The sequence below is a fragment of the Xenopus tropicalis genome, chromosome 3, assembly GCF_000004195.4.
Source record: "Xenopus tropicalis strain Nigerian chromosome 3, UCB_Xtro_10.0, whole genome shotgun sequence".
NCBI lineage: Eukaryota > Metazoa > Chordata > Amphibia > Anura > Pipidae > Xenopus > Xenopus tropicalis.
In genome coordinates, this window is record NC_030679.2 from 40,508,838 (window position 1) to 40,797,195 (window position 288,358).

At 40.0% G+C, this 288,358-nt stretch overlaps 3 protein-coding genes and 1 long non-coding RNA gene across 15 annotated transcripts; 2 read left to right on the plus strand and 2 right to left on the minus strand.

Annotated features, from left to right (window-relative positions):
* Positions 1–1,027: 1,027 nt before the first annotated feature.
* afap1l1 (actin filament associated protein 1 like 1) lies at positions 1,028–42,279 on the minus strand. The gene is made up of 18 exons (XM_012959795.3): positions 41,735–42,279; positions 17,633–17,761; positions 15,745–15,828; positions 14,486–14,677; positions 13,851–13,949; positions 13,394–13,605; positions 12,432–12,611; positions 10,114–10,194; positions 8,957–9,047; positions 8,692–8,844; positions 7,347–7,558; positions 7,039–7,184; positions 6,831–6,897; positions 6,300–6,414; positions 5,476–5,640; positions 3,815–3,993; positions 3,233–3,361; positions 1,028–2,700 (listed from the first exon to the last, which is right to left on the minus strand). The coding sequence occupies exons 1-18, from the start codon at positions 41,748–41,750 to the stop codon at positions 2,677–2,679; spliced, it is 2,274 nt and encodes a 757-aa protein (XP_012815249.2). The 5' UTR covers positions 41,751–42,279; the 3' UTR covers positions 1,028–2,676.
* On the plus strand, positions 20,407–22,600 carry LOC116409716. Its single transcript, XR_004221952.1, has 3 exons — positions 20,407–20,579; positions 20,665–20,755; positions 22,503–22,600. It is a non-coding gene; the product is annotated as an uncharacterized LOC116409716 (long non-coding RNA).
* Positions 42,280–52,078: 9,799 nt separating the features above from the next.
* On the minus strand, positions 52,079–183,745 carry ablim3 (actin binding LIM protein family member 3). 10 transcript variants are annotated; one of them, XM_004912837.3, is made up of 22 exons: positions 183,274–183,744; positions 115,170–115,304; positions 105,655–105,838; positions 99,631–99,743; positions 95,426–95,552; positions 92,206–92,299; positions 88,098–88,185; positions 83,232–83,290; positions 79,626–79,697; positions 77,378–77,533; positions 75,888–76,017; positions 74,324–74,422; positions 73,378–73,428; positions 68,741–68,854; positions 68,207–68,271; positions 65,477–65,618; positions 63,200–63,229; positions 62,966–63,024; positions 62,021–62,081; positions 61,405–61,412; positions 57,646–57,726; positions 52,079–56,432 (listed from the first exon to the last, which is right to left on the minus strand). In XM_004912837.3, the coding sequence occupies exons 1-22, from the start codon at positions 183,284–183,286 to the stop codon at positions 56,319–56,321; spliced, it is 1,995 nt and encodes a 664-aa protein (XP_004912894.1). In that variant the 5' UTR covers positions 183,287–183,744; the 3' UTR covers positions 52,079–56,318. The 10 variants fall into 10 exon arrangements, with proteins under 10 accessions (XP_004912894.1, XP_017947690.1, XP_031754676.1 ...); XM_018092201.2 differs by lacking the exon at positions 63,200–63,229 and having other exon boundaries at positions 183,274–183,745; XM_031898816.1 differs by lacking the exon at positions 74,324–74,422.
* Positions 183,746–223,150: 39,405 nt separating this feature from the next.
* Positions 223,151–284,545, plus strand: sh3tc2 (SH3 domain and tetratricopeptide repeats 2). 3 transcript variants are annotated; one of them, XM_002939108.5, is made up of 18 exons: positions 223,151–223,649; positions 244,910–245,029; positions 250,446–250,541; positions 257,744–257,871; positions 259,648–259,753; positions 260,730–260,873; positions 261,244–261,454; positions 262,958–263,034; positions 263,452–263,647; positions 267,317–267,450; positions 269,545–269,586; positions 272,948–274,651; positions 276,502–276,682; positions 277,370–277,520; positions 278,273–278,395; positions 278,659–278,809; positions 281,239–281,435; positions 283,602–284,545. In XM_002939108.5, exons 1-18 carry the CDS (start codon positions 223,472–223,474, stop codon positions 283,788–283,790), a joined length of 4,128 nt encoding a protein of 1,375 aa, XP_002939154.3. In that variant the 5' UTR covers positions 223,151–223,471; the 3' UTR covers positions 283,791–284,545. The 3 variants fall into 3 exon arrangements, with proteins under 3 accessions (XP_002939154.3, XP_012815240.2, XP_012815239.2); XM_012959786.3 differs by lacking the exon at positions 223,151–223,649 and adding an exon at positions 230,350–230,490; XM_012959785.3 differs by lacking the exon at positions 223,151–223,649 and adding an exon at positions 242,548–242,664.
* Positions 284,546–288,358: the final 3,813 nt, after the last annotated feature.

Here is a 288,358-nt window from a genome sequence, read left to right on the forward strand (position 1 = left end):
ACGAGTGTCTGTAATCCTACTGCTCCTCCACTGATCAACCCTTTTGACTGGGTCCAACAAACTTATAGAGATGTATAGCGGGAGCGCATGTGTATAGATATAAAAGACAAAAAACAACTTATAGTGCAAAAACGTTTAGGAGTGATAATTCCTTAAGTGCATCCAAACACCAAATATATATATATAGTGCAAGATTATTGAGCAATAACACCACGTGTAGTAATGCAAATTGCTCACCAGATGGCGGTAAATTCAATCCAAAAGTATGGGAAAAATCCCAAATTGACTCAACGCGTTTCACGTACTTCGGTACACTTCCTCAGGAGTACGTGAAACGCATTGAGTCTTTTATTAACCTTTTATCGTCTACATTTTGTAAGTACCATTGCTTTTAGCAGTTGTCTTGTAATAAATAATATTGCACTATTTGCTGCTTCTTTCTCTTTTTGTGCCTACACTGAGGATACGGCTACATCTCAATTTTGGATTTTTCCCATACTTTTGGCTTGAATTTACCGCCATCTGGCGAGCAATTTGCATTACTACACATGGTGTTATTGCTCAATAATCTTGCACTATATATATATTTGGTGTTTGGATGCACTTAAGGAATTATCACTCCTAAACGTTTTTGCACTATAAGTTGTTTTTTGTCTTTTATATCTATACACATGCGCTCCCGCTATACATCTCTAACAGTGAATTAACACTGACTGTAAAGTTCTTGGTTTAGATCTCTCTGCTCATACACATATTTTTTGAAATGCCCACAAATGGAAGTCATCCAAGTGAGTGTTCATGACAAGTCCCGGTGATGCTGTTTGTTTGCAGTTTACAGAAAGATGCAAATTCTGTGCTATATTGACCCATACTAAGGGGAGGGAATTGCATTGTGGTTAAAAAAATCTGTGCGGCAATGATTTTATGTTTTTCAAAACTGCTATAAAACATAGAGCATTTGGAAACACAGTAGTGTCAGTAATAGTATAACAATAGAACTTATTTTTACAGTAATAATACTCAGGAATCTCTGTACATCTTTATTTTATTGGAAAAAAATGATTGGAGATGCTTAAAGTGCATAGAACTCACTGTACATAAAGTTCACAATTAGAAGTGTAAAGCTGACATGGCCCCAGATTACTTTTCACACAGTTGCTAGGAGTTCCATATCGATGTTAATGGGTTATGAGAATCCTTTATTAGAGGACTACAGGCTTTATAGTCACAGTCTGTCCTAGACATCCTTCAATAGTCCTGAGTGAGCCAACTGTATGACTTAGATAGGAGCACCATTTCTATTCTACCATTCCTCATCGCACTCACACTTACGGCTGCTTTCTTTCTTTCTTTGGTACTTGATACAAGCCTATGGATTCATGATCTTGTTAGAAGAGATGCACAAAATCAAAATTTGTTTTGATCTTCAGCTAAACCCAGTGCTTTTATGCAAGATTTCTTTTTGGACATATCCTAATTGCTTAGCCAAACCAAAACCTTACAGACAGTCATGCGACTTTTAAACATTAAGACAACTGTCTATGCAACACGGGGCTTAGATTCTTTTCTGGAGGATTCGATATTCACCCAAAATAAAAAATTATGGGTTTAGTGCATCCCTATTTGTTACCAACATACAGGCTAGTATCTTCTGATCCACCAGCATTTTCCCATCCCAACTGACAACATCTGTAGGCAGGCGACAGAGAACTGTTATCTTCTGTTCTGGCAATGCCAGAGGGGCTGCTGTAAGATGCCATAGACAGTCACTATTTAGTGGGCTGCTGGGGGCTATTTGGGTCTCTGTGTACCAGGGCCTATTTTAAATCCCAGTCTGGGCCTGCTTGTGTCCATAGGCTTGTGGTTTTCCTCATATGGCTGCCACTATAATGTACACAGTATATGCGTACAGGTATTCCAAAAGAGGATAATAGATAAATATACTCTATTTGTACGCAAGATTTCATTTCCATTTACTTTTTCTTAAACCGAAAGCAGACCTTGTAAAATGAAATATTAACCATGTGTATAAATAGGTTATATTTTGTTGTTTAAAACTGCTTGGAAACCTAGCGGCAGCAAAGCGGTCCAATCACTTTCAATAGGCCCAAACTCTCAAACTGTAATAATTCCCATTATTTTTCTTAGCGCCCTCACTAATTAAGTACTTGCAAGCCACTCTATGTCAGATTCATCCTGGGATCCATACCCCAGGGCCTCTATTTCATTAAATTTGTCTTGTTTCTAATTTCTTCCATCTAGAAAACTACATCCTAATTGCACTTCCCTGTCCATAAACCTGATAAGTCATTATTATATTTAAAGTTTAGTTCCATTCTAAGGCAAAAATGGTGAATCCCGTAAGTTTTCCTGTCAGAATCCCCAGTGGCTAACTCCTCATTGTGGCATTCATAACAAAGTGTCCCCATTTCCTTAGGGTATTAACTTGCACATGCAATTTATAAGACAGAAAGTTTGGTAGTTCCTAAATAGCTCATTTGGCTTCCAGTGTTCCACATTATGAAGTTTTTCGCCCTAATGTCCGATGCTTTCTCTGTATGGTCAGTGACTGAAGAGAAGTTTGAGACCGGGCTTCATTATTACAGTGTCCTCCATCTCTGATATTCCAGAATTCATTTTGTGCCTTTTCTTATCACCACATAAAGGAACATTTCTCTAGGGTTTCTTCTTCTCCCACTCCTGAAATAATAAGTACAAGAATAAAAGAACAAAATGAAGCTCCTTCTCAGTGTTGGAGTGCTCAGCCACTTAGTGATCCACCTTTTGTTGTTTCAGGTGCCTACAGAAACAGTACCCCAACCTGTCTAAGCCAAAATATACAGAGAAGTCGAAGCACTGTAGCAAAATGAATTGTGGTTTATTGGCTCAAAACATTACAATTTTCCATAGAGGCAACAAGCAATGTCTTCATAACTCTCCTAACAAAAATTCAATGATGCTCCAACCTGCTTATAAATGGAAGTTACATCTCAACAGTATAAACTGAATATTTAACTTTTGTTAAATATTCAGCAAGCAAACACTAAGGAATAAAGTAGTAGTTTTCCACAAGGATAAAAGATGGTAAATTAAGAAATAGTCCTAGGCAAAGGAATACTGTAGCGATGCAACTACTTATATTGCACAGGTTGTGCCAAAATGCCAAGGGTGTGTGACAACTATATGCAGACTCTGTGTCCTGTCACTATTACTCTGAGGTGGCTGTGCTTACCTTGGCCTTCTGTAGCACCTTGCCCTTGCTGGATGCCGCGATGGAAGGAGATCTGCGCCTCATCTCAGCCGCACTGTTAACAGGCAGAAGGCGATCAGGTGGGCTTCTTGGCTGCTGGCTTTTTTGAGGCTGCAAAAAGGGGAAGGAAATGAAATAAATTTCATAGGTGTATTTTACAGAATTGGCAGTGACTAGTGACACGCAGACTCCACAGTAGACTGAAAGGCCAAGTTTAGTCCTTTAGAGCAATTCAGAAATTCTGCCGATGTATGGGCACCCCTGATGGACATACTTGACCACCATCTGGCCTAAAATTGTATAGATCTCGATGGGGAAGGTTTGATTTTAGCCCAACTGCGCCTATGCCTGCCATTTAATTCTACTGTTTGGGCCTTGGGAATTAGCCTGATATCGCCCACCTTAAGTAGGCATATAGGGAGAAGATCCACTTGTTTGGGACCTTGCAAAACAAGTGGATAGCAACCTGTATGGACACCTTAAATATTAAGAGGTAAGAAGGAACCTTAGGGCAGATACAGTAGTGAACTAGGTCACAAAAAGAGATCAGGGCAGAATACTCACTGGGTTCTCAGACTTGCCAGTTACTGCCAAGCCAAGCGTGGGCCCTCCAGCTAGAGATTTCTTTAGGTTTTCCTTCACCTCTGTGAGTTGTATTTCCAAGTCTACACGAACTTTCTCATTATTCTTGCACTGTTCCTCCAGCATAGCCAGTCTTTCCTCCATCTCCTTCTGCTGCTTTCCTGAACACAAAATACAGGTTCTCTAAACAGAGGATCTCTAAAACATTGGTAAAATGGCTCCTTGATTTCCACTCCCATTCAAACAAGTTACTAATATTTAAGTGACAAGACATGTTCATATCAATGATAAGAATCATGTTACTTTGACAATTAAAAAAGTGCATTATTAATTTTGAAACAATTCTGCAAATCCACCCCAGGCCAGTGTTACTGGAAGCAACTGTTAAAACATCCTGCTTAATACATGAATTTGAGTTTATTCTAAGGTTCAGAAAGGGTTTTTTACATGCTATTAGCACCAGCAACTTTCCTCCACAAAGGCTCTTTGCATTCAGCAATTACACATTGTAATATGGCCCTATCTGTTGATTTACTGGCTTGGCCTGTGAAATACTGGCTGAGTGGCAACCCTATTTATTTCCCAGCTGCCTGAAACACCAATGGCAAGTTCTTTATCTTTTCTCTCATCTGTACTAGTAAGTGTAAGCAGCACTTACACTGTCAATGCTGGTGCCAGAAATACAGGTAAATCAGATGACTGAAGCTGGGTCCCCATAAATAACAGGGCTGGAGCATTTTTTTCCGAAAGATATCACTAGTTTAGTTCAGCACTTTTTTATTATTTACACGCTCTACTTAAACAGCCCAGTTGTAGAATTATGTGAGCTGTAAGTGGTTTGCTGGGTTTTACCAATAAATCTATTTCCTACAGATCATATCTCACACCTGGCATACATTTAACCCACAGGTACTGTATACAGGTTGCTTTTGGTTAATAATCTTGCCCCCACTTTGAGAAATATCCAGAGGACACTTATGACTGTATCATAGCAAAATAAAACGATTACATATACTCCTGCACCACTGATTAGCTTCCTATTCTCATATTCTCATCAAAGAGAGCTGCAAAGCATCCAAGGTGCCAGACACTGTCCTAATGAGTTGCTAGCCCAATTTCCACTTCATTGTCGCCCCACTATATATGTGACATTGGCAAATTGCTTTGAATCTATGAAAACCTACCCACTTCCCAAATAAAAAAAAAACAACTTTAAAGGAGAAGGAAATTTGCAATCATTGAGGGGTGCCAAATGTTAGGATAGGCCAGTGCAAAAACTGCACAAGCCTGAGGTTAATGAGAGCAGACGATCCTCTTCCTTCACTCATCTATCTTCAGAATCCCAGGGCCAGCGCATGTGCAGTAGGATGAAAAGGCCGACTTTCTTGTTTAAGTTTGGATTTTTACTCTACTGTATATGTGCAAGCTGTGCAAAGCCAAACAAATGAAGGGGATCCCTTGATCGCAGGTACCCCAGGCCAGTTTTCTGTTAACAGGAGCACCATCTTGGGGTATCAGGCAAGTGATTGCAATCACTGGGGGGTACCTAACATTTTTGCACCCCCCAGTTATTGATATTTTTCTTCTCCTTTAAAGGAATGACAGCACTGGTGGCCCAAGGGACCTGTCATTTCTGGCCCTACCTGAGCAGTTCTTCAGCATCTCCTTCAGCTCCCTCCTCTCCCTTTTCATGGCAATCAGCTTGCTCCGAATGGCTTCTTTTTGCTTTTCAAGCTTCTCTTTTTCAACAATGAATTTACGAGCATCTTCTTCAGCCCTTGTTTTGCCATATTTGTACTGGTTGGCATCTAAGAAACATAAATTACATATGATGATGCAGACCTTCTAAAACTATCCTTGCTCTTACCAAGGTGGAAAAACACACCTAAAAATTTAGCTTTTTCATATAAAAAGAACTTAAAGTGTAGTATTTTGGTTTGTAGCAGCTATTAAAGTTTGTCATGGCTAAAAGATGATTGGGGTTATATAATAAAAAGCACTACGTTTGCCCAGGAGCAGTAACCCATAGCAGCCAATCATCAGGTACAATTTACTGGTCGCCTGTTTAAAAGGAAACATCTTATTAGTATGTGTTACTTAGTATGTGTTACTGCTCCTGGGCAAACTTAGTGTCATTTATTACAAATGGGGGTATGACCATTCCTGTCACAACAAGCACAAGCAAGATTCCACAATTCTATTCTCATTAACCAATTTCTTATTATTAATATAAATATTACACTGCTTCTTGCTTCTATTTTCCCCATAGTTCCACGCTATCTAATTCAAGCACTTAAGCCAAATACTTTGTATTGAGCCATCCTGAATGTAATGGCACAATCCAAAAATGATGAACTGTCATAACATAATCATTCCTAAGAGATCATGGCAGAGACGAATGTAAGCATGTTCAGGCCCTTAACATAACACATATATTTGTCAGAGTAACCTTCAAGGAATCACTTACTGGATGCATGGCGTTTCACTTTAACCTCAGACTCTACCCGTCTGGATTTCTCGCTGCAGGAGGAGGCGTGACGCTTTACCTGTGCAACTCCAGGGGCCCGCTTGGGGTCTTCCACCTATAAAATATCAAGGAACTCTTATGGATTTTAAAACTATTAGGGAACTTTATTAACATGGTGAAAATCTATTCTAATGCAGAAACCAATGAGATGGTCTGGTTCATTCTTCTAACTGCACTAGACTTATACTGCAGCAAATATGTACTAAGGGTGTAAGGTAGTGGAGACGGTGCATATTCCTAAATTTGAACTTGGGTGTATCTAGCTGATTTGGGGTATGTAGTTGATAAAGGCTAACTCTTTTAGCTTTGTAAAGAAATGCTATGTGCGTAGTGCATGGCTAGTTTGGCATACAGCCCTGCTTATTCTATATTCAGAACAGAAAACAATAGCCTTAAAAAGGCCAGTTTTCTTTTTACTAGTTTTATATAAATTTATGCCCTTCGGCCCAGGGCAGAAGCCTATGGAGGTACCTTCTCATATGAAACATCGTCATACAATCGTAAGTCACTGGTGCTGCTGTGTGATGATGTTGCCCACCTTGGTAGCAAAAATAAAAAAGAAACATATTATACATTTTCTGGCAACAAAGACAACTAAGAAACCACTTTGTCATTGGTTATTATACCATCCAACCACTTAACAGCTTAATGTTAGTTCTGCCCCCTACAGGACACTTACAGGAAGGAGTGACGTACAGCAGTTGCAATGTTGGCTATCGTTTCCACATCCACATAATCATAGTGCAAGGCCTCTGGTTTGGTTTTAGAGCCGGTCTGAGCCAAAAGGAGCCCCAGCCAACGTCCCATTTCTTCTGAACAACTGGCCTGGCATGACATGAAGGACATAAAAAATAAGTCTAAGCACAAGACACGGCGGTATGTGGATGACATAACTACTACTCTTATCCATAAGATTTAAGAGCACATTTCATATATGCTTGAAGAAGTGGCGAGGTGCCCCACAGGCCTCAGTACTAAGATACTTGCCTCTAGAGCAGTAACCTCCTGACTCTGACGTAGGATACGGAAGGCAAAAGGGTGCAGAGGTCCAAACCCTGGTGACACCTCACAGCCTCGCAGCGCAATGGCATTAATGTGTGTGCGCAGGTCATTGCGGTCCTTGTGAAAATAGAGTGTGTGGCCCTTTAAGCAACACCAGCGTTCCTTCCAGCACTGGTTTACTAGCACACTGAGATAGCCTGCAGTAAATGGAAAGGAGAGAGGCTTTGTACATGGTGTTATAGAATAAAATGGCAATGATGTGCTATAAAACAGTTTTATCTTTTTAGATGCTTTTATTCTAAGGCAGATGTCTCAGTCAAGGCCAGCAATATACCCACCCCTACTAAATGCAACCAATATGCACACAAGTAATCATGTGTGCACACAATACGTTACACTTTGAATAGTTTAAAGAGCAAGAAATAAAAGTGAACCCCTGATTTAGTATATAGTATATTTTCCCAATTATAACTAAAAAGATGCCATAACAACACATAAAAAACCTGTACTATATATATTGAAATCTCCAGGCATTTTACAGGTGTTTTAGAGGCACACATAGCTATTTAGAGCAGACAAGAGTGAATCGGTGCAGCAGCCCAATGCCCTCTTACTAATTCAATTCCTTGGGAAGAATGCAGTTTGACTGACTGACGCATAATATACAGTATATATAGAATAAAAATGTCAAAATATAAGGCTGATTAGTAAATAATAGAGATAAATACACGTCATTACAAATGACAGTTCTGAAACCAGTGCAACTAACAACAAAATTTAATAATCAGCCCTGTAGCATCAGCTTACAATACAGGTATCAGACCCTTTATCTGGAAACACATTATCCAGAAAATTCCAAATAACGGAAAGGCCATCTCCCATAGACTCAATTTTAATAAAATAATTGACATTTTTAAAAAATGGTTTCCTTTTTCTCTCTAATAATAAAACAGTACCCCAAATAAGATATAATTAATCCGTATTAAAGGCAAAACAGTCTTGTTGGGTTTAATTACTGTTTAAATACTTTTATTAGCAGACTTAAGGTAGGAGATCTGAATAACGGAAATAGCCCTTATCTGGAAAACCCCGGGTCCCTGGATAAAGGGTCCCATACCTGTATATGACAGGCCAACCTCATTTTCTGCTTGAGGTTTTGCAAGGACCCCTAAGCTTAGCTTTCCAACAGCTGCCCCGGGCACACTGAGCATGTGAGTGTCGCAGGCACTTTCCAAGATGGGGCGCTCCTGTGACCTTTAAATTCCTGCCCATTCTTTAATTACTGGGTGTTTATTATGTGGCACGATAACTGGCTGACAATGGCACTTACCACAGCAGGGAACCTCTTCCTCAGTAGATGAAGTGTGATGTTCTTCTGTTGATTGCTTCTTTTTAGAGAAGCTGATAATCCTAGTGATCTTCTTACCCGCAGCTCGGCTCATGGACCCTTTCAATTCTGCCAAACCCCCCTTCCGACATTTCCCTGAAAGGAATATAAGGAGGGACCCAGATTGCCACACAGTGGTTGCCAGTAATATGCCACAAACAATGGATAGACAGAAGAATAGAAGTTCTGTTGTTTCTGCAGAACTCACCTGTGTCACGGTTCTCCTTCCCGCTACTAAGAGAGCTGTTCTCTCCATTTGCTGCACTGTCTGAGTCAGAAGTCTTATCATGGGACAGCCTCTGTGGAGACATTGCTTATTATTATTAGCAGTACATGTCTATTTATTACTCTGAGCTCTTTGTGAAAGTGTCTGAAGTTGCTCAAAAGTTTGAAAATATTTGGTAACGTTCTAAGAAAATGTCAGTGTTCCCATTTTATTGCTCTCACTGATATTTCTCCAAAAGCAACAGCCCAATATACTTGTGAATTTAAGGGCTGATGTTATCATTGTTATCTATGGAGAATTCTAAGGCTTATCTCTGTGGTCAAGCACCCTTCCTGGAAAATTTGAAAATGCACAGAAGGAAAACTAAAATGATCTTCCTATATCTCTATCTGCACACACCTGTTTAGCTGTAAGGGCAAACATAAGTAATACATTGTAAACATTTCCCCTCATTTAGCTTCTCTCTTTAGATTTCCATGAATCATTGATAAGAGGAAATGACCTAAATCATGACCCACTTACAGGCTGTGCTTGTTTTTAAGGGACAGCAATGCAAAGTACAGGTATGGGACCCATTATCCAGAATGCTCGGGACCAAGGGTATTCTGGATAAGGGGTCTTTCCATAATTTGGATCTCAGTACCTTAAGTCTACTAAAAAATCAATAAAACATTAATTAAACCCAATAGTATTGTTATGCATCCAATAAGGATTAATTATATCTTAGTTGGGATCGATTAAAAGGTTCTGTTTTATTTCTACATAGAAAAAGGAAATCAGTTTTAAAATTTTGAATTATTTGATTAAAATGGAGTCTATGGGAGATGGGCATTCCGTAATTCGGAGCTTTCTGGATAACGGGTTTCCGGATAAGGGGTCCGATACCTGTATATGGAGCCCTAACATTAAATATAGGAGACATATTACTTTAACTATATAAAAAAGTGGCACATTCAGAATTGCAAATGGATGGGTGTAGATGGTCTGTAAGGAATTGATTTCTACTGTGCAGATTTGTTTTAAACTGATACTTAGGACTGTGTAAACCAAAACCATCCTCAGACGCTCTAAGTAAATCCAAGAGCATTATGTATTAACAGAATGCACTAAGAGATTGCATCAGGCATGGAGGATCTCACCTTGTCCAGATCTAGTCTGTGCCTGAGGGCTGGAGAGGCTGGAGAACTTCCTGTGCTTGGACTGATAACTTCCTTTATTACCTGTGAAATGCAGAACACATTTATCAGACTTGTACTAATCATTAAAGAATTACTATTAATAACCAGTGCTGTTGTATGGGCTAGAAGGTGTAGAAGTTATCTACCCTTCATTGGACTTCTTGTTTACTACATATTAACCCTAAGCACAACTGGGTATGTTAAAGGCAAAGAAATATTTACTAGCAAATGTGGGCGTGATGTTCTCTTAGTTGAAATGGTTGTGTCACTAAAAGTCCACTAGAGGCCACTGTTCAGGCACATGTATTATACCGAATGGAGAGCCATAAAAGTAGCACCTACAGCCAGTTTCAGGTAAGAAATATTATAAAAGGGAACATGGATCTTCTTTTATTATGCAAAGACTTTATTGACTTGTGATACTGCAGGGTGTGGGTTAAGGGACAATACCTCTGGGTACTTGCTCAAAAGATTCAAGAATAACAGCATCATCAACCATCTCTTGTTCAGTACCAACGTATTTATTGGTTCACATTCCAAATGGCGTTAAATATATACACCATGTGGGTATTGAACTCAACAGGTCTTAATAATGTGACAAATAATGTGACAAAAATTTAGAGTCCAACCTTTCGCTTACTATTTGTGACCTTTTTCAAGGGAAACAAACACTTTCTATTTGATCCATTAAAAAATGTCACAAATAGTGACCGCAATGTTGGCTTTTTAATAAAATATAATTGTGTGCTATACTTACTTTTTTTTTTTATTATCACCCAGGCATTTGTTTTTTAAGTATACAGTGCTCCTTCCAGGATGTAAATTATATGTATATATATATATATAATATATATATATATATATATATATATTATTTATATATACATATAATTTATTAAAGAGAGAAAGTTTAGAGTCCTGATTATTCATTTCATCTTCTTTTCACCTTTGTACTCCAAACTAATTAGGTAAGTATGGGGTAAAGGATTGGTACTTAAGCTTTCGCTGCAGCACTATTTACCGTACATAGAGATTCTGGAAAGAGCCACATGGTGGCACGCATGAGAAAGCACAACATTCTGCAATGCATGATTTACACCCCCTCAAGTTGATTTTTCTCATGGGAGCCCATGAATATTGGCCTGTAAGGCTTAATTAAGTCTCTCTGTGCAACTTAGTTAGATGTGATGCTTTAAGGGAGAGAGGAAAGAAAGAGGCCTGCTTATTAGTCTCATTAGCTTGCACTGGGCTAGCTGTGGCCTTTTTTGGGAGGCTGTGTGGCCATAAGGCTCCAGTCCTCCCTATAAACAAGACATTGCTCTGTTGGAGCCCGGGGGAAAACTTAGGCAGGACCCAGGGTAAAGGGATCCTCCCTATCCGTGAGGCGAAGGAGGAGTTGAAAACCCTCACCCCTGCTGTGCCTTTTGACTGGGGGATTGGGGATAAAGGGGTCTGCCCTAGCTTTGGTGAAGGCAGGCCCAAAGATTTTGATCTTTCCTTAAAATGTACAGACTTGCTTTTTTAACTGACTCTACTGTCACAATCACAACATGAATGGTATATGGGATAATTCCTTGCAATGTTTCGTAAATACATGTATGATATATACAGACATAAATGTATCCACAGATACACAGTTTTAATTTATATATTTATGTGTTGTTCACTATATGCATATACTACCCAAAATAGTGCAAACCCCATTTGACTTGCCCACCTAATCAGAGAGGTTGCATGCTTCATGCTTTAGGGGGAAGCCACATGTATCAATTTTGCTAATTTTTTGTTTATGCAAATACTTCACTTTAGTGATAGCCTCCATTTTGATTCAGAATGTCCTGTGTAACATGGCTGCTGTGAATCTGTGACGGTTTGCAATGATCTGTATCCTGTACGGCAAAAGTTAAATACGTGCCTCTGGACAGAGATAGGGGTCCTTGCATCTAAAGTTTATTAGCCAAAGTGATAATTTTAAGGGGCAAAGCTGGCACAGGCAATAATTTAATCAGAAAGTGGATGAACTGCTTGACATGTACAGCCACCATTAGACTTTCAAAGCTCCACCCACTGCAACAAGCAAGACCCAAAGAATGGTAATACATCGGATGACATTCTCTTTTGTCTTTACACAATTGCCTATTATGTAACAATTCTGTAGGATTGCTACAATAATAATTTATTACAAAATCATTAAAATTGTTCTTATAAGAAATAAAAATATAGAGCCCTCCTGCTTTTAAATTGTCATTATTTTGCATGTGACACATCATTATGCTCACCCTCAGCCATTCCTCGGCCTGTTCCCGACTCTGCACAGCCAAAACCAACATTTCCCCATTGGGAAGGGAGAAACGCAGCTCATGTTTCTTGCGCCTCCCATCCTTGGGCACATAGGCCACATTACACAGGGCCAAAGGGATCTCCAGGTGAGGCTGACGGTCCTTTGAGCTCTTGTAACACTGAAAAAAGAAGGAAAAAAATTTAAATTGCAGAGAAGTAAAGAGTAACCATTTAGAATATAACCAACCTGCTAGCCCAGATCATGTCATGTTCTTGTTAAGGCCCACAGTGGCTAAAGATAGTGTTTCTCCCTATCAGTCAGTGGAGGTGCAGTAGCATTGGAGCCTATAGAAACTAGCAGTAAGGCAGCTATTGAATGTAAGGGGAGCAAGAGGCAGAATGGCCAGTTCAACCCTTGGCTTAAATATTTCTTGTAGAGTGAGGGTATTTGACCATTAACTTATGATGGAAATTCAGAGTTCCAGCTTTCATTCCAAGCCCTGCATCCCTGCCATGAAGCAATGCGAGTGCAGAAAATTATTGAGCAATGCGAACGGACACCAGCTGCAGCATTCTAAGGCATGCAACTTGAAATGCAAACACTTGTAGTGGAGTCTGCAGTTACACCCCATGGTACTGTGGTACTAACAAGAAAATTAGAAGTAGCTGAATGAAAGTAGAAAAGAACATCATTTGGCTTGGATTGCTCTGCTGTTTCACCCCTGAAAGTGTGGATTCAGCATATCTGTTCTGGCAGCTGAAATATTATGATTTTGTGGGAGGCAACAAAAGATAAAATTACTTCCTTCCATGTTTGGAGCATGAATATAGAATCAGGTTTGTTTGTTTTCGTTTTCAGTTCCCTAGAACTGATGTTATTAAATGAAAGTGCCTATTTTTCTGGCATGTTTGTGCACAGAAGTGACAAAGACCAAGAAATGCACACTAATTTAAATCTTACCAGCAGCTTGTTATCTTTAATAAGTGTCAACTGTTTTGCCCACTGGCCAAATCGCTTCTTGCGAAGGAGGAAAGCGCAAATCCTGCTATCCCGAACAAGGTGGAGAGAAGCTTCCTGTGAAGGCCACTGGAGCATGAGGCGCTGAGCCTTCCCCTCTTCATCTTCCTCATCATACGACTCATATGAACTGCTCAGACCATCAGACTCATTATCTGCGCATGGAGATCAATGGCAGCCAGTCAGGGGGTGTAACAGAGATATTTACGTTTAAAAGAGAAATTAGTTAAAATAATGAAGACAGTGTCAGCTATAGACAAAGCAATGTTGACGTTGACATCCACTGTTCTCAGAAAGTGCACCTATGGCATCCCATGTGCTATAGGCCTTACTGTTAAGACTAATAAAAACAGCTGAATAATCCCAAAAATGTTTCTTTGGTATTTCAGGTTGTACCTACAGGAGTTTTTCTGTTCCCCATTAATCCGAGTCATGGGGTAATTGTTATCTGCTTCCTCATAATATCCATCTTCTATGGAGTTTGGAGGACTGGAACTATCTACAAATAAAGAAAACACATGGGCATAGAATATGAACAAAAGCCAAAGAAAACAGGCCAGGACATTAGAGGTACTTCAGTTGTTGAAACCCACAATACTAGTGTACCACTTAATCTATTGTTCAAATAGATTAGAGAAGGCAGAAGCTTTGCAAAAGCTGAATGATTATTTATGGACAACTGCATCTAGGTCAATTCTGGGTCTTTTGCCCACCATGTGTTTTAGTAACCCAAAGACATGGGGTAACAGCTAGAAATAACTAGTTTTTCTCCCCATCTTGGTCCTTACAGAGCACTGCATAACAAGAATATTATTCTTATTGCTAAATTAGCTTATTGAATATTGCTTGCACATTGTTGGCTAAAACTCTGGGCAGAGTCACAAAGTAAGGTCCAGTAAGGTACAGACATTGCCTAAAACCATACTGTGACCGCTACCACATGATGCTTCTTAAGAATAATTCACACTGTGTTGTCATTGTCATGTCCATGTAATAACTCTGGATATTATATACCTTCATTAGAGTGTTACTTACTTCGGGAAGTGATGTATTCTGTGAATTTGCCAGGCCCTAGTGGTACTGCCTCCTCATAATAATCCTCTGGTGGTGGTGTGGTGGGCAGAGGCGGTGGTGGTGCAGAAGGAGGTGGAGGTAACTGGCAGGACAAGTTCTCACTGCTGTCCCTGTATTCATCCTGCATGTCGTGTAAGTCATGCAAGTCACAATCTGCAAAATACAAGGAAAGTGGTCAGTTTAATCACTCATCCTGTCTAATATGTCTGTCTTATACAAAATGACACACATGAATGTACGGATCGCAAGAGGATTTGGAGAGTAAGTGTGTACTTGTCACTTCCTGATCATCTTGTTACACTCCAAATATGCCCATGGAATAAATAGTGCCAGATTTTCTATCTAGGTAGATCTGTGACTTAATGACACTGCAAGGCCTACCATCCCAAACAAAACAATAGTAAGAAAATTTTATCAGATTGAAGTCTGAGGGAAAAAGCTTGTTTTTGCGTAAGACATTTCTAATCTTTCTTTACTGCCAAGTAGCATCTTCGCACCCCTTCACAGTGGTGCAAAGATGAAGCCATTATTGGGTTGATCAGGTACAATAAGTTTGTAGAGGCTATGGACCTGATTCCTGACTATTCCAGTACCCTGCCTGCCCCAACCTATGTCTGGACGTCCACCATAAACTTGGCTTAATCCCTTTTACCTTGGTGTCAGACAATACCAGCCTTGCCTGTCCTACCCACTCCAGTGTCTGCCTTTACCGTCCTGCCTATTCCCCAGTACCTACTCTTTCCTCAGTCCTTATTTTGCAATCTTAAATTTTGTGGCCCTGATAAGTGCTGGCATGCTACTTCCAATGGCTATGGTCTTTTCCGCAGGCTTCTGCCTACAAAACTATCTAGTGTAGAGCCCCTATCATATGTGCAAAATAAATGAGTAGCCAGTAATGAAACTATGTTAGGTACATACTGTATGCTATCTGTACTATCTATACTGGAGAAAAAACTTTAGAGAATTAAAAAAATACATTGAAAATGTAGCTTGACACAAAGAACACAATTTTCACAAAAGACCTGTTAGTCACGAGACAAAAGAATACAATAAAACAGCAATTAATTTGGTTAACTTAAGTGCCTGGCGAATTAACTTGTGGTGAATCACAGTGAAAATGAGGACAAATAGAAAGGAGACCAAGAGATTTTTAGTGGAAGTGTATTTAACAGGGATATACACCAACAATAGCGATTCAGTCCCCTAGTGAGTGCACATACCAAACTCCTCAAACAGAGATTCCACAAAGCTGGTGCCATTGTGATAAGCAGCAGTGTTCATATACTGGAAGTCCAACTCATCTCCTGCAACAAAGGGAAGACAGTTACAGGAAAAGCATTAAACTAGGGAGCGGACGTAACAGTAACAGGATTTGAATACTCTGATATTATAAACCTACTCTTTCAAGCAATACAAGATTAAAACTAAATATATCAAGCATGCCACAAGAGGGCACACACTTAATAGCTTTTGGGAACAACCTTTGAGGCTATCTAGCAAAACTCTGGCTTTATATGGAAAAGCAAAAGTTTTGTTGTAACAGCCGTCCAGGCAACGAGCACATGGTGACTAGGAGAACTCCTTTATGGTAAATAGTAAGATTGCTGGGGGCTTCACAGTTGGACAATTTCTAATTTACTTTTAAATGTTTGAGTTAGTACATGATGTTTTATTTTTCAGGAGTGAGGATGTTGTAACTGTCGGCAGATATATTTGTCACATGGGATTTTTTTAAGATAACCATATGCCATTGTATAAATCAGTACAACAAAGTCAGTATATTAACCTGTGATCGTGCTTTGCATTTTTTGCATGGTATAAATCACTGAGAGGGGACCCTGAAATGTCTTCCCGCTTGTATATACATTTGAGTGTTTTTATGGTGGTATTGTTTAAATCTTTAAACCTATAAACTGCCTTATAAACTGTATATTATATTAACCTGTGTTCAGTTTGATGTGACCCCATAATAATTTTTATTGACCGCTGTCGAGTTTCGAGTTTTGATTAAGGAGACAGGGTTGCTTGCTTACTGGCAAGTAGTTAAATATATTGGTCTTAGTAACATAAGGATCCAGTCCTGGGTGAACAAGGCAAAAAGTCATAAATTGCCAGGGACTGGATCCACATCTTACTTGTTGATTTGAAGTAAATTAATCGCTCTCATGAGGACACCCAAACAGCCTGTAACAATAAACCTGTAGCTGTACATATTTATACGTTTGGTGGCTGATGATGCCAACCAATATCCATTTACTATGGTGTGTTGATTGGTCCTGTTTAAAAATCTAATCTGCTGATGTATCATATCTGGCAGTGTGTGGTGCATTGCCATATTATGAAGTGAAGAGCTGTTCCAATCATTTGGTTGTCTCTCCATGTATGCACCCCCTCATAGGGTATTGGTTTGTCTAGCCTGTGGGCTAGATATATGCATAGCTCAAATATAGATTTAAAGACTACTACAAAGGTATGTCCATAGACTTGCTTCAATTTTCCAACAAATACAGCAGGATGCAAAGCACAAGGTACACAGAAGCATGGGAGCTCTAGAAATACCATCTACATTGAGGAGGTGTTACAGCCATGGCTCCATTTGCATTTTCACATGCAACTGAGTTGCATGTAATGCTGTTTTAGGGCTTTGCACATTTGCACATGAGAAGTAACAAGATTCCCAATCCACAACAGCAAAAACAAGAACACAACTTGCCCATAATTTGCCAGTGTTGACAGTAATTTGGGCAAGTGTTGGTACACTGTGCTCAAGTTTTAGGTAGGTGTCTGCTATTATACTGGAATTCTGGTAAAAAAAAGTGCATTGTGAGTAAAAAAACATGATGCTTTACCTGCATTTTTCAAATTGCACTTGTGTTTATAAATAATCCCTAATGGTTAAGAAGCTACTTTTATTACACAAAACCTAAGAACCACTAGTTGGCAGACTCTCACATAGAATGAGTGCAAAATTTGCTCCTGCTCTATCAAGGCATAGCAACTAGTGAGCACTTACAACCTAGCAGTCTGACTGATTTATATGGTTTATCAGAACGGATGCAAACATTGTACTTGTTATAACACTTTGTTATTCTGTGTCACAGTTTTTACCAGGTGCCGGCTGAAGTTGGCGCAGGATGCTGCACACTGCACTTTGCTTTTCTCGTGTCGTAGCACTCAGGAACTCATGATCCAGAAGCCTCAGGAGAACATTTAGCTCTGGCAGCAGTTGATCCAAAACTGAGAAAAATAAGATAGAGACACATTAACATCAAATATGGGAAGGCTGAGAAACACCTAGCGTCTTGCTCAACAGGGAGAAATTCTGTGGTTTAGAATGATACACAAGAAATATGCAGCAGTGAAGTTTAAGGTATACAGTTTCTAAGAAACAGATCCAGAGATGTCACATAAACAGCTGTTCTGCACACTACTCAATTCTCAATCTTTCCTGCATAGTGTCTCTAAGTGGAGGTCTGGTCATGCTGAATAATAATCCAGTCCTTATTTTGCCCATATACAACTTTTACTGGAGGTCCACTAATACCTCCCTAACTGTATGCACTGAAATCAATGGGATCCAACTGGCACTGCCCACATGGGTGAATTTTAGCCTGGCAATGTTCAATACACCCTGTTCTAAGTGAGAGACAGATATGAAGTGGCATTGGACAGTAACTATGACATAAGCCTAAGGCTTATGCCACATGTGGCACATTCTCAGCCTGCACAAAAACACAGGGCGAGATAAACTTGAGATTCAAGTGAGAATTTTGGGGCAAAAATCCACTCTGTGTACACAATGACAAGCAAAGTGATCATCAGAAACAGTATCCACCAGGCCACGCTGTTTCTCCACCACTCAAGGATTTGCCACCTGTTCCCTTAGCCTAGCCACAAATGGATCAGGTCCTTGGTGCTGAACTAATCATTTAAACAGAAGGGTTGCCTATAATATTTTTATTAATAGACTTCTATTTATTGTAGACTTCTATTGTTGCTGGTGGAAACCCTTTTCGGATTGGTTACTTGCCTGCGATATCTATCGCTGGCTCGCACTGTGGGTTCTTACACTTAGACATGATTTAGTAAAAATGCATAAACAAGAAAATCAAGAGAAATGCACAGGATGAAGGCAGATTAGGGCCACTTAAATTTGCAGATACGGGGAGGAAAGTGCCAAACAAAAAAGAAAAAGAGATTTTAGGCACATTCACAGAGATGTGGGAGAGGAAGGAAGAGAACTCTGATACAGCAGTGAATAGAAACAGACACAGAAATAGCAATCAAGAGCTTTTGTGCGGTTTTGTCTATCTTGAGAAAAGGCAACAAGAATTTGGGAAATGTGAAGTGAGCATCTATTACTTGAAAGGTAATGTAAGCAGGCCTGAGAGCAGAGGTAGATATGGTGAGCTCCTTATCTCAGATATTTCAATATGGCAGGACTTCAAGGCTGAGGTTACCGGTATGACTAATAGTATAATCACTTGCCAGATACCTATATGTTCCAGGTACATACCACAGCAAAAACTATTTGTTCACATGTACAATGCTCAATTGTAACCTTCAAATCGCAGAAGTAGTGCTAAGCACCCTTGTGGGGATGAACAAATCAGTCTTACATACATAATATATAATACATAATTACATAATATGTAAGTATTGTAATAGAAATCCAATATATAATATAACTTTTGCGAAGTCACAGCTGCAAGATTATAACAGTACAAGTAAGGGGCCTGTTATCCAGAATTCTTAGGACCTGGGGTTTTCCATATAACAAATAAGAAATCCTAAATTTGTATCCCCATACCTCAAGTCTACTGAAAAATCATTTAAACATTAATCAAACCCAATGGAATTGTTTTGCTTCCAATAAGGTATCAATATTATATACAGGTATGGGATCCATATTATAAAACTACACAAAAATTATACTACAGCCTTAGCTATTGGTAAACTAGTTATATTATCCTTGATCAGCTCAAACGGCTCTATCCAGTACGACAGCAAGCAAACTGAGAGGTTAATTAACTTTGCATTCATTCTAAATTTACATTCAAATTAATAAAGAGCATAATCCTAATTGCACTGGCTTTTAAGCTGCCCTATATTGTGACATTTATATCCCATATATACAGTATATTGTGCATTGGTCCCTAAACTCAGGCAACTGACAGCTGCCCAGGGTGTGTGAAGAAAAGAAGATGGGGAGCTACTGGTGCACATTTGGTGGCTCAGATCTACTGCTAAATGGCTGTGGTTAACTTAAACATAAAATGCAGCATTTTTAGCCTACTTTTTTTGTTAAGCTTTAGTTATTCTTTAACTTATACTACATATAATTTATCCAAAGCTGTCTCTTGTCTATTACGATATATACTATATCCCCTGCTTATGAAATATTGAAGAATAGCCTGTAGCCTTCTGTCATATTCACTGTATGGCTTCTAAAATGTCAGGGTGTTAAGTATAGGCAAACTGTAAATGGTTTATCACTCCAAGGGATCCCAGTGATCTGCAATAAAATAAACAGCAGTTTTCTGATTCAAAGTATGTGACAGGAAGTGCAAGCTCCCGCCTCTGTTTCTGTCAGAGCTCTTTGCACCTTGTTGTAGAATGTGGCAGAAAAGGAAAGGGGGAAGTTCCTGAGGAACACCCATTTTATGTGACCTCAGATTAAACCATATAATCTGACCTGGCAAGTAATGAATGTACAATTACCTGTTAATGACTGACAGCTTTTCCATAAGCACCACAAAATCCATTTACCACAGAGCGCTTACTAAAACAAAGGTTTCCCCTACTTCCTGCAACCCAGACACCCACACGTTGTGTATGCATATCTCCATAGGTAGATTTATTTGCACTAGAACACCCTGAGACACATCAAATAATTTTGTTATTTTTGTTTTTATAACTAGAGATATGGCAAGAAGAAAGAAACAGCAGTTATAACATGAAATGACATGTACCCTGGCACCATTATGAAACAGGACATGACTCCTCATAAGGTCAGGTTGCACTAGCATGATAACAAGGAAACCGAATTTCTGACGTAAGTGTATTTACGTACATTTTATGCGGATTTGTAAAGTTGGCTACACATGGACTAACATGACTGCTTTAAGTTTTACCAATAGGGCCACAGGAAAGCCATGAGCAATCTAAGGGAAGCAGCTGAAGCACACAGTATTTGGGATACACACACAAGCTCATGCTGCCTGTATGTCGGTAAGGATCAGTGAAAATCTGCAATTCTGCTAATATTATCATTGCCTTAAAGGAACAGTAACACCAAAAAATGAAAGTGTATAAAAATAATTAATATATTATGTACTATTGCCCTGCACTGGTAAAAGTTGCGTGTTTGCTTTATAAACACTACTACAGTTTATATAAATACCCTGCTGTGTAGCCATGGGGGCAGCCATTTAAATTGAAAAAAGGAGAAAAGGCACAGGTTACTAAGCAGATAACAGATAAGTAGCATAGATTCCCATTGTATTCTACACAGTTATCTGTTATCTTCTTATGTAACCTGTGCCTTTTCTCCTTTTTTTAATTTAAATGGCTGCCCCCATGGCTACACAACAGCAATTTCTATTAACTACAGTAGTCTTTCTGAAGCAAACAGACAACTTTTACCAGTGCAGGGCAACAGTACATTATATTTTAATTATTTTAAAACATTTTTATTTTTTAGTGTTACTGTTCCTTTAAAGGTGGGCTGCGAGCAACTAATGCATTACAGGAGTGTAACATCCTGCAGGAGAAATTCACTGTTGGGAACCTGCTTTGATCTCTTCTCCAAAGAAGCAAAAATATTTTTCTTACAAAGATGTATATACATAACTGGATTATATTATCACCTTGTTCTCAGCTAAATGGCATTTTAATACCTCGCTTTCCTTGTTTAGTTTTTGAGGAAATTCTAGTTTTACTTTGTTTTTATCCCAGAATCAAGCAGGTGGGCACTAAAAAAAGAAACTATAGCCCTAACTGGGGATGTATTTGTAGTTTTTAGGGCTTTCTGGGCTCAAGCTGTTTTTGTTAAAAAACATCTGGTTAGGCCTCACTTATTTTATATACACATATAGACATGCTTTCATAATATATGAGTAAACTAACAGGTGCACAGTCAACTCAAAAGACAATAAAATAAAAATCAAAAGACCATTGATATGGGTTGACCATCATTGACCATCATTGATATGGGTTAATAAAAAAAAAATAGGAATGAAATAACTTGGAGTGTTGGTGCTTTGCTATATTGGACCTGATATCCAGAATGCTTGGGACCTAGGGTTTTCTGGATAAGGGGTCTTTTTGTAATTTGGATCACCAGACTGTCAGACCACTAAAAAATTTAAGCATTAAATGAACCCAATAGGACTGTTTTGGATTAATTATATATTAGGAATCGGTATAAGGTACTGTTTTATTATCACAGAGATATCCACTAACCCATTATCAAAAAAGTTCCAAATTACGGAAGGGCCATCTCCCACAGACTCTATTTTAAGGAAATAATGCACATTTTAAAAAAATATTTCCCTTTTCCTCTGTAATTAAACAATACCTTGTACTTGATCCTAACTAACATAATTAATCATTATTGGTGGCAGAACATTCCTATTGGGTTTATTTAATGTTTAAATGATCTTTTTAGCAGGCTTAAAGTATGGAGATCCAAATTACAGAAAGATTCCTTATCCGAAAACCCCCAGGTCCCGAGCATTCTAGATAACAAGTCACATACCTGTACTGTACTGAAGACTGAGGTACTCATTATTACAGAGGTAATAATTTTCCAAATTTTAATTATTTGATTAAAACGGAATCTACAGAAGATGGCCTTCACGAAATTTGGAACTTTCTGGAAAATGGGTCTCTGTATAATGAATCCCATACCTGTATCAAAATTAAGTTTCCAGTTATACAAATTGGCACAGTGTTATAACCTAATATATATTTACAGGGTTATCGAGGACAACGTTTCAGGCTGGGCCCCTCAGCACAATTCATTATCTGAAGAGGCTTAGATTGACAGATAAATAAAGACATTGTTGTAAATGACCCTATGCTATTGTTCCATGGGTACTTGTTAGGTTAAAGGAAAGAAGTTGGCAATATATTCATTATACCAGGGATCCCTAACCTTTTATACCTGTGTTCCACATTCAAATGGAAAAAGTGTTGGGGAGCAACACAAGCATGGAAGAAGTTCCTGGGGGTGCAAATAAGAGTTATGTGGACCGGCAGCCTACAGGAGGCTCTGTTTGATTTTACACTGGGTTTTATGCAACCAAAACTTGCTTCTAATCCAGAAATTCAAAAATAAGCACCTACTTTGAGGCCACTGGGAGCAACATCCAAAGGGTTGGTGAACAACATGTTGCTCACGAGCTAATGGTTACCTAAAATTTGGGTAATTTTCTACCTTTTATATTATGATGATAACCCGTTGTTCATATCTGAAAATATTATACCCCAGTCTTGCTGAGAATCCATTTTTTTGCAGACAAAGGTCAATAGCAATGTCACTATACAAGGGGTTACATATTGTTTGTACTTTGGCTGATGGCTGGCTACAGCACAGTGGCAGTTTGTAAATGACAGACTTGAAAAGGTGAAGGGTTAATGCTGTGCAAACAATCCATGAGATCAGGCCAGCTTTGACAAACAATGCTGGGAAAGGTCCTTTAATTCAAACACAAAGCAGGGAACAAGCAGAGAGCAGGGGGTAGGCACCTTGTGATACTAGCACACTCTCCCTTTCCATGGTAACTTAAATTCTCCTATTTCCATTTCCTTGCAAACTTCTCATAATTGTTTGTGCACCTCCCAGGCCTTCCTTAAGTCTTTGCCCTGTTTCCACTTCTTTCATGCACCTTATGAATGAATACACCTGCCTTCAGCTTGGAGGAGTAATGGCATATGAGGTGCTTTGATGTTTCTTTCTTATCACAGTTTCTGGAGCCTTCTAAAAAGGCATCAGTATAAAGCTAGCCATATCAAGTTCAGATTTAAGTCTTCTTCCAACGAATGCTCGGATATCAATCACACTTTTAAATGTAAGGATCTAAAACCACTATTCAGACTGATATTGTAGGATAAGGTACTAAAATTATCAACTCGGAGGATGTTCTGAAAATAAAATAATTGGCAGACTGTACGAAATTGACGTCCCAGAAATGCGCTGTAGGTCACCCAAGAATATTGTCAGATACATAATACATGCTTAGATTTTATTGTTATCTAACTGAAATTTTCTAACCTTTCTGATCGACTAAATAACCGATCACCATGGTACGAAAATTATTGGTACAATAATTCAAAACCCACACGAACAGAAAATCGTACAAAACATAATGCATAGCTTCACTTACCATACCTGCTAGAAGAGCACTACAGCCCTATGCCATAACACTAATAAAATATATATTTATTGTATATTTGTTATTTATTATTGTTATATTTGTATATCTGTTTCTAACCTGCCATTTAAGGGGAGGGGGTTTTAGTTTAGGTAAAAAGATCACTTGGTTGTATACAGGGTAATATGTGAATATATTTAGCAAAAACAAAAAGACTTGATTGTGTTTCTGTGCTGATTGACATCTGCGTCTAGATGGACAAAGCTTTTATAAAGAAATAAGATGGCTGAGTGTCAGTGTTTGTACTGAGAGCAGCCTGCCTCTGGCATAGGCCCTAGGTCTCTTTCCATGTTTGCTACTGTGCTGGATGTAAACTGCACATCCTCCTAACACTTCCCTTCCTGACACCACCCCAGCTAAACACATCAGCATCTAATACACCTCTATCTATGAGTCCCTTCTGTTTCCTTCCAGCTCGCCCAAGCCAAGAGAAACACTGACTCCCTTACTAAATCAGCACTTTTTGACTGAGGAGCATCACCAAATTTCACTTTAGGTTGATACTGTGGCACAAAGGCTGTCAAAATTCATCAATGAAAATGTTCCATTTCAAACAGAAAAAACAACAAAAAAAGAGAAATGTTGCACTGGGGAGAATTTCCTGCTCGTATTTCCACCATCTGCAGTATTGTGTCAGCTTCTATCAGCCATCGGGCCGGGAATTCATTACAACTTACTATTGGTGAGATGTACACAAAAAACATTTGGAAAGATAAATATTGTTTTTATACAACATTGTACAGCACAAAAAATATGAAACAATTATTTAGCCCAATCACTTGTGCTATATAGATGGTCATTAACACTAAATCAGTCTTCTACGGTAACTAAACCCTAAAACAATAGTGTTCAAAGCTTCAGTCCATGTTATAGGTAAGGTTATAAGGTAAGGTGTACCACATGGTTAGTAACACAATGACAAAATGACAACACCATAGTGCCTCTAAGGTCCAAGATGAAACTTTAAACTCATACAGCCCTATAGCATCAGCTAAAGTATTTCTCTGAAGCAAGGCCTTATGACCTAGATTTGCTCTTGGGAAAAAAATGATGTGGCGAACCATTTTGAATTCAGCTGTATTTGTGATTCATTTCCCTTAAGGTGAATATCTTATATACACACTAGTGTACGATGTGTCAGCACCATGTAATTAAAGGATACAAAGAATGATATATAACCTAGTGAGGAAGCAAGAGAAAAGAAAAAACTGAGGTATATATAGGATGGGACAGATACAGATGTCACAGACAAGCATTACTCATTCGGCAGCCATGACATATAATTAGTGACATAATACAGAGGATGGAAGAGCGCAGTGAAGCAGCACCACGGGGCACAGCAGCATGGGGGCACAGCAGTGGAGGGATGGATTAAACATTTCCTGCTGGCATGGACTTCACTAGCTCTGAATATGCTTTGCTGCGGGATCGGATTACCCAGCAGGGAAAGTAGGGCTCCCTTTGAAGTCTTTTGTTTGCAGAGCAGAAGATTAATAGCCCCAGATAACCAGGCCCTAAGCAAGGAATGAAATGCCTCACAGGTTTGCTCCATGGGATTCTGGGTAATGCCACCAAGCAGAACATTGCTACCTAGGCAGGAATGATTAGCAGCAAAATGCCCTTCAGTAAGAAGTGTGTCACTTTTCTCCTAATGAATTTACATAGAATTATGGCTAAAAATCACACATCTGTGACACTATGCAGAACTTTTTATCCTTATGCATCCCATACTATACATGATATCTACTACAATGCCAGAAGTTTTATCTCAATATGGAGATGTGGGATTCTAGGAGTTGCAGTTAGGGTTGAAATCTGGGTGATATTTTACCAATTTGGCTAGTAAAAATATTACTTTCTTGACCAGGTCTAACTTTGAGTTACCATACTTGTAAAATTGTCCATTGCCAAATTAAAATTGAAGATTTAATTGACCATTAAACTTTAGTTTGGGGTTATGACAATTTTAGATTTTAAAGTCCAGGCTGTTTACCTGGCTAGGTCAGGTGGAAAGTTTCCTGCAGACTAACACAAGTGAAGTCTAGTTACCGGTCTATGGAGATGCATGATCACCCGCTCATATAATTATATGCGGTCAGACTAATTCTAAGCCTACCTCAGTTCTGCTACTGAGACAAAAATTTCCCGGGGCTAAAGTACCCGCTGACAATGCTGGACTTCAAATTCAAAATAGTTATAGATTCAAAGCAGATGCTCATTTATAGAAACACACAGTCTGACACGGTGAAATGGGGAGAAGGGGATCTACTGTGAACAAAAGCTCCACTCTTTCTCTAGAAAGGATGCGCATCCTTCACCCTTATACATAGACGCATTGCAGACCTCTGAGCTCATACTGGTATTCATGTAAGAAGAAGTTCAACCAGGTCAACCACTGCAGTTAATTGGCACAGTAAAAATGGTTTCATCCACCACTTAGCAGGACCCAGTCAGAAGAGCGACTTTCAGGAAAAGGGCTTTGTATATAAACAGCCACACAGCCAGCTTTATAGCACTTTACATAACTGGTGTCAAATTCACAACCCTTGGCATTAGTTTGAAAGTCCTGCTTTAAATTACACTATATGCAACTTTATTATTTTATTATACAGTTTGTAGAATGCAGAGCTTGCTGTTTAGTGATGGTTATGGCAAACCTACCAGAGATTACTGCCTCAAAATGCAAATTTCAGTACAACTAGAATTCGATTGAGATGATTTTTGGCATTTTTCTTCAAAATGTGAAGTTTGGAATAAATATGATACACTAGAACAATTTTTAAGAGAAGCCCTCCATACTACTGATACTTAAATTAGCATTTTAAAATAGATAGGGAAAGGACCATTCCATTTGAAGAAGCAAGGTGTGAAGATATGCTTGGTATAGATTTAATGTATATAGAGTCTTTACCAAACTGTGGGTCTGGGCCCCTGAGCAGTGGTTTGGCAGACCACTCCTGGGTTTCTAGAAATCCAAAACTGAGGGTCCATTAGTGTTAGATTGTTGGTGAAAACTTTTTTTCTGTTTCTAATATCAGGAGCTTGTTGAGCCAAATGTATCCCAAAAAAGTGTCATTTAGAAAACTTCATTTTACAGATGACAGGGTGTTTTATTGGCTTCTCAAAAAGTAGCAGAATATTGTAGTGGCTCTATTAACTCAGCAAATATTTCAAATGCCTCCCTACATGCCATAAAGTTACAGTACTTTCACCTGTTTCATTCATTCTCCCCTGCTGTTGTGTAGCCATTAATAGGCCATTTTACATTTTTAGTGTTGAGGTTAGTAAGAAAAAAACGTGCTTTTAAAGCATACAAGTTAGCTGGGACAGCAGAAAATTTCATCAGGTACAAGGAAGCAAATAAAGCATGCAAAAAAGCTATCAGGCAAGCTAAAAAAGAGATGGAAAGGGGTATTGCAGCTAGGAGTAACAGAAATCGAAAATTATTTTTTAAATATGTAAACAGAAAAAAAATGAAGCAAGAAGGGGTGGGAACCTTATTATAACGGGGGTCAGATGGTTGATGAGAACAGGGAAAAATCAGCAATTTTGAACTCTTATTTTTCATCTGTCTATACAACTGAGGAGCTAGCTAATGAAGGCTTCCCTTTTAATAGACCCAGTTCTAGTAATATAGCTACTGACGCGTGGGTCACTCGGGAGGAAATTCAAAAGAGACTTGAACATGTAAAGGTAAACAAAGGTCCTGGACCGGATGGGATTCATCCCAGGGTATTAAACAAGCTTAGCGATGTGATTGCCAAACCTCTTCATTTAATTTTTCAGGAATCCTTGAGGTCTGGCATGGTGCCGAGAGACTGGCGAATTTCTAATATGGTGCCACTATTTAAAAATGGATCCCATTCTCAGCCTCAAAACTATAGGCCTATTAGTCTGACATCAGTAGTTGGAAAGCCTTTGGAAGGGGTAAGATACTTGAATACATTTACACAATACAAATCACAATACTATAAGTTTGTTCCAGCATGGTTTTATGCATAACAGATCTTGCCAGAATTTAGTCGCCTTTTATGAGGAGGTGAGCGGGAACCTTGATGCTGGAATGGCAGTGGATGTCATCTACATAGACTTTGCTAAAGCATTTGATACAGTACATAAAGGAAAGTTAATGATTGGATTGAGGAATATTGGCCTACAACTTATGTTGTAGAGAACTGGCTAAAGGATAGATTACAAAAAGTGGTGGTAAATGGAACATTTTCTAAGTGGGCCAATGTTGTTAGTGGAGTACTGCAGGGGTCAGTCCTTGGTCCTTGCCTTTTAACTTGTTTATTAATGACCTGGAGTTGGGCATAGAAAGTACTGTTTCTATTTTTGCTGAAGACACTAAATTGTGCAAAACTATAAGTTCCATGCAGGATGCTGCCACTTTGCATAGCGATTTGACAAAATTGGAAAACTGGGCAGCAAAATGGAAAATGAGGTTCAATGTGGACAAGTGCAAAGTTATGTACTTTGGTAGAAATAATATGAATGCGAGCTATCTACTAAATAGTAGTGAGTTGGGGGGATCCTTTATTGAGAAGGAGCTGGGGATTTTTGTAGATAACAAGTTGTCTAATTCCAGGCAGTGCCATTCTGTGGCTACTAAAGCAAATAAAGTGCTGTCTTGTATAAAAAAGGGCATTGACTCAAGGGATGAGAACATAATTTTGCCCCTTTATAGGTCCCTGGTAAGGCCTCACCTTGAGTATGCAGTGCAGTTTTGGGCTTCAGTCCTTAAGAAGGATATTAATGAGCTGGAGAGAGTGCAGAGACTGCAACTAAACTGGTAAAGGGGATGGAAGATTTAAACTATGAGGTTAGACTGTCGATGTTGGGGTTGTTTTCTCTGGAAAAAAGGTGATTGCGAGGGGACATGATTACTCTGTACAAGTACATTAGAGGGGATTATAGGCAGATGGGGGATGTTCTTTTTTCCCATAAAAACGATCAACGCACCAGAGACCAACCTTTTCGATTAGAGAAACAGAGCTTCCATTTAAAGCAGTGTAGGTGGTTTTTCATGGTGAAGACAGTGAGGTTGGGGAATGCCCTTCCTAGTGATGTTGCAATGGCAGATTCTTTTAATGCCTTTAAGAGGGGCCTGGATGAGTTCTTGAACAAGCATAGTATCCAAGACTACTGTGATACTGAAATCTACTTAAAACTTAAACTTGATGGATCTGGTCTTTTTTTAACCCTATGTTAAAATAGTATAATGGCATCTTATAGCAAAGTTTAGAGAAATAATAAAATCTTCAGAAATGACATAGCTGATGAACACAACTATTACTGACTGCAAACTAACCCACCCTTTTGTGTGCTGGTTCAGGCAATAAGATATGTGTGTTTGTTATGACATCAGCCTGTCCAGTCTAGCATATCTATGGGCTGTGTTCAAATAAGAAGGCAACTTCACAAGAGCCCAAGACATAGGGAGGAGGGGGTGGTTAATGAAGTGAAGGGAAGAGGATTAATGGAGTGGTCAGTTCCTTCTCATTCCCCTTAGGCACTGATAAGGGATACTGGTACTGAATACATAAGAGCAATTGTTTCTAACCTCCTTCTTTTTATTTTTTGGTTGTGTGCAGCGCTATTTCATATCAGCGCTTAAGGGAAGGACATTCATTAAGACACCCAATCACCCTCTGAGATCTTTATCACCCTGGGAGAAAATGCACCTGCCCCCGCAGACTGAACACTTCACAAGATATACCATTTCCATGCTGATGCTGTAACAGCACTGGTAATTAGAATATCAGTAGGACTGGCATGGAAAACAGAAGGGTTCATGAGCAATAAATAAGGGCTAAAGGAGACTATATAATTGTATATTAAGTCTCAAATTTGTAGCACAGACTTCATAGTGGACATGATTTTGGGAGCCAGCCTAAACCGCACAGTGACTGATTGAAAAGTATACCTCAATATTATATTTTTTGCCAAGCTATACTTCACAATTAAATGCACATAAAAATGGAAAGAGGCACACTGTATAGCAAACAATCAGCAGGCAGCATTTACTGGTCACCTGTTGAAAGGCAGCATTTACTGGTCACCTGTTGAAATAGGTTACTGCTTCAAGGCAAACTTAGTGCCTTTTATTACATACCTTGAGTCCCAAGCATTTCACATAGTAGATCCTACACCTATATTCATACACCATCATTCATTAAATACTATGTCTAATTTGATATGTTTTATAATTGTTGAATGCAAAATGCTACATAGCAAAGTAATAGTGTGTTAATTAGAATTGCATTCCAATGCTTTTCACTACGGTGGCCACTTTATTCACTGTATTTCCTTCAGGGGAGATTATCACAAAAATCTGTTTCTCATACAAGGCATTTAATTTGAACCTCAGGAAGATTGGCTTTCAAAAAAACAATTTTTTCAAGTATTCCTTGATTTCTCATTCTAACCACATTCTTATATACCTCAGAAGGTGGCAAGGAGCCACATGGAGGGCACAAAATAATATCTAGAAAGTAACACGTAAAGTTTTGCCATGTTAAAAATACTGTCCCCTGGGGGGAAACAATTATTTTTAACAACAGTAACCCAAAATAAATTCCAATGGCTTTGCATGTACTGCCTTTTCTCGTAAAAAGTGGCCCTCCCAGTGATACAGAGAAACAAACACAGGAACAGATAAACATGCACAAGAGACAACAGAACACGCACATATACAACTGAAATATCAAACAACATTCTTGGCCCTCACCTGAGATAGAAGGGAAATGAGTACTTACCAAAGGAAGGAAGCGCTGTGATGTCACTGCACTGCCGGTTGGAGTGAATAAACCCAAGGGAGAAGCACTGACAGAACGGGGGAAAGAAATTTGTCTAAGGAAGGGGATGCTTGGGAGTCCTCTCTATATTAAAAAGCTTTGGTGAATGAATTTATTTTCAGTAAATCTGAAAGTCAACTGAAAAACTATTCAGTAGTAACCTGTGTAGTTAGAGGGGGCTTTTATTTGTGTGTATTTATAGCCCAGCCAGCCAGAGTATCCTCCAATTGGACCTACACCACATTGTCCTGTTATTTCCTATTTTTATTGTCTCTTTCCTGTCACCCTTCTCCCCTAGAACATCTCTGTGTCTGCTGCGGAAAGCTACTCTACAGCAGTTTAAACAATTTCAGTGGTATGTTTAGAGCAGAACAAGAATTTTACGCACAGCCAGGCCATCGATATTTAAATCTTTCAGGAACCATGGCAAGGGCCCAGGAGATATTACTGAATCAAGACCTCTAACAATTACATAACAGAGCTGTTACACAACTGTCAAGAATCTAGGTGCCCCATGCATATACCACAGCATTGAACAGATTTTGACTATACAGCTGCAGAGATATCTCTGGGTATGGCTGTATCTTTTATTCTACAAAATGTTGTCCTGATGACTACCCATCACCCATGACAATCTGGAGCCTGTATAGATACCAAACTTTTGTGGCCTTTCACAAATCAAGGCTACATGTTGGTCAGACTACAATGAGACTTGAGACTATGGAAAGCTTTCACATGCATTATGGTGGCTCTTAAAGGAACAGTAACACCAAAAAATGAAACAGCTTTAAAGTAATAAAAATATAATGCACTGCTGCCCTGCACTGGTAAAACTGGTGTGTTTGCTACAGTAACACTACTATAATTTATATAATAAGCTGCTGTGTAGCCATGGGGGCAGCCATTCAAGCTGGAAAAAAGGAGAAAAGGCACAAGTTACATAGCCGATAACAGATAAGTTCTGTAGAATACAATAGTGTTTTATCTGTTATCTGCTAAGTGCCTGTGCCTTTTCTCCTTTGAATGGCTGCCTCCATGGCTACATAGCAGCTTATTTATATAAATTATAGTAGACTTTCTGAAGTAAACACACAACTTTTACCAGTGCAGGGCAGCAGCACATTATCTTTTAGTTACTTTAATACACTTTCATTTTTTGGTGTTACTGTTCCTTTAAGAACCTTTAGCAGCCTACTCTCTGTGATTATACACTGAGAAAAAGTATTCTTTTTGGACCCAGCCTAAGACCTATGGTACACCTGTTTTTGGCAGCGAAGTGGCTGTTAAAATGCTTTTGTCCACCCCCAGTGGGTAGAGCAGTTCCCAGTCATTTTGAAAAAGGATGATGTGGCTGCTGCTGTTCTCCTTGAGGTCACTGCAGTGGTTAAAACACCTGACGTGCCATAGGCCAAAATATTAGCTTTGTTTTGATACCTGGTGCTGTTAAGTAGGTGTATATATTATTTTATGAGCCATATAAGGAGATATTATAGATGTACAGAGACTGATTCCCTCTTTAATTAGACTGGGGAAGCAAGTTTAACTCACTTCATACTTTCTGGAGTATTATGTGTAGGCTCCTAATCAATGAATTTGCTCTAGGCTACTAATTAAAATAAAGATATATAAAACAACATTTATGCTCCCTTGTTCATTTATTTATATTCAAGGGCAAGTGGTAGAATATTTTACCATCGGTGAATTGTAAACCATACAGAGCTAAAGTTAAAACTCCACCTTGTCTTCTTATATATAGATATATGACTGATATACAGCTTCTAAAGAAATCATTGCAACCCACTACACAGCACAGTGCCTTTATGTATTCCCCCTGCATGAAGCTTCTCACGGTTCTATAGTGCAGTCTATAATGTCATGCTGAAAATCCTCAGATATTCTATCCTCCTAAATAAAACTACACAGACCTTAGGGTCACAGGGAGGAGCAGTTGACGACTTTCTAATGGTAATGGTAATTACTGTGACATTGTAACACTGGAGACACAACAGGATCACATAGCCATGAAATTGAACAAAAGCTAATTTTAGGGATTTTCTCTCATCTTCAGAGAAAGTTTCTATATAATGTTTATTTAGTGTTTTTTTCCAGAGCCACACAAAAGAAACCCACATAAAGGAGGATTCCTGTACCACATGTAACATGTCTTTGCAGAGCCCATTCTTGCAGAACACACACTACATACTACAGAATATTCCTTTTAAAATGTAGTCTCTGTTCTTTTTCCCTAACTACATTGCTGGTATAGAATTCTGATTAAACACCAGCAAAAGAGTAACTCAAAAACTACCCTTAGCTATCTTCTCAGTGTTACAATACATAAGCACTTAAGTGCCTTCCATCACTCATACAAGCCCTTCAAGGACCCCACAAGACCACATGCTGTAGAACACAGACAGGTATCAACTACTCATGCTGTAATGCAGATATATGTGCTGAGAGTCCTGCTAAGTACAGCTCTGAAGGCTTAAAAGTGAGGTGAAACTATTCCCAGTAAGGCTAGTCCAGGGGCACTGGAGCCCATAAGCTTAAGGGGGCTTCTAGACATTAAGGTAGGTACAATTATAGTGACTTTATGACTGACTGAGAAGGAAGGAGGGGCAGACTACTGTCCCTTCAAGACCTTGTTCCATCCAGCAAATTTAGGTCTAGGAACCCTCAGTAACCAGTCATATTTTTGGTTGCACATAGAAGTCAAGTAAATCCTTATAGTCTCCACCTTCCACCCCCAGTGTAATGCAGTGCAACCTTCCCTATGTCTAGGCTATTTCAAAGCTTGCACGTGTGATAGCCCTATTGCCATCCTTTTGAAGGTGGATAAGGTTAACAAAGAATCATTTTCTAACAGTTGCTCAAACCACAGGCATTTGTAGCGAGCTTTAATTCAATATGTGTTTCTAAATATATTTATCATGTTATAGACACAAGCACATGTGGCTCTAAATATAACAGATAAAGGCGAGGACAGAAATGCCATTGGGTAGGTTGGTTTACAGTACAGCAGCTGCACATATTGCTAATAGCTGCTTTTATAATATTTCCCTGACAGCTCACATGCCTTCATTATATGAAATATACTATTATTATAAAAAAAGAACTAACATTAACTATGTTACTATCTTTTCATTTGTTAGTCCCTCTTGCTTAATATATTTGTGTAACTGTATCATTATTTCAACCTTGCATTTATATTCCTGTCTTGTAGGGTTTTTATGTGTTTTTATTAAAAACTTCACAAGAAAGAATGACTGGAGATACAGTGGTACTGGTAAGTGGTACGTGGTACTGGCTCAGCTCCTCACCCAAGATAACTTGTTGGGCCACTGGAGGCCTTATAAATAGCTTCTATTGTAACATTTCTTTTAACTTCTCACAGCCCTCCCATTTGGTTATAATCTCCTAACAAGAGTTTAGGGTGTGTGCCCAATATCATTTAGTTGACTTGCTCGCTGACTCAATGATTAAATGGGGCTGTAAACTTGTGGAGCCTGTATGGTATTGAAATGATCAGACCACCGGCCAAATGAACAGATACTATACAAAGAACCATAAAATGGAAGTGGCTGAAAAGCATAAGCAGATGAAAGTTTTAAACCTGGCTGACTGATGAAACAACCAATATCCCTGGTACATAAGTATTAGTCATAATACTCTGGACAGTATTTCATTTTGTAAGTTTATCAGTACATAAATAATGGGCTATATATTCTATATACCTTCTGGTACCTGTATAGAAAATAAATATTATTTTGCCAAGTAAACCCTGTTAATAAGTCAAATGTATTTAGCGGATATAAAGGCACAATTATTCAAAATCACACATATTTGCTTATTAACAGTAGGCTACAGAACCATCAAGTGCCAAGGTTAAAGCATTAGTGTTGAGAGTTTGTCCGAGTGCCAGGCATTAATGGAATGCTGGAATAGAGCAGTCAAGGTTTGGATTATACTTTGTGGAGTGTAGGGTAGGCGTCGAGTGGTTCTCAAACACAGAATGAAAAAAGCTTAAGGGGTGAACAGGGCAGCATTTAGTCACATCTCCCTTCTCCTTATACAGCCACAGAGCATTCAATGTAAACACAGGCTGCCTGTTCTGGATCAAACCGTGAGTGAGCTACATACTGGGATGGATTCTGAGACACCTGGGGGAGGGCTGCAGGTCAATAAATGTGCCATTGTGGACTGAGGGGGGGGGGGGGGGGGGTTGGGTGGTCACAGAATTAACCATCACAAGAAAACACCCATTCTGCTCTGGGAAAGAAACTGCCACTTGTTACAAGAGCCCCCTGTGCTCCAATAAACAGCAATTGTATCATGGATGTGCCCAGGCGTATTTCTATAAAGTGCTGACATACTGCTAAAAGGCCTGGTTTATGCACCTCTAAGCTGTGGCCATAAAGTCACTGAACAAACAGGCAGCCTCTCTGCCACAATGCAAGTTATACAAAGTTCCAACAACAATGCAGCCCAATGTAGTGGCTCTCTAGAGTGGCCAAGTTTGGTGAATAATGAGGAGCACTCTCAAATCCTCTTGGTTCTCTTTAACTAAATATCATATGCTAGTTATGTATAACTATTTATATAGAATGTTGTTGCTGTTTAGGGTATTTCTCTATAACTTTATGTTTAAGTAGATCAGTAAGAATATATAAGGCATAAAGGAAAAATGCGTAATGGATGAATGCATTTAAAGCTGTCGCACTATGCAAGGGTTTATTTTAAAGCTGTCTTTAGCTGATGTTTATGTGGCAGTAGTGATATTGGTGCAAAGTTAAGGCATCTATAGTCCCAATACAAACACACTTCGCTTGCACATGCTTGTCAACATGATTCAAGGACATTTTAGATCACCCTTAATGCACCAAGGCTATTACCCTTTCTGACAAGGCCAACCATTTTATTGTTTGTGATTTGCTTTTTCTGCACCAAAATAGGCATAGCTGGTAGGCTGCACATAGAAGTTGTACAAAGGCCAATATGTACTCTGTAGAAGTGCTTACAGCATCCCATTTCACTAACAAAGCATCAGACCCTAGACACATAGCTAGAAATTGACTCTGTTGTACCAAAACCCGCTGTAGCTGCTGTTCCTGGCAACAGCCCTTCCCTTCCCATGCTATATGAGGGGACTGGTCAGGTGCAGCGCCAAGGTCAGTGATTTTAGCTCAGAGGTTTCCTGTGCAGGCCGCATCCTGTGGAGGAGGCCGGGATTTGCTTGGGGAGGGGGCAGTAGAGACCACCGGAAAAAAAGGAAATGCTCCTATCCTGTAGAATCAAAAAGCCAGGGTGGAGGTGGGAGAGGATGGGGATATCCATATTGGCTGCATACCGGCAGAGTAGCATATTAAACAGTGCAGTTGCCCAATCTTTGGCAAGTTTAATTTAGACTTGCAATGTATTTCTCCATGGTTTTAAAAGCAACTGGCAACCATACAAAAACCTACTGGGTGCACTTATAAATACATTCATGATTTTGAAAGCAAGTTACATTTATTCAAGCAGAGTAATCCCAGGCAGTATCTATCGAACCAAACTTAGCTACTTGAATAAGTGTGGTGCCAATTATTTCAAAAGGTTTATTTGTATTCCCTCTTAGTTGCCTTTATGCTAAAGGTGCCAGGGGATGGATATTTGGTCCTAAATATAAAGGCTTCTGAAAACTGCTGGACAAGTGATGCTTTACCTTTTTTACAACCAAGAACTTTATGGCCACCGTCGCCTTGGCCCTACAACCAAGGCTCTGGGCCACCCCACAGTTTAGGAGCCACCAGCCTAGCTCTTCAAACTCCTACTACTTTGAATGTCTATATGCAGGCCTCAATCATTATTACTTGATATATTTCAAAGGTGTGGCTATGAGCCTGACCTGACTTCTACCAGACCCAAGTCAGCACACGTTTTTAGAAAGGTTGTTGAAAGGTGTACCAAAGCTTAGGTGGAATTAGGTTTCAGCTGAGAAAACAATGAAAATCTTGTGTGTTGAGATCACTGTGTGGCAGGGTAGAGCGTAAACCCCTAGCTGTGAAAAGACATGCTCTGAAGTCAACATTCCTGTAGAGTGAGAGCTCTGACAAGCTGGGACCTCTAGCCTATGTTTGTTTCTGTTTGCTGCATTGTTTGTTTAGTAAACCCACCAATATATTGCAAAGTACTGCAGTAAATGCTTGCACTTTACATTTAAACTATAATAGTTATCCCCCAGTGCACCTAATTTGCATACCGTTATACTTTGATACATTTTGAAGAAGGACCTTTGATTGGAATGTGGCTCAAAGGTTTGTTCCCATTGTATGTTCTAAACTGGCCCCCATGGGAACACATTTTCTATTTCCAGTGGTTCAAAATCTCCCATCATAAGTGAGTGGGCTGCTATGTAAAGATGGTATAAATTGGTTGTTGACTCATTCACCCCGGACTGAGTCTATAGCCCAGTGGACTGTGCATGGATCCAAAAAATGCCTTTCCCGGCCAAGATCTGGTTGGTGACTGATCATGTCTTGAACAGGCTGTCCATTAACTATACTGGGCACAATCCGTTGTGATTGGTTGATTGCTTGAAGCCAAGATTGGGTGAGCCGATTTTGTCCACCAAGTAGCTGACCAAATTGGGCAAATATCAGTTTTCTTTAAGATCTTTCTGTGTTTCTTGCACAAAGATCAGATTGCCTGGTGATTTCTCCAAAATTCCTGTGGCCGGGGGTGTCCCTAATAGCAGCAATTATACTTCTTACTCATCATACATTTCTTTTAAATTATGACAGGAAAACTTTAATCACAATTTTCACATATTTTTGTTTACCTTCACACTAATTCTGCAATGGTCTTTCTCTGCCTCAATTTCCTGACCACTCATGCTTGACATGTATTATTATTTTCCACGCCATGTTGTTTACTGCTCCAAACAATGCTTTATTGTATGAGGCAGAAGTGAGATCAGCATCACTGGCTGACACCATGAGAATGGGACAAATAATTGTGGATAAAGCCTTTTTTTTTTAAGAAATCTCATGGGCTTAACCCACAGGTGCAACAAAAGTGTAACCAATGCTGCCAAAATAATGTACCACTCCTGTGGTAGATAGTATGCTATTACTATTTATTCAATTACAATGTGCAACTAATATGTTAAATGGCTAATATACCAACCAGTAGTCATTTTTACACTGCATTCTACTTCTTAATTTGCCATTTAACCTACAAATACTATCTTCCATATTGGTTGCCTTCATATTCTACTAAATAAACAGCACCTCTAGTGGTTATTCATAAAAGGTGTTGCTAATACAAGCAATATGGCAGGCTCAGCCACATGTATACAGGTCCTTTTCAAAAAATTAGCATATTGTGATAAAGTTCATTATTTTCTGTAATGTACTGATAAACATTAGACTTTCATAAATTTTAGATTCATTACACACAACTGAAGTAGTTCAAGCCTTTTCATGTTTTAATATTGATGATTGTGGCATACAGCTCATGAAAACCCAAAATTCCTATCTCAAAAAATTAGCATATTTCATCCGCCCAATAAAAGAAAAGTGTTTTTAATACAAAAAAGTCAACCTTCAAATAATTATGTTCAGTTATGCACTCACTACTTGGTCGGGAATCCTTTTGCAGAAATGACTGCTTCAATGTGGCGTGGCATGGAGGCAATCAGCCTGTGGCACTGCTGAGGTGTTATGGAGGCCCAGGATGCTTCAATAGTGGCCTTAAGCTCATCCAGAGTGTTGGGTCTTGTGTCTCTCAACTTTCTCTTCACAATATCCCACAGATTCTCTATGGGGTTCAGGTCAGGAGAGTTGGCAGGCCAATTGAGCACAGTAATACCATGGTCAGTAAACCATTTACCAGTGGTTTTGGCACTGTGAGCAGGTGCCAGGTTGTGCTGAAAAATGAAATCTTCATCTCCATAAAGCTTTTCAGCAGATGGAAGCATGAAGTGCTCCAAAATCTCCTGATAGCTAGCTGCATTGACCCTGCCCTTGATAAAACACAGTGGACCAATACCAGCAGCTGACATGGCACCCCAGACCATCACTGACTGTGGGTACTTGACACTGGACTTCAGGCATTTTGGCATTTCCCTCTCCCCAGTCTTCCTCCAGACTCTGGCACCTTGATTTCCGAATGACATACTTTGGACCACTGAGCAACAGTCCAGTGCTGCTTCTCTGTAGCCCAGGTCAGGCACTTCTGCCGCTGTTTCTGGTTCAAAAGTGGCTTGACCTGGGGAATGCAGCACCTGTAGCCCATTTCCTGCACACGCCTGTACACGGTGGCTCTGGATGTTTCTACTCCAGACTCAGTCCACTGCTTCCGCAGGTCCCCCAAGGTCAGGAATCGGTCCTTCTCCACAATCTTCCTCAGGGCCCAGTCACCTCTTCTCGTTGTGCAGCGTTTTCTGCCACACTTTTTCCTTCCCACAGACTTCCCACTGAGGTGCCTTGATACAGCACTCTGGGAACAGCCTATTTGTTCAGAAATTTCTTTTTGTGTCTTACCCTCTTGCTTGAGGGTGTCAATGATGGCCTTCTGGACAGCAGTCAGGTCGGCAGTCTTACCCATGATTGCGGTTTTGAGTAATGAACCAGGCTGGGAGTTTCTAAATACCTCAGGAATCTTTTGCAGGTTTTTAGAGTTAATTTGTTGATTCAGATGATTAGGTTAATAGCTCGTTTAGAGAACCTTTTCATGATATGCTAATTTTTTGAGATAGGAATTTTGGGTTTTCATGAGCTGTATGCCACAATCATCAATATTAAAACATGAAAAGGCTTGAACTACTTCAGTTGTGTGTAATGAATCTAAAATTTATGAAAGTCTAATGTTTATCAGTACATTACAGAAAATAATGAACTTTATCACAATATGCTAATTTTTTGAAAAGGACCTGTATATATAGAAACGCACACTGAAAACTTCCAGGGCGTAAAATAATCTATACACTCACAGTACTTTATCGACTGTTTACAGGAAGAAAATTATGGTATGTGTACAGTATTGTATGGAAGTGTCACTGAATGCCAATGTACAGCAGGCCCATTGATATGGCCACCTTGGCGTCACTAAGTATGTTTATAACATGTCTTAATATAAGAGTGGATTTAAACCAGAGTTTTGGTGCAGCCTTTCCGATGCAAGAGTGTTTATTCCTTGCACGAGTCTGAAAGCCATTCAGGGTTTGGTTCTGTTAGAAGAATACAAATAAACAAGGCTACTATTCAGGTTGTTTCTGTGTGAAAGATTATTGTTTTACATTCACATATTTTCACTAATTGAATGTAGCAGTTTCCCTTTGCACAGCTAAAGCTTATGAGCTGTCAGGGTAAGCTCCTGCTGTGCTTAACAATGGCTTAACAACAAGAGGTTGAAGATCAGGAATGTAGCAACAGAGGTCCCCTAGGTATCAGTTTGAGACTTGGGCGCACCCTCTGCCCCGGCTTCCTCCATATCCTGCGTAGAAGAGAAATGGCAACCAATAGGGTGCACACTGCAGAACTGTTTGTTTTTTGAGTTCTATGAGACGTATAAGGACTCAGGTCAAGGTTGGAATGAGCGGTCCTAGCTTAACAGGAAGACAAGACTTTGCTTAGACAAGAGAAAACTTATTTTGTCGTAAAGGAAGAATTCACGTTTTTTCATGACATCATTCTAGGAAAATCAGTGAAAGCTTCGATGTCAAGAACTTTGGTCACACAAGGTGCCAGTAGAAGCATATGGCTTGGGAGCAATACAAATCACTTCATTTGGCAGGATACTTAAAACCCCAAAACAGCAGCAGGCAGGTCCAATGTTAATGACATGTTCCGTATTAGTATTCTGACCCACTTTATTCTCAGCTGTAATTGAATGTAAAGGGCCCTGCTTTCTACTGTGTGTTACCACTATTACACCCATCTTTTACAACTGGGATGTGCAAGACATGCGTCCACATGCTTCTCCTGATTGGTCAGCAGTCATTCCTGCAAGCCCTGTCTGAGAATGGCAGTTTTTATGCACATATTCAGACCTCCCGAGTTGAAAAATTGCACTGTAGTTGAGAAAACCATCTTTAGCTTTGTTTATCAGAATGCCAGATATAAAAGTTAATTAGTAGGTACATATGAATATTTCTTTTGTTATCATACAACGTCTGTTTTTAGTATGGCACGTGGACTTGTAATGATGACATCTAGTTATTCTCATGTGAAGATATCCAGAAAACCTGCAGTGTGGTTGTTCCTTTAATGGCTGAATGAGCATCTATCAGTGGTTTAAACTATTAGTTATTTTAACACTAAGAATCTGCATCTTTTGGACCTCATAAAACTATAAATATACCCTGCATGCTGTGTACTGAGAACACATATCATGCCATGCTCTATTATCACTCCCCCTACTTTCTCAGTGCAACACAAGCTAGAGGGTGAAAGGATGGGCACCCCTGATTGTACAGGCTTAACGTAAGAATGTTTGTGGCTTTGGCAAACCTGTGCTAACAAAGGAAAAATGAGTGCTGAAAGGGGAGTCACTTTGCTAGTCTGGTCAAGGGCTAATTAAATGTGCTGCCCTGACTCACACAAACTAATAGCAGAGCAAGCAGGGAGTACAGCAAAAGCAATAGAAACCTATTTATTTCACTGGAAATCCCTAAGGACATAACAACTTACTGTAGCCATGCACACACACAATAGAACTGAAGGAATTAGGGGGCAATAATATTTAATTCTCTTTGTAAAGTGATACTTTACAATGGCAAGAAGCTGACTGGAAATGTCATGTTTATAGCCAGCAGTGTCATTTCTAGCATCACTAATTTCTTTCTTTCCATAAAACTGCTACATGCCCCCAAGCAGGTAACCAGCATGGCAAGAAGACAGAAAGCAACAAAATAATAACTGCCAATATGTGTTCTATATGTGTGTGTGCTAGCCCTAACAGGTACATCGCAAGAACATGCAGAGGATGAGACTTACCTTTGATTCGCTCCATGTCGCTGCTGAGTGTCGCTGCTCAGTGTGGCTGCTCAGTGTCGCTGCTCAGTGTTGCATGCCCAGAAGTTGCCTTGGCTCAAAAGCGCAGACCTGACCTGTCTCTGCACTGAGCCCTGTAGTGGCCTGTGGAGCTGCCCCGGTATCTTAGGAGCTGATTATCTGATCCTCCAGATCTTGCAAGGGAGCATTTCCCCTTTGCGCTAATAGCTTCCCTATGAGCTTGATCTGTGCAGTGTTATTAGGCAAAGGGCTGCTTGGATGTAAGCAGTAAGGATTAGCCGAGGTGCCTCTGATCTCAGCCCCCTGCCCCTCTCTCATCTCCCTTCCTAGATAAATCAAGGAGGCAAAAAGTCAACTGCAACTTCCACAGCTTTTCCTGTGCCTCCTCCTCTGCCCCCTTATCCAGAGGCCACAGGGTCTTAGTGCCTCCCCCTCCCCTCTGCACTCACTAGCCCACACATTGCTGACAAGCTTTTCCAGGGAGGGTCTGTTCTTGAGGAGTGTCCTGCCTCACCCTGTGCCAGAGGAAACGAGAAACGTTCCACTCCAGGGAAACCTCTCACATTATAATCTCCCTTTGGGATCTCACTGCTTTGCGCTTTCCAAAAATATGCGCCACAGGACAGGTGCGTAGGGCCGGCAGCTGCTGCCTAGTACTGACTGACTGCTGACATGTTAGCGGCGGGCACAATGCTGCACTGTTACACACGGCTCTCAGGCGGGGAAGGTACTAAAACTAAATGCAGCATTTGTTGCTAGATAGATATCCCTAGTTGCTAGATAGTGTCCCTTTCGTCTCCTATTATTAGTATTTCTATTTCAACAAAAGCCAACTACTTCCAGTTTCCCTGGTCTGGAGAGATTATGCTATGTATAAGGGCTCTGGCACACGGGGGAGATTAGTCGCCCGCGACAAAACTCCCTGTTCGCAGGGGACTAATCTCCCCGAGTTGCCTACCCCTGCCATCCCACCGGCGAACATGTAAGTCGCCGGCGGGATGGCAGACGCGGCGGCGCGATTTCGCGCAAATCGGCGAAAAAGACTCGCGAGTCTTTTTCGCCAATTTTCTGAAATCGCCCCGCCGCGTGTGCCATCCCGCCGGCGACTTACATGTTAGCCGGCGGGATGGCGGGTCATGGCAACTCGGGGAGATTAGTCGCCCGCGAACAGGGAGTTTTGTCGCGGGCGACTAATCTCCCCCGTGTGCCAGAACCCTAAAGGTGGCCATACATGTAAAGATCCGCTTGCCTGGCGAGGTCTCCCTGTGAATGGATCTTCTCCCAATATCCACATCTACTGTAATGGGTGCAGTCAGTTCGGGGACTGCATCAACGAGCCGTTGCGTGCCCGATCCGACTGAATCTTTTAACCTGCCTGATCGATATCTGGCTGATTTCAGGCCAGATATCGGTCGAGCAGGCCAGTCGTTGTTGCCCCTACACGGGCCGATAAGCTGCTGAATCGGACCAAGGGACTGATATTGGCAGCTACAATCGGCCCATGTATGGCCACCTTAAGACTAATGTCCCACAGGGAGATTTAGTCACTGTGATTTTTTCACAGAGTTTCAGCACAAGTCGCTTGTCTTTTCCTAATAAGTGGAGCGATTCTATATCCCGTAAATTCAAGGCTCATATACCCCGTCCACAATTAGAAATTCCATTCAGTGAAATGGGGAAATCGCAGCGACTTCCCGCTCCGTGGCTTTTACTTTCAGCGATTCCAATAGTTTTGAATGACAATGCTTTCTTTGTAAAATCGCTCGAAAAAGGGTCCCATAGCGATTCGGAATGATAAGCGATTTGAAGTAGTATCGTCGGTTTAGGTACTGCTGATTTATATTCTTCTCTATGTAGAGACAAAACAAGTGACTTGTCACTGGAACTCGCTTTTTACAAATCGCAGCGACTAAATCTCCTGGTGGGACATTAGACTAAAACGAAATTCGCTATAAAAGAAACGGCATAGAAAGAGCTGTAATATAAATGGTGAATTTATCAAGGTATAGTTTATTTGACACTGCTTCAGACCTGTTACTAAGTTACAGCAAAGCCTCTCTAAGAAAAAACACATAAAAAAATTACAGTTTTGTTCTGTCTGAGTGTGTCGATGTGTTTTAACTGTTTTAAAGGAAAAAATACCCCTTTTCTAATATAATCTTATTCATTTGGGCTTATTAAAAAATGGTGCATAAACACTATCTAAACTGCTCGAAATTAATATAAATTTACTTTTAAAAACATACTTGATTCTACAGGCTGAAACTGATATCTCTGCTTACTGGGACTAGTACCCTACTAGTAATGTGTGGGATTAACCCAAGCCTTCAATAAGAAGACGGTTTGGGGACAGATTACGGTTTTGTATTTTAGGGTAGGTTGTGGGTTGAATTTCCTCTGAGCTGCACATCACTATCTCCTGCCCCCTTAGGGTGTTGCCACATGGTGTTTTAATCTCCTTAAAACACCTTAGCACTGGTGTCATTGCGAGTCTTCAGCTCTAAAATATAAGAATTGCGCACCAGACATAAATTGCCTTCTGCATTTCCCATGGTTACCATATTTTACTGCCAGCAATTCACACTGACATCTATGCAAAGGTATTTTTTAAAAAAAATGTGTTGTCCATAGGTAGCACAGATTTCTCTCAGGCCATAAATCTCCTCATCTGCCATTACCCTTAGGCTCACAGTGTAATGCAACTCTTCCCTCTCTTTGTTCTATTGTGAAGTGATGGATTCTGGGAGTTGAAGTCTCTCTACTTTCCATAGTGGGTGGCGCACTGGGTGGTGGGAGACAATCTAGAGGGGGGAGGGGCAGTATGTTAGGCACTCCCCAGTAGCTTTAATCACCTACCTCTTAACCCAGATATTTGCTCAGGGTAGTTTTCAGCAAGGTGGGCAACTGCCATTTCCCCCCTACCTACCCCAGCATTCCCTGCACCCCTTTAGTCTTGGCACAAGTGCATCCCTAGTAACTTTACTGTTACTCACCCTTTCAATTATTTTTGCTAATTGCGATAGTAGTTCCTCTGAACTCTCCAAAGCCTTCAGCATGCCCAATGTGACTCCCTCTTATCCCACTGCTGCCAGCAGTCTCTGCATAACACAGACGTTCATACCCCCTATTCTCATGGCGTGGGAGTGGGCTGATTTTGCTGCTCGGCCGCTCCACCTGTTTCTCCAATCTGATTTAGCTTCACAAAGGCCTTGGTGACAAATTTCAAAGTGAGACGTAGAAATGAGTCTGAAAGGATTAGCAGCAATGATTTCACCATGTGACTTTTACTCTACCCAGCATTCCTTTAATCACTCAGAACACTGCAGCTAATAGGCACATCAGTGCTGAACAGCAGGCTGCATGTTATACGTATGTGTATACAGTATATCATATCTAGCAAAGGCTAGAGTACCATAATTTTGTGGGGCATTTTACAGGATTGCTGCATTTATGATGGGCATAGACCAAAACACCTAGTATTTAGCCATACGAAGTGATGGATTTTCCCATTAGGGCTCTCCAGTTGTTTCTGCACTACAGTTCCCAACATGAAGTTGTTGCAAGTGCCTATTACAGGACTTGGTAGCATAGAGCAGTGGTTTTGGAATCTTGGATTCATACTTAATATGGCCTAAAGGATGAGTACCCTTACCCACAGGTCCAGTGCCCCACTAATGAGGGCCATCCCTACAGTTTGTGAACCATTGGCCTAAAGAATGAAGATTATATATATATATATATATATATATATATATATATATAAAGGATCACCATACTATAACCCTTTTATTCTTTAGCCAATGTAGGATAAAAAACACTAGTTGATGCTTTCAGGTGTTTAGCATTTAACTGTGGCAGGGACTGATTTGGGGCATTTTGCCATCATGCTCAAAACATATAAAACTGCCCTGGGTGGCATAATTGGCACTGGTAGCATGCATTGCAACCATTCATAATGTCACTAATTGGGCCCTAGGCTGTGACTTTCACAGGTCTGTGTGAGTGTATTTTATTATTCCCATCTATGCTTTTTATTTACCATTAGAGCCCCTGGCCACCAATGATTTTTTAATTTTTTCTTTAACCATTAGGACCACCAGGAGGGGGGGTCCAGATAATTTTTGCCCCTCCCTGCTTGTGTGGTTCAGATACAGGTATGGACAAGTTGTGGGTTTCCAGATGTTTCTGAGCATCTATTCCCAGCCCCCACTGACAGCCCACGGATAATCCATCCATCTTAGAAAGCATCTGTGCTAAATTTATTCACTTGAGAGCAGCGAATTCCAGCGGGTGTTTGGCACTATAAACCCCAAACCTGGATCTGCAAAGCATTTTGATGCCATCCCTATGTTAGGGTATGGCAACAATGTCAGTACTGCATACAAAAGACTTAAATGGTGCACCACCTAGTGACAGGTCCACAAACACAAATTTCATCTGATTCACAAGATTCAGGCCTTCAGGCTGATTTAGTAGCCCATGTATGGACACCCCGACGGGCCTTCTTGACTGACATCTGGCCTAAAATGCTCCTAACAGGAGCGCCAACCCAGGGTTTCAGGTCAGCGATTGCAATCTGGGGGTGTATAACGTTTTGGCACCCTTGTGATTTTACCTTTCCTTTAAAGGTGGCCACACACGTGGCGATCAGCCGTTCAGGGCTGAAACAGCAGATAAGGAGGTAGAAACAATAGGATTTCTACCTCCTTCTGCCGATTCAGCCCTGACGGCAGATTTTGGTCAGGCACCTTCTATGGCGCCCGATCAAAATCTTTTAACCGGTCCGATCGGCGAGTCGACCGATCTTGTAGATTGTAAGCTCTTTTGGGCAGGGCCCTCTTCACCTCTTGTATCGGTAACTGATTGCTTTATATGTTACTCTGTATGCCCAATGTATGTAACCCACTTATTGTACAGCGCTGCGGAATATGTTGGCGCTTTATAAATAAATGTTAATGTAATGTAATATCAGCAGCTTCCTGCGATATCGGATGACTCGCCGACATGCCATACACGCACCGAATATCGTACGAAACGAGGTTTCGTACAATATTATCGGTGCGTGTATGGCCAGCTTAACGCAAGTAAAAGAAATTAGGAAACCAAAATACAAAGAGTGGAATGCCATTGTACTCCTATTACATCTAGCTTCTGTATAACTACATCCTCCAGCTGTCAGAAAAGTCTGTTGTTCGACACAGGGTTGGGCAAGTAGAGCCCTGCACTAATCACTGCAGTAGCCCAACAGTTTAGTTTATGACATATTCTTTTATATACTTAGGTCTAATATTTAAAAATGCCAAGTCACTGTAATTTTTTGATATGGAGCTCACCCACCCCCAAGGCCAGCCCTTGTTCCAACTGCACTTTTTGCTTTCTAATAAAAGCCAAAGACTCAAGTTTAAATTGGAAACAAATGTCAGTTTTTTTTTTTTAAACATTTTGATCATTGTAGATCAGGGATCCCCAACATGTTTTACCCATGTTTTACCCAGGATGCCAAATAAGGATTGTTATTGGCTATTTGGTAACTCCATGTGGACTGGGTAAAACGATGTCTCTGTGCTTTCACAACCTTCCTCCAAGCCAGAAATGAGCACCTACTTTGAGGCCATTGTGAGCATTGTGGGACTGGTTTCATTGGTGCCACAAATCATCACACAGAAGCTAATTTTTTCATATGCGTGTGTACAGGAGGGTGGATTTGGGGGGGTTACTGATATTATACCACTAGATGCATACAGTAAATTTACTCTGAAGCCAATTAACCCAACTTTATGTTTGGGACAGTGGGAAGAACCTGCAGTAACATGGGGATATCCCTAGTCACAATTAATTTCTAGACTCCAGTTCCTTTTTGGGACCTTGAGCATGTGTCTAACTCCTGGCATATTATATTTAGCCAGCTACTGTATATTCTGCACAGCCTATGTCCCTTCCTTTGCTGAGTTATGGTGATACAGGTAATGTAGATTATATCCACTATGATATCTTTCAATGAAATTGCTATTAGAGTTCAACATTAGGGAGTGGAGGTTGGTGGAGGATCACAAATCACAGAATGTGCTTCTGTATACACAAAACACTAAAAGGAAGCACTCATCACACTTTTTGGCACCATAAATCTCACCATTTCAAAGGAACACATATCAAAACATTTCACCATTTAGTGCATCCTCCCTATAGTTCTTTGTGTTTGTAAAGAGAACCAAAGTGTTCCCTGGAGCAGATGGTGTCAAATGTTAGAGACACTTGTTTAACTGTAAACAGATAAACTGAACTGATTCCCCTTTTCACTGTCGGCCATTCCACAGGTGGAGCATGTGTCAGTTAAGATCAGGCTATAGGGTAGGCCGCTTCTTAAACCTATCAAATACATTACATGGAAAAAAATTCTATCCTATATCCTTTTACTGGACTATAACATGGTATTGGGCACTAATGGTAGCACAGGGAACAGTTTATTCCTCTATAAAGTTTAGGCATTGACATAAAAGTTGTCATCCGAAGAGCCAACGTGGTGAGAGCCAGCAATGCAGAAGTCTACTAGGTCAGATATTTTAGAGAGGTTGGTAATGATTCAGATGTATGGTTTACTAATGGTTGCAAAACTCTAAACCCCAGGGTGGAACTCTAGTTTTAATCCTGTTATTTACAGGCTTTACTATCTGAACACCAAAGGTTAAGGCCACAGGACTTTTGCTTGTACACAGTCTGATGTGTCTGCACCCAGAGACACTGTACTGGCCTGGTTGCAGACTCATGGTATGGATTTCTGCATGAAAATACATACACGTTTCAGTGCTGAAATCTGCTCAGTGTGTCTACACTCAGGCCAACACAGTGTCTCTGGGTGCTCTGCTTCTGTGCTTACACAGAGTTGGGAGGGGGAGCAAATTCTAATGGTAGGTGGAGCAAATTCTGATGGAAGGGAAAGCAGAAGAAAGAAGGGTGAGAAGGAGCAAGCTGAGCAGACTCGTGCCTGTGCCCTGAAGATTTTTTCTGAGAGAAGGAAGTCTGACACTGAAGAACATGTGTACACAAAAGAAGAAAATAAATTCAGTGTTTCTTTTGATAGAGTGCAGCTTCTCTGTGAGTGCTTATGGCTATGTATACATAGACCTTTCTGATAAAGCTTACTAAGTTTTTACCTTTCCTTCTTCTTTTGCTGCATTAAAGGCTGCCTGCGCTGGGCTTTCTCTTACAGAAAATCTACCATACATTGGGCTCTAACAATGCAGTTTGTGTTCCAAGCTCTGCTTGGAGATCTGCAGCACTGCATCATCCATCAAGTGCAGATCATTGCCAGAGATTTCTCTTTGTCCTACCTTTACAAACCCCAGTCCTGCTTTCTGCCCCAGCCTGATTGTACTCTGCTGCTGAGCATTCTGCTCTCATGCAGGCCTGGACTATAAATCTGTGGATAATGGCCAATGGCAAAAGGGCTGCTATAAGATGACATAAGCAGCGACTCTTTAGTGGGCTGGTGGAGCTCTGTCTGGTCTTTGAACTGCCAGGTCTCCTTTGAATGCCACTACAGGCCTGTTCCCTTGTGTCTTGCCTGTTCCTGGATTTCAGTTACTCAGCATTCTGCCTGCCTTGTTCTTGTTGCTGAGCATTTTGCCTGCCTTGCTCCTAATGCCTCATCCCTGTTGCTGGGTTATTGTTAAATTCAAAATTTTACATTATACAGCTTTTTCCTAGACATTGTTCCACTCCTGAATTTGTCCCATTGACTTCAGAATAAGATGCCAGGACTGAGGTGATGTAAATAATGGCATGTTTGGGCAAAGGTCTGTAATTAAAGAACATACACACCTTTATAAATAGCACAGTAAGCTCTTTGTAATGGATTCTTTCAAAACCATGATTAATGATATTAAATAACAGGTAAAGACAACAATGAGGTTTTATAAATGCCCTACTTATTACATACCACCTTTGAATTGTTTTTTGTGTAAAATATTTTCCAATCAATTATGTATATGTAGGCAGAAAGCATAATGCATAGACATGTTTAAGCCAAACACACACTCTTCATGTTCATCTTTAGGTTCTTCAGTGTGCTCAGTTTTAGAGATTAGAATCCAAACTGATAGTTATGTGTAGGCCAGAGGTTAATTTAGCTGCATCCTGCACAACCCCTACTTTACTCAACATAGAGACTATACCATCTCTCCCTCTATCTGCTATCCCACAGCCACAGTCCCTTTCCAGAGGCTATTATCCCACTGCTACTATAGGCACCATATCTCCCTATTATACCTGCTATCCCACAGCCCCAGTCCCTTCCCAGAGACTATTATCCCCCCACTGCTACTATAGGCACCATCTCTCCCTATTGTAACTGCTATCCCACAGCCACAGTCCCTTCCCAGAGACTATTATCCCCCCACTGCTACTATAGGCACCATCTCTCCCTATTGTAACTGCTATCCCACAGCCACAGTCCCTTCCCAGAGGCTATTATCCCACTGCTACAATAGGCACCATCTCTCCCTACTATACCTGCCATCCCACAGCCACAGTCCCTCCCCAGAGGCTATTATCCCACTGCTACTATAGGCACCATCTCTCCCTACTATACCTGCTATCCCACAGCCACAGCCCCTTCCCAGAAGCTATTATCCCACTGCTACTATAGGCACCATTTCTCCCTACTATACCTGCTATCCCACAGCCACAGTCCCTTCCCAGAGGCTATTATCCCACTGCTACTATAGGCACCATCTCTCCATACTATTTTTACAAATATAAATAAGTGCAATTTTCAGTGTATGCTCCTCACTTCAGATACGTCGTGTCCCAGGCCAAATACAGTTCAATAAAATACTCCAAATTTCCCTCTTCTGCTTTAGACTTAGCAAAGAGGTCTTATGAGGAAAGGAAAAAAAAATATATAGTGTAAGACTGTTATTGCTTCACAATGTGCACTCTCATGTGCTTTTTTGCTTTTTAACACCAGTGATGACTTTTATTTATATCACCCTTTTGTGCCCAGTTGTGATATCCCTTTCCAATTGCCAATCTGCTTACAAACCCCCTTGGGTTTATATGGCATCCAATTGGTTTGCTTGTAGCTCACGACTCTCTGCTTTCCCACCTCTTAATTTCAGGCAGTATTAGGAACCACTTCATATAGGTAAATTTCCAACTTTAGCAACTTTAGGTTAACTCCACGACTTTTCAGTTTCTCTTCCCTTTCTGTGCACTTACTGTGGGATAAATGCATACGCCATATGTGTAAAAACTCCTGACATGCGCATCCTATACTCTGTGAGTGTATTGGGAAGTTTTATCTGTATTAAACAGATAAAACTTCCCAATACACTCACAGAGTATAGGATGCGCGTGTTAGGAGTCACTGGTATGGATCAGGTGGCTGCTCCTTTTTCTTTCCCTGTTCTCGACCTGCAGTGTCGTTCCTGGGTTCAGCAGTCCTGCCCTGTATAGTATAGAGAGGACACGGAGAGGAGCACTATACAGGGCAGGACTGCTGAACCCAGGAACGACACTGCAGGTCGAGAACAAGGAAAGAAAAAGGAGCAGCCACCTGATCCATACCAGTGACTCCTGGCAAGTACATCCTATACTCTGTGAGTGTATTGGGAAGTTTTATCTGTATTAAAGTATTTAAGTTTTTACACATATAGTTTTTTTTCCTCATAAGACCTAATCGCTAAGTCTAAAGCAGAAGAGGGCACTTTGGAGTATTTTATTTCTCCATACTATACCTGCTATAAAAGGTGATAAATTATTGCACACTCCTGTCACGTATGGGGCGATAAACTGTCTTTGAATCCCCCCAAACACAACTCCGCCACTACATTAGGAGGCTGAAAGTTTAACATCTATGCTCAGCTGCTTTAGATGTCACTGTTTACAGCTGAGTCATGAAGTAGTTTATTTCTACAGAGCACCCCAAGGGGGAAAAGACAAAACAATTGAAAGACAAATATTTTGTGGCTTCATTTTTATGTGACCTATTCTTTTTAACATGTTCACCAGGCCAATCTCTCTCTGGTGTTTTTCCAGGAAGATCTCCTAATATTTTGTGAAAATCTCACATATCATCCCCAGCAGGACTGGACACCATGACATCAGAATGCCTTATGCTGAAATATAATATTTCTTTGAAACACCGCACTTTCATAATCCTAGCAGGAGGGATTTTATTAGTTACCCCATATTTATTTTGGCCCAGATATATTTTTTTACAGCATCCAAGCTAAAACACTGAACAAAAAATAGTGTATGTTCTAATATAAAGAATATACACTATAGGTTTTGGCAAAGGAAATTTAATGAAAGACACAACAAGAGAAGTACTTAGAGAAGAAGCCGTTTTAATATTTGAAATTTCTGGAGTCCAAATGCAAGGCAAACAAAAGATAAGTGATGTTTCTGATAAAACAGACTGAATCCAGTAAAACCCTACTTTTTAGCGGCACACAAGTCATCTGTGGCTTGCCTGTAACATTCAGTGATAGACTGATTCAATCAGTAGTAAGGATCAGGGAGACAAAGGGCAAGTGCAGTAAGGAATGTTTGTGTGGCATGGTGTTATTTGTGGTTTTACTCTGTTGTCTAATCAGCAACCCTGTTCTGATGTTTAACCCTTACAAGAAACATATCCTTTTACTTAGGGAGGTATTGACTGTAAGGTGTAGGTCTGACGCTCTGTTTTAACAGTTAATGCATATTTTTTGGTTAACTAAACAAAATATCAATTATTGGACTGCACATTTCTGTTCCCCGGGTTACTGTGACGCTTTTTACTAATATAGATCTGCATGTGGTTTTTTAGCTTTGATTAAATTGCAACTCACAGAATTCTGGTTGATGGGAACTGTTGTCCAACAACATATTATAGCACCATAAACTTTAACTACAGCTAAAGAACAAGAGATCATAGCTTCCAACAGAAATGTGATTTATGTACTAGCTGTAAGACTCAAGGGGAAAGCTGTCCATGCCCAAAAGCAAATTGGAAGCATAATGTTTTCTGGGTGCCCAGAACCCATCAGTTTACTAAACTGCTCCTATCACATAAATAATGGGGTATTAGCCCTGCGGGCAATATGAAATATTGACTGCTGTGGCCATAAGTATATACATAGATACTATACAATCCTTTGGACACTACACGGACCAAAAGTACTGTGGCCATTGTATTATGTCTCCTTTTAATTTTCTACCCAGTGCTATACATTCCCATGCCAGCCCATATTATTAGCCTAGCAAGTGACATTAAAAACACAGTTTGCTGAGATAAGAAACATTCCTTGCTCTTATTATTAGGCATATCCTTTGCCAGACATGAGGCACAACAAAGTCACATCTTTAAGCTCTAAGGAGCACACTAAAACACACAGCAGGAACACAAAGTACAGGTGCTGGAATAACCACTAGATGTCACTAGGGTTCTGCTACAGTGTGAGCTGTGTTCATGACAACATACATATCATATATAAATAATATACACAATATGATAACAATTTTAGGACAGACACACACACTAAACTCCACACAGATAGTTTTCTCAGGCAGTTCTCTTTCAACCTCTTTGACCTAACCCCTAGCATTACACCACCAAGGTTATACTAACCTCCAAGTATTACACCGCTTAGATATCTTTGTATGAGGAACTTAACCCTACAAACCAAGGAAATAGCACACAGAATGCAGGCTCCAGTCTATCCAAGGCCCCAGGGATAATGATTTTAATGGGCATATGGGTGTGACTGTGTATTACTTAATGTCTTAAAGTCAGCTCCATGAGCCCGTGAAAACTGAGGGAATCTAGTCATATAGTGGGCAATTAATTCACACAACACCCACTGAACTGTGTGCTCACGAGTCCTTGTGTGTCACACCAATTAAGAGGTAACAATGGAAAATGTAGCCAATTAATGCCCTGACTGGAGAATGGAAGTAGTAGGCTTGTACCCTAGAATGGTCACCACCACATTTGGTGCAGTTGGATCACTACATTATGGCCTCACACACATGGGTGTCTAAACCATGTAATGTACTGGGCAGGCCAAATGTTACCTTATGTGTAAGGTAAGACATAGTGCTATTACTACCTTACTTTGCTCATTTCTTGTACCGTTGGCCATCTTCCAAGCTCTCCCTAATCACAGGCTAGTAAGGGCCCCATGTTAACCTTGTAAGAGGATTTATGGCAGTAACCATTCTCTGGTGATCCAGAGTACAGGCATGGGATCTGTTATCCAGAATTTGGATCTCTATACCTTAAGTCTACTAAAAAATTATTAAAACATAAAATAAACCCAATATGAATGATTTGCCTCCAATAAGGATTAATTATATCTTAGTTGGGATCAGGTACAAGGTACTGTTTTATTATTACAGAGAAAAAGGGAATCATTTTTAAAAATCTGAATTATTTGCTTATAAAGGAGTCTATGGGAGATAGCCTTGCCGTAATTCGGAACTTTCTGGGGTTTAATGGGTTTCCAGTTAAGGGATGCCATACCCGTATTAATAAAATTACATGCAAAGATTTAAAGCAGGATGGAATTTGAACTTTCTTTTGTCTAATTAAAGTTTTAATGGCTGGGAATTAATTTTAAAATCACAGACTGTCTAGAGACCACCATTTGTCCTGACAAAAAGCAAGCCTACTGCTTCAAATAGCATTCCCTGGGGGTTTAGTTTACATTTATTTCAATATGGTGTAAAAATCATCTGCAACCTTGTTTCCTAGGGGTATCGTGAAAATGGCAAAACATTTGATTTTCAAGCAATTCTCTCCTGAAAACTCACACAAGAGACAAAAGCAAGGAAAAATATCTGTGTTTTCATAAGCTGTAATATCGATTTGGGGGCATCCTATACCACATTTCAAGCAAAGTCAAAATATATTAGGCAAAATGACTGTAGCATTAAGCTTATGGCGCGTGCTGTATTCTCTTTGCTAGAGAATCAACTAGAACAGGGGTGGGCAAACTACAGCCCGTGGGCCACATCCGGCCCATTGGTCTTTTTTTTCCACAAGTCTCATCACGTGAGACTTGGACTGACAATCAGATACGGCGTTACACTGGTCCGGCCCGTCTGTCAAATTTTAAAAGTCAAGGTGGCCCCTGAGCTAAAAATTTTGCCCATCCCTGAACTAGAATATTCTTGGGCTGAGAAGCGCCAGTACTGCTGCTGTCAGCTGTTTCCTATTCAAGTGAATGAGAAATGTCAAGGATGGTTTTGAAATACAGCTCATTTTCTACCTGTTTACAGGCAACCCATATATGTAACAAAAGGTGCTGTGTTTGCCCGGTGCAGTCACCCACAGCAACCAATGAGATGTTTGCTTTCAAACAGGTGACCAATAAAAGGTGCCTGCTGATTGGTTGCTATAGGTTACTGGACCTGTAACCTGTATGGCAGGGAATATATGCAAAGCAGAGAGGGACTGATTTATTAATATAGGTGTTAAATGACAAATGGCTCATGGCAACCAATCAGATCTTTGCTTTTATGCTTTTTTGGCCGCTGTGTGCAACTGCACTTGTGCAATTCAGCACCAATGTTAGTAAATGATTAAGGTTCCAGTTTGCTGCCTGTTGTCACTCTTTGCTTTTCACAGCTAGTATATATATAAACTAGTATATGCCATAAAGGGCAAAGGGAGTAGAGTTAAGGGCAGAGTGAGGCAGAGGGGAATGTCTGTGCAACAAAACTGTGATGATTTGTAAGGCCACAGAAATACTGAGTACTTCCCTTTCCTTTCATGTGCTGTGGGTGTTATAAGGTGTTTGGGTCCGTAAACAATTTTAATAGAAAAAAAACTTTGACATTCACAGTGCAAGGAATTGTTATCCTTTCATTAGCTGCAGGGAGAAGGCCTGGCACACCTTGGAGACATGGGCGCTAATATAGGATCATGGCTTTTGGCTGCTGCCAAGATCAGTTGTAAATGGCTCTCCCAGTTAATGGCCAGATATCCTGAATTAATTGGTGGCATGTAGGGTACACCCCTACAGAAATGCAGCCCAATTGGTTATCAGGTGTCACAGCAGGCATATGGCAAGTCATATGGCATTTTTAGCAACTCAGGATAAGGCTGCTTTGACCTATAGCCAATAAGTTGACTTCTATTGGTAATTTTGTTACAGAATGGATATAATTTCAAGTACTGAAATGAGTAATGCCAAACCAAAACCATATGGGTAAAAGCTATGTGTTATGTACTATGTATTCTCCCTGTTAGTGAAGGTTTAAACTCTCTCAGAAACAGCAGTGTATAGAAAATGAAAAAAACAGCATTAAAAAATATAAGTGAGAGTTCAAAATACCTCTCAGCTCAGGTTAACCTTCTCAGTGGTAAAAGGGATTGCAACGCATTGCATAGTAACAGGTTGTAGTCCTTTCCACTTCTGAAAGGGTTAAAAGAAAAGTCTCAGCCTGGAGCGAGATTATTCTATAATACAATATACATATGGTATGTGGTAATCATACAGAAGATCTATATATATATATATATATATTTATAAATATATTTATAGAGGTGTTTATTTATATCTGAGGCACATGTTGGACAGGATTAGAAGAGCCTGGCTTGCTTTTTCAACTCATTTCTTTTCCACAACGCTAGGCGGTCAAACTCTGATATGGTCATTCCAAACACCTGATAGAACTCTTCTGCGGACAGATGGCGCTAAAGAGAGAGTGAGGCAAAGAGAGAGAATTAGAGATAAAACGGCTCACGTACGTCCCCAAATGCAGAGGGAACTTGTGCATTTATCTGAAGTGAGTTGTGCACAAAACCACTTTTATTGGTTGGTTAAGGTACATGCATCCAAATTGCTTATAGTTGCACTCGGCGCCACTCATTCCTTCCTGCCTTCCATTCCAAACCAGATGCTACTGCACCTAATAAAGCATGGGAACCCTGGAGCTACTGCCATCTCCTGACCAAGCTGTAGCTCTAGGGTTCCCTCAGCGCCCTGTGTCAATAGACACTGCACACTTTCAGCAAAAGAATAGGATGCACGTGTCTCTTACACACCATACCCCTGAAATGATGCCAGACAGACTTCAAAAATATTTACAGTATTCAGCACAACAGCGCCGATCTGCAAAAAAGCATGACTGTAGCTGCATTCAATTTGGCGAATTGGATGCAACTGCAGTAGATGCAGTGCAATTGCTATATAAGAATCACCCGTTTGCATCCACAATAACGCTGGAATTCTGGGAAAAAAGTTGCCCTGTGGGAAAAAAACATGGCTGTTTTCTCCAAATTGCTCTTTGGACACTATATCAAGGTAAAAGGATGCACCCCAAAGAATACAGAGAGAAGGTATTAAAGGGGAACTAAATTCAACAATGAATTAATCTCATCACAGCCCTTTATCAATGACGATCTGTGCCTCCAAAGAAGCCCCCAGTAGCTCCCCATCTTTTTATCTGTTGTTTCCCTGCACATGCTCTGTGCTGCTAAGCTTGGAACTGACTCATAAGTGTTTTTTTTCTTCCACCGTTCTGCTGGAAACTTCTCCATTTATTTTACACAGCTTTTTACACTTTTTCTTCAGCGAATTTCATTTTAGGCCCCTAAAAGTTAACTGTAAGGTGAATAAACCCTCATTAAACTAGGCATTTATTGCCATTTTAACCCATCTTGGACTGGTTGGGTCTGCCAGTTACAGACAAAACCGATGCCAGACTGTGGGGTGTAGGGGTGCTACAGATTGTTTGCAGCACATAGATAGCAGTGCAGGTAATGTAGTAAGTTACCAGGCTGTGTAAGGATGTGCTAACTGTGGTACAAACAGTGGTTGACGAATCCACTGCAGCTCATAACTGCTCAGTCCCCCATCAAATAGTCAACAAAAAACCGCAGGAGACAAAAAAATATGAATGCTTACCTCCAAGCGTGTTCTGTCTACATCTTTAGGAAGTCTATTCCTCCCTCTAGTGGTGACAACAAGTAATTCATATGGATAAATCTGTCAAGAAACAGCTGTTAGTTTTCCAGTACCTGTATGAAAAGATCAGTCCATACAGCTTGAACTTCTAGCCTACCAGTCACATAATATGGAGTAACACTAGAGTAAATAGAGTATAACTCTATCGAGCTTACAATTATGTTTTGCCAAGATGCATCCATGGGTAAATATAGCTCTAACAAATTTTGTATGTACTGTTAATGCCCTACTCAAAACAAATGTTGCCTGTGTATCCATAAATCCTACATTTGTTTGACATGGGGTGAAGATTACCTGCATGGGTGGCAGGTGCTATACTTAGGGGCAAATTTATCAAAATGTGAGTTTAGATCTTAATACATAAAAACTCACCCACGTTCTGTCCATTCCTATGGGATTTTTAGAAGTGTATTTATCAAATGGTGAGTTCTAAGTTTTACCCATTGATAAATAGGCTTCTAAACATCCCATAGGAATGAACACAACGTGGGTGAGTTTTTATGCATTAAATCTAAACTCACATTTTAATAAATCTGCCCCTTAGGGTTGCCACCTCACCCCTTTAATACTGCCACTTATTGAATCTACAGCCTACATACAGTGGTGTGAAAAACTATTTGCCCCCTTCCTGATTTCTTATTCTTTTGCATGTTTGTCACACAAAATGTTTCTGATCATCAAACACATTTAACTATTAGTCAAAGATAACACAAGTAAACACAAAATGCAGTTTTTAAATGAGGGTTTTTATTATTTAGGGAGAAAAAAAATCCAAACCTACATGGCCCTGTGTGAAAAAGTAATTGCCCCCTGAACCTAATAACTGGTTGGGCCACCCTTAGTAGCAATAACTGCAATCAAGCGTTTGCGATAACTTGCAACGAGTCTTTTACAGCGCTCTGGAGGAATTTTGGCCCACTCATCTTTGCAGAATTGTTGTAATTCAGCTTTATTTGAAGGTTTTCTAGCATGAACCGCCTTTTTAAGGTCATGCCACAACATCTCAATAGGATTCAGGTCAGGACTTTGACTAGGCCACTCCAAAGTCTTCATTTTGTTTTTCTTCAGCCATTCAGAGGTGGATTTGCTGGTGTGTTTTGGGTCACTGTCCTGCTGCAGCACCCAAGATCGCTTCAGCTTGAGTTGACGAACAGATGGCCGGACATTCTCCTTCAGGATTTTTTGGTAGACAGTAGAAATCATGGTTCCATCTATCACAGCAAGCCTTCCAGGTCCTGAAGCAGCAAAACAACCCCAGACCATCACACTACCGCCACCATATTTTACTGTTGGTATGATGTTCTTTTTCTGAAATGCTGTGTTACTTTTACGCCAGATGTAACGGGACACGCACCTTCCAAAAAGTTCAACTTTTGTCTTGTCTTTGTCTTGGCAATCATTGAGATGTTTTTTAGCAAAATTGAGACGAGCCATAATGTCCTTTTTGCTTAAAAGTGGTTTGCGCCTTGGAAATCTGCCATGCAGGCCGTTTTTGCCCAGTCTCTTTCTTATGGTGGAGTCGTGAACACTGACCTTAATTGAGGCAAGTGAGACCTGCAGTTCTTTAGATGTTGTCCTGGGGTCTTTTGGGGCCTCTCGGATGAGTTGTCTCTGCGCTCTTGGGGTAATTTTGGTCGGCCGGCCACTCCTGGGAAGGTTCACCACTGTTCCATGTTTTTGCCATTTGTGGATAATGGCTCTCACTGTCGTTCGCTGGAGTCCCAAAGCTTTAGAAATGGCTTTATAACCTTTACCAGACTGATAGATCTCAATTACTTTTGTTCTCATTTGTTCCTGAATTTCTTTGGATCTTGGCATGATGTCTAGCTTTTGAGGTGCTTTTGGGCTACTTCTCTGTGTCAGGTAGCTCCTATTTAAGTGATTTCTTGATTGAAACAGGTGTGGCAGTAATCAGGCCTGGGGGTGACTACAGAAATTGATATTGAAATTGAAAATTGAAATTGATAAACCACAGTTAAGTTATTTTTTAACAAGGGGGGCAATCACTTTTTCACACAGGGCCATGTAGATTTGGAGTTTTTTTTCTCCCTTAATAACGTAAACCTTTATTTAAAAACTGCATTTTGTGTTCAATTATGTTATCTTTGACTAATAGTTAACGGTTTTTGATGATCAGAAACATTTAAGTGTGACAAACATGCAAAAGAATAAGAAATCAGGAAGGGGGCAAATAGTTTTTCACACCACTGTAGCTTCTTAGCAATTAATTTAGATGCATGCTGCAGACTCAACTGTTTATGTGCAGCCATGCAGCATGCATCTAAATTAATTAATTAGCCATGCAAGATGTGCATTCAACATGTGGCTGGCAACTTTAGCTATACTGGGAGAATCAAAATAGTCCCTAGCCAGTGTGTCAGGGGCCCACCAAGGCTGTCACCTCAGGGGCCCCACACCTCCAGTGTCAGAACTAGGTGTTTAGCGCCCTAGACAAGTCCAGCAGTTGGTGCCCCTATATATATTTATATATACACATACACACCTTTAAAGAGAATATCTCTCTTAGGATATTGTTATTTTCCATCTCCAATTACCCCACATTTTTACATATCCATTTGTTTTTTTCCCTCCATTTTTTTTCTTTTTTTCAATTCTTTCCATATTCTCTTCTCCTTCAGTGATTCTTTCTTATTATTTTAACATTATTTCCCTGCCTTCCTTTTCTATACCATTTGCTCCTCTTTGTCTTTCCATGTGTCAGTATTGTGCAGTTCTTTCTCAAATCAAATGAATAATTCTTTCCACCTTAAGTCAGTTTTATTGTTATATTAATTTCTCCCAGCTCCCTGCTTCTATCTCTTTTTATCCCTAAAACGCCAGATATACCTGCTTTTTCCTGTACTGAGCCTTATTGTTTTACTTCGGCTTCCTCCCCAGCATCCACATTTGGTTGTGTTTAATTCAAAGTGGCAGTGCAACCTGTGTAGCATAACAAACCTGGGACACCGCTGCTTTAATGTAATTCTATACAAAAAGTAAAATAAAACTCTGGCCACATCCAGACACTCAGAGTCATGGAGCTGTGCAGATCAGTAGCTTTAAGCTGAACTTTGGCCTTGACACTAAGTCACTGTGTGACAGCTGCAACTCATGTATGGGCGACTCAAGATAAAGCTATTGATCTGCTCTATGACTCCAACAGTGTCCGGCTGGGGCCAGAGTTTGAGAGCAGCGTCCTCCAAAATTATTGCACTGCATGCGTTTGTCTAGAGAAGAGGGTACACAGCAGGGAAAGGACTTATACATTACTCATTCACTCAAAGGCACCCCCCAGTCATGCGTTCTGTCCCTAGTTCCGGCCCTGCACGCTCAAGTCGCAAGCACCTTCTCTTATGAAAGTCACTGCCAGCCCACACCTTTCTTCCACCCCTGCATGCACCAAGGCTCTCTTACTTATGGAAGGAGCGCCCAAAGTTTCTGGAGCAAGTCTGGTTTTGCAGGGCCAACAAGGGCTAGGACCCACCGGGTTTTTTCCCTTATCCCGCCGGCCCAGTTCGACCCTGTCCCTGACATTTCAAGTACACAGAGGCCCAAACAGCCCCCACCAGCCCAATAAATAGTGACTATGGCATCTTACAGCAGCCCCTCTGGCATTTGACAGAATCCACAGGTTATATATAAAAAATGCCTTATTGTCATAGCAACTGGCTTCTCTGGTTGCAGAACAAATCTTCTTACCTTGTACTCTGTACAAAAACAGACAAAAAGAGACAGAGAGAGAGAAAGCAGTGAGATATAAATGAACATGGGAAACAGAAAGTTGTCCTGTTAGCAACCATTTCAGTTAGGAACTTTTACTGGCTTATGTCACAGACTTATCCACATGCTCCTGAAACCTATATATATTGTAAACGTTACTACTTTTATATTTTCACATCTTGTATTTTATGCTCCATGCTTCTGTAATAAAAGGAGATTTGAATGATAACACTAAACTGCCTAGCAACACTCCACTGAGCAGGTTTACCTTTAAGTGAATGGCAGCTGCAAGGGGCAGGTTGTGGTGCTTACAGACCTTAGACAACAGATTACACAAGATAGATGGGATATTTTTTGAATGGTTAAGATGGTGGACTAAAAGCACTGGGAAACTATAATAAAACACTGTATTTTGTTTAATAATATTAAATACACTGTTATACATTGGTTTAGCATTGGTTTATGCATACCACACTAATGGAGAAGGCCCTTGAGGTTGGAATAGAAATATTTTTACGTTTTGTTAGGAGGGTTGTATCACCTAATACTATGTGGAGCCCTATCGACTGATAGTATAGGTCATGTTGATTCTTACCACGCATTCCCCAATTCACAGCGTTGGCACTGTCGTAGTGAAAAAGTTCTGTGCTAGGAGGCTGGACGGACAAACAAAGCCACAGTTAGACATCATTGCCACATTATATACTGTACATATATCTGCAGAGTTTTGTGTAACACAGTAAAAGCAGGGAGAGCCTGTAGCACAGAGGGTAAGATGACACTGCGCAGTATGGCCACTCAGGAACATAATAAGAGGCTCACATACATGCTTATATGTTTATATGGGATTTGTGCATAACATAGCCAATGAAAATGACTAGCCAAGCAATGATAACACTAAGCTCCGGAGGCTTATATTGGGAACAACAGGGTGGTGTTTTGGATGTAAAATATTAAATAACCTAAATTATATAAAAAATTGTGTGCATGCTTCTAAATGAATATGCTGGAATACATGTTTACATTTTTAATACAATCTTTAATAAACCTTTTATTGTGAAAAACACGGCATATAGATAAGTTCTCCTTTCTCTTTGGCTAATGTCATAGTGTTTCTGTGCTGGCTTTAACAGGGCTGAAACCTCCCTTCACTGATATGAATGGTGATAGGGGGCACAGAGGGTATAGGGGGTTTCTCAGCTGAAATAAACAAGATAAAAATGCTACAAGGGATTTAGAACAGGCTAAAGATCGAGAGAAAAGAAAACTAAGGTCCCCTACCCATAGGTGCTTGCACCTGGTATTCTGTGTGGGGTATTGCACAAAGATTTGAACTGAAGATTCGGCTACAGATGCCCCCTACATATACCCTTGTGTGAACTCCAGTGGTTACAGACCCATCAGACTCAGAATCAATCAATGGAAAAACAAATCACTGCACGGCAAACACAGGTACACACCCCTTGTGTAAGGGTCCTAAAGCTTAGCTATGAGGAAAAAAACATCTTTCAAACACCCCCAAACATCTCCCATTATATACCCTGTGCAATCCGTTTCTCCTGTAGGCTGGGAGTGAGGCTGATTTTGAAATCAGGGGATCTGAAACAAAAAGGAAAGCAAGTTACGGAGTCCTCTAGCATATCCAGTAGCCAGGGGAATAGAACATACAGTCAAAGCCCTTTCTAGCTGTGCCATGCTACACCCTCCAATACACACAGCTGAGCAGCTAATATAATATGAGCATGCAGTGACTCCAAAAGGAAAATGTATTTACCACTGTCAGTCAGATAACGCCTGGTGGGAGCTGTAATAAAGGAAAGCCAGAGAGTTACATTACGTGCATTTGTGCACTGTTCTAGTCCAGACACAGGAATGTTCTTTGAATATATTGTTACTGTATGTTCAGTATGAGATTCAGATTCTAAAGCATACTCTGTCTATGCATTAAGGAATGAGAATGCCCTCTGCCAGGACACATAAGGTAAGAGAGGGGTCCAAGCAAGTAGATGTTGCATCCCTTTATCCACTTTATCTGGGGTTTATATTGGCAGGGTCAGTAGAGCCTTGCAAAATGCAGGCACATTATTATTACTTCTGTGCATGTCTGTTGATGGTGCTACACCAGTGCTGTCCAACTTCTGTTGTACCGAGGGCCGGAATTTTTCCGACCTACGTGGTGGAGGGCCGAAAATGGAAGCCAGTTTTGACCACTCCCCTTTTTGAAACTGCACCCACTTGAAACCACACCCATGTTATCACATGACCATACCCATATTAATGGTTGTAGTACAGCAAAAACCTGCCATACTCTGCCTGCCCTACCCTGCCTGTGTGTGCCATACTCTGCCTTCCCTACCCTGCCTGTGTGTGCCATACTCTGCCTTCCCTACCCTGCCTGTGTGTGCCATACTCTGCCTTCCCTACCCTGCCTGTGTGCCATACTCTGCCTTCCCTACCCTGCCTGTGTCTGCCATACTCTGCCTTCCCTACCCTGCCTGTGTGCCATACTTTCACTGTGTGTGCCATTCTTGGCTGGTTTGTGCCATACTTGGCCTGTGTGTGCCATACTCTGCCTGCCCTACCCTGCCTGTGTGTGCCATACTCTGCCTTCCCTACCCTGCCTGTGTGTGCCATTCTCTGCCTTCCCTACCCTGCCTGCGTGTGCCATACTTTCACTGTGTTTGCCATTCTTGGCTGGTTTGTGCCATACTTGGCCTGTGTGTGCCATACTCTGCCTGTGTGTGCCATACTCTGCCTTCCCTACCCTGCCTGTGTGTGCCATACTCTGCTTGCCCTATGATGCCTGTGTGTATGGCACACACAGGCAGCCTACAGTGACACAATGCTGGCACTGCTCCTACAGTCTGCACAATAACTATATATTAAAAAACTTTTTAATTGAAGTACCACCTCAGTATATGTTCTTTTTGTAGTCTGTAGTGGGTTTCTACTGCTCCTGAGGTGTGAACAGGGGAACAATGGGGGTGATTACAGCCTGAGCCTGAGGTGTGAACACTGCAGGGGGTGAACAATGCAGAGATTAAAAGGTGTGAACAACACAGGGGATTACATTTTTAAACAATACAGCCTGATTACAGCCTGAATCTAAGGTGAGAACCATGCAGGGGGGCAGTTAATCTCAGTATTGATACCATTTAAAGCTTACACAAGAGTAAGCCATCAAAGCAGCCAGACAGGTGGGGGGCCACACAGAGGGGGGTCGCGGGCTAGAGTATAAAGTACAAAGCTCTCTAAATGGGAATCAGCATACTACCCTGGCTTTAAAGAAAAGGTAAAACTTCAACGTTTGCAATTTGCATTAATTATATTTTTGAAGATTCCAAAATATAAAGAAAAAAGGTATACAGCTCATACAATTAATTTTGACCTGCTGGTCAGTTTTCCAACTGTGCTCAGGTTAAAGGCAGTTTTCAGCAGAAAGAAAGAGAAATGTTCTGATATTGCTCTGCTCAGGAGAGACATTAGAAAGATTATCTGAGATTTCTGATCTCTTTTTTGAGCAGATCAACATTAGAACTGTTCTCTTTCTTTCTTCTGAAGCTTTCCCTAGACCAGATCACATTTAAGAACCAACCAACAGGTGGAGCTGTTGTAACAAAACTTATTATATGTAGAAGTATAAATAAATAGCATTTTGATCAATTCTACATTCATTTCTTTAAACATTTACATTTCCTTGGAAACCCAATGGGTGAACTTCAGCCTCTAGGGTACTTCATGAGTATTACAATATTAAATTAATCATGCGGCCTAATATTATAGTTCCAGTTGCTTATTACTTTCCTTTATATAGCCTTTTAAATGTTTCAAATGGCAATACACAACAGCTCTGACAGTAAAGAGACAAAGTGTCTGAGTTCTAGTATAAATAAACTCCCCTTCATATAACAATCACAAATAATCATGGCAGTAACAACATTTTTTTCCCATAATAAACTTTAACAATGAACTAGGAATGAACCACAAAGCCACTTATTTTCTATGGAGTCAGCTATAACACACAAGCTCTGGAATTCAGTTCTTGGCTTACATCCATTAAGAGAAGCCTCGTATCCTGCAGTGTGAAGAGCTTCCTTACTGCCGGCAGAACTTCGGGGAGGCGTCCAAGGGTCAGCGTAGGACCGAGCTTTCATCTCTTCCTTTAGGATCATTCGTCCAATCCCTCCCTGGATCTAATCACAATGAGGTTACATTTAAGGATTATTTAGAATAGCAAGTTTAAGTGAGTAAGAATGAAGGCATGGTAAAAGCGAAACTATCATGAAAACAAAAATATAACAGATGCTTCATTCCACAGGGTTAAGAAACTATAAATATAATCAATGAATAATAATTTCATTTATAAATTAAGTTACTCTTCATTATCTACCCTTTAAATAACATAGTTGTTACACATGGCTCAGTTTATGTACAGGATAGTGAAATAGCGGCTCCTTCTGAGATTTGCAGAGAAGAAAAGTTTGCTGTTATTGTCTATGTAAGAAAAGGTCATCCTCCTTATAAATAGAGTACATTGTCCCTGGTTATTAAGGTTGCATCATTTATATTTTCTATTTTCAAAGCCCCCAGGGTTGTTATCTGTACCTTGGAAGAACAAAGAAAAATAATCCCTTTTTAGCTATCTCTGCATAAAACGAAAGCACTATATATATTTATATTATTTTTTTACTCCAAAAATGTTAGTTCAGCCAGAAACCAGTAAAATATTTGTTTTAAAGCATTTTTAGAGTGTTTTCTTTCTAGCGATTTATAATTTTAATTGCAAAAACTGTTTTTCTATTACCTATTTCCACCTCCCTCCCCCTGAAAACAGGGCAATTTGTTAAAATATAGATAATGGGTTCTGTATAAACAAAGCCAAGCCTTTTGCAAGCAGCAGCCTTTGTCAGGTTTTAAGATAAGGAGAAGCTTATCTCTGGACTAGTAATTTGTTTTAATGCCCTTTCCTTCTCAAACAGAGACTCAACAGAACCAGAAAGTTGGAAAGAGTTTCAATAAAACAGTTTCCATGTTGGTATGTTTAGTTCAAGAAATAACAAAACAAATTATAATTTTTATTGAAACAATGAAATAATATTTTTGATCAAAGTTTTTTTAATTGTGCTCCCATTGAAAAATGGTTTGTGCTAAAGCAAGGGCCAATCAGTTAAACACCCATACTTACATAAACAGCATTTGCTGTACAGTGGAGTTTTATGCAGAGCAACACTGGCTAAATGATTTTTCTTCTCACTCTGGGTCTATAATCATAGAACTAGAAATCAATGCTAAAGACAGGAAAAAGAACAATCTACATAACTCTTTCACACTGATGCTTGCTTCCCTGGCTACAGACCCACAGCGCAGAATGAAATCAATTAGCAACTGCTTGCCATGCTGTGGAACGCACAGGTCCCCTGTGATTTAGTCAATCAGATCAGTCTGTGGCCAGCATAAGAACCTCATAACCAACATGTTTTATTTCTTATTATATCAAAGAAATTCAGTCAGTTGTGTATGAGCAAATGTTATTAATGGAGCCGGAAAAATATATTGAATTTTACCTGTACACATTAACAGAAAGCATAGTACCTTTATATTAAACCTTTTTGCCATTTGAGCAGCCAAGGCACATTTAAAAAAACTGAGTCTCCAGTAACCCCTACAAACATAAATCAACCGTATGATAGAATACATGCAATACAAAAACACCCCTTGTGTATTTGGTACTAAAGTGCAGAACCTGCATATGTATTTGGCTTTATACTGATAGGTTTGCTTTATCACAGTCTACAAGATTTCTTCATTAATACAGTACTTAATGTTTTCCACCCAATGTTTTCCCTTTAAATTTCACTACAGTATACACTTATTGTATCCTTGGCCCATATGTAATTACATATGGACATAGGCCAATACAGTCACAAAACAGTCTAACCACAGCAAATAGCCATTTAAAGACTCAAGACACAGAGCATTTCTCCAGTTTTTCAGCAGGCAGTGAAGAACTTGGATGTGCCATATTTCAATCACTGTTATGGGCTTATTTATCAATTTTTGAGTATGTGAATTCAAGTTTGCTTTTCTAAATCAAATAAACTCACATATCGAATGCTCACTTATTTATGAAAACTCGAATATCTTGCATTGAAATTATGGCTTGACTTTGCCTAGGGAAACTCCCATTGACTTCTATAGAAACTCGCTACCTTTAGAAGGCAAATTTTTTCATTTGCGTTTTTGAGTTTTTTGCACTTTTGAGTTTTGGAACCATAATTCGAATTCTATTTCTTAGCGCATAAAAACCTCAAATTGTGAAAAAAATCAAACTCGAATGTTGATAAATCTCCCCCTTAGTGTCAGTTTAATCCTTTTCATTTGGGTGCTTTTCCGCCAGCTGAAAATGTTCATAGAGAATATGAACTGGGTTGGGCCTAAGAAGTTGCCTTAGAAACATTTTAGCATGTTAATTTGTCCATACCAAAGCGAACAAAAATAGGTCTAATGACAAAACCCTTTTTCTCTTTCGGTTTACAGAAAAATCCTTGCAATTAGCTCTCATCTAATGATAATTTATAGTCCCTTTTTCTACCTGTTTCTCTTTAGGAGAGTTTAATGAATTGTTCCCACAGTGATGAAACTTTTCCAATATTAGCAGCTTTTTCTTTAGCAGACAAATACACAAAAGAAGATCAGAACCCAATTTTGCAGCTTCTCAGCTTGCCCCAGTTTTTCACCACCTCTGCCACCCTGTTCATCAAAAGAAAGAGAAGCCCGATACCTTATGCATGCTCCGATCAAAGCCATCTTCCTCTCCTCCTGATGAATATCTCCGTGCTCGAGGCACTGCAGAGAGAAAGGAAGAGTCAGTGGTGCCTTTGTCACTACATGTACACACTGTGCAATTGTTTAAGCTATTCTGAGAGATGGCACAAAAGCGCTATTGACGGAACAATGAATTGAAACACATTTTCTGTAGAGGGTGTTTGTGACAGTGGCTCCAGGCACTAAAGCCAGAACAGTGTTTATATTTATCCAGCTACATCTGCTCTGTAACATTCAGCCCAGAGATCCTCAACCTGTGGATCAACAGCTATTGTTTAACTACAACTACGTACAAAGCTTGGGAATGCTAAAAGAAGCAGTTTAGCAAAAGCAGAAGAATTGTGTGATTAAAAAAAACCTCTATTGCTTTGTTCTTATTTACGAGCAATTATAGAAAAATATGATGTTTGTTTTCATGGACCAATAATGTATGTAGCATTTATTATTGTGATGCCCTTTGGCGCACAGATGACAACAGATCATGTAGTACCTTTTGGGGAATACATCCAAAACTCAGATTCAGGTGGGTAGTACAGTTCATGGGGATATGCTGGAAGATATTTAGAAGACTGTACAAGATCTTCACTTGTTTTGCTTTTCGTTGCTTCAAAGGGATCATCTGTAATGAGTTAGGGCAGAAAGGAAAATTCCAGTTAAGTATGATGCAGAAAATAAATGGCAGTTATAGGATGTAATTACTTAGAATGAAAACGAATGATAGTGCTATAAGGTCTAGTTATTACTATACTTGCTTAAATATAATAGAAGAAAGTGCTCATTTATGAACGCTGGGCAAATTTTCTGATGGGCAGTAACCAATAGCAACCAATTAAATGTTTGCTTCCGTTGTTCAACCTGCAGCTGGCTGAAAAAAAAACAATCACTGATTGGTTGATACTGCTATGGTATGTGCAAATTTGGTCAGTCTTTATAAAAAAGCCCCAATGTCTTTACCTTTTGCTTCCTTATCCAGCTTTCACTGTGCAGCTTATGTGGATGTAATAACCACAAAATAATAAAGAGCAAACCCCAGGTTAGAAAAAGACAAACTGCACTAATAAACTTGAGAATGATTGTGAGGCCAGCTAGAGACCGAGGGCTCTGTTTTATATTAATAATGTGGGACACAGCATTTCTATGTAACAGTGGCAAAATCCTGTTATATTGCAAGGGGTGGGAAAGATTTTCATAGTTTTGCCAAATTTCTTCTCTTCACAGTTATGTTAAACATCTTCTGGCCTAAATTCCAGTCCTGCTTTCTGCTAACCAGCCTAGGGTACTTTTGGGTGAGAACCATGGAGCAATCTTTTTCCTGCTTCTTCCTTCTTTGCCCAAGGTACGCATGTACATTCATAGTCTGAGACAATTTGCAATTGGTTTTCATTTTTTATTTCTTGTGGTTTTTTAGTAATTTTACTTTTTCTTTAGCAGTTCTCCAGTTTGGTATTTTAGCAGCTATCTGGCAACTAGGGTCTTCTCTACCTTAGTAACCATTCTAACCATTGGTTAGAATGAGACACTGGAAAATAAATAGGAGAGGAACTGAACATAAAGATAAGGAATAAACAGTAACAATTACTACATTGTAGCCTCACAGAGTATTTGGCTTCCAGGGTCAGTGACCCCCATTTTAAAGCTTGAAAGGTGTAGAGGAGGAAAGCAAATATTTCAAAAACAAATAAATAATACAGACCAAAGTTGCTAAGAATAGGCCATTCTATAACTAACTAAAAGCTAATTTAAAGATGAACCACCCCTTTAGCAAAGAAGCTGCGTTTTCCTCTCTACTGTGCATGCACCAGCCAGGGGCCATTGAAGGAAGAATAAGCAGAAGAAGGGGATTACTCTGTGGTGACAACTGTTGTACAGGATTGCCCTGTTTCTTGGCATGTAGTTAGCGTGACAGTCACACATTCTGATCATAATTGCTTCAGGGACTTGAAAACTGCTTAAATCACTGCTTCTCTGCCCTGCTTGCTATGTGTCGTACCTTGCTGCTGCTCCCAGACCTGCAGAACTGCAAAAAACTAATCAGTAAGCAAGCAAAGACCGGACCATTTGAACAGGACTCTGGGACAGATTCTGAGGGAATGCCTTTTACTGTTACTCATCTTAATGTGACTTATACCATGATTCATGCCTTAAAATCTATGATCAGGTCACTTAAGTTATGGCCTGTCTGTCAGCTAGGTAACATGTAGCTATTTGTAGCATTTTTCACACATTTTTTCCATTTCCATCTCTAAGTGCAGTGTCAAATTATCAACAAATCACTTGCCATTTATGTCAGTTGGGACTGTGTGAAGACACAGGTATGGGTGAGTTTTACACAATGTTTGCCTGAAAATGCTCATCCCTACATTGACCTGACAAGACCATAGCAGTGCTCAAACCATTGGATTTGTTTTCAATAAATCACTTATTTGCACCTAGTCTTTTCTTAATTAGTACGGTACCTTTTTTGGTTTATATGTATTTTTATCAGCACCCGGGACAGCTGACCTATACAGTAAAGGGCAGTGCTTCTCCTTGTCCCTATAGATATGTATATATGTATGTATGGAAAAGATGCAATGGAAAACCTCTATGACCTATTAACCTAACAACTGCAAATTTGGACTTCCAAGTCATTCATTCATTTATCTGTTTCATTCAAGTCATATTACAGCCATTTCTCTGTCTAATAACATCTGACAGAAAACGTTTGTCTAAACAAGTTATAAATACATGCCACCAGCCTGAAAATGTGCACTAACATGCCAATATAGTCCACTAATATTGTACATGTATTTTGTGAAATACAGATTAGGGTGACCAGATCACTTGAAAATTCAGGGACATGCTTAGAAATCCCAGCCAGCAGCCCTGCAACATGTATTTATTAGACGTGCCTAGTGATCTAGTTTCAATTGATCTGATCACCATAAAATAGATGATTATACATAGAATCATGTAAAACAAAAGGCACGAGGAGGCCGAGGAAAGGGGTTTCTGTTGCTGCAGAGGACAGTAAATTGGTAAGTCGCTAGGCAAAAGCTACACATTTATAGAGAAAAGGAAAGAAGCTCTTACTTACACCAGTGCAGAGCGCCAGCAGGAGAGACAAGGGAGAAATGGGATAGAAGAGACAGCCTTTAGTCAGAATACAGTGTAGTACTTTTTGTGTTCTGGATACAGTACCTTTACATGAAATATCAGCTTCAATGCCCACTAAACTATTGGGAACTACAGCGGCTTGCATGAGGATAATGGGAGCTGAATTCAACTGCAACTAAGGGGCTGCAACTCTGTTTTTGTCTGGCCATAAACATAAAGCAGCTGCATGTACCTTACTGTAGCTACTTCAGGCAATTCCTATATTACCTGTATCCAGGGACTTTAATTTTAATGCATCCGTATCTCATAAGATGTTACATGGAAATAAATACTGAATGCTGCTGCCACACTGAAGGGTATTTTGTATATTCAGAAATAAATGTTTTATATAAACTGAGTAAAGGAAATATACTTGGTGTAAAATAGCATATGGAGTAAGACACCTTTTCTGTTTTTTTCTTCAAATATTTGCAAGTTTTAAAATCTATCCTTCCTGCAAATTTTTAAATCTTTTCAGAAGGTTGGATATTTAGAAAGCTGAGGATTCCATAATAACACAAACCAAAGTGGTACTAATATTGCTACAAGTGGATTATGCAGCTCAGGTTCTTGCAATATACTGTATAAACACCTTAAAGGAAATGTCAACCATCAATAGAAATTAATTCAAAATTCCTTCTAAGCACTTTTGCAATTTACATAACTTATTTTTTTCTAGTCTTCAAGATATTTGCAGTTTTTGAATTGATTTTGAAACAACAGTGCCACCTGCTGTCCCTTCATTCTAACTGCATACAGTTAACAAAACACCATATGCCACAACTGTGGCTGCAGAGCCTTAATAACCGCACACTCAATTGTCTTTTTTGTCTTTGAACTGCATACAGTTGGCTGAACATTTATCTCATGAGCAAAGGAACTTTGCTTGATGTTGCTCAGAAAATAAAGTTTGTGAGCAGAGAGTGATCTGATGTTTCTAAATAGATTTTCAGCTGACTGTAGTCAGTTAGTTATAAGAAACAGCAGGTGATGCTGGTATTTCGAATGTAGCATAGGTGTTTGAATATGTTTTTAGTGTTATGAATATTTCATTGCTCATTTCTGTGTATTTGCAGCACATAATCTGGGCTGCTGTCAGATACCTGAGCTAATATGACATCAGCAGTGTGGCATTAGCTTCTATAAATGATATATTCTTGCTTTCTGTTAATGATTTTCAACCACCCCTTAACTTAGCTTCACATCAGCAGCCCAGAGCACACTGAGCATGTGCTGTGCCACTGGCATGCAGATAATGGTCTAGCAGTTCACAAGATGGCGAGCTGTTAAAAACATGGATTAATAGTGTTATAGGGCTGTACCTCTGGACATGACCATGTTAAAGTTATATAAGTATAGTTATAGGGTACTGAAACATCATTTGGTAAAATGTAGTTAATGTCACTGAATCTCACATTAATTAAGAGATATTAGTACTTCCATTTAGGCTGATCTCAAACCCAACGCACACAATATGTTGGAAACTTCAGCTCCCAAAATCCTCCTCTAGCCAGCGGTTTGACATTCCTGCCTCCAAATTTAATCACAGTAGCCACAGCAAAGTTCATGGATAACACATGACAATGCGTACCTGAGACACATACAGCACGGTCCAGTTAGCAGCAAATAGGAATTGCCTATACATAACGCTGCTTTGAAAAACAAAGTAAGGTTTTTCAAATACAGTAATGTTCTGTATGGGGCAAAACACACAATTCAATGTAAACACCAATGGTTACACATGCTTAGTATAGGCTTAGGGCAGGGACAACTTGTAGTACTGCAGCTGTTGTTAGAAATACCATTCCCAGAAAGCCTCTGAAAATGAAGGATACTGGGATTTGTAGTCCTGCACCAGCCAGAGTAACACTACTTGTATATCCCTTATAGAACAGCATTTTAGAGCTTGGTATGCAATATATACAAGTCATTACGCACTGGATTGCATACATCACAGCCACGTGCAACATGCAAAAAGGGTCTCAACAGTACCATGCCGTTTATAGATGGGGGGTTTCCGGTAAATGTTACTCTCTGCAGCGGCTGCAAAAAGAAAGGAAGAGGAGGACAGGAAGAGGGCAGTAAAAGATAAGAGGAAAAGTGAAAGAAAGAGTATAAAAGGGGGAAAGAAAGAAGAATACCAAAACAGAGGCAAAAGGGGAAAACAGAGGCTGAAATCAGCAAGAAACCAATGAAGGGAAAACATAACAGAATGAGAAAGATGCAGGCTAAAGGGTAAGGCAAGTATAGGCGCCCTTTACAGATCCACTTGTTACTGCACTACAAATCCCATCATGCTCCTGCAGTTTGCCCTGTGGGCAAGGTGGGGATGATGGTAGGTGTAGTTATATGACAAAGGTTGCCTATCCATGGGGTAATCTATCTGCAGAACTGGGTAAGTTTGAGGACACTGGCATTAGAACTGCCTTGACTAAAATTCATATTTAAACAAAAATTTGGAACATTTGTTAAAAGATGCTTATCGGCTTTAATCCACATAATTAATTGGTTTTGCTTTCCAATAAATGTTTAGCCATTTTCCTGCTTCTGATTGCCCATGGATTTGCACCTAGGACATAAACCAAGCCATGAGGATCTGCATTTTGTTACAGTGAAAGGGCAGCGTAGGAACAAATGGCAGCGGTGAGTCTGTGCATTTGTGAACACTGTGAGTGCAGTGATATTAAATTGTGAAAAAAATAGTGCTTTGTAAATAAAGATTACCATAGGCGAAAACACTAAACATTATACTTGGGTAACAATACCATGATCTAGACCTTTTCTTTCCCATCACTACTATTAGCAACACTTGTAAGTAAGGCCTGCAGTATGAATTGTAGGTCCAATAGCCTCACGACAGGTGAGGATCAGCAGAATGACATGGCTATGTTCCTGCTTCACATGGTGGGTGCTAGTTAGCTACCTTTTGCCATCCTACCTGGTATGTGGAAATGCCGTGGAACTTGGTAATGGGTCGGCGGGGAGCAACGTACGTCTATCTGGCTATAAAAAGGTGAGTTGCGCCCACTATCTGTGCCTGAGAAAGGGCAGTGAAAGCAAAGTGAGGGAGTAAAAGCAACATAAGGCAGAAACAATGTCAATAGGATCAGACATATGGGATATATGAGGAATAAAGACCACATAAAATAAGGACAAAAGAATAATCAAGAAGAATCATAAGGAAGTGATAGACACACAAGACATTACATATACGGTAGGACAGAGCCGAAAGGGGACAAATTATGAGAGACAGTGAGAAGCAAGGGAGAGAAGAGAAAGAAAAGCAGAAATAGTGAGGTACTGAGACACAGTTAAATATAAGAACACTGATGGGAGGATAAAGATGTGGCTCAAATTACTGCAAAAGGGTTAAAAGAAAAAGTGGAACTGGTATCTATACAAATATATCTCAGTGGATTAACAAGGGAAATCCAAGTTCTGGACCCCTAACAGACCCCCTACCCCTTCCCTGACATGAGTAGGTTTCTAGCGACTGATGGGAGTGCAGAAATGGCAATATAGCTTCAGAAATATATAAGCAGGCACGGGTGGATTTCTCTAGAGGTTGGGTCAAGTCAGAGCAATACTTTATCCCGCCCCTGTTACATCACTTCTGTTTTTTCTGGGGTAGGAGTGGGTAGAAATCTGGCTTGGGGGCACATAGGTTGTGGGTTATTTGGTAACTATCAGTCTGAAGGAGCAAACATTTTGCTTACAGCTTTGGGGGAGGGTGGGTTGGGTTACATAGTTTAGAACTATAATGGAGGGCCTTAGCTTGGAAATCCTTAGTTTACTCATAATAAATCTCATTAGCATTTTAAAAAGTATATATGGTGCACATTTTCTAGTTCTGGGAAACTGTTAAACCGTTAAAGAGCTGTAGTAAGGCTCATTAGAAAGTAATAGACTTTGGGGGCTCATTTATTAACATGGATGTTGACTTGCTCAAGTGCAATGGCCAATCAGGTCTTTTCTTCCAAATTCTAACTTGAATTGCACTACATAATACTAATTGCTTATTGGTTGCTACTGGGAAGTGCACTTGTGCAATTCAAAACCTGTTCTTAAATTAGCCCCAGGATCTGTGTTGGATGTCCATCTAAATAAATAAATATAAAAAATATAATTGTAAGCAGCTTTCCCATATACTGTATTGAAACATCTCCAGTGGTTTTAATGTTATTTGCACTTTTATTAAAAAAAGCAGTTTCTGTTTGTCTCTTATGATTCTCTCATCTCTTTTCCCTGACTATTTGTATCATTTAAACAACGTATTGGGTAATACAGTTATTACCCAATACTCATTATTCAAAAGAAAAAAAAATAATTGTTTGGGTGAACATTCCCTTAATAACAATGAGATAAAAACTGTTTTATATCCAGGCTATGTTTTTTGAGCCACTTATTTAGTGTATGGGCAGTGAGCAAAGCCTGGTAATATGCTCTGAAAGGGACTGCTCATGCTATATAACAATATCAGTTTAAGTGCCTATCTGGCTTACCTGACATGTAGTAATGCTGGGGATTGCGTGGCATGGTAAGGGATACTTCATGTTGTCTGTAGAGAGGAGAGTCTATATACCCAGGGCTAGAAGACCTTCTCTGACGTAAGTCTATCCCTTCATATATATCCTTAAAAAGGCAGCAAACACAGAGGATATTACTCCCAAATATAACATCAAATACACATGTAGAAGAAACATGATAAGTGACTGTACATGTCTGGGTTCATGTTGCCAGATTATACAAAAAATCAGAGACATCTTATACTTTTACTTAAACAGTATTTCATCTTTACATTAACTTTTTAGTATGACATAGAGCATACAGGTATTGGACCCCTTATCCGGAAACCCATTATCCAGAAATTTCTGACTTAGGGAAAGGCCATCTCCCATAGGCTCCATTTTAATCAAATAATTCACATTTTTAAAAATTATTTCCTTTTTCTCTGTAATAATAAAACAGTACCTTGTACTTGATCCCAACTAAGATATAATTAATCCTTATTGGAGCCAAAACAATCCTATTGGGTTTAATTACTGTTTAAATAATTTTATTAGCACACTTAAGGTAGGAGATCCGAATTACGGAAAGACCCCTTATCTGGAAAATCCCAGGTCCTGAGCATTCTAGATAACAGGTCCTATTCTGAGACAGAATTTGCAGATTTGCAGTTGGTCTTCATTTTTTATTATTTGTGGTTTTTGAATTATTTAGCTTTATATTCAACAACTCTCCAGTTTTGAATTTTAGCAGCTATATAGTTGCTATGATCCAAACTACCCAAGCAACCAGGCAAACTGGAAAAACTGGAATATGAACACAAGTTGGTCTGAACAGTAATGAACAGAGCTACGGCAAATACGTAAATAGTTTTTTGGCTGCCGGGGTCAGTGAACCCTATTTAAAAGCTGAAAAGAGTCAGAAGAAGACGGCAAATAAATTTGAAAAACTATAACAAATAGAAAAATTAAGACCAACTGGCAAAACTGATGATAATAGGCCATTTTATAACATACTAAAAAAGTGAACCTGAAATAGAACCACACCTTTCAACCCTTTTCACATCATTGTCAGGGAAAAAGTGAAAGGGCACATAAACTTTTCAGGGCAACTTCATCAAGATAACGTAGGTCTACAATAATGTTTGAAATGCTTACTTTGGGGAGTTAGTGTGAAAAAACTTTTTTTTGGGGCAGGTATATGTGCCCTTTAATAAATAGTCACGTCATCTACATCTGCTTAAACATTTTCATCAGTTACTAATTTTTTCAAACCACCAGCAACACATCAGGCTCCAAGAAGGAGTAGGCTACCCGAAATCATGCAGCCCTGTAGGACGCTAGTTGTGGCAGTCTGAGCAACATCTACAGGGCTGTAGGTTGGCCATTCATTCCCAGAATACCCTATGTATTTCATTTAATCACTTGGAGTAGATTACAGTCAAACATGAGTAGAATGTGTAATGCTATATGAGCAGCGTTTGTACCTCCCCGTAGCTGTATCTCTCCAGCATCTCATCGGAAGTGTATCTGCTATAAGGTTCGTAAGAAATGAGGTCAGGGCGCTGCACTGCGTAGATTGGTTTAATCTTAGGGAGGGCTGCTAAATCCTTGTAATTTAGAATCTCATTGTTTACCTTGGCCTAGAAAGAAGAGAGCAGAGGGAAAAGGAAAGAGAAAAGGTAAAGTGATAAAGGCTCATGTTTACCAAGTGCTGCTAAACCACTGTTTGGTTCCTAAGGGGGAAAGCACTGAACTACATGCTGGTTCTGTATTTAAGACTGTTGTGCCATTTAGTCATAAATATTAACCTAACCTTATTTAACCAAAAATATTTACACACTGTTTTTATATAGGTTTATATATAGGTTTGGAGGTGTGGGGAATAATTTGACTTAGCATGAGATTCACTAGGGGGCAGATTTATGATTGCTCAAGCCTTTTGGCTTAAGCAATCATAAAGGAAAGCCCGCATAAATTTCCCCCCCAACAAGCAAAGGTAGCCCTGCAAGTAACACCTTCTCAAGTCATCTATTAACTGCACAGCCCCCTGTGCCTTTCCCTTCTATGCTCAGATAAATGAATATCATATTTAATGTCATATTTTAACCTTCTTGATGGAATAGCATCACTCATTAAATATGGCTGAAAGAGTAAGATGTCCTGCAGTTTGCCGTTAAGTCGTGGGAGAGTAATCCCATTAATAACAGAAAAAACATCCAAAGCCAGAATAAAAAATTAGCAGAAATTAGAAAAGCACATTTTTAAGAAATATTCAAATAGTGCAGTGCCCTAAGGAGGGTAATGTTGTTGCATTGAGCGTTGAGCTGAAAGTCATGCATTCATGGACAAGTTTGTTAAGCAGGCTACCCAAAGAACGGCTGGCTCTGACACAGTGGCATCAAAAGAAGTTACTTGGGTCCCACAGCAATATCATGTTAGCCCCCCCTTCCCCCCCCCCCCGGCAGCCGCAGGGTCTGCTCCCTCTATAGAGATGGCCATAGACAATCAGATGACATGGAGTAGACGTGGAGGCAAAGTACAGGGTGATTATACATAACGCATTTGCAAGTAAATAATCCTACACAGAAACATTTGTGTTGGCTTTTGGCTTCCCTTTAAAAGATGCAAATTGATCTGAATAAAAACATCTTCAACGATGAGAAATGTGGGCGACTAATAAAAGGGTATGATGCTGTAATGGCTTATACTTATTTTGAGAGGGTGCTTTAATAAATGAAAAGCGCAGAAAGAAGGCAATATTTGTTATTCTGCACTCTGTAATCTGTGGTTGTGCATCTGTCTAATGATGTGCTTTCTGCCATTAGTGCCAGTAAAATGTGACCCACTCCCACCCACCCCACTGAAAAAAAAGAGCTGCAGCATCATGTTTAATTCATTTTTTTTTCTTGGTTCCCAGATGCAGCAGTTATGGGGGCTGATTTACTTACCCACGAACGGGTCGAAATGAGTCCGATTGCGTTTTTTTCGTAATGATCGGTATTTTGCGATTTTTTCGTATGTTTTGCGATTTTTTCGGATTCTTTACAAATTTTTCGTTACCAATACGATTTTTGCGTAAAAACGCGAGTTTTTCGTATCCATTACGAAAGTTGCGTAAAAGTTGCGCATTTTTCGTAGCGTTAAGTTTTAACGCTACCAAAAATGCGCAACTTTTCGCGTAAGTTTTAACGCTACGAAAAATGCGCAACTTTTTACGCAACTTTCGTAATGGATACTCGCGTTTTTACGCAAAAATCGTATTGGTAACGAAAAATTCGTAAAGAATCCGAAAAAATCGCAAAACATACGAAAAAGTCGCAAAATGTTCGTTTTCAAGTCGGAACTTTTCCAATTCGGGTCGGATTCGTGGGTTAGTAAATCAGCCCCTTAGTCTAATCCACCGGTCGATTAATTTACACACACATAAAGAAAGGCAGAAATGAGAAAGGACACTTGGGCCTGAATGTGTGATAAAGGTTGAAATCAGAAAAGTACATTATATATATTATTATATTATGCCTATGTGTTGAAGGAAAGCTGCCCTCACAGGTCTTATCTTGGTCAAAAAAGTTGAATTTAATGCAAAGCCGACGCCAGCTTTTAAGGGTTCCTACCCAAGAGCAGACTCTAATATCAAGCTTGCACTGTAACAGGGCTTGAAACCAGTGAAAGTTGGATTCCCCACTCTCCCCAGAAAAATCCCTGTATTTACCTTGGCCACTTGTTACTTACACATATAACACGATTGGGTGAGCCAATACTAGATCCAGGAGGGGAGATGGAGGTCTCAGATGCCCTTCTGTACTGTGAAGAGAGAAGAAGAACCTAAACACAACTAATATCTGTCTGTCTCTACTCATTTTGTGTTTTCTTTTTTCTTTCATTTGGGAGCAGCCATGTTTGCTCTAATGAGGTCAGTTGTATAAATGCTGTTGAAACAGGGACCTCCTCTGGGCAAGTGATCACACAAACCACAGAACAACACTTGTAGATAATAAACTTGGCTGTAGCAAGCAATGCCAGGCAGCAGCTGCAAGGGCAAACAAGGTTTTGAGCTGTATTAAAAGGGGAATAGATTCACGGGAGGAGGGGGTTATTCTTCCCCTTTACAGAGCGCTGGTAAGGCCCCATCTAGAATATGCTGTTCAGTTTTGGTCTCCAGTGCTCAAACGGGACATTATTGAGTTAGAGAGGGTCCAGAGAAGGGCAACTAAGCTGGTAAAGGGTATGGAAAGTCTCAGTTATGAAGAAAGACTGGCCAAGTTGGGTCTGTTTACACTGGAGAAGAGGCGCTTAAGAGGTGACATGATAACTATGTATAAATATATAAGGGGATCATATAATAACATTTCTAATATTTTATTTACCAGTAGGTCCTTCCAATGGACACGAGGGCACCCACTCCGTTTAGAAGAAGGGAGGTTCCGTTTAAATATTCGTAAAGGATTTATTACAGTGAGAGCTGTGAAGTTGTGGAATCCCCTCCCCGAATCAGTCGTGCTGGCTGATACATTATATAGCTTTAAGAAGGGGCTGGATGGATTCTTAGCAAGTGAGGGAATACAGGGTTATGGGAGATAGCTCTTAGTACAAGTGAGGGAATACAGAGTTATGGGAGATAGCTCTTAGTACAAGTGAGGGAATACAGGGTTATGGGAGATAGCTCTCAGTACAAGTGAGGGAATACAGGGTTATGGGAGATAGCTCTCAGTACAAGCGAGGGAATATAGGGTTATGGGAGATAGCTCTTAGTACAAGTGAGGGAATATAGGGTTATGGGAGATAGCTCTCAGTACAAGCGAGGGAATATAGGGTTATGGGAGATAGCTCTCAGTACAAGCGAGGGAATATAGGGTTATGGGAGATAGCTCTCAGTACAAGTGAGGGAATACAGGGGTAGGGGGGATAGCTCTCAGTACAAGTGAGGGAATACAGGGGTAGGGAAGATAGCTCTCAGTACAAGTGAGGGAATACAGGGTTATGGGAGATAGCTCTCAGTACAAGTGAGGGAATACAGGGGTAGGGGGGATAGCTCTCAGTACAAGTGAGGGAATACAGGGTTATGGGAGATAACTCTCAGTACAAGTGAGGGAATACAGGGGTAGGGAAGATAGCTCTCAGTACAAGTGAGGGAATACAGGGTTATGGGGGATAGCTCTCAGTACAAGTGAGGGAATACAGGGTTATGGGAGATAACTCTTAGTAGAAGCTGATCCAGGGACTGGTCCGATTGCCATCTTGAAGTCAGGAAGGAATTTTTTCCCCTCTGCGGCAAATTAGAGAGGCTTCAAATGGGTTTTTTTTTGCCTTCCTCTGGATCAACTATCAGTTAGGCAGATTATATACAGGCATTATGGTTGAACGTGATGGACGTATGTCTTTTTTCAACCCAACTTACTATGTTACTATGTTACTTGCTTGGAAATGGTAAGCAATAACTTTGACTTTTTCAGATATGTTGCTACCAGTGTTTTACTCCAATGTTTAGCCATAGAAAGCCTGAACTTTTTTTTCCTAAATTCATGATTAGTTACTATAAAATGATTACTGACACTTGTCTAGTCATATAAGGATAAAGTCTAAATCAGCGTATTTCTAACACAAATAGCTTGCAGCAGATTACTATAGATCCCTAAGGGTTATAAAACATGCAGTTTATTGATTGCTGCTACTTGATCCATATGGTGCTTCCCACCACGCATTCCCATCTTTCTTCAGAAGCTATTGAATATTAACATACATATTGTCTGAACAGAAATCATTGATGGTCTGTGGAATCAGCACATTGGTTGGAAAGACCAGTTAGAAGATCAGCAATCCTAAAAGATTTTGCATACCATTTAAATACCTATTTACATGGGTGGTGTCTACCTAATATTTTCAGGTGGATCTGGGTGGGTAGGATGATTGGGTGTAGTCAGGAACGCATTATCAATGCAGGAATACTAGAAGGTTTGGAAGTTCTAGGGTGGATGTCTATCAGTGAGGATACCATAGTGAACAGGTAAAGGAATAGATGGAACCAGCAACCATATCTGATTTTTCTGGCATATTAGTTATTTTCAATAAGAAATGATACCTGAACTTGACGCTCAGAGAACACTTTGCTGCACAGCCACTGAGATTAGAAGTCTGGATCTCAGATCTGACTAAACTTAGGTTGACTATTTACTGGAGAATTTCAACACACATAATGGGGGAAATGTATCAACAGGTGTAAAGTTTGCTCCAGGCCTTTTAGCCAACAGCAACCAATCAGCATGTAGCATTTGCTGTTTGCTTTATGAAGCTAAAAATCTTAAGGTTAAAGGAACAGTAACACTAAAAAATAAAAATGTTTTAAAATAATTAAAATATAATGTACTGTTGCCCTGCACTGGTAAAAGTTGTGTGTTTGCTTCAGAAAGACTACTGTAGTTAACAGAAATAGCTGTTGTGTTGCCATGGGGGCAGCCATTTAAATTGAAAAAAGGAGAAAAGGCACAGGTTACATAAGAAGATAACAGATAACTGTGTAGAATACAATGGGAATCTATGCTACTTATCTGTTATCTGCTTAGTAACCTGTGCCTTTTCTCCTTTTTTCAATTTAAATGGCTGCCCCCATGGCTACACAGCTGGGTATTTATATAAACTGTAGTAGTGTTTATGAAGCAAACTCACAACTTTTACCAGTGCAGAGCAATAGTACATTATATATTAATTATTTTTATACACTTTCATTTTTTGGTGTTACTGTTCCTTTAAAAAGATGTGAAGCAAATGCTGTACCTATATTGTCCTTTAGTATAGTATAGTCTCTTATTAGTTATCTGAATTAACCTTTTAATCATAAGGAAAGGCCATACACGTTAATATTTTTCTCTCCCTAATGACCTATTTCAGTGCGTTCTGACAAATCTGTTAAATTATTGTAAGGTTAGTGGGCACAGAATAATCGCACATCTGACACTGGTCAGAAACTTGGTCAAGTTTGAAAATTTTTGGCGTTAGCAATGAAATTTGTCCGTTGTCCAACTGTTTGCAGGCCCAAACAGGTAGTTTCCTAGCTTCAACCAGACAATATCACTTAAAATGGTCATTTTCGTTAACGAAAAACAACCATTTCAGGACAAGCTTGGTCTTACGTGTATGGCCTTGTTCTTTTAGATGTGTATTTCTGAGATGCATAGTCCCAGAGAATATATCAAATGTATGGACCTCATGAACTATCAGTTTAGAAAGTAAGGTCCTACAACTGGACCTTCCTATTTATATATTGAAGGAACTGAACAACCCACCCCCTGTAGGTAAAACGTAAAATGATTGCAGGCAGCTTTGCTGTGTCACTTTACTCACTTTTAGCTTCTTCTCTGCACGAGCTGCCTGTTTACAGATTGGATGCCACACTTCAGAGCCTGGGGAGAAATTCAGCATTTTAGCTGGTATAATTGCATGTAGATAGTCAAAACTGCTAGAATGAAGCAGAAACAGCAACACAAAAGAAACACTGAATACAAATAGAGAGTCACAGGGAATTAACTTGGCAGAAAATCTCTTTCAAGCCCATGGAAGTTTTTAGTTTTTTTTTAAAAGGTACTTTGTGGTGAATCACTTCATAATGTGAAAATGTATGCACAGAACAAATACATTCCCCTAGACTGCTGGAAGATAATGGGGTATTTAATGCAGACTTGAGAAGGTCACCTTGAATATGAAGATGGCTGTGAGCTCTCTAGGGAATCCCTGATAATTGCTCTGTCTGACTTCTTCAAGCTTCCGGCATTGAAAGTATCAATCAGTATTAGCATCTTAAATTGCACTGATGGTACCCACACAGGGAAGCCGTATCCTGCCTCAGACATTGCTAACAATGTTGTCTCTTTGAATATTCATGCTGAAGAAAGAGCAGGTACATACTGGCTACTCATATTTTGTTCATCTACATGTGTTCCAACATGAATATCACTTTAATGTGGTCTGCATATGGGTCTGAGGATGCCTTCTTTCCCCCTCTCTGCCTCATTACTTGGGCATGTGACACACACAGCTATTGCTTATGTTTTAATCCCCGACACACTGATTACATTTGCATCAAGTGCTTGAGACCAATAAAGAAGATGACATTGAAAAAAGAAAAGCTTTCTAACATATAGACAGGATACACACAGTGGCGGACATAGAAAGCACAAGCCCCCTGTTGCTGGCTTAGCTTTAGGTTCCTTTCCCCTGTGCTTCAAGAACTGATAGGCAGCTCACCCAGAGCCAGTTCTTGGCAACTTTTCATTTGGCCTGGTTATAATTTTTTATCATTTTTTAAAGATTTGCTTTCTGCCTCTTTCCAGCTTTCAAAAGGGGTCACTGATCCTGCAGCCAAAAAGCTGTTGCTCTTTGAGGCTACAATTTCATTCATTTCATTTAATTTTTATTACTTATCTTTTATGCAGACCCACTTCTTTTGTTATTTTAGTTTCTCATTTAAACTATTGCCTGGGTAATATGGAGCCTAGCAACCATATAGCTGCTAAAATCCCAAACAGGATAGTTGCTAAATAAAAAGCTAAATACTTAAAACCACAGATAATAAAAAAGACCAATTGCGAATAGTTTCAGAATAGCACTCTCTACATCCTAGAAGTTCAATTAAAGTAAAAAGCCCCTTTAAATTCTATTGGTGGAGTCTTTAGGTTCAGCTCTAGTACTGTATGCTTAATTTGGGCATATTTTTATGAAGGGGATAATCAAAAATAGACTTCTCCCGTATATTGTATCAATGCAAAAATCACAATTTGTAAGCATTTTTCTACAGCAGTGAGACACCTGAGACACTGTGCCTAATTTTGTACATTTTCTTGGTGTAGCTGTTTGGTCGAAAGGAATACTAGGGGGCACATTTACTAACCCACGAATGGGCCGAATGCGTCCGATTGCGTTTTTCGTAATGATCGGTAATTTTGCAATTTTTTCGTATTTTTTGCGATTTTTTCGGCGTCTTTACGATTTTTGCGTAAAAACGCGAGTTTTTCGTAGCCATTACGAAAGTTGCGCAAAGTTGCGATTTTTTCGTAGCGTTAAAACTTGCGCGAAACGTCGCGCCTTTTAAGTTTTAACGCTACGAAAAAGGCGCGACTTTGCGCGCAAGTGTTAACGCTACGAAAAAATTGCGACTTTGCGCAACTTTCGTAATGGCTACGAAAACCTTGCGTTTTTACGCAAAAATCGTAAAGACGCCGAAAAAATCGCCAAAAATACGAAAAAATCGCAAAATTACCGAAAAAGTCGCAAAATATTCGTTTCCAATCGGAATTTTTCCAATTCGGATTCGAAATCGTGTCTTAGTAAATCAGCCCCTAAGGGTGCATCACTTGATACAGTGATTTATACATAGCTGTGTATCTGCTTGTTTTTATTGTTGGCACTTCCATGGCAGATAAGAATAGTAAGAGTGAGAATAGTTAGCACATATATTTTGATGCGTTTGTATGTCCTTTCCTGTCCTACACTGTCACAATGCATCCTTCCTTTCATGTATACACTTAATATAAACTTTAGATCTATTCCGATACATTCTTTTCTCTCTAAGTTTATTGTAAGCATATACATGAAGCAGAAGGCTGCATTGTGACAGTGTCTGACGGGAAGCAGAACTGCCTTCCTCTTGCACCGTTAACTAGTGTGCTAAAGGCAATATTAAGTACTGGTTTCCTTCTGCAAAAGAAGATAAGGTTTATTGATTAATTCCTCTTCCCTTAAGCATTTTTATTGTGCAAGAATGCTATGAGGGTAGGTGAGTATTGATAGTGAGCTGGGAAAACTCTTTCCTATGCAATTGGGTACAGGTACATTTGCTGCCTCTAACTAGGCAGATTGCACACAATATTATAATAGCTTGGGTATGGGCTGGGATATTGAAGAATTCATTTTATATAACTGTATGGTTTTATAGAACATATGTCACCAGTAATAATGTGGGAACATCACTATTCTGTGTTGTACTGTTATACTGGCACAAAAACTATAATCATACTTCTGCTGGAGAACAGAGCGAGCATTGCCCAGAAGAGGGCACTAGAGTTATATCACTGGCACTACCCTGGCATAACAAGGATGACACAGGCTCATGCTGGAATGGTAGCGGAACTAAAACACAAGTTGCGCTTCCATACATAACATTCTGTAGTGTCAGAAACTCTATGTAAAAAAGATTCTATCTCAAAGTTTATACATGCTGTTTTTCCTCAACTTCCTCTGGCAGGTAGTCATTATGGCTGCCAGGTTTTTCTCTGTGAATTTGGCCTAAAGCAAAATTAAAGTTGAAATACAGATAATGTCTTCCTTCAGGGTGTGTTGGGGATGGAATTGCCTGATAACAAACTCACAAGGACCACGCAAGTAGATGGTGGTAAAAGTCTTAGGTAAACCCTACTACTACTACTGTCTCTTTCCCTAAGGAAGAAGCTGTTGGTGCTCGAAATGTTGTCCTCGAAATGTTAGATTTTTTTCAATAAAACTTTTATCCTTTAGCACTAAGTCCCTGTGACTTTGGTACTCTCACCCTCTCTCTCTCTATGTATATATATATTAAGGTATGGGCAGGCAGGTTAATTAAATTCCTAATGATTTTTACAGGGATGGAAAAAAGATCATTAAGAATATTTCAGTAATTACAAATATCCATACATCATATTGGCTTTTGAAACAAAGTAGGGGTCATTTACCAAGAAATTGCAGAAAGCTGGCAAATGACCCAGGGTGCCATATTTCCTAGGCCACAGCTAGGTTTTCCCGGCATTTCCACCATACTGGTCAACTGAAGCATGTTAAAAGGCCACACTATTCTTTAATAAACTAAAAGAGAGGAGTCTGCCTATCCTGTGTATGCAGATCAGCTGTGCATTATATATAAGGGGCAAAGGCAGAGTATCCAAACAGTAAGGAATAACGAGAACTGTTTTCTTATTGGCCCATGGTGATGGTAATAAGGATCCTTGCAGATTACTATAGACAGAGTCCAGCAGACCATAGTGTTCAGTAATGTGCTTGTTGTACCTGGATGACTGCATATAGTCATCCATGCACTGCAAAATGCACCTATTAGAGCAGTGCTGTCCAACTGGTGGCCTGCCCTACCCTGCCTGTGGTTGCCATACTCTGCTTGCCCTATGCAGCCTGTGTGTGCCATGCTCTGCCTGCCCTACCCTGCCTGTGGGTGTCATACTCTGCCTGTCCTATGCTGCCTATGTGCCGTACTCTGCCTGCCCTATACTGCCTGTGTGTGCCATACTCTGCCTGCCCTATACTGCCTGTGTGTGCCATACTCTGCCTGCCCTATGCTGTCTGTGTGTGCCATACTATGCCTGCTCTATGCTGCCTGTGTGTGCCATACTCTGCCTGCCCTATGCTGTCTGTGTGTGCCATACTCTGCCTGCCCTATGCTCCCTATGTGTGCCATACTATGCCTGCTCTATGCTCCCTTTGTGTGCCATACTATGCCTGCTCTATGCTTCCTGTGTGTGCCATATTCTGCCTGCCCTATGTTGCCTGTGTGTGCCATACTCTGCCTGCACTGTGCTACCTGTGGGAGGTGAACCTGGTGGGGGTTTGTTCTGGGAGTTTGTTAATAGTCATGATATGGTCCCTAAGGTGTGTAATTATATGCTGGGGGTTGCTGTGCTATGCACAGATGAGTAGCAGGCATATTGATCTAAGGGTGTGGCTTAATATGACTTTCACATATGAATGGTGATATCTGTATAGTGAGCACCAACCATTTGGGTTTTTGCCGTGCTGTCACCATTAATGTGGGTATGGTCTTAGAAGTTCTTGTGATAACACGGGTGTGGTTTGAAGTGGGTGCAGTTTAAAAAAGGGGAGTGGTCAAAACTGCCTTTCATTATCGGCCCTCCGCCACGTAGGCCTGAAAAATTCCAGCCCTCGGTACCACTGCAGACTTGCTAAATATAACTCTATCACATCACCTTTCTCATAGTTCTCCTGCCATTTACTGATTGCTCCAGTGATATCAGTATGATGCAACTAGAAGAAAGAATGTAGCAGGAAGAGAGATAAAAGTTCAAATTGGATATTTAAAAATAAAAAAAACAAACAAAACATAGAAAGGGACAGAATATACTGGGGCACATTTTTGACCTATCATGTCCAACAGCCTGGGGTGCCAAATGTATTAGATGCCCTGCCTGGTGCCAAGGCTGGCGTATACATTACCTGTTAGGTACATTTCTTCTCCCTCCGAGAACATCTGCTGGCAGCGCACACAGCGCGCACACGTGGGGTGATAGTGTTTGCCGCCTGCCTGAAGGAAGCAATAAAGGAACATTTACAAACACACAATCCTATACTGGCTTTCATTTCATGCTTTTTTTTATGTGCCTCAAAATATATTTCAGTCTGTTCTCTGCCCATGGGGATAAAACAATATTGCTTTTGTGTTAAGTTTAATGTACCTTTGATAGAAAATGGATTCTGAAAGCACTTAAAATGTTCTTTTGTGGACTTCATATAAAAAAAGGAAAATTGTAGCAAATCTGAATGATTCTGGATGGTTGTTCATTTACCAATGTATGTGCATTATGCAAAAATGTTCAACATGTTTTTACCCACAGTACAGTATTGTCGCTATGATTCTAGCATAATGCCTACATTTTCTTATTTAAAGAAGGTGCAAATGTGGGTGCCAGGTCTCATTTAAAAGGATCAAATCAATTAAGTGTATAGGGACAACACATAAAGGGAGTCCTGAAAATAAGACCAACTCTTGGCAGAAGTTAATCCCAGGGCTCCCTTGTGTCTGTGCACCCTGTACTTAAACCTCATGTGCAGTTCATCAAAGCAGCCTGGACCGACTCACTAGGTGCAAATTGTACTGCTCACTCCGTACAGTGCTCCAAAAGATTCTGATGCTATCCCCCCATACAGTCCTAATCAGGCCTGTATTCATGATTTGACATTCCCTCTCCCTATGACATTGTAATATACAGGTCCTTTTCAAAAAATTAGCATATTGTGATAAAGTTCATTATTTTCTGTAATGTACTGATAAACATTAGACTTTCATATATTTTAGATTCATTACACACAACTGAAGTAGTTCAAGCCTTTTCTTGTTTTAATATTGATGATTGTGGCATACAGCTCATGAAAACCCAAAATTCCTATCTCAAAAAATTAGCATATTTCATCCGACCAATAAAAGAAAAGTGTTTTTAATACAAAAAAAGTCAACCTTCAAATAATTATGTACAGTTATGCACTCAATACTTGGTCGGGAATCCTTTTGCAGAAATGACTGCTTCAATGCGGCGTGGCATGGAGGCAATCAGCCTGTGGCACTGCTCAGGTGTTATGGAGGCCCAGGATGCTTCCATAGCGGCCTTAAGCTCATCCAGAGTGTTGGGTCTTGTGTCTCTCAACTTTCTCTTCACAATATCCTACAGATTCTCTATGGGGTTCAGGTCAGGAGAGTTGGCAGGCCAATTGGGCACAGTAATACCAGGGTCAGTAAACCATTTACCAGTGGTTTTGGCACTGTGAGCAGGTGCCAGGTCATGCTGAAAAATGAAATCTTTATCTCCATAAAGCTTTTCAGCAGATGGAAGCATGAAGTGCTCCAAAATCTCCTGATAGCTAGCTGCATTGACCCTGCCCTTGATAAAACACAGTGGACCAACACCAGCAGCTGACATGGCACCCCAGACCATCACTGACTGTGGGTACTTGACACTGGACTTCAGGCATTTTGGCATTTCCCTCTCCCCAGTCTTCCTCCAGACTCTCGCACCTTCATTTCCGAATGACATACTTTGGACCACTGAGCAACAGTCCAGTGCTGCTTCTCTGTAGCCCAGGTCAGGCGCTTCTGCCGCTGTTTCTGGTTCAAAAGTGGCTTGACCTGGGGAATGCGGCACCTGTAGCCCATTTCCTGCACACGCCTGTACACGGTGGCTCTGGATGTTTCTACTCCAGACCACTGGTTCCGCAGGTCCCCCAAGGTCAGGAATCGGTCCTTCTCCACAATCTTCCTCAGGGCCCGGTCACCTCTTCTCGTTGTGCAGCGTTTTCTGCCACACTTTTTCCTTCCCACAGACTTCCCACTGAGGTGCCTTGATACAGCACTCTGGGAACAGCCTATTCGTTCAGAAATTTCTTTCTGTGTCTTACCCTCTTGCTTGAGGGTGTCAATGATGGCCTTCTGGGCAGCAGTCAGGTCGGCAGTCTTACCCATGATTGCGGTTTTGAGTAATGAACCAGGCTGGGAGTTTTTAAAAGCCTCAGGAATCTTTTGCAGGTTTTTAGAGTTAATTAGTTGATTCAGATGATTAGGTTAATAGTTTGTTTAGAGAACCTTTTCATGATATGCTAATTTTTTGAGATAGGAATTTTGGGTTTTCATGAGCTGTATGCCACAATCATCAATATTAAAACAAGAAAAGGCTTGAACTACTTCAGTTGTGTGTAATGAATCTAAAATATATGAAAGTCTAATGTTTATCAGTACATTACAGAAAATAATGAACTTTATCACAATATGCTAATTTTTTGAAAAGGACCTGTATATACTGTAAGAATATGATTCCGTATGCCAAATGGTAAAATGTGCTATGCAGGGCTAATTGCATAATGACAAACAGCTTCAGGTTGTATCATTTTCTCCAGCATGCAGAGAGATAATGGCCAGCACAAAAGGGCAGTAAGGGCGGAAGTGCACCTGAGCTCCATACCCTGCTATCATGTTCTCCCCTGCTCTGTATTTGATGTGTACGAAAAGCACCAGTTTCAAGGTCACAGTGACTGCCTTGAGGTGCTGAAGTGCTTTATTTCCAGTCCATTGGCTCCATGCTGCTCAGGCCGATTTCCTTCAATTATGGCTACATGAACATGATGCTGGCAGGGATGAGAATGAGCTCAGGCAAATTTAAAAGGGGAAAAAAATGTGTCCTTTTTAAATCTCAGAAATATATACTGTTCTAAAAATGAGCTACTGGGAAACCATTACCTGGATGCTGGGTTCATCTTAATTCACTAGACCTTTGTCTGTTTAAAGAGCAGTGGAGCAGGCAACTAGACCCCTGCAGCTGTATACTTGACCTGCAGCTGTGTGCCCTGATTATAGGCTTCAGCATCCACTAGGGGAGATGTTGCACACCAAGAGATCACTAAATGAATAATCAGGCATTTACTGTTGAAATGTCTAATGTGCAACAGCACCAACAATGGTGGCCATGACTAGGAATCTGGCCTCAAGGAGCCCTGCTCATTAAAAAATGAGTGAATGAGAAATACAGCAGCAGTAGCTATCCAGCCTAATCATTTAGCCTACTGCAGTTAGAAAAAAAATGTGTTTTTGACCAGAGGACAATATCCATTATTTAAAAAAATGTGGTCAAATCCCCATGGGAAAGTTTTTAAAAAAAAGCCCTACCCCACCGTGTCCATTTATTGTATGAAGTTAGTTTCTATTCACTTTAATGCTGTCTATGCCTGTGGACCCCTTAACTTTAGGCACAAAGGGTTCCCCTAAGCGTCCACTAAGTTAAATTATAAAATGTAAAGCAACAACCAAACAGTGGTAACAAAGAGCAAAGAAATATAAAAGATATCTAATCTTTATCTGGCTGAACCATTCATTTTCTTTTCTATGAGAAGCAGAAGCGGTGACTCTCCCAGCATCCTGTGCTGCTATGTGGAGTCCATGAATGGCTTTCAGAGCGGCAGAACTAATTACAAGAAAGGCAACACGCGCCGGACCAAGAAACACCAGGGGACAGGATGCAGACAATAGCTGTTTTGGAAGCTACAGATTTTGCCAAGCTGTGATACTAGCTAGCTAAAGTATAAAGCTGAAAGGGGCAGTTAAAAGGGGCATTAAAATCATTTTATGATTAATATATATGGCTTTATGTAATAGCTGAATTGCTCATGCCCTTTATGTTCTTGCTTTAAACATGCTGAACAGCTGTTCCTCATGGCAGTGGATGTTTGCTGTCTCATCTTTATAGCAGACAGCTGGGGAAGGAATTGTACAACTTTGTCATAGTTCCCCTTACGTGGCCCTCTCTCAGCAATTATTCTTAACCTGCTCAGCTAGTCCTTGTATAAAATATGACACTGATAATGATGCGCCCCTGCAGTTTCTTGTCAAGGAGGTGGTTATGTTAGGCAATTCTACTAGATTGCAAATAATAAAATGAGCCAGATTACAGAGCTAGTGAAAAGTTAGTGTATGTAGATAGGGAGATTTCAGTAGGTGTTGCACTTAACATGTAACTAAAACATTCAACTACTTAATCCTGGTAATAACAGAACCATGCCGTACCTCCAGAACTCTGCCACTGATGTATTTGTTGCAAGTTTCACATTTGATGCCAAACTGGGCATGATAATCCGACTCACAATAAGGCACACCGTCTCTGCAGGAAAGGAGAACACAGCTGGGTAAGGCCACTGCCCGCTGTTATTATTCAGCAATGCATCCCTTATAGACACAAACATAGCCCATGTCTTATTACCACCAGAGAGCTATTTCTGCAGAATTAGCCCCAGTATATTGCTGGCAACCAGAGTGACAAGGACAAATGCATTGTCAATGAAGTCATCTGAGATTTCAGCATTAACTTGATTATGTTGCTTTGACAATTGCTTTTAACATTCGCCCATGTCTCTCTGATTTTTACACTGACTTACTAATAAGGCAATAAGGCATCTGTTCTTTGCAGTGTGTGTTTCTGCTGGGAAGATATGTATATATATATATATATATATATAGAGAGAGAGAGAGAGAGAGAGAGAGAGAGAGAACAGAGGACTCAGCACTCACAGGTATAGGTGAAAAAAAACTAAATATTCTTTAATGTGCAAAAAAAACACATTTCGACATTTCGTTCACAATTTAGGAGCTTTCTCAGAGAAAGATCCTAAATTGCGACTGAAATGTCGATTTTTCACATTAAAGAATATTCTGTTTTTTTCACCTAGACCTGTGAGTGCCGAGTACTCTGTTCTCTGTATTTCTAAAGTTTTACCTGGCACCCAGGCATTTTTCCCATTGTGGTGTGTGCCCTCCTTCTACTATGTTATATATATATATATATACAGTGGAGGAAATAATTATTTGACCCCTCACTGATTTTGTAAGTTTGTCCAATGACAAAGAAATGAAAAGTCTCAGAACAGTATCATTTCAATGGTAGGTTTATTTTAACAGTGGCAGATAGCACATCAAAAGGAAAATCGAAAAAATAACTTTAAATAAAAGATAGCAACTGATTTGCATTTCATTGAGTGAAATAAGTTTTTGAACCCTCTAACAAAAAAAGACTTAATACTTAGTGGAAAAACCCTTGTTTGCAAGCACAGAGGTCAAACGTTTCTTGTAATTGATGACCAAGTTTGCGCACATTTTAGGAGGAATGTTGGTCCACTCCTCTTTGCAGATCATCTCTAAATCCCTAAGGTTTCGAGGCTGTCTCTGTGCAACTCTGAGCTTGAGCTCCCTCCATAGGTTTTCTATTGGATTAAGGTCCGGAGACTGACTAGGCCACTCCATGACCTTAATGTGCTTCTTCTTGAGCCACTCCTTTGTTGCCTTTGCTGTATGTTTTGGGTCATTGTCGTGCTGGAACACCCATACACGACCCATTTTCAGTTTCCTGGCAGAGGGAAGGAGGTTGTCGTTCAGGATTTCACGATACATGGCTCCGTCCATTTTCCCGTTAATGCGAATAAGTTGTCCTGTGCCCTTAGCAGAGAAACACCCCCAAAGCAAAATGTTTCCACCCCCATGCTTGACGGTGGGGATGGTGTTTTGGGGGTCATAGGCAGCATTTTTCTTCCTCCAAACACAGCGAGTTGAGTTAATGCCAAAGAGCTCTATTTTGGTCTCATCAGACCACAGCACCTTCTCCCAGTCACTCACAGAATCATTCAGGTTGAATCATTCATTGGCAAACTTCAGACGGTCCTGCACATGTGCCTTCTTGAGCAGGGGGACCTTGCGAGCCCTGCAGGATTTTAATCCATTGCGGTGTAATGTGTTTCCAATGGTTTTCTTGGTGACTGTGGTCCCTGCTAATTTGAGGTCATTAACTAACTCCTCCCGTGTAGTTCTAGGATGCTTTTTCACCTTTCTCAGAATCATTGACACCCCACGAGGTGAGGTCTTGCGTGGAGCCCCAGAGCGAGGTCGATTGATGGTCATTTTGTGCTCCTTCCATTTTCGAACAATCGCACCAACAGTTGTCACCTTCTCTCCCAGCTTCTTGCTAATGGTTTTGTAGCCCATTCCAGCCTTGTGCAGGTCTACAATTTTGTTTCTGACATCCTTGGACAGCTCTTTGGTCTTTCCCATGTTGGAGAGTTTGGAGTCTGCTTGATTGATTGATTCTGTGGACAGGTGTCTTTTATACAGGTGACTAGTTAAGACAGGTGTCCTTAATGAGGTTGACTAATTGAGTAGAAGTGTCTAACCACTCTGTGGGAGCCAGAACTCTTAATGGTTGGTAGGGGTTCAAAAACTTATTTCACTCAATGAAATGCAAATCAGTTGCTATCTTTTATTTAAAGTTATTTTTTCGATTTTCCTTTTGATGTGCTATCTGTCACTGTTAAAATAAACCTACCATTGAAATGATACTGTTCTGAGACTTTTCATTTCTTTGTCATTGGACAAACTTACAAAATCAGTGAGGGGTCAAATAATTATTTCCTCCACTGTATATATATATATATATATATATACACACACTATATATATATATATATATATATATAGCAGTTAGCTATTCCTCCCAACAGGAAAACATGTCCTAGGCCATGCTCCATTATAACTATGCCCACTTTCAATTATATCAGGCGCTTTTCGGTTCCTTTGCTTGGGAGACCATTGCTTTAAGTTGTTTTTTACTCTAAGAAGTGCAGCACACATATTTGTGCATTAAAGGGGGTGAAACGTCCTCCCACTAAGTTTAAGGATTTTGTTTGAATCCCTCAAAAGAACAGAAGCTGTTTTTCAATACAGATTGATGCAAGAAGCAATGCTGCAGAAATTAATGTGGCCACCACCAGCAATGTCTTCTCTGTGCAGTGGGTGCCATTTAGTTATGAGAAAACATGGCTCCTAAGGGTTATATCACACTATGGCTCCAACTGTACAAAGAAGACAGAGACCAGTGTGATTTTTACAGCATGGACAGAGAAACTACCTAGGAGAGTGAAAGGTTATATCTATATAGAGTGGAAGGACTGAACGACACCAAGTGCAACTATATGGAAGTGCAAGCATTTTGCTGCAAGTACCTTTAATGAAAGTGCTTTTACAGGCAACTGACTGTTTGCAGATGTAAATGAGCCTTATATACTTCTAAATATCACCTTTACCTCAGGTTCTTAATCTAAAGTTTGGGTCCCAAATATGCTGGCTTCAGGCAATATAGTCCCCTGTTATTATTTCCTGCTTCAAAAGCAAGGTGGACCTGTCACTGGGCCCTCTACTGAATTTCTGAAGAACCCCCTAGCACCTCAGTAACATGGTAACTTACTTGCTAATATACTCTCCAGTCAGGACAATGCCACATGTCTGACACTTGAAGCAACTGACATGCCACTGTTTTTCCAGCGCTAGCAGGGACTGGCCTTGTTTAATCTCCTCTTTACACCCTGCACAGTCTGTATGAAAAAGAAAAAATACACTGTCATGGAGAACTTTCGGCTGCCCTGATAATAGCTTGAGACACACAATAAAAGCACACTTGCAGAATAGATGTTAATTAAAGATAGCATCAAGCAAATACAACGGCCTTCCTTGTGACTCCATAATGCAGGCAGCAGAAGCAGGTCCCGACACAATGATTTATGGTGCTTGCGCTAAGCTCTCTCATTCCAGGCTACATGCTGCTGTTATAGGATTGTTATATGTAACCTAAATATATAGCTCACTCTGGGATTTCTATACTGTATCTTGTCATAAACAGCTGATTGCACAAGACGACTGGGAACGCTGGAATCTGAAAAACGCTATGGAAAGGTCTGTACTGTGTTGGAGAAAGGGAAAGCAAGGAGAGAATGTGGTTCTGAAGCTTTATCTGCAATTTCCATGAGGCAAAGAGCCTACAAAATAGATTCTGGCTGTCCTATATGCTGAGAATATTTTTATACAATACCTGACCCTAAGGCAAAAGTACCTGGCTGTCTCATGGCTAAGTGTATATACTCTGTCCCATTTGTCTTTATTAGAGGCATTTCCACAGCACTGGTTTTATTCCCACTGTCTTCCAGCTTGTGTCAGTCCCCATTTTGTACTTGTCTGTGCTGCTAAATAATTCCATGTGATGGGCACAGCCGCAAGCAGGTCTCAGTCGCTTGCTTCCCCTAAGCATCTTGCCCGAGGAGCAAATATTGCAACATGGACACTGATACCATTGTCTCTACTCATGCAATGTCTGTGGTAACTACTCAGTGCTAGACTATTATATAATCACTATGTCAGTTTATTACAATCATAATTGTAAGTATTATTTCTTTAAGGAATGTAGACAATGGTGAAAATAGAAGCAGCAAAAGGGGCAAATGTATAAGAGGGGCAGAAAGAAAAATAGGGATAGGAATTACAGAGTACAGAAGGCAGAAACTGCACTGACGTCAATTCTGCAATACATAAAAGCCTATGAGAAAGTTTATAACAATGAAATCCACCCAACTTTAAAAACGTAAAGAGGTAGTAACGTAGTAAAATGTATATTTTATACAATAGAACAAATTAAAATTTAATCAAATTAATGTTGCAAAGATGTCACTTATTGCTTGAGGTTGTGTGTGTGACTGTTAGAGAGGTCTTGCACATGCCCCCCACAATGTAACATTAACGCTGCAATGCTTAACCCTTGCAATAACACACATACAAAATACTGTATTGAAAGGAAAACTGACACTGTATCTAGGCCCAAGGCAACCCTAGCCACTGGAACTAAATGCAGTAGTGCGCAGAAGTGATGTCATGCACACAAATATGCATGACATCACTTCCTGTGATGAGTGACGTCACTTAGGCAAGTCTGGTGCCCCTTACCACCCCAGCTTCTCCTGTGGCGGCTAGGGGGAGTTTTTATTTTTTTCTTTAAAAAAACTTAATATGTTATATAGGCCCTGCTTCTAGTTGATATGAAATTTCAACTCCATAATTCTCTACCAGCAAGAGTAGTAGGCCGAGCATGTGGGTGTACTAAAAAGGAGAGAGGTGAGAGATTAAATAATACTGAGCAAAATACAGAAAGAGAGCGAGAGAGCAGTGTGCAAGGAGACACAAATGAAGAGAGAAAGAAGAAGGATTCCCTCTGTATACAGAATCATTTCTCAGATGTAGTTATTTGTTTGGAGAGAAAATGCAGAAGGAGACACAGATTAAGAGAGACAGGAAACAGGAAAACGTTGTGCCAAGAGAATATACAGGATCATTTCTCAAAAACAAGAGAGAGAGAGAGACAGAGAGAGAAAGAAGGGAGGGTGAAGCGATAGAAAGACGGGTGGGGGAGGAGAAAAACACAGGGACACACAGGGGGCATGATCTCATTTATTGGATTTATTCTCCTGCCTCCTCCCAGCCTCTGAGCCCTGTAATGGCCATTGTTTCACGCTCCAAAGCCTGCTGACAGGATAGCAATGCATTCTGATACTACCTGTGCTCTACATATGTTCTGTCAGCAAAGCAGCCAGGGATCTGCTCTATTCTTGTGCTTCTGCCTAGATCATATTCTTGGGCAGCCGGTACAGCAACAGTGGAGGGGAGGGGAGCTCTCAAAATAGATTCGGACTAGAAAGCAAAAACCTTCATCAGCAAACCCAGAAATCAGTGTAAGGTTTTATCTCCCACATGCAGAGGTGCTGGCACCTTAGCCACCCATTACACATACAGAAGTACAGGCTCTGTGCCATTCACTATACACTATCTGCTCTCCAAGGTGCTGAACCACACAGTTGGACATTCCTGGTGGAACTCAATAATGTTAATGTATGGTTTCCCAGCAGTAATAAACTCCCACAATGCCATGGTAGCAAGTGGCTAGCTTAGGATCTTCATGGTTACAATTACAATAGCAGGGATGCTGGGAAACCAAGATTTGTGATGTACGCACATGGCACAGTATATTGACTATGAGTGTGGAAATATTAATTTCGGGCATTTGTTTCATAAATGTTTGGCAATTTATTCTCACATTCTAATTTTTTTTAAACGAGTTTACATTTAATTAGCATATAGATAACATGTAAATCTGAACAAAGGGGTTATTTGTTGATTTTAATGCAGGCAAGAAGAAATCTGCTTTCACAATATGTTTTCACAATAAGTTTTGCCCCTGCAGCTGTGTGAAATTTGGCGTAAAACATAAAACGAATTGAATTAATTGTGTCTGACTCATTTGTATACTAGCAAACTGTATTTTTTTTCTCAGAATTCAGAGTAGCACTATTAACAGATATGAACTGGTAAAGGACCTCATTTACCCTTCTTTTTAAAGCTGACACCAGACAATTTTTCCAAAGACACCCATAGACTCTAATGTCTAATTTTGCATGGAAAAAAATCACTGTAAGATAGTTGAAGGAACTCCCATTGACTTCAATGTGTTTTACAATTTTTTTTCAAATTTTCCAATGGTTTTGCTAATTATTTGGCAAAGCAAAACAGGACAGATTCCCTCATTGTTAATAGAACCATAAATATTGCCTTCTTGGTCTATATTTGATTGTGGCTTGCTCAGATAACTATTAGGGGGGTACAAAACAAGGACCACATTTGAACTTTGGAGACTGTTTGCCGTAAGCAAGCAATATTACTCGCTCCGGGGTGATGCAATTGTTAAATTGAGTGATGAATATTCCTGTTGCCTAATATGGCCTATCACATTGGTGGTCAAATATTGGCTAGGTGATTTTTATGGTCAGCTTAAAACATTGTCTGCAAATGAGTTACAGGGCCTTAGCTGCATGCCCTGTTACCCCCATGTCAGGTAGCACCTGTAGATCCTTTTAAATCAAAAGAATAGACAAAGTACAAGCTTCATTGCAGTGTGGAGCTCATTTGCCGACTTGGCAACATACCTTTTTGGCCATATTAGTGAAAAAGGTCCAGATCCAGTCTTTTGGCAGTTGTCTGAGCAAATGGATCATAGATTGGAGTTATGAAGTTAACAGTTAGCCTTAAGGCTAGTGCCACATGGGGTTAATTCACAGCCTGTGCAGAAATGCAAGCCAAGAATTAGCCCATCTGCTGGCCTTCACTTGTTCCTGTGACTGCATTTTCGCCCTGAAATCTGCTCCATGTGTCTGCAGACACAGGAGCGAGGGTAAGCCAGCGGATTGGCTGATTCTCAGCCTGTGATCATACGCAGGCCGAGGATCAGACCCATTTTGCACTACCTAATGCAGCCATACACTGGCCAGTTGGGTGCACTTTTTACCTAATCAGGCCACCAGTATGGCTGCTTTTCTATTGTTTCAGTTGTATGGGAAAACATTTAGAATGATCAGAATAGCAGACATTGAATAGGAGCTGCAGCTTTAGTAAAATATTTTTCCACTAGTTCAGAGGCCCATTGGTCACTTTCCCACAAATACAGTATAATGCACATTAAATAGCAGGTTGGCCCCAAAAATTCTTCCTGGAAAGGAAAATACAACTAAATCGGACATACAACTAGAAGTAAGAATATGCCTTCTCAAGACTATAAAAATACGTTCCCTGACTTACGGCTTGGCCCATGAATCTTGATGGGTTTGTCACTGACTAAAGAGTGGGAACAGTTCTGACACACGCAGTCTTTGCCTCTGAAGGTCACCTTGTCTCCAATAGGAAAAGGCTTCCTGCAGAAAAGAGAGAAATTTAAAAAAGCACTCAGTGCAACAGCATTTATAAAATGGCTATATATGGCTATATATGACTATATATGGTTACTACACATATCCTTATAATGTTTATCTTTAATTAAATGCATTTAAATACAAATCACTTCTCAGTGTACATTTATTTTACAAATGTTTATTATATGAGCATGATTCAGTAACAGGTATTGTATAACATGTGCTGGCTTCTTGATCTGGGATTCACAACATTGTGAAAGTACCTCAGGGCACCTGAATAGTTCAAAAGCCAGGCAGGTTGTAGGAGCCAACTCGGTTTTATTGGAGCATACCTGCTGTGGCACTATTTTTTAACCCTCTAACTTCTAGTAAGCCTGTAATGGAGACAGATAACACTAGAAGCTCAGAACTTAAAGGGCCAGTAACACACAGACAGAAAACTGAATGTATTTTACAAATCAGTTTTATTACAGATAAGCATGAGATAATAAAATACACACAATCATCACGTGATGAATTACCTTTATCAGTGCAGGCATAATCTTTTGTTATTAAGCTGGAGCTGAACTACAATACCCATAAACCCATTAAGAGCTGAAGGCTGCCCTGTAATGCTAGGGCTTTCAGCCATATGTAGCTTAAAGAGCTGTATTTGTAGAGCATGTACCATGAAGATCTACCATTCATCAATGAAATGATGCTTTCCACTAGCTTGCATTAAGGCTGCAGCTGATGAATGAGTACAAACACATTCCTGTTGGCATTTCCTGTGTTTAGAGAGCTTTTATGCATATTTAATACCAAAAGTGCTTAAGCTCTAGCTAAATGATCCACTATGCAGACATATTCAGTTTAAAGGGATACTAAAGGCTACATCAAGACATTAAGATTGTGTGACAGCACGCAGCATATAACTATATACAGTATGGGGCAGATTTATCAAAATGTGAGTTTAAAGTTCAATACATAAAAATTCACCCTCTTTCTATTCATTCCTATGGGATTTTTAAAAGCGTATTTACCAAATGGTGAGTTCTAACTTCAGCTCATTGATAAATATGCTTCTAAAAAGCCCATAGGAATGAATAGCAAGTGAGTGTATTTTTCTGTGGTGAGCTCTAATTTGAAATTTTGATAAATCTGCCCCTATGTGTATATATATATATATATATATATATATATATATATATATATATATATATATATATATATATACACATATTTCCATCAGCTCAGAAGAGTAGAAAAAAAAAATTAGAAGATGGAGTTGGTGTTTTCTGGCATCACTGACTACATTTTGCATGAAAACTTGGAAGTTGCTCAAAAACTGCTCAAATTGCCAGTTTTGTGAATTCTCCCCTAGGTTTAGTAGCCTATACTTACCCAATAGCATTTAGGCAAGTGGCACGTGGTACACTTTCCCTGCCACTGCCTTTGCCTGGGGCAAATTTCAGGATGAAAATACACACTTGTGTCTCTTTTTTTAAGACTGAACTCTTAATGGCAGTGGTTCATGTTTTTTTCTGCCAAAAACACACCATGTTCCACTATAATGATGTGTGGGGTTGATCCGGGACCTGCTGGGGCTTATATATACGGGTTGGGCTGGTTTAGGTTGAAATCTGGGTCATTGTGGGTTCGAGTAAGGGTGCAGGTCAGACTGGGGAAGTACACTTCTCCTCTGTTCATTCTCTTGGAACCAGAGGAGTGTGCAGAAGCTGAAAGACCCAGGTATGGGTTGGGTGCTGGTCCTTAAAACATTTTCTGGGTTACGATCAGGTGTGGATTAAGGTTTTGGGTTAGGTGTGGGTATACTTTGAGTTTTTCCAGACCCAAAATCACTATTTTTTTTTTCACCTGGGGACTATACAATGGTAACCAATTACATTTTGCTTTAATTGCCCTCTACATATACACGTAGCTAGCTAAATGAAACTATTCACTTATTGGATGCTATGAGCTACTGCCCAATGTTGGTACATGTGGGCAAAGTAATGAAATTCACACACTACTCCAGCTGTTATCAAAAACAGTAACTGCTCTTTATAACATTTAGCATTTAATGATTGGAGCACATGGTTGCTGCACACCTCTCCTAGTGGATACACAGATTTTAGGAGCCAAAATGTACAAAACATCTGTACAAACAAGTGATCAGAAGGTAAAAAATGTGCTCTGCCCTTTACACATGCTCCTAAGCAGCCTAGGAGGTCCTTATATTTGAGTGAGGATAGACTTAGGGAATTAGGGTTTCAATTCCTAGCTGGGAGTTGTATCTATGCACAGCTGTGTTCTAGTGGGACCTAAAAAAGATGCCAGCACAGCTGCATTCCCAGCCTCTCCCCACTCTGTGCTTTGCTAATCACAATCCTGTTAGGGAGAAGCACTGCTGCTAGCCAAATCTATTTCTCATATTACCACATTCAGTTCTTTGCTAAAAAAACTCTAATTATATTCAGCCAGAAAAGGATCTTCACAGCAAGTGATTACTCTTGTTTTTCCTCATGCAATTGCTGTCAATTCTCACGTTTACAAATATCAGAATCACTAAATATACTATAATTACTTCAATTGGTCTTCACAGGCATGAGAAATAGGTAGCACTGTAGGCTATAGGGCAGTTTACACTGCATCAAGTTTAAGTATATCTTTTCTATGTTTTGTCCACCTCCAGAATGTAATTGTTTCCCTGTTAAGCCTTTATGGCTGTGCAAAGAATTTCTGATTAATTGGGAATGAAAACCCTTTCGCTTAACCAGTCTGCTCCCTGCACAGGCCTGCCTTATCCTCTTCCAGACTGCATTATCTGGGCACCTCAGATTTGCATCTTTAGAAAAGGCAGAGCAGCACAGCTGGGTTGGTTGCCACCATGTTTGGCTGCCGAACATCTGGTGCCCAGTCTCCCCGGTAGTAATCAAATCACTTCGGAAACACATATTACTATTTGGCATATACTACAAGGTGTAATGAGCCAGCTACCAACCACAGTGGTATCTAAGAACAGTGTAACTCAGATAATGTACGTGCTATTGTGATTTAAGTAGCATCTGAGAACAACGTATTTTCCAGTGAAATATTGTGCTTTGTGCCCACATAACCTTTTACTGTATATGTTAATAAAACATTACAAGTTTACAAGTATGCCCCTTATTTGAGAAATGCTTCCTTCAAAATAATTACTGCTTGGCAATCTTAACAATCTTTCGACAATGTTTGTGAAAATTTGGGCACTGGAGTGCAAAGTTCAATTATGGCTTAGATTGCCCACAAAAGAGCAACTAGCATGGCAGCTGCCACTGATAATCTAAGCAAGCAACTAAATTAGGCTTCATGTAAAAAACAACCTATTTCAATATGGTTAACTTAACATTTATAGAAACAGAAACTGTACATATATATACCCTTCATCTGTTTAACAGCATGTCTACAAGAGAACACTGCACCATATGTCTTAAAAAGTAATCAAGACCTTGTCATATTTGTGTCTGTATTAACTAACACTTGTTGTTTTTTATCCAAAGCTATAAATAGCATTATTGGCTGTTCTCCATAGCATTAGAAATGATATCCTAAAACGAAGGCAATGTAATGTGCATCTATGCATATGTATGTGTGAATGTAAAAACACAGTGCAATCCATAGTATCATGAGCTCATCTGAATAGCAATACCCACCCTAGAGCTGGAATGCATTTATAGAGGCAGCTGCCAGTGTTCTCAGCTAGGAAATGTCAAGCGGCCAAAGTGAGGACAAGCACTGCAATTTTTCACATATTAAAAGGCCATAAAAACAAAAAGTCTTAATGGTTTTGTTGCCACTATTTTCCAGAGAAATGTCATGACAATTATGTGGGTTGAGTGAGTTGGGTAGCTGGGGGTCTGCAAAGGTATGAGTAAAGGAAACAGTATTCTGTGTCTGGGAAGTTTGGGAAGAAAATGTAGTATGTGGGGGCTGCAAAGGATAACAGGAGGTTAAGAGCAGTGAAAGATAACTTCATTTAGTTTGGCGTGGGAGAAGAATCAGTGTAAGGGTGAAGACACACAGAGCTACTTAATAGCAGCTCCACCCTAAAGCTGGCCATGCACGCACCGATAATATTGTACCTCGTTTCGTCCGATATTCGGTGCGTGTATGGCAACTCGGCCAGGCGACCGATATTGCAGAAGGCTGCAGATATCGATCGACTCGCCGATCGGACGGGTTAAAAAATTTTGATTGGGCGCCATTGAAGGCGCCCGAGCAAAATCTATGTTCAGGGCTGAATCGGCAGAAGGAGGTAGAAATCCTATTGTTTCTGCCTCCATATCTGACGAAAATCGCCATGTGTGTGGCCAGCTTAAGGGCTGTGGCAGACAGGGAGATTAGTCGCTGCGCGACAAATCTCCCTTGTTGCGGGTGACTAATCTCCCTGAAATGCCATCACATCGGCTAGAATGTAAATCGCCGGTGGGATGGCATACACGACGCCGAAATCGCCTAAGTTTCCTCTCAAGGCAACTTGCCGCGCCGTGTATGCCATCCCACCGGCGATTTACATTCTAGCCGGTGGGATTGCATTTTGGCAAGAGTTGTCACGCGGGCAACTAATCTCCCCATCTGTCACTGCTTTGGGTAGACATTTTTTATATATTTTATGGCATGAATCAAAGCCTGGATACGACTAAATTACAGTACTTTTTACAGGCTTCATATTTGGCTGAACCCTGAAAGCCTGGCTAATAAGAACCCGAATCCATTAAAGGAGAAGGAAAGACTAATAAAGAGTTAATCTCAAGCTGCAGGCATACCTTCAGTTCTCTCCATAGTGCCCTTAAGTCTCCGTATATTTCTCCCGTTCAGATGATCAGAAGCCAAACAGGAAGAAAAAATGCTGAGCTGTGTAAAGTTAGTAAGACTATGAGCCAGCTTCCTGCTGATTGGCTCAGATCCACATTCATAAGGGGGGGAGTGAGTTCTTACAATTCTTGAGGGAGGGGGGAGCAGGAGAGGGCAGAGAGGAGAGAGCTGCGTGTCTCTGGCACAGGAATTCCAGACACAACAAATCTTTTGACAGAGAAGTCAGTGCAGCGTTTCTGTGAGTGCTTATGGCTGTTTTTACATAGACATTTCTGATAAAGCTTACTTAGTTTTTACCTTTCCTTCTCCTTTAATTTCATGTGATTTCAAAGCACAGGGACACAAGATGTGACACATTTTTTTGCCTGTTGCAATTTTTGGAGGAACTTGCTAAAATCCTAATAGGCAAATTAGGTTTGGTATTCATCGACATATTTTGTGAAGTATTTCGGTATTTAGCTGAATCCAAACAATACAGAGTTGATACGTCTTATTTAATGGTTTATAAACAGACCAAGTCAATATCATAATAGACAAATGCATTTTTACAAATACGTAAGAGCCTCGAAAATAAAAAAATCCATCAATAAACATTAGCAATTAACTTCTGACACTGTGTCTTTAACTCGTTCCTATTTACAAGCCCTAAAATAAATCTCTAAATTATTTCATTTTTTCCCTTAGCCAAGCAGGTCAGTGATGCATTTTAGAATGCAGGGTTGCAAGCTGGTTCCTTTTTCCAAAAAGCCCACGACTCACTGTGTTTCAGGTTCATTTTTAGCAACTGAATTGAAAGTGACCCTGTATTTTTTAAGTCAAGAAGTAAATTCTGCTTTTGGCGACCCACAGCAAATAAGTAAATAAGTTACCTAATTAGTAATCTGAATCATAGGCCCAAAAGAGGCAGAGGTAGATTTGTGGTACAGTTTGGGGTGGGGCTTACTAGAACTAGGTGTGTCTTAAAATAATCATTTTTTCAAGTGAAATACAGCATCATTCTCTGTCTTGACACAGAGCTGCTCTGTTTACAGCACGTTACATTTTTTTAAATATAAATGCTCAGTGTTTTTTTCAATACCTGCAAATGCTGCACACAAAGCATTTGGGGTGATACGTTCGTCCAAGGGCAGAAATGACTTCCCCCGTAATGAAGTCTCTGCAGCTGTCGCAGCGGGTTCCATAGAGCTGCTGGTAATCCCGCGTACAGATATACTCTCCGTTCTTAAAGAAGAAGCCAGACTGGGCCAGATCACAGTTACAGACTGTTGGCAAAGAGAAAAAGATTGCACACATTTAGTTCTGTTTACTGGTAACCACAGTTTATATTTTGTTACCAAAATCAATAAAATATAGCTACACTACAACAAAACAAATATTAAACACAAAACAAATATTTAGATTTCCATCTCTAATTTATGAGTAGCAATGCTCTACCACAGTGCTGTCCAACTGGCCCTCGACCCCCCTCTGTGTGGCCCCCCACCTGTCTGGCTCCTTTGATGGCTTAACTTTGTGTTAGCTTTAAATGGTATCAGTACTGAGATTAACTGGCCCCCTGCATGGTTATCACCTCAGATTCAGGCTGTAAACCCCCCTGTATTGTTTAAAAATGTCCCTAAGGTGTGTAATTATATGCTGGGGGTTGCTGTGTTATCCACAGGGGAGGAGGAGGCATATGGATTTAAGGGTGTGTCTTAATATGACATAATATAATTCTTTAACATATGAATGATGGTTGATATCCCTGCAGCGACCATTGTGATAAAACGGGTGTGGTTTGAAGTGGGTGTGGTTTAAAATGGGGGAGTGGCCAAAACTGGCTTCCATTAGCAGCCCTCCACCATGTATGCAAGAGAAATTCCAGCCCTCGGCACCGCAGAAGTTGGACAGCACTGCTCTACCATATTAAAGGCCCACACTACCTTTATTTTCCCTATGGATTTACCTAATAGAAGCTCAGCAAATATTTTTTTCCCATTGATTTACTCCTCAAACCTCTTTAAAGCTGACACTCTGACTATTATCAGATGGCTATCCTGTAAGAGACACAATGGCAACTTTAAAAAGGTTTGGAAAATAAATCAATAGCTTCCTTAATTTCCTTATAACATATCACAGGGCTCCTATTGTGTTGAAATTCCATTACAAGAAGATGCAAAGGGGAAGTAGAAAACAGTCTTGGGTATTGGCCAAACAAACAGGGCTGGCAACTCACAGGCCTTACTGCTGTTCTTCTGCAGTCACTTCAATAAAATGTTTGGGTATGGTGACGCTTTAACAATGGGGGCTTGTTTAACAACCCTGAGCAAACTTGCACGCAGTTGGTAACCCATAGCAGCCACTCAGTAGCCTTTTACAGCCAACGGACAGAACAATGAAAGCAACAGTTTGATTGGTTGCCATGTTGATAATTAGCCAGCTACAGATTTAGCAAATCAGCTCAAGATGTTCAATGTTCATAATATTCTAATTTTAGTTAAAACTACCTGAAAAGAGTGGTCCACTATTTTACTGGAAGTCAGCTGCAAAGGACGCCAAACAACCAGTGGCAGATTACCATAAGGGCAACCAGGGTGGGTGTGAATATTGGGGGTCCTGGGCCTCCTCTTCTAGCAAATCAGATTCATGTTAAGTACAGTGTCCACCTGGCTAGTAAAAATGAAGCTTGACGCCAATGTTATTAATAAGGAAGAGGGATAAAAATGTGTATCTAGTTTTGCTACTACCAAGTACAAGGAAGAATGTTAGGCAAGTACAAAGAGATCCAAACAGCCTCCACCAGCCCAATAAATAGTGACTATGGCATCTTACAGCAGCCCCTCTGGCATTTGCCAGGGTCCACAGACTGCCAGACCGGCCCTGATGTCAACATTACTTTCTAGAGAAATGTTCAGAATAAATCTTAGACAAATACTGGGCACAATCTAAACAGAGTGAAATGATTGCACTGCTTGGTATGCTGCTGAGAGCTGGCCCTGGGCAATTTATCTTTTATATAATAACATATACCTCACATTAATAACAGCTCTAAACTTAAATGCTACACAATTATGTCCATTTCACTACAAAAAGACACTTGTGACCCCCCCTTTAGGCTATTCCTAGTTTCTGAAATAATTCCTAGACTTGGCGTATCTCGGAATATTTATTGCAAAACTCTGTCCATTTTCAGCATTCTTTCTATGATATACGACAAAACCCGCTTGGAAACTCTCAAGGGGTTAATAGAGAAGACACTTTAAATCAATAAAAGCTGGTAAAGCAAAGAATAAGAAAGTGATGAATATGAAAGATTACAGCTCAAAGACCCCCCTTGATGCAATAAAAGACAGAGAGCCTGCTGTACGGATCAGGCTAGATTTATTGCTCCCTGTGCCTGGCAGTAGGATTTAGGATTCTCTGTTATAGACACCAGCACGGTGCTGTGTGATGCCTACATCAAATAAACTCAGTTCAATCAGGCTTAATTACAGTACATGTCACTGAATTCTTATTCAGATCCTTTGTGCTTAGATACCATTAATTACCATTGTCAAGTACATAGAATCCCCTGTTGCTGGGAAAGTTCCCAGCATCCCTAGTAAGCTTTTTGTAGGGACACAAGTGCTGGCAAAGTTGTGATAAACTGAATTGTCTCCATTAATTCCTACTGTAATTGCCTGTAATTTGCGGCTGCTCTCACAGGTCAGGCAATTATCCCTTGAAAATGCTAGCTAATGCATTTAGATTGGGCGACAAAACTAATGGAATCGCCTAGTGTGCCATTACCTTTAAAGACATTACCTAATTCCATAGGAATGAAGTGTAATTAACAATAAGGTACTGATGTCTGGCAGTCTTTTCCTTATAGATCTATCTATGTAGGATGTCTCAGCAAACGCTTGTGCAGATATAAATATGCAGAGAAGGAATGTGCAGGAAAGGATAACATACTATTACATATAAAATAGTATTATTTCCAACTTTATTTCCAAGTCTAGTACAGGTATAGGATCTGTTATCTAGAAAGCTCAGGATAACGGGGAGGTTATCTCCCATAGACTCCATTTTAATCAAATAATTCAAATTTTAAAAAAGCATTTTCTTTTCCTCTGTAATAATAAAACAGTACCTTGTACTTGATGCCAGATAAGCTACAATTAATCCTTATTGAAGGCAAAACAATCCTATTGAATTTATTTAAAGGGCATGTCAACCTAATAAAAGAAAACATCATTCTAAGCAACTTTCCAATATCAATTTTTTATTATTAGTGCTTTAAAAGTTATTTGTAAATGTAATTGCTATAGAGAGCATCATTTGCTGAACTCCTGGATGTTGCAAGTGCCAGGCTCCTCCAGTTAGACAGGTCTGTAACATCTGCTGCCTTGTGTTACATTGTTTCAAGAATCAGAGCCCCCAGGGCAGTGAATACAAAGGACAGGCAGACACTGCTTTTAATAGCAGCTATATATATATATATATATATATATATATTTATATACACAAATAACTCAAAAACATTACAAATATGTAATGGACGTAACGTATATTGCAAAGTTTCTTAGAATTAATTTTCTTTTCTTAGGCAAAAATTATTTATGGGGTTGACATGTCATTTAATATTTAACTTATTTTTTTTGTAGAGTTTAATTATGGCGATCCAAATTATTGAAAGATCCCTTATCCAGAAAACCACAGATCCAGAGCATACTGGATAACAGGTGCCATACCTGTACAGCCTTCCAAGGCCTATTCACTATTCACTACGGTGCCATATAATCTGGGGATACAAATAAACAGTTGCACTGCAAAGTCAGGTATATGATTGATACATATCCAAATGAAATGACTGCTTGTTATTAACCAGTCCATTGACTGCATTACTAACAGTGTATTACCTTGCCCAAAAAGAATCAGTCAAATGTCAAAATTTTTATAGGGTTTAGACATAATGATGGCATATTTAGGAATACAATGAAACCTTTTCCATTCAGTTCTTCAGAAGAGTGCTGTGTGATTGCAAGTGGTAAAATTATTCATGCTTATCAGTCGTTTTATTGATTGGCTGCTGCACTGTATCTGCTGCCGGTCATAATACTGATAAAGTATCCTATTTTGTATTTTAACAGATCCTGAGCATTGAGTGAAAGCAAAGCACCTAGACTGGAGCAGATTAACAAACAGGACTCTCTGTGACTTGGGAATTCTGAGCTTTAACAACCTTGTAAAGTCCTTTTTTATTGCTATATTAAACCACCACTAAAAGATTTTATTTGCACTGCACCACTATGGGATTAAAGGATTAAATTGGCAGCAGGGCATTTAACATCATTGCCACACAATGCCAGATACACACCTTACCATTCAGAGTTCTGGTTTATTGGCCTCTATATCTGCTATAAAATATATGACAATTGTGTAGACTTAGTAGATAGTTCACGTTCTTCATTCATACAGGCTTTTACTTTATTTAGATTTAGTAGAGAAGAGAAGTGCACATCTCTTTAGGACTGCCATAAGGAATAGTGGGGCCCCATTTGTTAGCAGGGCTGTGTGAATGGTGAGTAGGGTTACCACCTTAGAATAAGTCTTACTGGCAGATGGTCTGGTGATAAGAGGCGGGCCAGGTATGTCACTGGGGTGTGGTAATTACATAAATGGGCAGAGCAATGATGTCATTAGGCTGGGTAATGATGCAATTTGGGAGGGTTAACAATGTACTGGGTGTGTTGGTGTGATTCTCCAAGATTGGGGCATAGAAATGTATTGGGGTGGACCATGGTTTAAATGGGCCGGTCAGACATGAAATATGATACAGAAAAAAGAAAAATGGACAGCAGCCAATATTCCAATAAAATTAATATCTTTATTTGCTCTGCTTAAAAACATCAGAGCTTCAAGGCCTTCCACGTTTTCGGTGCTACCACCTTTAATCATAGGAATATGATACTACTCTACTATATAACCGTTAATTTTGAAAACAGGCCCTGGCCTCTGCTTGTTTTTCACTGGCTCGGCAGGTAAAATACAGACCCTCAATGATGGGCCCCCTGCTTCTGACAGCCATTGCTTATTTATTTACTCGCACTTGCCCCATCCTGCCCACTCCAATGACTTAAGAGAGGGGAAGGCATGGGAATATAAGTAAGGACTGTGTGCTGGGTCGGGAGAGAGCAATTTAAGTGCCCCTTGAGGTATTTTCTTCATTGCTGAATGAAAAGGAGGACTTTAATTGTAAAAACAGTAAGGTGAACAGTAAGGTCTATTAGGCATTATAACGTAATATAGATTCCACCAGTACATTGCCCCACAGCAACCAATCAGCAATTAGCTTTTGTTCATATAGTGCAATAAGTTTAATAAAAGCAAAGTCTGAAAATACACATCTCTTGTAGTTAATTTGAAAATCGCAGACAGAAAGTTCAGAATGCTCTTCACTGTTATGAATCCTTTACTGCCACCACTCTGTGTTGGTTTTAATTGAGGATTGCAGCAAGAATAAGACTTAGTGCTATAATTAAATCTCAAAGCACTTGTTCTTAAATATGACCGACAGTTTAAGGGGCACCACCATTCCCTTTCAGCCTAACAGCCCACATATGTTAATAGGACTAGCAGCTCCAGCACAAGAGCACCTGCTATAAAATACTTTTAAAATCTGTCATCAGTTTCATGAACTCCGATGAGAGATAACAATCAAGTGCTTCGAGTATAGTGATCTCTGACAACCCCTTTGGCATTAAGGCTTAATAAAAAAGGTTGATAACATTTAATGAGATTTAATTACAGGCAGATGATTAATTTATTTTGCGTAAATTAGTAAATGTGCAAGGTTTCAAACAAAATGTTATTAAGTAATGAACTTTTTCTTTTTACTATATTTTGTGGCCTATGTGAATTCCTTGAGTGCCCATCAACTGTATGCTACAGGTCTAGTCACCCATAGCAACCAATTGGCAGAAGGCATTTACTGGTTACCTGTTTAAGAGCAATCATTTTTTTGATTGCTGTGGATTACTATAAGCTAGGCCTAGGGTGGCACGCTGCCTGTCTAGTGGTGCAACAACTGAATATGTGTTCATGCAAATAGTGTTTTATTTATAACATACATTAATTTTAACACACGTAACAAGCAGCCAAACGTGTGAACCATCTTGATATCCTTTCCAGAACCTGTCAATAGTGTTTTGCAGTGCATTTACCCTTAACTCTAGAGCTATGCAAAAGGTGTTATAGATTTCAAAGGTCTTATAAGGTTTTTTAAAGTGCTGGACTGACCCTTCTAAGGCCCACCAGAGAACCTGGCATCCAGGGCCCCACGCTCACAACACCTGGATAGATTGTCAAATGGTATAGAGGTTATACAGGATAATAATGGAAATAAAAACAGCACACTGCAAGGTCCTCTAGTACTTTGGCAGGCCTGTCCAGTCCTAGTTTTACAGCTACCTCATGGTTTTACTCTAAACTTAGAGATGGTGAATGGGACTAAATCCAGAAGCAAAAAAAACACCATGGCAAGGCTGGAGCAGTGCCTCTGACTTACTTTTCCTTAGTGTTCTTACAGGCCAGGGTGGGTACACAAGGAGGCGGGTCTCTGATATAAGAGGGGGCAGGGCATGATGTCGGTGGCCCACATTCAATTGGAAATAGGGAGCCAGGTGGGTTAGAATGGGAGCTGGGAGAGGGGTTAGGAAGTGGGACAGGGTAGGATAGGAGGCACACCATATATAACTATTGGCAGTATTGCGTTTGATCTATTTCTCCTGAGGAAGCGTGTCGTGCAGCACGCGAAACGCGCCAAGCTTTTTTTGGTCTTTTACACTTCTCCAAAATTGTGAGTAGCCTGCTCTATGCAGCTTTTGTTCTTAATAAACGTTGTTACACTATTCCACGTTTCTTTTTCTATTATATCCTATTGAGGATCCTGGCTCTACCTTCAATCAAAGTTCTACCTTATCTATTTTTCTATTTTTTTTTTATCCATTGATATCTGGTGAGCATATATATCACTAGCACTAGTGGGTGTGGATTTATCGTGCATACATCACACTATTGTAAAGTTTGCCTTTACTATCTGCACTCTATGTGTTTTATTTTTGTGTTTTTTACGCGCTTCCATTATTGCATCTGTATACAGATGCTTTGCTTTGTTCCCTAACTGTTGAAATCTAATTGCTGATTGGCTGGCCTAGGCAACATCACCAGTAATGCTTCACTCCAATTTTTACACTGCATGATAAATATACCCCCTAGAGTTTACTATTATGGGAGCTACACCTGCCACTATCTAATGCCTCATTAATGGGGCCCTGTCCCCTGACTTTAACTAGGCCTGTACCCAGGCTCCCAGCAACATCCACCCTGTTCCTCTGGTGGAAGCAAAGAGGACTATACCAAAGTGAGGCAGGAAGTGGTCACCATACCTTCTAGCCAACAGCACACATATGTAAATGAATGTACTTAGATACATTCCCTTCCACTCAGCAACTAAGGGAACTGAACCTGTAGGGTTTTAAAGCCATAGGGCCCATTTAACCCTATGGGTCCCTACACTACATTGCCAGGAATTTGTAATACCGGCCCTGGCTGGGTGGCAACCCTATGACAAAAGGGGAATGGACATCAGGAAGATGTACTGGGGGCAGCTTTCTTAGACAGGATATATTAAGTATAATGTCACACACAGTTATTTATGCATAATTTGTCTCTGAGATTTTCCCAGTAAATCTTTTGGCGCTAAAAACTAGTGATATTATTTTTCTTTATAATCTATAATATAGTTTCTATAGGATTTACCTGTGAGAATGGCACACTCAAAGGAGACTCAGAATCACTGGGGCCTGATTGGCGTCCTAAAGAATGCGCAGTCTTAATACAATGCACACATGAAAAGATCAATTTTTTCCAAGGTTTAGGGGGTGGGGGCCTGCTATAGGTCCATGTACTGTACTTACAGACATTTACTAAAGAACGTTACAATTATCTCTCTTGTCACTGACATTCTTCTTAAGAAAAGCCCAAGGGGAATACAGGTACAATTACAACATGTGACACTGCCCTAACATAGCAATGCTGCTGTAGCATTGAAACATTTATTTCTGTGCAATTTAAAAAAAAAAAAAAAAGATACTAGAAGATATTTGCTGCCCTGATGCCAGTAACGTAGACATGGATTGTGGTGCAAAAGGCACTCTACTTAATTAGTTTAATTCATTTGCAAAGTATTGGGGGATGCTGACAGATTTTTTGATTGAGACAAATGAGATTATCAGTTGGCCTATATTTAAAAGCATGGGCTACTGTATGGTGACCTGTGCAATAAAGTCATGTCATAGCCTTCTGATATATTTATATTTTACAACAGTCTCTAGATGTGCAAAGCTGGTAGAGACATACCCTAAAAGACTGGCAGCTGTAATTGCAGCAAAAGGTGGTTCTACAAAGTATTGACTCAGGGGGCTGAATAATTACGCACACCCCACTTTGCAGTTATTTATTTGTAAAAAATGTTTGGAATCATGTATGATTTTCGTTCCACTTCTCACGTGTACACCACTTTGTATTGGTCTTTCACGTGGAATTCCAATAAAATTGATTCATGTTTGTGGCTGTAATGTGACAAAATGTGGAAAAGTTCAAGGGGGCCGAATACTTTTGCAAACCACTGTAATGTAAATGGCTGCAAACAAATTCCATTTCAGACAACTCTGGGGAGCACATGGTCAAAATGATGGTTACAAAATGGTTATTAAAAGAGAAATGATTCTTTATTTTAAGTCACTGCCATGACGAAGTGACCAATATACAGTAGCATTTTAATTGATAATGTGAATCAGATAATGACCTTAATATTTTTAATGCTTTTATTGCCAGGGAAGGTCATAGCATTTTTATAAGTTCACCCTTTTCCCCCAACAAACAGCAAAGACAGGCTGAACTTCTTAAAAAACATTTTCCAGAGAGCTCTATGGTTTGCCCATCAATTGGGAGCTGATAGTGTCTCTGCACTGTGATGGATGGCACTGAATAATATTTATAGAGCTATAAAGCTGCTTTATGGACATTTCATTATCTAGATGCAATCTGCTGGGCCTAGGATTCTTTGTCTAGAATAGTAACCCTTTGCTGAACTGCTTGGAAGGCAACGTGGAAATGATATTTATCAGTCACTACAGCACACAAGGAAGCTCTTGCAATATATGTGAATGAGTATTATAAAGAGATTGTTACTGTACATTTTTACAATATAAATAATACATAGAGTTCATTCCAGGGACATATCCACAAATTAATGATGTATGTAATGACTGCTCATACAGAATAATTTAATTTACCACCCTTTCCCCCATAACCATTATGTGATGGTGTCCACTCCTTAGGAACCCAGATGTTTACTACTTTGTCAGGATGATAGGGCCTTTGTGAAACTTTAAGGGGTAAAACAAAATGGTGGGGTGATGGTTCCATCATATGAGAGTGAGTAATAATTTAAAGATATTTGTAAAAATATGTTCTAATATATTATGTAAAAAAGTCACACCCTACCAATGCTTTTTTGTTGTTGTAATGCCATGCACATATTCCCAGAAGGAAGGATCAGACTCTTACCTTGACATGTGAAACAGCGAATGTGAAAGTGGTTGGTTTGCACTCTCACCACCTCTCCCTTGCACGTTTCTCCACAGCGATAACATTGGATTGGACCTGAATTCCCAGGATTGTAGGAGCTATGCTGATATGGCACTGTTATAAAAAAACACAAAACATGTGGACAGCCTTGTTATTTGTGTTAAATTACATGGTCACTACATTATTAATTAATGTCAATAATATACATGTGTAATTGCATCACTGCAGGTTTAGGATCTATTATCTGGAATGGTTAGGGCTTATCTGGGTAAGCAGTCAAGCTGCAAAGATATTCCAACATTAAAAAACCCAATAAGATTGGGTTACTATCTAGTACATTAAAAATGAATTGTAGGATACTATGGGATAATGCAATGCCACATTTCAGACCGTTCTGCCTAATAATTTTCCAGATAATAAATCTTGCATCACAATTATCTTGGACACCCAAGTTACATTCCATTGATTGCAAAAACCATGGCCATTCCTGGCATCCAGATGTTCTTGTGACTCAGACAAACAGCAAGTCCAGTGATACTTCTACAGTTTAAAGACTCCGGATTTCAACTGTTGCCATTAACACCACAATAGCACAGAGAAATCATAACATAATTAAACAAACCTGCAAACTAGACAGCAAATGGCTGTGGAAGTAGTAAAGACAATACCAGCGTACTGTTATAGATATAAATATACTTGTCTGGAAATAGCAACTATTACAGAAAAGTGATAACAGTAACAACTGTACAATACTAATTGTATTTCTACATGTGAATATAATACAGAGATACGCCAAATGTAAAAATGTCTTGACTGAATACTTTTACAATACCAATTTCCATGATTAGACCAATTGACTTAATATCATCAAAACTGTAAGTCGTCAAGTGAAGTAGACTGGCCAAATCTAGATGCAATGCTTGGGGTTTGGCTGAATACCTTTGGTCAAGGTTTAGTATGTACATTTGTGATTTTTGGAAATGTAGGTTTGGGGGCCCTTCTAACAGCTGTGCATCATATTACATAAGAGATTGGGTTTCATAAAACCCTATATTTTAAGCTTCTTAGCTTAACAACTCTAAACAATTCTATTAATGCCTCTTTAAGGTGGCAATACACAGGCAGATTTAAGCTGCCGATTAGACTGTGCACGGGGCTCTCCGATGGGCCTGTCTGCCCAAAAATTGGCCAGATGCTGGTCAGGCAGGTTTAAAAAATCCCAGTAAATCCTCTAGTAGGATTCATTGGGGTATATTTATTAAAAAGTGAAGTTAGAGCTCACTACAGTCCACTAGAGTGAAATTCTGCCACTTTCCATTTATTTCTATAGAAGAAAGAGAAAGTTCATCCTTTGATAAATATGCCATAAAAATGAATGGAGAGTGGTGGAATTTCACTCAAGCAGACTGTGCTGAGCTCTAACTTCACTTTTTGATATTTAATAAAATATACCCCATTATATCTTAGCTGGGATCAAGTACAAGGTACGGTTTCATTATTACAGAAAAAAAGGAAATCAGTTATAAAAATGTAAACCTTTTAATTAAAATGGGAGATTTCCATCCTATAATTTTAAGTTGTCTTCATATGGGTTTCCAGATAAGGCAGGGGTCCCCAACTTTTCTTACTCGGGAGCCACAGTCAAATGTAAAAAGACTTGGGGAGCAACACAAGCACCATTAAAGTTCATGGAGGTGCCAAATAAGGGCTGTGATTGGCTATTAGGCAGCCTCTATGCACACTATCAGCTTACAGGGGCTTTATTTGGGAGTACATCTTGTTTTTATTCAACCTAAACTTGCCCCCAAGTCAGGAATTCAAAAATAACTACCTGGTTTGGGGGCACTGAGAGCAACATCCAAGGGGTTGGGGAGCAACATGTTGCCCCTGAGCCACTGGTTGGGGATCACTGAGATAAGGGATCCCATACCTGTACAGATATAACCAAATACTGTACTGTTGTACTTTATCCACAACATAATGAAATTGTTCAATTCAAAGTGATTGATTGAAGAGGTTAATAAATGACATTCAATACAAAAACAATCAAGAATTGATTTCATTAACTAAATTATTTTTAAATACACAAAATATCTGAGCTCAGTTCCATAAACAATCAACTTCCATTGGAACGGAGCAAAAGAGGGATGGTGCTACACTTGGCTGTGATGAGTTCACCAACACTACAGGGTCATAAATTTCCTTCACATCCCAAATCACATTCCACTGCAGAGATTACTGGGACCTTTTGTGCGAGGAGCGGTTCACAGAGAGGTCTGATTGTATTAATATGAGCAGATATGATGGCAAGGCATGTGCCTGGGGAGAGCAGACTATTCACCATATCACACTGGGTGAGAGCCAAGCCACTCCATGCTGATACAGTCACATAACCTTTTGCCACAACTCTGCTGCCCTGACCCACCTTCAGGGGACATGAATACAGCTATAGACAAGGGGAACAAATATTGTAATAAATAAATACAAACATTAACATATATTAAGTGCTAAGAAACACCAGAGCAGGGAAATCCCTGTCCCACAGAGCTTACAGTCAAATGATTCCCAGCTTGCCTGTAGTACAGCATAAGGCTTTATTTTGTGATAGAAACTTTTTGGTACAGTAACACTTCACTGCATGAACATAATATCCTCTCCATATTTCATTAAGTAAAATTATCATTAATAAATGCTTATAACTTCACTGGATTTTTACCAGGGGATTTGAATGCAAAAGAACAACGGATTGAGGTTTTATTTGCTCGGAGATCTGAGGCAGCGTGTTTAGAAGAAATGATAATGTTTATCAAGCTAATTAGCAGATTCTGATAAACACAGCTGAGACGAGGATTATTAAGTTTACAAGAGAGGGCAGAAATAAAGGAGAAAGGGGAAAAAAATAAGGCAACTCTATAAGCAAATAATTTCTCTCTTTCAACTAATAACCTGCTTCAATTGTTTTATACACTCATAGAGGGCAATGCAGTTTTTGTAATAACAAAGATAAGGATTTTATTGAACTTTTTATTGTACATGTACATCCTCATACACACAAAGACACACACACCCCATGCATTAACTGCCTCCATTTCCAATAACCTCAGCACCCTGGCTGGCACAGAATCTAAATCTTCTGGGAATAACAAGTAGGGTTACCTTTTTTACGACAAGGCCCAGGTGGAAACTCAAATAACAAGAAAGCTGAATACATCCCCAAAATCACTTAGTTTAGAGCAGTACTCCGTGGCCATGCCCAGGTGCTTCCCAACCAGCCTAAAACTCCTCTCTTTTTCCAGTAAACCCTGTCCCTTGTGGTGTCTGCGAAAAACATTTCCATTGTGTTGTTTGAATTTGCCATTTCTAAGTACATAATAAATGCTTTTATTTCAGTATTCTACGGTATTATATACTTTTTATATAGAACTCCATGTACATTAGCTGCCTATGACTATAATACAGTCATACTTGTATTATAAGTATATTTGTCTACAGTGGGCCTCCAAAACTAAACACAATATTCAAGTTCATCAGTAGGGTTGCTAACTTTTCTGGAAAAAAGATATCAGCCTTCCTATATTTTAGCATTCTTCCCTATTAATAACATTGGGATCAAGCATATTGTTTACCAGCCAGCCCAGTAGAATTCCGGCTAGGTGGTAACCCTATGTAGGCCGGGACTGGCAATCTGTGGCTTTTGGCAAATTTTAGAGGAGCTGGGCAGGCAGCAGTGCCCTGCAAATTACCAGGGGTGACAAAAAGCAGTTCCTGGTAACAATCCAGATATTTAAATTGGAATTTCAGCTCTTCTAGTGCAGAGAAGCCGCTACTGTGGCATCAAATTGGCTGCCTCAAGGAGAAACTGAGCCCTAAGATGGCACTGGGGGCTGAGTAATGGTGCCGTAGATATTCGCTATTGAGTTGGCTGGTGGGAGGCGGTTAAGCCCTTTGGTTACTTGAAATGCCGGAGCCTATTTTAAATCCCAGCCTGAACCTGACTCTCATCACCAGTGACCTATAAAATGCTACTGCTACTAAGATAGTGTCTATAAATAAGACTATTTTCAATGTTACTTCAATGAAAAAAATAAACCAAATAACTGATTGCATATGTATACACTCCCTTTAAATCAGTATTTAGTGGATGCAATCTCTGCAGCACAACTGCTCAAGCTCTGTCAGGGGATAGTGGGTGAAGAGCCATATTCTCTATTGTATTGATATCTGGACTCTGACTCTGGCTATTACAGGACATGAACATTGTTTCTTGTGTAGATTTGGCTTTATGCTCGGGGACATTGTCATGCTGGAAGACAAATTCTATCCCAGGGCTCAGGTTTCTAGCAGACTGCATCAGATTTCCACCAGGATTTCACTGTATTTTGCTGCATTTGTTTTGTTTAATACAGGTATAGGACCCGTTATCCAGAATGCTCAGGACCAAGGGTATTCCGGATAAGGGGTCTTTCCGTAATTTGGATCTCCATACCTTGTCTGCTAAAAAATTAATAAAACATATAGGATTGTTTTGCATCCAATAAGGATTATTTACAGTATATCTTAGTTGGGATCAATTACAAGGTACTGTTTTATTACTACAGAGAAAAAGGAAATCAGTTTTAAAATTCTGAATTATTTGATTAAAATGGAGTCTATGGGAGACAGGCTTTCCGTAATTTGGAGCTTTCTGGATAATGGGTTTCCGGATAAGGGGTCCGATACCTGTACATTCAAACAATATAATAATTCAATTTGTATAAAAAATTAATTTCAGATGTTGCTTATGTGTGTCTCTGCAGTTGAAGGTTCCATTTGAGAAGGCCTCCTGCTATTAATGGCCACCCTGCACCCACTTGGGGTGAGATGCAATAAAGATATATTGCAGATGGAATTTCAGGGAGTTTTTCACAGTTGCGCATCCAGTGGGCAGAGGGAAGGCAAGTCTGGAAGGGGTGGGGTCTGGCAGGGGTCCAGATATGCACTGCTACTCTAAACACCAATAAGGTGAACTAATGCAGCCCGTTGTAATCACACAATTTGATTAAGGTGGTTTTCCACTGTTTCCTACTGAAACTTTTCATATGCACATTAATTAAGAATGTAAAAGGTTTAACGCTAATATATATCTATTAAAAACAGTACAGGTATCGGACCCCTTATCCAGAAACCCATCATCCAGAAAGTTCCGAATTACGGAAAGGCCATCTCCCATAGACTCCATTTAAATCAAATAATTCACATTTTATAAAACGATTTCCTTTTTCTCTGTAATAATAAAACAGGACCTGTACTTGATCCCAACTAAGATATAATTTATCCTTACTGGAGCCAAAACAATCTTATTGGGTTTATTCAATGTTTAAGTAATTTTTTTTAGTATACTTAAGGTAGGAGATCCGAATTACGGAAATACCCCTTATCCAGAAAACCCCAGATCCCAAGCATTCTGGATAACGGGACCCATACCTGTATATGTCTGTTCCTTTCTATTCTCAGTATCGTTGGTTCTAACTCTTAAATCCTTGTAGCAGAATTCCGCAGGTTAAAAGGCCTTGAAGAGAATTAATCTCTGCTATATTATTTCAAGAGGCAGAACAAGTAGTAGGGTCAGAGAACAGAGAGGTATAAAGACTGTTTTAAATTGCAATTACATCTATGCAGAACTTTAACCCTTAAAAATGTTTAATTAATGTATATTGGAAAACTGCCTAGAATTACATTTTCTTTCATTATGCAAAAACCATACTTTGGGTGAAGAATCCCTTTAGGTAAATTGCAATGATAATAAAAATGTTATTATACCAAAGATAATGGTCCTTTGTATGCCAATATTTGGCTTTTAAACAGTGAATGTAACTGGTTAAAATGATCCCATATTTCCAGTGTTCTTGTTGCTAGGGAACTCTGGGTTGTCCATAGCAACCGTCTGCAGACTCCCAGAGGATACAAGAAAAGTGATGTATGCAGGGGAACGATAGGGAATGGAATGAGGATCCAAGAGGCAGCATAAAATCACTTAACATATTTAAACACTAAATTCCCCCTTCAGCCCAAAGGAAATGAGATTTATCCTTTTGGTTTATTATGCTTTAAACCTCCCGTTCTGTCAATTCGCTCATTTACCAGCTGCACAATATGCTCAGACGCAGGGCAAAGAAGGATAAAGGCAAGCTCATTATTACATTTAATCCAACAATGTAAACAAGTATTACAGGTCTCCCTTATGGGAAGCGAAAAGGGAGCTATGGGGAAAGATCAGAGGAGCTCAATAACAATTATAGGCAGGTTGTGTTTGGAACTATTATACATACTCCCTGTTAGCAGGCACCTATCAAAGGCTTCCTGCTGTAATGCCTGGGCACAACCCTCGGGCCATGTGAGTGAACACACTGAAGGGTAACTAAAGGCTCAAATACACTAGAATAATAAATACGTAAACTTCTCTGTGCCTTAGAACTCAGCTGCATTCAAATTATTAATAACCCTTTTCAGACTGATGTTCTGCACATTTTTTTAAATGGATATTGTCATACAGGCAGTTTTTTTGCTCCTTAATTTATTTAGTTTTAATTAAAAAAGTGTTGTGGAGTTACTTACTTTGCTTTATAATTATTCTTATCTTAATTACTCTGCTTATTAATGTTTTTAGGGTTAATGGCCCACAACATGGTTTCTCATGTTTCATGCTGCTGCCTCCCATTGACTTTAATGGGAATTGCCTACCATGCGAGTGCCCTCTAACTCACAGCTCCTGAAGAACCACCTACACTCCTACAATATACTAGCAGCCAATCTGCACTGAAGTAAATTGGAAGTGGGAGATTCAGGTGCCTTTCTATTCTTCTTTATTGCTATTATTTATGTGCCATAAGGCTACTGTTAAATGCCAGGGCTCTCAGAACTACCCTGCGGTCTTTAATGAGCTGGCATTAATAGCTTCCATGGTGCATTTTGTAAGGAAAACTCCTGCCTTTTTGGGCCACTGACAGGCAGATGCCATTAATGACAGAAGTGGTATCAAACACAAGATGTTAAATAGGAGCTTTAACATTAATACTGTATACAGAATAACATGTAGATATTACGATTAGAGAACACTGTATGTATGAGATCCAGTTTGACGTTGCTCACTCATCCAATTTTCTTTTCAACAAAAACTGGAATGAGCAAAATGCTTGTCTAATTGAGGCCTGTAATGATTCTATTTTCTTAAATATGTCTGCCAATATTCAAGCTAATTTTAATATTTTAAGGGAATTTGTGTCAACAATACATCATATCATTATGTACCATCAGCATGCTGCTTTATTTGCTCAGTCAAGTCTTGCTCACGGCTGAACTGCTTTATACATTCCAATTATAGTGAGACTCATCCTCAGTTGTAAGTGCAATCTGAGCTGAGCAGTCAGCAGGGAGGGAGGTTGGCATTTTATATTGTTTCCCTGTTACATCGTTCCTGAGGTTGGAAAGACCCAGTGATCAAGTTCAACCTTTCATTCATATATCTCTTATTTGATTCTTTTCAGCCTGCAAGCTAAGGCGTTTTTTTTCTATATTGTGGTTTTATTGCACTATGTAATATGTTGGCAATCTATAAATGCCTTATAATAAATCCAATATTAAACCAGAAAGAGGCAAAAAAAGCCAAAATATTTTTTAAAAATTCTCAGCAATATATTTTCCGATTGGCTAAAAATGCATCTGACTAAAATGTTGCAGTACTCTCAATACTTTTTTAAAAATAAGAAACATCTGAAAAATATGCTGCACTGGTATACTTTTTGCCAGAACAAAAATAGGTTTTCCAAAACAAGCTCTTTGTTTAGCTGAAGCTAATGTCACACTAGACTTCCCATCTGTAATCAAAAATTAAGTCAATTCCCCCAAGTGACTAGGCCCCACACTGACACACCCTTTCCTGGTCAGGCTTTAGGAGGGCAGCCTGGTCAGGCTATTCCCTGGTGGAATGTTTATAGAGATTGCTTGATTCAGCTTTTGCTCAGTGCAAGGTGCTTGGCCCACTGTAGTGCAAGAATCTCCAAGAAAGTTCATTCAGGGACAGTTTTTAGGTAAGACCCCTCATATACTTTTACCAGGTATGGACTGGGATTCAGAAAAGGCCCTGGCATTCCAAGTACACAAATGGCCCATACCGCCCCCACCAGCCAAATAAATAGTAAATGTCTATGGCATATTATTGCATGCTTGTGTGGCACACCAAAACTTTTTACATCTGAGTGTGGCTCACAAATACAAAAAGGTTGGGGATTCCTGCAACATTGTTGTTAGGAGCAGTAGTGAGACTGGACACTGATGTCTGACCATTAGGCCTTGCAGTGAGCGTTCCTATTTATCCAACAGGTGTTCAGCTTGGTTAAGGTCAGGCCTCTGTTCATCCCAGTAAATTCATTGTTAATGGACTAAACTTTGAGCTTAGAGACATTATCCTGCTGAAACAAGGACCTTCCTTAAACTGTTCTAACAAAGTATTAATAGCCAAATTGCCAAGAATGTCAATAAACAAGATAGAATTAAGGTTTGCCTTCGCTGGAATCTGGGGTTATATCTCAAACTATGAATCTACCAAACTTCAAAATCACTGCCATATAGACCAAACCCAGATTTGCCTGTCAAGACTGCTGGATAAAATTCACAATGTAATGTGGCCGTTTCCAGTAAATAAATCCTCCTCATAATTAATATTGGTTGAGACTTTGCATGTGCTGGACCCAATCTTTCATTAAATAAATTCATCAATTGTTAGGTCTCACACTGCTTTACTCTGCATCAGAACACAATGATCCTGTTGTACAAGCATGTAGTTTCAAAGGTCTGTGCAGGTATCTAAACCAGTACTTTTGTACAAACTCTGGTGGAAGAAAAGGTGTAACTTTATCGTTCACTTGACATATGGCAGGTAGAACAAAGGACCACTTTTGGTAATGTTAAGTAATGAAAGCTGATCAGTGAGGTTGGTAATGTGTTGCCAGGTCGGCCAAGTTCTCAGACCTGTAATACAATGGGCTGTGTTTTATTCAGGTGAACCTGCATACCAAGAACATCCCAAGGCTCTCCAAAGGAAGTAGGAGAATTGGGATTATTCACAGATTTACAATTCAGTCACAGAGTTAGAGGTTTTAAGGCCTTGCTGGCATACTATTGCTTTTGTGACTAAGAGTATTGCTGTTGCATTTTCTGTTTTGCGTAATGCTGCTCTATTCCATGTAAATTTAAACAAGAATTGTATAATGTGGGCACTGTAGAGTTGCCAACTGTATATTATTTAACAGGAACAGACTTGTTTTCTCCTTTATATACTAGTAAAGATTTTGAATGTTTTTAATACTGACCAGCTACACGAGCCAGAAATTGAGTCTCAGTTGGTCATTTACTTGCTGCAATGCATTGCATATTGAGTGCAATTGGCATGTTTTTCCGTTGTTTTCCTACACTGGCAGCAGAAACCAAGGTATCCAGAAGAAATGTATACAAATATGGGAAAATTTTAAAATCCCAGAAAGACAGTGCCTCTGGTTAGATTTCATCTAAATCCAGCAATCACAACCATTGTACCACCCTTGATATATAATAGTCAGAAACACCACATCAAAATGAAGAATCACAGCTTCCATGGCATTGATGGCAACACAAAACATATTTCCAACTTGATTCTTGAGCACAATACATTACTACACAGTGCACTTTTGGAGCTACCATAGTTGACCGACCAACAGAAAACCAGAGAGGCCTGTGTCAAATTTGGGCACCACGCGTGTACCTTTCAAAACATTTTCTAACTCTCTCACCATACTCATTACTTCATATCTTTTCTGCTTCTCTCTTTATTGTTGTATTTTTCTACTTTGCTTTTTTGTGTTTTCTTCTGTCTTTTTTGTTTCCTCCTATCTAATATCCCCCCTCCCCTGTAAAAGGCCAGATAGTTGGATGCACAATGGATTCAAATGATGTCTGGACACAAGTGGAGTTTACCTGGAGCACCTGCCCGACACTGAGGTATTTATAGAGTAGTTGGTTCTATGCAGTAATCCAGCCAAATGATTAGTTATATTTGTCCCAATTGTACATCACCTGTCTGATTCACCTAAGCACAAAAACTTGCTTAAAAGCAATATAAACATCTTCTGGCCCAGACAGTTTAGGGTTACACAGGACTGTAGAAATCACATGCGAGAGGTTTTCTGTAGGGATCTATGACATTTGAACCAATACATAAATCAAAAAAGATTTAATGTCAGAAACCATAACAACACCATTATAATCACATTACTTCCCCTGTATGTCTACTACACCCTATAAAAATCAGGCATCCTTCTATTTTGGATTCAAGCTGCCATCTAAGGAAACATCTGTATTAGGTGCCATGAAATGAAGTATGAAATCTGGAAAGGAATTTTTAGCAAAGCTCTAATTTACCCAGGTCCAACACTTATAGGAACTAAAGCTGGCCATACACGCACCGATACTATCGTACGAAACCTCGTTTCGTACGATATTCGGTGCGTGTATGTCATGTCGGCGAGTCGACCGATATCGCAGGAAGCTGCTGATATCGGACGACTCGCCGATCGGCCAGGTTAGAAAATTTTGATCGGGCGCCATAGAAGGCGCCTGACCAAAATCTGCTGTCAGGGCTGAATCGGCAGAAGGAGATAGAAATCCTATTGTTTCTACCTCCTTATCTGCTGTTTCAGCCCTGACTGTGTGTGGCGGATCTGACGATGTTTCGTGCGACCCATGGTAGAAACAATAGGATTTCTATCTCCTTCTGCCGATTCAGCCCTGACAGCAGATTTTGGTCACGAAACATCGTCAGATCACCATGTGTATGGCCAGCTTAAGGGAGACACCAATAAGAGACCGTTCTCTTCAATGCCACTAACACTGCTCATGTTCATCATTTGTAGTCCATGTGTACATCATAGTGTATGACCATGGCTGAGGTTCCCATCCCAGGGATTAGGTTCCCATCATATGTGCAACACAGGTATGGGGTTTTCCGGATAAGGGATCTTTCTGTAATTTGGATCTCCATGCCTACCTCCAAGTCTACTAAATGTATTTAAACATTTGTTAAACCAAATAGGATTGCTTTACCTCCAATAAAGATTAATTATACAGGTATGGGATCCCTTATCCAGAAACCCATTATCCAGAAAGCTCCAAATTACGGAAAGCCTGTCTCCCATTGACTCCATTTTGATCAAATTATTCCAAATTTTAAAACTGATTTGCTTTTTCCTTGTACTTGATCCCAACTAAGATATAATTAATCCTTATTGGATTTAAAACAATCCTATTGGGTTTAATTAATGTTTTATTGATTTTTTAGCAGATTTAAGGTATGGAGATCCAAATTACGGAAAGACCCCTTTTCCGGAATACCCTTGGTCCTGAGCATTCTGGATAATGGGTCCTATACCTGTATCTTATTTATGATCTAGTACAAGGAGAATCTGCATCCCATAGGAAATTAGTAGTGGTGCTCTGGTGCTTGAACCACAAACTCCTAATCCTGCTTCTGGTTTTTGCTTAATGGGCCATTGCTCACTGGGCCGGTGTGTATGCAAGTAAATACTGTCATATGAACTAATTTGCATTCAGGAAAACAGTTGTTGGGATAATTTAAAAAAGAACAAATTTGGGCTGGCACTTCGATGTAAATCAAACGCAACAACATTTCACAAAGTACAGTTGGCCTCATTTCCAGTGTTTGGTGTTTCCACCTAGTTTGACACAAGTACTTTTAATAAGTAAACCTTTTTTAAAACCTCTAAAATTACTCTGTACAGCTCCAGAATAAAATACATTTCTCCCTGCATCCAGATTTATTTCATTTCTCTATTACAACCAGTTCAACCACAGCTCTTTTACTGACTTCCTTGTCTAGCATGAAGCCTCTCCCCCTTGCCGACTATGATAACCTCAAAGAGGTGCCTACTGCACATGCTGATAGATTTTAATTGGAGCAGAGGCAGTGAGAATGCCCAGTAGGCACTTTTTTGAGGTCTCCGTAGTCGGACCGAAGGCAAAAGGGGCTGGAACTTCACGCCAGACAAGGAAGTCAGTAAAAGAGCTGCAGTTCAGCTGTGTATAATTAAGAATTGAAATCAATCTGGATGCAGGGAGAAAGGTATGTTATTCTGGGGGGCTGAGTAATTTGGGGGGATTTTAAAATAAAAGGCTTACTTATCCTTTAGTGCAACTGACTGCAGGAAAATTTGTGCAAACAAAACTGTGCTCGCGTTTACAAATATTCTCCTAATGACTTAGCCCAAAAATGGGTGTGAATTGTTTTTGAAAATATTAAACAAAAAGTGAAAGTCCCTGGACATAAAACCATAACAAAGCTTGTTATGTGTGCACAGCTGAATAAGACATTACATGTTTTAATCTGTTGTGTATTAATGTACAACAGATCATTTTCAAAGGGAAACCCCTTCATGTTGCAAAGGACAAATTAAAATAACAATAAAAAATACATAATAAAATCCAGGTCAGAGATCTCCTCTGATACACAAGGACTTGTCAGAGACAGATGGCTGCCAATGTGTCCCTAAGCTTTCTATGTTATTTTTAATTCATTGCTGCTGCTTAACACTATGCTGTAATTACTTCAGGAGAATCAGTTATACGGGAGAGTTCTGTGTTCCCCAGTAGAACAGAAGCTTTTATTAGGTGTGTTGGCTTCTTATGGGCTTAGATGTGTATTTGTTGTGAGCAAGAAAAGCAAGTTGGTATGAGTATAGATACGCCTGCTTCTAAATAGACTGGGACAGAAATGGCACCACCTCATCAATTCCCAACTACAGGGTGATTAATTACAGTAATGCAGCACATATTTCCTACTTTAACTGGCCTGTAAATCATCCTGTTTGCAAAAGCCGCCTTAAACCGCCACAGCCAAGGCCAGCTAATAAATGCACCCGGATATTCCAAACCAACCTCTGATAGCACTGGAGGCTAGCTTGAAAGTGGAGGTGATTAACTTGGTTTTCACTGAGGCACTGCTAGATGTCAGGGATGTTGACGAGAATCATAACTCTGTTTCTCTCCTTTCTAATTCCATTATTTTCAAGGACTTAAAACACACTAAGATTAACAGCTGGTACAGCTCACTGTGCAAATGCTGTGCCGCACCTAAGTATAGGACAGAGGAAACAGCCTGCAGTGCTAAACCAAACCATAAGGTAAAATGCAAATTCCACACTTGAACTACCATTTAGTGTGATGTAAGTTTTGATAAGACAATTTGCAATTTGTCTTCTTTTTCTATTTGTAATTGGATTTTGAATTAATTACCTTCAACCTTTGTTCTAATTTATTTTTGGCCATTGGTGCAAAAATTATTGTTTGTGCACACTCCTGTTCCTGTTCACTCCTGCTCTAGAGGTGAACAGGTCTTTAAACAAATACTGAATTAAGTATTTTAGCACACAAAATTCTTTATGCATACCACAATTAATTCTGTGCACTGGCCTTAATATATGTGTGCATACAAACACCACAGTGTAGAGGGAACTTTACTTGCTTGCATGTCTCTCTAGTTGGCAAGGCCAGCAACATATGACAACCAGAAAAAGTGAAAGAAATAAAACCAAATAAATACAGAAATAAAATAAAGGCCAAATGCTCACTGTCATAAAATATCACTGTCTACAGCAGGGATCCCCAACCAGTGGCTCAGGGGTAACATGTTGCTCACCAACCCCTTGGATGCTGCTCTCAGTGCCCCTAAAGCCGGTAGTTATTTAATAATGCCTGACTTAGTAGCAAGTCTTGGTTAAATAAAAACAAGATTTACTACCACATAAAGCCCCCTGTAAGCTGATAGTATGCATAGAGGCTGCCAAATAGCCAATCTTAGCTTTTATTTGGCACCTCCATGAACTTTCATGGTGCTTGTGTTGCTCTCCAAGTCTTTTTAAATCTGACTGTGGCTCACGAGTAAGAAAGGTTGGGGACTTCTGGTCTACAGCATAGGTGAACATTCCCTTTAGCCTTAGCACAGGGAGGAGGTGACCAGTGCTGGCCACACATGAGCAATAACTGAGAGACACCCAACGGATCAACCTGCATGGTTCAGATTTTTTTAAACAGGTAGTGGATTACTCTGGAGGTTGTCCAATAACATATAAATAGGGCTTCTCAGGTTTTTGTTGGCCTGATGCATTTTTTGCAGATCAACTTCATAACTGGCCGGATTGAGAGAGCCTATTACAGTTGAAGGTATAATTTTGGCCACGCTTTGCCAAATTATATATTTTGTGATTCAAAAGTAGTAACAACTACTGCAGTGTACTAAAAACAACATATTTGCATGCCCATGCCCCAATCCTGCCCTCAGATGTGTTGAGTGCTGCTGATATCGCAGGTAAATTTAGAGACAGAATGAATTTGGGTGAAAACTACAGAAACAATTGAGTGACCAGGAAAGGTGATGGCCAAAACTGCATGATGAAGAATTCTTTTCAATTGACAGCAAATTAAAATTTCTGGGGTTATGCTACGTCGTGGCATCTCTGTAAAGTATAATGTAAGTATAGCACCAGAATAAGGTTTTCCCTTCTCTGCATAAACTACACAGCAGCTATAGCACAGGGCCATTAAACCCGATTCGAGGAAACAGCCCATGAGAGAATTAGCTAATTATCCAGACAAAATAGGAAGTTTGTAATAATATCCTCTCATGTTTGGTTGTTAATGTTAAAATTTAATTATTAGTACTCTTGATTTGGTCCCTTTAGGGTTTCTCTACTTCTTTCTAGTGAATTTTAATGTGATATATTTGACTCAAGTTATAGGCATGCAGAGTTTAAATAAGATCTTCTACTAATGAGATTTGGATTAAACCAAAGCACTTATAGGGATGTAGAGGTAGAAAAAGAGTTTAGAGACTGAAAGCTAGGTGCTTAGGCTGCAGTGCCTAATCTGTGTTCTTACAGTGAGGATTTAATGCTTGGACAGCATACATATAATGAAGAGACCAGTGCTAAATTCAGTTAGGATAAAGAACATTTCAGCATATTTTTGTATATGACTGTCAGTAGGAGTTGCCATGCTGCATCCTTATCTTTCAAAGAAATATTCATTTTATCCATTTACTCTGCTAAAACAATGCCAGCTCTTAGCTAGACTGTCATGAAACATAGCTGACTGCTCACCTACAAGTCACATAGCACACAGTAATAATTTCACTGCTCTTTATTCATTTAGGGGCACAACATCCAGTAGTGATCAACAATTTTCACCCATTCATAAATACGCTTCTAATAATTCCATAGAAATGATTAGAGAGTGGGGGAATTTTACTGTGCTGAGCTCTAAATTCACACTTTGATATATCTGCATCTTACAGTAGGGCGATCCAAATTACAGAAAGTCCTCTTATCTGGAAAACCCCAGGTCCCTAGAATTCTGGATAACAGGTCCCATGCTTGTATTATTATTAACATGTATAACAGGACAGTTCTGGGTACTGACATAGTGGGCAATGGTGGGTGATTTGTGATTTTTTGTGAAGTTTGTAGGTGCTCCATTTACTCCTAAAAATCACAGGTGCCAAAGAGTCAATGGCCCTCGTGTAACAATACTGAGTTATAGAGTTCTATATATATATATAATATATATTATATATATATATAATATAGAGTTCTAACAATGCTAAAGAGATGGCAAGACTCTTGGTTTACAACATAGCTGGTTGTTAACCAACCTGGCCAGTAAAAATAATGCCTAATGTCAATGTTATTAGGAAAACACAAAAATATAGGAAGCCTGGGATTTTTTTTTTCAAAAAAGATGGCAACCCTACAAGGTTAATTTACTAACTCTGCAAATATTATAGATATTTAAAGTCATGGTACGACACATATAAAGATAAAGCAAGACTTGTACACACTATAGGAATACATAATTATCACTTCTGGCACTTATTGATATTGCACATCTCCGATTAGGGCTTCCCCTTGTGGTACATAAGTGACTTTTCTAGGAAGAGGTATTTAAGGATCACCTATTTTCTAGTAAATGTTTGCTATTTAAGGAGTAAAGAAGACTAGAGAGGATGAATCATTATTACTCTTGAATATCACACCTGTTTTCATTATTTTCATTCACTGTTTGTATAATTAGACCCTTTGGCAAAACACACAGGATTTCAAATACTGTAAGAAGTAATGTTGCATTTAAGGCCCGCTTGCTTTTGTGACCTACAGCTCCAGACATCTCCAGTGTGTTGTGTTTGCCTGTGTGTAAATAAATGTTACTGCAAAATCCATATGACACTAAACTATTTTAGCATTTTCCTAATAATTTCAAACAATATTTCTAGGGAAAGAATTATTTAACCTATGTAAAGACACTGACATGTTTGCAGAGTATGCCTTGTCTCTGTAATTCCCTTCCTTCCTCCCCCCCAACAACTATGAAGAACTAGAAGAAGTTTCGGCTATGCTTTATCAAATTAATACAATAACATGATGCCATCGTTTGTAAGTTCCTATGTGATGCTTGATCTATAAAACTGAAATATTTATTTAGCAATACAGACAGACTTTGCATGGTTGTGTGACCCCCCCCCCAACCCTCTTCCTTGCAAACACACTTGTGCCCCATACCTTGTTTTTCCCTGTGGCACTGATCAGGGGGGGGGAGGCAGCGCCTTCAGTCCCCAGCGGAAAGAAGGCCTGGGTTTTTCCTAGTATCCTGCTGGCCCAGGTCGACCCTGGGTGTTACAAGCTTCTCAGATGACGGGGACACCGTCCTAGAAATAAGGCTATGAATTAAAAATCACACTGTTCTTTTTTCTTTTTTACCTACTTTATGCAGAATATCCACTCAATCGGCACTCAGTCTCACGCATTGCTCTTACTAACATCAGCTAAATAATCATCAAATTGCCATATGTCAGTACAGGCTGTACGTTATTTCCTGCTGGATCTAATGCATTTTCCTATTTTGTTATCAGCAATTACTGCAAACCCCAATGAGTATGCAATTTGCATTTTAGCTGTAAAAGCCCATCTTTGCCAAGCTCCGTATGTGCCAGGATAATTAGACCTAAGCTTGGATAGAGCTGCCACCTGTCTATGGCTGTCACGGGCCATACCTGTCACTGTTTCGCTCTGTCACCTCCTGTGGTTTCACGGAAAGTAAACAAAATGAGGGTATTTACTGGCAAGTTATAGGACAAAGCAATAGTGACAGAGTCTCAGCTGTCGGGAAAAGCAAGCTTAAAGGTAAAATCCAGCCAAGACCCCAATTCCCGCAATGTTCTGTGTTTAACAGAGCAGAGAAGAAACAGAAATGGGCAAGGCACTGTGTGAATTGGAGTCTTGGCTGCAGGAGAGCTGAACTGCTAAACTGTTTTGTCGTCATTAAGGCAGGGCTGTATTAGGTCAAGAGCCAGGGTCAGACTGGGCCGGTGGGATACGGACACCTGAAAAAAATTTGGTGGGCCTTGGCCCTCGTTGGCCCCACCAACACAGGAGCAGGAGCTTGCGACTGTGGCAGGAGGGCCCCTTAGGGATCAGCCCTGGTGGGCTCTGGACACCCTAGTCCTATGCTGTCCAGAGCCACCCTACCTAGGCACCGGACCTCAGCACACACCCTCATCTTGCTGATCTGCGCAAGAGCAGTGTGCCATGCACCATTCACAGAAGGTACCTCTTACTGTGCTGCTCGATTCATCCACAAGCATCTAGCGCCGGACTGAGAGGAGTTTTTGTTTTTTTCCTTTTTTGTTTATATAGGATCCAGAGGGCCACTCCACTACAGCGGACACCCCAGGCACGGGTCCTTAGATGTCTATATAGAAAATATGAGTATGGGGAATAGCATAATACAGATTTACAAAGAATTTGCTATGTATATTTAGTAATATTTTCTTTCATTATGCAAAACAAAATATATATGGTCAATATTTTAGTAGACATCCATTTATCCTATGGTTGCTGTGGTTTCATTTCAACCAATGAAATGTTGCTGCTTCCTGCCATTGCTGAGAGTTAGTAGACCTGGTGCATACTTTTATTACTTACCCCCACCCCAATGTCTTTTAAAAGTAACAAACAATGCTGGTCTGTAGCCAGGCATTCTGCTTTAAATTTAAGAATATTGGCCCTGTTTTCCTTCTAGTTTAGTTCACAAGAGTATATAAAAGTAAATTAGAGTCTGCAGTGCCAATATTGGTAATGCAAAAGAAGTATCACACAGAGCCTCCCATGCATGATGCCAAGACCTACCTACTGCACTAAACCTGAGGTTAGTCTGCAAGCTGTTCAGACTAATTTTACCAGATCAGTTCAGAATGTTCGACGACAAATGCATGGGATCTCCGTCATGTAATAATGACATGGATCTGGATCTTGCAGCAAATATTCCTTCTTTTTGTTTTTGTAAATAATTAATGATGCCCAATGTCTTTACAAAGCAAGAACATATTATTGTGTAACTGGCCATATGAATTTATCTAGAAAATCAATTAAGTTTCAAGTTTTATTGTCATATACAAATAACAATGAAGCATCATTACTGTAATGAAATTTTTTTGACCCGTGTTCCTCCCAACTTTACATAGACATATTACATATTAAATATAATAAAAGTGAGCAATAAAGGTACAAGTATTTACAATAAAACAAAAAATGCAATGAATTATTTGAAATTGTGCAGTGAGGATTTAAAGTGGCTTTGCTTAAAGTGACACTGCGAAGAGTCCAGTAGTTATGGGGAGTGTGTGTTGGTTTGTGCAGAATGTCAGCAGTTCAGAAGCCTGATGGCTTGTGGGTAGAAACTGTCTCTGTATCTGCTGGTGCGGGTCTGGATGCTCCTGTACCGTCTGCCTGATGTAGGAGCGTGAAAAGTCTGTGGCTGGGGTGGCCGGGGTCAGAGAGGATCCGCTGTATCTTCCTCCTACAGCGCTGTCTGTGGAGGTCCTGCATGGCTGGCAGTTCAGTCCTGGTGATGCGCTCTGCTGATCTCACCACCTTCTGCAGAGCTTTGCGGTCCAAAGCATTACAGCTGCCATACCAGGTGGTGATACTCTCAATGGTGCAGCGATAGAAGATCAGCACCAAACTGCGCACAACAGCTTTTATTTTACATACACATTAATATGCCCTAAGTTACACCACACAGCCATAGGCCTGTTCTCAGCAAGCAAATACTGCTGAGACCATTCAGAAAGAAGTTCATGCATAAAAAAATATATCTCTTATAATTTTCATATTTCTCCTCGTATCTGAGCCACTTCCCAACTGGGTGTATGCGGTGGTTGCCAAACTCCTCTCATTAAGTTAAGGTGCACATACATTTTAGCTGCCGATATCGATACCTTAGACTGATTCGGCAGCTAATCGGCCCGTGTATGGGCACTACCGACGGGCCTGCCCGACCGATATCTGGCCTGAAATCAGCCATCTGCGATATCTGGCAGGTTAAAAAATTTAGTCGGATCGGGAACCGCATCAGCTCGTTGATGCAGTCCCCAAACTGACCCGTTGTTATAATTCAATTGTTTGGCCCCAGGGCCAAACGACCGAATTGGCCTGGATTCTCCCGATATCGCCCACCCGTAGGTGTAGGTGTATGGCCACCTTTAGGCTTCTCTTGCATACATAGTCAAAATACTTCCCAAGAACTCCATTTTTCTTTACCAGATAAGTGTTGATAGTTTAACATTAACTGTTGATAAATACGGTAATTCAATGCATTCAATATATTGGATAACAAACAAAAAGATCAGAGCCAAAAAGACCTACAGGTTTCGATTTTTTATTCCCCAAACCCTTCTTTTCTAAATAACAAAAAGTAAGGTAAAGTCAGAGGTTTTGTAGTATCCAAGCCTGTTTTGTACCTGCTGGCTCCTAAAAGGTTAAAGCACAAACTTTTCGCTCCTGCGGTGGAAATAGTAACATAGAAGGAAGTGCTTAATTGTCTTGTTATGAGAGAGGCAAGAATAGCTGTGAGTGAGCAGGCTCATGTAGCCTAAAACACTGCCATAGTGTTTGGGGTGTTTATTTCCTGTCATGCCCCAATGCCAGCAACACCAGTATACACAGGCTGGAAGTGGATAAGGAATAAGTGTAACTTTTTGACCTTTAGATAGTTCCTATCTTATATCTGCACCAATGCTCTGAGAAAGTCTTTCCACAGTGAGAGTGAAAAATCTGATTCCTTCCTCTCAGGATACAGCATTACATTGCATGCATGATAAAGAGTGTGCACTGATATTTTTATTGTTCATGCAAATACTAAATTAGAATTTTCTACCTTCTTAGTGATATAATTTCTTATATGAAAGACCTAGGGGGAGATTTATCAAAATGTGAGTTTAGAGCTTTAGGCGAACCTAATTACGGTCCTGTGCTTACTTCTCCTGCACTCAGTTCAGTGGGGGGCAGGATCCAGTCATTTGGGGCAGTGCCTTGCCATAGCTCTACACTGTACCAGCATACGCAGCTAACACAAAATTACAGCAAGATAGTGGAGTGAAGTGGAGAACCGCAGCGAGTCACCACAGACATCAAACTCTATAAGGCTCCTGAAACCTGCAGATGAAATACAGGTATAGGACTTGTTATCCAGAATGCTTGGGACTGAGGGTGTTCCGGACAAGGTATCTTTCTGTAATTTTGGTCACAAGTCTGGTAAAGATCACTTAAACATTAAATAAACCCAATAGCACTGTTTGCCACCAATATGGATTCATGCAGCTTACTTACCATCAGGTACATGGTACTATTTTATTATTAAAGGAATTGCAGTCCATTACAAAATGGACTCTATGAGAGATGGCCTTCCCGTAGTTTGAAACTCTCTGGATAATAGTCCTATACCTGTAGTTTATTGAAAGAAAGATTTTTTTGCTAAAAATTCTTTAGAGATGGCCCACTGCACAAGCTATATGTCTGCCCTTGGACATCACTTGGTGTGATATCATCGTCAAAGTATAAATTCCACTAGTTTTACCCATTTAGATATAATTAGGGGTACATGATTACTCAAATATAACACTGATTCTGTTAGTTATTCTACGGTCTTAGTTTATGTTCCCTTAAACACACAGGACAGTATACGAGCATACTATGGTGTGACTGCCCTACAAAACAGCTTTAGAATAGCACAATATTAGGCCCTTCTCTACAGAATAGAGATTTAAAATAGCACAATATTAATCCCTTTTATACAGAATAGAGCTTTAGAATAACACAATATTAGGCCATTCTCTACAGCATGGAGCTTTAGTACAGCACAGAATTAGGCCCTTCTCTACAGAATAGAGCTTTAAAGTAGCACAATGCCAGGTCCTTCTCTGCAGAATAGAGTATTCAAATATTAGACCAGTTGAGTCAGTTGAGTGACTGTAAAATATGTTGTTTTCCTTCCTTACACCAAAGTCTATCAAAACTGAGGGCACCAACCTAGCTGGCTATTTTGGCTTAAAACAAACTGCATAAGTGCAATGCTCTGTATCTGGCCAGACTGCTTCATTTTTATTACACTGTGAAGGTTTTAAGCTTGAGAACATATGTCTTTCAGTAATGACATCTTATTTAAAGCCAAAACTATGCACAAAATGAAATCTATATTTAGTCTAATTTGCTTGAAGAGTGATTGCATGCACTTGGACAAACATTTCACCCCCGTGGCCATACTGAAAGCTGCCATAGAGGTAATCCCTTCCTCACAGCACAGTATGCATAAATATGTCACATCCATGGCATTATACCCTTGTGCATAGGAAATTAACCTGTAAATCAGCATTGAAGCTGTATCCCAGTCACAAAGGAACCTTCATATTGAAACATTATTCTCTTCTCCTATTGTTCAACCTCAGCTTATATTCATTATAAGGCTAATGTAAGATGAGGCATCTAGCATGTATATTCGGCAAGCCGAAAATCACTTGCCAAAAATATCGGCATCTGCCTCCTACCTGTGCTTGCGCCCGAATGAATATAATACGCTCAGGTGCAGGCATATGTAGCCAAAATACGCATAAAAACGTGAGAGAATGCAAAGTCTTGCGTTTTTATGCGGATATCAGCTACATGTGCCTGCACCCGAGCACATTCCATTCATTCGGGTGCAGGCACAGGTAGGAGGCGCATGACGGTATTTTTGGCAAGCGTTTTCCACTTGCCGAAAATATATGCCATACGCCACGTCTGACATCAGCCTAAAGTCAGTCTCCCAATGATGGCCTTCAAACGCACCAGCCAAAATAATGGCCAGCTGTGTAGGGATTAAGAGCTATGGTTCTAGAGAGTAAAGGCAGATGGGTGTTAGGCCTGTAACTGCCACAAAAGTTCAATGATCCTCTTATGTAAGCAAAACTCAACTGGCAGTAACTATTTTCACAGAAAACATGGGTTGAAATTTCAGCTGATAGCTGTGCTCGTGTGCCTTAGAAAAGCTTAAGGGGGAAGACAAAGCCCTTTGTCATATTACCCTAAACAGAGGTAAGCACAGGCACGGGCCAAGACTTGCTTGTTATTGATAAATAGCTATTTATTTTTGTCTAAAAACATAAGCCTGGACTGAGGGTAATGTCAGTTCAAAGCAAGTTTTCATTTTCTAAACTGCATCTTTAGCACTTCTGGACTGTAAATAACACATCATTATAATGATAAGTTATTGTCAGCCAAAGCAAATGAAAAGCATTTTTTCCGTCATCCTGACACAAACCCTTACTTTATGGAGCATGAAGGACAGCGTCCCAAAATATCACACGTCTCCGAGCTCCCCACACATTTCCTAATGATACTGCTGATAACATATAAGTGGAATTAGGAGGAGAGAAGACGTCAGCTCTTGAAAAGCTGTTCCCTGATCTTGCTTCTTTGCAGAACTGCATAATTTCATGTCTCCATGGCAACAGGCTGGCTTGAGGCACCGCACCGATGCCCCTGTGGTGACTGCAGGGTGGCGAATGAATTAACCATAACCCCAAGGGCAAAGCCGGCTCCCTATTATATGAATAAATGTGAAATGCTGACATAAACACATGAAACTGGGACACAGTAATAAAATATTACAGCTCTGCATGGAAACTGTCATCTCCAGGTAACTGTGGCAATGGAACAATGAATCCCCAGAGGCTAGGATGAAATGTGGCCACCTGTAGATCACAGCAAAGGGCTGAGAGGGCATCATGACAGATGTCTGATGCATGTATACCAGCGGGGCTATATTTACAAGTGACGAAACTCAGACATTGATACACTAATCTACTGGCTACACATAGATAGTATAGGAATAATAATTAATTGTACTAGCAAATCTTCCCTCAGAAAAAAGTTCTTCTCATTTTTAGTCATAGGCACAGTCCAGAGGTTCTATCTCCAATTAGTACTGAAGCCACACAAGCTATTCTGTTATGCATGTTTGTATCTTTGGGTAATGAATGCCCTCTGTCTAAACTCTAGTTACCATATCAAATGCCTGGGATTCCCAGAACCAAAAGTGCTACAAAAATATTTTTAAACCTGGCAACTTTAGAGACTCAAGTACTAGTGGCCAGTGGTGTAAGTACCATACAGCAGACTCTGCCACAGCAGTATAGATACAGTATTGGTGGAAAAAAATCCTGTAAGCTGAGGATCTGCTGGCCTCCACTGGCTCCTGTGCCTTCACTTACAGGTACTGTGTTGGCCTGGATGGTGACACACGGATGGAATTTGGCGTGGAGATGCATACGTATGCGTTGTTGTTGTAAAATCCAAAAACCAGCTGGTTTCTGCCTGCATTTATGCACAGGCCCAAAAGCAGTCCCATCTAACAGTAGCCTAAAGGCCAGTAAGGTTTAGACTGTAGAGCAGTGATCCCCAACCAGTGGCTTGTAAGCAATATATTGCTCACCACCCCCATCATCATGGTTCCCAGTTGCATGAAAGTAGGTGCCCATTTTTAAATTTCTAACTTGAAGGCAAGTTTTGGAAGCACAGAGACACAGTTTACCCCAAGCAGAGCCTCCTGGAGGCCAGCAGTCCACATGGGGCTACAAAACAGCCAATCACAGTCCTCATTTTGCATCTCTAAAGAACTTTTTTCATGCTTGTGTGGCTCATCAAAACTTTTTATATCTAAATTTGACTGACTGGTAAAAAAGGTTTGGGACCCCTGTCTGTTTACTCTCCTAGATACTTCTGGAAGCCCAGTCTAAACGGCAATTAGGGTGAGATTTGAGATGAATACTTATTTGCTGGATATTTTTGGAACTATGACAAAATTACTGATGTAGTAGTGCTTTCCTTTTTATAAGATAATGGGTTGGCTCATGAACAAATAAAGTCCAAAAGCCTCTTAAGTGTTGCATATTTATTTTTTGGAGAACTGTACACAGAAGGTCACAGTCCTGAACTGAAGAAACCTTGTAACTATTTTTCTGTGCCTAAAAAATTGACTGACAATGCATAAACATCTGACAATATTAGCATATGTTTTAAAATAATTTACAAGAGAGAGAACTCTGCATTCGATTACACGTACATCACTATGAAGGGAAAACACCATTCTAATAACCACGCTGCGCTTTACACAGATTGTTCATCATTCACATCAGTCTCTGTCCCTGAGGAGCTTCCATTCTAACAGATCAGTTTAATCAGAAGCCAATTAACCTGTCTGAGTGTTTTTGGAATGTGGTAGGAAACCCATGCAGAACATGGGAGAACATGCAGACACCGTGCAGATGGCTTCCCAGGTTGCGTCAAATTCATAAACCTCAGTGCTGAACTGCAAACAAAGATCTATCCATATTATTATTTGTATAGCACCAACATATTTTGTAGTGCTTTACACAGGTTATACATCATCATTCATATCAGTCCCTGTCTACAGTGGATGCCTACAATCAATGTATTATACAACACTAGAGCCAATCAACCTGATGTCTGAAACCATACAGGTGAAAATAGCAAAGTACAGCAAAGCAGGGGCCTTACACTGGCAACTGTCTTTGGGTATATGAAGACAGGAGTTAGTTGTCTTGTGGTGCCTATCAGTATTCACCTGTAAGCATATATTTCATACCCTATGTTGGCAAGCTCATTAGACAGATGTGAATAATAAAGAGAACAGAAACTAACCCTGTTGAAAGGGGAACTCCATCCAAACACAACCTAAGCTTTTAGAAAAGAAAACATAATTTAAAGCAACTTTGCAATCTACATCAGTTTAAAAAAATATACAGCCTTTTCATGATTTTTAATGTAATAATGTGGTTTGGAACAGTTACCTAAGCCTGGTCCCCTCTTCTCCTGCTGATCTGGCTGACTGCTTTGAGACAAAAAAAAATTTAACAGAATTCAACTGTACTCAGCCTGCCTTCATCCTGCCCACCATTCCCTGCACACGTGATGTCAATAAGGAAAGGAACATAAGAATAAAACGCATGTTCCTGCATGCTGTCTGTAAGCTGTGGAGAAGTTGTTTCAATTTGTAACATCAATGTTTTAGTCCATCCTCCCCTGCCAGGATTTCAAATGATGCAGAAAGAGAATTGTTTTGCAGCTGAATTTTAGCATATAAAAATGGTATTTATTCATAATTTTTGAAGGAACAGATTACAGTGATAGATATATTAGGGGTTTCTTTGTTGTGTGGGGCTCTTTTACAAATGTAGGTTTGGAAGCTGAAGTTCCCCTTTAATTTGTGAATTTGGTACATATGACAACACAACCAAATGGATCAGTGATCCATCTTTTGAACATGTACTTACAAGTTTTGTGACTGCAGCTACATAAAGATGGCCATGGTGACCCATAAGTGGATAAGATTGAGCACCACTGCTCTAAACAATGACAAACACATACATTTTTGGTGTTACAATGAAAAGAAGACTACAAAAGGATATTAACTTTATATTTAGTTACAGAACATATTATATCATTACACATAAATCATTTGGAATGCTTAAATATATTATTATAACTCTATATAATATACAGTATATATACAGTATATAACCCTATATAATATATATAATTCTATAAGCATGTTGTGTTTAGGGGTGGTCTCCTCAGATTTTCTGGGGGAGAGACTTTATGGCAATAAAAATGCACCAGGCTAGTAACATATGTTTTTATAAGCTATGTTCAACTTGCAGATGTTACTACTAATAAAGGGTTATATTGTACAAACATGAATTATCTCTTACCTGGAATTCCTAACATAAAACAACAATGAGGCAATGTGAAAACATTTCCCACACAGTGCAGCCGGATTATAGTTGCTGCAGGGCTGGCATACCTAAAACCAACACAGTCAACTTGCTGTAACCAGATAAAAGGAACCACAAACCCAAAAATTTGGTATGATCCACTGGAAGATACTACAGCCTTTTTCAGAGTATTAAGAGCTGTTGTATACGCACACATAGCATCTTTGTTACTTACCATCTTACCATCACTGCATGAACATTTTTATAAAATACAGCTGCTGTACATTCAAAGTCATGCAGCAGCAATGTGCTCTTTGTTACACTTAAGTCATTTTTCAAGGATTTGTTGTTTGTAAATGACTAATGACAAATACATTTAGTAAAATTATTTGTTTAAAAATGTAAAATTTAAAATTATTAGTTAATGACATAATTGAGGTATATTTGCATCAAATATAATATCGTTGGTGGAAAGCCCTTTGCATCGCTGCTGCAGAAGGAAACTTTGTACGACTTCAGAAAATACAGAAGCGATGCAAAGGGCTTTCCACTGGCAATTCCTACTGTTGCCAGTGGAAAGCCATTTCAGAGTGGTTAGATCTCTGCTATTGCGGGAGCCTGAACCACTCCGTGGGTCCTTACCCTTACTGAGAATGATCTGGGGATTTTTGTAGATTACAAGTTGTCTAATTCCAGGCAGTGTCATTCTGTGGCTAATAAAGCAAATAAAGTGCTGTCTTGTATAAAAAAGGGCTTTGGCTCAAAGGATGAAAACATAATTTTGCCTCTTTATAGGTCCCTGGTAAGGCCTCACCTTGAGTATGCAGTGCAGTTTTGGGCTCCAGTCCTTAAGAAGGATATTAATGAGCTGGAGAGAGTGCAGAGACTGCAGCTAAACTGGTAAAGGGGATGGAAGATTTAAGCTATGAGGTTAGACTGTCGAGGTTGGGGTTGTTTTCTCTGGAAAAAAGGTGCTTGCGAGGGGACATGATTACTCTTTACAAGTACATTAGAGGGGATTATAGGCAGATAGGGGGTGTTCTTTTTTCCCATAAAAACAATCAGCACATCAGAGGTCCCCCCTTTAGATTAGAGAAACGGAGCTTCCATTTGAAGCAGCATAGGTGTTTTTTCACAGTGAGGGCAGTGAGGTTGCGGAATGCCCTTCCTACTGGTGTTGTAGTGGCAGAAATTCTACCACCAGAAATTAAATCTTTTTTTCACATCTATGATAACATTGTCTTTGCATGCTTCTTATAATTTTGCCCTAAAGTATTTGCCTGATGCTCTTACATTACCTATCTGATCCCCCATGTTCCTCTATTCCTATATATTTGTGCAGCCGCTGTCCATTAGCATTAGAAGCTATAACTCACAGGTTGAGAAGGGACAGTCAGGTTGGAAAAACAGTCAGGTTTGGGAACTTCAAGTAACAATTACTTACAAAAGAAAAGCAGGCCAAACATGATCAAGATGACCTATAGGTAACTTTTAATATACATTCATTTTTTAAAGAGAAGTTTTCTGTCAGTATCACTTTGCCAAGGCTATTGTGATTCTAAAATCTACAGTTAATACTGATGTTGGTATACGGCCGTCCCCGTTGGTCACCCCCCCCGCCTCGCCACAAATCCGGGCCTGTTGGTATATATGGTTTATGTATGTGAGTATATAGATAGGTCAGTATTGCTTTGTGTTTGTGCACTGGGGTTTGCTTAGAAGGGTTGCACTTAATAGACTTTGCTCTTTTTTCAACCCAACTTAACTATTTCATTATGTAACAGGCCTGGTAGAAATCTCCAAAACAAAAGTTCCCCAACAAAAACAACTGGGAACTATGACAGCTGAGTTAATATTAAACCTCTATTTGGGTTAATGACCAAATTGTGAATTCTGAGAACAAATATAACAGAACAGATAAAAAATATGTCCCTTTGTACTCCCCAGAATGGCAATTCACTCACTTGGTTCAGCTTATAATTGCATATCCATTTTAAATAGAGGGAATAAAGACAAAGGCATAAAAAAACAGAAGCCATTCCTTTAATTTTCTATAATCTAATTAGCTTAATTATAGACAAGCAAAGCCTTTAATCAGTTGCTGAAAGATACTTTTCATCAAAGAGCATTATGGACATGCTCACAAGTAAATATGCACAGAGAAAAAGAGAGTAACTTGGTGAATGCTGGGGAACTTAAAGGGAGATATGTCAGATACATAGAAAAGTGTTTTTACCTTTAATAGACATTTAAAGGCTATTTGCACTCCCCAATTTTTTTTATGCATAATGAAAGCAAATGTAATTCTAGGCCTCTTTATATTAAATTAAATTTACATTTTATAGTTATTTGCAAATGAAATCACAAATGAAAGCAGTTTAATTACATAACAAGGGAAACTAGGAATTAGACCACTGATCTCACTGAGGGACAATTATTTTTTAATGCTTTGCTTGGCTTTATTGGATTTTTAGTCATTTTATTGCATTCTGTTCACGATTGCTTGGTTTTGTCTGTAGAACTGTTGTGTGCAAGATTTTCCTTTTAGGGTCTCTCAATGACACACATGTTTGAAATTAGGTGCATACTGGCTATAAAACTGTTCATGAGACCCCTAATATTCATATTTCTACAGTTTAACCCTTGTACCTAAAGACATGGGAGACATTCTGTAAAATGCAAGCTTTTTGGTATATTCACTTTAACACAAATGTTAGCAAATCTTTAACCCATTCTGAATTATTTAGAATATGTACCTTATATCAAAATATATGGATTTCTGGGGACAACTTTCTGTTAGGGTCTCTTATTACACATCATGCAGGGTGTTGTGTCTGCGGAAGCTGAAGTGGCAGCTATGAAAATTGTATGATAATTGTACATTTTGTGGTCTCTACATGCATTGAAGTTTGGAAATATTTGAACACAAATAACATGTGCAACTTGACTGGCACTGAAATTGTTAGATGTTGGATGAAATAGGCTGCAAAGATTTTAGCAAGGCCCTGCACAATCCATTATTCATGAGTGCTCTTACTGTACGGAAAGGAGTTGCTGAAGGAGAATAGGTATTGGAAAATAAATGCAAACTTATAAAACATCAACCCATAAGGTTGCCCACTTTCTGGTATTTACAAAAGATTCATTCTTTCTGATTTTAACAGTGACCCTTTCTCATCATCTTGTTACATTTTCTGTTTCACACTCTCCTAACCCGCCTACTCTTCCCATATGATCCTAACTGGGAATACTAGTACTATTGACCTCCCAGCCCTAGCTCACCCTATCTTTCTTTCCTTAGGGGCATATCCAGCCCTGATATGCTGGTCAGTGACTATAACAACATATGCTCCTCCACCCCTGACTCTTGCAGGCTCAGCGTATTAGTACTTTATTCATTATTAATTTCTATAGACATGCTTCAGTTCTGCACTACCAAAAGCAAAGCTACTGCAGTAATCTCAAACAATAACAAATCCAATTCACAATGACTTTCTATATTCAGTACCCTTCACCAACAGAATCACTCACCTTCCTACACAGTACTCAGCTGATTTCTTTAAAATCCATCCACAAGCAGATCCCTATCTCTACTAACTCAAACTATCTCCTCCTTCCCAATACCCCCTCTGCTTGCCTTACTTCTTTTGATTTTGTAACTTCTGACTTCTTTTGCCATCCCTACTTACAGCTTTTTCTCTTGATTCTTTTTTCTCTCCTCAATGTGCTGTTGAGCTTACTCCAGACTTCCTCACATCTTCAGCTCTTCTCTGGCTTCTGGAACTTTTTCTATTCTGTTTCAAGAGGCCTGTGTCAAATCTATTCTTAAAAAGGCCATGCCATTCTTCTGCCACTCACCTCTTAAACCTTGGAACATATTATATAACTTTACATATTTGATCTTTCTTTTACAAACTTTCTACAAACCCCTAATCTTTGTATGTTGGCTTTTGACCTGCAAACTCTACTCAGACTGCTATGTTCAGATTCACAAATGATCTTCAGGATGCAAAAGCCAAAGATCACTTCTCCATTCTAATTCGCCTTGACCTGTCATCTGCGTTTGATATGGCTGACCACTTACTTCTACTGCAAGATCTGCATGAGTTTGTATCTGCAGCACTTAATATTCTACTTTTTATGTCTGTAAGTTACCCACTCACTTAGATTTTAAACTCTTCAAGGTAGGGACCTTCTTCATTTTGTCTTCAATAGAACTGTACTTTGTATTGATTTGCATTTATTAATGTATTGTCCCACTGTACAGCATTGCGTACACCAGTAGAGATATATAAATAAAAATATAGATTCATATAAACGTATATCATTATGACGTATATCATTAAATTATATATGCCTATATGGTGACAATTTGTGGAATAATAACCTTAAACGGTGCAAAATAACAGACATATATTTATTTTGATACTTAAAATATGTGTTTACCTGACAAACCATTATTAGCATGCCCAAAGTACACTGCACAACTGCTGCATTTTGTATGCAAGGCACAGCACGCACAAGCAATGCAAGAGCTGCTTTCTCCAATGAGCCTAAAGACATCAACTGCAATCAACTGTCAGATCAGTGTATAACACCCTCTCTCTAATATTATTTGCAGGAAAATTATGTTTAAATGATATATGGTTCTCCTGTTGCAGTTATTATTAAGCTGATCCATTTACGTGGAAAGTAAAACAAAACATACTTTTGCAATGCTGTCACATGAACTTCGGCCTCATCGTTCTCAGAGCATTAATATGGAATTAAAAGAGAAGCAAAAAGCTTGAATCCTAATAGGTTTAAAACATTAGCAAGATTGCACAAGGATTGTTTAAAGAAATTACTATAGTTTGAATAAAAAGCGCTTATTTGTTGCTAAAAACAAGCGCTCTGATTTACCTCTGCAAGTGCAGCTGCAGTCACCTCAATTTCCCTGCACTCAGTTGCTCATAAAACCACTTTCATTAGAAGGTACTTGCGTGAAAATGTGCTAGGTGCCACTCAGTCCTTCCTGTCTTCCATTCCAAATCGAGCACCGCTGCGCCTATTAACACCTGGGAATCCTGGAGCTAATGTTATCACCTGACCAGAGTTCCCTTCATGGGCAGTATCAACAGGCGCAGCACACTTGCATCTAAAGAATTGGGAGTAGAAGTCATTAGCACGCCAATCACTGGAAATAGTTGATTAACTAGGGCCTCGCTGGGCTTCTACACTCCTGGTCACCCTGCAACCAGAGGGTCTGCTTCTTCTGTAGTTACACCTCTGTGGGGGACCTAAGTGGTTAATTCCTCCCAGTTCTGACCCCAGTGAATAGATTGTGTCCAAGAGAGTCTTCCCTTGGGGTGAAGACACACTGAGTTCCTAGTAGTAGCTATTTTTTCACGGCTACTAAACACCAGAAAATACCCTGCCATAGACAACACTGAGAATTCCTTTCCTAAAACACACACACAGACATTTATCAGTAAAGGATCTGCATTGTCTATTTTAGTAGCCACAACAAGTAGCTGCTACTAGTAGCTGTGTGTCTTCACCCTTAGGGCTCTGGCCCATGGGGAGGTTAGTCGCCCGCGACAAATCTCCCTGTCTGCGGGCGACTAATCTCCCCGAGTTGCCATCAGTTGCCATCCCACCGGCGACAATGTAAGTCGCCGGTGGGATGGCACACGCGACGGCGCGATTTCAGCAAATCGCCGAAAATGCTTCGGGAGGCAACTTTGGCGATTTGCCGAAATCGCCTGCGCAGCGTGTGCCATCCCACCGGCGACTTACATTTTCGCCGGTGGGATGGCAATTCGGGGAGATTAGTCGCCCGCGAACAGGGAGATTTGTCGCGGGCGACTAATCTCCCCGTGTGCCAGAGCCCTTATTGTGTCCTAAGACAACCTTCCCTAAGGGAACCTTCCTCATAAATTAGGGCCTTGCTGGGCCCCCTATACTTCTGAGCCCCCCTGCTACCACAGGGGCTGCTTTCTCTGTAGTTATGTCCCTGTAGGGGGGGACACACATTTATATAAACTATAGTAGTGTTTCTGAAGCAAACACACCAGTTTTCCCAGGCTAGGGCAAAAATACATTATGCCATACTTTAACTCTAAAACACTTTCATTTTATTAGATATTACTGTTCCTTTAATGTTCTTATGGATCTTTTAAGAAAGCCCTGGGCAGTCTTAGGATGGTGGCACACAAGGAGATTTGACGCCCGCGGTTAAATCTCAGCTACCGTGGGTGACAAATCTCAACTGACTTCCCACCAGCAATAAAGTGAATCATTGGGGGAAGGCATATGTGGTGCTTTGTTTTTCAGTGTGCCACCAGTCTTACTGTTTGTTCTAAATTAAAAATGCAGATGAAGAGCTGCAAAATCAAAAAAATAAATTTAGCCTGGAAGCCATTTTATAACTTTGTAATATATTCTAAACGTGTAGTAAGCTTAAGTAAAATGTAAAGAACTTATTGATTTCCTTTTGAGCGTATGGAAGATCTCATCGGCAAAGCAGACATTAATGGACGTGTCTCTCCAGTAAGTGTCTGACTGATTGCCTCTGGCTCAAATGCCTTTTACTGATTTTCTCCTAAAAAGCAGCTCTGGCTTTACAATGACTCTGCTTAGTCCAATCAGTCTCTGGCTTTAGAATAACTTGCTTAGTCCTATAAGTCTCTGGCTTTACAATGACTCTGATTAGTCCTATCAGTCTCTGGTTTTAGAATGACCCTGCTTAGCCCAATCAGTCTCTGGCTTTAGAATGACCCTGCTTAGTCCAATAAGTCTCTGGCTTTAGAATGACTCTGCTTAGTTTAATCAGTCTCTGGCTTCAGAATGACTCTGCTTAGTCCAGTCAGTCAATGGCTTCAGAATGACTCTGCTTAGTTCAATCAGTCTCTGGCTTCAGAATGACTCTGCTTAGTCCAATCAGTCTCTGGCTTCAGAATGACTCTGCTTAGTCCAATCAGTCACTGGCTTCAGAATGACTCTGCTTAGTCCAATCAGTCACTGGCTTCAGAATGACTCTGCTTAGTCCAATCAGTCTCTGGCTATAGAATGACTCTGCTTAGTCCTATCAGTCTCTGGCTTCAGAATGGCTCTGCTTATGCCTATGAGACTCTGGCTTTAGAATGATTCTGCTTAGTCCTATCAGTCTTTGGCTTCAGAATGACTCTGCTTAGTCCAATCAGTCTCTGGCTATAGAATGACTCTGCTTAGTCCTATCAGTCTCTAGCTTCAGAATGGCTCTGCTTATGCCTATCAGTCTCTGGCTTTAGAATGACTCTGCTTATGCCTATCAGTCTCTGGCGTTATAATAACTCTGCTTAGTCCAATCAGTCTCTGGCTTCAGAATGACTCTGCTTTGTCGCCTCTCCTTTTTCCTTAAAGGAATACTGTCATGTGAAAACATATTTTTTTCAAAATTCATTAGTTAATAAAGCTTCTCCATCACAATCCTGCATTGAAATTGGTTTTTTAAAAGCACAAACAGAATTTTTTGATTTTACATGGGGCTAGCCATATTCATTTCCCAGGGTGCCACAACCATGTGACTTGTGCTCTGATAAAGTACAGTCACACTTTACTGCTGTGCTGCAAGTTGGAGTGATATTACCCCCCTTTCTTTTCCTCCTAGCAGCCGACCAGCAGAACAATGGGAAGGGGGGAAGGGAGCAAGATAGCAGCTCCCATAGATATCAGAATAGCGCGCAATAGTAAGAAATCCAAGTCAGGCTTGGGACTCCTCCAGTTACATGGAGTAGGAGAAACAATAGGTTATCTGAAAGCAGTTTTAGGGAAAGCCCTTTGCATTGCTTTGTTTTTCCAAAGTTGCACAAAGTTGCCTGCAGGAGAATACTTCCCATGACTTCAAAATACAGAAGTGATGCAAAGGACTTTCCACCAATGACTTTTGTTGTTGCCGGTGAAAAGGCATTTCGAAGAGGTTAGTTGCCAGCGATAGCACAGATCTATCGCGGGCAACTAAACCACTCTGTGGGACATCAGCCTTATGTGGAGCGCTGGCTCTTTCTGAAAGCGCAGACTCAGGCACAATGCACTGAGATGGCGCCTACAAACCAATATTACAAATAAAAAACTTAATTTTTTGCTTCAAGAATAACATTTTAAATGGTAGAGTGAATTTTTTTGCTATGTAAACAGTGTCATTTACAAAGTACACCATAAAAATCATGACAGAATCCCTTTAAAGCATTTCTCAAAATTTATAGAGATAAACATTAAAGGGAAAATCTTGCCCCCATTTAGACATGAGCTTATTCATTTGGGTTTATTTAGAAATGGTACATAAACACTATCTAAATGTCCAGATGTATTTATGTCTTTACAGATATACTTGATGCCACAGATTGAAAGGAAACCATAAATGCCCTGACTTCAAGTCACAGAATCCATCACTTTACAACAGAACAGTGAAAGAGGTGGTTGCATTACACTATCGGCATAAGGGATCTAGAGAAACAGCTTGTTGGAGTTACCATGGTGTCCTTCAATCTGTGGAATCATGTATGTTTGTATAAAACAAAAATACATTTATATTTTTTTCTGTAAGTCCAAATTAGTGTTTACGCACCTTTTCTACATAACCAAACTGAATGATATTATGTCAAAAAGGAGGTATAGTTTCTCTTTAAGTTATAAATGTGTTATGTCTAGAAGCTATTCAAGGCTTCTTCATCCTAGCTAGCAACCAAGGTAAAGCTTCTTATTTCCACAACTGGCTCCTAACAATTCTACTCAAGTTCTCATATATATAGGGTTGGCTCCTATCAAACCTACAAAAGCATCTCACTTCCACAACTGGCTCCTATCAACCCCTGTAAAGCTTCTCATTTCTATAAACCTCTACTAGCCTCCTGGGGCTGTTTTACTAAGGTAGATGCTAAATTGCACCTTTGCAAACCGATAAAAAGGAATTACTCATTGGTTGCCTGGTGCCATTTAGAAATTTATGTTAGTAAATGAGCCCTCTGATTATAGAACTGTAGGGGTTATTTATGAAGTGCAGGACAGGGTGTGAATGTCCCAGGGCTCTGCGCTCCAAAATGAATGCCTATGTGCTGCCAATGAATACAGCACTGTCTCCATTCTGCAACTCTGTAATACCTCAAGCAGGTGGGTGGAGGGAGGCATGTAGGCATCAAGTCAAGACATAATGCTCAATTCACCAGAATTGCGGTGTTATCTATCAAAATGGCTAGCTATACATGCCCAGTTAGTAAGGCAGTAAGGTCTAACTCTAAAGCCATAAAACCAGTCTAAATGGGCATGTATGACAAACAACAGGCAATGCGTTTTCACACTGAACAAATTTATTCCTGGGCAGAAACCTACAACAACCAATAAGTGATTCACTTTTTTAAGCCAGCTGTAGGTATAGCAATGAAAGCAAACATCTGTTTTTTGCCGTAGGTTAGATCCTAGGTGCAAAAATTATTAACATTTAACTCTGTTATCTGCCATAGCACAGGGGCTGTAGCAAAAGGATCATTTAAATTTTTTCTTATGCTTCTACCTACTGGAAGGAAAGTACAAAGCTTAAAAGAAACAATTTAATAATTGGTTTCCAAACCAATAATGTTGATGGAGGTTACAAAACTGCTGATATTTTCTGTACACACAGACATAAACAAATGCTTAATGTGAAAAAAAATGTTTCAGTGCTCACAGGTATCTGTGTGTGTACAAACTAACCCAGAATCTTGACAAAGGCTCTAGATCCAATAGAACAAGAGGAGAACTATCAAAAATATCCCTAATTGTGTGTTCAGATCTAATAGATTCACTTCAGCAAATTCTCAATGGCATGACAAAAGGAATAAAAACGAAGAGCAGAAATCCATTTGCACGTCACTGGCCCCCAATCATCATCTGATTGGCTGAGCTTGGAAGAATGGAAGAAGATCGGGTACTGGGCAGAAAATGCACCAAAGTCATGCTTCACCTGCCTCTGGCTTTGTCTCATATCCAAGGGTGGAAGGAGAAATGGAAGCAAGCAGTGACTCCGCAGCGTGTTATGGCAAAGTTAGGGATGCCGGATTAACCCTGAACCACAACTGAACTACAGACGACTACCAGCTAATATAATTTATACATACATACAAACAAAGAAACATATAGGTTGAGTAGTGCACAATATTGATTGGAAATAAAGGGACCTATGGGTATTCAGAATCAGATATATAACTAGTAACATACATATAATTATTATTATTATTTTATATAGTGCACATATGTGTATATATATATATATATATATAGTTTTGTACAGTAGGTATAGTATATAATGCATAGGCAGGGCATTAAATCAAGACTTTTATTCATTTAACAGCATACCTGTCATTCTGTGTGCAACTAGAGTTCCTTACACTATTTATTAGAGAAGATAAATGGAGGCTTCTAAAAGTAAATCGGTGATCGGTTACTGTAACTTATACTAGACATCTGATTCTAGCTGTATAAAGATTGTCAACTTTATCTTTGTGTTAATAAAAAAAAACAAAGGGAATTATTTAAGAAAGCACAGTGGAAGTACAGAATTCTGATGCAAATAACCATGGGGTGATTAACAATCACAAATGCAGTGAGCAAAGGTCAATTGGCGATTCATGCAGGCTGTTGCAGGAACACTGGACCTACTGACTTCTTCGGAGGTGATGGTAGCTTAAGGACTCCCATGCATCAATAGGCAAAACTGCTCTTAAACAGGAACAGGAAATAGAAAGAACGGAACATTGACTCTGTGGACATGCAAAGAGCTCCATTTGATGCATGGACCTTTAATGAATGGGATTTTTGGCGCAGCTCACTGAAGGAAGTTTGCAGGACTGCAACTGCACCAGCAGTTGTAAATTACTTCTTACTCATTGTGTGCCACAATGTCTGGAATTCAAAAATAACTACCTGGTTTGGGGGCACTGAGAGCAACATCCAAGGGGTTGGTGAGCAACGTGTTGCCCCTGAGCCACTGGTTGGGGATCACTGCTCTATGTATAAATGAGCAAGCTTACTGTCCCAACATGGCTGACAGCACCGGGAGTTCCCTTCTGGTGCAGGCAGCATAGTGTTCACTATGGGCATTTTTTGGGCAAAACAGTATTGTTATCCACATCCACAGTGCAAGTTCCACTAAACTGCACCTATGTGTGGAAAACAATTTTCCAACAATATGTGCCCTTTAAGTACAAGAAAGGAAACGTTTTTGTTTACACATATATTTTCCATTAAAGGGGTGGTTCACCTTAACTTTTAGTATGGCTGATTCTTAGCAACTTTTTAACAGGTCTTCCTTTTTTATTTTCTTAATTTTTGAACTATTTGCTTTTTTCTTCTCTTTCCAGCTTTCAAAAGGGGGGTCACAGCAGCCAAAAACCATTGCTTTGTGAAGCTACAATTTTATTGTTATTGTTACTTTTTATTACTTATCTTTCAATTCAGTCCCTCTCTTATTCTTTTTCCAGTTTCCCATTGAAACCACTACCTGGTCGCTAGGGTAATTTGGACCCTAGCAACATATACAAACTGAAACTCTAAAGTGGAGAGCTGCTGAACAAAAAGCTAAATCATTCAAAAACCACAGGAAATAAAAAGTGAAGACCAATTGCAAATACTCCCATTTTATGTTGAAGTGTTTTCCTTGGCATTGGCCCATCGCAGTGTGCATGTTTAAAGTGATTCAACCAATGAAATAACTCAGTGTTTGCATGTACCAAAAGATGTCTACTGTGCCGCTCTCCCTTGTACTTATCTAGGTTGTGCGTGCCTGAACTGCTTGGCTCTCTTTCAGTGCCAGTCTACTAGGAATAAAACGTTGCAGGAATGGCGGGTCACAACCTCTCTGTGAAAGGATTAAGACAGGTGGACATTTTCAGAATTCTCACAGAATGGAAGGGCCAGTGTGATAGGCTTTGTTTGGGGAAAGGCCTGGCCTCGCTCCGCACCTGTTCTCTTTTGCTGATTCAGATTGATGTACCCCTCCGCTCACATTTCATCCCCTGGGATTGCACCTCGGAGACCTGGATCATTTACACAGGAGCTGCTAATGTGTTGACAGTTTCAGAGCCAGGGTTGAGTGACACCAAAGGCCTTTTCATTTAGTGCTGGAATTTCTGCCCACAAGTTTCCCTCGGCTTCTGACTGATATTTTCCTTTGTTTGATGGTGCAAGTGTAGTAGTGTGCGGGTACCTCAGCATTCCTAGTGACCTTGTGGAAAATAATGCTTCAGCTCTTGAATACAAAATCCAATTATAAGATCACCAGTGTAAAGCTGATTTGTGGTTACATGTTTGCTATAATGCTCTGCATATAGGCCCAACATACTACATGGGATTTTATACCGACCAATTATGGATTTAAAATTAGCATCATCTTTGTATCTTTTCTTGGTGAGTAATACAAGCCAACCCCAAAGATGTGCTTTGTTTAAGGATTATTTCTATAAACTCTATTGTTGAATATTTCATTTTATGCTAAATACAACAATGCCATTTCCCACAGGGTAATATTTAAAAAAAAACTTGAATTTTTTTAGAGAGAGGGGGTGACTATAGTACTGGGCTGGTTTTAGGGCATTTTAGGGGTTAGGTTTTGCAAAAAAAGAATGGTGGAGTGCTTGGTGCAAAGTGCAAAAAACTGGTGCAATGCTCCTTTTGTTTTGCACCCTGCACTCCATGTTGAAAAAATGCATCAGAGCTCTATACTCCCAACTGCATTTGCCCTATGAATACAGTGTTAAACAGGAAACATGTATACATCCCACCTCCAACTTGCATACCACAAGAAAATTATGTACTTACTACCCTATTTCCAATATAACATTATAGCTATAGGAACATGTTACTATCACTTTATATGCGAAAACCTGGTGTCCCCCTTTACAAAATGCCTGTTATTTAGAATCTTCTGCTAACAACTGGCATTGTCTTTCAAAGGAATAGGTTAAACATGAACTTTCCATGATGACAAGATAATATACTTGTATTTATACTAGTGATAAATTCTAACAAATCACGTATTTATGCTGTGCAACATATTTATATTGGTACCAATCATTATTGTCATTGTAAATATCATTTTAATACAGCAGTCAATTCAGTGAATCATCAAGGCTACAGTAGGACCATGTCACAGCTTAAAAAATTCTCTCTCTCCCAACCTACAGGATAAATAGGATATGCTGGTGGGGCATGTGGCATATGGTCCGCTTTTCTCAAAAAAGTCTTGAGCTGCTTGCAACTTTATAAAATTCTCACAGTAGATATCTACTGTGAGAATTTTATAAAGTTGCAAGCAGCTCAAGACTTTTACATACCCACTTTGTGAATAGACCTTCTTATGATCACAAAACTGTGCAGAAGGGTAAGCAGCTCCCAGCATCCAAAAGCCAAAAAACAAATCTATGGTCTTAATTGAGCAACAGTTGGGAGCTGCATGTTGGAATCCCGGATCTACAGCATGAAAGAGATGCTATTATAGGCTCCCTCTGCTTCTGCTGTTTATATTTAGTATTTTATAAGCGCTGACGTCACAGTCTCTATTGAATGCTGTACTTATAGCTTGTCCTTCATTCTGCTGAATTCCTGTCATGGAGGCACGTGTATTACATTAGTGCTGGAATGACCCGCTCGACCATTGATCACTGGGAGAAATGCATATGTATCCACTTCCTTGACACACTAATAACAGCAATGAGTAATCAACCTTGTCATTGTGATTTTATTCCTGGAGGCTAAACTGAAATCAATAACACTGTAAGGTTCTCTAGCTGGAGGCAAATGGACCACACAGGAGGATGGGCGGCCCTACATTCTGCAACACACAGTGATTCCACTACACCCAGAAGGAAGAGGCTAAGGCTATATGTGTAACTGTATCTGCCCATTCATGGGATGAAAGCCTAGTGCCAAGCTTTGCTCCATTTATTGTATAGAAATCAGAGAAGTCATTTGGGATAATGTCTTTAACTTATACTTTCTCTGACAACCAATATTAAAAAGATGTTACACTAGGCAATTATTGGTTTTGAAAAGCCATTAAAGTTTTGTGTTTTTTCTCGATACTGCTGTGTGTGAGAGATGGCTAATTCAAAAGTTATTGCTCATTTTCCATGATAATTCCATTTGGGGGCAGGTAAGTCTTGGAGTCCCTGGAATAGATTTTATTTATGTATTTTTTTTTTAAATATCACTTTAATGTTATAAGAGACCCAATATGGCAAGGAGGTAGCACAGATTTCCTGTAATGGACTTGACCTGCTCACCCTCTGCTCAATCAGCCATAGAATGGCCATATACGAATGACAGAACCAAGCTAGGGTCACCAAGGAAGCTATTAAATTTGAAGCAAACATGTATACTTTTGATTTCACAAGAAAATTACAACTGATGTCAATTCAGCCCAAGTCATTTGAGCAATTATATACCATGCAGCATTTTTAAACATGGCAAGTGCCCTTTCTTCTTAATGCAGCAGTTAGGCAGTCTGTGGGCAAAGCGAGCAGACAGGAGACACCACACTTTATCCATTTATTAATCACAATGTTACTAAATGAGTGGGAGGGTAAAGGAGACTAAATTCACAATTGTGAAGGGCACCAGAGAAAGGCAAACCATGCTAATTATGAAGCCATTAAACTCAACATATAAGGGACTCACAAATCTTAGCGAGGATGAACTGTTACATCAAAACCCGAGCCTGGACATACCATCCAAAGCTGTTTATCAGGGTCTTATATATGTACCAAAAATTGTCCAAACAGATCGACCTCCTGTTTCCATTTAAAAAAGAGTATTTTCTACTGCTCTCTTTAAAAATAGCACATATTGCTTGATTAACTTCAGTTTAGCAACTGCATGAACACTGTATGTGTGCTTAAAATATTATTTGATGTGAACTTTAGCTAGAGGCATTTTGGGCACTTTTTTTTTAATCCATTCTCAAGATATTTATTTGAGATTCTGGAAGCAATTTACCAACGGGTCAGTTGAGACAATACAGGAATATATACATGAATTCACGTTTACTTTCCATTACCAATAAGCCAGTGAATAAAGAATACATGGGGGCTTCAGGGAAGGAAGTGTGCTAAAAACATATGCATTCATGAAATATGCAGCGTTACTTTATGATTAACTGGTTTTAGGTGGATTTTTTAAATCCTGAATTTATTTCTACATCTCGGAAAACACCAGAATCTTAAAAAACAGATTTTCCTCCAAATAAAACATTGTCATCAGGGAATTTATCTAAATCCATTATTTGGTCAATATGAGTGTATATTGCAATGATTGGTGATGGACACGTGAGGCCGCTCCATTATTTAGGAAATTAATTGATAATTCCCCATCAGCAGAGTTATGGTTTTATCGACAGCCAACCAGGATTTGCATGGTCCGCACCTCTGCATTATGATATGAGCAAATGATCTATAGATTAGTCAGCTGATTCCTGATTCTGCCTATAAAATTATGTAGCTAAATACAATATATGAGTAACTGGGCCCACCCACTGACCAGTTAGATATACTACTACTGGTAGAACATCAGCATTAAGCATTATGTGGCTGGCAGTCTGCAGTCTTAAGGCTCATGAACATGGGTATTTCTGTTCCACCGGAACTGTTCTACATTCTGCCGCTGCAGAGTAAATACAAATGTGAAAAATAGTTATTAGCAATAGCAATAAATTATTTGTATGACGTGAGTTCTCTCAAGGACTAAAGCTGTTCCATGAGTATAAATCCAGTTTATAGACTATCCCTGCCCTGTGCAATAGACCCAATGTATTCACTGGTGGATAACAAAACAAAAGGATGCTCTGTATTTTTCTGGTGATACTGAATTCATAACCTCCAGATCATTATCTAAAAAACTGAGATTAATGATTTGTAAAACAGGAGCTATAAAGTTCCATGTTCCTGAAAAAAGGAAACCTGCTTCAGTACATCAGTAGTATTCAAGACCAATGGGTAGATTTAAAGATTTTATGGCGTCTAATTCCCCACTCACAACACAAAGGCCTTATATTTAAGTGCAAATAGGTTGTTAGACTGTTTAGATTAATTACCCAGTACCTCAGTACCTACAAGAGCAGGGAACACCAATGTGAACAATTCTACTCACAGACAGCTTCACAGAGTCTATGCTATATTTCAGTGACATAAACATGCAGAATGTACAGACTGCCAGAAGAGTCACCTGAGGCATCCTCTACAGAGGATTCAGCCACCTTAATTGTCATAAATCGATGGTTCTTTTTTTGGTTTTGTTGCCTCTGCTATTGGGAAATAGAAAACAATATAGTAGCTTAAGGCAAAAAGAATGGTCTTTCTCTGAATGCTTAAATAAATGCATTTAAATGGGAATGTTGGTCATGGGGCTGTAGAAATAAACACAGCTGAACAATAGAATTGCCAACATGATACCATGCTTTTCTAGTGAAAAGGGAACACAAATTATGACAGCACCCACTCATAGGCATTAATATAATTGTAGCAACAAGAACAAAAAGCTCTGTCCTTATATTTGACAGCCACAGCAAAGGAAAACAAATGGTCAATGTAAATGTAGCTTAAGTCTAATGCTAGAGCCAAATGTTACTGTACACAATCAATAAATGTATCATATTCATACATATTTATCTGGCAGACAGCTGTATAAGCAATTTCTGGGCTTAAGGTGACATGCCAAAGTGATATTCCACCCTGCTGTAATACTTTCCTTTATCTGAGTGTGCTATATGAATCAATCAATATGATCTTGTTTCAGGTTTAAGGTACCCCTATTTTGAATGTACAAATATTTGCCTGCTATATTCTGCATCACCAGATTTAACTCCAAACTTTATGGACTGGCGTTTTTCAGCTGGCAGAAAAGCGCCTTAACCCAACATAGGAGCCTGTCATAAGTTCTACTGGAAACGACCTGTCACCAGTGGTGGATTACATCCTGGGAATACAAAAATGTGTGTTTTCTGGTCTATAACTAGACAGTTTCCATTAATACTAATGACAGGCTCTTCTGCTATGTTTGGGCGCTCCATTAAAACAAATGACAGCAGCCTTCGGGCCCTACTCTACTCAAATGAGAATAAAAACTGAGGGAACAGAAGCCAACGAGATAAGTTCCTCTCCACCAATGCTTTTCATATGTCCTGTTTGTGTGCCATGAGCCTTACCGTTTCATTCAACAAATAAATGTTCTTTAGCATCAAGCCTACCATTATTTAATATTCTTTTTTAAATGGGCTTTATTTCACACAAAAGATAAATGCAAACACACTGCAATAAAAATCAGGATATCAAAGATAGCAATTTGCCAAGACATGACAATGAATAACATTCATGCCTATACAAATTCACTTTTTTGGTAGGGTACAGGTTCTTTAAGGGAAAGCACATATCTAATTATTTACACACAAAGTGGTTGTTTCCCCTCTACTGTTGTCTTCTACCCAGGAGTGAAAACTCTACACATGAGTGGTTTTATCTTTACACGTTATCTCCACAGCCCAGCACAAATGTTTTGAAAACACGGATCTGACACATTCACAGACTAATAGGTAGGATCTGTGGTGCTGTACAGTGTAGCATCTTCCTTTAGACATGTACAGGTAAAGATCAATAACGTCATTCAGGGGTGGCTGTATGCTTCATGTACACTGAATGTCTGCAAACAGAACCTTTGGTCTCCTCGCTCCAGGTAGAAGTTTGTGACAGCAGCTGTGGAATGAGACCTGTTAAGGCATGTGCCTGTAATGGGGGAGGCAATTCACATGCCAAAGCACTTAAGAGACAGTCACTGCCAGTCACGTCAGCCCTTTTATTTTGTAGATGACTGAACTGTGCTTTGTTTTTTTTATTACTGAGGCACGTTTTCTGAGATGAACTTTCTCAGATTACATCAACAAGACACGTTCCCAAATTGTAAATCATTTTGTGGTGCTTAGATCAATAAAGCCACTCATGACATGCTATAAACCAGGGGTAGGGAAAATATGGCTCGGGAGCCAGATGTGGCTCTTTTGATGGCTGCATTTGGCTCACTGCCAAATCTTTAATAAAGAAAAAACAACGGGGGGTGTGGCCTATGCATGGCAGATGAAGACGTATTCTAAGCATTAGAACGCGTCTTCTATCCGCCGAGCGCAGGCCACGCCCTCCTCTGCATCGCATCCGCATCCGGCATCCTTGGGACCCTCCCTACCTTGCCACGCAGCATCCGCGGCCAAACATATTGTATGGCTCTCACGGAATTACATTTTAAACTATGTGGTGTTTATGGCTCTCTCAGCCAAAAAGGTTCCCGACCCCTGCTATAAACTAAGGATAAGTTGATGAATGAACCAGTATACTAAAGGACCACTGGTTCCCATATTGGGTGTGGTTGGCCTAAGGGCCAGTTCTAGTGACATCTGGTAAGTCTATATTTGCAGGGACTATAGCAGACTAACTGTTAAAACATCTGTAACATTATTTTACTCTAACTGGCAGCGCCGGATTTCAAAAGCAGCCGCCCCTAGGCCGTCCCCCATTCGCGCCCCCTGCGCATGCGCGAACAAGCCCCCCCCTCCCTCCATGCCGCGCCGCGTCGACTCAAGTGCGCATGCGCAGGCATTTAACTCCCTTACGGAGAAGTGGGGAGAAATCCCCACTGCTCCGTATTGGAGCAAAATTTCAAAATTTCGTTGCGGCGGGGCGGCATGCCGCCCCTAAATTTGTGCCGCCCTAGGCCCGGGCCTTTGCGGCCTCTCCGCAAATCCGGGCCTGCTAACTGGAGCATTCTAAAAGGTAATGGGGTATAAACTCAAAATAACAAAACCATTGCAGTACTCCAAAAATGGTGCAATTAGCATTCAATCAATGCAAAGTGTGATTTTATGAATCTAGAATCCCATCAGGGACCAGATACTATGAAATTAGTTCTTGCCATCTTGTGATTTACAGCCACTAAAGCCATTTGCATGTAATCCATCTGATTTTTGCCCCTATATTGTTATAAACCTTCAGTGCACACATAACAAAAAGAGTGTGGCAGATATTTGAATTACATACAAGTTCTCTAGGCCATTTCATTACAACCTGCTGGCTTCTGTATTTTTCACAACAACATTATTAGATTACACTGTATTTTAGACCCAAGCAGTGAATTGCTGAGCCTTTACCACGGATAATCCCATTGCACCCCTCTGGCATTATTCTAAGCGTGCCTGGTACAGACAGTTCTTTGTACACTGTATCAGCAAAGTCTATTCCTTTCCTAAGAATTTATGACATAATATCAATCCTGCCCTCTGCTATTGCATTTTTATTGTGCTATTCATATTGGAAAACATATAATCTTATTACTTAAAGCTGTATGTCATGAATTCACACATAACAAATAGCATTTTCCTGGATTTACAGTATATTATCTTTCTGTAGCAGATGGATCCCCCACAGACCCACTCTCCTCTATGTTTCCCAGGTATGTCTTTTCTAGAAATCTGACTTAAGATGTGATGGCTGCTGCATTGCTAAGATCTGCCATCTAAGATCAGCTTCTAACATATAAGAGGGGTAGCGGGCTTGGGCTTTGAAATCTTCACATGCTAGCCTTTAATTAATGTTATAAAAGGCAATAGTTCTTGAGCTGTGTTGAACTCACCAGGTGCGTTCAGAGGTGCTAATCAATAATCTTGGGTACTAAGGTGGCAATTGCAGCATTAGCATCTTGCACATACATATACAGCAGCGTTTCTAGCCCTAATGCTGCCTAAGGCAGCCTTCACATTTTCACTGCTGGTAACTTGTGGGGCGCTGTGGCACCCGCAGCAGCACCCCTGACCATAAACAAACCATACACAAATTCTCTGCAACAGTGGTCAGTAACATTCAAAATTTCAGGAGCCTCTCATGTGGCCCTAACTGTTTACTAAAAGCTGAACGTCCCATTTCATGTTTGCTTTACCAGATTTCCAAAGTGAAATCAGGAGACAGAAAGGGGTCTGCCAACTGTTTATGCCACACCCACTTTTTGGGCACTGCCCCATTGTTGTACACCCACTCAACATCGCAGCCACATATTTTAATCTTAATATAAATATATTTCCCTTGAAAAGTTTTCAACTTATTTCATACATATTCCTTTCCTCAACATCCAAACTGGTGTGGTAAGTTTGGAAGAAGCAGGAGGAGGGAAGGGGGTCGGGTGACAATAGCTCACCCCTCACTTGCTCCAGTACTGGAACAGCAATGATCAACTGGGGGGGGGCATCATCTCTGTTGTGACAGGGACAGCCGGGGACAGCTTTCGGGGGGGGGGGGTGCTTATTGGGGTCAATTTTCCATGGATACTTTTCAAAATCCCACTGCACTAGCAATTCTTCCTTTTAGCCACTCCCCTTTCCCTATGTGGTAAATCATCACTTACAGCACCTGCACTGGTTCTCTTAGTCTGATGCTGGGTCTTGTAACGCATATTATATATTAATTATATATATAATGAATTCAATATTCTTACTGGAACACTTCAAGTTTTAAAATCATTGAGATGATTCAGGAGTGTGTGGGTGTTTGTTGAGCTGGTTTATATATTCTGGTTAGTACGCGGAGAGTTGCTGCAGGATTGAGAATTGAGTACCTGACAATATATCTAGGTGTCTAGCATTGTCTAATTGTTTATATATGCTGTAATATAGTGTGCTCCTGGGTTTAGCAATCCATTCAAGGGCATAAGGAAACTGTTAGCAACATGTACTACATGCACTTTATAACATAAAAGCAAAGACTATTTAGGATTAACCTTCCCCAAAACATCCTTTTCCAAAAAAAAATTGTCTAAGCCTTGTATTCTGTATTAACCAAAGCTACAGATGCTTCACTTAGGTGACACTGTACAGCCTCCAGAATACGTATGTGTTTATGAAGTCTAGTCATATCAATAAAAGGCTTGCCAAAAAGCAGACATATGGCTACCAAACTACTATGAGACAGTCAGCTATTTTTAATGCTTTGCCTAAAATAGCTGTGCATGTATTATCAGTGTAAACTCGTGGCTCACGTTTAGACTATGTACATTCACCGTGTCTCTTTTTCATTAAAGAAAATTGCAATATGAGATATCTGACAAGCAAAAAATAAGGCAGAGAAAAACCCTTCTACCATGCTAGCTAGATACTGTAGCTATAAGCTGTTACTAATTTAGCCTTTCTGTTATTAATTTAGCCTTTCTTACCTAAAATGGTGCCAAAATATTCACCTTTTCCATACTTAAATATGTTGGGCAAGGCTCTTGCCCATCAGCCAATGCATATAATTTGCATCCAAAAGAAATTCACAGACTCGCCGTGAGATTAGGTCACAGGTTTGGGGGCTAAATCGGTTTTGGAAGTCTGCAACTGAGTGGGGCGCTTTTCCCGAGGGCCACATCAATCAATTTATTACTACCTATAATAATAATAACTTTTTAATCACAATGAACAACAATGAAAGTTCTGTATTTTTTTAAAAAAAATCTTTGTGTAAAAAGCCTTTTATCGCTCTCTGTTCAAGGACCTTAGCTTATGTTATTTTGTTGGGGTGACGTAGCTAAAGAAGAAATTATTTTAAAAAATATTGAGATAGAAACAGAGAACTTTCAAGACAGAAAACCAGTTGATCCAGAAGAGATGCATGCCTTTCTATAAAGCAATATTTAATTTTGTAACCTTTTCTTTCCCAAACTGTGGGATGGGGCAAAAGAAGCTGTTGGGGGTCCTGGTCTGAAGGTTAGGAAGGGTGAGATTTGGAGGAGACTTTCTCTTTTTTTGTTGGTGTTTTTGCAATTTTATATTTTAATATATGCCCGGCTTAAAGGTTTAGGGTGAGATGTACTAGCTGTTCTACATATTGTTTCAAATACAGCTGGATAGCTGAAACAACAAAAAGTTTTATAATCTAGTTATAGGCCTAGGGGGTCTTAAACCGAATTCAAATCAAATTTGGTTGCATAGTGTTGGAATTGGAATTCTGAGTTATGTCAGTCTGAGTTAAGTTTTCAATAAAAGACATACAATTTCCTTGCCATCTGCCTCTCATCCCCTTTAATTTTCCTTCCTATTATTTAGTTTCTCCCATTCTTCCTGTGCAGCTACATCACATCATTTTGTAAAAAGGCGTAGGACTGTAAAAGGTTTTATTAAGTCCATTAGAAGCAATATTTAAAACTGTTAAGTAAGTTATTGGGGGCTTCTGGCCTCCTTTTTGTTCAGGCCCCTGAATGAGTTGCTGAACTCAGGAGCACATTACAATGCCACACAAGAGTAATACCAATTTTGGGGGTCTTGGATTAGCCTACAATAATGAATTTGTGGGGAACAATCCCAAGAAAGGTGGTAGCAGGAAACTTAGGTCAACATCATAGGAGACTTAAAGGAGAAGGAAAGGCTAGTAAAGAGTTAATCTGAAGCTGCAGGCATACCTTCAGTTGTCTCAATAGTGCCCTTAAGTTTCCCCATATTCACCTGTTCAGAAGATCTGAAGCCAAACAGACAGAAAAAACGCTGCGCTGGGTAAAGAGGATTCCCATAATGCATCGCTCCTGCATTGACTGTGTGAACGGGACACTTTAGGCGGCGCATGCCTTGCTGATTTTCATTTATTCAGAAGCAGGCACGCTTCCTTTACTGACACAGGAACAGGCAGCAGGCAAGCAGAACAGGCGAGCGGGTACCGGGTAGTGAACGAGTGAGCGGGCGGGAGGGTGGGGGAGGGGTGCGAGCACAGTTGTGTGGTGATGGGGGGGGATTGCGGGTGTTTGGTGCGCGCAGGGGGTGTGTGAGCACGGGTGTTTGGAAATCCAAGATGGCGGCTGTGATACTGTGAAGTTAAAAGGAAATTTTGGGGAGAAGTTAGTATTATTTTAAAAAATAAAGTTGGCGATCTGTTACAGGAAAGGGGGCTCTACAACATATTAGGTGCTATAGTAGAAGCCTTTCCTTGCTCTTTAAGGGCCAAAAAAAGCATAGACCTGAAAGGTGCTTACCAGTCCCGAACTGCATTCTATGTAGAGCTCATTAATTAATTAAACAAATTGTATCTCTGCAGCCACACAGAACTCATTTCAGCTATGTATGACTAGATTTTGAGACCACACAATCCCTGCAGTATTAAAAACAGAATATCTGACAAGCACAAGAGCAAGGAATGCTGTGTACACCTGCTAGGTGCAGTTGTAGCTGCTGTGATCAGCACTGCCGGGAGTTCTATACTGCCTTGAGGGAGCAGAGGCTTGGAAATGTACCTCTAGTTTGTCAGCAATGAATTGTGTTGGGAGATTTTGATTATATGTTCTACATTTATACTAATGACATCACATAGCTGAAGCTGAAAACATTTTTAGGCAACTTCCAATTTGCTGTTTTGTGGAAGAAGTAGGGGTGAGAACTGTTTACTATTAATGAAATGATTAATTTGGAAACATACATTGAGATACGGCAAAACGTCTTCCAGCAATAAGGCCCATGGCACATCAGGCTGTTTTCTATAGCTAAAGGGCAACAACCTGTCATCAGAAAGTACAGGCAGATTTAGGGTTAGAAAGGTTTTTAAGTAGAGGGTTGCACTGTGTTGTTGTGTTGCAGTACATAAGAAGTGGTAGAGTGCAAACAGTGGATAAGGGATTCACCCTGGAGATACTCTAGGGCAGGGCTGTCCAGCTGCTGGCCTGCGCCCCCCTCTGTGTGGCCCCCCACCTGTCTCGCTGCTTTGATGGCTTACCTTTGTGTAACTGTATGACGCCTGTGTGTGTACCTTAGGGCAGGCAGAGTATGGCACACATAGGCAGGGGAGGGCAGACATAGTATGGCACACACAGGCAGGGGAGGGCAGGCATAGTATGGCATACACGCAGGGGAGGGCAGGCATAGTATGGCACACACAGGCAGGGTAGAGCAGGCAGAGTATGGCACACACAGGCAGCGTAGGGCAGACATAGTATGGCACACATAGGCAGGGGGGCAGGCATAGTATGGCACACATAGGCAGGGTAGGGCAGGCAGAGTATGGCACACATAGGTAGGGTAGGGCAGGCATAGTATGGCACACAGAGGCAGGATAGGGAAGGTAGAGTATGGCAGACACAGGCAGCATAGGAAAGGCAGAGTATGGCACACAGGCAGGGTAGGGCAGGCAGTACTCTGCCTGCCCTATGCTGTGTGTGTGTGTGACATACTCTGCCTCCCCTATGCTGCCTGTGTGTGCCATACTCTGCCTGCCCTATTCTGCCTGTGTGTGCCATACTCTGCCTTTCCTTATGCTGCCTGTGTGTGCCATACTCTGCCTACCCTATACTGCCTGTGGGAGGTGAACCTGGCAGGGGTTTGTTCTGGAAGTTTGTTAGCTTATGGAAATAGTCATTATATGGTCCCTAAGATGTGTAATTATATGCTGGGGGTTGCTGTGCTATCCACAGGGGAGGAGGAGGCATATGGATTTAACTGTAAGTCTTAATATGACATAATATAATTCTTTCACATATGAATGAAGGGTTTTGCTGTGTTGCCACCATTAATGTGGGGATGGTCTTAAAAGCTCTTGTGATAACATGGGTGTAGTTTGAAGTGGTTGCGATTTAAAAAAGGGGAGTGGTCAAAATTGGCTTCCATTATCGGCCTTCCACCATCTAGGCCATAAAAATTCTGGCCCTCGGTAGCACATAAGTTGGACAGCACTGCTCTTGGGGTTATTTTCTATGACCCCAAATGCAAAAACATTTCCTTTAGCGATCATATAAAAAGCACTTGCATTCAGGATCTAGCTGAGACAGCACTAGCTGCGCTGGCAGCCCTGTCCTTACCACCTGCTATAGTAATCACCAAATTATTAGGATTTGTCATTGACGGCAGTTAGAGTACAGCCAATTTTATCACCCTGAAGCAAAGAAGTAAATCTACCCAGTACAGGTTTACTCTTCTTACACATTATCCATAATCTATGCTGCTAATGCTTTTAAAAAAGTGATTCTGTAAATCATCAGCTCCTTTTAGCAACCCTCAGGTTTTATCTTGAAAAAAAAGCAGTCAGTCATTGGTAATGTAAGTCTTTGATGGTTTAGCGGTTTCTGTTAAAAAATGGGGAGAATTTATCAGTTCTTGGCTGGAACAGGCACATTACCTACCAGCAGTCTGAATACATATTTGATTAATGACACCACCATAATTACTTTGCAGAAAAATGTAATAAAAATGAGCTAACATTTTCTTAACTGGCAAAATGCAGTTGCCAAACACTAACATTAATTAAAGACTACAAAAATCATGCCAGATAATGTATTTGCAATAAGACTTTGTTTTAGATTTTTTTTTTCTCTCGCGCTGAGTGTCAATTCAATAGAAATTACAAGCACAACACTTTGGTTCTTAGATTTTTTTTCAGAAATAACCACATTACAGTCTACTGGTACCTATCACATAAGGTGTCATTCTCCACTGCAACTGCAACAGGTATGTACAGTCATGAGTACACAAGTAATCAAGCCATGAGTACACAAGTAATCAAGATAGCAGTGCATTATGGGTACTGAATAACACATAGGTACAGAATAGGCTATGTATATTAATCTCATGATTCATATTAGACATTTATTGCTGCAGATGAAAGCAAGATTTGGGTTGCTCTTTCCCTTTCTTTTTGCAAGAAAAGAACTAACTGTATTAGAGTTTTGGTTGGTGCAATGTAGAGAAAATCAGGAAGATTTCCTATGGTTGAGCTGTGTAAAAAAGTATGGTGGCACCGGGCCTTTGGTCTACCTAATATGACAAGATCTTCAACAGAGTTAACTAGACAAAGGAACATACTGACTTTATATACACATTGGAAAATCACTAGCCAATCTGTCCCTTTAACACATGGGCAGGTTAGTCCAAAACTTGACAACTTTATCTTCCCTTGTGTGTCAAGCTTTAGTGGTCAAATGACCTTGTCCTGAAATTGAATTAAGTATTTATGAGTTATGCCGTCTGAAACTAACATAAAAAGGAGAATGAATACTGTATATTCACATGGCTGCTAGCCCAGTAACTTTATAAAAGTAATATTCAAGTTTAACTCTTGCCAACATGACCTGATTTAGTTACCAGATGGTCTGGAGCAACATCAGCAATTTAATCTCCGTTGCTTTCCCACCCAGGACTACATCTATTCTTCATCGACATCCCCGCAGAGTGATTAAAGGAACTGCACATAAATATAGGGCAAAGTCTCTTTAGTCACATGCATTATTTGATTTATAACAAACATTATGAATTATGATGCTTGAGACGTTAACTGGAACACTGGTCAGTGAAGTTGCTCCAAATACGTCACTTTAATCAGAGTGCATGTATATATTGGGCCCAGTCATTATAGGGGATGAATAAATGTCCAAAAAGCTGCAACCCTGAAAACAGAAACCCTTTGCCCATCATTCAAGGTTTAGTTTCCTTTAAAGAAAAACTATTCCCCCAAACAATGTAGGTCTCTATAAAAATAAATTGCATAAACAAGCTCATATGTAAAACCCTGCCTCATCTATTTGGAATTACTAGTTCCGGAGCAGGAAAATGACAAGAACCAAGACTTTTCTCTTAAAACATACAGCTTTCTTCTCATTAAATTCCCCCAGGGCAGAGTGGAGAGGATATGATTACACCTCAGTGCTGCGTGTAATTATCTTACTATAGCTAAATGCAGCTGTATCATTAGAAAAATTGTTATTTATTCCTGACAGTAGATACAATTCTCGCAATAACTGCGCCCTTTCTTTGCACCCAAAATAACTCTTTTTGCTTTTGCTACAAAGGCATGAACAAATCAAGAATCTGAGTTTTTTTTTTAGGGTTCTCTTAGGACAAGTCAATCCAAAATATAATTTTGTTTCCTAATGAAAGAAAACAAAATTGTAAGCAACTTTGCAATATACATTCATTACTTATTTGAAATGGTTTTTGACTTATTTGTAAATATAATTAAATAGTGTTTGTCTTTCCTTTTCTATTCTCTGCCCTTGTGGCTCTGGCAATTAAAACAATGTAACACGAGACTGACAGACCTGCCTTGCTGGAGGAGACTGACATTTTGCAAAATTGTTTAAAAAGAAACAACCACAAGTTCAGCAAATGCTGCTTTCAATAGCAATTACATTTACAAATAACTTTAAAAAGTTATTTAAAAAAATATTTTAATAAATTCACATTGGAAAGTTGCTTGGAATTATGTTTTCTTTTTTTAGGCAAAATACTATTTTTGGGGTTGACATCGTTTAACAGCCCCTCCTCTAAAAGGTGGCAAAATATTTAAGTCTAGCATTAATTAAATGTACAAAGTGGGACAAATGCTAAATTAGATGAGATAAAATTAACTGTCATGCAGATGTTTTTGACCTCCAGCAATGTTCCTTCTACATAATGTAAGAGCGGGAGCTGCCTAATGGCTTGCTATGATACCAGAGAACAGTGACATATTTATAACAACTGGGCATGATGTTCTGTGGCTGTCAGTGGAGATACCTTTGCCAAATCAGCCCATTCAGATGTATAGAATAAATGGATAAACAACCTGCAACAAAACAACCTGGTGTATCTGTTATTCAGTCACAGTTCCAGGAAGATCTAGGGCAGAAGATACATTTTTCCCCCCAATCATACCTTAGGTGACATTCAAAATGGGGTTTTTAGATTTATCTAAGACAGCAAATGGGCATTCTCCCCAAATCTCACGGCATCTGCCCCCCGGCCACTGTTCAAACCTCCAGCCCCACACTATGGGAATAATTATTCTAAAGGGTAGCCAGAGATAGATAACGCTGGTGACCGCACATGGACAGTATAGAAGTTGGGAAATTGATCAGACTCTCATAGCCTTTGCTGGTAAACTCATTTAGTTAGGATAGCATTGGTACATGTATCTAGTTATCAGTTGATATGGACATTCTGACAAATTCTGAACAATCAGATCTGGATATAAACTGGTCAGTCTTGCTTACTGTTTGTCAAGCAGAAGGGAAGATCTGCAACTGTTTTATAATGGCTCAGCATGTACCCAAGCTTTTGCATCCTGCTCCTTTTGCTTATTAATGCTGTTAAGGACTATGAACATGTGGCATTTTGATTGGTCAGTGTTTCACACATTAAAACAAGGATAAAACTAAGTCTTTGGCATAAATCCACAGCTGTGGTGGGATGTCCCAACAGGACAACATAGCTGGTATGTCTAACCAGGACCAATACTCAGGTTTCACAAGAAGCCTTGCAGTGATACCGTTCTAGAGTCTGATTAAAGCCTAAGCCTCTTTCAAACACACTGCAACCTCTGAAAAAGTAATTTCAGGCTATTTGCAAAAGATTGCAAGTCTCTTAAAAGTGCATTCAGATAGTAATCATAAGCAGTGAACACTCTAAGAGGCAAAAATACATGTAGGAAAAGAGAAATCACAGCCCATTTATTAGTTACATCTCTCAAGCTGTGTAACAGTGCGTGAAAACTCTAGGAACCTTGCCCAGGGCACCGTGACACACCACCCATGCTTAGTCATAGCCAACAGACTGCTTGTGATGGCAATGCAGCAGCATCAATACAGGAAGGCAATATGATATGCTGTATATATGCCAACACTTATTTGTCCCTTTACTAACCCCATGCCACCTAGAGGACATGATGGACACTTACCACTTTGGTTTAACTAGCAAATTTATGCCGTATTCACCTATTCTTAACCTTCTATAACAGAGCTACTGTATATAACAGAGCTATAACTTCTGTGGTACCGAAGGTCAGGATTTTTCTGGCCGATAATGGAAAGCTATTTTAACCACTTTTTTTAAAATCATACCTACATTATCACAAGTGCTTTTAAGACAATACCCACATTAATGGTGGTAGTACACCAGAAAAACAAATAATTGGTGCTCACACAGGCAGCATAGGGCAGGCAGAGTATGGCACACACAGGAAGCATAGAAAAGGCAGAGTATAACACACACAGGAAGGGTAGGGCAGGCAGAGTATGGCTCACACAGGCAGCATAGGGCAGACAGAGTATGGCACACACAGGCAGCATAGGGCAGGCAGAATATGGCACACAGGCAGCATAGGGCAGGCAGAGTATGGCGCACACAGGCAGCATAGGGCATTACATTACATTACATTAACATTTATTTATAAAGCGCCAACATATTCCGCAGCGCTGTACAATAAGAGCAGGCAGAATATGGCACACAGGCAGCATAGGGCAGGCAGAGTATGGCACACACAGGCAGGGTAGAGCAGGGCATGCAGAGTATGGCACACACTGGCAGGGTAGAGCAAGGCAGGCAGAGTAGGAAAAGAGACAGGGAAACCTATCATCACTACTAGGGTTGCCATCTGGCTGATAAAAAATTATGCTTGATGCCAATGTTATTAATACAGAAGAAAGCTACACATTTAGCTGTGGGAGCACTGTTCTGTAACATAAGATAAACCCACCCTATCGACAGGGTATATTTTCCCTTTCCCCTGCAGATGATGGCAAGGTCATTCATATTTGCATATCGGCGTATGTAAATATGTATCTTTAGCTCTTTATGTTTTGGTTTTATTGCTGCGCTGGAACTATTATTATTGTAGCAAGTGCTACCCAGTGTCTAACGCCTCCTTCCTACAGCCAACGGTATTTCCCTATTCCTTGCAGCTTCCTTAGAAGCAAAAGAAAAACATTTAATTGCAGTGACCTCTATCTTCTAACAGAGTTGACAACTGGCAACTATGAAAGAAGCCACCGTCCTTTCAAGAAAATAACTGCAGCCAAGTGAGTAAGGAACAAGAAAAAAGACTTAATGAATTTTAAAGTAAACAGAAATCCGTTTAATTATTACAGCGTTTGGGAAGAAAACTGAATCTTCTCAGAGAACCCAAACCAGCATTTCCTTAAGAAAGACTATCTATTAAGGGATGAACTAGCAAAAGTAGTTGTAGTGCAGATGTAGAACCTTTTATCCATGTCTTTCCATAATTTGCACCTCTATACCTCCAGTCTACTGAAAACTCATTTAAACAAAAAATTAAACTCAATAGGATTGTTTTGCTTCCAATAAGGATTAATTATAACTTAGTTGGAATCAAGTACAAGGTACTGTTTTATTATTACAGAGAAAATGTAAATCATGTTTAAAATTATTTGCTTGTAATGGAGTGTATAGAAGATGACCTTCATGAAACGTGGAACTTTTTGGATAAGGGGTTTTCAGATAACGGATCCCATACCTGTACTAACTGATAAGAAACTTAATAGGGTTAAATATCCTCTCCAGTTTCTTAAAACATTATTATGATACCCCTGTGTTTGTAATGACTCCCCTGCCCTCTTCTCCTTGCTTTAACTCTTGTGGGCTTGCTGGTTTTCAAATGTGTTCAGGCCAGTAGAGGGGTAAGGCCCTTTACTTCTCCCTGCACCATTCCTGAACAGGTCAAAGGGATATTATTTAAGATGAGGGGTCTGCACCTCACCAGATAAATGCTCCCTTTTACTAGGTGGCACAGCATAGCTTGGGTCCCAAAAACTTATCAGGGTGCCGCTAAACCTGCACCTGGCACCTGCCCTGTTTGTAAACCTACTGATAGGGAACCTTTACTGCACACACAGTGCACTCCTCAAGGCAAACTATGTGACACATCCAGCAGCCGTACTGTGATTTATGGGCTCAATGAAATGATTTGACTTTATTAGCATACTCTTTTTACTTGAGTCCATAACCCTTATGAATAAGAATGGATATTTCACCCAGTAAGGTCATGTGTGTAGCAGCCAAAAGCACAAGCTATTTGAGTTATCACATTACCTCAGGCCAATGAGAAGGATCATTTTAATGTAATTCAGAATATGTATTACATTTCAAAAAGATTAAGGGCCATCTTTATTATGGTTTGAGATGGGGGACTCCATCCAGACTGCCAGATTTCTAGCAGTTCTATTTTCCTAACCGGAATGGCATTGTGACTTTACTAGGACATGCTCCCAATGGGGTCCGGCTGGGCAGCATAGAGGCTGTACTGGGTGGAAGCCACTGTGGCCATGGGAGGAAAGCTGGGTGGTTGGGGGCAATTGATTCAACAAGGAACAACACCTAATCAAAACTTAAAAAGCCTTTATTACTCCACGGCTTAGACCAGGGGTCGGGAACCTTTTTGGCTGAGAGAGCCATAAACACCACATATTTTAAAATGTAATTCCGTGAGAGCCATACAATATGTTTGGCCGCGGATGCTGCGGGGCAAAGTAGGGTGGGTCCCAAGGATGCCAGATGCGATGCAGAGGAGGGCGTGGCCTGCGCTCGGCAGATGGAAGACGTGTTCTAAGGCTTAGAACACGTCTTCTATCCACCGAGCACAGGGGCAAGGTAGGGTGGGTGCCAAGGATACCGGATGCGATGCGGAGGAGGGCATAGCCTGCGCTCGGCGGCTAGAAGGCGTGTTCTAAGGCTTAGAACACGTCTTCTATCTGCCGAGCGCAGGCCACGCCCCTCGTTATTTTTTTTATTTATGATTTGGCAGAGAGCCAGATGCAGCCATCAAAAGAGCCACATCTGGCTCCCGAGCCATAGGTTCCCTACCCCTGGCTTAGACCAAAGACACAGCTACGTTTCAAGCCATTCCCTGGCTCTTTCTCAAGATGGTTGCAGGCCCCAGGGAAAATTTAACCGAATTATTCCAGCAGGCAAATAAATTGTTAAATAAAGTGTCTGATGTCTTACTATTGTTAACTCTGTAAAATGAAATTGAATATATCTGTCCTTAAATGCTAAATATTTTAAGGCATGAAATAGGCCCTTCTTTCTGTCCAGCTGTTGTTACAATATAGTTCTCCATCCATTATTATTCCGTCTAAAACTCTACAATGGCCCCACGTATTCATATAAAGATAAGCATTTATCCCATTATTAACATTCCCATTGACTCTTTTATAGTAAATACATGCAATTAAAAAGTCCTGCACACATAAGGTTTCCTTTAGAATTTGCTTCTTAATGTAACAGAAAGCCCTGTTATAGCTAGAATCTCAGCCATGAAACAAGAAAGAGGCACAGAGAATGGACACTGAACCTCATATGCAACAGGAAACATCCTAAATCACATATTCAAGCATAAGCACCCCCCCCCACAAAATGTTAATCCCTTATTTCAAATACTTCTTTAATTTGCCAGTTTTCAGTGTACAGTTTACAGTTTGCTGATAGTGTTTACAAACAAGATGTGGATGCATCTATGGTAAAAACAAGATAATTTGAATTATAAGGTATGTTTTTTAATTACCACTATTAATAACACCACTAGAACCCACTTGGTGATTTCCAATGAAAGCAAGAGGAGGCACTATTCCTAGAGACATGTACTAATTGTCTCAAGCAGGACTATTTGCAGTGCTGCTTATTCAGTATCAGACTGGGGTGTCCAGGGCCTACCAGGGCTGCCATCACCATCCCAGCGTAAACTCCAGCTTTATTTCCTCTAACATCTATTAAGATGTTGCTGACCCTGCTTTTCAGTATTTATGTCTGTATATCTTGTAATTGGAATGCTGCTTGTAGTTTTAGTCTTGTAAGTGCTACCTCAGGCTGGATTATCACCACTCATAGCCATCTTAATGTGGCATGGCCTAGTTATGCCAACGGGAGTATGGAAACATATTATTGGGAATGGGCAGAAGTAGTTTTTTTCATAGGCTGTACAGACATGTCATAGGGATTTTTCTGCTCAGAAAAAAAACTGCAGGATGACAATTTAAAGGGTCAATAGATGGTAATATGTATACCCTGCAATGTGTTTGTGATACCAGTCCAGCCATTTATATTCAATTGTGTATAAATAGGAAGTATCTATTTAAATGAAGATAAACTAGTTCAGACTGCATGTAGTCATGCTGCATTACCCAATTACACCAAAAAAAGAAAGCCAGCAAACTGATCCTTATGGACAGACAGGGTTACTATAAGGACAGGAGAGAGGCTGTAACAGTCCCATCAAAGTTCTAAACTTATTGGAGACTATTTCCCAGTGAATGGAGCACGTGTCTGTACATCTGCAGGACATTTAAGGGCAATGAGTACAAGTGACTTTGCCAAGTGCCAACAATTACATCATGTGGTTAAGTCCTGACATACATCTCTTGGGTGACTATTTATAAGCCATCAGAATTCTTTAGGGGGTGAGACTGGGCACATTACCAGGCGGGAGGGAAGGGAATGCCTAACAGCAGAACAGACTAGAGTGGCTTTATAATCAGCTTGTGCATATTATTTCTGTAGGGTGACAAGCCTGGAGGTGCCAGTACAGTCAAAGCTGCTGACTTAGAGGGACTGGGAGATGGGGTAATAAAAGGCCCACAGCATGTAGGCATGAACCAAACTCTGTCTGCTGAGCTGAAAGTGACAAGGACAAGCCATCTGTTCCCTCAGTCTTTTCTGCCTTCTGCCTCAACTATCTGAGTGCTTAGATTGATGAAGCATGTATGCATGGAATAAGCTTTCCAGGGACAAATGAATGCAGTCATTACGCAAAACCCAACTGAAAGGGGTGCTAGTGCCTGAACACAAGTAGGTAGTTTTTTTTATAAATAGGAATACACTCAGAAAGTATCACACTTCTTTGTAAATATCCAACAACTCACCTTCTGTGACTGTATAAGGCACATTTACCGATGGTAACACTTTTTTCTGTGATTCGTGTTTTTTTTGCATTAATAACGTGATTTTTTGTGTAAAAAATGTGAACTTTTCGTCATATATTATGTGTCAAAACCACATAAAAAACCCACAAAAAAGGGAATGTAAATATATACCATCTAAAAGCTGTTAAGGTCATATAGAAGTCAATGGGAGTTTTCCTATTTATTTGTACTTTTTCAATTTGGAACTTTTCATAAATGACTAGACATTCATGGTCTTTAGTGGAAATAAGTTTATTTGTGGTTTCAAAAACTCTTAAACCACTGAAATCAGAATGTCAATACATGGGTCTCCCTGACTCTTTTTTATATTAAAAATTAACAGTAACTGGGTACAGCAAAAAAAAACTTTTTCCCCCCCCAAACCCGAAAAAGATGACCTGTATATGGAAATTGAGAATTAATCAAAAACCCCACTGAGACTTAAACTGGGTTTACCAATGATTCCATTTTGTAGGATCAGCGGGGCACTTTCCCCCCCTTTTGCTAAATGCTGGCCATTTGTTTGTATGAATGCAATCTGAACGCCTGATCTGTGTGTGTGGCAAACCTGACCAATAATCAATTGGAATTTATTTCACGTTGCTGTATTCTAGCATAAAAGGTTTTGCTTAACTTTACTTCAGGCAGCCCCCATAAAGGAGGGCCTGGTGCTGTTTTGAAGTTTGAGGCGGAACTGTTTCCCTTTCCAGGTCAAGGTGTTTCCTTGGCAGTTCTGTAGTTGGCCAGGGGTGTAAGGTTCCCCAAGTCTTTAAAATGGTCTTCAGAATGTGCTTGACCACACTTGCTGGAGGGAGAGGTTGATGCCAGAAGGGCCTGAGGTAGAGGTAGGCCCCAGTAGGAGAAGCTAGTCTGTAATAGCTCAATCTAGAGATTGGATCAAGTAGTTGTTAGCAGAGCTGCCAGAGGTTCCAACAAGGAAACCAAAAGGGTAAGCACCCTACAGTGTCAAAGTCATGCTACTGATGTCATTATTGTAATTTCATAACATATCTCAACTCCAGCCTATATTAGAGCTTTTTCTGAACGACAATCAGGTCGGTTGCCCAAAATATGGTTTTAGAATTGACTATTCAACTGGTTTTAACTAAAGCTTATAAAGATATCTCATCATTTCTCATCCATTCATTTTTGCTATATGAAGCAAATGATAGTACATACAGGACTTACTGCTTGCCCCGTTACACCATATAACAACACTTTCACACACTGCTTTGTTGTTCTCAGTGAAATTCCAGAAATTCCATGTACATCCACTCACATGTCTGTGCACACTCCATTTTTTTATTGCAAAAATGTCAGACTGGAGACATACTGTGGCAATTTTAAAACTTGGTATTTTCAGTTCAAATATAAGACAGTAAAAACTGTCCACTAAAACCCCCACTAAATTCATGCACTATATAGGGGAAAACTTCAAATCCTGCCTTAGAACCACCTATAATTTGTATCTACCTTGAGTGCACACCCAACAGAAGGTTGGGGACAGCCTGCTATATGGATAGGGGCAGTATATGAAAGGCTTAAGTCGCAAGCTAAATCAATGACACCTATTATACATCAACCTAATAATTCTTCCATTATATAAAGTGAATATTCAAAGGGGTATTGCCGACTTAAAGGCATCCTGAACCTGAGTTCATTTTAAATACAAAGATACTATTAGAAAACCACAAATTTAACCTTCATCATGGAAAGTCCAATCTTTACCTTTGTGCCATGTCTTACTGGCTGATAATCGCATTGCTTTTACATGTTGGAGAACATAAGACAAGACATTAAAATTGATAAATTCCTAGTGTGGCTATAAATACAGAAGTTCTTAAAGTGAATTAAGTGTCATATTAATCATACAAATGCATCCTGCTTAAGAAAAACACATTTAATGAAGCATGCACACTGAAAACTTGGCATGTTGGCTTGTTGCTACCTGTCTTTTGATCAAATCAACAATGCTGCGTGAGTTATTAGAGTTCTTTGTCCTGATTATAAGATTTCTTTGTCTTGAATTTGAATCTCATAAATAAAGAGGCCGTAAACGGGCAAATTTAATATGGTGATATCTGTTAAATTGTCATAGCTGCAAACCATTTCTTGACTGGGAACAGGGGTGGATGATAAGGAATGGCGTTGCATAAATGTTGCACAGCACATGCTGTGCAGGCGATTTCGGCAAATCTGCGAAGTTGCCTCGCGGGCGACTAATCTCCCCTTATGCCAGAGCCCTAAAACAACGTAGCAGTACTCAGCAGCAGTAAACACCTGATAAAGCCCTACCCGAACATTGTGTTCCTATTGTTTGACACAGTAAACACATGGGCTTGTCCCCACTTTGCAGCATTTTCATGTTTCCTGGATACCTGTGGGGGTGCAACCCCCCTAGGGTGAAGACACATGGAGCTATTTAGCAGCAGCTACTTGTCACGGCTAATAAACACCAGAAAATACCCTGCCAATACTGAGAATTGCCTCTGCTAAAACACATGTAGAGACAATTATCAGTAAATTATCAGCATTTTCTATTTCTGTAGCCATGACAAGTAACTGCTACAAGTAGATCCATGTGTCTTCACAATTATACAGCTGTAGTACCAGTAACTATCTAAGGAGAGGCAAGGTGTGCATGTGAGGTTTGTTTCCAACTGCAATGATCTGCTCTCCTGCCATCAAGATTCCATTTACCACAATGCCTTACTTGCTTCTTTATTTGCTTCAACTGACATTAGCTATATTTTTCGTCTACATTGTTCCAACAGTCTGAACGAGTCACTGTATAATGGAGAGCTCCTTGCAAACCAATTTCTTTTATCTGGCAACATTTTATTTTTGGGTTTGTATGCCCTTTGAAAGGGTTCTACAAGGCAACCAACCACCACAATTGCTAGTGTGAACAGCTCCGAGGCTTTAGATGCTATCCAACAAAGTCGCTAGTGTAAACAAGTCATTAATCACTGCTCTACGCTGTATATCACCTGTACAACATTAGCCTAAGGCTTGTTTCCTTAGCCCAAGCACCAAACTTTGTTTTACTGATAATTCCAAACTGTGCATTGCCTTTTTCACTTTTTACACATTTGTTTCTCTTAAGACTGAAAGTTGATTTTCTTGGATACAGATAAAGTGGCCTGGATTTTCAAAACCCTCCCTATTAAAAGATATCTAATAATAATAATTCCAATAATATGAATATTGTAATAATATTTGAATTTTCATTGGCAGGCAGTTTACGACTCTGCGTACAGTGTATTTTATGTGTTCTACCAGCAGCAATTGTTCTCCATCTGCACACAAGGTCAGCAGCCACGGGGATGGACACTAGTTCCTAATGCAAAAAACTGGTCTTGATAAGTTTTATTGTGTATTTAGTATTGACTGCTTAACTTTCTTCCCTCTTCTTTACATTGGATTTGTTTGAAGTATCAAAACATAAAGCATTCAAAATTAACAGCATGTTCCCCAAAACAAAGATTGCCTTGAGTGGTGCCAGGGTACCGCAGGGCATTATGTTACTGAGTATTCACTATGTGGCCATTACACCATACTGCCCCACTCATGTCTGCAGGCCTACACAATGCAACATATGGCTGTGAAGTCACAACTACCATCTTCCATCTGACACATTGCTTTGAACAAGCAATGAATTATCCCATTCACTGATGGCCCTTGTGACAGAGATTTTTCCCTTGGCCCCTATTCTAATTACACATCTATGTGATGTTTCCCAGCTATTGGTTTATAGTGCATATTAGGCACATTTTCATGGTTAGCTCACAATGATCTTTTTAAAAAAATGCATTTTATGTTTATATATGCCATACCTCTATTCAGTGCTGCCACACAGACTTGTAACTGTTATATACTACATCTCCCAACATCCTCAGCAACATGAGATATGAATATTTTTTGGTGCATTAACGTATCACTGGCAAAGGAAGAAGACTCTACAGAATTTGCCATCCAGCGCATTCTGGGCACAGTCCAGAGCTCTATATTACGCCGTGTCATTAACAATTTACATCCATTGAGGGTACAAGCTAGACCTCCTTACAGTTTTTTCCTGCAACGACAGCTCATTAAGCAAACTCCACAAGGATGCATCCATAATGTATAAAGAAACACGGAAACACCGTTCAGAACGTCTCCCTCTGACCTTGAAAGGAATCTGTGGAGATCAAACTAATCAGGCGAATTCTAAGCATCTCATGATGTGATCCTCTGCACGGCAGGTTACTTTATAGATATGCCATTAACTCTGTGACTGGCCAAAGGTTAGATTATGGGCACCCAATATCGCCCTGCATTGCATCGTCTTTGTGACAAGGCATCTGCATGCCATGGCAATTATCTAACGTATTTTTCGCGATGTCAGATAATGCCATGTCACTTGGATTAATGGAGCAACTGAAATTATATGACTGTAAAAACAAAACATCAATCAGAGGAGAGAAAATGACAAAAATGTCCCAATATACTGGCCCTTTAGAACTCATACATGAAATGTTCTCTATGCAAGCTGAGGCAACATGACACCATTTGACAAATGTTCCCCCAACGACATGGCATATACCTTGTATTTCAGACACCAGCAGAAATAGCAGAAGCAAAAAAATTGGAACATATATATGCATTTTAAAAGTGCCAAAAATCTCACTTAACCCCTTTGTTCAACTCCTGTTCAACCGCTCTGGTTTTCAAGGCATGGAAACTTTCCTGTTTATACACAGTAATGACAATCACCAATTATCTTTAGTTCGTTAGTCTGCTAAATAGTTATGCAGCAAAAAGGAATGTTTCATGTGAAAGGGAGTTAAGCCTAAACACTGGGAAAGGTTGCCCAGGGACTGTACTCAGTAGCAACCAAATAGTTAGACTATAGGTACAGGACTTGTTATCGAGTACGAACGGGACCTAGTGTTTTCTGGATAAGGGGTCTTTACATAATTTAGACTTTCATACCTTAAAGAGGTGAATGACTAAATAGTAATTTAAACAGATGGATAATGGAACCCATACCTGTACACTGCTCTAGTAGTGTCAGAATAATAGAAACAAATCTGATTCGTATTAGCACAGAATAGACTCAATTGCCATAGATTTTTATATATATTTTTATATACGGTAACTGATAATTATACAGTGGGTGGACCGATATCTATATACCAAGGATATGGGTTGTTCATCTACTGGACAAACTGCAAAATGTGGTCACATCCTGTAAAGTATCGGCCTGCATTCAGTCACCTAATAATGGTGTGTGATGAGGGTTTCTATATTGCACAAATATACATTGTTTTCTTTATAGCCATTAAATAGGTTTTCTATTCACTTATTTCAGTAAAACATGCCACACAAACAATGTGTTGTGCTACAGTTTGTTTCCAATTAAACAATTATATCCAGTTCTTAACAGTGAAAAATGAATTATTATTTAATTGTGGGAAACAAAAAAGAGTAGACGGGTACAGTAAAATGTGACCCATTGGTACAAATAACTTCATGAAAATTACCTAAAGCACCAAAAAATGTTCCTCAAAAGTTCTACGTTTCAGGGCAAACTGTGTTTAGGATGTGTTCTGAACAACATGCTCATGCCTTTCTGTCATTTACCCCCACAGCTGCTGCAAACCTCAAAACTCTTCCATGTCTGGCTGAGGATTCTGGGAGCTGTAATTGGCCCTTTAATAGTTATTATAAAAGCTGACAACAGATGGAGAGACCAGTTAACTTTAAAGCAGGACGTACATAAAGTCACATAAAGTTGGCACCTTAGCCCCTCATACCAAGTCAGTAGCTTATTGGCTGGCCAGTGTATGGGGCCCAACCAATATGTGGTCAAAAATCATCAAGATTTATATCAATTCCAATGGATCCACTTAGGCCTTTATTATAATCCTATCATTGGCACAGTGATCAGTTAGGTTTGCCCCAATGCATAGGTTGGCAAATAAGAAGAGGGCCATAGCCATGAGGGCAGAGCTGTGACATAAAGAGTGGAGGGAGCAAGTTGGGTCTATATTTGGTTAGCAGGGCAAGGTAAAAGAGGTGTTGGTGGTTTGGAGGGGGAAGTTGGAGGGGGTGATTTAGGTAAAGAAGAGTTGCATTGTGGTAGAACAAATGGGGATTACAAATTTAAAGGAGAAGTTAGGCACCCCCCAGTGATTGTACTTACTTACCTGATACACTGGGCCCTTGCTACAGTTAGCAGAAAACAGTCCCAGTCAAGAGTTTTTCTTTTTAGAGAACACCACAGAGCGATCCTCTTCCTACTTCTTTCTTATTACGGGTGTGCATGCACAGTGACATGAAAAGACAAAATGTAACAAAAAAGCTGGCCTTTTCAGAAGTAGAACAAGAGGATCCGTGGTGCCTGCTGAGAAGAACCCTGAGCTGGGATAGTTTTTTGCTAACAGGAGCACAGGCCCATAGTTTCAGGTAAATACAATCACTTGGGGTGCGTCATTTTTGGCACCCCCCCCCCCCCAAGTGATTTCCATTTCCTTTAATGCCAATTTGTTATACTGGCCTCAGCCTTGGCTGATATTTTTCATGGCTAGCACCGTGAAATACTGTTCAGGAGTAAACCCTACTGGAAACCTTGCTGCGTATGCCCACAAAATTCATAATAAGACTGAAACAGCGATCAGAAAGCTGTCTACAGTATAAGGCAAGAGATGAAATGACATGTGACAGAACACAAACAGTAGCCAGTCACACACTAATAACAGCTTAACCTACTGAGCATGTAACCCTCTTAAAGGGGAGATCATTAGCTGGGCCTTTGCTACGGCCTGGCCTCTCCCATAACAATCGCCATACTATACTGGCAATGAAATACTGGGATCATTAAAAACACGTCGATACCAATCCGATCAACTACTAACGTTTAAAATTGTGTGACCCACACACAGCAGAACAATCTACGGGTATAATAGGAATGTAAAGGGGGTGCTTAAATATATATCCCTGTAAGGTACAAACAGGCCTCCCTTATCAACACAAAAACTCACTAAAATCAAATGAACAAGGAAAGCCAGAGGCATTGGGAGAGCAGACGTTCCGAGGAAAATGCACCACCCAGAGGTAATGACACACTGCCAGCAACACAGGAGATACAGAAAAACATTCATAAAAATAGGCGGATGTACTAAATTCTCACATTACAGCAACAAAAAGAGATACAGTGCCCATGTTGGCGCCCAAATTACCTGTTTGAGAGACTAGTTCATCCCTGCCTTTCTCTCTCTCTCTCTATATATGCATATATATAAATATTGCAGCAGGCAAAATGCTTGTTCTGTTGCCCTTTATTAATTTTGGTTTAACATCAGTACACCATTACACACCATGGAAAAAAAACATACATTAAAGTACTAGCATCACGACTGGGCCCATGTGCCTGTCAGTCAATCTGGCGCCTTAAGTGGGAGGCACTAGCTGCACATAACGCAAAGCGTGAGTGCAATGGGACATACAGCCGGTGAGATCATAGGGCCCACTGCAATAAAAAGCAATGCAATGCACAGAACTTTTGCTTGTAATAATTACATAGCAGCAATACAGCAATACAGCACACACACCCATAGAAAATCAATCTATCTATCAATCATTTGTCTATCTGTCTATCTATCTATCTATCATCTACCTATCAATCTATATATACATTAATCTATCTATCCATCTGTCTATCTATCATCAATCTATATATACATCAATCTATCTATCATCTATCTATCTATCTATCTATCTATCTATCTATCTATCTATCTATCATCTATCTATATCTGGATGCAGTTGACCTTTGCTTCTATTCGCAGCACAAAGGCAGAAATGAATGGATTTTCTCAGATTCCTCCTGAACTCTGGAAACCCCATTACACGGTTTTCTTGAGGAGGGATTTCTGGGAGTTGTAGTTTAGTGTAACAAATGAAATCCATACAACACAGCTGTCTACAACCTCCGCAAAAGAAAATGTATGAAAGCTCCTGTGAGGGATGGGTATTGGCTAACCTAGGGAGCCCACTAACTGTTGCTGAACTACAACAGAAGCCCTGGTCACAGGCTGACATGCACGCATAGCAACAGTGCCCGCCCCCGCCTTTGCCATTGACCCTTGAGGCGAGACCACTGAGCCCAGACCACTTTGTTGTAGGGGGGGGGTTAGGTGTAAAGAGAGTCGGGACTGTGGGGGTACTTACAGCTGGTGTTCATGGTGCTGCGGTGCCGGTAGCCTTAGCGGAGAAGTGCCCGGAGTGATGCTGAGTCCCGGTGTGTTTGTCCCCGATCCGGTTCTTACAAATAGCGGCTCCCTGAAGCTCCCATCCCAGTAGCATCCATCCCCAGGCGGCACGGTGAGCTCACCTTTCCCAGGCACACATCCAGCTAGGGACAGGGGCAGGGGCTGCAGGTGGAGGGGCACCAGAGATGGAGACAAGGTGCTAAGGCAGAGTGGAACAGAGCAGGTAATGGGGGAAGGGGACAGCAATAAGAACAAAGGGAGGTGAGAAGGCAAGGAGTGCTGTGCCGGGGCTAGCTAACAATGCTGGGCAGGGCAGCACCAACCTCCAGGGGCACAAGCAGAGCAAGTCAGTACCCCCAGCCACTGGCAGCGCTGGTGTAAGGAGCAAGAGAAGCACACTCTGTGCTGACACTGACAGTCAGTCTAACAGCAGCACAGGGGGGTGTGGACTAGGAAGGGATGGGGGAGGAATCCAGACGCACAGATTGTGAGGGCTCCCTCTCAGCTCAGGCTCCGGCACCGGGCACCGGGGTGTCTTCTCTTAGTGCCACTCCGTCTGGGAATGTGTCATCCTCCCAAGGTAAGGTCAGGGGGCAAAGATGGCACTCGGTGTCAGTGAGGAGTAGATGGGTAGCCAAGGGCTGTCATGGGAAACCACAACCATGGATTAGACCTATAGCTGGTCACTAATACCCAAATGCCCCCCATATGGCTGCACAGGGCATGTGGCTCACTTCTGTAGGAATAAGTGAAAAAAGAACATTAAACCTTTATTTCTATATGTTAGAATGGGTTTTAGTGAGGTGGGGCCCTGCCCCCTGCTTTAAATAAGAGCAAAGGCTAAGTAAGTCCCTAATGCCTAAACTACCACTGCAGAACTGTTATAGTGTTGTTAATGGTTTCTTGGGCACCATATCACTCCTTGCTGAGGCACCCCTATATATCATATTAAATGCCTAGCACTATATTTTACACATTTTTTATGATATGGTGTCTTAGGGAGGATAGCCTCCCTCACGCCAGTGAATTTTTGGTCATTTTGATGCCACTCGATATACCAGAAAATGAGAGTCAGAGCATTATAATTACATCATCGTTAGTTAATTAATAACATATTTCAGCACATGTAGTGCTTTTGACAACTAGATTGGGTGGGGAGCCTCTCCTGTGTGCCAAAAGTTGGTGGGGAGTCACCCTGATCATTCTCTGTTACAGCCCAGTCGTCTGCTTCCTATTAAATTAAAGGAGACATATTGTGTAAAAAGCAAAATGTGCCACTGCATGATACTCCACTAAATATAGAAGGAATGTGATTATAAAATATGTGTTTCGAGTGTATTTATGGAGTAATTCCCCCAAAACCCTCCTAGTCCTGCCAGCGGTACTCAACACACTGCATTGTAAGATAGGAACCAATCAGCAGCTAGGCTGACCTGATAGGGAACTGAAGCCTGTCTTTGGATGTTTGACTGCAGGGCTGTGATTGGCTATCTCCCTCCTACTGTGCTTCTGGCAGGGACTGTTAGGACACACCCATCCCTCCTTACTTAGCAGATCTATGGGGAGCTCCAATAAAGGGGCTGTTTTTTAATGTACTGATCATTTCTACTCCAGAGTTGAACTAGCACCATATAATATTCATTATTGCCTACAAGATTGGGGGACTTTTCACATATGCTATTTGTTTCATTAATCCCCTGCCATTGAAAAAGAGCATTTCAATTCTCAAAAAAAGACACTTCAGGCAAATCAGATGCGACAATGGGGTGGGGTGTGTTCAGGATGTAACAGACATGGCCAAAAACACCCGATTTATAAACAAGTGGTGGGGCAAATCAAGCTGATCTGATTGGCCCCTTGAGGCCCCAAAAGCTGCCTTATCCATCCACCTGTCGACATTTTGTAGCCCTTAAGACCAATATATGACTAAGCCTAAATCAGATATCAGATGGAGAGGTTATCCTTTTGGCCCCAAATGTGGGCCAATATGCTGCTCATTAAAGGAGTAGATCTCCTCACTCAGATATCAGGGTCTGTGCCTTTGTTGAACTCATGGGCCCCGTAATTTGCTAACTTGGTATCAGGAAGAAAGGCATATCTGCACATGTGTATTTTAGGGACTCATAAATTGCAGATGTGCCTATGCTATAACAGAGAGCACCAAAATGCATCAGAGGTTTTAATAGTAAGTCTGCTTTTCTGAGCAGCTTTGCTAGTTAACTCCCAGATACTTCATTCATACACAACTGTTCAACTAAGAGACAGTATTGTTTTTTTTCCCCCTTTATATAACCAAGGGCCAATATTCACAGGTTAAGGTACCTGTCACTCGTTTTCACTTTACCCCCAACTGCCATCATACTGTATACAGGATAATTGTGGGTCACAGAACAGTGACTGGAGCTCTTTCAGTAACTGCTCAGGGGAGTATCACTTCCCTACATATTTCAGAATGTAAGCATCACACTTCCTAAGGATCATGTGGTGTAATAATTGTTATTATCTTTGGCTATTTTCTAGTAGTACAAATTAGATATTTTAGGAGTTTTAGCTTGTGAAAAGCAAAGCTACAACCACCCAAGGCAGTATTTGGTGGCAGGGGGCAGGCAGTGAATGTCATGACAATCTTTAATGGTATAGCATGGGATTGCCCAGCCTATGGCTTTTGACTTGTTGGGCAATAGCCCTAGCACACCATAAGCCATGCTGAAGAAAAAAAAATCGTCAACATGTCAGCTCCCACAGTGAATTCAAGTTGTTCGTCTTTTATATGTGTATAAAACGTCCATCTAATGTTTGTAGGTTGACTGTGTTCGGCCTCTGTCCCTTGGGTACTTCAGGCATCACACTGACCGACTAAAGTGTCACCAGGGTAGGTAAGAGAGTGCCTGGGGAGAGGTTCTAAATACTATAGAGGAAGCAAACATGGTCTGGGGCCCCCGCAGCCACAGGGTCTGCTTTTTCTACTGGATCCATTGTCTGGCACCTCACAGTGCCATTACTTTCCCCCATACACCTTCTTACCATGAGCCTATATTCCAAAACTCTTTCTTATAACTGATTATATACCCCTTATTCCAAGAAATAAGTAATCAGTTTGACATTCCTTCTCCTTAATATGGTCAGGAAGCTTTCAATTAACTTCTATTAGCCTTGTATTTAACTTTAAAAGTTAGGTCTACTTATAACATAAAAAAAACATTAACTTAAGCTTCCCCTTTAAATATTATTGCTGTTAAGATATGGGCAATGCAGTACAAAAGCCTTCTCTTGCATAGCATAAAGTATGCAAGTACAATACCAAAGCAGAACACTGGAGCTGTGTACCCTTTAAATCCAGTAACTGCATGCATGTGAAATTTCTGCGGAAAGCAATTACAGCATTTTGGCTTAAAGACACCATAATCCAATGTAATGCATTTAAAACCGTTGTCCTCAAGATACAAAACCCATCAAAACAGAGTTTAAATCCCATCAGTATTCATCAAAGCAGCAACGAACCCTTAAATCAGTGTAAAATCCACCATACAAAATCTTAAAGGGGAAACTTACCCTATGAAAAAGTGTGATTTCCCTTTATATTGTTGTTATAGAAATATTTAGAGATGCAAATATTTGGAAGAGGCTGTTCTGCATATTGTGTTTTATTTATCGGCATATTAGTGGTTATTTATACAAGAGGGTGCAGCCAGAGTTTAGTGCTCTAAACACTTTAATGGAATATCACCCTCTAGCTAATTTCAAGAGAAAAAGGTTGAATACTTGTGTTTCTTTCGCCATAACATTTAAAGGGGATCTAAAAAAAAAAAATGAACACTTCCCCAGAGTGCTTCCCTGAACACTTGCAGTTTACATTACATTTTCTATTTGAAGTAGTCTTCTGAGATATGTGCCGTTTTAGACTGCTAATACCAAACTTTCAGGATACAGTATTTAGTGTCTGAAGTGCTGTTCAATGTCAGAGAGTAGCAATATACCTAAGCAGATCTCTGTCCCACAGGAAGAAAGCTTTCCAGTTAGAGCTGAATAATCTGTTAAAGGAAAGGTAAAAACTAAGCTTTATCAGAAAGTAAATACAACTCTAAATACAGCTATAGACACTTACAGGACTGCTGATCTGAGTCCTCAGTGAAAGTGAAAGAAACACAATCTTTTTTTCCTTCTATTCTGTATACGTGATCTTATGTGTCAGACTTCCTGCTCTCATAAAAATCTTTCAGGGCACGGCACAAGTCTGCTCAGTTTGCTCCTCTCTCCCCCTCCCATCTCTGCTCTCTCCCCTCCCCTTTCTGCTGTATTCTGAGCTACCAGCAGCCAGAGTTACTGAGACCAAGCTAAAATAGCATCTGCTATCTTAAACAAACAGAGGAAGCTTCAATGGCTGTTCTGCAGAATAAATATAGCATTCTAGCTTGCACCATTGTGACTAATCCTTTGGCAATAAAATGCTAAAATGCTTTTCCTTCTCCATTAAAAACAAAAAGTTCAGCACATGAGGTTCCAGGGGTGCATATAAATATTGGCAGCTAAATAGTGTACCCCTTGATGATCATGCTTTTTGTCCAGTATGCGTATGGACAAAGCGCATGGTCCACTATTATACATGCACTTTTTGTTTTTAAAATGACTAAATAAACAGTGATTTTTTCATATTCCAGCTTTTTTTTGGTGCTCTGTATAAATTTTTTGGGATTACCTTTTGTCCAGTAGCAAGAACTGCCCTACTGCTCCATAGGAAACTCTAATTTACAAGCTGCTTATCCCCTCATTACATATTTAGATAAAGTGATGGTATCTTTATTTTGGATCTTGTCTTCAGTTTTATACAGACTTTGACAGTGACCTGTTTAGTGAGATCCTCTGTTCCTTTATTAATATGGTAACCATTTTGTAACCTGGAGACTAAAACTTAATGTTTAACAATGGTCAACGTCTGAGTAAACCAATGCCCGTGGCTACCCTTCTTTTTATGTATAGTTTATACATACTTTTTCATATATGTCACAGGCCTGAACTGGCAATCTGTGGATTCTGGCAAATCCCAGAGGGGCTGCTGTAAGATGCCATAGACAGTCACTATTTATTGGGCATGTGGGGGGTTGTTTGGGCCTCTGTGTAATTTAAATGCCAGAGCCTATTTTGAATCCAAGTACAGACCTGAAATCCTGACTTGAGATCATAGTGCATCTGGAACATGGTTCTCCCTGAAACAGTTAGCACAGCGTTTTTCAACCACTGTTCCGCGGCACACTAGTGTGCCGCGAGATGTTGCCTGGTGTGCCGTAGGCAGGGCACCAATGTACTAGGGGGGCACTGCTCTTGGCACCAATGTACTAGGGGGGCACTGCTGCTGGGCACCAATGTACTAGGGGGCACTGCTCTTGGCACCAATGTACTAGGGGGCACTGCTGCTGGGCACCAATGTACTAGGGGGGCACTGCTGCTGGGCACAGAGTTAAATTTTTTAACATTTTCTAATGGTGGTGTGCCTCGTGATTTTTTTCATGAAACAAGTGTGCCTTTGCCCAAAAAAGGTTGAAAAACACTGAGTTAGCAGACCATATTGGGGCATATATAATTTTCCCTGTTTGCTGCTATTTTTTCCAGTAGTGCCACCTGAAGATGAAGTAAGCACCATAAATCAGGTGGGACTCCTATGGGGACAGCAAGTGGCTAACTACGGGAAGCACCAGTCAGCGGTGCTGGGATGTCAGTTCTGCCTATTCCAGAGGTCCCCAACCTTATTTTACCAGTGAGCCACATTTAAATTTAAAAACAATTGGGGAGCAACACAAGCATTAAAAATAGTTCCTGTGGTGCCAAATATGAATTCTGATTGGCTATTTGGTAGCCTCAATGTGAACTGGCAGCCTAATCGAGGCTCTGTTTGGTAGTACACCTGGTTTTTATGCAACCAAAACTTACCTTCAAGCCAGGAATTAAAAAATAAACCCCTGCTTTGAGGCCACTAAGAACAACAACCAAGGGGTTGGTGAGCAACATGTTGCTCTGGAGCCACTGGTTGGGAATCACTGGCCTATTCCCATGAGCCCACCCATGGTTTATAGACAGCCACACACAGACTAGCAAAGATATCCCATATAATCAGTGGGGGACAAGGGAAGTGGCATGTAAGGCCAGAGTGTAGAATCATATCTGTACCAGAGTATACAGAGATGTGCCAATATAGCATTGAGCATGTACTAAGCACATTGTGTTGCACTTCTTATTCTCTAAATTGGGCTCAGAATACAGTTGCTGCTGGCAGAACCTTGCCTTAAAGTCACTGAGCCATGTTACCTGTTGCTGCAAAACTACTCTCTGTGCCAGTTGGCTGTGGTTGTTAATCATGGTAGTTAGTACAGCCATGATTACTCCTTATTCACAGATTCTAAAGCACCCTCCAGAGGCCACAATGCTTTGCACAAATGGTGGAATACTGGCTCACTCAACCAGGCAATGCATTCTAATTTCTCCAGTATGGAAGTCTCCTTAATTTATTTAGCAGGAAGCACTATGCTTACTGTGTATATCGTATTCTAAATCCAGAATAGGTCAGTGTAATGTCCCTTCAATAGGTGAGAAAAAAAATCCCTTGGAAAAATCGATAGGAATAGAAAAGAGCAAGAAGGAGAGGAGAAGTCTCTCTCAGAGCGATTAAGACAAGAGAGCGGAGGAACAGATGCTCGCCTCTCCTGCAAGATCACAAATCACAATGAAAGGCAATATTGTCTTAAGTGCAGTGCTCATTTAAATACATTAAATTTACCGCTCCACAAAAGCTGTGACTATAAAGTTCCCCCTTCTTCCGTTGGAAAGAATGCATCGTCTCCCCCTGCACACACACCCCCGCTGCCATTTCACATTAGAGATGCAAATGAAAATGGAATGACTTCCTCACACAGTTTCAAATATTCCCAATCAGCATCTAAACATAGTCATTTCTCCTTATACGCGATCCCCCAGTAACCCCTAGCGTCCAGCTTCATTTTCACTTATGCTGCACAAACCTGCCCGTGGAGCACTGTCTGCCATAAACAAAATAATACTTACTGGGTAGAAATAACATTCATGCTGCTTGGTATATAATTAAGCTGCTTAAAACCAATAAAACTTTCCTCCCGTTGGAGTTTTCCTGCCTGAAAATCTGTACAATAAATATTAATGGAAGAACCATATCCCTCCCTGATAATACCATGCATAACAGAAATAAAAGATGATACTGGGAGTTGTGCAGCGGCCAAAGTTGGTCATACAAACTGTGAGGCCAGTCTCGGTCCACCAACCATATTGTGTTATGGACCCAATATGGCATGATACCACAGCAAATATGAGGAGTCCCTGAACTGGATCCACAACCGTGTACCCTTATAGGTTGTGGTTAAAGGGGCTGTTCACCTTTAAATTAACTTTTATTGTGCTATAGAGAGTGCTATTCCGAAACAATTTGCAACTGGTCTTTATGTTTTATTTGTGTTTCTCGAATAATTTAGCTTTTTATTCAGCAAGAATTTTAACAGCTGTATTGTTGCTGGGGTCCAAATTACCCTAGCAACCAGGCAGTGGTTTGAATGAGGAACTTGAAGATGAATAGAAGAGGGCCTGAATAGGAAGATAAGTAATAAAAAGTAACAATAGCAATGTATTTTAGCCTCAAAGAGCAATAGTTTTTTTGGCTGTCAGGGTCAGTTACCCCCTTTTCAAAGAAAGAGTCAGAAGAGGAAAGCAAATAATTCAACGATAACAATAAAAAATGAATAACACTTGAAAAGTTGCTAATATCTGTGCGCAGATATTCTGTCTTGGTTTCCTTTCAAACTAAAAAATCATGTCTGTGTAAAAACAATATAGAGAGAATATTTTGGGCAGTTCAGATGGTGTTTATGCCCCTTTTGTACATGTACATGTAAGAACCATTTCCCAGCCCCCCTTAAACTAAAGGTGGCCATACATGGGCCAATCCTAGCTGCTGATATTGTGTATGGGCACTAATGACGGGCCTGCCCGATCGACATCTGGCCTAAAATCGGGCAGGTTTAAAAATTGCGGCCCCCGAACCGAGGGATGCCCATACCCGTCGTTCTAATTTAATTGTTTGGCCCCAGGGCCAAACGACTGAATTAGGCCAATATCGCGCATCCGTAGGTGGGGTTATCGGGAGAAGATCCGCTAGCTTGGCGACCTCGCCAAGCGAGCAGATCTTAGCTTGTATGGCCACCTTTAGTCATTCAACCCCTCCCTTACCTAGTTCCATGTTTAAACAATGGATTCTTGAAGTGAGTGCAACTCTAGCCTATCAGATCATGGTGGTAAATATATTGTTATTTATTTTGGGGATTAAACTAATTTTTATTATCAAAATTAACTGCATGCCTCCACACCTTCTTTTGTTCAGCCCATAGGCAGATGGTGGCTTTTTTGTTTGGGGAGGCTAAAGATGGGCTATACACAGACTGACCTAAAGCTAATGTGTGACTTAGTGGATTCGCTGCTGGTGTAAAAAATGAACCCCTCAACTACGTCTTGTGGTTCCCACTAACTTCCAAGGATTCTGTGCAAAAGTGCAGGTGGGGATGCTAATTTTACCCTAAAATGCTTAGGATATAAAAGTATTCATACGTGCACTTCTGTGAGGGGATCTGCAAACATTTGTGTTTTTGATTAGTTATCTTAAAGGGGTAGTTTACCTTTAAATTCACTTTTAATATAATGTAGAGTGATTTTCTGAGACAATTTGAAATAGGTCCTATTTTATTTTTAATGGTTTTTTAGCTATTTAGCTTTTTGTTCAGCAGCTCTCCATTTGGTATTTCAGCAGCTATCTGAATGCTAGGGTCTTATTTACCCTAGCAACCAGGTAGTGGTTTAAACAAGAGATGGGAATATGCATAGTTAAAGGGGCCTGCATGGAAATATGGAATAAAAATTAAAATATGGAATAAGTAATAAAAAATAACAATAAAAATAAAATTATAGCCTCGCAGAGCAATAATTTTTGGCTCTCATTTGAAAGCTGGAAAGGGGCAGAAGAGAAAGGCAAATTATTCAAGAACTATAAAAAAAATTTAATTAGGAAGTCCAATTGCAAAGTTGGTTGGAATAGGCCATTCTATAATATACTAAGAGTTAACTTAAAAGTGAACCACTCCTTTAGATGTAGTTTTATAGAGAGAGAGGCAGTGGGTACTGACACCCCAGGCACATTATATACAGTGAGACGCAGTCTGTATTTACAAAACCAGCACATTATATGCAGTGAGAAGCAGTGGGTACTGATTGCAGATATTCAGGCCCTGGCACTATAACACTGACACTGATACACAACATTGGCTCCACTGTAACTAACTAGAAATGAACAAAACAATGACAAAAGTAAAAAAAAAAAAAATAGAAAGTGCAAAAAACAACAAGAACAAATATATAAAAGCACAATGAGCTTTTTCAGGGAGAAAGAGCTAACTTACCATCTATCTGTTAGGGTAGGTGATAGGGATATTATAGATGTCAGGTCAGGCAAAAAACAATTTAATTTCAGCTAGTGATTCAGCCTTTAGAGCTGTATAGTACCTGTGTGTAGTACCTGTGTATAGTACCATAGTATGTGTGTATAGTACCTGTGTATAGTACCATAGTACCTGTGTATAGTGCCTGTGTATTGTGCCTGTGTATAGTGCCTGTGTATAGCACCTGTGTATAGTACCTGTGTATAGTACATGTGTATAGTACCCGTGTATAGTACCTTTCTATAGTGCCTGTGTATAGTACCATAGTACCTGTATATAGTACCTGTGTATAGATCCTGTGTATAGCACCTGTGTATAGCACTTGTGTATAGCGCCTGTGTATAGTACTTGTTTATAGTGCCTGTGTATAGCACCTGTGTATAGTACCATAGTACCTGTGTACAGTACCTGTGTATAGTACCATAGTACCTGTGTATAGGACCCGTGTATAGTACCTGCGTATAGTACCTGTGTATAGTGCCTGTGTATAGTACCTGTGTATAGTACCCGTGTATAGTACCCGTGTATAGTACCTGTGTATAGTACCTGTGTATAGCACCTGTGTATTGTACCATAGTACCTGTGTATAGTACCATAGTACCTGTGTATAGTACCCGTGTATAGTACCTGTGTATACAGGGCCGCCATCAGAAATCACGGGGCCCCTCACAAGAAAATTTTCTGGGCCCCCCTCCCACCAGTACAAAAGACTCACAGCCAGCAGGCCCCCCCTAATACATGGTAGCCAGCAGTGCCCCCCCCCAGTTCATTGGTAGCCAGCAGTGCCCCCCCCCACTACATTGGTAGCCAGCAGTGCCCCCAGTACATTGGTAGCCAGCAGGCCCCCCCCCCAAGTACATTGGTAGCCAGAAGGGCCCCCTCCCCAAGTACATTGGTAGCCAGCAGGGCCCCCCACCCCAAGTACATTGATAGGCAGAAGGGCCCCCTCCCCAAGTACATTGGTAGCCAGCAGGCCCCCCCCAAGTACATTGGTAGCCAGCAGGGCCCCCCACCCCAAGTACATTAGTAGCCAGCAGGGCCCCCCACCCCAGTACATTGGTAGCCAGCAGGGCCCCCCACCCCAAGTACATTGGTAGCCAGCAGGGCCCCCCACCCCAGTACATTGGTAGCCAGCACAGCACGGAACAGAACAGCACAGCACGGAACAGAACAGCACGGAACAGCACAGCACAGAACAGCACGGAACAGAACAGCACAGCCCCCGGCGTCTTCTGCGGCAGCCTCGCGCTCCTCCGGCGAGGTAGTCCCTTGGCGAAGCCTCTGTACTTCTGATTGCTGGCAGAAGACAGGCCCTTTTATAAGGTTGCGCCCCGTGCGTACCGGCATGCATGTACGCACGGGGCGCGACCAATAGGATCACCCGCTGACCACCAATGACAGGGCCCGGAATTAATTTAAGGGGGCCCGAGCTATTAAGAAAACTTTAGCACAGCCGGGCCCCCTTTTAAGGTTAAAATTGTCCGGGCCCGGGACGGCTGTACCCCCTGTGCCCCCCTGATGGCGGCCCTGTGTGTATAGTACCCGTGTATAGCACCTGTGTATAGTGCCTGTGTATAGTACCTGTGTATAGTGCCTGTGTATAGTGCCTGTGTATAGTACCTGTGGGAGTGCGATGAAATCTGCAGGAAAGTTAAGAGTTGGTTCTTAGGTAAAGTATACAGCCTGCAGATTCTTCTTTTCAGTCTTCATTTCTGCACTGCCTTCAGTTTGTAATATCTCCCGATCCCTGTCTGCATCTGTGCCTTGATTGGTCAATTTTACTGTCTGTCAAGAAAACTGTTCCCTGATTAGAGAATCCACAAGAAGAAAGATCCAATCAGAGCACAGCAGAACCGGCTTGCTGGAACAGAAGATTTCCAGGAGAGTGCAGAAACAGAGTGAGTTTTTTTTTAATGTGCCAAGCAGGTTTGGGGAGGCTTAGCCTCCCCTTGCCTTATTGAAAATCTGCCTATGGTTCAGCCATTGCTCCTGTTTTTTACTGTTCTTTGGTGTCATTATTTTGCCATCATTGTGAGCTGAGCAGTACAGCAGAAAAAGGGAAGCCTCTGTGACCATCCTTCCTCTTATTATAAATGTTGCTTCACCAATTCAGAGCATTAAACATACGAATATGTTCAGATTATTGCGGATGGAATATAAGACTAGAGAATAAATGGGGAGATGAATGATGAGATATGTTAAGTGGTGAACTTGATATCTAAAACATGGCTGATATGCTTATTTTAAGCCTGGGTGATCAACCAGCATTATGGCATCTAAAGGGTAATGAATGACAGCCAGGGGCCTTCTGGCCCCCAGTGCTTTGTATCTTGGATACTGGTATTGTGTAGGCCAGGGACTGGCAGCCTTGGGTACTGCAGCTGTTACAGAACTACAAACACAAAATTGCACCCCTCCCACTTCAGAGCTAGCAGGTGAATGCTGGTATTTGTAGTTCTGTAACAGCTGAAGTGCCAAAGGCTGACTGTGACTGATCTAAACAATATCTGTATCCAAGATACAAAGTGCTGCTGGCCAGTATATTCAATGGGTTCCTTTTCCCTTGTATATGTCTTGACATGTTATTATTTAATTGCTATTAAAATTCTTCTTGTCTTCAGGCACTTTTCCCACGGTAAATCAGTTACCAGTATGAGCTTTTAAGAGGGTATGTAGGGATCCATAGGGTTAACTAGTCCCTATGGCTTTAAACCCTGCAGCTTTCTTGTTTTGTGCTGTTACTGGGCAAAGTCTCATGTATCAGTTTTGAGTTGCTTGTGTGTGTTTATTGGTTAATAGGGAGACCACTCACTTGGCACTCAGATATAGTGCTTAGCAGGGGGGTGGGTCTGCCTCTTTGGCTGCCTTTGCTCTCAGGGGAAGGAGCACTGAGCCTGGAGCAGAACTAGGCCCCAGTAAGCCATGTGCCCCAGAGTGTTGTTATCCACTCTGGTGAAGTCGGGGACAGGGACCCCGTGAATGAGGACCAGTTAGATAGCAAGTTTTGTGGAGCACTTTCTAGGAAAGTGAGATAGTGAGGGAAGGAAGCACGAGCAGTTTGGCTCAGAGGAAATTATCTGTGGGAGTCCCTTCCAGACAGGCACTGTTGCCTTAGCGTAGGGCCCCGGTTTAGACATAGGAGGCAGGAAGTGTGGGAACCCTGATCCAGAGTTGCCGTGGGGCCTGAGGGCTAGAAGTGTTCAACCTGAGGAGTGGGGTATCCCAGCTGACTGTTCCAGAGAGTGGGCAACTGAACCGGTGGCACTCACCCTGCCCAGGCTCAAGAGCAGTTGGGAGGAGCGGGTGTGCCCCCTCTCTGTGCTGTCCTCAGAGAAATGCTATGCTAAACTGCTGTATGTGAGTATATTGCAATAACCCTGCATATTGATTGTCTCTGACAATAAACCAGTTCTACTGTTCAACCGCAAGAACCTTCTGGCACCCATTTGTTATTCTGCACTGCACACAGCTACAGTGGGTTGTAGTTTCACTACACCATAGCTCCGTTTGGTCACTTCCACATAGTGAAGGCCCATCCTGAAGGATTGGATCGCGTGTACCCCACTATACACCTGCAGGTACTATAGCCTGCCTGCAAGTAAACTCTTCATTCAAGTCCTTGCAGAACAACTGGATGGCCTTTGCGTCGGCGGTGGGGGATCTTCTATCATGGGGCAAGTCTGGAGACTGGATTTGTGAAAGTCATTTTTGGGGATTAGACCAATGTAACTCTGTAAAATACATTCTCTAGTCAACTCCTTTAAGTGGTAAATTTCATATTATCATTGCCTACTCGGTCTGGCATTGGTTTATATAAATGGCACTAAAATTACCTAGGCACTGGCTTAAATAAGATGGCACAGAAATCACCTAGTCCTCAAAATGTGTGTACATGTGTACGAGCGTACAGCTTAGGGGGAACATTGTGCCACAGAAAGTACTTAGGTGCCGGCTTATATGAGATGGTTCAGGAACCATACAGGTACTGACTTGTATAAAATGTCAATAAACGTATTAATAATGGGTGAGTGCAGAGGATCTCTTGTTGTTGTTGTATAAAATGGCACAGGGACATAATTATGGATACACAGGCCTCAAGCCACCTGCTGGGCTTCTGCCCCTATAGTTATACCACCACTTCCCAAGAGCTATTTAGGCACTGGCTTACGTATAATGGTAAAAGAACAAAGTAGGCACCACTTATATAAGATGGTAAAGAAACCTTCTACTTTACGTTCAGCTGGGAAGCACAAGGCAAAACACATTTTAATTTAAATTCCCTTTCTAACATATATTTGAGTTTGTAATTAAATAATTTTTTCCATTTTACTTTTACACTGTAAGATGTTGGGTTTAGGACACGGGTCCAGACAGCCCCCACCAGCCCAATAAATAGTGACTGTCTATGGCATCATACAGCAGCCCCTCTGGCATTTGCCAGAATGTACAGACTGCCAGTGGGACCTGGTTTGGGAGGCATGGGTCACATCTGAATAGACGTTATATTAAGCCCTGGTCTGCTAACAGAGTCTGAAACAAAGCATAGAATAGTGGCATGTGCAAGCTCACCGACACCAAAAATCTTGTTTCTTTCTGTGTGTTCTAACCAACGGCAGGCTGAGGTAGTGTTTTCTGTGTGAATATAGTGACACCTTCTGGTTACATTGGAGAACTTCCACATATACTTTAAATGTTTACTCCGTTATGTCACTGTATTATTGTTAAAGGATCAAAGGACCACTAAAGCCCAAAATCGAAACTTTTCCAGTAATTCATCTACTCAGAATCATGTGGTATGTGTCTCCTTAGGCAGAACAGTTAGCTTTATTTTACAAAGGGGGTCGTTGCAAGTTGTTAGACAACCCCACTGTCCTCCTCCAGAAAGAAATGTATATGGGCGTATGGAGAGCACAGGGAGAACAGACCAAGAATACTAAAATAACCATAACGGTGTCTCTCTCTCTCCTACTATCAGTGCAGGTCTCTGCTGCAGCTTCATATTTGCTGTCATAAGTTGTTTGTTGTATCTTCCCTTACAGAGACTGAGCCACAGCTTGGTCATGTGATGCCGTGAGAGAGAAATTGTGTTTACTGATGTCCGAGTTGAACACACAGGAATGTGCGGGTCGACCAATGGATGGGGCAGGTTTTGGTTGAAATTGCCCAACCTTTGCAGGCTAGAGATGTGTGCAGGTCAGACTGGGGAAGTACACTCCTCTTCTGGTCACGCTAATGCCAGACGTGACGTTTGGCGTATACTTTCGGCAAGCCGAAAATCGCTTGCCGAAAATAGTACCATATGCCTCCTGTGCCTGCACCCGAATGAATGGAATACGCTCGGGTGCAGGCACATGTAGCTGATATCCGCCATAAAACGTGAGACATATCTTCAGCGGATATCGACAGGGTCGGACTGGGGGGTGAAGGGCCCACCGGGGCTCCTGTCCCAGGGGCCCTGCAGGTGCCCCCAGCCAGGCGCATCCCCTAACCTGGCCCCCCTCTCCCCCTCCCAACGTCCTCCTCCGAGCGCGTAAATTTGACGTGTCAGGGGAGGATCGGTCGGGAGGGGGAGCACCGGCAAGGGTCGGGTCTGGGCCGCCGGGGCCCACCGGGATATCGACTACAGGTGCCTGCACCCGAGCGTATTCCATTAATTTGGGTGCAGGCACAGGTAGGAGGTGTACGGCGATATTTTCAGCAAGCAATTTTCAAAATATACAACAAACGCCACATCTGGCATTAGCCTTAGGTGCAGGTGCCCCCTACCCCTCACCTTTGCCACTGGATTTCAGTGAAAAGGTTTTTTTTTTTTTCCACAAAAAACAGTATTTACCATATAGGAATCTGAGGGCTGCGCCCCTAAATCAGAGCCCCTCGAGTGCATATATGGTTGTGTGTATGTATGTGTTAGTTTGAGTTGGCTTATAGAAGAGGCCCACAAAGTGTGTGTAAATAGGCATTATTGTGCAATAAGTGGGGCGGGGCATGGCTATTTGTGGGGCTGCACCAAGGGAACCCACCAAATTCCAGTCTGAGCATCTCTGTATTTATTCTGAGTATATTTCACTTCTACTAAAGTCTCTTAGTGTCCCCATTAATTGGCATCTTTGCCCATACACACTTATACACAAGAAAATATCAGGTTTTCAAATGTAAAGAGAAGGAAATTTAATCACTATACTTTCATTTAAAAAGGTGGCTGTTTCAGCTAAAAATTATGTGTAACATTTACAATAATTCATGCAGTAACACTTTGCATTTTTTATAATGCGATCTGCATGCAGTGTGAAGGATTTCTGTAATATCCTGCCCTCTAGAGGTATTATAGGTGTAAGGACTTTACCATTTATAATCTGCTTTTTTGATATGTGGGCACTATAAGTTGTACACTTACAGTGGGTCAGTCAGCATGTGTACAAATTAGGGCTTTCTGATTTTAGAAGTAAGTAAAGGGGTACACAAGGGTAAAATATAAGTCTATATGAATTTATGACTTGTCTGCAATGCAGTTTAGATAGACAGAACCTGCAATTTATTCTAAAGGCCAATACATGCATTGCTGTGGAATGAGGATTCATGTGTGCTAAGATAATTGTGAGGTAATTGTGTTGTCAGTAACGGGCAAGTTGATAGGTTAAGTAAGAGATCGTCCCTGCCTTGTCTAAACCTGCAGTATGTGCTGAGGTAGGATCAACATGACCTCAATATACAGTATTGGTATCAGTAAGTGAAGTATATGAGATATATTGAAATTGATACTCTAGGGATGTAGGTAATTGAGGGGTAAATTTATTGCCTACCTACTATGGGAATAAGAATGACATAATATTTTCCTTTTAACCATAAGCCATTTAATGCAACACTACTGGTTAATGTAAGATAAGGCTAATGCCACACCATGCGTATGGCTAGGATGGCTTGAGGGTGTGATAGCAAGATATTGTGCAATTTCAATTTATTTTTTGCCATTCTTAGACTATTTTGTATGCAGCTTTTCTAAGATGTGTTATTTTGTTGCTAGGGATTCATATTTCTTAGCAACTAAGCAGAGGTCTGAATGATGGACTGGGGGATGAATAAGGGCTGTTATAAAGGACAGAATCCCAGCAGCCCTCCTTGCCCCAACAGATCTGTAATAGTACTGCCCTAAACTGGGATACATATATTGCCCCCCCCCCCCCCCGACGTGACTGAATGGAACATCCAAGGCTTATTTCAGTATCACTTCTCTTTTTAGTATTTTGCTATTATTATAATAATGACCCTCAACCAACATGCAAGTATATATTTATGAAGAAGAGAAGAGTAAATCTTTAATGTAGAAATAAAGTTAACAAATCATATTCCATTCTGTGCCTTGTGTGTGATTTGTAGCACTAAGAGATAAGAGAGTTCTGCCATTTCTGAGTGATGTTTTATTCAAAAGTTATTGCAGATGAAATGGTTAATGGATGCCCCTTTCCCAGAGGGCCCTAGGCCTGAATAGAGAAATACACAATTAAAATTAACAATAAAAAGTCTGGTTGCTGGGTTGTTGTTGACCTCAGTAACCAGACAGCATACCACAGATAGAACACAGATACCCACTAGTGCCAGGTGCATTCGGTTCATATAAATGACAGGCAGGATGGCCACATGTGGGACCTTCTCCACTAGGTGAAAAATGTAATTGGAGAATATGTAATCTGTGTGCCACAGGCTTTATATTTATCTTATAAATGGGACTTTGCATCACCTGTGATAGCATCAGGCCCTTGTGCCCATCCTGTATTGTTTCATGGGTGGGATTGTCTCTCTTGTGTTGTTTAAAACATCTTTGTATATTGGGACAAAGGCTTATAATGAGGGCAAAATATTGCTTTAATTATTTTTTCTTTCAAGTATGTTAACAGTTTATTTACCATATCTAGAGCTGGACTTTGGTAATGAGTGCTGGCTCAATATCTTCTTAGGGGTGACATTTTTCTCCATATGAAATATACAACATGTGCCTAATAATTTCAAGCAGCACTGCCATAACATACAGTAATTTATCCAATGTATGATTTATGGCAGTGCTGTCCAACTGGCGGCCCGCGGACCCCCCTCTGTGTGGCCCCCCACCTGTCTGGCTGCTTTGATGGCTTACTCTTGTGTAAGATTTAAATGGTATCAGTACTGTGATTAACTGCCCCCCCTGCATGGTTCTCACCTCAGATTCAGGCTGTAATCCCCCTGTATTGTTTAAAAATGTAATCCCCTGTGTTGTTCACACCTTTTAATCTCTGCATTGTTCACCCCCTGCAGTGTTCACACCTCAGGCTCAGGCTGTAATCACCCACATTGTTCCCCTGTTCACACCTCAGGAGCAGTAGAAACCCCCAAATAATGCCTGCACACTACGAAAAGAACATATACTGAGGTGGTAGTGCAATTAAAAAGTTTTTTAATATATAGTTATTGTGCAGACTGTAGGAGCAGTGCCAGCATTGTGTCACTGTAGGCTGCCTGTGTGTGCCATACACACAGGCATCATAGGGCAAGCAGAGTATGGCACACACAGGCAGGGTAGGGAAGGCAGAGTATGGCACACACAGGCAGAGTATGGCACACACAGGCCAAGTATGGCACACACAGGCCAAGTATGGCACAAACCAGCCAAGAATGGCAAACACAGTGAAAGTATGGCAAACGCAGGCAGGGTAGGGAAGGCAGAGTATGGCACACACAGGCAGAGTAGGGCAGGCAGAGTATGGCACACACAGGCCAAGTATGGCACAAACCAGCCAAGAATGGCACACACAGTGAAAGTATGGCACACAGGCAGGGTAGGGAAGGCAGAGTATGGCACACACAGGCAGGGTAGGGAAGGCAGAGTATGGCACACACAGGCAGGGTAGGGAAGGCAGAGTATGGCACACACAGGAAGGGTAGGGAAGGCAGAGTATGGCACACACAGGCAGGGTAGGGAAGGCAGAGTATGGCACACACAGACAGGGTAGGGCAGGCAGAGTATGGCAGGTTTTTGCTGTACTACAACCATTAATATGGGTATGGTCATGTGATAACATGGGTGTGGTTTCAAGTGGGTGTGGCTTCAAAAAGGGGAGTGGTCAAAACTGCCTTCCATTATCGGCCCTCCACCACGTAGGTCAGAAAAATTCCGGCCCTCGGTACAACAGAAGTTGGACAGCACTGATTTATGGAAATCTCTTTTCTCCACTAGGTGAAAGTGACCAGAAGCGACCTCGTGTTGATCCTAAAGGGCTGAACCCGCTGCAGATATCCAACTACACTTTCCATTCTATGATTGGGGTAGGAGGATATGGCAAGGTGAGTGATGGGCGTAGTTGCTCTTTATTCATATCGTTATCCATACCTTTTCCTGATAAAAGGATTTTAAAGAACATTTTGTGACTTTCTTCTTCTGTCTTAGATATTTTAATATACAATTTTTAATATACAATGGTTTAAGTATGAATCAATTATGAGAATTCATAATTCATGCCAGTATGTTACATCCACAATGTCCTCAAAAGATGTCCTGCTGAATTCTCCCTACTTTTCTCAGGTCATGCTGGCTTCATTAAAAGACAGGAGGTCAAATGTGGCAGTTAAAATCCCATATTTCAATGTCTTTCCTTTTGTCTGTGTATTCCTTCCTCGTCATGGAGTATGCCAGCGGGAAACCCTGAAGAATCAGCTGGACAGACACGGCGCACTGGACATTACCAGAGTCGAGTTAGTGACACATGTGGGAATGTGGTAAATGGGCACGTTCTGTAGGTGCTAATGCCAGATACTGAGTGGTGCACCATGGTTACCAGTAATTTGAATTAAATGAACTTGCACTTATGTACTGTATGTGTATTCTATACAGACACCACTTCATGTACTGCCATGTATATAATTTGATATTAAAGTGTATATTTACTTAAAATAAACTTTTAGCACAATCTGATTTTTTTTTATAAATGCTGTGTGTTTTGGACTATTTATTTTTCTGCTGCTCTTCAGGTTGGAATTTTAATTGTTTAATGGAGGGAGGAGACACACTTATCCCTGCAACCATATAGTGGATTTATAGAAAGACTGTAAGCGAAATAGGAGGGAAACTGAGTAAAGATAAGTAATACAAATGTTTTTTTTCCTTTCATAGGTTCTACTCTGCAGAATTGGTTTGTGCTCTCCAATTCCTTCATGACAACGGCATCATAAAGCTATTGGTGTCCCTCCATTATTAAAACTGCTGTTGTAATCCCCATTACACAAGTATGGTCCCTCACAGGGGACCTTCAGAATACTCCCAGGGGTATCCAATACTAACTCATGCTCTATAGGTCCACAAAAGATGTACATGCTCAGTGCCTAAGTGAACATCTAGACAACATCTCCCTGGAGAGGTTAAAGGAACAGTAACACCAAAAAATGAAAGTGTATAAAAGTAATGACAATATAATGTACTGTTGCCCTGCATTGCTACAACTGGTGTGTTTGCCTCAGAAAGACTACTATATCTATGAAGATTTTCATTCATCCAGGTCATGGTATATCTAGTATAAATAAATTTGAAGCAACTGGACTTGTTTAGTAATCATTGAAGACGTTTCACTACTCATCCGAGCAGCTTCTTCAGTTCAACTGACTGGTATGGTGAAGTCCTCAGCATATATACTCTTCCACTAATCCAATCACAATGGCACTATGTAACTCTTCAAAAAGGTGACATCTGAAACTCACAGAGGTGTGAATGCTGTGGAGTTACTTTGAAAGGATTACCAACGTATCATGCAACTCTTCAAACAGGTGTTACTTGTTAGAGTTGCATGAATGGATGTGTGAAGAGTTCTGAAACTGCCGGGGTACAGATGTTAGAACAGCATTGTATGTAGCAGACAGATGGTGTCGAAGGCCCCCACCTCTGTTAAGGGATGGTTTCTCCACTTTGACATGAATGGCCTCTTTTACACCTCTTTCAAACGTCTTCAATGATTACTAAACAAGTCCAGTTGCTTCAAATTTATTTATACTAGATAAAGACTACTATAGTTTATATAAATAAGCTGCTGTGTAGCCATGGGGGCAGCCATTCAAAGGAGAAAAGGCACAGGTTACTTAGCAGATAACAGACAAACCCCCATTATATGGGGCTTATCTCCTAGTTATCTACTATGTAACCTGTGCCTTTTCTCCTTTTTTCCAGCTTGAATGGCTGCCCCCGTGGCTACACAGCAGCTTATTTATATAGTACCTTTTCTGTAGCAAAAACACCAGTTTTTTGCAGAGCAACAGCACATAATATTTTAATTACTTTAAAACGCTTTAATTTTTTGATGTTCCTGTTCCTTTAACAATATATGAAAATTGTGTTTTGGAAGAGCCACTGACAGTCACTGAAATCAATCCTTACTGTAAAGGCACCAGGTCAGAATGGTATCCCAACAGACTGGTAAAAGCTCAACCTAGGGGGCCACCAGAGAACTTTGATAACATAAGACGTAACAAAATGCTAAATTGTATAGGCTTATGGCTAATGGAAAATTTACTTTGGAGACTAGATTCACGGCGAGAATCTTAGAACCAAGGAGCAAAGGAGTTCTTTTTTCATCTTCAACTACAATGTAACTACAGTATGTAAATACAGGTATGGCGTCCATTATCCGGAAACCCATTATCCAGAAAGCTCTGAATTATGGAAAGCCTGTCTCCCATAGACTCCATTTTAATCAAATAATTCAGATTTTTAAAATTGATTTCCTTTTTCTCTGTAATAATAAAACAGTACCTTGTACTTGATCCTAACTAAGATATAATTAATCCTTATAGGGTGCAAAACAATCCTATTGGGTTTAATTATTGTTTTACTAATTTTTTAGTAGACTTATGATATGGAGATCCAAATTACGGAAAGACCCATTATCCGGAATACCCTTAGTCCCGAGCATTCTGGATAATGGGTCCTATACCTGTAATACACTCTCAATTTTAATTATGCAAATACAGTAAAAACAGGATCTGATGTTGAATATCCTAAATGAGTGATTCCCAACCAGTGGCTCAGGGGCAACATGTTGCTCACCAACCCCTCACAAACCAGGTAGTTCTTTTTCAATTCAGGACTTAGTGGCAAGTTTTGGTTAAATAAAACAAGATTTACTACCAAATAAAGCCCCCTGTAAGCTGATAGTGTGCATAGAGGCCCCTAATAGCCAATCTTAGCTCTTATTTGGCACCTCCATGAACTTTTATGGTGCTTGTGTTGCTCTCCAAGTCTTTTTACATTTGACTGTGGCTCACAAAGTAAAAAAGGTTGGGGACCCCTGTCCTAAAGGGTGGCTATACTGTCCATGTTTTATTTTCCTTGTGGATTGAGCTACTAAAAATTAGTGAATTTTTTTGGCAGATTTCACCATGAAAAAATGGCCATAGACTCCAATGGCGGCAAAAAAAGAATCAAACAGTATGAAAAAATGTCAATGCAAATTGACATCAATTTTTTTTGCCGTATTTTTTTGAGAATCAAAACTGGACAGATTCGCTTATCATTACTGAAAATATTAAAGGCTGAGTGTTTATTGCTTTTCCTGCCTTCCATAAAGTGTATCTAACTGTGCTGTTTTCCAGGCCACAGCTAAAATCCCCTTTAAAGATACCAAAGTGGTCATCAGCAAGTAGTCAAGCATTTAGGCATGGTCAGCCAGAAAAAGATGTTATTAGAAAACTCCAGGCAGAACATTAGTTGGAATAACCCCCTAAGTTTGTTTATAGCAGTTACAATGAGATTAGAATCTAATGAGATTAGGATCTAATATGGGGACAAGGGGTCTTTCTGTAATTCGAAACACCATTTTTTTAGGGTACTAAAAATGAAAACATTAATAAGCATAGTATAGTATCATTTGAAGAGCCGCTACTTACATGTAATATAAGTCATAGAAAGAATAATAGAATCCAGTGCGTGCAAGAAAAACAGTCCCATGAAGGTCATTGAGTCAGCAAGAAGTTTAACTTCATAGTCTCAGGTCCTCAGCAAAATTTTTTCAGGTCTCCTTCACTATGTTCTTGTGCTTGGGTTTGACTATACTCCATTGTTCCATTTGCTGTGCCCCACTGATGGCTGCCGGTGGCTGCTATAGTCCATTCTTGCTTAGCTGGCATGCGTATGGTGCAGCCTCTGTGGCAGACCTCTCTCAGCATCCAGCTAGATTTTACTGGTGCAAGAGTGGGCCATCAAGCTACCCCACTATCTGCATTCCATCTGAGCAGAAAAACCACCCCACTATCCAATTCAGCATGATGCATTCACCCACTGCTCAGTGTCACCAAGGCCTACCTGCACAAGTGAACATGTACAAAAACTGGCAGTGCTGACAGGGCAAGGAAGCCCTATACGTAATAACTGTCATGTCATGAGAGAGAGATTGTGTTTAGATATGTGCAAGTTGATCTGAAACACACAGGGATCTAAGGGTTGACCCATGGATCAAGGGGTTTGGGTTGAGGTCAGACATACACTCTTCCTCTGGTTCCAGGTCAGGTTGCATTTTTCTTAACCTACAGATCACTAATTGGGTTGGGAAATGGATCTGCTGCACACCAAATCTGTTTGTACAAAGTCCCTTTGTATTTATTCTGTGGTGTGTATTTCACTTCTCATAAATGTAAGCATCCACAGAAAATTTTCAGGGGGGGGGGCAAAGTAAAACCTGTTTTTATAGATTGCACGCATACATAATGGTATAACTTGGGGGGCTGTTTAAGTAGTTGAAGCTTTGCCACAAGCAGAACTGTAAACATTTTTTGGCCATGTGTACTTTGTGATTACACCCCAAAATACCACACCCATTTTACCAAAACAAACCCCAAATGTGCCATTATATTATAGCAAAGGGACAATCTGCATATTAACCCCAGACGAGCCAGTATATCACTTAATTCTTAATAAACCGTAGATGTGCCAGTGTAATTATTATGATGTACATATGCAAGTGATTATCTACAACTTTTAGAAAACCTATAACTTACAGGAAAACTATACCCCCAAACAAAGTAGGTCTCTATTAAAATATATTGCATAAATATGCTCATATGTAAAACCCTGCTTCATCTAAATAAACAATTTTCATAAAAATATACCTTTTTAGTAGTATGTGCTATTGGGTAAACCTAAATACAAAATTGCCATTTTAAGAATTAAGGGCCGCCTTACAATTCACAGTGCACACAAACAAGCCAAGGCACACATACATGCTAGGCCCCATCAGCCAATTAATGGGCAGAGTTCTGTCTTTTGCTTCAACACTACTTCCTGTTACAGTTAGAGCTGCATTATTTCTGGTCGTGTGATCTCTGAGGGAGCACACAGCCCATCACTAAATGGTGGATCAAGGGAAAGGATGTAAAAGGGCAATATTTACTGATATATATATTCCAGTTTGGCGAGATTCTATAATAGGTCACTGTTGGTTAAGCATTCATTATGGAGGTATATTTTTCCTTTAAGAAAAGAAAGCAACAATGGGCAGTCCCCACATCACTCTACAAATAGTAGTAGAATTTCATACCGGACAGAACAGGAATCAGGTTGTAATGCCGACAGGTTGGGACTGAATGGTTAGAGCAGGGATCCCCAACCTTTTACACTCCTGAGCCACATTCAAATGGAAAAAGTTTTGGAGAGCAACACAAGCATGAAAAAAGTTCCTGGAGGTGCCAATGAAAGCTATAATTGGCTATTTAATGGCCCCTATGTTGTCTGTAAGCCTACAGAAGGATCTATTTGGCAATTACACTGGATTTTTATGCAATCAAATATTGCCTCCTATCCAGAAATTCAAAAATAAGCACCTATTTTGAGGCCACTGGGAGCAACATCCAAGGGGTTGGCGAGCAACATTTTGCACATGAGCCACTGGTTGGGGATCACTGGGTTAGAGCAACAGCAAAACAGAGAAAAAAAGGGAGCTTCTTTCTACATCAGTCCCATTGCATGCTGGGTTGTATAGTTTCACATAAACCTTGGCTGTTAGCGAATACAAACTACATTACCCAACATGCACTGGGAAAGGCACACCAGGTACACTCGGGGAAAAGAAAACACTTTGGCTAGTTTTCAAAGTACAAACCTGCCAAGGCTTCAAAATATAGCCCAAGTCTGTACCTTGATGGATATCTACTTTGAAACCCTCCTGAGCTTTAAATTAGTAGCCCAACCTGGCAACCCTGCAAAGCTCGCTGAACCTCTTGTTTTCCCTTGTAGTTTAGGTTCTGGTAGAGCCTCATAGGGATAGGACAGGCTGGAGAGAAAAGTTTGAACTTCCCTTCCAGCCTACCCAATTCACACACCACTGTATTGAGAAAACAGGTAATCTAGAAAGCCGTGTAAGGAGAAATAAGATGCAGACCCTACAGCTCAGACCTTTCCCCGCAATTCTGATGTATGCAAAAGCCCAAGGGGGGGCCCTTGCCCCCTCTTGCCCCTATTTGCAGATGCCCATCATTTTTATTTTGTGTTCTATCTTAGTGTCTCCATTTATTGACATATCTGCCCAGACACACACACATATATACACAAAATATTCGGTTTTCAAATGTTAAAGTTCGGACATTTACCCAAAAAATTGCAAAATACTTCACTATTCTTTCATTTAAAAGGTGCCTGGTTTAGCTCAAAATTGTGTGTAAAATTTACAATATCCAGTGTAACAGTACTGTGGAACTGTATGTGATCTGCTTGCTGTGTGTGGAGGCTTTCTGTCATATCCTGCCCTCTAGAGGTAGCTATAGGTATAGAACTTTACCCTTTCTAATCTACTTTATTAATATGTGGGTACTGCAGGCTGTACACTTGCAATGGCTCAGTCAGCACGTGTTTAAATTAGGGCTTTCTGATTTTAGAAATACACAAAGGGGCATATGAGGGTAAAATGTGAGCAGACTGTACCCTTTTGTGAAGGTCATGCCTGTTTTAACCACATTAAGCCCACCCATAAAGAACAAAAAAGAGTTAATTTTAAGATAAAGCTGTTAAAATGAACCCCTTATTTATGTTGAAGCCAAACAAACACTAAACACAATCATTTCCAATAAGTAGATTAAAAATTCCAATAGCATCTATGTTGGGACCTTGGACGCAGAACTGAAAAGAGGAGTGAATCCAGGAAAACTGGGACCTGTGGGAGCCCTATTTGGAATGCTCATCATATCAGACAATAATGGATCTGGAAATCATAAAAATGTGTCCATCTTTCTTGCAGGGTGATACAAGGATATGTGGTTCTGGGATAATTTATTTCAAGGTAGTGCAGGATAGGACACTCATTTATGATATTCTGGCCATTTAGGGCAGTGTTTCTTTAGAGACCTTTGATTTAGTAGAAAAAGCAGTATGGAAGCTCCTACTCATATTACTAAAAACAAATCTTTGAATGAATATGAACCATTCCTGGGCTGTCAACTGCCATATTTAATAGGCAGTGGAGAGTACAATATATCAGGTGCACACATTCACTATGGTCATTTTATTTGCAGAGCCAATTAATTTACTTCTTTGTTTTGGAGAAAACCCAGAAGTAATTTACTACACACATCTGAAATGTGACATATTTCTTGCACTTTGCACCCTGCCCTGCATGTAGATTAATTGCCAGAGGCCTCTGTGCTCTGAAACAGAGAGCACAAACCTACATTCCCATGATAAATACAGTGCTGCCTACTTTTAGAAGGGGCAGTGAGCTCTAATGGGTGCAGCCCAAAATAGCACTTTTGCTCCCCTTAGTGCTCTTGTTCTTCCATTCAGGGTCTAGGTAAATTACCCCTTAAAACTCCTTGTGCACGGTGCCACAGAATCCAAAATCCCAGTGCCACCTAACAGAATTATTTATTACCATTTGGCTTATCCCTGGGTTTTGTCTATACCTAAAGAGCCCAGTGAGGTAGGAGGCACGATTGAAAGTGTGTGGGGGCTCCTGCTTCTCCCTAACTCTTCAACCTATGAATTCCCCCTTCTACAAGCTTTGGGTCAGTATTCTCTTAAATAACTGAAGCCAAGATCCATATTGTGTCACATAAGGTACAGAAAATTTTATTTGTTTCCTTGGTGGGGGGTCCTATTGCATACTTACCAGGGGCCCACAAAGTCAAAACAAAAAAGAGAAAAGCCTAATCTTTTCACCATGAAAACAATCCAGTTGGAGATCTCTAATTCTTACTTCAGCTCACTGTACTTTTTTAATGCACCGTTTCACCTAACTTATGGCCCTTCATCATTACTGCTTTTAAGCTGTATGTCTGTTTGTGACATTTTGCATGCATTGAGATTTACACATAACAAAATGTAATTTGCTTACAAAACATACACTTACAATGAGGGTTCAAATCATCAAAAGTTGCACCAAAGTTGCTTAGGCCCAGACTGGCAATCTGTGGATTATGACAAATGCCAGAGGGGCTATGTCTATTCTAACTGAACAGTGGGCCCGGGCCTACACTGTACTGTAACCTGCATCATGCACTCAAGCTGTGATGTCACACAAGTGGCACATGACACAGGGACAGGCTTTTTGGCAATTGGAGAGACAGAGTCGGTTAGAGAAGACACCAGAGAGTAGGAGAGCGCAGATTTTCAGCGAAAATGGAGAAGGAGCGCAGGGATTTCGACGGATCAGGACCAGGAGCCAATATGGATGTTAAAAGAAAGAAAGAGAGTGAAGAAGGAAAAGGACCAGGAAAGAAGAAGTGGAAGAAGAGACAACGAGAAGAAAAATCGGAGGGGAAGACTGGAAGAAGATGGAGAGACATCGATCGTTGTTCAGAAGAGCGAACGAAGATCAGAAAAAGGACCAGGGAGGACAGCCCAGAAGAACAACCCAAAGAGAACAGAAAAAGGACCAGGGAGGACAGCCCAGAAGAACAACCCAAAGAGAACAAAAAAAGGACCAGGGAGGACAGCCCAGAAGAACAACCCAAAGAGAACAGAAAAAGGACCAGGGAGGACAGCCCAGAAGAACAACCCAAAGAGAACAGAAAAAGGACCAGGGAGGACAGCCCAGAAGAACAACCCAAAGAGAACAGAAAAAGGACCAGGGAGGACAGCCCAGAAGAACAACCCAAAGAGAACAGAAAAAGGACCAGGGAGGACAGCCCAGAAGAACAACCCAAAGAGAACAGAAAAAGGACCAGGGAGTACAGCCCAGAAGAACAACCCAAAGAGAACAGAAAAAGGACCAGGGAGGACAGCCCAGAAGAACAACCCAAAGAGAACAGAAAAAGGACCAGGGAGGACAGCCCAGAAGAACAACCCAAAGAGAACAGAAAAAGGACCAGGGAGGACAGCCCAGAAGAACAACCCAAAGAGAACAGAAAAAGGACCAGGGAGGACAGCCCAGAAGAACAACCCAAAGAGAACAGAAAAAGGACCAGGGAGGACAGCCAAGAAGGTAAGGTATTTTTATGGTTTATCCCAGAAAATGCTTTGACTTTTGTCTGTGATCAACGCTTTAAAACCTAAGGGGTGTCAGTTTGTCATAGTTGGGGGAATCTGTTTTTACACAGTGTTTGTATGTAGCCCCTAATTTTATTAAGTGACCTAAATCCACCTCTGCTTATCTTGTTAGGTGCAAATATATTTGTATTTTCTATACATTACAATACAATATATTCTCTTGAAGGCCTAATGCAAAGCAACCTAGTTTTCGTTTATGGTGAGAGGTTTTGCGAGCCAACAGGGCATACCCAGAACTGCATAAAAAGACAACATTTTGTAATATACTTTCAACAGTTAAGTTGTCCATAGCCCAAACATGACTTAATATTGTTTCCTCACCATAATAGCCCCTTTGTAGTGCCTCCCTAACCCACATTGCTGCTAGTAAAGTGCCCTGTCCTACTTATGTTGCAGTAAACTTCCTAATCGCTCTTATTGCTATCAGTATAAATTTTCATTTCCCACACAGGTCAAAAGCAGCTGTTGCATAACTGACATTCCCCCCTGTACCCATTTAGTCCATAGTAAAATGCCTCATAGCCCAAAATGATACTCTAGCTCCCACTGTATAATGCATAATTTGTATAATGTATAATTTAGCTTATTAATGGGACTTTGCATCACCTGAGGTGGCACCAGGTCAATATCCTGGGTTGGGGGTGCCCTATTTGTCCATATACATTATACAACATGCACCTAAATGTTTCTAGTAGTGCAGCTTAAATAATAAGTAACATATCCAATGTATGATCTATGGGAATCTCTTTTCTCCACTAGGTGAAAGTGACCGGAAGAGACCTCGTGCTGATCCTAAAGGGCTGAACCCGCTGCAGATATCGGACTACACCTTCCATTCCATGATTGGGGGAGGAGGCTATGGCACGGTGAGTGATGGGCTTTAGAAAAGGGAGTAGTTGCCCTTTAAGCATATCCTAAAAATAGACATGATTGGAAACGAAATAAATTGTATTTAAACATAAAAAAGAAAACCATTTCCTGATAAATTTATTTTAAAGAACATTTCATGACGTTTCTTCTTCTGTCTTAGATCTGTTAAATATACAATGGTTTATTCTGAATATTTATCTATCCTCCCATTCATTAATCATGTTAGTATGTTACATCTACAATGTCCTCAAAAGATATCCTGCTCTATTCTCCCTGCCTTTCTCAGGTCATGCTGGCTTCATTAAAAGACAGGAGGTCAAATGTGGCCATTAAAATCCTCAAGAAGAAGCCTGGCAGTTTCAGCAGCATCCGGGCCGAGGCAAATATACTGAGGATCAGCGGAGGAAGCCCATACCTGTGCCATGGATATGCCGCTTTCCAAACTCAGGTACAAATCTACCAAGAACTTATATATTATTATGTACTATATTTATTTGTCTGTATCCCAGTGTGTGCAGTAATAATATAACAGATAACTGAATCTAGTAAAACCACTGACCAGAACCAATCAACAGAACAATAATAATCTACGTTTAAAGAACACTTTATATTGCCCTGACACATAGTATATAAGCTCTTCTCTCCTTAAACTACCCATGCACACTAAACTGGATTACTATAGGAAATAATGTAATCTCCCATATTTCAATCTCTTTCCTTTTGTCTGTGAACCCAGCGGCATGCCTTCCTCGTCGTGGAGTATGCCAGTGGGGGAACCCTGAAGGATCAGCTGGACGGACACAGCGCACTGGACATTACCAGAGTCGAGTAAGTGGCACATGTTGGTATGTGGGCACGTTCTGTGGGTGCTAATGCCAGATACTGAGTGGTGCACCATGGTTACCAGTAATTAGAATTCAACGAACCTGCACTTATGTACTATATACAGCAGGGGTCTCAAACTCGCGGCCCGCGGGCCATTTGTGGCCCTCGGTACAGTATTTTGTGGCCCGCACCAATGCCTTCTCAAAAGCAATGAATGGATCGCGATTTTTATTGCGATTCAAGGGATAATGCAAGGCACGGGGGGCGGGAGCTGCTAATTGCGGAAATGACGTTATGCCATCATAAGTTATTATGGGAAGACGTTCTGTGTGCACAATTATCTGCTAAGGAGCTAATTGTGCACACAGAACGTCTTCCCATAATAACTGTTATGATGGCATAACGTCATTTCCGCAATCAGCAGCTCCCGCCCGCCGTGCCTTGCATTATCCCTTGAAAGCCAATTTTTTGTGAAATCCCTTATGCGGCCCAGCCTCATCCTGACTTTGCCTCCTGCGGCCCCCAGGTAAATTGAGTTTGAGCCCCCTGATATACAGGGTTGGACTGGGTATTATCCCGGTGCCCCGGCGGGCCAGACACGATCCCTGTTGTGCTTCCCAAGCCACCGGTGTCCCTCCCCTGACACGGTTCACTTACACATGCTCAAGGGAGGACATTGGGCTGGTGATGGGGGCCCCTGCGGGGCGTTAGGGGGCACGGGGGATGAGGCAGGGGCACCTTGGGGGGTGCGGGGCTCCTGGGAGCCCCGCACCCCCCTAGTCCGACCTTGACTGTATATGTATTCTGCACAGACACCACTTCATGTGCAGCCATGTATCTCATTTTATTAAAGAGGGGTATTTACAGTGAACGAGGTTTCGTACGATAGTATCGGTGTGTGTATGGCCAGCTTTAGTCTTGTGTGTTTTGGACTATTGTTTTTCTGCTGCTCTTCAGGTTGGAATTTCAATTGTTTAATGGAGGGAGGGGACACACTTATCGCTGCAAACAGACAGTGGGTTTATAGAAAGACTGTAAGTGAAATTGGAGGGAAACTGACTAATAAGATAAGTAATACAAATGTTCTTTCCTTTAAAAGGTTCCACTCTGCAGAGTTGGTTTGTGGTCTCCAATTCCTTCATGACAATGGCATCGTTCATAGGTCAGTGTAGCTCTGTAATTTTACCCCTCATCGTGCTTGGATTGGATTTTTTGTGTTTGTAATTTTTACCCTCTTACATACATTACCATACAATATGGACACTTCTTGCTTATGAACTTATTATCTTTACAGCTCTTTTAGCTGTTTTCCATTCCATAGTCAATAGAGGTAAACAAACTATGCAAAGTTTGGTTGACAATCCTGTAGCCCAGAAGAACTGGTGTTAACATTCCTCCAAGCCACTTGAAGGACTTTGCCTTAAAGAAAAAGGCAACACTTTTTTATTCTATATTATATTCTGCTTCCCTGAGACCTGTGTGTTAGCTTGAGTGTAATTTCACCTTGACATTTGTAAAATTGTTTTCATTTCATGCACCCATCTCCTCCTTTCCATAATTTGCATTATGCTTCTATTACAGGGATCTCAAGCCAGACAATATTCTGCTGGACCAAGAGGGCCACATAAAAATCTCAGACTTTGGCATGTCCCAGCAGAACATGTTTGGCAACAAAACCATCACTGGTCGTGCCGGAACACTTGGCTACATAGCCCCTGAGGTAAGAAATTACAGTATAGTTACAGAATAAAACCACAAGGATATGGGGACATGTTTAAAACATCAAAACGGTATCTTAAAACAAGCTGAATTGTAATATGCACTTATAGAAAGAGCTACTAACAGGCTTATTGGGTATATATCATGAGTATGTACTACCCATGATATACTCCCATATATATGGGAGACCATATTATTATTTATCTACTCATGGACATATAGTTGTATGGTTATATTTACTGTAGGACAATTTAATAGGAAAGCAGATCAGCACATCAATAAGCAGTGATATATGGTGCAGCAGTTGGGCTTTAAAGACATTGAAGTACTTTCCTTACCCACTGAATATTTAGCTCCTATTTAGGCAGAGATACACTGCAAGCCACGGGGCACCAGAATTCATACAAAATAATTTACCACAATATTGGAAGCTCACAATGTTAATTCATTTTGCTTTCTATTAAAGATCTTCTTAAACAAGGAATATAATGCGGCGGTGGACTGGTGGGCACTTGGAGTCATCATCTGCCAGATGGCCACCGGCGAGTCCCCATTTCCAGAGGAAAGCGATGATGAGAATTTCATCGATGCGGTGATTAGCGACGAGCCCAACATCCCTTACTGGCTCAGTGGGGATTTTAAACATCTACTGAGAAAGGTAGGTATTTTGTTTTTGGAATTATTAAATATCAACATTGACAAATAATAATTTAAATTAAATACAAAATAACAAAGACCAATTAAAAGGATTGAATTTGACTGAATAAAAACATCTATGGGTGTAGTGGGTAATAGGGCCTAGACTTTTTGCAATGTGAGGATATTACTGGTGGGTTCATTATAGAGACTCAAATTTGCTATATTTAAATAAATGTTTATTTTTTCCTTTAGCTACTGGAGAAGAATCCTGACCGGCGCCTTGGTGTGAATGGCAACATCTGGCACCACCCATTCTTTTCAGCCATAGAGTGGGAGGAGCTGGAAAGGCAACCAATACCACCCCCTTTTGTCCTAAGAACAGTAAGTACATGATTTCTGAAATACTTACTTATACTTAGTAGACAGAAAATGGAAATACATATTAAATAAAAATATAGCACTCATTGGTGAAAAAAGCAAATCATAATGGAGAGAAATCAAAGGAGATCAATATTTATTTTTTGTTCTTAATGATTTTTGAGATAGTTGCAGTTTTAGACTGCTAATACCAGACTTGTAGTTCAGCAGCCCTGTTTTAGAGTCAGACCCTAGGGTTAACTGACTATGCCATGGCACACAGGGATCAGTTGGGTAGCTGAGCAGCACTCTTTGAAATACCTGTATAGAATACAGTGCATTAGGATGTGCATAACTTTCTGCTGGACTGGCTGATTAAATGTTAAAGGCACAACAACGTTAGATGTTCACTTATCTATACAGGATGTTTTCTATAATTCAGCCTAAATATGTTTTTCTCCCTTTTATATAGTCATCAAGGAAGCACATTGAGCCAGATTTGTCATTCCTGGAGTCCCCGAAAAACATCAACGCATCGGGGGATAAAATGAAAATTCCAGGCCTTTCCTTCATCGATTCTTCTTGGCAGGATTAAGCTTCTGAGGCTCAGCCATGCGTTCCATCAGGCATGGACAATATAACATCGGTTACCATCATCCATGGACTTTGGGATAAGAACATCTCCACCTGCTGCATGGAGACACCACCACACTCTGCAATGCCTGGTCCTACCATCTGTGCCAGTGCCATCTGGGAAATCACCTTCTAGAACTCACCCAGTAACATCAGGAAGAGGTAAGTGGCATTTACATTACTTTGAGCGAATGTGTGCGTGATTGTGTGAGAGAATGTGAGATACGAAAGGCTAAGGGCGTAACAGGCAGGCAGAGATGGCTCCTCTTATAGGGACCAAATTCCATCAGGCTCTGTCTTTATACCGTGTCTGGGAAGCCCATACCCTGCTTTTAATGCACAGACCACTGATCCAGGGAGGTTTTTTTTCCCCTTCTGTAGCAAATTGGCCCCCGCTTCAGATGGGTTTTTTTCCCTTTCATTGGATCAGCTGGAATTTTTTGTGCAAAGGGTAGATAGACATGTCTTTATCTGCCTCCATAGTTATATTATTATTACTCTTCTATGGTTATAATGTTAATGTTAAGTATTATATATGTTATAGGAGGCAAGGCTTGTTACGCCCGGAGTGAATGGTGTGTGAATGCCAGTAACATGGTTGAAGCCTTGTCGTGGCGTTACTGCTCACATGTATATGAACATGTGCTAATTCAACCAATGGTGGGACTGGGATATTGTCAGAATGTGTATTTGTGTAAATATGTGTATATTTAAGTGCATTAGTTAACTTAAAAAAAGGTCTAAAATCCATAGAAACTACTGTACACTATAACCACCTCTTTTTTGAGAATGGCAGTATAGGGTGGGGGGGGGACTGTTGCCATTCCTCCTTCGAATACTGCTGCTCTAGACCCCAATACACAGGTATGGACCCTGAAAAGGGGATCTTTGGGATACTTTGGGATACTCCCAGGGGTCCCATACTACCGCATGCTCTACATCTCCATGCAAGATGTACATACCCAGAGCCTAACTGAATATCTAGACAACATTCTCCTGGAGAGGTTAACAATGCAAGAAAGTCATCTACTGGAAGAGCCACTGACAGTCACTGAAATCAAGGAAACTTCTCCTCATTCCCTACTGGGAAGACACCAGGTTTGGATGGCGTCCCAATAGACCGGTGTAAGCTTAACCTTGCCCTTAAGCTGCTTCAGCTTTATGAGGAGGCCGAAGAGGCAGGCATTTTGCCCCCATTTCTCAGGGAAGCACTCACTGTCCTAATACCAAAGAAAGGTGGTGATCCAGATTGTTCTGCCTGCAGAGCTATCTCACTTCTTTCTAATGATGTTAATATCCTGTCGAAAATACCAGTCAACCAACTCACCAAGGTAATTCTGTCCATAGTGCACCCTGACCAACCAGGATCTCAAATAGGAATTTGCACTACTCAAGTCTTATGTCCAATATAAAAAAAAATTATTGAAGAGAGACTGATGTTTCGACCCACCTAGGGTTTTTTTCAATGGGCACTTACATCAAACAATAAGCCTAATAAACCACACGTTTTGGGAAAGAAACACTAAAAAATTACATCATAGTGTAAAAAATACGAAACAATAAAAGTGAAAAGAAAAAAGCAAAACTAAAGAATATTTCAATTATAATAAATTATTACACATAATGTCACACAAATAAATTAAAGAGCATTGGCTGCAAAGTAAAGGTTAAAAGTTGTTACATAACAAAACAGTATCAGACAATTTGTATTGGTGCCCATAAATTTTCATGACACAGACTGAGATGCTCAAAAGAGAATGCAGAAGAAGCAAACAACGGAATAGCAAGTTTCCACCAGAGATTGTAAAGTGAAACCTAACACCGGATTGCTGTGGTCCAATTCTAACAGACACGGAGGTAATAGATGGCTAACCACATTAGGACTCTGTTGGCTACTGGTAAGGGAATCACACCAGTTTCAATGCATTTTGTTGAATTCAAACATACAATGGCTAGCTTAAAAAGCACGATTATTTATCACGTTCCCTAGGTCCAGCCCTGCACAATGAACAAATTTGGATGCAAATCAGCATCATAACAAACAAAATGATTTTCCTACTGAATTTATGTATGAACGACATCACTAATAGCTGGTAGAATTAATAATGGCATTTCTGTCTAATTTATTTGGTGCAAGTCCTTTGTAGTATAGGCGCAAGTCAATGCGCACCCCCTATCTGTCTAAACCACCCCTTTGCCTGATGTCACCCCCTATCCCCTCAGTGTCACCACCTGGTTCTCACATTGGAAAAAGTAACCAAGGACTTGATATAGGTATGCACCATATTTGTATTATTTATACACTCAGCTAAAACAGAAATTTTAGTACAAAATATTAGAAACTGTAACCTCCTTGGTCGGTTTTACCAATACATTTTACCAAGCAAGATGTGTACATGTTTTGCTGTCATCAGTGGGGGGAGGGGTATATCTCTAATGTGCACATATCCAAAAATGCTGTTAATATACAACTTAAGGGCCCTGGCACACGAGGGAGATTAGTCGCCCGCGACAAATCTCCCTTGTTCGGGGGCGACTAACCCCCCCGATATGACATCTCACTGACGAAAATGTAGATCGCCAGTGGGATGGCATATGCGGCGCCACGATTTGCAGAAATTGCCGAAGTTGCGAGAGGCAACTTCGCCGATTGCGCCGCCGCATATGCCATCCCACCGGCAATTTACATTTTCGCTGGTGGGATGTCATATTGGGGAGATTAGTCGCCTGCAACAGGGGAGATTTGTCGGGGGGGAGGGTTATAAAAAGTGATAACCAGTGATTGCCATTTTTTCAACAAACTGCTGATTAAACAATGGAAACAAATATTTTATTGGTTTCTATGGATTATTACACTTTGTTGCATTGCAGTAGGCTCTGTCTTCCAAAAATGTCTGTAAAGTCCCATACCCAACTCTTAACCAGACCACTGATTCAGGTCAGGGAGAATTTTTTTCTCCCCTTTTGGGGTAAATTGGACCTTTTCTCTCCCTCAGGTGATAATGCACCCAGAAATACCCACCCCCCTGTATTCAATGAAATCGCTGTGTGTTAAACACTTCACATGCAGGGTGCACTGGTAATCATGCGAAAGTGCCTCCTTTCGCAGTGTTTAACATTTCAAATGAATGCTAAGGGGCAGGTATTTTTGTGTGCCCAGAGGAGAGGTCATTTCCCATGGGTGATAGAGAGCCACTTCAATCAGTATCCCTGTACTGGGAAGCTGGCCCACGCTAATCCTTGTTTGAAAATGGGCTGCTATATCTATCCAGCCCTAAGGCTAATGGCACACTGGCTGTGCATCAACTTTTCTCCTCCTGTAGAGACAAGCCGATGCACTCCAATGCGCTCCTTACTGTATCTGGACATAACATATATACACTGTCTATAGATCCACCCTGTACCTTATATAGTTCCCTGGGACCAACTAACCCTGCATATCTTGGGTTGCATCGCCTGTTTACATCACTTCTCTTTTGTATCATTGCCCTGCTCCTTTCATCATAATTTTGCCCCTCATGGCCCCAATTCCTCCCCTTTAGTATTGTCTGTGATTTTTTTTATTTTACATAATGCTTCCTAAAACAAACCCATACAAAAGCTATCCCACTATATTTACTGTTGGGAATGTGCTTAGAGAAGAGACAAATGGGGAAGGTTGTAGTGACCTCCAGTAACTTAGTATTGTGCTCAGTGACAAGTTGTAATATTGAGGTGTCACCTGAAGGGGTAGCCCACTTAATACTGCACCCTGATATTCTGAATGAATAATAAATTCTGAATATACACACCCCTTCTTGTCTATAAAGCTAACTAAAATATCTATGTATGCTTGTTAATATATGGGGTGGGAGACTGGGGGCATAAGAATAAACCGCTTTATCGATAACCCTGTATATCAGTGCTGTCCAACTGGCGGCCCGCGGGTGTGGCCCCCCACCTGTCTGGCTGCTTTGATGGCTTACGCTTGTGTAAGCTTTAAATGGTATCAGTACTGTGATTAACTGCCCCCCCTGCATGGTTCTCACCTCAGATTCAGGCTGTAATCAGGCTGTATTGTTTAAATATGTAATCCCCTGTGTTGTTCACACCTTTTCATCTCTGCATTGTTCATCCCCTGCAGTGTTCACACCTCAGGCTCAGGCTGTAATCACCCATATTGTTCCCCTGTTCACACCTCAGGAGCAGTAGAAACCCACAAATAATCCCTGCACACTACAAAAAGAACATATACTGAGGTGGTACTGCAATTAAAAAGTTTTTTAATATATAGTTATTGTGCAGACTGTAGGGGCAGTGCCAGCATTGTGTCACTTTAGGCTGCCTGTGTGTGCCATACACACAGGCATCAAAGGGCAAGCAGAGTATGGCACACACAGGCAGGGTAGGGAAGGCAGAGTATGGCACACACAGGCAGGGTAGGGAAGGCAGAGTATGGCACACACAGCCAGGGTAGGGAAGGCAGAGTATGGCACACACAGGCAGTGTAGGGCAGGCAGAGTATGGCACACACAGGCAGGGTAGGGCAGGCAGAGTATGGCACACACAGGCCAAGTATGGCACAAACCAGCCAAGAATGGCACACACAGTGAAAGTATGGCACACACAGGCAGGGTAGGGAAGGCAGAGTATGGCACACACAGGCAGGGTAGGGAAGGCAGAGTATGGCACACACAGGCAGGGTAGGGAAGGCAGAGTATGGCACACACAGGCAGGGTAGGGCAGGCAGAGTATAGAAGGTTTTTGCTGTACTACAACCATTAATATGGGTATGGTCATGTGATAACATGGGTGTGGTTTCAAGTGGGTGCAGTTTCAAAAAGGGGAGTGGTCAAAACTGGCTTCCATTATCGGCCCTCCACCACGTAGGTCGGAAAAATTCCGGCCCTCGGTACAACAGAAGTTGGACAGCACTGCTGTATATAATAAGACACTGAAAGCACTAGGGCTCATTTATGACTGCAGTGCATTAAACATAGTGCAATTTCAAACTCAAACCCCTTTTTTTCCACAATGCAGCAATTTTCCCAGAATTTAGGCATAACAGACACAAACGGGCCATTCTCTTGATGCAACTGTGCTGTACCTATAGCAATTATGTCTCATTCACCAAATTGGAAGCAATTGTGCATGCACTTCATCTCAAATTGAACACAATTGCGCCAAATATTTTCAGAGACTGCCTGCCATTATTTCCGGCGTTTGCTGGTGTAATTCTTTGTGTTCTTAATGCAAATGACTTGTGTGCCCTTTTCTTTTGGCACAGCAGAACCAGGGAACCAGGATTCCCCTGCATCAGTAGCCACAGCAGCCCAGTGTAGGAAGGACTGAGTGGCACCAAGCACCAACTATAGGGAGAAGCAAGGAGCGCATTTTGATGCAAGTTGCCCACTGCGCTTGCAGACATAAATTAGCCCAAACTGTGTATTTGAAAGATGACAAAACAGCAATAAATAATGGGATAAACATTTAAAGACAAACTTTTACACAGGCTGTACATCTGGTTTATCTGGGCACCAGGGCTGCTTTTGGTTAAATAGGCCCTGCTTCTGTGTTACTGACACAAGTTTGTAAATTCGAGACTTTTTTCTAATTCAAATAAATTAGCATTTTATAAAAACTCAAATGCTTGCTAATTTATTTATACGGCAAGTCTACAACTCAAACTCAAAACTCAAAAAACTTGGATATCTCGAACTGAAATTATGGCTTTACTTTGCCTTAGGCAACTCCCACTGACTTCAGGGCCAGATTCCTTTACGTTGCGCCAAGAAGCCATCCCTGTTGCTCGCATCCCCCCCCCTGGCACATATGTGCATGCACGTCCATTTAACTCACGGATCGAGCAGTGGGGAAAGGATGTGCTGAAGTTTTCTGCGTGTCCCGTCCCCATTGCTATGTATGCAAGCAAATTTTCAGTGCAGCTTGGGCCCTGCCACAAATTCGGGCCTGACTTCTACATGAACTTGCAAGCTTTTAGCTGCTGTATTTTTATACAAGTTTTCAGGTTTTTTGCACTTTTAGTTCAAAATTTAGTGCAAAAAACTTGAATTGTGGAGAAAAATTCAAATTTGAATGTTGATAAATCACCCCCTTGGTGTTGTACCGCAGCACTTTATTTTAGGGTGAAGACACCTGGAGCTACTTAGTAGCAGCTACTTGTCACGGCTACTAAACGCCAGAAATACCCTGCCATAGACAATACTGAGAATTGCCTCTGCTAAAACACACATAGAGACAGTTATCAGTAAATGATCAGCATTATCTATTTTAGTATCCGTGACAAGTAGCTGCTACTAGTAGCTCTGTGTGTCTTCACCCTATATGCAAAACATGGGTCTAGTGTCTCCATCAACTGCATGTGCTACTTTGGACTCATGCCTCTCAGGTCATGATACATCCATGCAATCCTATCCTAATCCTGTCAGTAAAATGGCCATGTTTTTTGCTTGTAGCACAACTGGCATTTTGCCTCTGCTTTTCCCAAATTTTCTTTATATTGCCAGCTAATCTTATGTACATAGATCTCTGGCGTAATAAACAAGACAGACTGGCCAAGTGAGCTAAAGATAGGCAGTTATTGCAGCAATGCAGATGAATACCTGTTCCACTGTCTGATTCCTTTGGATAAAGTATCCCTCCCCCAGAATTCTTACAACAGGCTTAACATTTTCTGCTCACTGGGTTTGTATACAAAACATACCTGTTTCATGCTACACATTCTAATCTGCTGGTGAAACTGCTTGATAACTAAAAGACATGTAGGCGCTGACAATAAGTGAGAGGGATTGAGCCTCATTTCATGTCTGTGTTTTTCCCCATTGTTCTCATTCCCCTTATAATTTGAGCTGGCTAAGATTATATTTTTATTTTTTTCTTTCTCAGCCAATCAGGATGTTTCACAGTACTGAGCATGGCCAGCCTTGACAGCTTCTGATCTTGTCCCTTGGTAGACATGCCTTGTATTGTTCTTATTGATTTTTACTTCAATAATTGATGGTCTGTGGAAATGGGACGGAAGCTTGAGAGCTGGATGCTTTCCCACTCTAGAGTGACGGAGTAGGAGAGGGTTGGCAGATTGGGACTTAACCGAAGTTTGAATGGTAGGCTATTAATGGCAGAGAAGACAGATGGAAGGGCAGGGATCCTTAATCAGAGGGCCCAGGTTATCGAGAAATGGCAACTATGCCAGAAGCACATCATCTTGGTCTGCTATGTGCCACTCACCACTGGAGAAAATCATGAAAAGGACGGAAGAGGCAAAAAGCTTCTTTAGAAAAGGTCTCAAAAGACATGCCTCAATGCTGGGTAAGTCTATATAATGCAAGGAGGGCTCTGCTTTATGGTTGAAATAGCTCTTACATTTACATTGCACAGCTGCATGTGCTGTTACATGACACCAAAAGAAATTAGAGGGATACCATTAGCAGCTCAATGATTTCTGTTCTTTAAACAACACTCCTAGAGTGGGTGCCCAATCAACATTTAGCCTGTGCTCTCATGTACATCCTTACTGAAAAGGATTAATAGTAAAGCAAACACTTTAAAGCCTGCAGATGTATTGAATTGCATGTTGTAATCCTATTTCTCCTATTCACTAAACTCCTTAAGGAAGCAGGTAATCATTTTCTTCTACTGTATGTATCTATGTATTTAACTATCTATGTATGTATGTATGTATCTATCTATGTAGTTTATCTGCTTTTATAGCAGCACAGATATTTTGCAAGTAAGATTAGAGATGTGCTTCCTCATTCCATATTAGGGTGAAGATACACAGAGCTACTTGTAGCAGCTACTTTTCACGGCTACTAACATAGACAATGCTGATCATTTATTGATAACTGTCTCTATGTGTGTTTTAGCAGAGGCAATTCCTAGTATTGTCTATGGCAGGGTATTTTCTGGTGTTTAGTAGGCATGACAAGTAGCTGCTATTAAGTAGCTCTGTGTGTTTTTCACCCTTATACTGTGAAACTGTTCTGAGATTGGAGTGAACTTCTAAATCTTAACTAATCTTGAACCCAGATCCTTCCCAGTGTCCCTTTGTGCTGTAACAGCTAGAGGGACTTATGTTTGTTAAGGTATCATTATGATTAGTATGTATTTGGAGGGTTTTAATCTCTAATTTATAAAATTATCAGTGCAGGATTAGGGTACAGCTTGGCATGGCGCTATAGGTTCAGGTATGTTTATTCAGCAGACCGAACATGGGACTCAAAGTGCAGGGAGGGGCTGAAACAAGTCCAAAAGCCTTGTTGCCTTGCATGCAACCACAAGTCGGCATGTGATACAGAGTGTAGAAGGGAGGGCTTGAACCTTAGATCTTGAGCAGGCAGTTTGTACCCATTATTGAATACAAGACTGAAGAAATCTCTTAGTGGAATTGTCCAGGTATTGCCATTTTTGGGAATCCCAAGCACCTCTCGTTCCCCACTGCCTCATACCTGAGGGCTAAAAAACCATTATCTATAGGTAAAATGAGAAAAATCAGACAGATTTAGTGCCTAGAGAGTGTCTTGCTATTTGTGTGACAGTCTTGCTATTTGTGTGACACTTGCAGGGCTGCAGATGGATTGGTGGAAGGCCCCACCTTGTACATTCCTAGTAAAAAGAAGACATACTAGTCTTGTTACACTATTGGTTTATTACAGTTTTGCATAGGAGTACTGAAGAATCTAATGGTTGATCTGTAGGTAGCTGTCTTCTCAGCAGGTTGCCACCTAAATGGGATTTTGTCAGCATGGCTGCTAAAAATTATGCCAATGTTATTAACAGGAATGAAGCCTAAAAACATAGGGAGGCCGGTATTTTTTCCAAGAAAACTTTGCAGCCCTCATAATGGTACTCTTGTATTCAGGACCATACATACAATAGGAACAATAAACACAATCCATTTTACCTTGCTCCAACAGCAAAGCTGGCAGCGCAGGTAATGTATGATTTGCAAATGAAAGGGTTAATCGAAGAACCATTTCACATAAGTGCTAATCTGAACACACACTGCATCTGAATTCTTTCAGGCTTAATTTTTGAAGTTTGGGATTTTCTTAATAACCGTGAGTGGCTTAAGGCACATAAGTGCTATAGACTGAACTCTCATTTGGGTTACAGGAAGACACTAAGATCATTATATTGATCAGGAGAAACCACTTGAAGTGTTTATTTTTCTTTTGCCTTGTGGGCCCAGAATACACTGTTTAGATCTATACATAAAACTTTTTATAGAGTAGTCTGCTAGTTGCCCATTGTACCCGCCTTTTCCTACTGCTATTTTGATTAAAATGTTAATTAATTACATTTAACATATTTGTGATATTACATCCGCTAGCAAAACAACTGAGCTCATTTACCATCAGAGAACAAAGAAAACATTTGGCTCATCACAGATCTGGATGCAATTTACAATTACCCATACCAGCAAAACAATACATATATATTTAACTTATTGAATTGTCAAGATTTGTTCAAAAGGGGTCATTTAAATTGCACCAAGCAGTGTGTAAATAGCAAGAAAAGGCTGAAATCTGAAGCAAGGAGCAAAGCAAATGAACACTAAGGGGCACTAACGCTCTGAGCGTATTTTCGGCAAATTTTTCATCCTTTGCGCAACTTTTTTGTGTGCTTGCGCGACTTTCGTACACTTGCGTGAAAAATTCAGAAAGTTTTTCCTGCTGTTTACAATCGTTCGGTACGAAAATTTCGTGACTTTTGGATCGCCAATACGATATTATCGTGACTAATACGATTTTTTCGTAAGCATTTTTGTGATATTTGCGATCTTAAGAAATTATCGTATCCAATCCGAATTTATTCCATTCGAGATTTGAACTTGCGTTTTCATGAATGTGACCCTAAGGCTGATGTCAGAGGTGGCGTATTCTCGGTAAGCCGAAGAATACGAATGAATGAGATTCGTTCGGGTGCAGGCACATGTAGCTGAAATACGCATAGAAACGCGAGAGAATGCAAAGTCTCACATTTTTATGCAGATTTCGGCTACATGTGCCTGCACCCGAGCGTATCTAATTAATTTGGGTGCAGGCACAGGTAGGACTCATTTATAGTAGTGGGGCGTATTCTTAGCAAGCGTTTTTTGGCTTGCCGGGAATACGCCACGTCTAACATTAACCTAATATAAACCATGTAATATAAACACAAGGTTTGCCCCGTTTGTACCTTATAGGGTCACCACCTTTCTTACCAAATAATACTGGCTAAGGGATAAAAGAGGGGTGCGGGTCAGGGTTATGACACAAAACGCATGTGTGAGAGGGCCAGGAACTGGGGGTGGAACAACAAACGAATACAAATTTATCAGCTTGTACATTGCTAGTAAATTTGAAATACTGGCCCCAGCCCTGGCTGGTATTTTACCAGGTAGGCTGGTAAAATATGGGCCAAGTGGCAACCCTAGTAGCTTGTCTGTGTTATGAGCCAAGTGTTTCCATGTTACAGAGCTGGTATTGCTTTTGTCTGGACTGCAGGCACTAAACATTGGCCTTTGGTGGTGGGATGCTGGGAGTTTATAGCTGGAGGACCGCTGCAGGGATATAATAGATATACATAGATCAGAGCCGTACCTACAACATGTGCTTTAATGCCATGTGCCCAGAGCAAACACCCTACTAGTCCTGCTCTACAACTTGTTCTTTGCTTCATTGCTCTTTTAATTTACACCTGACACAAGAGGGTCTATTGCCAGAGTTAATATTTTGGGTTGAAGGAAGGTAGGATATGCAACACATAACTTGCTCAGCATGGAGGTCTGAATACACTCAATGTGATTCATCATCTGAATGGCAGGAGAGTAGGAAGCCCCATTTAGGATTAAAAGAATTGCTCTGATGAATTTACATTCCTCTTTAATGTTGCTAATGGCTCAAAATTGTGTTTGAACTTGATGTGCTTTTAAAAATGAGTGCCTTGATGAGCTTAAATGAACTAATGGTTTCTGACAACTGTAATTTAAATCTATTTCGGCTTTTCCCAGCAGATTTTAAGAAAGAATACACATCTTATAAAACTTGGAGAGAAAAAAAAAATACATTTTGTCAGGCAATTACTGCAAATGATAATGAATGTACAGAGATAAGCTTCATTCAAAACTAAGTCCATTTCAAATACCGGCACTTTTATCGGAAAAACGCATGGAAATTTCCTCCCCCTGGTAAAAAGTGGTATTGCAAGTGGCAAATCTGTCAGTACTGAGCTACAACAACAGGTTAATAATGTATAGCCCAGAAATGGCTGTCTTTTAATTTAACTTGCATTTTCAGCCTCTTTAAGGACTTCTGTACCTAAATCTTTAGAATGTTTCTATTATTTGCTGGAGTATGACCGGGTAACTATGCCTACCCTGTACTAAGTTTTAAGCAAAAAGCACATCTATTGAAAATTGCAGTTGACCTTTAATACCATAATTACAATTCTATGTGTTTTTTTTTTTGTTTTTTTTAAATACTAACCATAGAGATACCTGGTTTGAAAAAAGGGAAAAATCTTTAAAAAAAACAGTAAACAAAAAAAATCAATGCAGAGAGTACTTCAGTGGCAATTAGGCTGTAGTATGAAAATTGGTTGAGAGCTTACTTAAGTAATTTGTAGTTATTTTCATAACCGTTTATTACCCCAGGAGTCTTGCATTGCTTGCATTGCAATATGAGGCAGAGCTTTCAGACATGAGATTAGACAGAAATAAAATAAAATGTTTGCTATATTATTTGCAATATTGTGACCCAAAGTGCTTTCTGATAGCGGCATTATTATGCAAGGTCAGCACTTGTATTTTCTGACAGGATCAGAAGGAATAAGGTCAATATCTTAAAGTCCCTGAAAACATTGAAAAAATTGTAATATAAAGTGCTTAGAAAAGCACCTTAAGCAATTTTGGATTCATCTTTTATTATGGTTTACACCCCCTGTCATAAAACTATACAAAATGTGGGCAGCTTTCAGGGTTTTGCAATGAAATTAACTCTACATACTGCCTCACAGACTTTAACATCTTTTATTGTATAGAGTGTGGGAAATCAGGTTGCTTTTTGTTTATGACTTTGTCCCCTCCCTGGAAAATGTCTTGCAGACGCCCATATCTGCATGTGGAACTGAATGTGTTTTTTTATATGTTTATTGTGGCAAAAGATCTCATTCTCACCTCTTGTATGAGATCTTAAATACAGAAACCAAATAAATTCATATGTTGTAGAATGACCTATTCTAAGCAACTTTTCAATTGGTATTCCTTATTTATTATAATTTTTGAATTATTTGCTTTCTTCATCTCTTTTTAATTTTTAAATGGAGGTCACTGACCACAGCAATTGTTATTGTTAATTTTTGCAACTTTCTTTTCTATTCAGGCCCTCTTCTATTTGTTTACAGTAGAACCAATCCACTCCATGGTTGCTATGGTAACTTGGACCCTAGCAATCAAATAACTGCTAAAACTTCAGTCTGGACAGCTCCTGAACTGAAAATTAAAAAACTAAAAAACTACAAATAATAAAAAATGAAGACCAATTGCAAATTGTCTCAGAATTAGGGATGCACCAAATCCAGGATTCGGTTCGATATATAGCCAGAATTCGGCCTTTTTCCGCAGGGTTCGGATTCGCCCGAATTCACGGTCCTGGACGAACCGAATCTGAATTAGCATATGCTAATTAGGATTTGGAAGGGTTAAATGTCTGCGTAAACACAGACAGGGCCGCCATCAGAAATCATGGGGCCCCTCACAACAAATTTTTCTGGGCCCCTCTCCCACCAGTAAAAAGGACTCACAGACATGAGACATTGGTAGCCAGCAGGGCCCCCCTAGTACATTGGTAGCCAGCAGTGCCCCCCCCTAGTACATTGGTAGCCAGCAAAGCCCCCCCTAGTACATTGGTAGCCAGCAAAGCCCCCCCCCCTAGTACATTGGTAGCCACCAGTGCCCCCCCTAGTACATTGGTAGCCAGCAGGGCCCCCCTAATACATTGGTAGCCAGCAGGGTGCCCCCTAATGCATTGGTAGCCAGCAGTGCCCCCCTAGTACATTGGTAGCCAGCTGTGCCCCCCCCCAGTACCCTGGTAGCAAGCACAGCACAGCCCCCCGCGTCTTGTTCGGCTCCTCTGGCGTCTTCAGCGGCGGCTTCGGACTCCTCCGGTGATGTCCTTCCTGCACTACACCTCGGCACTTCTGAGTGCCGAAGGAAGACAGGCCCTTTTATAAGGTTGCGCCCCGTGCGTACTGACGTGCATGTACGCACGGGGCGCGACCAATAGGATCACCCGCTGACCACCAATGACAGGGCCCGGAATTGATTAAAGGGGGCCCGAGCTACAATCGTCCGTAAAATCGTCCGGGCCCGGGACGACTCTACCCCCTGTGCCCCCCTGATGGCGGCCCTGAACACAGAAGTGAAAAAATGTACCCCTTCTGGATCCTAATAAGCATGTGCTTATTAGGATTCGGATTTGGTTCAGTATTCAGACGAATCCCTTGGGATGGATACGGAGGTTTGGCCGAACCCGAAAAACTGGGTTCAGTGCATCCCTACTCCCTAATCCCCACTATGACCATTCCCGCCTCTGATCCTCCAGTTCTCCCACCTCTGTGATATCATAACCCATCAGCCCCTTCTGGAACTTGCCATTTTGTATCACCATTTAACAAATAACATTTTCAAATGACTGATCATCTGCAATATGATGTTATCCAAGTTTCCACATGCCCCCTAGTCTTGCATACATGTCCAGATGGCTGGGCATTATAATGGTTGGACTTGGTCTACACTACCAATTTTATTCCATTATTGCCAGTTGAAGCCTGAAAACAAAAACATTAGAAATGAATTCAGCAGCTACACAAAAACAACACAAGCAGCATGAAATTGTGTTCATTTGTGTAGATGAGAGGTAATGGACAGTAGCTGAACACATATGAATGGAAAGCAATTTGTGGGAAGTAAAGGTCTCTGTGGTACCAGTGTGATAAGGAACTGAGACATTCCTTCCCCCATGTGGGAGGGAGTGGGAGAGTCCTACAAACTGGGAGTCTGTGCCTGTTCCACTTAGTTACAGAAGTACACCTCAACCCTGACAGAACTTTCTTCTCAGCCTGACACACACACGGGAGGGCTTGTAACAAGCATCAACAACCTGCTCTGGTAAGGAAACGTCCCTGTCTGTTTGCCTATCCGTGATTTCGCCTCCCTTTTGTGCCTCTCACGTTATTTATAGAACAGAGCCGGGCGAATCAGAGCGCTGCACACACCTTACTGTCTGTCAGTGCAATAGGGAAGGCAGCCTGTCTGCCAGGGAGTCATAGGCACAGAGTTATCTGCCAAGGAAGCGTTTTATCATGAGCCCTTCACGCACCACAACTATTTGACTTTAACCTTTCTCGCTGTTTTGGTTGAAAACTTTTGCAGCGTGAGAGAGGAATTCAAGGAGTGGTTAAATGGTGGAACACATTAAACTGGAGGGTTTGCATCACATGGGAACTGCATTTAACTCTTAAACTGCTGAAGAATGTATCCATCACGGTCAATGTTATTATATATATATAATAATGTTATTATATATATATATATATATATATATATATATATATTCATATATATATATATTCTGTGTGATTTGTGTACGTATATATATATAGTATGTATGTACAGTATGAATGTATGTATAGTAGTGAGCCGAGCAAGTAATAAATTAGGTGTTTGCATCCGGAATGTTTTCTTTGTGCTACAGAATTTGTTGTGTGCCCAGTAGAATATTTTGTTGTGTGCCCACAGCATATTGGGGCGTTGCCCATGGCTTTGCATAAATGTACTAATGGCACATGGCTGTCTGTCACTGATTGTAAATAGGAATGAGCGAATATGACCTGTTTTGCTTCACTTAAAAGTTAGCAAAATGGTGAAAGATGCAAAAATGCAGCTACCATACAACTTTTTTTAGCAACCATAACTTATTTGCCGCAACCACAACTTTTCCCACACTCTGCAAATTTTTGTCACTGCAAACTTTTGTAGCAGTTTTGAGGCAAAAAAATTGCCAATGGTCAAATGCGGAAAGCTCACTCATCACTAATTGCAAACTACCCCATAGAACACACAGGGTATGGTGGCATGCAGACCTGGGCACCAAAACACTAACGCTAGCTGATCTATCACAAGGAACAGCATGAAGAAACATAGCCTGTTTTGTACTCACTCGGCCATAGGGAAGTGGCGACCTGGGAAAATAGGCCTCTGCATTTTAAGTATACAGAGGCACAAAAAGTCCCCCACCGGCCCAATAAATAGTGACTGTCTATGGCATCTTACAGCAGCCCACCTGGGCCTGAACACAATGCTTGTCTAGACACTTGGATTAAATGGCTCACAATTTTCCACCATGTTGCTTTATTGAAATAGATCTGGTGATTTTTATCCTATGAATTGGTTACTATGATCTACTGCACTATGGTGTTCCAGGTAAGCCATGTAGTGTTAGGTTAATGCAACATTGGGCTTATCCCTGGCCTGTGGGTAAAGCAAGGCTAAGGATCAGCCGCTACACTGGCATCAGCCATTCCCTGTGCCTACAACCAGAGCCATTGTGTCTTGCATTGGTGCAGGCACACAGAGCAGATTTCAGCTCCAAAATGCATACTCATGCTGTGTGCCTGCACCTGGGCTGAGGCAATTGCTCCAGGTGAAGGCACAAGAAAAGGCTGGTGCCAGTATAGGGGCTCTCAGCCTGCGTTTATGCAATCAGCCCTGTGTGGCATTAGCTTTAAACCAGTTGGTACAAAGCATGCAAGTCCAATCCTGTAGCCCTGCAGCTTCTTACTAAACTGCAACCTTCAACCTCTCATCAATAACTGGAGACTTTGATAGATATCCTAGGTATATGTTTTAAGGATTATGCTCTCTAATTATTTATTACCTATACATTTTTTTATATACTTTGCTTACTCTTTAATTGTAAATGTTGTTGCAAAGTGCTGTATATAAATAGACAACCCCCCCCCATTCATTTCTAGAATTATATTTGGAATGACAGTGCCACCTTTAGAAAGACTCATTCAGCATTGTTTGTGTTAGAACAGAGATATCATAACCTCTGCAGATACATGAATAACATTCTATATAACTTTACCTGCTGAGTCAGGGTAGAATATGGAATGGAACAGTGTGCAATTGGGGCAAGTTTGTTACAGTTGTTACCACCAAAAAGGAAGCATCTGTCAATTGTTTAGCTGTTTTACTTGCAGTTGGTTTATCCTAACCCCCTCCTGACTATGGCAACTTACTTTATCTATAGAGTGTGTTAGATGGGTTGGATAGCATTGTTTCTCTGAGTTGCAGCATAACTATGTATGATCAGTAAGGAGAGAGTTAACGGAAAAATACATCCTGTTTTTATAAGTTTTGTTTGTCTTCCATGTATTTTCCCTTAAACAGTACAGTATGAAGGTATAGCTTTCTATTTGCTTTTTATTCACAAGTGGCAGATGGTATAACTGAGCCCTGATGATTTACCTATACAACCCTGAAACAGCGCCACCTGTTTTGTCTCTAGGCGTGCTATGTTATTGTAAGTTATACTGAATGGTATACCGAATGGTAAAAACTGGCCATACACTGAATGAGCCACTCTTTTGGTGAGGTTGGCAATGTGCCGATGTGGTCCTCCCCTAATGGAATTTTTAAACCCACCGATCAATATATAGTAAAAAAAAAATAATATAGTAAAAAAAAATATAGTAAAACTAGTAAAATGGCAGTTACTACTTATTGTGTGAGTTGTCTACAGGTCTGCACTAAGATTCAAAATGGGCCCTGGCGTTTCAAGTACACAGAAGCCCAAACAGCCCTGTACCAGCCCAATAAAGTGACTGTCTATGACATCTTATGGGCTCTGGCACACGGGGGAGATTAGTCGCCCACGACAAAACTCCCTGTTCGCGGGCGACTAATCTCCCCGAGTTGCCTACCCCTGCCATCCCGCCAGCGAACATGTAAGTCGCCAGCGGGATGGCAGACGCGGCGGCCATGGCAGGGGTAGGCAGGGGTAGGCAACTCGGGGAGATTAGTCGCCCGCGAACAGGGAGTTTTGTCGCGGGCGACTAATCTCCCCCCGTGTGCCAGAGCCCTATAGCAGGCCTATCTAGTATAAATAAATCTAAAGCAACTGGAATTGTTAAGTAATCATTGAAAACGTTTCACTACTCATCCGAGCAGCTTCTTCAGTTCAACTGACTGGTATGGGAAGTCCTCAGCATATATACTCTTCCACTAATCCAATCACAATGGCACTTTGTAACTCTTCAGAAAGGTGACATCTGAAACTCACAGAGGTGTGAATACTGTGGAGTTACTTTGAGAGGATTACCAAAGTATCATGCAACTCTTTAAAACAGGTGTTACGTGTTAGAGTTGCATGAATGGATTTGTGAAGAGTTCTGAAACTGCCGGGGTACAGATGTTAGAACAGCATTGTATGTAACAGACAGATGGTGTCTTATAGCAGGCCCTTTGGCATTTGGTACAATACACAGATTGCCAGTCCTGGACTAGCTATCTACTACATGTCAGGCAATGTGACACAGTTTTAGAGCAACGTATTACAGAAATAGAAAGACTGTGTTCCAAACCCTCTATCCTGTGTACCAAGCCCTCTATCCTGTGCCTTGAGAATTAGGAAAAGTTACGTCTTTAAAGAATGCAGACCTTGCCCAAAATAATTGGTTTGGCTTCCTGTCTAGCTGGTGATGGGATAGTAAGACACATGTAAACAGTTGTTCTCCAGTTGTTCTTTCCCTTTAATGACAGATTGCAGAGAAGATGACTGAGGGCTGAACACTCTGTTTAAGGCAAACCTACACAAAAAAATGTAATATAACAGAAAACGCGGAAATATTCCCACATGAATAGTATTTATCCAAAGAGTAATATACATTTAAGCATCACACAATGAAAATAGCATAAGTCCTGGATTTGACAAACACCAGCATGTGAGCAAGAGTTACCAGGATGCAACAACTAAAATAAAATACTGTGGGAAAGTCATAGCATAAAAAGGTAAGCTAGAAACTGCAGTGATTGCAACCACTCCTGGGGCCATCACAGCAACAAATATGAGGGTTGATTCACTAAAGGTCGATATTTTGAGCGCTATTTATAGCATGCGTTAAAAATTTTATCGCTTCTTATTTTTTGCGACTTAAGGCACGATTCACTATAGGATACTTGCGTTAATTAAGACGCAATGTTTGCGTTAAGTCGCGATGAGCGGTTTTCTTGCGTTATTTTCCGCACGTGCGTTAATTCCCACTGCACGCAATATATTTCGCCACCTGCTATATTAGCGCACGATTTATTGCACGTAACCATTACATTCGTAAAACTACTTTTCTGCAAATTACCATTTCCCTGAAAACTGGAGGCTGCATCACTCTAGGGCCAACACATACTTGTAAAAAATCCCACTGCAAAGTCCATGTTGTGTTGCCAAAGGCGCACAAACCACAATTTTCTTTAAGTACCTCCTACCCCAAGTAGGTGTTAATGCTATATTTAGCACGTCAAACGCTTCTTATGTGTTTGTGTATAATGCGTTAGTATTATTTCTATGCAAGAATTAACGCAATGTGTTAAAATTAACGCCTTGCGATCATGCGTTATTTAGCGCATGTGATATGCGTCTTAATGCACAGGATAATACTTAATCGAAATCGAGAGTTATTTTTTGCGTCAGTTTTAATGCAAAAAAGCATGCGATAACACTTATCACACTTTAGTGAATCAACCCTATGATCTTTTACCACTGAAGAAGAACAAAAACCCTTGGGGGGGCCTACACTCAATTTTGCACTAGAACCTGTAGTCCTCTTCAGTATCCAGTAGACATTCATGTATAAGTGCAAGGGGCATTAGCATAATGAAGAAATACCAAATAACCTTGTTATATTTCAAACATGCATATTACTGTGTCTGCTTTAAGTACTATGGTCCCATTTCAGGGTTGATCTGGCCTGCTGGGGGACCAGGGAAAATACCCTGACCCCCTTGGTTCCCAGTCCAACACTGTCATGTTCACCACTGAGCTTATACTACTTCTTGTTAACTTGTTGCTACAATGCACTGTGGCACTGGACAACAAATGACAGCTTACGTGTCAGTGTTTGTAATTCCTAAATAGACATATGTCATGTATGAATTAATGCATTACAGTAATCTCCCTGTGTTTTGCAGGCCATTTATAGAAACAAGATGCGGAAGTGAACAATTCTTTTTATAAAGAAATACTTCCCCTTTAAGCTGTTTATTGTCTGAGTAAATGTCATAGAGTTCTCTGTCTTTAAATAGAGATGATATTTAGACCTTTAATCTTAACTGCTGAATGGTAGTTTTCAATATGATTAGTACATCATATAATCTCATTTTGTGTACTGTGTGCCAAAATGAGATTATTGGTTGACACAAGGGATGAAATAGAATTCTAATGAGCACTCTGTACCTTCTGTAGTTATGTCAGTTCCTGTAATTCCATTAGAATTAAAGGAGAATTGTTCTTACGCTATTGTGTATCTGGATACTGCTGATACATGTGTAACATGACATTAAGATCGCCTAATAGAAAAAGTATTTCTGATTTATTTATGCTTATTGCTTTGCACTTTCACAATCTAATAATAAAAAAATAGACTTGACCTGTTGTAAATTCTTATGCAATGTGTTGGTTTATATAGAAGGCTCATCCACATGGTTTTATGCGCGTTTGACATGTGACTCATCTGAATTGGTATGTGATATGCACATTGCAATCCAGTTTCACAATTAGTAAACCTATCCGTAAGTACAGTAAATGTTGCTGTTAAAGCAGACCTGTCACCTTAAGAAATAATTTCAAATTGTTTTCTATTGTGTTTGGCAAGCAAAATAAACTTTACTTACACTATATAAATTATTTTAATCTTATTTTCTTCAGCCTTGGAATTCACAATTGCAGCAAGCAGGCAGGGGCCATTTTGTGGCACTATCAAAGCAGGCATTGCATCCTGCCAATATCGTGTTTCTGTGCCAGTATGGGAGGACCTGATGCCCATATCCATGCACTGGTTACACAATTAGATGGTGAGGAGGGAGGGGGAATGTGAGGAGAGCAGCAACATCTAAGAAGTTCTGAATTGAAAGTGAAAGTAACTGTCTGCCCTGCCTCTATGCCTAAGGCATAGAGGCGGGGCAGGCATTATATGATTGACAGCTGGGAATTTAAAATGCTTTTATAATGGGTATGGATGTGGTAATAAAAAAATTATTTTGGGTTTCATGTTTAATTTGAAAAGGGCTTTTATTATACTGCTTTTTATGTCTGGGTGACAGGTACACTTTAAGTCTTTCGAGTGGAATCTAGCGAAGAGCAGCTTTATATTAGTACTCTGCCTTGGCTTATCAGGCAATGGCTTGTGATTCTGTACCTAATAAAAGGGGTAAAGGAAAAGGTCACCTCTTCTTATGCAAAAATACACTTTTCCTCTTGGGCTAATTCCACACTTGGCAGATTCTTGGCCTGCGGATAAACACAGCCCTTCTTGAGAAAGGTTCCAGGGGGACAGAACAAAACTACTGGTATACTTCCCAGGTTTAGAAGGTGGTTGGGGCAGGGTGTTCTGAGGTGCAGCTGATTAGAGGTGAGCTGATTAGAGAATGTATGTAACCAATCTAGTGGAAAGTTAATGTACTTGCCCAACAACTTAGGCAACATTATTATAGGAGAATGAAAAATTCAGGGCCAGCCTTAGGGTAAATAGTGATCTGTGCAAAATAGTGGATATTGGCCATGGATAATTATAAAGAACAGTGGTCCTGTTATGTAGCTCCTGTTGGAATCTGACTATAATATCTTTGCTTTCAGTGCATACAATGAGGATAATAATAGTTAATGAACACTTAGGGGCCTATTTATTAAGGCTAATGCCACACCATGCGTACCATACACTTGCCGAAAATATGCTCCATACTCTCCTACCTGTGCCTGCACCCAAGCGTATTCCATTCATTCAGGTGCAGGCACAGGTAGGAGCGTATGGCTCGCGTTTTATGCGTATTTCAGCTACATGCGCCTGCACCCAAGCGTATTCCATTCATTCGGGTGCAGGCACAGGTAGGAGCGTATGGCTCGCGTTTTATGCGTATTTCAGCTACATGCGCCTGCACCCAAGCGTATTCCATTCATTCGGGTGCAGGCACAGGTAGGAGCGTATGGCTCGCGTTTTATGCGTATTTCAGCTACATGCGCCTGCACCCAAGCGTATTCCATTCATTTGGGTGCAGGCACAGGTAGGATCGTAAGGTGCAAATTTTCAGCAAGCATTTTTTGGCTTGCCGAAAATATATGCCAATACGCATAGTGTGGCATTAGCCTAATCTGTGTAAAATTAGCTGAAAAAAACGTGTAAAAAGGGCTGTAAACAGTAAACACCAGATTTTAAGCAAGTTATTTTACGTAATTTCCGGCAGAAGAAAAACCATGTAAAATTAAGCCGTTTTTTTACATGGCAAAGCCTGGAGATGCGTGACAAATTTTGTTGCCTATTTTTACAAAGTATAATAAATAGGCCCCTTAATTGTGTAATTTGTTTTTTCTTCTTTTCTCTGTTTTGGTTTCTGTTTGTTGTTAATATTGAGAAAATCATAAATATAGAGATATTAAAAAAAAAAAAAGAAGCATAATGGGCAATCAGATATCCTGAACAACTGCACAAGTGGAAATCTGTGGGTTCATACTGGAGGAGGAAAAAACTCATCACCATGTTCTGCATTGCTATCCAGTAACAGAAGAATTTTTTTTTGCTCAGTTGATATAGCAGGGGCTAAGAAGAGGCTGATAAAAGTCTGTGGGAGAAGCATGACTGCGGTAATAACTAAATCAAAATATTGACATTGGCGATGTAGGGGGCACAAATGCTTCATTATGCTGGTATCAAGACATACTGTACTTTCAGTTGAACTTCCTTACTGTTATATCATATCAGTATTGGCACAATGTATTTGTATTGTCACAGAAATCAAGCAGGGCTTTTCGGATAATATAACTGTGAAATTGGAACAGAATCAAAACAAATATTCAGCATCACCCTTGTGTGGAATGAGTGATAATCTAATGTTCATTTGCCCTGTACTGCCCTTTGCATATCTGCCTGTCAGAGCCTGTAATTATAAAGTTCTGAAGTTAGATGGATTGTAAAAGACCTTTACAGTTTTTTTTTCAGGCACAACCCTTGTATACATTCGCAGGTATCTCTATTGAATGGGTGCTTTACAGTTTGCTATATGGAGCAGTATATGAATGCAGTGTATTTATGCATATCCTGTCTGTTTATGCTCATTAGAGCACGATATCATGTTAAGTCTTATCTTGGTCTGCTTGCAGGGATGATCCTACTTCCTGTTTGTTTGTGACTTCTTGCTACATCTTGCACTGGGGCTTTTTCTAGTCACTGACAGTAACTCATGAGCCAAGCCCTCTGCAGCCTACATTTCCCAGCACCCTTATATTTGTCAGCTTCTCTGGGACAGTAAGCACTTACTGTAGCAATGATGTAGTCATAAGAGTCTGCCAAGTATGTATAATATACAATATGGACCTCATGGCAGGTAGCTTGTTTCTTATACATGATTGCTTCTTAATGGGAACTGGGATTGAAATATAAGTCATATCAGGACAGCACTGACTGCCTGTATGACATTATTGAGGGATTTGGCCTAGTAAGGATTTGGTTCTGATAACAAAAGTGAATAAATTGGATAAGAGCAGTTTGGATTTTATCGACACGGTTTAGAAAGTCACTGAGAATTTAGCTTTTCAGCTGAGCTGAGTTTGTGTAGGAGGGACCTATTAAGCCAAAAATAATTTTAGGAAAAGGGTGGGACGCCTCAGTGTATTTAGTATAAAATGTTTTCTGACAGGGTTCTAACTGTTATAGGCTATGTGCAATGGTAGTACTGTCAAATCTAATGTATTTTGTTCGGATCTTTGCCATGTGCTGTGGTATTTTGGCCTGCTCCTGGTCTTTGTCCCCATTCATGGGTTACATGCAAAGAGTTGTCAGATTTTGTTGCATCAGCTTTTAGAGCTTCTTTTTATGTTCTGGCATTTGTTTTGCTCTACTTTTATTGTCAATGTATTACATTTTACAGCTGCCAATAACATTCTTACAACTACTAAATATAACTGTGGATAAGAGCTTTTGAAATATAATACTTTCTTATATCATATCATATTGGCCTTGACTGCTCCCTGGTTGTTTTTTTTTATTTCACACGGTTTGTGATGGTCATTTTCCTTATTATTATTTTTATGAATTTAGGAAGCATCGCTATACAATAAATGTACACTGAAAATACATATTTAGGTACAAAAGATGCAGCTGCCTAGGGCACTAAACATAAGGGGCACTGTCCGCATTGCCTGTTCTTGCCTACCCCTTCAGCCACTGATTTTAATTTATCTTTACCTGTGTAAAGTGAGCTGTTCAGAACACCCAAATCAGCAGCAAGAAAGAGTTGCGCTGGTGCAACCTATATTCTCGGTGCATCGGGTATTAGAAAGAATTGCTTCGGACCCAAGGAGAAGTGGCAAGCTGCAAGCGTGTGGGACATGCCGGGCAATGGAGTGGGGGGTATATGAGATGGAACTTGCCTTGGGCACTGTTATGCGTTGGCTTGGCTCTGGTAGAAGGTCTCCTCCCTCAAAACACTTTTCCTTTTGAAGATAGTGAGGGACCTAAACCAAATGAGATAATATTTGCTCTATCTTTATATGCATCCCTAATCATTTTTGGCTTCTATAATAACTTGCTTATTGGCTAGATATATTTGGTTTTACTGACCTCAAGCTGCCTTTAAACTCAAGAACCTGCCTTTTTGTTATTATAGCAAGAAAACTGTTTATTTTAGAGCCAGCCCTGTGGTATTAATGGTAAAATTTGTCACCCACGGTTAAATCTACATTTTCGCAGACAACAGATCTCCAGAAAATGCCATCCCCTTTGCTAACACAAGAATTGTGGGCAATAAATTACATTACTCATGGCGATTTGGCTTAATCACAGGGAAATGCCTTCCTTTGCATTTTACCATGATTAAGCCAAATCACTATGAGTAATATAATTTACTTGCAAAGCTTTTCATGTTAGCAAAGGGGGTGGCATTTTCGGGAGAAAATGTTGACCGTTGTAGCGCAGATTTAACCGTGTGCCATGTGCCATCACTCTAAACGGGTTAGATAATTGAGAAACGCCTACCTGACGAACATCTGGGAGAAGTCTGTTGGGATTATAAATTCATTTTCTCATGTACTGCTACTTTTTGGACATCACACAACTTTGTAAAAAAACAGATTAAATTATTGCAAAAAAAAATATTTGCTGTTGCTGCCAAAACTTGGCAAGTATTACATTTGCCAAGGACAGTAAATTTTACAGCCTTCAAGTACAGAGACTGTCTTGCCTCTGGTCTACACAAACAGCCCATTATTACCCCATTACAATTCTGTGCCATAAGCGTTCTGTGCAATTACACATGTCCCTATACCCCACCTCCTCCCATTTGTAGAAAGTATAGGAACATATTTTCTTAAAGGGAAAGTTAGGTTTAGTATTAATGTTTGGAATAGTGTAGACCTTGATAGTCTCTAAGAAATTTTACAATTGTTCCAGTTTTTGGTGCTTTTGAAGTATTTATCTTAGTATGCTGCCAGGGTCAACCATAAAAACAAATTCATTCTGAGCCTCGATTATAATGGTTACTATAGGCATAGGACCGTTATTCAGAATGCTCAGGGCCTGGGGTTTTCTATTTAAAGCATACCCTGTGTATGTATACTAGGTACTCTGTGTTGGCTTTCCCACAAATTTTGACTGTCCTGTGTGTAGGGTTGCCATGACAAGGCAGGTAAACACGTGTATGTTTGATGACAATATTATTAATAGGGAAAAAAAATTAAAAATATAGGAAGGCCTGTATTTTTTTTCCAGAAAAGGTGGCAACCCTACCTGCATGGTAATAGAAAATACAACTTCAACCAAGTTTCTTATGTATATAGCTGAGAAAAAGTGTTGCAGACCCTAAATTAACCAATGAAAGTTAAATAATACAATGAAAGGTAAATAAGCACAATTGCTCTTTTACCCTATAAAGTAAAGGAATACCTTGCTAAAGGTGGCCATATACGTTACAATTAAGTTCTTCATACCCTCCACTAACATTCAGGGCTGAATCTTCACATATGGAGGTAGAAACAATAGGAATTCTACCCCTATCTGACGATTCAGCCCTAAATGCCCTGGTGCCTTCAGTGGTGCCTGATCAAAATTTTTTGTCCCGCTGATCGACAAGACGACCGTTATCTAAGGCTTTACAATATTAGTCACCTCGTCAATCCACCATATATGCATCGAATATTGTTCAAAACCTTGTTTCATACAACAGTATCCATGCGTGTATGGCCAACTTAAGCCTTTTTCTTTGCTGCCTCAGATCGCTGTAGGAGACGTTTCCATTCAGAAGCCCAGTGTACTGGACTCTTTCTAGAAAATGTGCAATACTGTACACCAATTATTGTGATGGGTTTAGTGAGACTGCACCATCCAGAGTACAATTCAGTGAACTGATATCTGTGGGAAAGCTCGTTTTGATTGGATAGGCCTTCTACATAAGCAATAAGCAACTAATCCAACAACCGTGTAGTGATCATTGGATAGCTGGAGCACTTGAGGCAGAAGAAGGCATTTAAAGACTACTTTTCTTAAAACAACTCGTTTAGAAATACAAAATCCCAAGAATGCTCAGTGGAGCACTTTTTTGCGTATTTACTTACATATACATTACATACATCTTTTGCAAGGGTTTTAATAATAATGACAGTGAAAAATCAGTAAAAAACAGCAAAAAATAAAGTAGGGACGGGAGACTTTGCTATAGTGGGCGTAAGACGAACGGTTTAGTTCCAGGATACTGTGGTGGAATGCCAGGAATCCAGAATCTGACAGCGGGGGCAAAGGAGAACAAGAAAAAAGTGGCATGTTGTCAGGGTACCCGTAATGCATATCAAAAGTCCTCCTTCCACAACCACTGTGCCTTTCTCTATTCCCTCCTCCAGCCCACAGATGTACAGTGCTGTCAAAAGATGCATTGTGCTTAGGGACCGGCACTGTGTCACAGCAGAGACATGGCACAGCCCCGCACACAGCAGACTCAGCTTGTTCTGCTGTCTGACACATCTCCTTAGCTCAATGGGCTGCTGTGTTGGGATTCCCTGGCTCAGAAATCTCTTCAGGTGCCCAGGTTAGTTCAGCCATTGGCCTAGAAAGGTTGTGGTTGTGGTTGTGGTAATTTTCTGCATTTGTAACTTTTTTCCCTAGATTTTTAGGTTTCAAATCTAAATTAGCAAGTTTAGTTGTATTTTGTTATTTTAAATCTGAGTTAAGGGAGAGGGCCATAGTTATGGAAATAGTCAATTTTCCAACATGTTAATATCCAACTGGGATACTGGGAGTTCCAGTTTGAGAACAGCTGCAGGGCCACAGACTGTACATCTGTGATGTTAATGATAAAAATATGTAGCAGTTCTTTCATACTATATGTCCTATGTAGTATATCATTTTGTAGCAGGAGTGGGTGGTATAATTGTCGCAACAAGCCAAAGGCAAACATCAACTGCCCAGCCTCAGATATGAAAGAGTTAAGGGATTCCTTCCAGGCTTTTTATGTGGGCTCTAAAGTGCCTAAGTGCTCTCCATGCAATGCTCCTGAGTGCTGACATGCACTACTGCTTCTCTAATAAAACTGACCAGGATATTAGATACCTTTTCTAACTGTACCACGGGACCAGCTCATTGACAGACATTCTGTGCTCAGGCTAATTCTCTTATCTGTTTACTGATATGAGTATGTTTTAAATCCAATTACAGAGCATAATGTACTTCTTAAAAGCCTTCCCTTGGAATTTACCCATGTTTCCTGGTAGTAGTTTACTGGTTGACCCTTTTCTTCATTTAGTCAGTGCACATCCTGCCTTTGTTCTTTTTTTGTGCTTGTTTGTTGTGTTTTTGTATGGTCTATCTGTCCGAGATTAACCCCTTTGGGGTGAGAATGGACATTAACCCCCATAAACAGTATAAGGTTTTAAAAGAGATAATCTGTATTTCAGTCAAAGATTTAAGACTTTAAGTAATTATGAATTGAAATCCATGCAGTCGTTTGCAAGCTATAATCCCGGAAGAGGAAAATGAAAGGACAGAATACAAAGATGGATAATATAGGAAACAATGTAGCCTCTGTTGTAAAATATAAGGATATTAGAAGTCATCAAGAAATTCCATGACCATATAAAGGGACAAGGCTGAGGGCCAGGTGCTATTATGAGGGGAATGGAACTCCAACATTTTCATTTTTTACAATAGGGGTACATTATTCCATATATGATTCTTATTATTATTCATCTTTGTATTAAGCCCTTTCAATTTAAATTAATAATATATATTTTTTAATAATATACAAGCTTAAGTGAATCATGACACAAATGACAATATATTTTCTACTGTACAGCGCTGCGTACATAAGTAGCGCTTTATAAATAAAAATATACATACATACATACATACATATTTTACTCATAGCTAAATCACACTAAAATAATAGTATCAAAAGTACTTGCTAGATGTTATGAGGAACTGTCAGGCATGCTTGTCCTCTAAGAATGATCTGAAGGGCCACAACCTTCCTGATGCTTTCTAATGTACATTATCTATTTTTGATAACTTTTTGTTGCTGTGCTTTTGGCAGCTATGTGGGGAGAGCTCTCTAACATGCAAGGAGTTAACCACAGAAGTTCTCTATTTTGAAAACTGAATACTGTATGACACCATCTCATATTCAGAAGTTCCATCCTGAGAGACCAGATCTCCCAACGGGCACACAATCCTTACAGACAATATTCATAGGAAACAGCTTCCTGACACATTGTTCTCCTCTATAAATATAAGGACTAAACTACTATGCACACATGCTACATAGGATACATAGTTGGGCTGGTTTTTGTTTTTAGAATAAGAAAACTAACATAGCTTTGTTCTGTTGCCTTTGCAGGAATGTTACATCTCTTGTGCAGTTTCCTCTTTATCTTTCAACAGACATTTCTCTGCATGAGTGTTATTCCATCTATAGGCCTTAGTCTCGACTGATGCATTCCTCTTGTAAACAAGGCTCACCTTTTCTCTATTCACTAAATCTCTATACAAAGGTTTCCTTGGATACTAACAACTCCTTCAATAAATGTGAAATACCAATCATAACTAAACCATAATTTGTCCCAAATCGGCAGTTGTTACAGCCATACTGTATAGATTTAGAAATCTTTACATATTTGTATCTACACCAGCTGCTGAGCATATGAGTTATTACTAAAAATTTAAGGAGTAATCTAAAAGTTGCTGAGTTGAACCTAAAGTAGCCCCCAATTAGAGGCCCCTTCCATATTGCTTTTAAACCAAGACTTTTTTTCTCAGAGTTTAATTTTCTGGTTTATCAGTTTCATCCTCAGGTAAAGAGGAACGGAGAGACTCAGGATTCCTGGCAGGTTGGCCACACTGGCACGAATACAGTCGAAACAGACAAGAAAGATGCTCCAGCTTAGAAGCAATGGCATCAGGCAAGTATACATACATTTTAGAGTGCACCTGAGCATACAATAAATCTTTTATAACAAGCACTGTTAATAGCCAATTGTTCCTAATATAATTACGTTTATGCTCCTTTATTTATTTCCATCCTGGTGTATTGTGGCATGAAGGGGCAGGTGGTATGCAGAGTATTTTTATATTCTAATCAGTGTATGAATAAGACATAATAACAGGACACGGATAAGACACCTACATAGAAATATCCCCACACCCTTAAAAAAACAGTGAATTTTTATTTGATTTAAAAAAGCATTAAGGAAACAAGGTTTCTACTAAGAAACCATACTTAAGCCCATTGTTATATATTTCATGTATCATTAAGCATTTGTAGCATAGTGTTGCATTATTTATAATATGATTTATTCCGACCGGAGAAGAGAGGTCGCTTGGGCCTTGAAATGACTCATTCTGACAATAACTGATTTGATCGCAAAAAGGGAAGGAATGAATGAAGACTGAAATACATATTGCATAATCTGAAGAATAACAGAATGTCCATCACGTAAACTATAAATCAATATAGAGGGTGAATATTACTCTATAATGATGTAGAGTAATATTTCTAAATGTGGGTAAAGCATGTCTGTATAAATGAAGATGTAAAACAAATGCAAATGTTAACATGAAGGAAACGATGCTGTGAAAAACCTACAAACTTAGCACAGTTAAATCAGTTTATTTAAAAATATTTCTGTTCAACTACTGTAAATAAAAACAAATGTATATAAATATATGTGTGTGTTGACAGGAAGTAGCTATTAAATGGCCATCCTGAAACCAACTGGCTTACCTATGCTATAGGTGGATTAAGGTCCCAAGTAAATGTTACCCATGGGGCTGGTGGGTGCAAAATCCATTAAGACTGAGCATAGGCCACCTCAGAACACACTGAAAGTGACCTTGTCCCCCATTACCTTATCTGCTTTACCTTCTGCACTACCGCTGGTGGATACAATCTGGTGTAAGTTGGAAATGGTAAAGAGAAAAAGTTAATCTATTCTAAGCATGTAAAATATGTAGGAGGCTGAGAGATGTATAAGTGGCAGGCCGGCGGACTTGTATGCATGCTTATTATCAAATAGTTAGGCGCTAGAGCAGCAAAGTGTAAAAGCCACTTTAAATCTGTATAGACCAAACTTACAAGGAAATAAAAACATTTTTCAAATTTTCCCAAAAGCATACAGTATGAGGGTGTTATGTAGCTTATTGTGGTCACAGAGAATAAATGTATTCTCTTTAGACACTCAACGCAGCAACACCTTCTATATACCAACAACAAAGGGTTTAAGTTTGTTAATGCCTACAAGAAAGTGCCATTTATAGTTAGCAAGTAATGCTGCAGCTCCTATTCATAAATGTATATATATATAGACTCATTATTGTTGTTTGACAGATTTGCTTCAGTTGAATTAGCACAAATATAGTGAAACATCAGAGGAAAGGTTATGGTTTTTTTAAGGACAAAATACAAGCATATTTTTGAGAGCAAGACATGTCTGGAAATGTTAACTGAATGACAACAGTCATTTTACTAGATCTTGGAATTCAGCATTAAGATGTGTATGAAACGTGACCTCATTTTCTTCAGAAGCTATTACCATCCTGATATGTAGGCTGTTCAATGCCTCATTAAAGGAAACTATACCCCCAGAATGAATACTTAACCAACAGATAGTTTATATTATGTTAAGTGACCTATTAAAGAATCTCGGCAAACTGGAATATATATATCAGTAAATTTTGCACTTTTACATCCTTTCCCTTGATCCACTATTTAGATGGGCTGTGCGCTCCCTCAGAGATCACATGACCAGATTTAATGCAGCTCTGACTGTAACAGGAAGTAGTGTGGAAGCAAAAGGCAGAACTCTGTCCATTAATTGGCTGATGGGGCCTAGCATGTATGGGTGCCTTGGCTTGTTTGTGTGCACTGTGAACCCTATGATCCCAGGGGGCAGTACTTAATTCTTAAAATTTAGGAGTACCCAATAGCACATACTACTAAAAAAGTATATTTTTATGAAAATGGTTTATTAAGATGAAGGGTTTTACATATGAGCTTGTTTATGCAATATATTTTTATAGAGACCTACATTGTTTGGGGGTATAGTTTTCCTTTAACTTGTTGTTTTTCTACCTTTTTGGATGGGAATAGTTTCTACACAATGATAAACTATTGTTACCTGACTTATTGTGTGCAGAAACAGTGAACACTTTCCATAACAAAGTACTGATATGAGCTTTATACTTTGTACCTGAATACTACTGTTATTATTCAAAGGTCAGGCTCACAGACTCCAATTGATTTTCTCTTTGTGTCAGCCTTTGTACATTCTTGGAAGCAATATCCCTCTCATAATGGCTGCACTTGTAAGGCTGGGAGTTTGAGAGTGTGCCATGTAACAGCACATAACTATGAGTACCCTTGAATCTGAGAGTTTCCCATGAGAGGATATGATGTTTAAAGGCTGGTTGCACTTGTTGCACTAAGAGTGCTCTCAGTTATCTAATGTATTTGTATTCCTTATCAGCAAAAGCTTCCTTTTGTGGTAAAACAGCAGACTAGTATTAGCCCCCTAGTGACCAAAAACTAAAGAATGGCTTGTAATGACTTTAATAAAAGGTCGGCATATCAGGGAAAGATCTACTCATGTACTAAGTTATAATGTATGGGGAGCTTAAGGGCTCTGGCACACGGGGAGATTAGTCGCCCGCGACAAATCTCCCTTGTCGCGGGCGACTAATCTCCCCGTGTGCCAGAGCCCTAAGGATGGGTATGAGCCACATAATGTGACCAATGGTCAGAGAGTAGAGCCTTACAGTTATTTGTCATACTGCATGTTTGAGAATTTAATTAATTAAAATTGTGATGTCATACAAAATATCTGTGGAGACCTTGAATAAATTGGTGTATATAAAAACCCCCTATGAAAGCCTCACATCTATATCTAACAGTTTATCAGACTATATTCTCTTGCTATAAAGAGCTCTCATCTGAGGGATTCTATAAAGAAGAGTAGAAGACTAGTAAGGATGTCTATTTCATTCTAGGCCAAGAGTGGGTGGGTGAAAATGGTATAATTGCAGACATATGGTTCTTCCTGCATTTTAAGAGCATTCTTTGGGCCATGGCCATAGCTAGGTTCGCAAGTCTCCCGGAGCATGAGGCACATGTCGCTGTTTCTCAGTGTTAAGTTGCCTTTTACAAATAATTGCACCACAGTCCCGTTAAGGTTCTAGTAGCGGGAATGCTCACCATAAGACTTTATAAAATAATCAACCTAAGTTTTTTTAATAACGCAACATGTTTTTCTTTTTCAAGCATGCCTTTTGTATATAATAATCAGGTAAGCAAATAGAGCTATCAGTAGGCATGCATGGCTAGACTGTCTGCATGCATCTTTATGTATAATTTATTGTGACCCTGCTATTAACTGCTATTAAAACAAAACCAAAGTGTTCTATTAATAGCTGCTTTGTAGTCACTGTATCTGTAACTGGAAAAAGATTTGTGGTAAATCAATAAGGATAATAGTGCAGCCTTAGTCTTCCTTATGCTACATTAATATTAAGTTGGCTTTCCCATGCCATCTTATACCACAGTCAGCTTCCTCTTGACCTAGATCAATAAGAAGGATATTCTTGAACCTATTTTAAGGCACCTGATGAAGATGATGGAGAACTCAAATTTGCACTTGTGTTAGTAAATTAATGACTACAGAATGCAGCACTGACATGGACAGCAATGCAGATTTGGGGGGTCCATAGTTTAAAAAGCATTTTGCTGGCACTGCAAGTAATCTTACTACAAACTTACTACATCGGGTCCCATTATTACAACTGTATCTTTAGGACATTGGGTCACATCATGGAAAAGCTCTGATCATGCAAAAGGGACAAAAAAAAAGCCAGCCATTAACTACATGAACATTATTGTTCATACCACAAGCAGATAGCATGCACAGTTTATCAGACTGCAATAAAGAGCTCATATCTGAGGGATTCTATAATTGGACTAGATGGCTACAAGAAGAGTAGAAGACGAGTGGGGATGTCTATTTCGTTCTAGACATAGGTTGGTGGGTTAAAAGTGTACAACTGCAGACATATGGTTATTCCTGCATTTTAAGAGCATTCTTTGGGCCGGGGCCATAGCTACGTTCACAAGTCTTCTGGAGCAGAGGCTCTCAACCAAACTTATATCCTCAATTAAATAAGAATTAAGTACAGCTTATAGATAGGCATGGAAGGAACATGATATCTGGAGAAAAGAATCCTGTTCTAATAATATTTAGTTGTTTGGCCAGTTATGTAGTGACACACATATCAGTAAAGACAACTGTTTCAAAACTGAATCTTTTGGGAAAATTGTTAGGAATATGTTAGAGAAAGCATAACTGATCATAAAAACAGGACATTCCACAATATTATTGGGGCCTGGTCCAATATTTAATATTTGGTTCTTTTATTGATAATAGAACCTGCAGCATTCCAGCTAGCATTAGACTGCAAAAAATGTCTTTGCTACCACTGAACTCCAAATTGGGGCCTGGGCCAATATTAAATATTTAGTTCTGTTATGTATAAAATATCCTGAAGCTTTCCAGCTGGTTCTATTATGTATAAAATATCCTAAAGCTTTCCAGCTGGCATACCACTGAACTCCAAATTGGAATGAATGTACCTAGCAAGGTGTCACTGTACATAAAAGCCAGAAAGATAAGAGGGTGCACAACACTGCTGATATCCCATGGAGCGTGTTAGTCGCCCTCAATAAATCTCTGCCATTGCGGGCAACTAACCTCTCTGAAATGCCTTTCCAACAGCACAAGTAGGAATCGCCAGTGGAATGACCTTTGGATCACTTTAGTTTGCCGAAGTCGTGCAAAGTTTCATGTTTCATTCTGCAGGCAACTTTGTGTGACTTGTGTGAAATTTGCAAAACCCAGCATCCCCTGAAAGCCTTTGTAGTCCTTTACTTCAACAGTGCATTTATTTTCTGCTCTGTAAAGGACCCACAAATAATATAGGCCAAAGGAAGACACTCCATAAAGACAGTTCTGCACCAAAAAATATTACAGCTCTTACTGTCCTATTTTGGTCTAATGAGGCAAAACAGCTTACTGTGGCATCAGCAAGCCAACTGATGATACGATCATGGCTGTAGCTTAAATAATTACAAATGAGTTGCAACCCTAGTAGGATTTTAGCCCAAAATTATTAAAAAGTTAATTGTTAAATTATTTAGTAAATAATTAGTAAGTTTATATCAAAACATGTGTTATATAGAACCTGGTAAATATCCTCTGTGGCATACAGTCTCATTAGATATACACTATTAATCTGCAATTGCATGAGGAGTCTCCATGCTTTCTGTCTCCATAGATGACGCGGAGGACTCAGAACTTGTTTGTGTGGCTGAGGAGAGCCCAGTGGGAAAGGAGTCTGTCTCCCTTGCAGTGGGAGAAGGATTTATCACTGGTAATATATCTGGGTACAACAAGACAGCTTGGCCTTCTCTGTTTCATAAAAGAAGTATTATAAAATCATTTAAGCATACTGACAGCTTTAATAATTTTTCCATACATATATACATATATATGTGTGTGTGTAGAGGTATCTAATAATTCCTCTTGCCCTTTCAGATTCATAGTTTTGTATACTTGAGGAGAAATGAGCAACATGTAATATTGCAATGGCTAAATTGTAGTAGAGAGCAAATAAAGGTCGCCATGGTAACCTTAAACATTATTAAAAAAAAAATAAAGGAACACAAATGATTGTATCTGTACCTTTATACAACTCAAGATATACAAAACTTCCTTTATCTCTTTTATAGACTGACTTTTTCTGTGCCCTTTGCTCTCTCTAGGGAACAGTCCATATTCCTTTTATTGCCCTATGGGGGACTACATGAATAGTGAAACCAAAATCTACAAAGCTAATGTCATAATTGACATTTTGAACATTGCAATTTGTGGCAGCAGTTACATACATAGTTACATAGGGTTGAAAAAAGACCAGTGTCCATCAAGTTCAACCCATCCAAGTAAAACCAGCACACCTAACCCACACCTACCAATCTATACACTCACATACATAAACTATAAATACAACCACTAGTACTAACTGTAGATATTAGTATCACAATAGCCTTGGATATTCTGATTGATCAAGAACTCATCCAGGCCCCTCTTAAAGGCATTAACAGAACCTGCCATTACCACATCACTAGGAAGGGCATTCCACAACCTCACTGCCCTCACCGTGAAAAACCACCTACCAGTGGCGTAGCGTGGGCTTTCGTCGCCTGGGGCCGACCGGAAATTTGCCGCCCCTCTATTTAGTTATTCTTAAAAAAAATAGACAAAATAAAAAAAGCAGCATTAAATTTTTTTTTTTTTTTTATTGAATTTGAAATGCGGTGCGCATGTCATAATTGTCAAAAGTGGATTCAGCTGTGCGTCCGTGGCTGCCCATGGTGGCAGGGCAGCCATCAGAAATCACGGGGCCCCTCCCATCAGTACAGGACACACAGACATAAAAAGTATTAGGGTCACCCTACCACAGTGCCCCCTAACACTATGCTGGCCAGGCCCCCCTAACGCTATTCTGGCCACGGTCCCCCCATACAACTGCCCCATAGACAGTACCCCCATACACAGTGCCCCCCACACACATTGCCTCCAATTGCCCATAGAAAGTGCCCCAATTTCCCCATAGACAGTGCCTCCAATTGCCCCATACACAGTGTCCCCATAGACAGCCCCCTCCACACAGTGCCCCCAATTGCCCTTAGACAGTGCCCCCAATAGGAAGTGCCCCCATACACAGTGCCCCAATTTCCCCATACACAGTTCCCCCATAGACAGTACCCCCCCAAAGACCTTGCCCCCCCCACAGAAAGTGCCCCCATACACAGTGCCCCAATTGCCCCATACACAGTTCCCCCAATAGAAAGTGCCCCCATAAACAGTGCCCCCAATTGCCCCATACAAAGTGCCCCCAATAGGAAGTGCCCCCATACACAGTGCCCCAATTGCCCCATACACAGTGTCCCCATAGACAATACCCCCCAAAGATCTTGCCCCCCAATAGAAAGTGCCCTCATACACAGAGCCCCAATTGCCCCATACACAGTGCCCCCAATAGGAAGTGCCCCCATACACAATACCCCACAAAGACCTGGCCCCCCCCATGGAAAGTGCCCCAATTTCCCCATAGACAGTAGCCCCCACACAGTGCCCCCAATTTCCCCCATAGTACATACCCCCAACAGACCATCAGCGGCGGCTCCTTCTCTCTTACAGGCAACAGGCGCTTCTATAAGGTTGCGCCTCGTCGCTGACGTGTGACGTCATACGCACGGGCGCAACCTTATAAAAGCGCCTGTTGCCTGTAAGAGAGAAGGAGCCGCCCCTTCTGATACGCCGCCCGGGGCCATGGCCCCCTCGGCACCCCCCTCGCTACGCCACTGCCACCTACGCTGCTTCAAATGGAAGCTCCTTTCCTCTAATCTAAAGGGGTGACCTCTGGTGCGTTGATTGTTTTTATGGGAAAAAAGAACATCCCCCATCTGCCTATAATCCCCTCTAATGTACTTGTACAGAGTAATCATGTCCCCTCGCAAGCGCCTCTTTTCCAGAGAAAACAACCCCAACCTCGACAGTCTCACCTCATAGTTTAAATCTTCCATCCCCTTAACCAGTTTAGTTGCACGTCTCTGCACTCTCTCCAGCTCATTAATATCCCTCTTAAGGACTGGAGCCCAAAACTGCACTGCATACTCAAGGTGAGGCCTTACCAAGGACCTATAAAGGGGCAAAATTATGTTCTCATCCCTTGAGTCAATGCCCTTTTTTATACAAGACAGCACTTTATTTGCTTTAGTAGCCACAGAATGACACTGCCTGGCATTAGACAACTTGTTATCAACAAAAACCCCTAGATCCTTCTCCATTAAGGAAACCCCCAACACACTACCATTCAGTAGATAGTTTGCGTTTATATTATTTCTACCAAAGTGCATAACTTTGCACTTATCAACATTGAACCTCATTTTCCAGTTTGCTGCCCAGTTATCTAATTTTGTCAAATCGCTCTGCAAAGCGGCAGCATCCTGCATGGAACTTATAGTTTTGCACAATTTAGTGTCATCAGCAAAAATAGAAACAGTACTGTCTATGCCCTCCTCCAGGTCATTAATAAACAAGTTAAAAAGCAAAGGCCCAAGGACTGACCCCTGCGGTACTCCACTAAGTTAAACATCTGGACTTGGCTAAATTATTGCATCCTGTTAGGATGAATTATGTAGTTACATATTTTGTGTGTTCTGTAAATAGACATTTTTGAATAATAATCACCTGTGGAAGGGAACATATATAGTTCTCAGCTACAACTATTAAAATGTTCCATATGAAATTCTCTTTTTGTTGGAATGAATATTATTGGCAATCAAGTAAAATATATTGTACTGTATAAGTGGTTCTTACCGTTTCCTTGGGGTCTCATTATGTTGCAAAATTATAGGTGTAACCCAATATTTGGTTTATAATGCTTTAGTCATGTTATTTCATTATTATGTTCAATTGGAGAAAAAAAATACATGAAATTTTGGAAGATTATGGGGACCCACCCTGCACAGCAGAATCCATTTTTGGATTCCCTGTACTATACAAAGACATTATTCTGTATGACTGTAGCACTGTTATTTTCATTGTCGAGGGTCATCCGCTGTAACGTTTTGTGGGCTGGGCCTACATGAGTTAAATATTTTCAAAGTCAAAATATGGACATCAAAGTTTCCAAACAATAGTAACACATACATAGAAAGGGTAGAGTATAGCACCTGGCCTGATTCAACTTGAGAAATATCACCTAATTCACACTTTAAAAAAAATTACATCATTAATAAATAAAAGCAGGCTTAATGGACAGTGAGCAGTTTTTTTGTTGAAGAAATCCTTAATGGAAATATTGATATTTTATTATCTGGGATTCTTCTACAAGACTTATTCATGTTAAGGGCAAATCATTAATTATGCTATATGCATATACAGGTGTAATATGCATATGTCAGTTGAGCCCCCTGGGGGGCAGGTAGGTAAAAGATTTTTTTGGAAGGCCACATGTGGGTAACGGGCTTCCATTTGGCCAACTTGTTGTGCTGATGTAATAACATAATAATAATAAATAATAATCTTTTTTAGAAGACTGAACCACATGTAGAATCTCACATTTGAGCTAGCCTTTTTTTATTTTACACAGAGTATTCCTTATTTACTGTGGATGCTTGATATGGTGGCCTCCCAATTGCAAACAGTCTGTATGTGTTTTAAGCAAAAACTTTGGGGGGAATTCACAAAAGGGGAGGTAGCCTTTTTTTGGAGTAAAAGTGGTGGAAAAAGTGGTGGAAAACACTTTCTCCAGATTCACAAACAGAAATTCCTAAATTCCAGATTGTCCTGAAAAAATGATATATAGTTTCCCTGGGCAAACTAAAATTACCCCTCAGGAAATGCCCCCAAAGTGAAATGGCAAATGAAATGCAAAATTCCTTACCCCAAGGCTCATGTAGCTGTGGGACTGGGTTTGATGGCACCGACAGATTTACTAAGAGCTAAAGGGAAATTCATAAAGAAAATGTCTGGAAAATGACAAAATCTGAAAACTGTCTGTTTAAAAGACAAATTCACAAAAGTGGAGATAGAGGTTTGTGAATTAGGTGGAAAATCCGACAAATTTATCTCCACTTTTATTTTGTCTCAATATCCCCACTTTTGTGAATTCCCCCCATAGAGTCACCTACTTGTTCTTGGCGGCTTTGAATAGCACTTAATTTCTTGGTTTCTTTTATTCTCTTTGTACAGTTAATATACAGTATATAAAGGAGATGCACACCAGTTTATTACTGTATATACTAGAGTATAAGCCTAGTTTTTCAGCACCCAAAATGTGCTGAAAAAGTCACCCTCGGCTTATACTCGAGTCGGGTGCCATGTGTCCCTCCAGACTAGCACTCTCTGTCCTTTGTGTGCAAATTAGGCCACCCGCAACCAGACCCTCATACTCATATTGGTTTTGTTGACCCTCTTCTCCACTTACAGAGCTAGTTTACTGTTTTTCTTTTAAATAAATATTTAAAAACATATACCCCACTGATGCCTCAATTAATGTAGTTTTATTGGTATTTATTTTGATTATTGAAACTTAGCTGCTGCATTTCCCACCCTAGGCTTATACTCGAGTCAATACGTTTTTCCAGTTTTCTTAGGTAAAATTAGGTACCTCGGCTTATATTCGGATCGGCTTATACTCGAGTATATACAGGTATATATATTGTTTGTGTACAGTATAACATAAGAGTGATAAATACAAATGAAACAATCCCGTCTAGTCTACTTCTCAAACACATGCATGCAACCATATTGTGATTGGCTAAAATACGTCACTCCCATCAACTCAGCTACTCATTTAGATACAAAAACAACACAGAGGGGTTAGATTTATTATGACAATAATAGATTTATTATGTGGCAGGCTTTGCTGTGTAAAAAATGGTGTAAAATTTGCATAATTTGTTAAGCGTTTTTTTCTTCCCCCGGCACTTTTCGATGAATTTCATTTTACATGCATCCTATACTTTACAAACTGCACCCTACAGACATTGTATAATAACTGTACAAAATCCTAGTTACACAGCCATTTCTCTTCTGATTTCTCATATTATATAAAAAATCTTTCAGATTCCATAACCTGTGGTCTAGAAGTGCTGGAATGTCTGACATAATATATATATATATTTATTTGTTTGTTTTCCGCATGTGTTGCAGTTTATTAAACTATAATAGTTTTTAAAGATACTGTGCTTCTGCTTTGCTTTTTAACAGACAAGCATCATTTTAAGTCTTAACAGTTTTGTCAATTTTAAGTAAGTATAGTTTAAAATTCATTAACATAGTATGTATTCATGGAAGAGTAAGAACAGTGTAAGGGCTGACACACGGAGCAACTTGTAGCCAGATACTTGCCATGGCTACAATATGCCAGAAAATAATGAGAAACTCATTGTGATCAGTTTTCACAAAGCTGTTCAGCGGGCAGTCAAACAGGCAGGTTCAAATGTTGTTGATGAATGACCGCATTGTTCACTGTATCTGGCAATCAGCGAACACGCTGCCTGGGGCCTCTCTGTGATTGTGTCCTTGGCTAAATTAAATCGAGCAATTACATTAACGGACTTTACATTAGTGTTAATGAACAGCATCATAATGGGTTAATATGACATTGCAGCCAGGATTTGTATTCTTGGCTATTAAGAGGAGCTTCTGAAGTCCTGTGACTTAAGGGGTAACTATAATAAAAGTTGCAGTGTCCACACCAGGTCATAGCCACCAATAAAATGTTTGCTCTCAACCAGGATAGCAGAATTAGTTGCTATTGGTTAGTAGACCTTGTGTGAACCTTGTGATTTTAACTAATTGCCCACTTAGGGTAATGGCACACCTATCCACCCTGTGTTGCAGAAGCACTGACAGGGATAGCATCCACCCGTTGGTGCCCACACTGGGCAAACAGGATCTCCGCTGGCATTTTTGTGTAATTGGTATTAATGTTTGTATTGTTAGTCTGTTAAACAAATACAGTGTGACAAAGAAGGTGTAACTTTGATAGGGGTACAGAACAGGGCAACAACTGAAACATTTAAATGCAGTCGCTAACATTTTTTTTTTTACAATAATGTTAGTAAATTCTACAGCAGTTAATTCTACTTTGGGTTAACATGTTTATATGCCCCTGCTTTATTTAGCCCAGTATTTTAGACCTCCTTATCTGACAAACTCCTTTCCTGTTCCTGCCTATCTGTCAGTCGTCAAATGAATACCCACCCTACAGCAAGGCTGGACAATTTGCATGCTGGCAGCAACAACACTGAGAATTCATCATGTTCTAGAAAAAAACACTGAGAAACAAAAGTAAATTGATAACCCATAATCACTTTAAAGTTCTTTGTCAACTGGAACAGATGCTTGGAACATTTGAGTCCCTTTAGAACTGTCAGGGGATTTATTAATATTTGAAATAAATGAGGAAGACCTGTTCTTGGAATGGTTATTTCTTAATTTAGAAAACTTTGCAAAGATGGCAGAGATTTTATTGATATATCTTGCTGCAATCATGGCACACTGTTCACTTATTTCATGAGAAATTGGGTGTTTGTGTGTGCCAGATGCTTTTATTATGCCTGCTTCACCCGTATTGTATGGAAAGATATGGATCAGCATATGTTCTTGTTACCACCCTTGCTGATCACATGATATAAATGTTTGGCAAAATCATAAAGCTAAATCAAATATTCTATTAGGAATAAGTGTAAATGGGTTGCATAAGTGTGATGTGTCTGTTATCAGATGTTATGTTGCACTTACATACAGACTGCAAGCTCTTTGCAGGATTCTCATGGCAATGTGTATATTAAGCTAATCACTTCTGATATGGGGACAAACCTGTTTCACTACAGTGCATGCCTGATAATTTGCAGGGAGAATATCAGCCTCTGACCCAAAAGCTTGAGGGGTTGGTGTATTGTTAGCTCTCCAGGTATTTGTCTGTTGGACTGTACACAGCTACCAAGTAAATGCGGCTTGTTTCCTCTCTTGCTTCTACCCTTCCTGTTTTGGCAGAAATCCTCTTGTCTTTCTCCATCCTGCAACGTTCGACCCAGGGTCCAAATGTCCATTTGCAGGAGGTGGCAAGGAAGACACTTTGGGCCCTGGAAAATGACAACAAGGATACATCTATGCTATTTAAGGTAGGAACCACTCCTGTGTTGCTTAGATCTGGCTTTTGTGTCATGTTTTATAAAGATTAAAGGCTAAAAGTTTATCTAGCAATTTAAAGAAAAATAATATATTTGGAGCTGAGACAGGACATTTTGCAAAGTATTGATATTGTAACTGGTTTTACCTGACCTTCTACAACATACATAGTGATTTTTTTGTGAAATAATAATTTTTATGTCTGCTGTGGAAACATGATATAAAATATCAGTCCTGGCTTGCTTATTGACAGATATTCTACAGTTAAAGGTAAATTACACTGTATCATTTTGTATGTTAATTCTGTATTGCCAGTGGGGTGAAACAGCTGCATTTAAAGGTCATCTTAAATCAGTAAGAAGCGATTAAGGGTGCATTGACTGCCACTGTTTTCTGCGAGTGAAACGTGCCTTGGAATACACCTCCCGTGCCCTGGTTATAACAGGAGACATTTCTCTTACAATTAAGTCACAACAATTTCTTCAGCAGGGCAGTCCGATTCATGCCGGGTAGCTGCTCGCAATTACCCGCTGTATATAATTAACAAGAGACTTACATTTGCTACATGCGGAAGTAAACATTGATTGCCTTGCACTGGTCATGAGGAACAGCTACACTTACTGGAAAATAAAATTAAAAGATCAATAGAGCATTTAGAAGTGTTTAAATCAATGCAAAAAGACTTATCCAAGGCAGCTTTTATGTGTCAAGTGAAATTTTCTTCTGTAAGCATTGTATTACTTTAGCTGGAACTGTGTGTAAAACATATGCAATTAAACAACTCTTGGGCAGCTAGTAGGCAAGCGACATAATACCAAGTAAATTGCCAGGCGTTTTCCTTCATTATGACCAATAAAATAGTATATTAAATATTGTGTATTAAAAGGTTCTGGGCAAAATGCCATAGTAACTGGCACAAGCCCATGCATGACCTGGCCACTGTGTAGTGTTTCTCTTTAATTAGAAAGCTCTGTGATGTGTAAATGGTTAATTATCATTAAATGATATTTTAGAATACACAGCATGAACTTAGCGCACCTTCCATTTTATCTGCCACAAACACATGTAGTAGCTTCCCCAGTGATGCTTTACTTAAGGCAGCTGCCCTAAAATTATAATTTGCTGATAACACTCTCATGCTTTTAAATTATCAGTGATTAGTGATTATTAGTGATTAGTGATGTCTGGAAAATTAATTAAACTGAGAAGAGTCTTGTCAGGTATGGGTCAGGTATGGGATCTCTTTTTGGGATCTAGGGGTTTCCAGATAAGGGGTCTTTCTGTATTTTGGATCTCAGTATCTTAGGTCTACTGAAAAACATTTAAACATTAAATACATCCAATCCAAAATGGCTCCATGCAGCTTAGTTAGGACAAAGTACAAGCTTTCTGGATATTGGATTTTTTGGTAGGCTATCCCATACCTGTACTGCAATTATTAATCCTGCAAAAACATACCTTGCTGTCTTTGTAAATAAGCCTTTGTATGTTAAGCCTTATTTATAAGTGCAAACACATGTGCAAATCATCATGCTTTTGTAAGTTAAAGAACATGCTACTTACTGTAGAGGAAATTATGCAATGTGGGTTATAAATATGGTGACATATATGTATGTATGTAAGTATGTTTGTATATTTTAATCTGTATAGTACTACTTTTGTACGTAGAAACACTTGGTACAGACTTGTTTACCTCTCTGCTTTCAGTAGAAAACAATAGCTGCCTGCTGCTGCTATCTAGTCACTTTTCCCGTTTGTCTCCATTCCAGGAGCTGTCTGCTCGACTGGTTTCTATCCAAGCGAACAAGGACCTTTTCCTTATTACTTTCAAAACCGTGGAAGAGATCTGGAAATTTACAACCTATCTGTCATTAGGTAACAGTGTCACACAGGTCTTGTGCTTCCAGCATCTTTCTGAGGCTTAATGAACAGATGGTGACAGTCTGGGAGAGTCCCCAAAGCACTGGATTGAGGGTGAAAAAAGAAGGGAAGCCCCAGGGTAGCATTCTAGTTCGTGCTTCTAGCAAATTCTCCATATGGCAAGTGGAAATGCTTTTGGCCAGTCTGCACAGAAAGCATTTTTCATGAGTATACATAGATATATTATTGGCCTCTCTCTCAATCTCTTGAGACTGCTTGCTAGCTAGTGCTGCAGAAACTATGCCACCCCCCACTACACCTTACCCTGTGCTAAGTTTGAACCAGAAAAGGTGGGGTAGTATCAGTAGTGTAGAGATTGTAAAGGTGTCCATACACAGACAGATTTAAATTGTGATTCATGCCCTTCATACAATTCTGCAGCTTATTTGTCCATGTATGGGGCCATCTGACGGGCCTACCCGATTAATATCTGGGATCTTGGATTGATTGATTTTCAGCCAAATATTGGTTGGGTAGTCCAATCGGAGGGCCCCATACATGGGTAGGTAAGCTGTTGAATCGGGCTGATGGGCCCAAACGGCATCTGCCCATGTATGGTCAACTTAACTCTCTACACTAGTTTCAAAACTAAATTTGACTCTTAAAATTACCAGAGCTTGATTTTTACCACCCCTAGTAAAGTGATGCTATATTGAGCACATTGGTTTAACAAAAGGATCTGTTTAGCTCACAGGCCATACAAGCAGATCACTGTAATGTGGTCATTTAATGCATAGACAAATAGTTCCATCCCATGGGATGATAAGAAAATTTGCCTGTGTGTGGCTGGCATGATAGATCACTGAAAAGTGAAGGAGCAACTGTTGATAAACCTACATTATATTATTGTGCTTCCCAAAAAGACTTTAGAGGAGTCCTGCACATTGATCTGCAATCCAAACTGTCATAGTAATTGGACCTTTTTCTTTAGGGTTTGTGGCTTGCAGCCTGGAACACCTCCTTTTTGATGAGAGTTACTGGCTAAACTCGGCTTTAGTGGAAGATACAGAAATCCATGTCTCTGTAAATCAGGATCAACTGGCGACACTTTATCTGGGCCTACTCTTACAAGAAGGTAGTAACACTACTTAGAAGAGGGGAAATCTGGGAGCCACTTCATACTATAGCTTGAAATAATCCAGTCTTCCTCTAAATGTTATGTTCAAAGTCCAAGTAGTCAGCAGTAACACTGCCTGCTCTCTGCCACTTGGAATTAATTGCATATTATATGGTCATGGAACTCCGCAGTGACTTATAATATCCCTATATTTTACAACAGGGGGTACAATATTCACTTTATATAAGTCACATTTGGACATGTGCAAAAAAAAAAAAAAAGACTTAGAAATCAAAGTTTTGGCTCTCTATTGGAGCATATAATGGTTTTTCTTTCTTAGAATGGCATTCTAAGACCTTAGAATCCACGTTTTATCTTTAATTTACAGGAAACTTCTATGCCAAATCAGTAATCAGTAGTGGAGGTGGTACTGAGTTGGATGATGGCAATTCAGAATTTCTAGAAGTCCATCTCAATGATGTGGTTCATATAAAGGATATTGGAGATGAATCAGCATGGGAAGGCCTGTCATTAACCAGCGGAGAAAGAGGTTTGTTGCCCATTGAAGCCGTGGAGCCACTGTCACATCCCTTCTACCAGTAAGCATTATTATTAATTTGCATTGTATAAAAAGTGCCAACATATTTCAAAATTCCTTTTCCATTATTTACATCAGACCTTTACCAGTGCAGCTTACAATTCTCTTTGTCAAAACTGCAAATGCATTGATAAATTTGGCAATTTAATAAAGGGGCAGTATAACTCCTTTTCAACATGATTTCAATGAATAGGGCTTGTGCTAAATATATTTTTTGTGCCTGTTACTGAAAAATAGAGCTTTTGTGGTATATCTTAACGCAGAAGGAAAGGCTATGTCACTTGGGGGTGCCAAAATGTTAGGCACCCCTAAGTGACTTTAATCGCTTACCTTGTACCCCAGGCTGGTGCCTCTGTAAACCGCAGCAGCCCGGGGTGCCTGTAGCGAGCGCTTCCTTCTTCCGTATTTCTTCAGCCGGCAAAATGCCTGGGCCAGCGCATGCACAGTAGAGTGAAAAGCCGACTTCTTTGTTAAAGTTCCGCTTTTCGCTCTACTGTGCATGCGCAAGCGTGAAGCAGAAAGAGGAAGCGCTCACTGCAGCTACCACGGGCCGGTGCGGTTTTCTCCAAATAGGGGCACCAGCTTGGGGTACAAGGTAAGCGATTTACATTTTAGCACCCCCAAGTGACTTAGCCTTTCCTTCTCCTTTAAACTCAACAGAGCAAACAATGAAACTGAAGATAGTCTATGTTTGGTCTTTGGAAGGTAAATAATCATATTCCCAGTACACAGCTAATACCCTTGTAAAATGGACTCTTGTTTACAAAACATTCACAACAAAGGGTGATGAGAGTGGGTTTTATACTTGTAGTCTAATGTTATACAATGCAAAGACCAAACACACAGTAGCTTCATTCTAACTGTTTGACCTGTTTAGCTAAAAGAATATCAAAAACTATAGATTGTCATGTTTAAAGCAATATGCAAAAGTAAGTTCAGCATAAGCATAACAAGGGGTACAGTATAAATATAGTATAAAATGTCCCTGGTTTTTAGGAAAATCTTAGTAACTGTGATCAAGTGTTACCTGTTTCAATAAGAAATCCTCAATTCCAGTTTTAATAAATCTTACTCCTGGAGTTTTAATTGCTTCAAAAAAATGCTGAGATAAGGGCTAATGCAGATAAACTGATTTCTGGCATTTTGGCCACTATGTTTATCTGCTGTTCAAAACAAATGCATCAGGCTGGCCATAGACTGCCCAGCTGAACTGATGTTTTCCTTCCTGTGCTCCTTCCTGTTGCAGGAATTCCCAATCTAGGTTCTTTCTGTTCAGTTCAGGATTTAACCTCTTTCCTTCTAGCTAAGTTGCTAGCTCACATCTCTAGAAATACTATAATCAGCGGTGCTGGGCACTCTGAAAAGAAAGTCCAAAGGTCTGGTCTATCTATCTGGGGTGGAATATGACTTGTTTACAACCTTGTTTACAAACAAGTTTGTTTATCTTGCACTCTTTATGTGAATTGTGTCTGCATCTCACATTCTGCATGTCATATTTTTTTAGATGGTTCTTGAAGACGTACCCAGTATCCTGTAACATCATGGAGCCCGACTGCTTGCTTGGAACTTCTCAACCAATTGGTTTGTTTTCTTTCTGTGTGGACACATTACGCACACTTAAAACACATACAAAATAAATTACTCAATCACTTTTATTATTGCTGCAGGACAGGGATCACTGTAGTCATATGGGTAAATGTAATAAAAGTTCAATACCGTTCTAGTACCTTTTTATTTATGCAAACATTTCTGCATATTAGTAAAACTAATTAGTAGAAACATGTACAATGGCTTATTGGATTTTATCATACAGTATTGGCCTTGCAGTTCTTCATGGCAACATCCATGTGAAAGAGTAAACCAATGCTATATATATATATTTATGTTGTGCCCATTGTGGCTTTTAGATTGTGGAACGGTAATCAAATAAATACAGCCATTTGATATAAAGTCATAATAAATACCTTTGTGCCCTAAACCAATAATTCTTTTTACCAGGAGAAGGCGTTTGTATTGCCACAGAAGACCACGTGGCCTCAGGATGGGATGAGCTCAGCTACTGCACTGGAGACACCATTGAAGTTGTAGGCTTTCTTATACCAGGACTGAAGTGGTTTGTGGGAAGATGCCCCTCAAATGGAGTAATGGGATTTGTCAGAACTAAACACGTGGACACAAGTTGTTTGAAAGCCTTGTAAGTTTCTTCACATGACAGTGTAACAGTCTGGGCAAATGTCCCTGCACATTACACTGCCCATATCAGCTCCCAGCAAGTGTAAATTACATCTCAGTTCCCTTGGGGCTAAAGCACATGTAGGCTGCACATGTCTTGTACTGAGAAGTAGTAATCTAAATGCACAGCATCACTGTATGTGAATTCTTAGTGATGATGCTGTTTCAAGGTAACAAACATAGGTCAGGGGTTACTTGTGGTGTCCAATTAAATGGGACATTGCCTTAATTGTGGATGGTGTGAGTGCCTTTGGTATGAAGTGAACATGGACCTCTTGGACATGGACATGTTTGCTTGTCCTGCTGCTCTTGACTTGCCCCCACTATCTGTTGCTACTAGAGAAATATCCTGGAGAATTTGCAAATATTTTTACTTTGTCAAACATACTATGCTCAGTCTTAAAAGCTTAATTCACTGGGAATTTCTTTAACCCAAGGATCCTGCTCTCATCGCCACTTGATGAGTAGAACCAAAGAGACACATCCCTATCGGCCTTTCCTTATGTACTACAAGTGCATGTGTTTACGCAAATCCCTAGTGGGGCTATACTAATATTTAGCTTCTTTTCCAAACCAGGAGAAAACTAACTTCTGTCAGTATGTTTTGTTGTGTTTGCCTTAGGGCCTACACAACACTATAGTTTGTAAAGATAGTATACTACCTGCACCCCATAAACATTTATTTTGCAAGTGACACTCTTATTTGTAATACAAATATGTGTAATTTCAGGGAAAAGGGTAGGCAGCGGCATATCAGTTATAAACTAAGCCAGTAGGTGTCACTATTGCTTTATTCTTGTTGAACAAACACAGTTCTAAAAGAAATATACAGTTGCCACTAAACTAAGGGATCACACTACAATCTGCTGGCAAAAATCTAGCATTTTGTGTAATGTTCTTTGTTTTTTAACTACATTTTTAGGGTATACTGGGGCTTAGCATAAAAGCCTGTACACAGGCAGCACTGGCTATCCCAAATAATTTTTAATGATGTTCCAGTTATATTTTGTAAGCTGGATTCCCATGGGTTAATTGAGCATATTAGTCAAATTAACACTGCAAAAACACTGGAATACCTGGGATATTCTGAGGAATCATCCGGGAAAGCAGCGCTCTATCAGACTGTGATTCATGTAGAGGATTTTTGTGGAAGGTCACATAATGCATCACTGACCCACATTAATTACTACATAAATGACATAACGAGTTACTACACAACTGGAGCAGGCAAACTGGTGCACAAGTGCATGTTATCATGAAAAGGAGTTCAGCATACCTATATCAAATACAGGGAACAGACTCATCCACAGCCAGTAGGAGTCATCTATAGCAGTGATCATTTGGTCAACAGCATGATGGTTTCAGCCAATACCAATACAGTGTAATTTTGTAACTGACAAGTCTGACTTTGATATCCAGTGATGAAGGATAGTATATATTATTGAGCGAATCTGTGGAAAATTTGCGAAATGCAGCTACCGTACTACTTTTTGACCTGCCTCCTGTTTGATGCGTCCACGACTTATTTGACGTGACTGTGACTTTTTTGCACGGCCACAACTTATTTGACATGACAGCACATTAATATTGCTTAATACAAAGTGTAGGGCCCCTTTCCTTCCTATATCAATCAATGTAATTGTATGTTTAATGTATATAAACTTCTAATGCAGACCACTGTGGACAATCTAGCTCTTTATATACACTTTAGTAATAATCATAATACAAGTACAATAAAATTGTTTTGTTCTATTTACATGCAGACAAGGTACTCCTCAGCTCCATTGCTGAATTTTACCAGAAGTCTTCCGTGGGGGACGGGTGAATTTTTTTAGCATTTAATTTTTTTCAGTATATAAAAGAACCCTTGGCTGCTCCCTGCACTGGCCTATGGGTGCCTATATTTAAATATGGATCTGACTTAGCCCCAATGCTTGATTTGTTTGCAGACAGAATGCAGGATTCTGGCATGCAATATCTTTTTTTATCTTTATTTATGTAGGGTTTTGCACAGCACTGTTCATTTCTACAGTATATTAATAGTGCCGACCAGGCAACAAACATTGCTATAAATACAGTTACAAAGATTAAGTGCCACATGTCTGTAAGAGGGGGACTTGTTCGGACCAGGTGAGAAAGGATAATGTTGACAAGCGAATAGGATTTTCCAGCCACTACATATTGGTCAGGGCAGCCATCCTTTTGTATCCACATACAGATGCCCTCTTGGTCTAGAGTGTCCAAGGAAATATTAGACCAGACACAGGCAACTTCAACATTTATTGGTGACTGTTACTGGTATTTACATCACAAACACTAGCATATTTTTTGGAAGAATCCACTTTGATCTTTGTAAAACTATAATACTTTTCCAAATATTCAACCGGGTGCTATTAATAACCAGTGCAAATTACTTCTATACAAACTGTGGCTTGTATCTTTACCTAAATACCTTGGCTATGTAGGCCATACAATAACATAGTATATGAAAATGTAATCATTATGCCTCCTTGATTATTTAAATAAATTGAGAACTTTAAAGGGATTATCTCAGTTTGCATCTAAAAGCATAAAGTAACCATGTGGATTTATGAGCTGTGGCGTGATGAAGGTAATGTTAAAAGCTTTATAAGACAGCCTTTACCATTCTTAATGAACAAGATATAGTGCTAGGAAAATAACTGATATTTATCAGTGAGAATACGTCAGTGCTAAGTTAAAATTGTGTATGCCAGAGAAAGCAGATTTTACTGATGTACAGTCTTTTGCATTCTTTAGGAACTAAAGCACTCACTAAAGGACCCTTTCCAATTACAGACTCACTAAAGTTTTGATGTAAACTTTAACTCTGTGCTGTGTTGAGGGTCATTAACAGTCACATCTGCAGCATGCAAAATGCAGTTTCTAGTCAACAAGTTCTTTTACCTAGTCAGTGGACAAAGAGGGACTTTGACAGAATTCACAAGCATAGAGGCATAGAGATAAGGAAAACTAATGCAAAGCAAATTATTCCTTTGAAAAAAAAAACCTTCAAAAAAGTGGTATGGAGGTGGAAGGTACATGGGCACAAATACAATTTAACACATTTGACTTCTTTGTTTTTCATTTTTGCAATGCTTGTTTCCCTAAAAAAAGAGATAGATGAACAAAAAAGAGAAACACATTGAATCATAATCTCTTGTAAAGCGTTATTACTCTTTTTGGTTGGTCCTTTACAAAAATAAACATAGAACATAATCAGTGTCTGTAGAGCTGAACTTCAAGTGATTGTAAACTGAATTTCACTATATATAAATGTTTTTACCATAGTTGTTGGGTTAATGGCAGATTAAGTTTTTTTACTGTCTGAATGATAATAATCTACATAGCAATGGCATGGTCAGGAAAAGTACCAATGTAGTCTGTGCAAAGATATTTTAGAGTGTTTGCTCTGTCTGCCATTAGTCACAATAGTCATGGGTTTGTCAACAAAATATGTAAACAAGGAAGTGGGGGGTGTTCTGTCCAACAATTTCAGTGTTGTTTACTTACCAAGCACACATGTAGACTTCATTGGTACAAATATAATTGTTAGCAATCCCCATTCTATGTGGCTAAAAGGTTTCATTAGCTTTGTCCTTTTTGTTCACAGGGATAAGGACTTGCTCTTTTTAAGTGAAGAGGAGAGATCACTTCTTAATGTCTTTGATGATGACACTCAGAAAGGCTGCATGGATCTACTTAACAGCCTCTGCCAGACAGATATCAGCTCAGTATACAGACTAGGTGTGTACTAATACATATCATACAGTCCACTTGCCCATAAACAGAGGCACATGTGTGTGTGGAATCAATAGGATACTAAATCTTTGGCCTTCCCATGTGCTGTTCATATAGGTATATAGAAACATTCACCTCATTTTGACCTAAACAGTATGTTGGTATTTAGCAACTGAAGCAGATTCATTCTTAAAGTTGCTCTGTGCAGCCCTAGACCTCCCAAATAAATACTTTGGGTCTAGACCAGTGCTGTCCAACTCAGCGACCCCCCCTCTGTGTGGCCCCCCACCTGTCTGGCTGCTTTGATAACTTACCTTTGTGTAAGATTTACATGGTATCAGTACTGGCCCCCTGCATGGTTAACACCTCAGATTCAGGCTGTAAACCCCCTGTATTGTTTAAAAATGTAATCCCCTGTGTTGTTAACACCTTTTAATCTCTGCATTGTTCACCCCCTGCATTGTTCACACCTTAGGCTTAGGCTGTAATCACCCACATTGTTCAACTGTTCACACCTCAGACAGACTGTAGGAGCAGTAGAAACCCAAAAATAAACCCTGCACACTATAAAAAGAACATATACTGAGGTGGTACTGCAATTAAAAAGTTTTTTAATATATAGTTATTGTGCAGACTGTAGGAGCAGTGGCAGCATTGTGTAACTGCAGACTGCCTGTGTGTGCCATACTCTGCCTGCCCTATGCTGCCTGTGTGTGCCATACACACAGGCAGGGTAGGGAAGGCAGAGTATGGCACACACAGGCAGGGGAGGGAAGGCAGAGTATGGCACACACAGGCAGGGTAGGGAAGGCAGAGTATGGCACACATAGGTAGGGTGGGGCAGGCAGAGTATGGCAGGTTTTTGCTGTACTACCACCATTAATATGGCTATGGTCATGTGATAACATGGGTGTGGTTTCAAGTGGGTGTGGTTTTAAAAAGGGGAGTGGTCAAAACTAGCTTCCATTATCGGCCCTCCACCACGGAGGTCGGAAAAATTCCGGCCCTCGGTGCCACAGAAGTTGGACAGCACTGGTCTAGACTATTCACAGCACAGTGTTTTATGTGCTGCTGTGCTGCCATTTGAAATTCTGGAGTATAACAACACTGGGCAAAATGTTTAGGGTGAAGACACACAGAGCTACTTAATAGCAGCTAATTGTCACAGCTAGTAAACGTCAGAAAATACCCTGCCATAGACAATACTGAGAATTGCCTCTGCTAAAACACACATAGAGACAATTATCAGTAAATGATCAGTACTGTCTATTTTTGTAACCCTGTCTTCACCCTTGGACATGTCTGAAGTTCAAAGGAGACCAAATATAATTCAGGGCCAGCAGGTATGACCACACTAATAGCATCCAAATGTAGAGAGAAAAGGAAACAAGATCTAACCTGTTAAAAGAGACCTAGAAATATATGTTCTTAGTTTGGAGTTTGTCCAAGGTGTCATCAGACTCTTGCCCTTTAAAGTTAATGTCACACACCTAATACCACCTACGCACACTGCAATTGACCTGTCATGTCAAAAACGGGGTTATATTTTTTCATTAAAAATGCTTTCACTTTATGGGGTTCTCTCTATTTAAAGGTAACAATCATTATAATAACAACATACAATAACAAATCAAATAAACTTTAGGCCAGTGGGAGTGCATTTATATCGCACAAATAAAAGAAAATTATAAAACCTGTTTGTGAAATGAATGTATTAAAGGGATTCTGTCGTGATTTTCATGGTGTACATTTTATTTCTAACTTACACAGTTTACATAGCAAAGAATTCTTAAACCAACAAATATATATTTTTTTAGTTGTAATATTGGTGTGAAGGGAAATGAAGAATATGGCTAGCCCTACATAAAAAAAAATATTTTTGCGGTATGTCATTGATGTACGTTAATGAAGGATTCTGCTGGAGAAGCTCTATTAACTGATTGCTTTAAATAATGCCTACAGTAAGGGTCAAGTTTTATAACATTTTTCCTTATACAAATAATAGTTTGGTGCTTCATTATTTACCCAATACATCGATTTGAACCTTGTTGTTCAAACCTGCAACATGGATTATATATAATAGTTGTTAATGTTTTGCAGATGGTATGGAACCTATGGGCATATATATGAAAACTTCCTCTGGTGAGTCTTATTATATCTAATTTTCATCAGCATTGAATTAACGTGATGTGTACTTACATTAGCACTGCTTTTATCCAGTGATGAACAAGATGAATCTCCCATAGTTCTCAAAGTATTACAGTTGCTCTAATATGTTTTAATTAGTAAAATGGTTTGTCACAATTGCAAAACAGCTGTGTAAGGGCAGGGATTCCTCATGAAGAATCATATTTCATTAATACCTCCTTCTCCAGACACAAATTTTAAAATATGTCTGTAGGCTGAGTGTGTTGCAACTGAATGAGCAAAGGAGAGCCAGTGAGGAAAGGTATGTTGGAAGCATAACTCCAAATAGTCCCTATTTTGTTGAGAAATGCCAGTCGTGGCCCAAACATGGTCTGCCTAGAGGGGCCCACCCAAAGTGGATAGGGTCAGGATGAATCAATTGCATATTATGATCAGTAGCATCGCCTGAAACATCTAAAATGGGGGTGAGTATGTAGAAAGAGCTACACAGTCTACTTTGCCTTTTGTATTTCATAAAACTGTTTCACTTGAATTTTTGGGAAATGTCTTGATTCTGTCAATATACGCCAAACCAGGCATTTTCTGAAATAAATGTATAACAGCTATTATGGTGGTTTTAAATTAAATTGAAAAATTTTAATAGTTGCTGTAGAAAGGCAAAATCCTGTAAAGCAAACCGCAAATAGTTTGCTTATCGACAATATGGCATCAGCTCCGGTCCTATTTCAGTGTTGTATGTCTGCCCATTTCCAGAGAACTAAACAGAACAAAAACTTGAAAAACCTGATTACATCTGTAGCCTTTAATTGCTATAGCCAAGCTCATATTTATAGTGAGAACTCTCTGTTCATGCCTATGAAGTTTTATTTTACTTTGATTTTCTGGATTCAAGCACTGCAGATGGCTCATTGGTGAATTCTTCTTGACTATTTCCTTGAAAAACTTACAAATACCACCTCAAGTGTTTTTCTTTTTATGTTTTTTTCCTATTCTGCAATGAAAAGGCCTCCAGTTTTAACTGAACAAAAGTTGATTGACTGCTCTTCTGAACACGATATTAAACACAGATGGCATTAAAATCATAACTGTAGGATAAAAAGAGGGAACATGTTCTTTTTAGATAATGGATCTGTGTTGGTTCGTGTTCATCCCTGTAGACAAAGAGAGATTGGTGGGTGGCTGAATTAGTCATTTCTCCTACCTAGGTAAAAAGGCTTTTATTAGTATAATGAATGGTTACAGTAGAAGGTACAACTTTTTTCCTTTTTTTCATCAGAAAATGTCTTAATTATATGATGGCCATTCTGTTTACCATTTTGTGTCTGTTCTGGAAAGTTGCAGATAGTGCTGCATAGAAAATGCTCAACTTCAAGGTGTCGCTAAACTTTTTATATTACCTTTGTTTGTGAAATTATTTATGAAAATCTTGACTTTAATCTTTAATTTTCTGTCTGGTTGTGTTTAGTCAGCTTGAAGATCCTGTCTAAACGTCAGCAAAGCATTCTTTAACCCCCAAATCATCTGCTGAATATTTAAATTATGGCACATTGCTAATTGTGGAGAGTTAATTATGGATATACATTTTAGCATTGTTTAGGTTTCTTGGACAATTTCAGGCAAAGCCTATTAGTGGGAGCATATTAGTGATGTATTGTGAAACTTGTGAAATTTCCAGCACACACCAGAGTGAAGGGAAACCTTATACTCAGGGCCGGAACTAGGGGTAGGCAGAAGAGGCAGCTGCCTAGGTCGCAGCAATTAGGGGGTGCTAGGCAGGAGCCTCTTCTGCCTACCCCTAGTCCTCCTTCTTTGTAATTGGCCCCCGCCGCTTGTCATTAGCGGTGGGGGAAATGACCCGTTGTGTCACACCCCTCCCCCCCCGGAACTGCGCATGCGCGGGGGAGAGGCAGGCAACGTGGCCCGCCCCTGCTTATACTTTATAGCAGTCTAGCAAGGGACAGTGGGGGTCAGTTATCAACACTGGGCAAATTTTCCCATGGGCAGTAAACTATGGCAACCAATCAAATTGTTGCATTCATTATTCTACCTGCAGCTGGCTGAAAAAAAAGCCAATCACTGATTGGTTGCTATGGGTTACTGCCCATGGGCAAATTTGCCCATTGTTGGTAAATGAGCCCCAATGTGTTTTAATAGCCAGAAGACAGAAATACAAGGGTAGCTTGAAAAAATGGATTAAAGAAGAGAAGAACAGGAAAGGTGAAAATGTAATGATTTTTGGGGAGCTGAGAGTGATAAAAGTAAGAAAACATGGGAGGGAGAGTAGGTTGGACTAAATAAAAAGAGGCATCAGCAAGAGATGCTAGAAAATGGTGGAAGCAAGCAGGTGGTCTAAAGCTAGTCATCAGTTACTTGATGCAATCATTACAGTTACTTGCATTTTTATATTGCCCCTTCATAACGAGCAGATAACCTCAACAGTGTTTTCAACAACATTCTAGTTTAAATGCTTTTTTCAACAGCCATTATACAGAAGCGAAAGAGATGAGTATTTTGGAAAAAGTATGACAAGCAAGGAGTAAATATAGCCCTCACCAGAATTGCTAACCTGACATAATAAGAAATTTACAAAAATAAGACTTCAGCAAAGCTTCAGGAAGGACCTTTAAAGGCAGCAGGGTAATGTAGGTGTCTGATCAAAACAGGAAATTACATTGAAAATATGTAGTCAAATTCTTGTTTGCCACACAAAGGTCACATCCAAAAGATCTGCAGATCTTCCATGGAGAGTGCCTCAAACAAAAGATCTGCATAATATTTAATTATCTCCCGTCTTTATTTTCTGCAGTGATTACTGGGAGCTGTAACCTAATCTGGAATTCGGTTTCTTGACGATATATGAGTAAACTATTCATATCTTACAGGGTACTCCTGGGAGAACAATGCTATTAATTTAATATGTCCTTGTTAGCTAACAAAGACCGATACAGATGTGATTAGTGAAAGATAAACACTCATGCATTTAATTTAGCTATATTTAGGGTCGTGTATTCTGCCTGCATCTAGTTTTCCGTATTTGTTATCCTAAATAGTTACAAAAAGTTCAATAGAAAGTCTTTTATTTTGCACTTTTTTTGTCTGGGTTTTCAGAAATATTTGGCAAAATGCATATGTATATAGTTTGTTTATACTTTCATTTAAGCCCCCCATTGTTTAATGAATTCCTCTAGGCAGGGAAGGTGGGCTTTTTAAAGTTAGTATTTACTCTGTCAGGGAAAATATCCATTTGCCTCCATAAAATGTAAAGCTCGTATATTTTTTTTTATTTCATCTTTAGTGATGATGAAAACATAATAAAAAATTAAACACACACTAATGATTTTTTTCTTTATTACAGTTATAAATGAGGATTTGGGTGAAATTCAGATAACTGACAACTGGGAGGAATGCGAAGCTGTAAGTGACTCATCCAAAGGCAGCACATCAGAGAAATCAAGTCCCGACTCTGACTGGAAAGGTGGAGTGGAGGGATTCCATATTCAAGCACAGGAAGACATAGATGATCCAAAGTTCTTTGTGGATTTAAACACTGGGGAGGTGGATGATTCTGAAGTCTTTGAACCTGTTTTAACATTCCTCAACAAAGAGGGTTACCAAGTCTACTTCCAGCCCTTATATGACTTGCCTATGTCATTTTTAAGCACCACATTTTATGGATTTTCTGAGGAAGAAGATTTGGTTTTCTACCTTGAAACATCTCGTAACTGGGCTAAAAAGAGTCAGATGACTTGGTCTCACATACGGTGTTGCTTTCTTCTGGGACGGATTTGTGCCAAAAGAATGAAGCTATCCCAGGCCAGGGTTTATTTTGAAGAAGCATTAAGTGCTACAAAGCAGGGATTTCTTGATTTACACCTGTTGACTGCTTTATATGCTAACCTCTCAGCTATTTACTTGAAGCAGAATATGAAACCTAAACAGGACCTGTTGGTAGAGAAGGCAGCAAGCCTCCTAGTGTGCTTGCCCCATCACAATTTTAGCTCAGAAATAGAGTTTGAGGTGTTAAAATACATTTTAAGAAAATCCATAGTCGTTAATAATGTCTCATTTGAAGCCAGGACTTGTTTTCTCATTTTCAGGCTGCTGCAGCAGCTGGGAAGATATGATGAAGCATTGCCATTTGTGGAACGACTGCAGTTTCTTCTCATTGCTCCATGTCCTCAGACAGTAAATCCCACATTAGGTGTGATGCCAATTTTAAGTTACTTCTATGACAAAAAATATCTTCCACATGTTGCTTTGGCATCATCCAAACTGTGCAAGACTGTGGGCATGAAAATAATGCCATCACCAATGTGGAGAGCTGGGATTGTTATACAAAATATTTCTAAGATCACAGAGGGGTCTTTAAACAAGAACTACATTCCTGCACAAGCTGCTCCTTACTTGAAACATGCACTTTCATGCTCCTATGAGAGTGGAGATGTGAAAGCTCAAAGAACATTATGCCTTATTTTATCTAAATTATACCTCCAATATAAACTCTTTTCTGGTGCTATTTCTTATTCCAAAAGGGCTGTTGAATTAGGCAGATGGACCAGTGATGAGGAGGCATTTGAATCTTCTGTCTTTTTGGGATGGATGTATGTACTGGATGGCCATTATGAACAAGCTTGTAAGATTCTGATGTTGCTGCTAGACTCAATGCAGGAAACAGACAGTACCACCCAGTGTGGCGTTGTCCATAACCTTCTTGCCAATGCCAAAAAGATGGATAATAATGTAATTGAATCATCAAGAGGGTATACCCAAGCTCTAAAAATGGCCACTGAAACAGGGAACAGACGAAACCAAGCAATCGTCATGGCTAATTTTGGGAGACTGGCTCTTTCTTGTCAAGCTGTGGTTATGGCAGAGAGATACTTTCTTCAGTCTGTCCATTTGTATATGGAAGTACAGGGCAGTGATGAGGCTGAACAGGAACTGGTACAGGTTTTGCATTGGCTAGGACAATTATTCATTCAACAAAGAATCCTTGAAAATGGCATACTATGCTATGAGCTGGCCTTGATGTTTGCCTTGAAGTCTAACAACCTTAAAAGTGAGTAATCCATATTACATATGTATATTACTCATTAAATGGGTTGTCCCTCCTTAAACTTTGTGATGTAGAGAGGCAATCTGCTATTGATCTTCATCTTTTATTTTTGGATTATTTTCCTTTTTTTTTGGCAGTGTCTCCAGTTTGGAGTTTCAGAAGCTGTCTGGTTGCTAGGGTCTTAATGATCTTAGCAATCAGGCAGTGGTTTGAAATAGAGAATCAAGGATTAATTGGGGAATGCTTGAATAGTATGAGTATGAGCAATAAAAAAACAACAATAGGCAGCAATAGATTTTTTGACTGTTGGGGGCTAGTTATCCCCATTTGAAAGCTGAAAGAGTCAGTAAATCTTTCAAAGCTATAAAAAAGTAGAAGTTACTAAGAGTTACTAAGAATTCGCCATCCTATATCATAACAATTATTAACTCGAAGCTGAACTACCCATTTAAATGCATCAAAAGCTAGTAAAAAGAAGCAAATATTTCACCCTATTCTTTTTTTTAAACCAATTATCTACTTGTTCAGCTTTACAGAGAACAGGCAAACAGATCCCTAGTATTCCAAACAATAGATCCCATGCCGACATCTCCAGTAGATCCATGTCCAGGATGAATGAAAACCTTCATAGACCTACATGCCTTTATCATTGTCCTAAGTTCTGTTTCTTGGAAAATATAAATAATTGTGAGTTATAAAAATACTCTTCTATATACAGTATCTTTATAAAATGCAGTTTTTCTCTTGGAGCTAATTAAAAAGAGAAAAATATACAACTTGCTGTAATTTTCTCTTTTCTCACTGAAATTTCAGTCCTAAAGGGCAATGCTGAATCTCACTCCATGAATCTGCTTCCCCATTGTCCCTATTTTATACGTCAGTACAAAGCTACTGCTCTGTCTGATCTGCCGAGATAAACATTGGCTGCCAACAGGCATACTGAAAGGGAAAACCACAAAATACCAGTTAAATTGTTTTAATGTAAAAGAAAAAATGTATTGTTTTGCCTGACATAATTCTCAGTTAATGATATATAAGGTGTCAACAGTTTACACAGATTCTAGCCATATAAGCAGTACAAAAATAAAAAAATACCTGCCTGCTATAGCTTACAGTCCCTTATTTCCTTTATTTCTTGTATGCCCATATTTGCTTCTCATAAAACCTTTTACTAGATTTGGATAGTAATACAACAATTGGTTTGGATGAATAGCACTGTGGTTTTTTATTTTATCTTCATCTTCAGTAACATCAGCATGATTATTTATTAGCCCCAGGCAATGTGGCTATGAGGCATATAAATGGCATTTTACCCTATTTACTAACATTATTTTACTATTAAGGGTGGCTCCTGATGCTGAGCAGGTTTTTACTTGATAGCTTCTCACATTAAAAACATTTAGCAAAGCACCAACCTTGTTCATCAGATCAAAACAAGAACAAGGCGGCTTTTGGTCCAGTCCATTATTAACAGAGACAGTGATACCTTGTTTTGTTTCCCATATAAGCTAAGACATTTTTGGCGTGAATCAGGTCAGTATTCATAATAATGACTAGATGAGCTAGCAGGGAGCAGATACATGAGGGATAAATTGCAATAAAGACCTAGGACCTAAATCCAAAAATCCTGCTTATAGGACTTTTTTAAGATTTGTTTCTTGAAAATGACCTGTAGCAACCACTGGTGTTGCTAGTATAAAACATGTATTCCACTGCTAATATTTGCTGCACCATTATTGCATTATTGCAAGGGCAGTTCCAGCAGCAGGCAGTGGATCAGAAACTGGTTATAAATGCATTACCTTGTATACCCAGCTGCTGCTCAATGAACTCATGAAATGTTTGCTATGCAGGCCAGCTGAGTATCACTGAGGAATTGTGCAATTTCTACAGCATAGTGTGCCCTGTCACTGCAACCCATATCATATACTGTGAACACTGGATCTACCTAGTGCAGCTACTGAAGGACAAGAAAAAGGAAGGAGAATTGCTAAGCACCCTAAGCCAGTTATACCAGACCCTGAATACTGCCAAGTAAGTGCAATTAAAGTAAACATTTAACCAGCACTGTCTGTTTAGTGGCATTCCTGCAGTCATTACCTAATGTCATCCTTCTCTGAATACTAACTTCCAAGCAAACCAACCCAATCTGGCTCCTGTGACACCTTGGAGCTATGTTGTACATGTTTTCAGCACAAGATGGTGATTTAGAGTCTGACACACATACATATATACAGTACAGTATATACAGTGTTGCAGGTTTCACTGGTGTGTCTTGTGTACATAGCAGTCCCAGGAAACCTTTTAATTCCAGAGGGAAAAGCATACGACATTGTGTGCCAGATGCTTCAGTTAGGTCTGATCTACTAGTACATTATACAGAAGAAGGCATTGGGGGTTCTCTATATCTTGACATTTTTCAGAGAAGCATCATTGTCTACAATGGAAAAAGTTTGTGTCTTAAAACTTCATCAGTAGAACCTATAATTAAACAGTATTTTAACAGCTATAGTAGCAACCCCTTAAATTTCATGAAATCATTTGCACATTGCCAAAGCCATGAAAACATGCAGTATTTGTAAATAGAGAAATCCATATTCTTACTGCTTTTGCAGCAAACAAGTATTTTGCTTTGATGGTTTTATTGTCATGTTATGGTGTTCAAATTTCGGTCATTTGTAAGGTTTCTTTAATGTATTAAAATAGATCTCTATGTTACAGGTCTTTTCGGAAAGCCCTGGATTACACCAAGCAAAGTTTACGGATTTCCATTGATCTGGGTCAGCGTGACCAAGCTGCTGAGAGCTGGCTTCAAGCAGGAAGATTGTACTATCTGTTGGGAGAGCAAGAACTAGTGGAGATTTATTTGCATGTTAGTACTGGAACAGATCTGCTACTGTAAATGTACTGGAAGCCAAAGAGACAAGCCAAAGCAACAAGTCGACTGCCCTTTAGATGGGTTACCTTTTAATGATAGGGCCCTGGAGATGCTCAAAATGGGTACAGTAATAGTCAGTCTTTGCACCAGGTCTTGTAAACCATAGCAACAATTCAGAAGGTAGTATTTATTGGTCAAGTCAGAAATGTGGATCAGAAATAAGCAGTGAGAGGGCTGGTACATAGCAAAGCCAAGTTGCTCCTTAAGTAGCATTAAATGTGTCAGCCTTGCCTAGAGCCGAGAACCTTTATCCAACCCCTGAAATTAGGTGTATCAATTTTTGTAAGCCCCATTATTGTTATTGATATGGTTTATCTGCCATCCAAGCACAGTGGTCAGTGCTATTGCCACGTTACAATTCCCAGGATACCTTGATAACTGTTCGTAATTGGAGATAATGGGTAGAACTGGCAATGCCAAAGCAAATGTGTTAGTCATATAACCAAATATATATAAATATAAACACATATATATATATATATATATACATACATACATACATATCTATATATAACAAGATGATGGAACAAACAAGCTTTTCTGTTAGGAATAGTCCTATCTAGCTGAATTCCTAGTCACAATTGCTTTATTGGCAGAGAAATAAAGAATGGTACTATGTGCTTTTCATTATTTAGGCCTGAGGAGTGTTTTAGCCAGTGCCAGTAATAATGTTCTTTTCCACACAGGCTGCTATACAGGCATCCCAGAATGCACAGGACATTACCACTACACAGAGGTTGTATGAAGCAGCTGGAGATGTGTTCTTTCATGGAGTTCAGAGGAGAGAAAGAGCAATGTATTTTTATAAGGTAAAAAAGATGTTCATTTACTGTTGCATGCTCTTAACTCAGACCCTTTTATATACATTGCATGTAAATCAATGTCTAAAATGGCAAATGCTATATTCAAAATCAGTATTGCAGTTGCAAATAGTCAGTATTTGGTTTATGGGCAGAGCTCTATATGGGTATTATTTCCTGTACACATTTCACTTGCTGTGCTGTGCAGTCACTCCAAAACTAACCCTTAGTAAAGCTATAAAAATAAACGATTTCTTTCCTTTTTATTTCAGGAAGGTGCTCTCCCATTAGCAAAGAAAGTCCAGGACCTTGAAGCACAACTTCGTCTTTATCACAAGCTCACACAACTACTTGTAAGCCAAGGCTACTACAAGAAGTCAGTGGAATATGCCACTTTGGCAGTCCGGCTCAGTGCCAGTATTGGTGAGTATAAATTATAGTGTTGATTCTTGCACAAGTACATGTTTATAAAGCAGCCACCCAGCCTTGGGATCAATGTGGAAAAATTAATTCCATTCACAAAATTGCATGTCACGTTTGAACTCACCATTATGAAATTACAAAAGCCAGTGTGGTTGCTCAATAGGTGTACTTAAATAATATTGTATGGTTGTGACTGGAGCATATTGTAATGTGTTTTACTGCATTTACCAACTACACAGAAATATATATATATATATCACATATGCATGCAGAATAGACCGGGTGTGCTGTTCTTTTTAAATGCTATAGCTCTGGCACTCAGGTTGTATGTATGTGCTGTATATGATGTGCACATTTCTAGGATGCACACTGGGCCTGCCGAAGATCTTTTGTGGGGGAGGAGGGGGGATTACCAGTCCGAACAAGGTACACTACTTATTGCAGCCAATATGGATCTTGCAGGAGCATTGGCAGTTGAAGTTGATCCCATATTTAGCATCAACTGCATATGCTCCTGCAATAGAACTGACAGACGCAGATCCATAATGGAAAAAGATGGTGCCTGTGAACTCCACTGTGCATGGCAGGTTCACAGATAGGCTTTTCAATATAACAGACCATGCAGGAAGAGAACTTAGGGGGGCGATAAAGGTCACTGGAGGGGGATGAGGCTTGGGAAAGGGTTACGTTTTCCTTTAAACTTCAATATTAGAAAAATGTTCAAAAATAAAAATGAGAAAGCAACCAAAATATAGGATTTATTTCTGGTGTATTATGTGAAAACAGTTTTGATGAACAACAACTTTAAGACCTGTGTGGTCTATTGCCTGTTTTGCTTTATATTACCTGCACCCTGAAACTATATATATTTGCAGTTGAAAGGTTAATAATATTGCTCACTTGGGGGTGGCTAACAAATTGGCTTCCACCAGTGGTTTAACTTTGTCATTTAAAGAACTATACCAAATGTAGTTTAATAGTAAACCAATATATGGCTGCCTTTTTGTTGGCAAACCACAGATGTGCAAAGTAGTTTTTTTTTCTAAATTATTGTTAAGGTATTTTCTTTGCCTTTTTTTCTTTTAAAATAAATGACATTACATTATAATTAAATGTAGGGGTCATCCAACTAAAAACATGTGTTTTCTGCCTAATGACAAAATATGTAATTCTAAGCACCTTTCTAATATACATCAATGTAAACAATGTAATATATAAATGTAATTGCAGCTGAAAGTCATATTTGTTTACCCGTTTCTGTTTTCTGTGTCTGACTCTTTAAACAACGTTACAGGAGTCAGTTCTCTTTGAGTTCTTATAATCAGCCAACCACAATCAGCAACATTGTTTTAAGAGCAGGCGTTCTGAGAATGCACACAGTCAGGCAGATGCTGCTTTTAATAGCAATTACATTTACATTTCATCATTTCAGAATCACTTAAAGTGTTTCATTAATGTTTATTGGGAAGTTGTTTAGAATGCCATTTTCCTTCACTATGCAAAAGACAGTTTTTTTTAGGGGGAAGGCCCATTTTAACCACTTTGCTGTCATTTTTATGTTGCCATGTGTTTTTTATTTCCCTGAATTGATTTGTTGGATAATTGTTTTGTTTGTGTGCACTGATCCTGTAAAATATTTCTCTGCAAGTGTTCCTTCAGTACATTATGCACTAGAATAACATGATATGCATATGGAACATTTGCAAAGGAATATGTTTACTACAAAATACATGCCATTTATTAAAAAAAACTGCAATCAAAGACCTGCTTTATTTTACATTGAATGCTCGTCTGTCTTTAAGTTTACTTTAAGCGGTATACTATAGAATCACCTATTCTTAGCAGCTTTTAAATTGGTCTTCATTTTTTTTTATTTTTTATAGTTTCTGAATTATTTCTCCCACTTCTAAGCTCTTAAATGGCAGCCAAAAGTTAAAGGTGAATTACCCCATTGAGGAACAGCCTCAGTGTAGGTAACCTGTGCCAAGTCTTTAATGGACTTACCCCTTGTGGTACCTTCAGTTGGTTAATATTGTTAAAGAATTGTTGACAGCCCTGTATCTATGCAGTTCATCTGAATTATTCACGGACACCCACTGACACCATTATTATTTCTATACTGTGGAATAATATATACTTTATGTGTCACATGTTAAGGGAATAAGCAGATAATTCCAGTTAAGTAAGACAAGCTTAGTTTCTGTGTGGGTTTTTGAAATTTTTTATGCATCTGTCTTAGCCAAGTTTATGGATTTCACATAAGTATGGCAAAAATGTAACAATACAATGCTGCTGTTAGTACAGTATGTGTGGAATTTTTATCTATTGTTTAAGCCAAGCTCTTTTGCACTGCTGTTTTTGGTATTGGTTTATAATAATAAAGGAATTCCTCTCCTTACTGATGTGTCACTGTTTATGTTCCCTTGCAGAGAATCCGCTAGATGAGCTGGTTGCTTTCCATCGCTTGGCCGGAGTATACTATTCCCAAAGGATTTATGAGATTGCTGAGTACTGTTACCTCAAAGCCCTGTCATTATGCCCTTCTCCTATGCAGCATGATACAGAGACTGGCTATTACCTTAAGATTTACTGGCGGCTGGGCAATATTGCTCTGCTTAAAAGAAAGGTAAGTCTTTTTCTCTGCGGGAGTTCTATTTTTATGATGTGCCAAATTCTAGTGGGTTTTTTTTATTGCATAAGCCTAATTAAGCCTGTCATCAAGACTGTGCCAGTACTGAACAATTTCTGGAAAATGCAGTTAGTGAACCCGGAGAAAAAGCTCAAATTCAAAAACAACTGTGTTGCCCTAAAAGATTTCTTTGATTTGTCAGGGAACCAGCTGTTCAATGTGGTGGAATCGTCTTGCAAGAAAAAGTATCACTGATGCACCAAGTGCAAAAAGCACAACACAGACAAAAGGGTGATGGATGGGTATCTGCCATGTTTTTTTAACTTTGTGCCCCAGCCCCTGCTCCTTAAAAAATTGCCACGTCTCTGCACTCTGAAATGAAACAAAGAGATTTTTCTCCCCCCCCCCCGCCATGAATACAGTGCTGACAGTATTTGCCAGAGCTGTATTCATGAGCTGTAGGCAGGGAAAGTCAGGTGCTTGTGGGTGCAGGTATCAAGGGAGCCCTGTCTTTACTACCTGCCCTATGCACCTTGTGCTTGATTTCCAGTCCAGCACTAGGTGCAGTGCACATCCAGATCCTGGATACAAGGCTCTTGTACTTGCATCCAGGGAAAAAGTAAATGAGCTGTATTATGTTTAAAAGTTAGAGTAAAGGTGGCCGTACACAGTAAGATTTTGCAAGGCTGCCAAGCAAGCAGATCTTCTCCTGACATCCCCACCTACAGGCGGGCTATATCAGGCTAATTTGGTTGTTTGGCCCTGGGGCAAACAATCAAACTAGAATGGCGTGTATGGGCAACGGAAAAAATCAAACCTGCCTGATTTCAGGCCAGATGTCGGTCAACAGGCCCGTCGGTGTTGCCCATATACGGGCAGATAAGCTGCCAAATCGGTCTGAAGGACTGATATCGGCAGCTAGAATCGGCTTGTATATGGCCACCTTTAAGAACTGATGCCACAGATCATAGACATGCAAATCAGTAGTGGATGTTTAATAAATCTGGTTACAAAATAGTCTTTGCTGATTTTTTTCTTTTTGTTGTTAATACAGTTAAAATTATATTTGAGTTCCTCAACCTAAGATTTTTTTCCAACTGCTGACAACTTGCTGTGAATCATATTTCATCTGCTATTAATGGCTGGTTCAAACATGAAAAAAATGTTAGGATTGTTGTGAAGGGATACAAATAGGCCATTAATATCTCAACAAATCATAATACCTGTAATGTGTTAAAAATATTTTTTAAATATCCACTACACACTTTGGATGCACTTTTGTATCAATGACAATACCTCTTTAAAAGAACAATTACATCTATACAGATAGAGCCATATAACCCAACACGTAGATAGATCTTGTTGGATCTCTTCCATGCATAACATTGTAGAACCACTTATAGGATGTCATTGGCAAGGTGTGAATGATGTGAACTAAAAGGATCCAAAACTCTTAGGTAGAAAGACCTGTACAGTATTTTTCTATCTGCTTCCAGGAAGGCATAACTCTAATATTTAAAATAACAGTTTTTTATTACCTATATATTTACTCAGTAATTTCATGCAGACTTGTTGCTAGCAAGAGGACCTATAATAAGTAAAGACTGTGCTTTAAAATAAGGGCTTTTATGGATCTTTTTAGCCAACCTAGGTTATCATTTTGCATATTTGTACTTCCAGCAACCTCAGTTTATAATGGGCAAAAGCTTGCTCGCAGGGACACACACACATTTTAAAATACACATGGCCTACATGTTATTGATGATGCCCAAGATGTGTACTAGAGCTACATGAGGCTCCTCCATGTTCCACTGAGCGCCAGTAGCAGTGGGACCCAGTAGTAGTAATGCTCTGAAATGTTTGTACACATGTGCCATTAATTTACATTCTATTTATCTATCTATCATCTACAGTATCTCTTTCAATATGTATATGTTGGATCTGTTATGCTGTGGTTGATTGCAGTTCCTGCATTATCAGTAATCTTGGTTTATCATTACAAAGTCCCAGCACTATACAGAATAGAAAAGGCCGAGCTTAGACAAGATTCTGGGCTTCATTTAATAGAGCTAATCTGAGACTTGTTTGTTGAGCTTTGGGTGTCTGACTCTCATAAATTTATTCATTTATTGTTTGTACTCACGTCTTTTGATCTGTTTTTAGGATGCAGGGGATGCTGCTACATACTTCCACCTTGCCCTGGCAGCTGCTATTGGCATTGAGAATGAAGAGTTTCAGCTGGTGCTAAGTAACAAACTTATGGACATATATGGAAAATTTCTACTGGATGAGGAGCAGGCTGACATTTTCAGGAAGCTCATTGTTCAGCTTAGTCATATTAGTCACTGTTAGTCCATCTCAATGTGCACAAATCAGGCAGGTTCTGGCCATGGACAGAGCATTATATACTTCCCAGAGAGTTACAGACCAAGGTTGTTTGAGGCACAAATAATATAACCTCCTACAGTAAAGACCTTTGCACTTGCCAATATGAGCCAGTGAATAAGCATTGCACCTGTGTATGGTTGCCTGTTGTGCTATCTTTTTAGGATGTACAGAACTTTGCACTGATTGTAGCATCTTCATTTTTTTTTAACTGAAGGGAAATGTTCTGCACCATGGCTTCATATTTTTATGTAAATCTAAACATAGAAACATAGAATTCGACAGCAGAGAAGAATCAGTCATCCATTTAATAAAAATAAGAATCTCTTAGGACATGCCCCAAACAATCCTTAGCAACGCCAGGCCTACAGTATATTTGTATTCAGGGCTCATATACTAGCATAAACTATTCAGTAACCTGAAGCAGCCAATCATAAGGCTAGTTTCATTATTCTTTGGAAGTTGACTGACCTACACTAACTGCTTGGTTGCTGTATGTTACTGCATTGGTGTAGATTTGGCCACTGTTCGTTAATGAGCCATTTCAGCCAATATGCCACTGATTCATTCCTTAAAGGGGACCTGTAACCCTAAGAAATAATTCCAAATGTATTTCTATAATTTTAATTGCACAAAACTAAACTTACACTTACACTGTATAAATAATAAAAATCTTGTTTTAAGTCTTGGCATTACACAATCACAACAAGCAGGCAGGCGCCATTTTGTGGACGCTGCTATTAAGGGAAGCTTTGCATCATGCCAAAATCTTGTTTATGTAATAGAATGGAGGACCAGATGCCCTTACTCATATACCGGTAATACAATTAGATGGTGAGGAGGGAGGAGGAAAGTGAGGAGTGCAGTGGAAGTGCTGAATGGAAAGTTAAAGTTATTGTCTGCCCTTCCTCTATGCCTAAGGCATAGAGGCGGGGCAGGCAATATATGATTGACAGCTGGGATTTTTAAATGCCTTTGTAATGGGTATGGATGTGTTAATGAAAAAGGAATTTGTTTTTCATGTTTAATTTAAAAATACTTTTATTACAGCTCCAGCTGTTTATGCCTTGGTGACAGGTCCCCTTTAACCAGAAAAACCATTAATATTTATCAAATAAATAAGTACATTAGGCTAATATATCTATACATTGAACTCTAACCTCAATATGTAATAACAAACACTAAGTTTGCCCAGGAGCAGTAACCCATAGCAACTGATAAAATGTTTGCTTGCAAACAGGTGACCAGTAAATGCTACCTGCTGATTGGTTGCTATGGGTTACTGCTCCTGGGCAAACTTATTGCTTTTTATTACATAACCCCATTAGATCTGTAGGTGCCACTGGCACTGATGTTTTACAGATAACTAACACCCCAGATTGTTTATAAAATATAATAGGTATTTGTTATACTATAGTCTACAAATTATTTATTGATATTGGCATTTGTCACATAGTTTAGCTGAATGTAGTTGCTGGTGCTAGTATATGATGTTACACCTACAGTAAATTCAGTGTAAAACAGCTATATTATATGAGTGTCACAAAGCAAGGTGGGCACTATTTTAAGGTCCAAATGTACCCAAGTGGCAGTTTGTCTTTACCCATTGCAGGAACTAGGGCAGCAGAGCAACATGGTGCCACTATGCAAGGGCTAGATTATTTCTGCATTGTGTTTGCTGCAACAGCAGTAATTTAACTACATCTGCAACCCATTTCAATTACTCATATCTCCATTGCTTTGTAGTCACAAGTGACATAGACCTGGCAACCACTGTGTGCTTTTAAATTTTCTTGGTGTTTCATGTATTAAGCACATTTTGATGTTTCTTTCAACCCTTTCCCTGATGAGTGTTCTCTAATCTCACAGTGTGTTGGCAGTAAACACACAGCATGGCATAGTTCAGCAGTCAGGCCCCGATAGCCAAAGGCACAGAATTAACCTTCCCCCCACATCGCCTAATGAAAGCCTCTCCCTTCATTTTATGCTGTGTTTACATTATATATAACACCTATGTGGGATGCTCAGGCCATGTTCCATGCAACACAAACACAAGAATAATATTCAGTGCGAATAAAAGAGGCACAAATCATTGCCTCTAGCACTGTGATGCATTGCCGTATAACTAGCTGTGGAAGGGTTTTTTAGGCTTACCCAGTCACCCTAACCAAATATAAACCCACAATGGGCAGCTTGCACTTAAGGGGTTAATTCAGACTGATTTACATATTGGAAATTGAAACTGGAGTAAATGCTATGCTTATATGTACAGAGTTTGCAGTTTGTAAATATCCATGCATTGGTGCGAATGCCAGTTAGGTGCCTATTTTCCGAACACTGACCTTAAAACAGAGGGCAGCTTGAATAAAATATTTTAGCAGAGTTTTTATGTTTCAATGTACATAAATATACAAATAAATGAGATGCTGTATTATAATTTATATATTTTAATAATTTGAATGTTATAAAAGAAAAATGTACCCCTGTTTTATTCTTTTCCTTGAATAAAGGCAGATTTGGTTTTAAAGTGTTCCCTACTCTTTCTGGTTTCCTGCAGTGTGAGCAAGTTACCTGAATAAGGAATCAATGAGCTACATGAACTGGTGTTAGTCTATAATACCTTTCCACTAGTCAAGCCCAAAATAAGGCACAGCAGGCTCAGAGTCCAAACACAGGCAGATAGTCATGCAGGCAGGATACAAGCAGGGTCGGACAGGCCAAGGGTCAATACCAAGTGCAAAATAAGTGTCAACAAATACAGCACTTACCATGGAAGAGGGACCGGTAGCCATAAAGGCTGACCAACAGGCCAAAAACCACTGACACACTGATATGGAGAGTCAAAATCCTAAAAAAAAATTATTTTTCAGTTGCCTGGGCCAAAAAAAAAATCTATTTTTGTACATAATTATGGGTGAAAACACAACCTCTCTTATCACTGACATGCCTTGTACAGTATGTTAAACTAGACGTCCTGAAAAATATATGGAATGAAAAGCAATATGTACATTCACTAAAGGATGTTTACTATGGAATTTACTGGAGGAAATTGCTAAGAAAATGTCTTTAAATAGAATTTTAAATATTTGAATTGACTGCTCAGCATGACATCTAGCAGGGTATCCATTATAATTATAAAGTCATATTGGTTTGTGTACTCAAACCAGAACTTGCTTGGTGGTTGACATGAACTTTCAGCAAGTCATTACAGGTGGTTGGAATTAGAAGAAACCTATTCCCCCAGCTCCTTCCAGCCATTGTATTTCTGCAAGGAGAGACTGATATGAAAAAAAATCCAAATAGCTCTTTGATTAAACGGAAAGACTTCAGTAATCAGGAACAAACTGTAGAAAGTCTACTGCAAGGGTTGAACCTAAATATATCCCATCTAAAAATACATTTCCACATGAAGATTTCTCAAAGTAAAAATGTGGTTCATATTGGAGAAACGAGACATCTGACTGGGTCTGATCTGCAAAATGACTGAAACGTAGCAAAATAGCTTTGTTGTCATTGCACGCTCTTGCCCATCACTTATTCCTAATTGGCTTCCGAGATCTTTAAAGTATGAGTAAACCTTAACAAAACTGAATGTAAAATTGCTCAGGGCACTTTTGGACAGCAACATCTTTTTCCTGACACTGCAGTCTCTGATTGTACAGTTACTGGGATTAACCAGCAGGGGATGCCGGTGTTACAAAATTCATTATATTGACACTTAGGGGCTGATTTACTAAGACACGAATTCGAATCCGAATTGGAAAAATTCCGATTGGAAAACGAACATTTTGCGACTTTTTCGTATTTTTTGCGATTTTTTCGTCGCCTTTACGACTTTTAGGAAATTGTTGCGACTTTTTCGTAACCATTACGACTTGCGGGAAAAACCGCGAGTTTTTCGTAGCCATTACGACTTGCGCGAAAAACCGCGAGTTTTTTGTAGCCATTACGATTCGCTCTTATCTTGTCGTGACTTTTTCGTATTGAGCGCTCGTAAGCGGCGGGCGAAACTTTCAGACTTAGCATGATTTTGGAAGCCTCCCATAGGACTCAATGGCACTCTGCAGCTCCAACCTGGCCCAAGGAAAGTCTCCTATAGGGCTCAATGGCACTCTGCAGCTCCAACCTGGCCCAAGGAAAGTCTCCCATAGGGCTCAATGGCACTCTGCAGCTCCAACCTGGCCCAAGGAAAGTCTCCCATAGGGCTCAATGGCACTCTGCAGCTCCAACCCGGCCCAAGGAAAGTCTCCTATAGGACTCCATGGCACTCTGCAGCTCCAACCTGGCCCAAGGAAAGTCACCATACTGAAGCTTGAATGAATCCGAATGTTTCGTACTCGGCGCGAAAGCTGCGAAAAAGTCGCGACTTTTCGCGCAAGTTTTAACGCTACGAAAAAATTGCAACATTTTGCGCAACTTTCGGAATGGCTACGAAAAAGTCGCAACTTTTCGCGCAAGTTTTAATGCTACGAAAAAATCGCAACATTTTGCGCAACTTTCGGAATGGCTACGAAAAAGTCGCGACAATTTTCCGG

What these genes read in the sequence shown, in the direction of transcription:
- afap1l1 (XM_012959795.3), bottom strand. An exon ending in CCAACTTCAGCCGGCACCTG is followed by an intron (nt 15,829 to 17,632) that starts GTAAAAACTGTG and finishes CCTTTGTTGCAG; the next exon opens with GAGATGAGTTGGACTTCCAG. An exon ending in GCTGTACGTCACTCCTTCCT is followed by an intron (nt 6,898 to 7,038) that starts GTAAGTGTCCTG and finishes TTTGCTACCAAG; the next exon opens with GTGGGCAACATCATCACACA.
- ablim3 (XM_004912837.3), bottom strand. An exon ending in AGAAGAAATGTACCTAACAG is followed by an intron (nt 83,291 to 88,097) that starts GTAATGTATACG and finishes ATTTCTCCCCAG; the next exon opens with GCTCTGAAGTGTGGCATCCA. An exon ending in GGAGAAACGGATTGCACAGG is followed by an intron (nt 62,082 to 62,965) that starts GTATATAATGGG and finishes TTGTCCGTCCAG; the next exon opens with CCTCCTAGCACAGAACTTTT.
- sh3tc2 (XM_002939108.5), top strand. Translation starts at nt 223,472, where the DNA reads ATGGAAGGGCAGGGATCCTTAATCAGAGGGCCCAGGTTATCGAGAAAT. An exon ending in CTTAGAAGCAATGGCATCAG is followed by an intron (nt 245,030 to 250,445) that starts GCAAGTATACAT and finishes CTGTCTCCATAG; the next exon opens with ATGACGCGGAGGACTCAGAA. An exon ending in ATACATCTATGCTATTTAAG is followed by an intron (nt 257,872 to 259,647) that starts GTAGGAACCACT and finishes TCTCCATTCCAG; the next exon opens with GAGCTGTCTGCTCGACTGGT.